The sequence below is a fragment of the Harpia harpyja genome, chromosome 7, assembly GCF_026419915.1.
Source record: "Harpia harpyja isolate bHarHar1 chromosome 7, bHarHar1 primary haplotype, whole genome shotgun sequence".
Taxonomy (NCBI): domain Eukaryota; kingdom Metazoa; phylum Chordata; class Aves; order Accipitriformes; family Accipitridae; genus Harpia; species Harpia harpyja.
In genome coordinates this window covers 4116464-4393872 of record NC_068946.1, presented here as the reverse complement: position 1 = coordinate 4393872, position 277409 = coordinate 4116464, and the positions used below count along the sequence as shown (strand labels likewise).

The 277409-nt window shown below is 53.7% G+C and overlaps 4 protein-coding genes and 1 long non-coding RNA gene across 11 annotated transcripts; 3 read left to right on the top strand and 2 right to left on the bottom strand.

Moving 5' to 3' along the window:
• Window positions 1-8294: 8294 nt before the first annotated feature.
• HES4 (hes family bHLH transcription factor 4) lies at window positions 8295-10057 on the bottom strand. 2 transcript variants are annotated; one of them, XM_052793426.1, is made up of 4 exons: window positions 9764-10057; window positions 9578-9673; window positions 9400-9487; window positions 8295-9292 (listed from the first exon to the last, which is right to left on the bottom strand). In XM_052793426.1, the coding sequence occupies exons 1-4, from the start codon at window positions 9959-9961 to the stop codon at window positions 8712-8714; spliced, it is 963 nt and encodes a 320-aa protein (XP_052649386.1). In that variant the 5' UTR covers window positions 9962-10057; the 3' UTR covers window positions 8295-8711. The 2 variants fall into 2 exon arrangements, with proteins under 2 accessions (XP_052649386.1, XP_052649387.1); XM_052793427.1 differs by having other exon boundaries at window positions 9851-10055.
• A 31451-nt stretch (window positions 10058-41508) lies between these two features.
• Window positions 41509-61145, top strand: LOC128144521 (uncharacterized). The gene is made up of 3 exons (XR_008236108.1): window positions 41509-42892; window positions 50345-50570; window positions 60961-61145. It is a non-coding gene; the product is annotated as an uncharacterized LOC128144521 (long non-coding RNA).
• Window positions 61146-67715: 6570 nt separating this feature from the next.
• AGRN (agrin) lies at window positions 67716-194877 on the top strand. 5 transcript variants are annotated; one of them, XM_052792629.1, is made up of 38 exons: window positions 67716-68154; window positions 76211-76472; window positions 115651-115671; window positions 128825-128872; window positions 148384-148599; window positions 149752-149976; window positions 152098-152322; window positions 152471-152677; window positions 158709-158930; window positions 161119-161313; window positions 162518-162718; window positions 164199-164344; window positions 164518-164623; window positions 164986-165099; window positions 166819-166983; window positions 168423-168566; window positions 168946-169070; window positions 169481-169586; window positions 169820-170203; window positions 170358-170492; window positions 171956-172083; window positions 174358-174472; window positions 174810-174929; window positions 175648-176004; window positions 177240-177432; window positions 178088-178303; window positions 178566-178795; window positions 179275-179409; window positions 179575-179671; window positions 180103-180267; window positions 180651-180762; window positions 181863-181874; window positions 183225-183341; window positions 183644-183833; window positions 184601-184688; window positions 189298-189522; window positions 190142-190245; window positions 191875-194877. In XM_052792629.1, exons 1-38 carry the CDS (start codon window positions 67927-67929, stop codon window positions 192030-192032), a joined length of 6237 nt encoding a protein of 2078 aa, XP_052648589.1. In that variant the 5' UTR covers window positions 67716-67926; the 3' UTR covers window positions 192033-194877. The 5 variants fall into 5 exon arrangements, with proteins under 5 accessions (XP_052648589.1, XP_052648591.1, XP_052648590.1 ...); XM_052792631.1 differs by lacking the exon at window positions 115651-115671 and having other exon boundaries at window positions 67717-68154; XM_052792630.1 differs by lacking the exon at window positions 181863-181874 and having other exon boundaries at window positions 67717-68154.
• Window positions 194878-233678: 38801 nt separating this feature from the next.
• Window positions 233679-257664, top strand: LOC128144141 (tyrosine-protein phosphatase non-receptor type 11-like). Its single transcript, XM_052792553.1, has 16 exons — window positions 233679-234517; window positions 234615-234737; window positions 244573-244767; window positions 247730-247922; window positions 248033-248152; window positions 248458-248571; window positions 249004-249100; window positions 249672-249751; window positions 250471-250626; window positions 251622-251753; window positions 251992-252146; window positions 252539-252606; window positions 253515-253666; window positions 253885-253985; window positions 255668-255787; window positions 256222-257664. The coding sequence occupies exons 1-15, from the start codon at window positions 234432-234434 to the stop codon at window positions 255750-255752; spliced, it is 1857 nt and encodes a 618-aa protein (XP_052648513.1). The 5' UTR covers window positions 233679-234431; the 3' UTR covers window positions 255753-255787; window positions 256222-257664.
• A 2057-nt stretch (window positions 257665-259721) lies between these two features.
• RNF223 (ring finger protein 223) lies at window positions 259722-263851 on the bottom strand. 2 transcript variants are annotated; one of them, XM_052792646.1, is made up of 3 exons: window positions 263634-263827; window positions 261033-261164; window positions 259722-260672 (listed from the first exon to the last, which is right to left on the bottom strand). In XM_052792646.1, the coding sequence occupies exons 2-3, from the start codon at window positions 261082-261084 to the stop codon at window positions 259825-259827; spliced, it is 900 nt and encodes a 299-aa protein (XP_052648606.1). In that variant the 5' UTR covers window positions 261085-261164; window positions 263634-263827; the 3' UTR covers window positions 259722-259824. The 2 variants fall into 2 exon arrangements, with proteins under 2 accessions (XP_052648606.1, XP_052648607.1); XM_052792647.1 differs by lacking the exon at window positions 261033-261164 and having other exon boundaries at window positions 263634-263851.
• Between the last annotated feature and the right edge of the window lie 13558 nt (window positions 263852-277409).

Here is a 277409-nt window from a genome sequence, read left to right as displayed (position 1 = left end):
TAGGAATACTGTAGACATTGGTGCCTTCTGCTACTGAGGAGGTAAAGTCATCGGCCAAGGGTTCAGGGAGCAAACAGAGACTAAGCAGCTTGAGCCCCGGTGCCTTCTGCAAAGAGGAAGTTTTGTGGAGAACTAACAGCAAGGGATACCTTTCCTGCGAAGCCCCGTGCTGCAGGGAAAGGTACCTCAAACCCTGGCCCAACCGACAGTCTGAACTCTTGCCTTGCTCTGCTTCCGTGCAGTAGGACTCTGCACTTGAGAGCTTTGCTCTTAATGACAAATCGGCCGATGTGGGAAATCAATTCTCCAACAGCAGGGCATAACGTCTCTCCAACTGGTCCTCTGAGATTTCACAGCAAAAGCTGCTGAAACCTTAGAGCTCAGAGAGAATCCCATAGTCTTGAGAGCATTTAGGGTAAAAGTTAAGGTACAAGAGCTCAATTTATCTTGAGCAGAATCTGCCTGCAAAGCCACAATCTGTAATTCAGTAAGACTAGGTCTTTTCTACCACGTAGTCTCCGCATGAACCATTAGACACCAAGAAGTGAGCTGCCAGTTTCACTGCTGAAAGCAGAGTTACCCATCCCAAGACAGACACTGATCTGTATCTTTTCATAAAACTTGCATCTCACCTGAGATGGGACTAATGTCGCTGATGCCTGACCTTAGACGAGACAAACTCCAAGCAGCAATTCACATCTAGAAAACTGGATTCATTCCCCCACTGCTGTTGGAGCGATCCAGCTTCCATTTAAGTACGTTTTCAGTGAAGTAGCCAGAAGGACCTCAGCAGTGTGTAGCACCCTGGGTTTTGGGGAACAAATCTGCAGGAATGCGTCTGTAATACATGAGCTACCTTTAGTCCGTTAGCTTGGATGTAAACAGCAAAGCCAAAGAGCCTGAGTTTCAACCACTGAACGTGCAGCCACGCTAGTCAGAGTAAAGCTAACCCATGGGCATTCAAGCAAGATGCACACCCACCTCCTGAGAGCAGCACAGATATTTCGGCCATGCCCCATTACCTACCTCTGGATAGGGATGCACGCACAAGTTACCAGCACGGACGTGAATTTACAGTGTACTGCTTCTCCGTACTAGGCAGTGGTCCGTGCTCTCTCACGCTGCAGAACGCACAGGGCAGGTTTCACTGATGGCACTGGTGCACTCAGAGCTCAAGAGCACACACAGGTAGCACGGACCCGGGGAGCAGCTGCGGAGCCACTGTTTGCTTGCAGGCGATAGCCCGTTTTGTGTCCATACCACAGCTGCGTGATGCATTAAGCAGCACTTTGTTTTCCCCTCCGGACTGAGCCACTTCAAGTCCTACGCCTCAAAGGCCCCGTATAGAGAAAGAAATTATGGAAACAAATCTTTCTACTTGTGTGTTTTCTGGGCTGCCTATTTTTAATTAAGTATCCTCCTTGCTTGCAGGATGCAAGCAAGATCCATGGCCGTGGGACTGAGTCACACTCTGAGAGCAGACCTCCATTTATCAGCAAAGCTACATTACCTTGCCTTACGGTAATACATGTTGTCAGCTATTTTAACAGTAGTAAGCGAATGGCAATGGGAAAGAAGAAAAAAGCCTCTAAAGGACGTCGCTGTGTCTCTTGTTAGTGGGCTGACCTTGTGCTTCCAGAATCACATGTGTGCAAGGGGCACGGTCAGCTTCAGTTCTCCTGTAGCCAGGGGCCAGGGCATTTCAAAGGCTTGTGAACACCCTGGTACTGAAGGATAGTCCACATTGGCAGGAGGGGGAAAGACAGTGAGGTCTGTAGCACAGGTCACATTGGTAGGTGAAACAATCACCAGCCAGGATCGTTTCTAACAGCTTGCTCTTCCCAATCAAGTTGAGTTGCTCCAAGGCAGTTGAATTTACCCTCCTCACAGCCAGGTCACTGCACTTTGGTCCCCACTAAAAATAACCAGGCAATAGATATGTCTCAGTCTATCTGAATCTTAAATAGCAGTGTGTGTCATCTCCTAGCTTTTGTGTACAGTTCTGCGCTGTTTCCTTTCCAAAGTTGTTACGCAAAGAAAGCAACGAAGATTTCGATGGTCAGCAGTGATGGAAAGATAATTCCCATTTGGGCTTGGAATGGGAAAAGCTGTTCACAAAGCAAAATATGCTAAAAAATTACTTGCTGGCTATGGCCATTCTTCACATTGTCTCTAATTTCTTTGGGTGTCAGTGTCTTGCAGAGCAGGGTCCCATTCCTTGACTGGAGGTTTAAGTTGATGCTAACAGACCACATGCAGATAACAGCGGCAATAACACATGTCACTGCTATTAGCGCCTGCATTTGTTCCACCTTCTCACTTCTTCATCTCTTGCCCCAGTACCTAGGATGCAGAGGGACTGGAAGGTACAAGAGGGGACCCTACAGAACCCAAGCAGCTCAGCCCTCAGCGCAGCCTTCCTCACATCATACATGGCATCAGCGCGGTACCAAATAATAGCACGCGGCATGCTAGGAGCAGCGAGGGAGGAAGGTTATAGGGGAAAAGGAAGGGGAATAGCAAGGATACAAAATGCCCGTGTTCTGACTAGATCTGGGGGGGGGTCACTCTGGCTTACTCTGTGGCTCTTGTGAAAAATGGTCTGATAGGTATGGTGCGTCACAGTGGGTCAGGACTTTATTTTATGATTCACAAAGAGAAGGTGGAACTTTGGTATGATTTTTGTCCTCCTCCTATACAAGGGGACAGGTTCTAAACTCAATTATATCAACCGCAAGATCAGAATCTGACCCACTCTCTCCAAACTGATGCTTCTTTGTCTTCCCGGAGAAAATCTGTGCTCTAGCAATTGCCCCTTTGTGAGCAGAGTACTTCATACTTGGTTTATTTTCTCCAGATTTGGGGGGGGAGAACAAAATCTCTAGACATGGAAACAGCCTTAATGAGAAAACTATAAACCCATATCTGCCTGCGTTCAGAAACAGAGTTAAATATGGCTTCTAAATGCTGCTAATTGATTTTAGATGTCTGGGGAAGGCTTTTGCCTTCACACCATCCCACCCACGCTGCTCAAAAGTTCCTCACCTGCCCCTGTCGCTCCATAAGGCATGGGGAATCGGTAGCAGAGCCTCTGCACTCAGTATTTGTCAGCTGTTTTAGCACCCAAACGCTGTCAAAAAAACACGGGCTGCTCAGAGACCCTGACTTAAGCCTTTGTTAAACCTACGTGGATTTTCATGCCTCCTTTCCATCTGCTGTGGTCTATTTTTATGTTTTGGCCTTGAAATCTTTCTCTTCTTTGAAAACAAGTCTGTTGTTTACAAATATTTGCCTCAGAAAAGTTCTGCTGTTCAAAGAGACCGAAAGAAAAACTGCTCATCTCTGCATGGACAGCACACACGTCAAGATGTGTATGATCTTGCAAGTAGCCAGAAAGGCCTAGTTTGTGAAAGAAAGGATGGCTCACCCCAGAGCTGTCTGCTAACAAATCAGAAAATAAAAAGAAGTGCAAAGACAGATGTGAATTGGTTTTGCTGTCTGATGCAGTAAGGAATAAACTGTGGATGCATGGTCGATTTTTTTACTATCCAAGAAGTACAGGCAACAGGGTAGTTACTGGTAGAAAATTACTGTAGAATATATTCCTACATACTCCGTAGACTTTTCTGCGCTATCTCCAAAGTGAGACGGCTTACTTAAAAGGCTGTAAAGTAACCTTCTCCAGTTGAAACACTTGTGGAGGAGCCAGGAGTTTTGCCATTTCCCGCCCAGTTTGTGGCCAGCCCCGTGGGGTAGTCCCACCTCACAAAGGGGTGTCTCCAACTGGTGGGGGAGCCCGGTGGGATTGCACTTGCTAAAAACTAAAGCTGCAAACAGACTATCAAGGCTTTAAAAACTTACGCTAAGGACCGGCACCTTATCGGGGACTGACATTTTTTATGTTGCTGTTCAGTTGAAGGTGCCTTAAAGAGGTTGATTTTTAAAGAGCAAAACTCAGCAGTTCTTGAAGATGGGACTTCCTTAGCTTTTGCAGAGCCTGGTTGTGACTGATAAAGATCCACATCCCATAAGTGTCTGTGATATAGACTACACTTTGTGGCTGTTGTCTCGATGTGTGTGTAGTGAATGGGAAAAGGTTGGGAGGTTTTGGGGGGAACCCCCCCCCCCCATACCGGCCAGCATGACCAAGATCTGGGGGGGTTCCTTAATTGCTTACACAGCTCTGCCTAAAGATGCGATGCACATATTGCACTTCTGATCCTGTCACTGAAATGGTAACTGTACAGTGAAATGGAGACACTGGCCCCACGTCATCTGATAGAATAAAGACAGAGGAAAAAATTACATTATTTTCAATCAATGCATTCAGATGTAAGAAATGTCCTGCTTGCAGGGACTGAAGTAGGAACGGAAGAGGTCCACAGAAGTGTACGTCCTAATTGGATATGCTAACTTCTGGCCGATCGGTTATACAATGGACAAGCTTTCAGGGCTTTTAATGTGTGTGGGATCTGGCTTGTCTGTTGCATAAGAGCTGTTCCATAGCCATACAGGAGTGATTTATCTCTGGGTAATATGATGGGCTCTTGAATTGCAATGAAAACCCCTTTCTTTAACAATAGTTCAGGGTAACCTTATAATAACCTCCTCCACCTTCCCCAGAGAAATGCTTCAGTCAGATAAAGGAATTTGTTATCCACACAGAAACATCTGCCCCCTTCCTCCGAAAGGACCGACTTAGAGTGACAGTTACCCTTTCCGTGCCATTCTGCATTGCTTTTTAAAACAACAGCAATATCAAGCTTGGACGGAGGTGTTTTTTTTTCCTACCGGCTTCGGTTGCGGAAAGATCACCTGAGCTGGATTTGTAGTGTTGGGTTTTATTTCATAATGATGGATGTGCTGGTTAAATGTAATGGAAGAGGCAAGATAGCAGAGCAGAAATTTGGCGCCAACCGCCTCGCTTTGAAAGAGCCTGCATTCCAGCCTGCCTAAGAGGGGCTAAATGGAAAGATCTGATTAAGCGTCTCAGTGTTGTGACCCTGACCTCAAAGAACACGCCGATTCTCTGGAGGAACTTCATTTCAATTAATCAGCTTAACAGCCTGAGTAAATCTGGCTGCATCCACTGAGCCAGAGGAACCGCTCCCTCTCCTCGGAGGGTCTCTGGGATGCACGGTCCCAAAGGACGAGGCGGTGTGCGCCGGGTCGAGGGGGGGTCAGGGACACCCTCATCTCCCTCTCCTTGACCGGCAGCAGGCCGGCTGTGGAATAACGGGGAGACGACCCCAGAGCCCCCCCCCCGACCCCTCAGGCAGCCGCCTTAAGCAGAAGAACACAAAGGCACCGGGGCAGGAGACGGGCAGGGAAAAAGTCTTCGGCCGAAGCCTGGGGTGCTTTTCCCAGGCGGTTCTTTGCCGCTTGGTGAACTGGGCCAGCCCAGGAGCTGAAAGGGGCTTGGCTTCTTGCCCGGGACCTTGCGGGAGACTCTCTTTCCTTGCACCCAACAGTACGTCTCAGGGGATGCCTGTTGGGGCCACAGGGCTGTGGAGACATAGCTGAACTACCGCGAAACATTTCACCGAGTTTTGCGGCTGGAACTAAATTCCCTGCTCTGGTTAGCCTTCTGCCGGCTCTGGAAATGACTAGTTAACAGCTATCCCTGTATCTTTTCCCTCGGAACAAGGTAGAGCTGTCGCAGTTAAGTTAAGACGAAGGAGGCATCACGGGCTAGCTGGATTTCACTGCTGTCTTCTTCCCACCTTGCCTTGCTCCACCACACCCAGCTCATGCTATTACACCCGTGGACTTCTGGCTGCCTGCACTCTGCCTAACCATTATCGCTTTGGTGCTGTGTCCATCCCTTTGGACTTTTACCTTTCAGCAGCGGCATACTTTGCTCTTTTACTGCACCTTTAAAGGGATAAGACCAAATTTAGCACCATCTGGAAAAGCAGCTCTATAGAAAGCCTCGAAGGAGCATGGCAGCCCCCCCCCGGTTGTAGAGGAATAGCCCGGCAGAGCCAGAAGAGCAGTTGCAGAAGTACAGGGCCTGGGTACAACCCAGGGGCGGACACGGTGATCGAAGCCGAGCTGTAGGTCTTCTGAAGTGGTCTGGCGTTAACGGCAACGACATCCCTTTGGAAGGCTTTTGAGCTTCTGGCACGCAAGTTTGTTGGTGCCGTGCACCTCACGTCCAGCTTCTGTACCCCCGGCCCTAGGCACCGAGAAGTAAGTCTACGACTTGCCCGAGGCTAAAAAGAGAGCAGGTGGCAGTGCTGGGCGTAAAAGTAGGGTGCTGACTACTGGGGGTCCGCAGCGTTTATACGGAGGCTGAAATGACAGTGGTCCCCTTACGTGCTTGCATTTCAGGGTCTCACTTAAGAGGCAGAGCGGTGAATGACTGCTTCTCTCGCGCCGGGAGATGAGCGTCCCAGAGGAACGCCACGGTGCGTGTCATGTTTGCACTGCTGCAATCATTCAAAACCCACTCAGAAAAGAGTTTTTTCTGTGCCCGAACTCAGCAGCGTAGCGCTTGGCAGTCTCGCTTTTGGCCCCGGGTACCTTGTCAATAAAAGAAATTTGCTGAATCTAGGGGCGATCTGGGGGGGGTACCGGGCAGCGACGGACAGGTCCGGAGACATGGTGCTGCCCCGGGGGGGGTGTACAGTTACGCGCAGGCGACAGGCAGGCTTTCATCTGCTTTTCCAAGCCTTCTTCAGACAGAGAAGGAGGGGTAGTAACCGGCTGTGGGGGATGGAAGAGAATCGCTGTAACATGATTTTATGTCTGTGATTGCATAACAAAACCTCCTGGGAACCTCCTGATTCAAACGGATACCTAGTTCTGGTTGCGCGATGAAGGACTTTCAGCACTGATCGATTGCCCACGCTTTGGTGCAGAGGAATTGCTGGACTGGATCGGTACCAGGCTCCAAGCAGCCTGCGCTCCTATATCTAACCGTGGCCGAAATATCACGAAGGTGTAAAAAGCCTTTGGAAGCGGATAATCTGCTTTATACGCCCCCCGACGCACACATACACAATGCTACGTTCTCACAGAAGCTGCAACCTGCTTGCTAATAGAACTAGACCTCGACAGATGAAATCGCGTTTCCATTCTAAAAAAATCCCTGGGCCTGTGGTGTTAATTGGATGTTCTGCAAACATCGGGTCGTTCTCTGAACCGTGAAACGCTGCCGGTCCCGCTGCGACCCAACCCACCTAGCCCAACCGCCAGGAAAAACCCCAGGTCTCGGGGAGGGGGTGGTGGGGAGAATCAGCTTTTCTTTAAGGGGATCCCACAGACTGGAGGAAGCCCCGCCACGATGGGTTATGCCTCTGGATGCAGCTTTGGCATGCACACATGTCATGTGTTGGCTTTTCTCTCAAAGATTACATGATAGCCCCACCTCATAAAATTGGAGCAAAGCACACAAAGCTTTCCCTTCTATACTGTGCATTCACTCTTAATGGTCTTTCTCCACACCACGGCCTTATTAATTGGTGACAATTGGAAGTGGTTAATTCTGTGTGTGTGAGGCTGCAATTGCTTCCACTTGGCCAGGATTCAAGTACTGGGGGTGAGTCAGAATGGGTGGCAAAACTGTCTTTTCCTCAGTTCCCTTGCTTACTGGAAAAAAAAAAAAAAGCCACAACCCCGAGTTATTCTCTTTTATGAGGTAGGCATTGTGAGGCCAGGCAATTGAATTTACAACAGCATTGAGTATCAGAGTCTATCTGGCCCTGTCAATGAGAGTGGCGAGAAAAAAAAAGACACACATTAACCCTCAGCTCCGAGTTCCCAGGCGTTTCAATAGGGTTCCCAACTTCCCAAAGAGCCCGCTGCATACTCGATGAGACCCTTTATACCTTCTAATTACCCTCCTCACAATAGGGACAGACTCTCTTGCCTCTTTTGTAGGCGAGATAGTAACTTTTGCGCACACCACCCCCACACACGCAATCCCTACAGCAAGGTGGTAAGGAGCCAAATCCGAAGAGCGGCGTTATTTCAGGAGCTCTCTGAGCAGGTAGCAAGCAGCACGCGTTTCCTCGGGTTCCAGGAGCAGATTTGGGGGAATCTGTTTCTTCTGAGTGGAAACACGACACTTGCAAAGCTCTCGGGAGACATTTAATGCTGCCAGACCCCCCCTCAACCCCATCACCTCCCCCCCCCCCCCAAAATTTTTCACAGGAATCCCTTCCACTGGCCTTATTTAAGGCCATAAAGTTCATTCCTACTTTTCCGAGGGGGCTGCACACGCAGGATGAGCTTGTCCCTGCCCACTCTCACCCAACAAAAACGAAAGGAAGGGGGGAAAAAAAAATAAATCTATTTCAACGAGTTTATTTATTTAAACACCTGCATTTTTTTTTTCCTTTTGTTTTTTTGGAAGTCTTCAACACAGGCACGCACACACACACAGACAAACGGGATACAAACAACTTTGGCATTATACTTTTGAATATTTGTTACAAAACTATTTCTCATTTATTTTTTTTTTAAAAAAGTATCTCAAATAAAGGCATTTTAAAGGAGTAAAAATACAAGTCGAGATCCCAACCTCTGAAAATAATAAATAGCACGTTCATAGCGAGGTCCTTTTTTCCTTTCTGTTTAAATCTGCTTAAAAAAACCCAAACGATAACAGGGCTCCATACAACGGAGCCAACAGAAGAGGTTTTTTTTGGGGGGGGTGGGGAGGAGGAGGAGGAGGAGGTGGGTGGGTGGTAATGGTTTTGGGCAAGTCACCAAGGCCTCCACACGGATTCACTTCGCTCTCCGATGGGACTTCCCGCCTGGGATGCTGGAACAATGCTGCCCCCAAATGATGTCAACCCCTGCACCGGGGATGCTGACGGGGTGGCGGCCGCGTTCCCCGAGCCGCTGCCTGCGGACACCGGGACGTTGGCGTTGGCATACAGGGGAATAACCGGTCCAGAATTGGGAGGAAAGGCCGGGTTCGGGATGAGAAAAGCAAACTGGCCGTCGGTAGCAGGGACGAGCTGGAAGCCCCCGTAGACCTTGGGGGACAGGGCTTCAGCGGGGTTCAGTTTGCAGGGCACGGGCACGGCTCCGGCCGCTGCGGGGGGCAGCTGGACGTGCAGAGGCTGCTGCGCCAGATGTGCGGGCTGACCGGCCGGCGGTGGCGGTGGGTAGTTCATGGCCACGATCTGGCCTAAACAAGCCGAGAGGTGACTGAGGAGGCGGGTACGCACGTCGGTGTTCACCCCTTCGCAGGTGGACAGGAATCGCGTCACCTCGTTCATGCACTCGTTGAATCCGGCCCGGTACTTGCCGAGGACGGTGGGGTCGGCGCTGAGAGCGGCTGGAGGGTAGAGGAGATGGGGGGGGGGGACACGACGGCAGGTGAGCGGCAGGTCAGCACCCCGGAGACCCCCACCCACCCACGGGGTCAAGGCAGGGTGCTCTTACCCGTCATCTGCGCCCGCTGCAGGTTCCGCAGGTGCTTGACGGTCATCTCCAGGATGTCCGCCTTCTCCAGCTTGGAGTGCCGGGAGCTCTGCGGGAGGAGAACGGGCTTCGTCAGGGGCTGCCCGCCCGCCGCCGGTCGGTGCCCGGTCCCCTCAGGCCCCCCCGTCGCCCCACTTACGTCCTTCTTCAGCGCATCCAGGATGAGCGTCTTCAGCTGCCCCAGGCTCTCATTGATCCGCGCCCGGCGCCGTTTCTCCATGATGGGCTTGGAGGACTGCGGGGAGAGCGGAGCCGGTCAGCCCCCCCCAGGCCGGTCCCTTCACCGCCCTCCCCCCGCTTCCCAACCCCAACCCCCGGCACCGACCTCAGCACGGCCGCGGGCTCGCCGCCATCCAGCGCCGCCGCCGCCACCACCGCCGCCGTTGCGACCCGACCGGCACCCGCCATTTACCTTCCGGTGTTCGCTGGCGCTCCGCGGTTTGTCCGGCGTGTGGCTGGCGCTGGCCGGCGCCCCCGCGATGGGTGAGGCGGTCGGTTTCTCCATGCCCGTGTCGGCGGGCATGGCGCGGCGGCGGCAACGGGCGGGCGCGTGCGGCGGGCGCGGGGCGCGTGCGGCGGCAGCGGCGCGGCGGGGCCGGCAGTACCGGCGGACGGCGCCCCCCCGCCCTTTTATACCCGGCGGCGGCTCCCCATTCGTGTGAAACCGCCGCCGCGGCCGTTCCCACACTCCCGCTAACCAATCAACGATCGTCCCGGTCCCTACAGTCGTACCGCCCGCTTTCCCATTGGACGGCGATCTTTTCGCCTGTCCGTCACGCGCGACGCGGACCGCCCCCTCTCCCCCCCCCCCCACCCCACATCGGCCACGTGGGGGCGGCGGGAGGGGGAACGGGACGCCCCGGGGCACCGCCGCTTTTCTCCCCACCCCGGTCCCGACCGAAGCCCCCCCCCCCCCCCCCCGGGGGCGGCCGCACTTCAGACCGAGCGCGACCCGGCGGTGCTCCCGGGCGTGCGGCGGCCGTTCCCTCCCCGTGCCGCTGCTTGTGACACCCGCGCCCCCTCGGCGCCGCGGGCGGGGGGAAAAGGCGGAGGCGGCGGCCCGGCCCGGCCCCGGCTGCTGCTCCCGCTGCCGGCGGCGGCGGCTGGCGCGGCACGCGAGGCCGCGGCCGGCGGGCGGCCAATGGGCGGGAGGGGTGTGGAGGGAGACGGGGCGGGGGGGGGCACCCGCCGCCGCCGCCGCCGCCGCCGCCGGCGTCGTTCTCCTCCCATTGGCTGGCGGCCGCCCCCGCTGTCAATCAAACGGCGGGCGGCTGGGCGGCGGGCGGCGGCGCTCGTGCCTCCGCCCCCGAGACGCGGCCCCGCCGCGCGCCCCCACTCCCCCCCCCCCCTCCTCCTCCTCCTCCTCCTCCTTTCTTCCCGCCGGAGCACGTGCCAGAGCGCTCCCGGCTTTCCCGCACCGGGCGCGCCCCGCTCGCGGCCGCCATGGGAAAACCCCGCCCCGCCGCACCGGGGAAAGGGGGGGGACACACACACACACACACACGGGACAGCGTGTGTCCCCCCCCCCCATTCGGACCCGAGCTCTTCGTCGTGACTGCGTGGGCCACGGTGCCCACGCAGCGGCTTTCCTCTCGTGGGGAACTGCGAGCGTTAAGCAGGCTTCGAGCTCCTGGCTGCTTTCAAAACCTGCCTCTTTAAAGAGGTTTTTAGAGAACGCGGCGCGGGTATTAAACCTCCGTGCTGCGGGCTGAAATCTTTTAATAATCATAAATTGGGTATTAGCTTTCCATAGACCAACGTCTGAAATTCGGAGGGATACCTTGACTTGAGGCGCGTGATGCCTTTCCCCCCTCTCTCACCAATTCCGAAGCGAGGATAAAAGAGCCGGTTGCAAAAATTTTGCAGATTCTCGTCGGGAAACGCCTTCGATTCTCCTTCTGAAAACCAAGCACGACATGGCTTAGTTTGGGGGAATTTTTCTGGAGGAGAACGTAACCACATACTACATTTAATCCCAATTGTTGGCCGGTCTCGTGCTTTGCTTTTAATTTGCTCCAATGAATCATTCCGTTTGCCTTAACCGTTTCTGCAGCCGGAGCTGTAATTTCTGCATTTCCTGGCGCTGCTGCTGCACCGGCCTGCGAGACCGTCCCACACCCGAGCGGGACCAGCGTTGGGGACAGCCTGGAAATGCCACCTTCCACCCGCTGCCACCCACCTGCCTTCACCCGAATTGGGGCTCTGGGGCACCCCGAGACCCTGCAGCCCAGTTTTGGGGGGGGGGGGATGCCCTTCTGTGCCACCCCAGGACGAGCGCCGGCTCTTCAAAAGATCCTTTTTACGGTCTGAAAGCACAAGTGCAGCGAGTTTGGCGGCCTCAGCCTGGCCCGGGGCGGCGGGCCAAGGGGTGTCCCACGTCGTGGCAGCGTGAAGGAGGAAAGCACCGGAGCGCTCGCCAGCCGGAGCCGAAGGTGCGAGGCAGCGGGAAAAAATCCCGTCCCGGGTGCCGTGCCGGCCTCGGCCGCCCCAGCCGACGCAGGGCTCGCCACCCGTGCCTCGCAAAGGGAGGCCAGAAGCGGGATGAGCGCCTGGAACGCGTCCCGGATTCTCGCCTCCCGGAGGCAAAAGGGAGCGGGAGGAGGCCGGTGGCTTCTTGGCCAGCCTCCTCCCTGGAGAGGCTAGTCCTGCGTGGGTCTCGCAGGCAGGCAGCGACGCGTCCGTTCGCCCGCGCCGGCTGCTCTGGCGTGGCTAAGAGGGGTGCTGGAGGGACCCAGAAGGGCAAACGGAAGGAAGGAAGGAAGAAAAAAAAGAAGGAAAAACTCTCTGAAATATTTCCATTCTCATTGCTGCGTCACATTCCGGGCCTTTCGCTTCAGGTGCAATCTTAGGTGGTTTGCCACATACAGGCTGCAAAAAGCACGCAAGCAAGACGTTCCGTACAAAACAGCATCATCTTCCTGCAGACATCAAAGGATCCGGGGGAATGCATTTATTTCAGGATCCTTTTCCTCTCTCACGCTAACACACACGTGACCGCAGAAACAGCAATTCTTGGCTGGATTGTGATTTTTGGTTTGTGGGATGTACGTTGTTTTTTCTGGGTGAGCGCTGCTTATCGAGATGCCCACAAAGTCTAGCCGATTCCTTTGCAAAAAGCGCACCGAGGTGCGTGTTGTCTTACTGAAGAATAATAAATGTTTGCTTTATAAGTCTCATTGGAAAGGTTCAGGGATCTGTTTCCTTACGAGACCAATAAAATGCAGAACAACAGCCCTTTGTGCAATCTCCCTTACTCATGTAAAAATACTGTGAGGAAATAACTAATAACAAAAATGGTGTCCCTCCTTTGACAGTTAATTCTGAATGCATTAATTACATAACTGCAGTGAAAAAAAAAAATATTAAATGAGCAAGGTTTTCAACAGAATCTACATGAAATGATGCAATTCCCAGGCTGGGAGCAGTGATTATTGACTGTGCTCCTCTCCGGAGAGAATTCTTCTCCATGTGACAAGTTGGGAGAATTTTTGTCGTTCTAAAACTCTGACATAAGGCGTAGTCTTTCTCCTCAAATTTCAACTGTGTTCAGGTTTCAAAGCTCAGTGAAATCCAGGGAAAGACTCTCATTTCCTCAAGTAACTTCAGATTAAGCCAGAATTCTGTCTCACCCCAGGACTGGTATTTGGGAGATAACTGTGTTGCTTTGCACCCACTCTCCTTCCTACCTAAGCCCGCATTTCGATAACGTTGCCGTTCCAAACCTAAGCCAGAGGTTGATCGCAAATCCCTCCCGGAAAACTCAGTTGCGGTTTGGGGCCGCGTTCTTGCAGCGACTCTTTGGGAGCACTGACGTGCCCGGTAATACCCGTGCGGGAAGATAGCCGTGCGCGTTGGCTGAATTGGTTCATTAAGGAGATTCTGCGGGTGAACCGTAAGCCCCTGCCGTGCCCCCCCTCGTGCTTTGTAATTCGGGGGGCTGTCCAGGCGGTGGTGTTAAAGGAGATGGGGATATTTTGCAGTAGGCCCCCTTCTGCAGTATTTTACATCCCTTTAGTGGCAATTTAGCCTGCACAACGGTGACGGGATGGGACACAAACAACGCGCCTTCCCCTCCGCTACCCCTCCGTGTCGGCTCCGGCCGTATTCTGCGCAGGCCAGAGAGATGGAGCTACCCAGCTGTGGCCAGCTGTTCCCGCTTCCCAGTTTCCCCTCCCTGGGGCAGGCTCCCCAGGCTGGCAGTGAGCAAGAAAGGACTGGAAAACTCCCCCCCCCCGGCTCCAGCCATGGTTTAAGGAGCGCAGAAACTGCCCAGAGGGCGAGGAGCGATTTGGATGTCTTGTTTGCAGCTGGCTCCGCTTTCGGTGTGGGTGCAGGAGGTGCGCAAGAGCCCATCAGGACTGGCCAGAGCATGCCAAGTCCTTGGGGATTTCGGCTGCCTGCGGGGTGTCAGAGAAACGCGGGGCTCTTGGGACATCAGGGTAGAGAGTGGTGCTGAGCAGAGGGTGGGCAGACTCTCTTCCTCACGAAGGTTTTTCTCCCCATGAGCAGCTTTTCTCCATCGCAGGTCACGCGCGCCTTGTTTGCGTCCCGTTTTATTGTGGCTGTAGTTCACTAGCAAGGTCCGTAGGAGATGCCAAAGAAACAAAAAGCATGCTTGGTGAATTCCAGTGCGACTGGAACCGCGTTTGTTCGCTTGCATCTAATCCTGCTCTCATGCAATTATTCCCTTGCAGTTAGTACTACTCTGGCTTGGTATAATTTGGGGTTTACAGTTTGTGTCACCGGCAACCTGTCCTGAATACGCGCTGGGAAAGTGAAAGCCTTTAAACTGTCTCTGGATGGAGACCTGGGATTTTCCTTCTTACGGCTTATGTGAAAAGTCCCTGTGATTCCTCTCTGGGCATGGCCTATATATTTAATCTTGATCCCTTAAAAAACCATCATGTTCATACATGTTGCGTTTTTAAAAAAACAGCTTAAAGGCTCTTTCCGCCTGAAGACTGGCAACGTGAGACAGGTTATTAATCCTAATATTGGTGTTTGATTAGACGAGAGAGAACAGAAGAGGACAAACCGCTCGTGGCGGTCTCCACTTGTCCTTGCCCAGCCCGGATACGCACTGGATCTCCAGCTCTCTTTGATCACTAAACCTAGTTTTATTACAGCCAGGCTTCTAAAATTTTGAAGCACAAGTCAAAAGCTTGCAGCTGGGGTGAAAAGGCTCATAAAAGGCCCAGGGTCCCAGGGGGCTGAATGCAGGTTTTGTCTCCTTCCCGCGTCCTGCCTGCTTGTGCCCCTGGCCGTGCCTTGTTCCCCAGGCACTGTTTGTTCTGGGTATTGTCGGGCAGACAGCTGTGGCTGTGTTCAGCCACTCCAGCGCCTGTTTGCCCAGGGATTGGGCTGTAATCCCTCCTGGATTTCCCTCGGCTTGATCCCATGCAATCAGCCCCCGCCATACATCACTTTGGATAGTGTGTCAAAGGGAATGCTGAAGGAGAAATTAAGACATTAAGGCCTGGCAGATTGTGAGGAAGTTCTTTAGCGGACTATAATGTGTAACAAATTACAGTACAGCCTTCTGCCCCGAGCATCCCTTTCAAACCTAGCACGGCCTTTTTTGTCCCTCTGGAGCTTACCGCTCTAATCAGCTAAAATTAATTATCAGGGTCGTCTGACTCGCAGAATCCCCCGAACAAGCCCAGGGCCAGAAAGGGGGGAAACGCGAAGCAGCTTTTTGTGTACGCCTGCCTCCCTCCAAACCCACGGCCCGTTTCTGCTGTGCTCCGCTCCTCCCCGTCTCCCCGGTGCCTGGTAGAGTCTCTTCTGAACGGCTTCAGATCGGGAAGAAACCGCAGGCTCGGACTTCAGCGCAGCCGTAACTCCCCCTTATCCACCGAGCCAGGCTGGGCTCAGGTGCCTTTGCAAAACTTCGGAGTCGAGGTCGGCTCTCGCGAGGCAAAGGCTCTTCCTTAGCTATGTCTCGAGGCGTGCAAAAGGTTTCCCCCGTTCCTCCGTTTGCTTGGTTTTTCACGCTCTCCGATTTCTGCGCGCTTCCAGCGCAGCGCACGGCACGTTCCTTGCGTCCGACACGTGCTGACCACTCGGGCTGCACCATCATGTTGTGCACGGGAATACAATTAGAATACGCCGAAGGCATTCTTTCGCTCCAAGGAAATGCCGGGGCTCTTTCAGCTAAACGCAAAGATATTTCTAAGAAAATTACTGTCTGCGCTAATAAACTATTATTCATTGTGCCTGCTGCTATTAAGGACATCCTCTTCAGGGCTGCGAAACTGGCTGTGGGAATGCAACGATGGTAACGCGGTAGGAATTTTGCAACATTAGAAATGGAGATTTTCTGGGGCTCTTTTACTATGAAGCAAATGGGGTTTAATTTCTTTTCTCACCTCCCTTCCTCCTTCCCCGCCCTTGGAAATTTTAGCAAAAGAAAATTGCAACTGCGTACACAAAAAACCTTTCTGAAGACTTTGCCCCGGTTTTGTCTTTCAGTGCTGAGAGCCTCCGTTGAGCTGCAGCGACAGAATAGACCAGCTGATTGAGACAGATGTTCTCTTCTTTAGCAAGTGCCAACACTTTGCCCAAACACATATTTGCTGACTTACCCTTAACTGGAAAACATCTTGAAAAGGCGGCGGAGATAAAAAGGAAGGGAACGAAGCCGCGTTGTGTCCAGATTTAACACAGCCCAGTGCTCCATTCTCTGAAACCAGTCCTGGTTGAAGAGGTCCCTTTCACTGGATCCTGTTCATTTGTTGACGGATAATAGGGGCTGAGTTGCGGCAATCCGTGTGCAGAAAGCAGAAAATAGAGTCAATTACATCTGTATTAGGTGGCCTTGGGGAGAAAATCTCTTTACATGCCTTCCACTGATACTGTTCTTAATTATACTGGCTAAGGAGCTGTCTATGCTAAATCCAAGCACAGCTCGAGCTGCTCTAAATATAGAGCCTAAAATATCTCCTGAGAAGGTAATGGCGGTGATGTAACTTTCCGGCCGGACTTTAAAATAGGCTTTTTAATTTGGCCGCAATAAACATCTCAAAACGAGACGGCGCGAGGATGCCATCACCCCCTTTCTGCGCCCAGGGCGCCTGACCCGGCACAGCCCCTTTCCTCCTAGGAGGGGATGAAGCTCGTGCCGCCCCGGCACTAAATTCGGGATGCGGCACCACGCCGGCACCGAGCCCCTGGTCCGCGGGGGCTTCGCTGCAGCTTGCCGGGTCCCGGGGCAGCAGCAGTTGCCGGCAGCGGAGGTGCGTGCTGTCGCAAGCCCTGCGTGGAGAGAAGCAGGAGCACCCTCATGGGTGAAGCACCCAGGCGGGAGGGTGCCCGGTGGGGAGCAGAAGTGGGTGACCCAGAGCAGCTCCGCCAGGAACGGCCTCGGGTTCAGAGCGGAGTCCAGAAAACCTGCCCTTTTGCTGGTTCTTTCCTTCCCCGGGGAGAAAGGAGCGGGTGAATGCCGGCAGGACGGGGTCTGCATTGCTTCCCTCCGCTCCGGCTGCCTGGCCAAAAGCAGCCCCCCCGCGCCCCCCCGGCCGGAGGAAGAGGAGGCCAGGGCAGGCTGGGCAGAGCGGGAGGTCGCAAGGTAGGAACCAGGGCTGGAAGGATGGCACAGTCTGCCAAAACCTTCAACCTCTCCTAAGGCAAGTCGGTTGTCCGGTTGGTCTGCTCCTCCACCCCTTGGTTGGGTGCTTTCGTCTCCGGGAGTTTGGAAGAGCACAGGCATTAACTGGGGGTGGGGGGAATGATGCACGTACACTTCCTAAGGGACCTAGGAGCATGAACGATAGACAGTAGGGCCGTTTTTTCTCAAGGTTTTATGTAGAGTAGGTAAACTCCGTAGGCCTATGCCACCCAAACAACCAGGACAAGTATCTGCGGTATTTCACAGCCCCTTTCACTTTGGTTTCCCTTAATCTTATTAAGTGTCTGTTCCCATACCTGGGGGAAAAAAAAAAAAAAAAAAGCCATCAATTATATTTGCTTTGCCTTTGAAAAGATTTGTCATTTTGCCATCTGTAGGCAAGCATGCTCTGCAACAATAGGTTTTGTTTGACTTCTCTAGTAAAAAGGTCCCTAGTTTTTTTCTTGGCCCCGTCCACAGCTTGCTTTCCCCCCGCCTCATTCTTTTCAGTGGGCCTGTTGATGAGCTTGGCCTAATCAGATTAACTCAACCCAGACACAGCAGTGGCAGTTTATTCTCTTTTAAAGGGACTCCACGGTTTCCTACAAACTTTTTGTAAACTCTTCATCTCCGGCTAAACTCTTTTGTAAGCTGTATCCAATGGACTCTTTGAGAGACGCACACTCCCCGTCAATGAAGACCTGTTAGAATGGGTCACTAATCCAAAAGAGTGGAGAAATGCCTTTAAAGCCGTGCACTGATGCATTGGGAGCCCTGACTAGCACCCGCAGAAAGAGAGAATTGAATTCCCAAATAGCTGGAACATTTAATTTGATTCCTAAAATAAATATTTTGAAAAAGTCCATCTTGTTTACAACGCTAATGAAATAAGCTGGTTTTCCTCTGAAGTTCTCTGGGTGCTAGGACACGCTTTGGTGTCTGTTCTTTACCCAGCCCACCCTTCCCCTCAAACAAACCCACGAGGATCTCAGAAGAAGACAGAAAACAAAGCAACAGCTTCTTGACCGGTTTTTACAGTTCGGGGTGCTCACGCTGCTTTTCTTCCGGCAGGTGCCACGAAAAGATCTGTTTGGGACCTTAACGCGCCGCTATTCCTGGTCCGGACGGGAGGCTCCTCGCTGCCTCCGAGAGGCGTTTTGTGATGCTGCTGCGTACCGGACTTCTCCCTTCGCTTCGGAATATCGATTCCATCCCACTGAAACCACGAGCAAAGGTTCCTCCATTGTCAGTGGGAGGACTGGGTGGCCTGGATGCGCGTGTAACGCCCAGCTACGCACGCGTGCAACCCAGAGCCCCCCGCACGGGGCGCGAGAGCTGCGGCTCCGTGCTCCCTCCAGCACTCCCGCTCCAGAGCTCGGGAGACAAGACCCATCTGGCGTACATTATTTAAAGGTTTCTGATGCACCGTGGCTGGCAAAAAGAATTTCGGCGATCGTTCCTTTACTTTTTAGCTGGAGATGACTGTGGCTACAAAGGCTAGGGTTCACACAGGTGGGAGAAAGCACCCTTTTCCCTCGGGAAAAGTGCCGCAGCCAGCCCCAGTGCAGCACTGTAGTCAGCCCTGGTGCAGCACTGCAACCAGCCTGGGTGCAGTGCCGCAGCCAGCCCCAGTGCAGCACCGTAGTCAGCCCTGGTACAGTGCCGCAGCCAGCCCTGGTGCAGCACTGCAGCCAGCCCCAGAGCAGCACCATAGCCAGCCCCAGTGCAGCACCGCAGCCAGCCCTGGCACAATGCCGCAGCCAGCCCCAGTGTAGCACCTTTGCCAGCCCCAGTGCAGCACCATAGTCAGCCCCGGTGCAATGCCACAGCCAGCCCCAGTGCAGCACCGCAGCCAGCCCCGGTGCAGTGCCGCAGCGCCGGCCAGGGCCACTCGCAGCAGCACGGTCCCTGCCGAGCCCTTCCTGCGCTGCCCAAGTCTCAGGTGTGGTGAGCCCCGAGCCACAAAGAGGAGGGAGCCCCAATTCTCATTCTCCCAGCCTCCCATTTCACTACAGGTAGGCGTTGGCACTTGTGCTTGTGAAAAACCCCATACAGGCACACGTTTCAACATCTAGAGATCCTCTTATTAGCATCACACCAGACCTTTTCCTTCCGAGAAGAGTTTCACTTCTGTAGTTGTTGTGAGCTTGTGATTGGCACGTCTGAACAACTTCATTGTGGAGAGGATTTCATGGCATTCAGTGGAAGTTTCCACTTCTTTAGAGTTGCACAGAGAAGATTAACGTTGTGACTTCATCCCCCTGCCATTGTCACTGTGACTTAGAGTCATTTCATTTCTTTGATAAAACTTGCCCCAGTTAAAAATAAGCAGAGAAGATCCCACAATGCACACAATGAGCAAAACAACTCCCTGAAAAATACCCTATTGTCTTCCAGGAAGAAGACCGTAATTTTTCATGGTATCAGGCTTATATTAAAAATTGCATTGAATGGCAAAAAGGGTTGTCTTAATTGGGCGGGAGAGACAGGACACCCAACCTGGCACACCTCCCACTCCCTGCAAAATAGTAACAGTCATAGTCCCTCACTAGCTCATGGTCTTAGGACACATTTACTCCCCTAAGCATCGCAGAGAGAATGTCCTATCGCCAGACGTTTCTCGTGTAGCTTTTTCTCTCCATACTTTGAACGTGAATGCTCCAAACTTCCTCTGAACAGACAAAATACTAACTTCTGTTCTAGTTTCCGCCTGTTATTCTTACTAAAGACGTTATGCCTGGATTAAAACCTGTTTGAAAATAAGATGAGAAGAATGAGTCTAGGATTCGTATTTTGAAGGAAGTAGAGCTCAAATGAATCATTCTTAAGCCTACACTTAACCTAACCGGTTGCTCTAAGGAACAGTGTGTGTGAGGCACGGGAGGAAGGAAAATGGACAAATCCAGAGACAAATAGCCAAGATCCTAGTACAAGTTAATCTGTGAGACCCTGAGAAACTGCCGACGGAGCGGTGACGTACTGTGCTCGGACCAGGGCTAACCCGCAGCACCCATCCCCGGTGCAGCGGTGCATTGCGTGGGACGGACACGTTTCGAGGCAGATTCCCTGAGGCAGCTGGGGAGGGCCACGGCTGTCTGCATGGAAACCGGCTCCAGAGCCCCCCGTCAGCAGATTACCGACCTCAGGTCATCTCACAGCAACCGCGGCACCCTTCCCATTTGGCTGCGTCAGCAAAGCATCGAGGTTGCCTTCGCACACCGACTTGTAGAAATTAGTAGAAACCCATTCTGTAGACCACTGTTTCCCAGGCGGTCCTCTCCGTCCATCCGGGACTGCCCACGCAGGTTTCTTTGCCCGTTCCTTACCGTGTCCCTGCTGACGTGCCCGGCCAAACAGTTTTGTCGCTGCTCCAGCTGGATCTTTGGGAAGGAGGGTCCTGAGTCTGCACCCTCGAGGTTACGCGTGGATGAAAGGACTGCGGCTGCTGTTTGGCCCATTTGCAGTACTCACCCTTTATCGCCCGACATTAATGGTTTATGGCAATTGGAAGCAAGCGATGAAAGGGAGACTGCTCTGGCTGTGGAGGGCCTTTGAATGACCCTCTTCATTTCCCAGGATGGATAACAAAACCAGCCCTTCCAGAGAATGCCAGGGCCATTCGGCTAGCTCAAAGGGATGCTGGGGGAGCTCCACTTGCCAGGCTCTCGCCAAGTGTCCCGGGGGCCACGGCAGGACCGGCCGGTCAGCCCGGAGGCTCCCTGGGCTCCCTACGGGGTGGGCTGTGGCCTCGGGCTCGGGGCACGCAGCGGGTCTCGCCCCAGCCAAAGTCCCCCCGCCACTAATCCAAAGCCTTATTCTTACCCCGGAGTTTTAACGACAGGAAACCTTTTGTTTAAAAAAGGGAAAGAAAGGGAAGTGGGGGCCGTCTGGGTCAGGAGAGTCAGGTTTTGTGCCTACCTTATTATGTGCTAATTGGGATTTTAACAGAGATTGTCCCTTCACGTGCAGGTGGCCGGTGACAACGTGCCTGTGACTGAAGAGCAAGTCTTGACATAAGGAGAGTCCGGGCGCTCGCTGGGAGCCAGCTCTTCCTGTCTGATCTTCTGCGTGCCCGTCTGGCGCTCCATGAATAATTAATAAATTAATGATACACCTCGCTGCTGTACGTTAAATACAATGGCAGGCTTGCAGCTGAAACCTGCTGCCGTGCAAAAACTTGGCGGAATGCTTTGGGTGCGGGCAGATCGGTTCGTTACTGCGGGGCGGCACGTGGAAAGCTGGCTGTGGGCAAGGCTGTTTCGTGTGGAAGGGTGTGGGGAGTTTTGCAGCACCCTTCGTCTGCAAGGGAGATTAAACCCTGTTAATGCAATCTGGCCTCGTAGGTGGGACCGGGCTATATTTAAACCACATTCCTCGGCCACGGAGACATTTGCAGGGCTGGGAAGCTGGACTGCATCGTGTGGAGGTGGGGTTTGATCCTATACGTGTGTGACTCTGCCAGTGGAGCGGTCCCCCTACGGTGGGCTTTCCTGGGTTTGTAATCGCTCTTCAGGGAAATGACCAATCTGACAGCAACCAAATTTGGGCCAGTGGACTTCTAACAGGGGGTTGGTCAGGCTTTTCCTTTTGGTTTGCTGAAACCGCTCAGTCAGGAGTTACCGCACTCCCTCGCAGCGTTTTTTCAGGTCGTATTCAGGAAAATATAAAGACCAGCCAATGATCTAAAAGAGCCGATACTAGAAAATTATTGCATGCCAAAAAGAGAGAACCTGGTTAAGCCTGCAAAGTCAGGCATGGCAGCCCCACCTCAGAACTTTTATGTGTGATGGTGTCTTTAACGCCGTGGTCATGAGCCATGTCTCTATAGGAGCCCCAGCTCATCTCCTGCACGGGCTCGGTCGATGTTTGCCAAGCCCCTGGCTCACATACAGCAGGAGCTGGACAGTAAATGCAATAGGGGCACATGGGGAGAAAAAGGAAGATCTCCTCCAGGCAGTTGCATCCCCTCTGAGTTTGCTGCAGGCATCTCCTTCCCGGCAAAAGCAGACACCTAGCATGGAAAATTTCAGCTTAGGCACCTGAGGTCTGGCAGAGTTACAAGCAATAAAACCCGAGGTCTTAGAACAGGATGCTTCAAGCAATCCCTACAGCCGGCAGCTCTCCAAGCCACCGCTCTGGCACCAGCTGCGAGCTTACAGCACCGTACCGTGGGCTCAGCACCCCGGTAGGCGAAAAACCAGTGCCTCCCGCACACAGCTCACCGGCTGGGTCACTGGAAATGAGCCGACCGAAAAGGGAACTGGCAGGGAGCGTTCCTGCAAGGTAGCCCTGCTGCGGCAAAGCGCGTTGAACCCTGCTGAAGCGGGTGGCATGTGAAATGCAAGCCAGGCTGGGGTGGTTTGCAGAGGCATCAGTGCCCTGCCGGGTCGGGGGCTGCAGCGCTCGGCTCTGAGCGGGTCTTGCTGTGGGGTCTGGTTAGCGGCGTGTGCTGCGCTGGGAAGCCTTTGCCCAGGGTGGTGTGAAATCCTCCGTCCTCTCCCGACGTGCCAGGCATATAAACACGATGTTCCCCTGGTCCCTGCAGAAGCCTGCTGCATCGCAGGGGGAAAAGGTTTAATGAAAAATTTAAAGGCCGGCGTCTTAAAATAAATTCCAATCCTGGCTGAAATTTCACAGCGGCTGCTAAATGTCTCTCGCTCTAGGACTTGTGTGCGGGAAGCAAAACAATTGCTCCCTTCCAAGAGAAAAAATGGGCCTTGTTCCCTCGCTGGGCTGGTGAGACGTGAAGCCAGCTCCACCAGAGGGGTGGGAGGTGATGGATGTAATTAAAAGCCCAGAGGGAGGGAGGGAGGAGGGAGAGAGGGAAGAACAATAAATGGACGCAGCTTATCTTGCAGCTGAAAGCTGATCTTCATGGACATGTAACATATGGTATTTTCAATAATGGATAAACAGTTTAAAGGGGACCTGCAAATGTTGTCTTTTAATGAGCTAGCAGCAGGGTTATGTGCTGAATACCCTCAACTCACCTTTTATCTTGCTCCCAGGTCCCCCCAGTTGTGGCCGGCCAGGCTCCCGCTGGGCTCTGAAGCCCCAGCACACACTATGTCATGTCACAGCTGCCACGGACCCAGCCCGATGGGGTCGAGGGGGTGAATATAATTACCCAAGCTGGACTTCGGCCAGGACAGCAGGGCTAGTTCCCTTACTCTTGCAAAAACTGCTGCGGGATCTTTAATTACCACCGCAGGTCAAGACCCTTGGTTTTACCAGCACATTTCATCTCTGAGACAGCATTGCTGGCAGCCCAGGGGCCCACTGCAGCAGCCGCAGCGTTCACTCCGGAGCACAGAATTGTGCCTATTTTACAGGTGCCACCTCTTGAAAATAGGTGGAAGCGGCAACCCAGCGTTATCTCACGAGCAGGTTTCAGGCTTGCCGCTTCAGGCATCTGTTTTGCAGATCCCCAGAGGAGACGGGCTGGAGGTAAATGTCCTGAAGCAGCCTCTGAAACAGCCACACAGCCCTTACTGCTGCGCCCGCTCCGTGGAGCTGCTCTCCGTGACTGGGACCAAAGATTTGTGGGCACAAAGGGAACTCTCATCCCGGAAAAAAAACTGCATGTGAAGATTGGTCTTCTGAACCTGGTGCCTGCCTTCACTGTGGGACCTGGGGAAATGCTGAGCAGCTGGAGCCTGAATTTCCCATATAAGCCATGCCCAGATAAAAACGGGAAGACTTGAAGAGGCAAGTTGAGGTCTTGGCTCCAGCTGCACCTTGTGGGCTTAAGTAGAACTCAGGGAACGGAGACTCTTGGGAGAGACACGTTCAGCCCTGCAAATACTTTTCCATTGATGGGATTTAATTTAAACTCCAAGTTCATTTATTTTGTCTCCCCTGGGAAATAGCAGAAGCCATGCCTGGTCCAGCGTACGCCTTGAAAGTGGTGGCAGTGGGGCACAACACCCGCAGTGGGTGCCGTACTGGCAGCGGTGGGTGAAATGGGGCAACCAAGGCGTGTGGGTTTTGGAACTCCTCCGTCCCCGCCACTGATAGGCCTTGCCTCTGTAAGACTATATATGTGTTTTAAATCACCGTTAGGCCTCAGCTGGGTTAGGGTCAGCAACCAGCTACAGCAAACTGGGAGGATGCAGTGCCTAGTTTATCTCCAGTGCCTCACAGTCTAATAGCATGCTTCCAGAGGGTTAAACTGAATCCACTTTTGAGGCTAAGCTTTCAGCTGGCATAAATCTGCGTGGATCCTTCAAAGCTCTGGTGCTTTACATCAGCTCAGGCTACGGGCAGCCACGCTCTTTTTTCATGCTGTAATCTCTGCACATGCTTATGCTTGGAATTATCTTCTTCATCCTTTGACATCCTCTGATGCCCACCAACAGCCCTCTCTCATCCGCATCAGCCTAAGTTTCATGTTTGTGGTAGTTTCTGCTGGACCACTGTGGAGCATGTCCTGTGTCTCACGCTCCTTGGGAAAGCTCAGCTGCCCTGGAGCTCATCGCACATTAACAGGACGGTGGAGATAAGGCTAGAGAGCTCTCTCTTGGTCACCTGAAAGGAACACAAGATTTGCTTTTAAGAGGCGTCCATCACGCAGGCAAGGTTCAGAGCTTTTGTGCAATACCCTTCTACGAGTCAGCTTTTCTTAGCCCCTGAGAGCAACTGCGGGAGAGAAACGGAGCTCGAGTAACCCTGGTGCTGAGCAGACCGCAGGGCAGGGACACGCTCCCGCGGTCCGGGCCCCTCTGAACCCAGAGCTGGGCTCCTCCTGCAGCGCCTGAAAACCCCCGTTTCCATCTGCTGGCACGTTTCCTTGCCGGGGTTCAGACCCTTCCCATCTTTCAGGCAAAGCCCTGGGAGTCTGGGGCATTTTTAGTTAACCGAAAATATACATGTGTTTTGGGAGCCATCTCCTTTTGTACCAGCTCATTAGGGGAAATAAATGGCCCCTGACCATCTGTCATCTTTGTGCAGGTACCTGGCAGAGAGGGGTGGGAAAAGGCGCGGAGGATCCTTAATCCGCTCAGGCTTCAGCAAAGTGAACGGTGCTTCCCACAATATAATTACAGCAGTCCTGCTGGAAAGTGACAGACCTAGTGAGTGGAAATAGATGAATGTAATTAAAATCCCAGGGAGAGAGCGATGGAGATGGAGACACACAGAAGAGCAGTGGAGGGAGAAAGAGCGGTGGAGGGTGAGGAACCAAATAACGGGAGGCAGCTAGTCTTCAGGATAGGGACCATATGCTGATTTCATTAATGAAGAAAAAGGGTAGAAGTTTATTACTGATAAATTCTCATCTTTCCCTCTCTTCTACTTGCTTTTTTCCAAAAATTTCATTAATTTAAAGCCCGAAGGACAAGTATAACCACCCAGTCTGATCTGATACATACACTCAGCCCCAGTGGGCTTTGCATCCAGATACGAGGTTTTGCCCTCCGAAGCTCTGTGACACTGCCTGTGGATTAAAGAAACTTTTTTTGTCTGAGCATCCCTGGTTTAAGAGGCTACTGGTATCAGTTGATGAGCTGCAAGAAGTCAGCAGGAGACGACTCCCAGGTTCTTCCAGTGGCACGTGTAGGAGGAGAGGCTGGGGTCAGGCATTGCTCCATAGGCATGAGAGAAAAGTGCCTGGGAACCTGGGGCAGGAATTTTTCAGCAGAAAGCAGCTTTGCCGGCATCGGCCCCACAGAAAGCAGAAACCCAGCCGCTTTCAGAAGGGCTCTGGCAGCAGCGACAGCTTTAGACCTTCTCTTCTCACTTTGTCCCACGTCTCTCCTCTCCCTTTGGCAACCACAGGAGGAGCAAGCCCAGCTCTCTATGGCTCTTCCCCTTGCTCTCGGGCCAACTGGTACCCCATGTCCCTACCGCTGCTCTCTTGTAGCAAGAGTTGGCCATCCTCTCATCCTTAGGGAGCCAGAAGTCACCTTTGCCTGCCTTGCAGCAGGCTGGCTCCAGCCCTTGCCACCGTAACTGTGCAGGGACGCTAAAGGTGGGGAGCTGGTGGTGACTGCTGGCTGCAAAATCCAAGCCAAGATTTAAAAAGCTGCCTCAGCTTGCCAAGTGACCGGCTGGAGACAGAAACCTCAGGGAACTCATTTACTGGGGTCCTTTTAAAGCTCCCAGGCCTGGCACACAAACCCCGCGGCCCCAGGATCCCGAGTGCTCCTGGAAAAGCTTGGTGTGACATTAGCGGAGACATGCAGTTGAGCTGCTTGGTGCTGGGCTCTCGCATGCTTGTGCTTTAAAGCAGCTCTCTAAAGCACTGTAATTGTATTGATCAGGAATAGGTTTTTTCCCTCTTCTTTCCTCTTTAAAATGCCTTTTTTCTTCCTGCCATCTCTTTGATGTCTTTTAATTACCTTTCCCCTCCTCCACATCCCCCTTTTAAAGAACTCTGAATAGGTGGGCGAGGTTTATTTATTGGCTTTGCTATGGATGAGGCTGGGTGTTGAACGGCCTCTTCCTTGAGTAAGTCGTCTTCAGGGGAACAATGCAATAACGGGGGGCCGGGGCTGCTTTCCTGGGTTAGAGGCTGAAAAGCCCCCTTACTGCTCTGCACAGCCCTTGCGTCAGCCCACGGCCCCCGTGGCAGCCCCCCGGCCTGGAGCTGGGATAGTTTCCCGGGATGCTCTGAGGAGGCTCTGGTGGATAAAGTGGCTGGCACGGAGCACCCTGGCTGTCTCCCAGTTTGGTTTCAATGGTGAGGGAAGACTGGATTCCGTGCAGGGAGGGAGGGAAAGGGGAGAGGGTTTGGGTCTCCATCTTGAGATCTTCACCTCCCCGTGGCGCAGACCAAGGCTGGCTTGGCGTGGGTCAGGCCTGGGATTAGCAGCTCCCCGTTCTCTGCACAAGCGTTTTGTCCCTCCGTTAGGATCAGCCCCTCTCCGGAGAGAGGCACTTTGTCCCCATCCCCCTCCTCCACCCTCCCCTCACTCGGGATGGATGGGAAATTTGAGGAATGTTCAGATTTTACTCATTAGCCCAACCTCCTGCTGGCCCTGGTTTAAAACAACCTGCAGGGGCTTCCCTTGATCGGTGATGTATGAGTGGCAGCGATGGGGCAAGCCAGACATTGAGCCTGGCTGGAGTCGGACTGCCTCACATTTCACTGCTAACTTGTCTTCTGCGACTGGACATAATTTAGTCTAATTGTCTTCATGTGGGTTTCTTTCATCATGGCCACAATCCGGTTTAGCCAGCGGCTAACAAGGACATTTCAATGGGTGTCGGTCTAGTCCATCTCTGCTGCTTCTTTCTCTTTCAGTTTCCCAGGGCAGGGCTGGTAGCAGCTCTCCGAAGGGGAAAAGAGATGCTTTTCAGAAGAGCCAGTCTGAGCACCTGAGAAATCAGGGAAGGGAGAGGGACCAGCTTTGTCTCTGTAATGAGCGCTGGTATAGATCCCACGACTGATCCTGCTTCATTGCTCACGTTCTGCTCTCAGGGAGCAGGGAGGGAAAACCAGCTCTACCTTTTGCCTAGCTGGGAGTCATTGCAAACACGCAAAGCCTAAGCCCTGGCTAGAAGGATGAGAAACTGCCGTTGGTGTCCTTCCTTGCTGCTGCCGGAGCCAGTGAGCCGCAGAAGTAGGTAAGCCACGATCAGAGGTCCTTCCTTGGAGCCCTCTGCTCCCAGCCAGCGAGGACTGGACTTGCCAAGGCCTCCCTTGGCTCTCCAGCAACGGCACGCATGGTAATTGCTGCTGCGGCTGTCCTGGGAACCTCGGGAAGCCAGGCTGAACCTTAAGCCCCAGCAATTATCAGACCTCTCAGAGTTTGGTTTTTTTGCAAAGACAGGGTTCCCCTGAAGCCGAGAGGCTGCCGGGTCCGTGCCCTGCAGACCTAAGGTTTAGCCATGGCACCAGGCGGGTCTGCACCCGTCGAGCACTGAGGTGTGCTGCACGCACGGGCTGCCTTCAGCCATCGGCTTTTCCAGCGAGGGCCTCCGCGGGAGCTGCCCTCACGGATGTTCCCGGAGCGTACCGGCAGCTCCGGGCATCCCGAGCCGCACACATCCTTCCGCCGCCTGGGAATTGCCCGGAGCAAGCAGAAGGTGCTTCCCCTCCATCCCAGGGACCGAAGCAGTCTGGGAACACGGGCCACGTGCTTGGGTCTCCGGGCTGCCCGCAAGCCCGCCATCCGCTCGGGAGCTGCTCCGCTGCGGAAGCGGAGGGCTCTGTGTTTTGGGAGGGACCGTGCAGCCACCCAGCCGGAATTATCCTGCCCTTTTGTGCGAGGAGATGTTTGGGTTTGGGGTTTTGTTATTGTTGTTGGGGGGGGTTGTCGCTTTGGTTTTCTTGGAAGCATGTCCCTAGATTTTGACGGGAAGAAGCTGGCGTTTCATGAAAGCCTCTCCCTCATTATTTAATGTTAAAGCACTTCAATTAGTTTCATTTGATTTACTTTGATGCTTTTGTTCCCCGAGGTTTCCAGCACACAGGGCTGCTCCACCTCTCGGTGGCTGCTCCACTTTGATCTCGGCAGCGCTGCTAAGGGCCTCCCGCCACTCCCCAGGCACTCGGGACAGAAGCATCCACGCACGGCAAAACCCGGTCCCCGGCGCTGGCACCGCCGGGGCTACGGCTCTGGCTGCTCCGCTTCCCCCCGGCCTGTCGTCACCCCCATCTGTTCCAAAACCAATATTGACTCGGGAATGGGGGAGCCCCCTGCCAGGCTGTTTTAATCAAAGCTTTCCCCAGCAAATGAAGTTTTTACAAGAAGGTCTCCAGGTGCTCCGGCTAGGGGAGGAGGACACAATGGCCGGCCCGGCAGGGGCTTGCTGCTATGGCAAAGAAGGGGAGCCGGAGGGGTCGGGAGCCCCGGGTGAACTCCTAGGGTTAGGCTGTATCTACAGGAGCCAGACAGCGGTTTGAACACAGAGCCAAAACATTTAACATTTGCAAACCAATTAAGAAGGGGAGAGAGGCAGGGAGGGGAGGTTGAGGCATTTCAGCACAGAAACTGGTTCTCGTGGGAATGCTACGGCAAAGCCCTCTCGGTGTGACAGATGCCCTCGACCAGAGTCCCCCAGCTTCACCACAAACCCTTGCCTTTCCCGTTCCCGCTCACCATCGCTTCCAAAAGCTGTTGTTTACCCAGTTTCTCCTTCTTGCGAGGGTGAGCAGCAAGGTTTGGGTCTCTGGAGACTTGCCCTAATGATTTGCAGAAGAAGCGTTAATACAACATGGGGAGTGACCACGAACTCAAAGCAGCTGGCTCCAAGGGCCAGAGCAGAGGAAAGCGTGGGCAAATATGAAAAGAGCTCTTCTGCCGCCTCTCGAGCACCGTGCCGGTGACTGCTCGCTTGTCCGAGGTCTCCGTAACAGTTGTACCTGCGTCCAGCCAGGGCTGCAATAGGAAGCAAATCGGGTAGGCAACGTGAATGCAAGTGAGGGACGTGTTGCCATCCTGACTCGGAAGCGGGAATGGTTAGGAAGACCACCTGGGTGATGTCCAGCCTGACCCCGCACGTGCCACGTACCACGTGCACGCGGCAGTGGCAAGTTTGGGACTTGCTCCCGACATTTGGCCTTCAGGTGCCACTTCCACTGCATGCCTTGGGAGGATACAGGGACGTCTGTCCTCCTCCCAGCAGCCAGCTGGCTTGCTTGGGGACGGCACATCCCAGCCCTACACCTATGGATGATACCACAGCATAACAAATCCATGGCCATCTACATCATCCCTTTGGATGCCCTGGAGCAAGCCAGAGTGCGGGACACAGAGGTGAACAGGTCAGATGAGACATACTCCAGAGCAGTAGAGAGATAGCTCGGTGCTTTTTGGGTGCTCCTATGTGAATGGGGAAAAACTACTAGCAATCAGTAAAAAATGCTTCTATTGAAACCAAATAACCAGCTCAGAACAATGGGCGAGGGTAAGGAGAGGCGCTGGCTCAGGGAGAGCAGACGGACCCACAGAATGAAAGATTACGCGCTGAAAACTAGCATTTAAAAATAAAGCGCAATCTTTACACCACTTTTCAACTGCTTGGAATATTTCCCCTGCCATGGAGGTCACTGCCTGAAGGCGATTTTAGGTAGGGGCAGCGTAAGTAGGGGTTTGCGGTTAAAAGCTCAGCGCTTTGGCGGCAATTGTAAAATGCTACCAGGCTTCCCAGTAAACGAAGCGCCTTTTATTTTCCTGCTTTAAAGGGAATGTAATTAGTTTAAAACCAGCAGCAGGGAAGCACTACGGCTCCTTTTCCAGGGACAATAGCAAAATAAGTGTATCAACGCCCTGGCCAGCATATTTTGCTTTCCTGATGAGACCAGCTATTGCCTGGAGCCTCTCTTTTCCCCTGAGAACCACCCCGGGCTGCTCTAAATTCTGCACTTTTATTACCGAGCTGGGGGTGGGAGGGGGCACGGCAGGCCACCCGGCTCCGGCTCCCCGGGATTCCTCCCACAACCACCCACGGGCGCCTGCCCCGCAGGTAACCGCAGCCCGAGGCACCGACTTCTCAGGACCCTGGCTCCATCTCCGGGCCTCCCCGTCTGCAGGAAGGCTGGAAAATTTTGGCCAAGCTTTCCAGCCGTCTTTCTGTTACCCGCCCCAGCGCGTGTCTGCTTGACCTGCGTGTGGGAATATCACAAATGGGTTTATTCTCCCAGCACCTCCATGAGGAAAGCAAACAGCTATTATTTCCTTCGGCTTCCACTTACCAATATTTGCCAGTTTCTGAAACAAATTCTCTGGAGAAACTAAACTGAACAATACCTCAGGACGAAGGAAAACCCAAAGCTTTCCAGCCACAACCTTTGTCCCCCAAATGAGACTGAGCCTTGCATCGGCTCCAGTGCCGCTGGGGGTGCAAAAGTCGCGCCGAGCTTTCTGCACTCGCCTCCGCATTTTGGGGGAGGCACATTACATCCCTCCCTCCTGTCGCTGGGCAGGGAACCGGAGCCTGCGCTGGAGATGCTGGCCGGGTCAGGCCATGGGTTCCTCCGGGATGGCTCTCCCGGCTCCCGTGTTTTCCCGGGGAGGGAGAAGCTCCCGGCTCTCCGGGCAGGCTGGAGGGGCCGCGGTTGCTCCCTCCTCCCTCGCTTGGAGCAGGAGGCAGCGGTCCCGGTCCCATCCCACCAGGGATGTGCCTCTATCCCAGCCAGCCTGGGGGACACGTTATTATTTCCTCGTTGATAGGGTTCAGTGGGACTGAAAGAGCTACACGCCCTCTGGTAATTTGTAGTTTGTCGATGCTGAGCTGACATTTAACTGAACCCAGGGCAGCAGCAGGCAGTGAGGAGCGAGGAATCGCTCCGCTATTGTAATACCCGAGACACTAGGAGCTTGGCTAATAGGGGACATTCTTTCCTCCCAGGACTTCCTCCACGACTTTAATGCATTCAGGATCAGCCTTGGTTATTTGGACTCGTTAATGACAGCATTTGGGTGACTGTCTTCCCCATTTCCCTAGCATGAATATTATCCCTATTTTGTTCTGCATTGTTCATAACCAGGGGGGACAATTAATCAGAGCAGAAAGGACTTTATTCAGCTGGAATTCCTTCCACGGCTGCACCACTGAGAACAAATTAGTTCACACGTTGCAATCGGCCTTTGCCGTGGACACGGAGTTTGGGCTACCGTCACCTCTGAGGGGTGCGAGGGAGCTCGCACCTTCCCCCTGCACGGGGGTATCACCAGGGGCTGACTGAGCTGTTGGAAGACGTTCCTGCCTTCCTGGAGAGCACTGCAGGAATGCCAGGGCTTCTGGGAGACTGGAGCTTATCCGGAGAAACCGCAAAGTGGCAACTAACCACCCATCTAAGTCCTTAAATTCACGTCTGCTCCTAATTTAGGATTACTGCCTTTGCCACCTTTTCCTAACTGGGGTTTGTTTGTGTGTCCAGGCAGCGAAGCGGTAAATGGAGAGGCTCCAACCCCGGTCCTGACATTCACTTGCTTATCATCTGCCACGCTGTTTGCTTCAGCAAAATGGCTAGAATAGCATGCCTTGGAGCAGGTCAGGGCGTGTGAGAGCAGTGGCCTTTCTGGGGTGAACACCTGGGAGCTCTGCAACCTGGCCTGGGCTCAGCTTTGACATACGTCTCTGCTGGAAACCCGGAGCTTCAAGGGCTGAGCAAAAGTGACTTGCTGATTTCTGTTGCTGCTGCATTCCTAGCTTTAACTGCTGCCATTAGCAGGGCTTGGGTGGCCGTAGCCCTGGCACGACGCTATCGACCAGGCGGCCAGGTGGAGGGAGACGTGGAGGCTCATGGAGTTCAGGGATTCTCTGACTCAGAGGCTAAACGCAGTTTCATTCATTGGCCAGTGAATGCGAATTGCTGCTTAAAAACTGGTACCTGAGGTTCACCTCTTCCCAGAGGAGACACCAGTAAAACTACAGCTATTGCGAATGTCATAAGCACACATTCCTCACCATGAAATACAGTGAACTAGAGCCATTATCTTCCATCAGCTCCATGTTGCAAACCCGTCTCCCAGACGAAGGACTAAACAGATCAACTTCCCTGTTCTCTGCAACGCACGGCTAATGATGTCATCTGCCTTGCGGGGGGGTTCAAGGCTTCTTTTGAGACGCTCAGTATTGATTAGGACGTGGAGCGCGATGGTTCTTATCTGCCTGGTTGCTGAGCTTTGGGAGCTTCCATAATGGTGAAGCAGACCCCAACCCTTGAAACTAACTCTTCATCCGAGAAATGTTAGGAAGGAAAGGGCAAAGAACTGCGAGATGCCTGGGGGTGCTGAGCCACACTGGGAAATGCTGGAGTTGTTTGAGGTGCAGGGACAGCCCTTGGACGGTGCCCAGAGGCACAGCTGGCTCTGTGCTCCTGGGGTTGCTGGTCCGGTGGCAGCTGCCTCATCCATGAAGTCTGATATCCTCTCACGGGGACGTGAGGTTGAAACATAGCTCCTTTCTGCTCGCTAACTGCAGGATTCAGGTGATGTGAGGGCATGGAGCCTTCCACGCTGCGGTAGCCAGATCAGCCAAGGTCACTAGAAGCCAGATGCTATTGCCATCTGATGTCTGTTTTAAGGGTGCTCGAAACCGAGTCACCTCGTTTTGCTCTGTTCAGGCAAAATAAATTCAACCAGGGGCCTGTTTTGCTCTCTCAGCAGTCACTGCAAAGTAGCCCAAGGACTGGACCTGTTGTAGACAGTGGGGTCTTGAGAGGTGTTTCTGCAGTGGAGCAGCAGCAGATTGACTGAGATTGAGCCTGTGGCAGTTCCCTTTCCTTTTCCCCTCTTCCTTTTCCTTTTCCATCCTTTTGTTCCTGATAAACACTCTGCAGACAGACAATCCCCAGCTGCTGGTCCCTGCTCTACGAACATCTGTGTTGCACTCTTTGCTAATGACGTCTGCCCTGGGATGCCGGATGCAAAAATAACCCCCCCAAATCTGGTTCGCATTTCCCAGATTTTATCAGGCATGGATTCTTTGAGGTTTTTAAAGACTCCTCTCTGAACGGCAGCCGTGGCCTTTGGGCTGCAATGTTCATTTACCAGAGCCTGGGCGCCCTGTGATGCTCAGTCCGTGCCGTTCAATCGATATGGTTTGCTGCTCCTTGTGCCTTTCCCAACTCGAAGGCATGGGAACAAGGAGCTCGCCCTCCCCAGCCCATGAGTTGCGTTGACCCAAGGCGCTGCTCAGCGGAGCCGCGAGGACCGCCATTACTTCTGCCCGCGACCCTCAGCCCAGCATCCTTTCTCTGACCGTGGCTGCTATCGATGAGGTCTCCGAGGTGTCTCAGCAGAGCAATAAATGACCTGCTTGTCAGGGCGTGGGTTAATGTGGGAGATGAGCTTGGTCCTTCAGGCTCTGTGGTTTCCAGGCCTGTGTTTGAACCCTGCAATCATGTCTTTGCAACACCCCACGCCCCTAGTCTCGGAGGCTACGACGCAGACGGCTGTTCACAAGGTCCCCCGGGACACCACGCGCCCAGTCAACGCTCCCTGCCCATTGCGATGACTGGGCTAATGGGCTGGAGGGGTGTGGCAGTCACAAAAAGGTTAATTTTCTCAGAGGACAATGAACGCAGGATGTTCAGACAAGCTGGGCCAGCTCTGTCCTTGTGCTACAGATTTGCTCCAGCAGGCATGAAACTAGAAAGAAGTGATTCAGCTGCTGACCTGCGAGGCAGCCCCGTGGGGCTTGACAGGTTTTGTTGGAGAGGAGGACGTGTTCCTGCCTGTGAGCTTCCAGCGCTGATCTCGCCAAGCTGCAGGTTAGCAGTGGCAAACCCTGGCTGACCCAGCTGGAAAGCGAATGGGCTCTGCAAAGAGCTCTCTCAGGAGCTGCGTCCTTTTTGGGGAGACCGAACAGATCCCCTGGCCGAGCCCAGGGGATCTTCAAGGGGTTTGGCTCGTGGCTTCCACAGCAGCAGTTCACAAAGATGCTGCTTTGGGAAGCAGAACGCGTTTGCCCAGATAGGGTTCAACGAAGGGCGAGAGCTGCCGACCGCCAGCGCTTTCACAAGCCCCCTTTAGCCGTCCTGTCGTGGCTCCTTGTAGCTGCAGCTCCACAACGCCTGCGCTCACCATCCCACACGGGGCTGGGCAGAAAAGACATGAGGGAGCACAATAATTGCATATCGATAAGGACTCTCTTCGGGATTGGCACTTCAAGGTAGCGCTGGCACACACGGCAAGGATGATGAAGATGTGCCAGCCACCCCATGTGGAGCAGGCAAGAGGTTGTGGGCACGCTGGCTGCATTGCTGGGAAGCGCGGAGCAGAGTCACGGGACTGGGGAGGTCCTGGCTGGACGCCTCCTGCTAGGACACTTCTCTCCTCCAGAAATGCATTAAGAAGAAATTGAGTTTGGCTAGCAGTCATTCCTCTGATCGATGAGATGAAATTTGATAAGGAAACAGCAGGAATGTGCTCAGCACATGCAAAAACCCATCTTCAGATCTTGCCCTGTGGGAGAAAGGGCAGGAGGGCTGGGGCTGCGAATACCAGCCTTCCTGGAAGGCTTTTCTTGCCGATGTCTGCCCAGGGCATCCCAGGGGAGTTTTCAAGCCGGTTGCATCTCAGGAGCCACGGGGCCGACGTGCAGGCAGGCCAACGGAAGGGCACCGGAGGCTGGCTGGCAGGGCAAGGTCCAGAGGGAGGTAATGCCCCCTGTAAGCAGGTGTGGAAGAACCAATTTCTCAGCAAACCTGCTCCTGGCTGTGAGTCAGCCAGCTGCTATGCAACACCGGAGTACTTTCAGACCACTTGGCTTACCCCGGAGCAGTGGCATTTTTCCGTGAGAGTACCTGAGAGGGGAATCCCACTGGAGAGGGTCTGTGCTTTCATCAGATCAAGGACTTCTGCGTGTCTCTCGCTACTGAACGTGCAAATCCTGCCTGGAGGCAGGCAAAGGGCAGCCAGCCACAGGACAAACGTCCAGCCCTTTCACCAGAGAGCAGCACCACGTGTAGAAAGGACATGCAGGAAGAGTCGAGACCCTCCGAGATGCTCCAGAGGGCTGAGAACGTGTTGTGGAGCTGCTCTGCCTTCACTCAGTGATAAATGTCACACAGGGACACGCGCAACATCCCTGCCTTCGCTGCACAAATGGAAACAGGGAGGTGGCTGTTTGATCCCCTGGCGCCTGCGCTGCGGCTTGAAATATGGGCTCGTGTCAGCATCAATTGCGAAATGTCTCTGTCAGGCAGGCACGCTCCCCTCGGCTGCGTGGTGGTGGCAGGCAGCACACCACGACTGCGATAAATAAAATTTACTCATTTACTGAAACGGGGGGCAATCTACACTGAAACACGCTGCAGGAAGCATGCCCTCCTCCCGACGCGCCCGGTGAGTCACTGCAGCTCCCTGAAGTATCAAGATCTGGAAAGCACCCAAGACAACAATCGACCAAATCGGGTCTCTCGGCGATAACGCTGCATTATCAGGCTCCATCCAGCTGCTGAGTCAGCCCCTACCCGCCTTCCCAGCCTGGCAGGCAACCAGCGACAGGGCTGCTGCCTGCGCGATAGGGGATCGGGGCCCCTTCCCACCCCATGCGGCTTCCCCAGCGGCCGATAATCCCCCCCCGACTGCCGTCGTCTGCTCTGCAAACCCACGCAGATGGGCGGCGAGTGCCAGCGCCGAGGGTGACGTCGAGGACCCGCGGGGCTAATTTGCTGGCAACCGTGCAGATGGGCCAAGCCAGAGCCCGGCCTCTCTCGTCCCCATGCGAGGCAGCACGTGCTCGGCTTTCCGCCGGCCGGCCGGGGCTTGCGGGTACGTCGATCGCTTCGGCCGTCAGCCGGCGGCTGCCTTCGGTGGCACTGCGCCCGCTTCCCTAGCTGGGCGTCCGGCCCTTCCATCCCGTCGGTCGCCGGGAGCCGGCGGGGCTGGGCGCAGCGGGCAGGACGCTCCGCCACGGCGCGGGCAACCCGGGCTCCAAGTTTCCCATGGCTCGCCCTTGCCTGTGGGCTTCAGGTTCAGAGCGGAGCGGGATGAGGCAGACGGGCAGAGCTGCCAGCGTGCACGGGTTGGGAGGAAGCGAAGCGGCAGGAGAGGGAGGCCCCGAGGAGAAAAGCCGTGTGACTGTCACCCTGCGGAGACGCACTCTTTGATGGGCACATCCATTAGCTCTGGCGGGGCAGCCGCAGCCTGCCCACGGCTGCTCTCCCAGCAGACCGGCTCCTCCGAGCGTGGCTGGCTTTTGCTGTTAATGCTGGAAATCTTGGCTCGGCCAGCTCCGTCACCAGTCATCCCAGGCACCGAGCTGCGTTTCGGCTGGCCCTTCAGCTAGCTAACCTCTACTAATAAAAGTCAGGGGAACGGTCTCCTCTCCCCGCTGCTCCCGTGGGTGCGCAGGCTGGGGGCGATACGGTCCCCACCGGCCTCGTGAAGACACCAGTGACGGCGTGGGCTGAGCACGCCTGAGCTGGGAGGCCAGTGCTTCGGCTGGGCTGGGGCAGGCAGGAGCCTTCCTCCCAGAGCCCCAGCAGGAGACGGGACCGAACGGGACCGCGGCCGCACGGCTAGCAGGGAGGACACCCTCCCTCCGCAGCGCTGGCCACGGGATGGCCAGCGCCAGCTCCTGGGTGCCCGCATCCCAGAGCCTCTGTTGCTGGGAGGAATCGGGCAGGGAATGTCTGGGGAAAGGGAAATGGGGGTGCTGGGGAGAGCTCAGCGTGATGATAATGCAGGTGGGAGTGCTCTGAAAAAGCTGCGGAGTGTCTCGTTTCTTTGCAATATTTAGTGTCTCCATCTGGCATTGCTGTATTGTTTGTATTACAGTATATTATCAGTGATGCTGCGTTCCCATGTCCTCGAGTTTCAAAATTTCTGTTTGACTATAATTTAGGGGCTGCGACCAACAGTGGTTTGGAACTAAAACAGGTCTGGAAAAGGCAGAGTTTTTTGTAGAGCACAAACTTAGCTTTGCAGCTCCATTTACTTCCTACTCAGCTTTCAAACCTCCACAGGTTCTTCCCCACCAAGCTTTGCTTTGAGTCTCACTTTTAGATCTGTCACATTTCACTCGGCTTAACAATGAAATGAGAGACAGACCCGAGCAAGCAAAACCTGGACCAGAACGTTCAGTATCTTTACAGCTGGATCCATTAACTTGGGACCAGAGGGTTGAAATTCCCAGCACGTTCAGTGCACGAGCCACACACTTCAAAAACAAAAAAAAAAAAAAAAAAGGTCCCTCCTAAAGAAGCAAGTGGGAAAAGCACACAGGATGGTGAGTGGAGCTGGGGACTTAGTGCAGCTCATTCCAGGGGATCCCAGCCAGCACCTGCACATCATTCATCTTCTTTTATTGCCCTTTCTCAGCTTCTTGCTGTATTTTAATGCAAAGCCTGATACCCCCTTTGGAAAGAGACATTCTCCAGGCCTTCCCACGTGCTTGGGAGCGCTGCTGGCCCTGCGTTCTGGCCGGATAAATAAGCAGAACAAGAATTTGGGGCCAGGCACGTGATGAAAGTATTTTCACCATCAGAAGCCTTGCTTCCCTCAGACTGGCCAGAGCAAAGCCTGGGCGACAAGGTTGTGATCTGGACCCAGCTTTTCTGGAAATGCAGGTTTGCATCTGGAGCAGCACTGGAGTCTAGGTCTAAAATTCAGTTTCCTCTCACTTCCAGGATGTTTTCATCCTTCCAGGCTTCACCCTCAGCTGGGAGGAGGCAGCACCTAGCGGTGCTTTGACAGCCTGCCCCAAATTCTCTTTTCCCATTGCCCAGCGCAGACGTGCTGGGATCCAGTGCCCGGCACCATAGGTAGGTAACGCTCCAAAAGCCCTGTGGCATCGCCCAGTGTCGTGCGCGACCGTGTGGCGCAAGACCCGCCGCTGCCGGGATGGAAGGACGGGGATCAGGGACTGGGGCAAGACAGCTGGGCAGCCGGTGCTAAGCTTGGGCCCCATCCCTTGCTCCGGCACTGCTCCCGGCTGGCTGTGCAGCAGCAGGTGTGGCGTGACATGTTCGCTCTGGGGCTAATCCCTTGTCCCTATTTTCCTCTCAGCATGGGAAAGCAAATCGCTACTTTTAATCTCATTTTCCAGCTCCCACTCCAGAGGGGGGCCCAGGCCCAGGTGAGAATGCCCTGGGTCCCCGGCTCTGTTTCGTTTATCCCCTGACCTGATGGAGGGGATTTTCCCACGGACAGGACAGTAAGAACTGTTGGGACCACAGAGAGCTGCCCGGTCCCTAGAAAGCCAGCGACATCGCAGGGCAGTGAGCGCGGGACCCACCAGAGAAGGGGGAAAGAGCAGCCCAGGGTTCTCTGGGCATGTCCCTCGCATCTGTGACTTGGACTTTCTCTCACTGGCACAGACCTCGGGGTGCTAAACCAGACCCTTTGCATCGACACGGGCTTCCCTGCATTACACACCCCTCCCTGGCCCCGATCCCCACCGGAGCAGGGAGCCCAAACCCACTGCCAGGACAGGGAGGAGGGAGAAGAATGGTTGGGGCTCAGGCAGCTGCCAGCTTTGCCCCAAATCTCCCCCTCCCAGTAGCGCTCTGGGCCCCTGTCCCACGACGACCCCAGAGCATCTCCCTCCCTTCTCTCGTCCCCGGGATGTCCCGGGTAGCCTGCCCTTCTGCTCCCAGTTCTGCCTGCAGCTCTGGGTTTGCAGCTACTTAGCAGGCAGCAGCTTCAGACACATTTTGTGGCCACACGCAGAGACAATAATCACTTGTAGTCTGGCCTCGGCATTGCCAGCGGCCTGGCTGGCTGTGCGGCGGAGGCAGCAAGGACGGCGTCTCGGTGTGGGGATGGCATTCCTCGCCACCCCGGCGTTGGGCCCTCTCCCACCCGTGGGACCCCCCAGGCAGCGGGGACTGGACGCCTGCCTCAGGGCGGCACGGGTTAAAGAGCGGCCGGGATTTTCCCACCGTGCACCGGCCCCGCAGAGCCCCACATGGTTTTGCTAGAGGCTGAAAACGTGACTCGAGCTGGGTTGTGGTAAGTGGGTGGGATGAGAGTTTCACGACCTGGTTCCAGCAGAGGCGTGGGCAGCATCGCTAGAATGATTAATGCTGGGGGGAGGCAGAGAGAGACCTAGCAATGTGCCGATAAGGGAGGGCTGACAGAGACGAACGACAATAACAGAAAGAACCCGCTTGTCAGTCACCACAAGAAATCCCCCCCCAGGAAATGATAAATTGTGCGTGCCACCTGCTTCCACCTCTGTTGACTCAAACCCTGGGATACCTGGGAGGCCAGCGCTCGCGCTATGTGAGATTTCCAGTGTTATTTATTGGAGCTCGTAATTCAGATGAGAAAATGGAAAATATCATGCGTCTCTCATCCCAGCTGCCTCCCAGGCTGCCCAGCCTGCTTGCTGCTTTCTGCTCCCTGCCTCCCAGCTCCTGGCAGCTGAGAGGTGAAGCGCGCAAGAATCCAGATGATCACTAAAGCCTTGCTTCCTGGGGCTCTGGAGAGCTGGGTCCTTGCAAATTCACTCTGCAGCTGCCGGCGAGAGGGTGGAGGGCAGGTGTGGGGAAGGGGAAGGGGAAGTGTGAGATGAGAAGAGGAACAGATGCGCTTCAGAGAGACCAGCTCTGAGATGCTCGGCACTCAGTACTGGCACTTGTCATTCTGCTGCCTGCGTTGGGACCCGTGCTGGTCCACCCTTACAGGATCTGGCAGCAGAATTAAGTGGCGTATTAGCAATAAGTAGTCCTGCCCTTCTTATTACTGTTTATGACTAGATAGCATCAGCTACCGCCAGCAATAAACTGCTCCTAGCCTAAACCGGCAGGGAACCTCAGTGCAACCGGAGGATCAGCAGAGGAGCTCGGGTTCCCTCTGGGGCTTTACTGGCAGTGAAGCATCGTGCAGCCTGTCAGCAACCCGGTTCCAGCCGGGCTCCGAGGTCACCTCCTTCCCGCTGCAGAACGTAACGCGAACAGAAGCGACTTCTGAAGATCACACACGTGAAAGAACCGCACCAGCTCAGGCAGACAGTTCGTGGTCCTGGGGCGCTGCCTCTTGCAGACGCCGGCAAAGGCAGGGCCCCCCCCTCCCCGGGCGGCAGCTCTCCCGGGGGCCGGGAGCGCGGAGCTCCCCTCGGTACCGACTCCGGTGTGCGCTGCCCTCTCGCGGCACCGCGCTGCTTCCCGGGAACCGGGGCCTGTCCCCCGGGGGCAGAGTACAGCACGATCCCGGCTTGCAGGGGGGCAAGGGGGGAGGGGGGTGCGGGTGGATTCAGCCCGGGGCCGCGGGCTTGCTGCTGGCTGCGGGCAAGCGCTGCCTCCCCTGCTGTTGGGGGCGGCTCCCGGGACCAGCCACCCGGGGCAGAAGGGCTGCTCCGGGGCCATCGCTCCGGCACGGGGCTAGCCATGGGGTCGTGCGTACCGGGCTGGGCTCTGCGGGGCTGCCCACCCACCCACCCGCGCTGCTCCCCCCGCTCCGGCGGCGCGGCCGGGCTGCGAGTGCCCCCGCGCGGCGTCGGGGACCGGGAGCGGGAGCGGGAGCGGAGGGAGTGCTAAAGTCGGGGGAACAAAACCTCTGAGGAGGGAAACCCTCTCGGAGGTGGAAGGGATCCTTCTGCTGGTCCCCAGCGCTGCTGGGCTCCGCAGCTCCCGGGTAAGGGGGGTGGACCCGCTGCTGCTGCCTGCGGGACCCAGGGCTGCTGGCATCAGTGTTATATACCCTGCTTGCGACTGTCTGATGAGTTTTTAATGTGTTGGGCTATGATTTTTCCTGCTTTGTTTTGCTGGGGTAGGAGGGCTGCTGGAAAAAAATGCCTGTCAAAATCGTTCAGCTGGCCCTTAAAAGGGGGGGGACGACCACGTTTTGCAAAAACTAAAAAAAAAGGAAAAAAAAAAAAAAAAAAGGATTGCTGGCTTTTCTCTTTTGTCCTGTTACAGCACTCTCCAACTTTACACCTAGACAAGAGAGAGGAAGGAGGAAGAACCCTGTACCAGAGATATGGCTTTTCCCACCCTTGTGAAAATCCAACCTAATTTGGACAATGCTAAAGCTTTATATGTATATATATATGTAATCTCATTCCACAGCTGTAGAGTTGAGATTTTGCAGGATTCTAGTAATTAAAAGCCTGCGAACTGAAGCAACGCTGTGCACATTCCACCCCGAGTTAAATAGGACTTTTCTGAAAATGCAGGTGTGGGTGATTGCAGGGTAGAGCTCACAACAAAGGGATTAGGTGTGCAGAGGGTGATGTGGGAGCGAAAGGCGGGAGGCTGGGACCAGCCGCTGTGATGGGGAGCCAGGGGAAGCCCTGACTCTCTACAGGCTCTGCTGTGAGAAAGCTGCAGGCGAGGGAGAGGCTGGATGAGGCTGAGCTTTGGGCTGGAGAAGCCCACCCTTCCTCAAGCCTGTTCCCAGACCCCGGAGCGGCAGCCAAGGCTTCCCAGTGAAGTTCAGTGGCGTGCCGCTTCTGCAGGGGCACCGCGCGTCCAGCGCTAGGATGGGTAAATTCGGGATGCTCACCTCCAAATAGCAAGGCAAGTGCAAATTCTGAAGGCCTGGGCTGCCGTCCCTGGGGCTGGTGGCTGGGGAAGGGGCTGCTCTCCTTCCCATCGCACCAGGCTGTTAGCATGCCCGGTCTGAAGACCTGTGCTGGTTAAAAGGCTGGTGCGGCATGGCCAGCGGCCTGGCGGTGGTACAGTCCAGGAGGGTAATGGGTATTGGATTGCTCCCTTAGGTCTGTTCTTGAACCTAATCCTCATTAGACTGAAACCCATTTCAATTAAGACAGGCTGGGCTCCTCCTTTGTCTTTCTTTTAATTGGACCGTTCCCGCTGCTAAATGGGCAGCTTAAGCATCCCAAAGACCCTGAGAAAAGCCCGGCATGTCCCCTAATGGGGTTTGAAAGTGGAGAAATAACAGCATAATCAGTCTCTTCCTCTTTGTGTCAGCCCTTGATTCACACCGCCTGCCCCCCTCCCCTTCACACCCTTTCACTGAGTGGCTGCTGACAGATGGGAACAGGACCGCCATGTCAATGGGGTTTGTCGGGGGCTTTCATGGGCCCTGTTGCCATTCTCTGTCCTTCTTCTTCGTCTACTCTTGGCCTTTGTGCCAAGACTGGGAACAAGCTGGGAAAGCTGAGCCGGTCCTGTAAATACCTGCCTCCGCTGGATCAGCTTAGGGCTTAAAGGACAAGACGGGGAATACTTGGCATAGCTCTTTATCCCTTCCTCTGCTTGCCTTACTTTCCCTCCTTCATCCTCTCTTGTTCCTTTTTTTTAGTATTTATATACCCTGTTTTTCTCTCCCGTGCTCTTTGTATCTATCTATTTTCCCTGCCCCTTTTTCCTCCAGCGGCCTTCCGTTGTCTCCCTCCGCTCTTATTCTCCTTCCAGTGACCTCTTTGGTGGCCGTCACCGGTCGGATTTTGCGTCACCCAGACCTCTCCTCCCAGGCTCCTGTGCATCACCGGGAGCTTGCAGAAGATGCGTGACCTGCTTCCAGGGGACCCGAAATTGAGGTAATTGCTGGGCAAGAAGCCCCTGCAGCTTCCTGCCCTGACACTCCTTGTGCTTTTCTGCCTCAGTGTCCATATGTTTGGAGCAAGCGACTGCAGAAGCGCACGCTTCTGTGCATACAGCTGATTTCTCACTGGGCAAACTGGTCCAAACCGAGGGCTGCCCTCTCACGGGGTCTGACAGGCTTGGCCAAGCTCAGACTCAGGGCTCCCCCCAGTTTAAAGTCCAGGAGCTCTGCTTAAGCACCTGGGCAGGACCGCTTAGGTTTGGGCAGGCTTGCCTACCTGCCCCGTTCCTGAGCAGGCACCAATTCACAGCGGCTGGAGTGTTATGGTCCCTCTCCCAGGCAGGCTAACCAGGAGGGGAATCCTTCATTTCCAGTAGCTGGGACAGCTGGGGGTTTTCCCTTGTGCTGGCAACAGAAAAGGAGCTCAACACTGGATTAATTTGATGAGTGACTTGCTCTATCCATCAGTGTTAACAGTCAAGAGTGTGTCCTAACCAGCCTCTGCCACTGGTGACTGCTGGGGAGGGCCCTGGACATGACCCAAGACCTTCTGGGACAAAAAGGGCTTTGATCCCATATGTCGATAAGTAAAAATGGCTGAAGACTCTCTTCTCTTGCCCCGGAGGCTCCTCTCATGGCTGGAGGACCAGCTTGGCGGTCGGTGCCGGGGACATCCTCGAGCACCTCTTGAGCTCCCTGCACGGGGAGGTTCGCTGGCCAAGGAAGCTCGTCACAGGTTTCTGGGCTGCACTTGGCGTTTGGCCGACTGACAGCTCCTGCCCTTACTCCTCTCTGCCGACCCCCAGGCCAGACTTCCCCTGGGGTTATGTGTGCTGAGCTATAAGACAAAAGCCGGTGGGAGGCACCGGGTGTATGTCAACCTGCTTAACGCAGACAGGTCACCTCCAGATTAACTTGCATAAATCCCGACTTCATTAAAGCTGCAATCCCCTCTTGAGCAGAGAGCTCTGGCGAGGGGAGACGGGGTGAATGTGCAACAGTCAGGCTGTCCGTCTGACCCCGGGGTAACTCTGCCTCATGTTGGTCCCGAGGCAGCGAGGACAAGATAAATCTTTCTCACTGGAGTGTCCCCAAAGAAAGAATGAAGTTAACGTCTGCCTGGGAGCTGTGGCGAAGGTGTTTGGAGGGAAAAGTAAGAAAGCAGAGCAATACAAAAGCTGGATAGAGCTGCTCAGTGGATGCCTGGGTTGCTAAATGACGGATCCGCTTTGCAATGTCACAGCTGGAAGCAAAGGGAGCTCTCCAGGTCTGCGTGTGAACTCTGCCTGTCTGTCAGAATACGTTCCTGCCATCCCGCCCACATAGGAGGAAGAAAAGTGAAATAAGCAGAAATCTGGTGTAGTTTTTAGCTTGTTTTGGGAAGACCTCTGCCCTCCTTAAACTTTCCCCAGGAGTTGGTTTTTTGAGTAGGTCTCCTCCGCCATCTCTCTCTCTGTGCATCTCCTCCAGCATCTCCCCGCACCTCCTCGCTTGTCTCCTCAAGAGTTTCCTCCCATCACGGCTGACTCCTCAATCAGGCTGTGCTCTGCGGGGCTGATGGTTCTGCGAGCGATGGGGCATTACATTTGTTTCAGAGCTGACCGGACGCAACTGCGATGGCAATGTGCATTTTGTGCCTTCCTCCCGCACGTCACCTCCCAGCTGCTGAAACCTGGCCTGTATGTCCAACGCGACGCTCATCCGCGAGCTAATCGCGTGCTCAGGTGTGCGCTAACGGAGCGCTCATGCGTCAGTAATTGGTCGGTCATGCAGGTAGCAATCAGGCGCTCATGCAAGAGCTGATTGGGCACTCATGCATGATGTAATTGGGTGCCCAGGCATGATGCTACTGGGCGCGCATGCATAAATTAATTGGGTGCTCAGGTGTGATGCAAATGAGCAGTCATACGTGTTCTAATTAGGAGCTCAGGCATGAGCTAACAGCTCATATGTGAACTTATTGGGTGCTCATGTGTGACGTAATTGAGCAATCAAACGTAAATTAATTGGGTGTTCTTGCATGAAACTAATCAGGTGCTGTGTGTGCACTAATTGGGCCCTCATGCATAAATTAGCTGGGTGGTCATGCATGAACATGTTGGGCTCTCATGCAGGTACAGGATAGGTGCTCATGCGTGAACTGATTGGGTGCTCATGTGTAAAGGAATTGGTCTGGGAGGCCAGCTGGGCATGCTGTGCTCCTGTTGGGCATGCTGGGAGTTGTGGTTTTTTTCCCATGGCAGCTGGAGCAGAGGTGCCCAGGGGTGGCTGGAGCGGGTGGGGGCTGCCTGGGATCCCCTATAGAGGCCCCCCCATGGGTTCCCCTCCGTGGGTGCCCACAAGCTCTCCAAGGCAGGGGAGGGTGCGTGGCATGCAAGAGATTTCAGCCCCCAGAGCAGCAACTGGTCAAGCTTCAAGCAACAATTTCCAAGTGGGGCTCGAGCCATGCTCCGGACTGCCCTGCTCCGTGGCACACTCCTGAGCCTGATGGAGAAGTCGGATCTCAGCTGTAAGTTTGGGTATCGCTTCTTCATTAATAGATACATAAACAAGCTCATGTGTATGCAAGATACATCGGTAACCACTGATGACTTTGCTGTATTCAGGCATCTGTTATTAAAAATGTTCTCTGCAGAAACACACAAGTATGGATGAGGGATAAATCAGGTATGTCTCTACTGCTCTGTTGTAATGTATATAATCTTACCTCTGTGCATGCACATACCAATAAATTTGAAACCACTGTGGCCACAGCCATACCAAGTTGTCCTGCTATTGTTCTACAAACATTATCTGCACTAAAGCTATGCCCGGCTCCCGGTGTGGGCTGCTGTATGGTGATACACCGCACAGGCAGCTCAAACCAAGACACTGGCACTTGGGGGGATGCAGACAAAAAAACGGTAAATTACATTTAATTAAGGTATAATTAATGCGCTTTCTGTGTTTCCGTGCAGGGCCCTGGATTTGCCTGCATGACCGGCACTTGGTTGCTGCTGTGGCTACTCAAGCTAGTTAATTCAGAACTCGGGTAGGGCCACACGGCAGCTCTGCAATCTCTGTCCATTTGTGAACCTTTCAATATTTTCCAGAGTAGAGGGATGCCCTTTTACATCTTTCACATATGATGTGACCTACTCCTAGTCCTTGGGCTCTGGAAGCCTGACCTGTCTTTTCCTGTACGTCCAGAGACACGGAGAGACACACTTTGCATAGGTGTAGTGAGGCCATGAAAAATAAGAGAGCTTGCAGGAGTCCCGACCCCTATTCCTGCTCTCGGGGCACTGACCCGCTCTCACGGTCAGGGTCCCTGAATCTTTCACTCCCGCCGCTGGCTGCGACACATTTGCAAGAGGAGCTCTGGCTCGTCGGCAGCGCCTGTATGCTTCCCCCTGGCTAGTCTTCCCAAAAGATCACAGATCATAGCTCATGGTCTGATCTACGGGCATTTGAATGACTTCCCATCACAGTCATATCGCCCAGCACCGGAAATATTATGGGGCTTCTCTGCACCGCTTCCAGAAAAAAGCAAGAGCCTAGTTTATCTGTACGTAACGCTGTCAGCGCGTGTCGGTCCCTCCTGGCTCCTTATAGGCGTGAACTCGACCTCCCTTTCCTTCCCCCTCCAAACAGGTCATATGTACCGGGGGGCTCTTTTCTCTTCCATATGGTGTCAAGCCCACCTTGGGCCAGAGACCCTGGGAGAGCGCCTGGCAGACAGCTGGGAACAGAGGGAAAACAGCAGCAGCCGCTACTGTAACTTGCAAAGGGCCGCAGCAGGATGGGAGAGGGATGCAGCACCAGGAGTTGTCTCCCTGGAAACCGCAGCGTAGGAGACATAATGAGGAGTGTCCCTCCCCTCCAACCACTCTTTAATTCCTTCTTCATCTTTCTTTACAGCTGGGGGAGTGAAGAGCAGAGCGGCGGGGCAGGGTGTCCGCCTCAGCCCAGGCTATTGTGAGTTTATGACACCTAGCCTTAGAAAAGCACATTTTTAACCCAGCTGCCGCTATAACTTATCGCAATGCCTTGTTATAGCTTGGGAGCAAAGGGGGAGGGACGAGAAAGGAGGTCATGCAAAGGGTGCTGCGTGTCCCAGGAGGGACCCTCAAAAAAAGTCAGAGGGGGAAAAGGACGCGGGCTCCCATCTCTTTCTCATTTGGCTCTTCCCACAAGCGTGGTATCTAAACGATGCATTCAAGACCGAGGTGTCCGAAGGCACGCCGGGGACAGAGCAACGAGACAGACGTAGTCCTTCTCGCTGCCTAAAAGCACGTACGTTCTTACACGCCAAAGGCAGATTCAAATGCAGGCGACTAATGAGGAGGAGGGCTAACAGCCCCACGGAGTCGAGGTCCCCATGTCATCACTGCTGCCATTGCCGGGGCACTAGGTGAGATCCTGGAGGGTGAGCTCGCTGCCCGGTGCGGTGCTGCAAAGGTGCTAACCCACACAGCCCACAGCTGCACCCTGGGGTGCCCACCGCCTCGTGCGCAGAAGCAGGTAGGCACCCTGCCCCAGTGCCAGAACAGCTGAGGAAAGCAAACTCCATCCCAGGCGGGAGGAGGGTCACTGGGTGCTTTTTTCCCAGGCTCTTGGTGCTCGTGTCTGGAGTGGATCCTTAGCGGCTGTGAAGTAAAGCACTGGTGGAGTGTGGGGCATCCCCCACGGACATCCTGATCCCAGGGCTGGGCAGCTGAAATCCCTCCTTGCCCCGACACGCCGTTCTGCACTGCACGTTCTTGCGGCAGGTAGGATGGAGGAAGCTGCCTCTTAAATCCTGCTCCAAAGCTCTCAAAAGTTGAAGCAAAGGCTCCTGCTACCTCCTCACGTGCCTCAAAACTTTAACCTCCTGCTCCTCAGAGGCAGCGTGCCCAGGCAGACAGATCGGCTGGCTGCACGGACAGGCTGATGGTGCCCTCGTGTCCCTTCGCTTGGGGGAGAGATGTCTGTCCTGCCCTTTGGCTGCTGCTTTGGTCGCTCCCAGATGCTGTACCGTACTGCAAAAAAGGGGAACAGGCAGCAATACCCCCACGCCTCCTGCAACATGTCTCCCACCCCCCAAAAATGGAGAGAAAAGACTGAAGGGAAGCAAAACATTCCTGCCAAATGAGCGTCCCTCTGCGGTCCTCCAGCCAGGGGCACCCACCTCCACTGGGGACGGGGCACAAAGGGAGAGCAACTGCATCGCTGTGGCCCCGGGCAGATGAAATTTGGAGATGCCCGGGCACTCGACCGGGTGGGTGCTGGCCGAAAGCGGCCAGCCCCTCTGAGCGGGGAGAGGGATTGCTCCCCAGGGAAGGGCATCCGGGGGTGTTCGGCCTTTTTCCCGGCAATGGAGCCACCCCTGCGGGGCAGTGCTCCCCTGCCCAGCCCCATCCCTTGCCACCTCCCTTTTTGTCCTTCCTCCCTTTTTGTTATTTGAGAAATGAATTTTAAAAAATGGAATCAGTTTTCCCTTTGGGGGGATTAGAGCCCTCAGCATTCAAGCTCCCAGTGCAGGAAACAGTGGCTTTTCTTCTGGTGCAACTTGGAAAGACATGGCTCTCTGTTCTCCCTGAAAGCCCCTCGCACTGAATGACCCACAGGCCCTGAATGAAGTGCCTCTCAATTAAAAGTTTCCCATTGATGCTGGTTGAATGAGACCTTGCTGCGGAATTCACCCTGGCTGAATGGCCCGGGCCTTCATCAAATATTAAGGGGCCAATAGATTTCCCACAATATTTGTACACCTTCCTTTGTGGGGATTTTTCCCTCCATTGAACCAGAAACCGTTAACACATCCGCTCCCGACGTGCCCCCTTCTGCTGCTCATTAGGGGCCGTGGCAGGGACGGCCGCTGCTGCGTGCCACCCCCAGGACGGGCCGGCCAGCGGGGCACAGGAGCAGCCACCTGCTTGTATTCATCCTCCGGCGAGGCCAAGCCGAGCTTGAAATCCCACGGAGAAACGCAGGATGGAGGGAGACGGGAGCGGGCAGCGCTCCTACCCAGCCCTCGCCTGCGCTTGGGGAAAATCCGTCCCCTCCCAAAAGCCGGGGGTCACCCGGCCGGAGAGGGGGCTTTGGTGGCATCACCCCTCGCTCTCTCCTGGTGGTCCCGGGGATAACGCAGGGAAAGGAGAGCCTCCCTTCCCGTTCCCCTTTCCCGGCACAAAGGGAAAGTGGTCTTAAGTCCGGGGCTCCCTTCTGCCCGGGGACAAAAGCTCTGGGACACTTTAACAGCACCGAGGGCCTCGCTGACAGCTCTGATTGTTAAGGCACTGGGGCAGCAAGGCAGCCCCCCCCCCCTTAATTATTCCAATTAGAAACCATGCAGGGCAGCCTTGTGGGGGTGGGGGTGAGGAGAGAGGGGTGGGCTCTGCATAATTTATTCTCACTTAATCTCATTAAGAGGAAAAAAGAGAGAGCGAGAAGTGAGTGTGGGAACGTAGTGCATGGGAAGAGAACTACTGCTCGGTCCTTTTCCAGCACCTCTTTCTGCCGCAGGATTCAATGGAGCTAAGTATCATCCCCCCTGCTTTCCAGGTGGGGAAAAGAGGCACGCAGGAGGGTAGCTGAGGTCGTGCAGCAGGTCAGCAAGAGCTAGGAACTGAACCCAGGTTGTCTACATCTCCTTACACCTTCTCCCCCTGCCATTTTCTCTTTCCACATTCCTCTGGAGAGTGGGATTGCCGAAGGGCTGGAGAGATAAAGGTGTCATAGCCCCGTTGAGCCAGGCATCAGGCAGGGCAGAGACGGGCCGTGACCTTCCATCAGCAGCAGCACTGTTTAAGCTCACTTGCTTCAGAAAGCGCTTGAGGAAACCACTGCTGTGCTGTTATCAGCAGGTTATATGAGACAGAAGCCGGGAAGCGTCTGTCCTTGGGGTCCCCCTGGGATCCTGCCCACGTGCGGGCAAGCCCTGCAGACAGGCTCCGAGCGCTTGTCCTGGTGCCAGGAAAAGGCTGTCCTCGCCCTGCCGTCGTGGCCTGCTGGCTTGCAGCCTCAGACCGATACGGATGGGAATAATCCCTTGATTTCACCACCCCCCCCCCCCCAGGCTAAGCGTTGTACGGCTACAGTCAGAGAGACCCCCTGCCCCACCGTGCCTGCAGGCTGAGCAAGGGATGGAAAGCATGCGGAGGTAGGTTATAGTTGAAGCAAATCTAGGGAAAGGACTTGTGGTGCCCGGGGTCACCTGTCAGCATGCTCAAACTGGACCAGCTCTCCTCTGAGCCTCACTGTTTTATTGCTGCTGCTGAGTAGTCTTATAAAACTATTTCACAGCCAGCAGGATAATAACATTCATGCGTGGCTGCTCAGAGGGACAGGACCCTCATGAATCCCAGCCAACGCGGACGTTCTGGCGTAAGTCAGGGTAAGAGTAAAGCAAAATGAGGAAACGGAGTAATGTTTATTTTTGTCTTTGTTTTTCGCCCTCTCTAAGAAACTTCCTTCTGCTCCTCAGCCCTGCCTGCCCAGAAGAGCTCCTTCCAAAGAAGAAACCAGAAGGAGGGAGACATAATGACCAGGCTCAGCACTGGCCTCGCTGCCGCTTGCCAGCTCAAGCGTGAAGGGCCTGTGGAAATGAAAGAGCTTTTTACAAGGGCTCCGTGGGAACGTGACCTGAAGAAATCTGTGACCGCTGGAAGCAGAGGGACAGGGGATGCAGGCTGCATCCCGGCAAGCTACAGGTATGTGCCAGAGCGGTGGCCGCAGCAGTGGCTCCACGGGAACGACGCTAACACCAGCCGGTGTCTGGATACCACGAAGGCGTCAGCCCCGTGAGGTCTCCGGGAGGAAGAGGCGACGGATCTTGGGCGGACGGGGTGTTCAGGAGCATCTCTTTGCGCTGCCCCTGCCTTTCATCTGCCCCGCTCCAGACAGCAGGGGCGGCTGGTGTGCGGGTAGCGTGGGACCTTTCCCACCCTGGGAGCAGCGTGCAGGGCTCGTGGTCACGCTCGGGGACGGGAAGGGGTCTGGCTCTCCTGAGGGTGAGGGTGAAGGAAGGCGAGGATAACATCACCGTTCCTTGAATCCGCCTTCTGGGCTGTGGCGGGGGCTGTGAAAACCATATCCTGTTATCCTCTGGAGCAGAAAAAATTGCCATTCCTTCCCTCCACTGACCTGGAAATTGTTAACATGTTCCTGTGGCCCGTGGGTCAGCAGCAGCATCGCCTGGGTCGCCACGCCGCATTGTGCGGGGGGGAATTAGCCACCTGCTCCCCAGCCCTAATCCTGCGTGCAGGGCGAGGGCGGCTCCGCTTCGCCGGCCCCTCGCACCGGCTGCTCCGCAGGCACAAAAAAGGCCAGTTAACCTGGGCACAGCCTTCCTCGAAGATCAAGGCGAAGGGAGCTCGTCTGGGCTGCGGGGAAGGGAACGGGAGACACCGCTCGGCACCCGGCAGCCTGTGTAAGAGGAGGAGGGCGAGATTTCTCAGCTCCATCAGCCCTGCGTTGCGGCATGGGAGCGCCTGTTCTCGAGTCCTGTCCTTCCAGGGCAAATGGCCGGAGGAAAGCGAGAAAGAGCAAAACGGTAACTTGGAGATGGAACCGGACTGCAAGCCCGGGCTACGTGTGTCCCTCACCATCAGCTTTCCAGCCCTGCGCTCGGGGAGACGGCCTTTCCGTAATGAACAAGCGGAGGGGTGGGCACCCTCGGGGCTGCTCTCAGGAGCCCTCAAAACTTTAGCAGGACTCTGGAGGCCCTTCTCCTGGGACACTCCCAACACGAGATACGGCCAAGGCACAACTTCTGGATGCAGGAGGACTGTCTCCTGAGTTCTGAGCTTTGGACCCAGCATTTCAATTTGGCTTTAGGCAGAAAGAAGGGACAACATTGACACGCGCAGATTTCTGCCTCGGTGATTTCAGCAGAGGTGGATGGTGAGATCCCTTCAGTGGGGCCAAATCCTTTGCCTGTAACAAAAGGAACACTTGCCAACTGGCTACAGGTTCCGGCAAGGACATCTCTTATTTATCTGAGCTGCCTGCCTCCAGCCTGCTGCACGCGTTTCCTTTTTCTGCAGGTCTCGGCAGCCAGCCTGCCCACGTGGCCATGGGGAAGGAGGCTTTAAGCGTCTTCTGAACGAGAGCCTTGGCAGCCCAAAGGACAAAGTGCAAAGGAAGGCAGATGGCTGAACGGAAAACGGGCAGTTCCTTCATGTGATAAAATGGGCTTTGAATTCCCCACAGCCTCTGACGCTGAGCACAAAGGCGTGGAGAGCGAGCGGCCGTAGCCCTGCTCAGTAAGTCAACAGTAGCACTGGCAGCACTCTCCGACTGTTTCTGGACTGCCCTCTGCTCCCTGGGGAGCTCTGGAGCCATCCATGTGGGGAGCATGTGCAATTTCCCATGCAATGTGCTCTGCATATGTCTCAAGCATATGGAGGGAATGGTTCCAAAGCCAAGGGGCCAAGAAAAAAAAAAAAAAAGAAAAAAAAACCATGAATGCCTGTGTTGAAAAAGCTTTAATCAAACCTCATACTTCCATACTTTGATGCGTTACTCAGCCTAACCTTGGGCTACTTGATGCAAATGGGCTGAAGCTTTGAGGGATCAGACTTAAGAGTTTCTCAGAAAGGCCCAAGGCTTTATAGAATGGATATCCAGACTCCCACTGCGGGTGGAAATTGTGAAGAAGGATGTCAGAGACATTTCGGTATCCCTATCCCGGTGCTCTGTGGCACCCTCAGCTGGAGATCTGCAGGCGGGACAGACACTGGCCACGAGCTGTCGTGAGAAGTCACTGCTTTTTGGAGGCTCTTAGAAGCACCTGCTCATTCCTCCTGTGCTACCGCGCAGGCCAGCAAGAACAGCCACAGGCCAGCGAGAACGGCCACCAGGATACAGGGACAGCCAAGATGAGAGAATACGAGACAACATCTGTGTGCGAGGGGCTGCCACAGCTGCCGCAGTGCCCATGAAAGCGCCCCGTGGCTCCATCTGGTTTGGGGACAATCCCAGTTCTTATGGAAACACATGGCTGACATCTGGGGAAACAGGAAACGGCGGCAAGGGTTGCCCCAGCAACGGCGTGTCCCTCCGTCTGGTCCCCCACTGGGAGAGCCATGGGATCGGCAGCTCGCCGCTCGGGGAATTCAAAGTACAAGACCAAGGCGACTGATTGATGGGTCGGGTTCAATGGGGAGGGATATGATTAATAAGTGTTATGGCCCCATTGTTCCCGCTGTGCGGCTGTCGGTGCCGGTTAGCGCTGATGGACGCTTTGATGACTCTATGCCCATGAGCGAGCCACTGACTTGATGAATCTCAGCCAGCAGAATATTTGCTACGAACCCCTTCTGCCTCCCTTGGACAATAGCGGGGCCAGCCTGCATTGTGCGGGGTGTGGGATCCGGGTTGGGTACTGAGGCCTGATTTTTCTCCAGCACGGCAGTTCGGCAGCGCCCACCTCCTTCCATCACATCGCCCCCCTTACGGGATCACAGTCCCTCATCCTAGTTGGCAGCTGGCTGTGCCAGGGAAGGAGAGAAGGATAAGAAATTGTGGCTTTTTCTTAGAAATGCAAACACAGGGCCTTTCAGGCTGGAATGTCACCATGGTCTGGAACCGACAGCAAAGTACTTCTTCGTGCCAAACATTTGTGTTTTGCAACCCAATGTGTTTTCTTTAGGCACTGTGCACCCCGGCAAGGGGCAGGCACATGTTATGACAATCTCTTGCGAGCTGTGCTTTAATGAGCTCTGCTGTTGGCTCCCTCTGGACGTGCAGGACAGTGATGCGCCTGCCCTGTGCCTTGATGACCCTTGGGCTGCTCGGAGGTACTGGGCGCTCTTTGGGACAGGAGAATGCCGGGGGCATATCCTGTCTCCCCACTGATGGCTACTGCAACCTGGATCATCCTTGCCAAAGATGCCCTGCGACAAGCGGTAACTGCACCAGCGGGAACCTTCTTCCCAGAGCACTGTCCTGCTGTTCAAGACAAACCGATTTCTGAATGCAGAGCTCAGCCGCATTCTCCTACTGCTCCGACCTGGCCAAAGCAAACTTCCTCCGTCCACAAAGCAGCAAGCAGGTCTGGGAGTGCAGCGGGAGGGGATGCTCAGCCAGAGCTGCCCCAACACACCCCGTTCCAGTATGGCTCGTCGACTCCACCAGTTTGGCTCCTGCTGGTTGTCCACCCTTTCCGATGTTTTCATAAGGTTGCTGCCGCTGAGGGTGAACTAACGCTGGAGCTTCGCGTACGCAAAAGGCGACAAAGTTTGTTTTGGAACTGCTGCCGTTCAGCTTGAGGGGGGGGAAAGAAAAACCAAGTACAAATCCCAGCTGTGCGCAGTGGGCATAGCCCTGAGATGTTCCCAGCGGTTTGGAACAAATCCAGCCAAGAGCAGTGCCAACCTGGGTTGCAGCCCACCTCAGGACGGGGTCCCGGGGGTCCCGTGTCCCCCCCTCCACGGGCGCTGCCGCCGGTACGGCGGGCCACTCGTGCCCCCTGCCGGTCCCTGCCCGGTGCTGGCAGCGAAGCTGTGGGCAGGCAGGGTGGTCCTCCGGAGGAAGGAGGGGGGCTACACCGGTGCTCCCCCCCCCCCCGGCTTGTACCGGCAACCCCCGGCCCGGTGGAGTGGGACCCGGGGCTGCGGAGCTCGGGGCGATCGCCCCGACTTTATCTGTAGCATCTTGGTTTATTAGAAATGGATGCTTGGCTTAGCGCTGGACGGTGCTTTGGTATTCGGGGTGCTCTGCAGGAGCCCGCAGAGAGAGAAGGCGAGCATGGAGGAGGCGATGGTAAAAATCAGGGTGTCTCTGCCGGGAAAACGGAGGGGGTTCAGACCCATGTCCCCCCCCCTCGACACGGGAAAGCTTTATCTGCCCCAGCACCGGCGAGTGCCCCGGTTCCCCTGCTCACCTCCCTCCTTGGGCCCCGAGGGCAGGACGTCTGTCCCATCCCTTGATGCCAGGGCAAGGTGCCAGCCCGGGGGTCTGCGGGCATTGCTACCCCAAGCCCGGCTCCTGCGGGATGCAAAGGTGTGGGCTGCGCTCTGTGTGCGGTGCATCACAGCTTTCATCCACGAGAGGCCACTTTCCTCTAGCGTTTGCTGCTGCAGCAGCAAAAAGCCTTCTCCAGCCGGGGAAACGCTGGGAAAAACATGCGCTCGCTTGGGCAAATGAGCAGAGGACAGCCAGGTCCAGGCTTGGGGTTGGATGTCTCTTCTAGTATGTGGCTGGCTGTGCTTTTCTGCCTAAGCTCAGCTCCTTCCCAGCTTTTCTCCGCCGCTTCGTGCAAGCAAGAGAGCACTTGGTAAGAAACTGCACTGGCGGTTTTTTTGGGACGGTACGTCCTGCCTGGCTTGCTTAGGTAGCACCTTAGGCCTGTCTTGCAGGGTGCCCAAGAGAGCCAGGTAGGACCAAAGAAGCGGTCTCGGGGTTGCATCCCACCTCCGATGCAGGCGATGCATCTACTCATCTCTGTACTGCCCAGGCAGCGGCAAGTCACGCTTCCCACCGTGCCCTGCAGCGATAAACCCACAGGAGGGCAACTCGGTCATCTCTCCACTTCAAGGCCATAAACGGTGTGGCTTTGTGCTTAGGGGGTGCCGAGGGGCAACGGAGGGCTTTCAGCAGAGGACCAAAAGTTTGAGTGGGAACATTTCAAAGGCTCGGGGCCACCCATGGCCATCGGCTGCCTGGCAGGCTGCAGGGTCAGCCCCTTGGCAAGCAGACAGGCTGGTTAATTGGAAAGGCAAATGGCCCAGGGCCCTGTGAGCCTTAGCTCACTCACAAAGGGATGCTCTGCCCTGTCTCTCTCTCTTTCTCTTCCAGCCATGCAGCTGGATGGCAGCCCAGAAAGGCTCACCCTAGCACAGGGCACTGGAGCTGGAAAAGCCACCTCCCGTCTGCGGGAAGGGAGCAGGGACTGGGTGCTACGTGAGGGGCCGTGCCCTTCTCTCCCAGCAGCCAGAGCCAGAGGAACAAGGCAGCGCAACGCCAGCGTTACTCTAATGTCTGGGTCTCGCCAGCCCAAAGCGAGACCAGGACAAGAATTGCTAAGCCACCTCCGTGCGCCCGGTCTCACCTGTCCCTGAGAACCCCTGCCTACGGTGCTGGAGAAAGATCTGAGCCACTCGTGCTTGCCGTGGGCTTTGCTCTCAGGGAAGAGGCTGAGACTCTCTTAAATGCCTTTTGCCATTGTGTGCTGCTCTGTGGTGACCCGTGGGGGGGTTGTCTATTTGGGAAATCCTGCTCGGGAGCAGAAGGAGGTCGGGCTGGTGTTCACGCTGTGGTAGAGAGCAAGACTCCTGTCCTCCTGGCTCCTCCCTTCTCCTCTCCTGAGTTTCCCCCTGTGCCGGCATGTTAATTACTTAGGACCTGATTTCCTTGTTTCTGTCACTGAGGCTGCATTGCAATAGCCAGTCAATAACTCAATCAGTGTGAGTAATATCTAAGTGCTGCATCTTGGCGCTATTATTGTTCTCCACTCGGTAAGGGTTTATGGCATTTCATTTCATAGAAGCTTTCCTGCTGCCAAAACCTCAAGCCAGCCTTTTACTTTAGCTGTATTAATTCTCCTGGGTCAGCCCTGCTTATATTGTGTTTTTAATTGAACATTCTTTTCCTGTCTCACTTTTGCAAATTCAGCCTTGATTTTTTTCCAGTTTTGCAAGGAAGGAAAAGAACGAATATGGCATTGGCTGACCCAGGGATAGCACTTGTGAGAGGGACCCACCTTTGGCAGAAGCAGCTGCCTGGCCGGGAGAGGGATGAAGGGGAAGGTCCTGATGAAAACGAGTGGGACAGAAGTGAGGGGGACTTCACTTGGAGAGAGCTTCGTCTCCTCTGGTCCAGAGGCAGACTCGTGCCGAGGCCTCTGCCCTCAGATCCTGGGATGCTGGAGTTACATCTGCTTTTTGTAACAGCAACCTGTCCTCCCCGGCCACAGCAGGCAACAACACGTGTTCCTTCTGATCCCCATTCCAGGACCCGCACCGGGATTGGTTTCATTTTGGAGCATCTCCCTGGGCTTTGGCAGCATTTGTCCTCACACTGGTGGGAGGCGAGGGGAGAGAGATGTTGCTTCCAGACCCCACGTCTCTTCTTGTTCTTTCCTGCCAGCGCGACTGGAGTGGCTGACATCGCCCAGGCCGCCCGAGCTGGGAGAGAACCACAGCTCGGGAGGAAAGATCAGCTTGGCTTCAAACTGGTTCTGACTGGAGTGGTGCTCTGGCTTGAGGTGAAGCAGGTCTTGTAATAGCAGGACATCAGAGTGATGTGAGAGGATTTCTAAGACCTGAGACTTGTGAGCCTGTTTCTGTACAGGGGCTAGCAGCAGCAAGCCTGATTTGGCCATGCTTGCTACAATAAGTGTAAGTACAATTAATAGTAGTGCCTTGCCAGGGAGAAGTGGATGGGTTATGCCAGCCTTCCTCAGACTGAGGTCAGCCCTGCTATTGCTTCTCTTGTAGCTATCAGCATCCATGAGGGAGACATCTCCTGCTTGCTGTAGAGATATCCAGGGCACTAATGGTTTCCAAAAGTGGATCTGACCGACTGAATTACAAAGCCAAAACAGAGTTGCTTGCAGCAAATCCTGCTTGACTAGACTATAAGCAAGCCCTGGGCAAATCTCTGGTCCCAGGCCTAAACTTTGATTTAAACTACTAAACCAAGAACGACAAGACTGATTAGCTTCCCTTACCTCCCCCCCCCCAAAGCTTCTGGACTTAAAACTTCTGTCTCTGGTCCGTTTCTGCGCTGTTTTGGCACATTTTACTTCAGTTTTACCTTATTGACCATCCAGTAAATAAGCCGGGGTCAACCCCAGTTCTGACAACTCTGCAACACAACATCTTATTCCGAATGCTCTTTACAGCTCTGGAAGGGGCCGAGCCGAGCCGGGAGCCCTCCTTTTACTGGGGGCAGAACTCCAGCAGCTGCAACCAGCTCATCCAGCCCCAGACCAGGTGATGCTTACCAGGGCTTCCTTCGTTCCTGCCCAAATCTCAACCCTTGCCATCTCCCAGCAGGGCCCAGCCGTCGTTGGCAGAGGGTCCCGGCTTCCCTGCCGTGCCGGTGCCGGGTCAGGAGTGCCCCTGGCACCCAGCTGCCTGCCGGGGACCTAACCGCTGCCCGGTCCCCCAGGGTGTGAATGCGCACACTGTCCGGACTGCCTCCAGTTTGGCAGCCGATAGCACGGACGCATTGATACAGCCAGGCCATGAGCTGCTGCTCAGTTTTAAGATCCTAGCGCAGAGCTCTTCACCCTTGTAAATGGCCTGGCTCCTAAGCAAGGATTATGTGTCTGAACAAGCCCTCAGCTCGGGAGCAGCTGTTTTCCAGCTATTGCCTAACAAAGAAAACTTTTATGACTACAGGAGAAGAACAGGACTTGGGTCTTCTGTACCAGCCATCTGATTTGAGAGCGGCGTGGCTTTGGAACAACACCGAGCGGCTGAGTCGCTCCTCATCCGTGTGGTCACTCGCACCCTGCCCAAAGCGTCGGCCAGGACCTGCCAGCTCTGCACCCCCCCACACGCTGCAGGAGCCCATAGTGCCCACGGAGGGGGATCCACACGCGTGAACGCGCAATGCCTTCTGCTTTGGCATCATGTGCGTTTGTCTCCCTGCCTGCCTTACCTGACTGAAGACATTGCCAGGTTTTCCCACTGACCCGAACGTTGCACCGGTCTGCCACGAGCTGCCCCTGATGTGAAAGAGCTAAAAGCCCAGCCTGTCTGGGGCTGCGAGATTTGGTTTGTCATGGTGGGGTCACTTCTTTCCCCTTGCACAGACTTCATCCTTTCCTCTTTCTTGCTGCTTTTTTTAAAGAAACCAATTTCCCAAATGAAGTGCAACGGGGAGCAGACAGTCTGCGAGCGCCTGAGTCAGATGAGCCTAATGGATGAGGCGGCATTTCACTGAAGCACTTTGTTTAATTGAAAGGCTCTGCCTGTTGCTGCCAAAGGGAGTCAGAATGTGGTTCCCCTGACAGGCCCTAAGTAGATGACACAATATATGGAGGCTCAGTCACCAACCCTGCTGCGTTGGGCTCCTTGGCTCGCCTCCTACTCCCTGCAGCAAGCTGAGTCGCCTTGGCAGGAACGCGGTACCTTGCCTGGAGTCTTTTACCGCAGTCGCCCACCCCATGGCCGGGCATCCACTAGACAGGCTCTTGCCCTGCCAGCTCCCCCCTGGGTGCAGCAGTTTATGCGGTGTGAAGAGGCTCTCCCCGCTGTGGGCTCTCCTCAACCTCAGACTGGATTAGCAAAGGAGGTTGGAGGGGAAAGCATCTTTCTGGCTGATGCTGTGCCTCGGACCTCCTTCATCATTTTGGGCAAGTCGCTTAGCGTCGCCAGTGCTTCCTAGGCCAATAAGAGCACATAGGACTGTGCAGAAGCTGCTTCGTGGAGCAGTTGTGAAGAGAAAGGTGTTAAAGGGAGTTCAGCGCTCAAATACTGCGGTACTGTGGGAGCAGCAATTGCCTCAGTCAGGCTGGAATGCAGGGGTCTGCCAAAGCCCAGCCAGCAAGATGTGCGGGACAGCCAGTCGCTACGGGTGCTGGGGAGAGGCAGGATCTCTGCTGGGAGTGCTGTGTCCATCCATCACTCCTGCTCCAACCCGGTACATTGCATGATGCTGACTCTCCCGTTCTGCTTGGGCGTGTGCGGCTCATTTTTCTCTCCCTCTCTTGTCACTTTTCGATGACACCAGGCCTTTTCTTTGGATTCAGCTCTTTGCAGTGCATCCAGCAGACAGATTCGGGGAAAGGAGAATTCTGTAGAGTCCACTAGGCGCCCAGCTGGGCAGGGGCACCCGGAGGGCAGGCTGCCTTCCTCCATCCTCTTTGACCACGTTGCTGGGTACGGCAGGACCTTTGGCTGGCAATCGCTTGGCAATGCACTCCCAGGTGCAGCTGGCCTTCGCCTGAGGACTCAAAGCCCGGGCTGCTGCTTTACTGGGGAGAGATTCCTACCAAAAGCCTGCTCATCCCCTGCCTCAGCTCCCAGGCCTCCTGCCCTCTCTCCCTGCATGCCCTGAATTAAGTCAGGAGGCATTAAGCTGGGCAGGGGTTCCCACAGCCCAGGGCCAGGCACAAATAAATACTGGATGGAGAAGGATGTCAAGTGGCGGTCCTGATCTTGCTCGATTTGAAAGTTTAGCGCAACAGGGACTGAAGCAGGACATCCCTGCTGCCCATTGCCTGCAGCCATGCGAGGGGCTGCTTGGCAGCTCTGCCTGCGGTACCCCCCCCGCCTGCCCTGCCCACACCAGCCTGATGATCAAGACTCAAAAAAAGCTGTGGCCTCTCCTTCCCCCTCGCTGGGACAGGGTCCCGGTTGTTATCTCTAATTTACACCCTGGGAAAGGTAAGACAAAGAAGGGCAGTGACTTGCCCACTGCCCAAAGGCTGGGAGCCCTGCTCTGTCTCAGCAGCATCCCCTTCTCTTTGCCCTGGAAGAGCAGGCAGCAAGAGGTTAACTCAGCCCGAGTCCCTGCTCCGTGTGTGTGCGCAGAATAATGAAAGCAGAGGAGAGAGCATTTGGGAGATTCAATGCGAGGCAGCATCGCCCCAGTGCTGGCTTCTCTCAGCTTGGCACTGAAAGGATGCAATATTTCCTGGTCATTCTATGTGTGTGCACTAAGAAATTGATTTTCAGATAGAAGAAGAAATTTTTTAATAGCTGATAGTTTCAATGTCTTTTTTTTTTCCTCCTTTTTTTTTTGCCCACACTAATGGCAACGGCAGCAGCTGCATTAACGTTTTTGGATAAAATTCAACACAAAAGCCTCTATCTCCCTGAGAGTCTGGTCCAATAAATCCTGCCTTTAACTATGAAACGGGTTTAGGGGAGTGTGAAACCACAAGCTGGGAGGGCTCGGTCCCTCCCTGCTGGCCTGTGGGCATTCCAGTCCAACAGCCTCACTGGGCACCACGCAGACCTTTTGTCAGAGGAGCCCAGCAGAGAGGACCCGGGCAGCAGCTCTGGTCCGCCAGCAGCTTTGCAGGGGTTGCCAAGGGCCCGCTAACCGAGTGCTAAAACCTTGGCTCCTCGCTCCTCGAAAAAGGGGAAGAAACCAAAAAGCCCGATCCCTGCATGCCCTGAATCTTAATCTCTTCTCTTTCAGCTCCGGTCCTGCCTCCCAGCATCCTCAACGTCTCCCATTAAAGGAGGGCTCCCGAGAGCTGCGTGTCTTTGTGGTGTCTGTCCACTTATCTGCGTGGGGATGCTGGCTCCAGCCTGCAGCAGGACGGCTGCTGCTGCCGTCCCAGCTCTCCCGCAGCCCTCGGCACCCAACGTTCTCAGCTGGGTCCCGCCAAGGACAGCTCGTTATCATGGCCGGGAGATGTGATCAGTAAGAACTGGGACTGCCCTTGCTGCGGGAACTCTTGGATTCTTGTTATTTTAAAGCTTGTTGCAGAAGGAAAATGGGATATTTCTCTCAGGCAAGAGGTTGTGAAAGAACGGGGTTGGGATATTAGCACCGTGCATCACGTGCGTTTCTTGCAATAAAGGTTGAGCCAAATTTGACAGGGAGAGAGCTCTGATCTCAAAGATAGTCACGTCCTTCAAGTTGCCTTGACATAGGGCGGCCATCTGGGGGAAAACAGGCCTTACCAGCTAGGAGATCTAAACCGAAATAGCTGCCCCGGCTCCTGAGGACACACTGGGGCAACCCAAGGAGCCCCGTGGTGGGAAGTGGGCAAGATGAGAGCCGCGACTGGGTACGTCCAAAAACCCCAGCATCCCTTACGTAAGAACGTGTGTCTCTGGTGTCGAAAATGACCCGGTCTTTAAACCGGGAAAGGCTCCTTGTGTTTCACTCGGAATATTCTTCAGCCCCCCCCCCCCATTGCTGTATCCGTGAGCCCCACGTCAAAGCTTGCCCCATAGCTCCTGCCAGCGCTGCCCCACGCACGGCGCTGGTGCTGCAGAGCAGCCAGCGTCCGTGAGCCTGGCACAGGGCCGGGTGCTGTCTCTGCATCACCACCTGAGCGTTGGAGAGCTGAAATTTTTGCTTTACGGTAATGAAAAAAATGCTTTGGTTGCACTTTCTCTCCGGCTAATCCAATTTGTCTCCTTACTGCTTTCAAATGCCTTTTAAAGATTCCTAGCAATGTATTATAGAAATCCATTTGCTGAAATGCAGCGAAGAGGGGCATTTTTATTTTACAGTTATTAGCGGGTGACAAGGTAAGTAACTCGGAGAAGATTGATCACCCAGCTAAGCATTTTTACTTTCTCAATTAATCCTGGCATGATTGTAATAAATCCAGGAGTGGGAGTAATTAGATGTGAACGGACCTCGCTTCCTTTTGCTGCTGCGTGTCAGGGGTAATGGATAGAGACATCTTTCTCTTGGAAGTGGCCTAGGGAGACGTCCAGTTAGATGGGATTTCTGGAAAGAAAGATAGATGTCAGGGGCCAGTGTTCACATTTTCCTCAATGGAGAACAGATTTATGCTATCAATCCACATTAAGAAGACTTCATGGCTACATAGAAATCCAGCAAGAGTATTTCAATTAGCCCTATGCACTTTTTAAGATGGGATTTGATAATGGAGGATCATTTGCCCTGAAGTTCACGCTGAATTTTCTTTCTGCTTCTTTCTTTTCTTTTTTCTTTTTTTTTCTTTTTTTTTTTTTGATTAAAAGAGTCATTGTGGTTCACCGGATGCTTTTGCCTCCAAGCTGAGAGGTTGCTAGGTTAAGTCCTAAACCATGCTGGAGGTTCACGGCCACTGAAAACACAGCGAGATGGCACCTGTATGCGTGTGCGTGCTCGGTGCTGATACCCGGTCCCTCTCGCAGCGCTAAACCGAGCCCATCTTTGCGAGCCTGAAGCCTGCCCCTTGTACCGAGCGAGGGCACGGGCTCGATGCTGGCTCTGAGGGAAAAATACGTGTCTGCTTGAGATCTCAGGACTGGTTCCAGCACGAGGGAAGAGCGCAGCCGGTGCCACGGCCAGCACACCTCCTCCCCAGTCCTGCGTGCCATCGCAGCCCGTGCCACCGAGTCCCGAGCCCCTGCTCTGCCTTGGCCAGAGTCCCTCGAGCCTGGGGGCCCTGGAGACCGATGGCTGCTCTGATCTACTGTACACGGGCACAAAACCACCACCTCCTCGTGCGACTGCAGCCCTTCACCTCGTTGCCATCGTGAACCAGGGTGTGAGCGTTGGATGCGTCCAGGCTGACTTCCTCGTAACCCGTTGTTATACCACAGTGCTTGTAATTCTCAGTGGTTTGGATTTTTATACGCTGTCTCCTGGAGCCGTGTGAATATGTGCAAATCTCAGCATACTTTCCCATTTTTAAAGCTGAAGGTTTAGGATCATGCTGTTGAGAAAAGCTTGGATGCCAGTAGCTCCTAAATCTTGGGGCAAAACTGACGAACCCCGAAGTCTAGCTCTGAATTTTTAATTCAATACTAAGGCTGCCATCCTGATTTGGGGAGAAAGAGACTGACTTCTTGAATTCATCTCTTGACTCTTATCTAGAGCATGCGACAAGTCACCATTTGTTCCTCGCTTTCACCCCATAACTAAGGGGAAAAGGCTGTGCAGGTCGCTGCCGCGCACCTATGCCGCAGCCAGTGCCGGCCGCTGATCCGAGTGGCTCGTGTCCCCCACGACGGCACAGGGACAGCAGCTCTCTGCGACTCCCCTCGCCATGCTGCAGTGCCCATCGCGGTCAAAGCGAAGCTGCCGGGGGCTGCTGCGGCACGAAACCCCTCTCGTGCGGGTCCTCTGACAGGGAGCTGCACCCCGGTCCTCAGCCCCGCTCCCACCGAGATCTCATTAATAGATTTACTTATTTGAAAATCATTATCCAGGCAGACAGCCTTGTAGATGTAGGATCCCAGGGGCAACTTGTTAGCAGCTGCTCTGTAGCTACATCAAGAGATTTTCTGACAGTACACAAAAGCCATTTGACAATGTCAGAAACCACCGAGAGGGATTAACTTAAAAGAGAAAAGGCGAAAAAAGCCACATTAAAACATGTCTTGGAGCTTATCAGAGATGGAGAGCCTCAGAGCAGAAAAACCAGCCAGTGGGGCGTAGAGGCAACCGGTGAAGAAATCAGGGGCCAGCCCAAGCAGGAATGGGGACAGTTTCTCACCCCTGGGGAAATACTTCCTATTAACGTTGGGGCTCTGTTTTGCTTTGCCAGGGTATCGCGCAGGTCTTTTGTATTTGCTTTGAAAGCTAGGCCTAAAATCTTGCGGGATTCTTGCTATGATGTGCGTGCCGTACCAGCGTGAATGAAGAAGAGCTCTGCTCTCGGCCCCTTGCTGTACTCAGAGGTGAGCAGATGGAGATATTTACCCTGTGGTTACCGACACCGTGGCTGCTGCGACTTTTGGATACCTAACCTGATACACCTTAAAGGCTCTGCTCTCAGCAAACACCGAGCGCCTGCCCACCGACACCAGGGCCCCACCAAGGGAAGCAGCTGGAGAACGACGGTATGACACTTGTGATAGCCTTGGCTGAGAGCTGTGATAACAAATATCTTGAAAGGGAAGTGCTTCGGGGTCAAACGGCAGAGAGATGCTGGCATGAAACTGCTGAGTGCAGCAGGAGTGTCTGTACAGTCATTCTGAGGAGGCAATAACTTGCAATAAATGAGAGACCTTTACTGAGTTACTCAGCCCAACCTAAAAGAAGCTCATTTGCCTGTGCCATGAGTTGTTAAAATTGGAAAAATCTTCAAAGGACGTGAAAAAAAATTACAGTCCTGTCGAAAATGTGACAGCTGCTACCGCTGGAGGGAAAAGCCCTGATCAGGCAAAGCCTTACCCAGGCAGTTAACTTCAGATGCGTAAGAAATGCCGTGGACATCGCTGAAGCTTGCTGAGGGCTGGGAGTTACACGGGTGCCTAAAGGTCAGCGCTGCCCAGCCGTCCAGTGCTAGCAATGGTCTCGCAACACCGGAGGGTTTTACCAAACCACTGGCTGCTGTGATTACCCGATTGGAAGTATCACAGCCCTATCCTCTCCTCCTCTCCTTCAACATTTTAGGCCCCTCCTGCAAGCGAATCTTGGAAATGCCATCCAAATGCGTGCAGAGGTGTCAGAAAGCAAACACTGCGTAGGTCCTTGCCAGTTTTCCAATATCTCTTGATTTTTCAGAGGCTAAGCGAGCTACTTCGTTTGCAAGCTTAGGGAAGTTTTTGCGAGCCCCGGGTTTACAATAGCTGTCTTTTAAAGAGCCTGGAGAAACCCCAGTGATTTACGTATTTTTGTCAGCTACGCAGTTTATTTATTTTGCACACTGATTTGCCAAATAGTTTGTTCCAGTTTTCCCACAATACCATCAGTTTCTTGGCCAGTTTCTCCTTCCGTCAGCGTGAGACTTCAGCACGGCGGTGGTAGAGCAGAGCGATACCGTGCGGGAACGTGCTGCTCGTGCCGCTTCCCAGCGCCCGTTGTCCCTAAAAGGGTGCTCGCAGGGACTGCGCTCCTTCGCTTGCCTTTTGGTGCTGTCCTTTGAAAAAGCCAACTGCCTTCTCCTTGTGAACTTTATTAAATCTGCACGTGGAAAGGAGAGCCGAGGTCCTGGGGGGGCTTGCGTGGCACCTCCACTCGAAAGCCTACAAGGCTGAGTAAATCCACTCAAAGAACTGACCGTATAGGGGTAAATACATCAGAAAAGCCTGTGAAATCCATTTTTCTCTTCGCAGCTTTGAAAGCAGATGGCGGGGTGGGGCTAGAAGGAGAGAACTAACAAACAGAAAATAGTACAAACACAGCGTAAATAATTCTTCCTCTCTCCTCTTTACAAAGTGTGGGAGCAGAATATTACAGCTGGTTTCTTCCACCTTGAACTGAGGTTGTTTCTGTGATTTACAGTTGAGCAGCGTTCGAGGAATACAATAAAAATTAATAATTAAAATAGCAAAAATAATCTGCCAGGCACTGAAATATTTTTAGCTGATTGCTTGAGTTTATAATAGCAGCAATGTAATAATGGAGTCCTTTGTGCTAAACCTCCACTGTGTAACAGTGATGACTGCGGACCCTGGGCTCCGTGTTGCTCTTGGCTTTTGATGGAGTCTCCCCACTGCAGCTGAAAGCTGCCCCTTATCCAGAAACCACACATTTCGGCGAAGTTTTTGGCCCAGGCAGAAAACCTGACATTGTGTATCTTGCTTTGGGTCCCTTTGCCCTGCGGCACCTTCTTCTCGGCAGGGGAGAGCGCAGGGACCCATCCCTCCCTGGGCTTTTTATACGAGTGGTACCGCAGACAGGCAGGTTTTGAAGAGTGAAGCCAGGTTTCCTGCAGACCTGAGCATGCTGTGGGCCACTTTCTTCTGGAAATCATCTCTCTGAAGTCCTCACTGAGGTGATTAAATACTGCATGCTTGTGAATAGGCAGCCTTCCTTCGGTGCTGAACTGGGAACTTAGTTTTACGGGACAGAAATTGAAGCTTTGAGCAGAAGCGGACCTGGGAGAAGGTGCGGGGTTTACCAGAACAGCCCCAGCGTTGAGACCAAAGTCCCTGTGGAAATGCCAAGTGCATGGTTAAGACAGAATATGTACAGCATGCCTTCCCTGTAAAACCCACAGCAGTCGTGATATCTCCAGACAGATTTATGCGATCTCTGGTATTTCGTCCTCTTCAGGGTAGAAAGTAGGCTTGGACAGCATTTTGAACACTCAGTAAGATTCATTTATTCCTATCTTGTAGTTTATTTCTGTTTATGTTCCAGGGGAGAGAAAAACGATGGGCACATCCACAATTGCAGGGGCAAACAGCGCAAAATAGCGCAAACAGCACTGCTCAAAACTTAGGAGGACGAACAGGATGGATGGTCATCTGCAGAGCCTTGCGCTGCAGGGTGCTGCTGTGTATTGAAATACGGTCATCGGAGAAGGATGCAGGGCACGCCATGGCCTCTACTGGCATCGTGGCATCGGCGTGATTAAACTTCACCTGGCGATCGGTAATTCACCCGCTCGGTCCTGGGTCACAAACATGACTTGTTTAGGGCCGTCAAGTAAAACAGCCTTGTAAAATGCCTCTGGGGGATGGCTAATTTATGGAGGGGAGAAACAATATCCCTCCCCTGGTGCCACTTAACTTTTCATTTTATATTTGCAGTAATTGCACATGACATCTGGAAAAATTACCGTCCGGTCCCTGGAGAAAGCCGGGGCAGCAGGTCACAGTGCTCCAGGGGCAGATCCAGGCCGTTCCACGGGAGGGTGGCTTGGCCGTGCGTGGGGCGAGGTGTGGGAGGTGGAAGCCCTTAGGGCCATCTCCCCCCCCCCCGTAAGTAAGCAGACGGTGATGGACCAGGCGTGGGTGACTCGGGACGGATTACTCGTGGGAGCCCTGCTGCCCGGGCCTCAGTTTCCCCATAGGTAAGACGGGAGCAGCCCTGGCAGCAGCCCCCCCCCCCCCCCGCTCGGCGATGCCACGAGTGAACTGCGGGCTGCAGCGAGGGAAACGGGGGGACCCCGACAGCCCTGAGCATCCCCGCGGGTGCGGGATCCAGGGTGGGGGACCCCGGGACAGGGCTGGGGGGGGGTGTGGAAGGAAGAAGCTGCCGGGGGGGGGGATGGCGGAGCCGGCTGCGGCTCGGCAGCGGTCCCTACACCTTTAAAAGTCTCCTCACGTTGGCGCGCTGATTATCCATTAACCTGATGCGAGCTCCCTTTCCTGGGGGTGGCGTCCGCGGCAGCTCTGCAATAAGAGCCGGCAGCAGGGCTGGCTGGCTGCCTTCCTCCCTCCCTCCTCCTCTTTCCCCTACACCCCCCCCCTTATCAGCAATTCAGATTGCATGCAAATCTGCGGGCTTTCTTACAGGGGCAAGGCAGAGGACCGAGCGCTTCTCGCCGGCCGCGGCTTCGGGGGAGAGCTATCTCCTCCTCCTCTTGGGATTTTCTTCCTTCTCCCCTCCCCTGCTCTCCCCTCCCCTTCCCTCCCTCCCTCTCTTTCTTTCCTCCTTTTCACCTCCTCGAACAAAAGTAGCCCTTCTCTCTCCGCCAGCCCTGCCTTACAGAGCGGAGCCGCTTTGTCTCCCCGCACCGTCGGGTTTAACCGGGGCTGAAAACGAACCGGACCGGGCCGCCGCGGCCGGCGGGCCATGGCGGGGGGAGCGGTGGGTGCCCGGGTGCTTTGGGCGCTGTTCCTGGGATTAGGATTGGGATTAGGTTTGGGAGGGGGTAGTACTACTGGTAATGGTGGGGGGGGGGGGGTGCCTTGCCCCGAACGGGAGCTGGAGCGGCGGGAGGAAGAAGCCAACGTGGTGCTCACGGGCACGGTGGAGGAGATCATGAATGTGGACCCCGTGCACCATACCTACTCCTGCAAGGTAATTTTTTGGGGGGGGCTAGGGGTGCCGGGGGGGGGTGTGGAGAAACTTTCGGCCCCGACCAGGCGCTTTTTCGGGCGGGCGCATGTGGTTTTTATTGTATGCGCTGGAGCTTTGGTGTGTAATTATGTATTTTTAGACTGCGGAGGCTCTCCCCGCTAGAGCTCCCACAGCTGTGTGGAGGGGAAATCTCTCAAGGTTGCTTTTTATGGGCATTTCTCTCCTTGCCGTGATGCGGAGCTGAGTCCCAACTTTCTCTCTGGCGGGGCTTAGGCTGCCGGGGAAGGTGTCCGGAGCCGCTTGCCGGCTCTACGCGTAGCTCCCCGTGTACTTCGGCAGCATCTCGAGTTGTTCTAGCTCAAGCTATTGTTTAACTACGAATCTGGCCTCTGGCTATGTTTTTTTTTTTTTTTTTTTCCGCCCCCCTAAGCTGAGAGACGGTAAAGTACCGAGCAACCTGAAATACCATCCGCCTGGTTGTCAGAAAACGTGCTGTACGGCTTAACCCTTCCCGGGGCAGGAATCTCACTTGCGAGGACATGCTGCTACATTGCCTTTTCCTCTTCTCCCCATCCCTTTTTCTGCCCATCCTTCAAAAGTACTGCGGTTCCTGCCTGTGGTTAGTGCTAAGCAGGGCCTGGGGTGATGCACAGCAGTGCGTTGGTGGGAGAGGTCTGTCGGTGCAGGGGAAGGTTAACTTCATACCGTGGCGTTGCCCTCTCTTCTGGAGCATCTCTCAACCCAGTAAACTAGTTGAACAGCTTCTGTCTGTCCAGCTGGTGCCCTCTGCTTCACGCTCGCTCCCGCTGCTCTGCCCCTTGCGATACTGCACGGTACAATCTGTACCCTGCTCTCGTAAATTAGATCACAGACCCTCCAGGCTAGTGCAGAGACCGTATGTTTGCAAAGTGTCTGGCACATCCTGGGTGCTACGTAGAAAACTAATAAGCTGCCGCCAGCAGCCGGTGTCCTGCGGCAGCTTGGGGCACATATGGCTGAATGGATGTGGGCCACCTGACGCTGGGGCAAGGGTTGCCACGCAAGTAGGCGGGAGGTGGTCCAGGGAGGCTAGCGATGAGGCAGAGATGCTCGTCTAAGAAACGGGTCTCTTTTCTCCCCCCGCAGACGTGCAGCAAGGTGTCTGGCTAGCGTAAAATCCAGGCTTCGTCTTGCTGCATCAGAGCAAGGCTCTGGGCCAGGAAAACCGTTTTGCCTGTGCTCCTGTGATGGTAAAACTGCTTGCTCAGCAGCTCTGCCTTTGAAAGGGTGCAATCAAGTCCAAGTAAGAGCAGCTAGGGAGCGATGTGTGGGGAGGAACCTGGTCTGCCAGCGGTGGCTTTATTTGAAACGCGGTTTGTATTGCCCAGCTTGGGAAGAGAGTCTCTCGCCCACCTTTCCCTGAGCCATCCCAAGCAATGCTGTGGAAAAGGCTTGTGCTACTTACTTACTCTGGAGTTAACGGTGGGATTTTGCTTCTGCCTATTACTAGTGTCATAACGGCTCCCGAAGGCCAGAACCAGTCCCCAAGATACCTTTCCAGTCCTGGAGTCCTGTAAAAGAAAGCGAAAGGAGGAAAACCTTCTCTCCTACCTTGGATGGAAGCGCCCATCTCATCTCATTGTGGCAGCGCTGCTGGCTATCCCAGTCATGCTGTGACTTATAGCAATTTTCTTGTAACAGTGGCTCTTCAGTCCCTTTACCTACATATCGGTCTTTTCTATGTAATTTTTAATGGTATGTTCATAGTGCGTTTGCAGGGAAAAAAGCTTTGAAATGGGGCTTGGGGTGTCTTAAGGACCTGAAAGCAGATAAATATCTCCTAACTGTGACTTAGCAGGGCGTAACTCTCATGACTTGTAAATGTGTAGCTTTGCAGCAGCTGTTGGCCTGTTTCACTCTTAAGATCTCTCAAAGTATTGAAACTGCTGTGGATTCTGCTGATGCTGGGTTGCAGGGTTAGATGTACTTGCATTTTGGTTTTTGGGGGGTTTTTTGGTTGGTTGGTTTTTTTGTTTGTTTGCTTTTTGTTGTGTTTTTTTTTTTTTACCAAGTACCTAGATTCCAAAAGGGCAGTTTGGGCATTAAACCTGACCGCTGGCTCCTAGTGCCCTGTGGAGCCGGAGCAAGCCAAGATGCAGAAGGGATCTTGCTGCTTAGCTGGTGAGAAAACACGTGTCCGCTTCCTCACTGTCATACTCTGGTAACTGTTCCTTAGGCCCTGCGGTTACCTCTAAATACCACAGTTATCTCTTGTCAGGTTCTTCTTTATCTGAAGAGGAAAGGCAAGGGCCAAGTGTGTGGTAGGAGTTCCCTAGAGCCCACACCCAAAATAGTGAGTGTTATTGGTGCTGGGTGGTCTGCGAGGGAGCAGGCATGTGAATATCTGTGAGTGCTGCATTAGTGTATTGTTCTTCCCAGTTAAACTCTAAACCCTCCCAGCTGAAGCCTTTGATGGATGAAGATAAGCACATTACAACTCAGAAGAAATGTGAAGTTAATGTTAGATAAACACCCTTAAATAGCTACCAGCCATTCATTTGCTACTAGAGGAGGTGAATAATAAGGAAGAACAGGCTGAGAGAGCTCCCAAAATTGACTCCGAAACTGGCTGTTGAGCCGCTTTACCGAGGGATTTGACACGGGAACCGGCGTGCTGTGCTTGCTGCTGACTGCAGCCCTGGGCTTGTCCCAAGCTTGCGGTGCTGCTGTTCGTCCTATTTACAGCCTGTGTGTTGGCATTGTCCCTTCCTGCTTTTGAGTCCGCTGATGTGCCTTATTCTCGGCTGACCTGATATTTATGATAGAGAGCTCCTATTTATAGGACAAATACAGGTCCTATATGCGCTATAGGAAGCATCGAAAAGGATGTGGATCCTGTTCCAAACAATAGAGCCCGTATTTTGGGGGGTAACGGCAGCGTGTTCTCCAGCCAGGGTTGGATGTGGAAGTTGCTGGGGGAGGTGGGTTCGGAGCTCTGCTAGCCCCTCGGGAAAGGGCAGCTGGCTTCTGCCAGGGAAGGGCAGAGAGAGTGACAAGCAAGAGGAGAGGGACGATGTGCAGTCAGGAGGGAAGGGGTTCGGCAGAGCTGATGCTAGCCCATACACTTCATCTTTAAGAACTGCCGTAATCTAGCGGTGACCCTTTTTACTTCTGTCCAGAGCGACAGCTCTCTTCCTGAGGAGACTGTGCTCTAACTTGTCATCTTTCCGTACAAGACCGAGGCTGGCGTTTCTCAAAGCATCTTCCTGGCGGGAATTCGCTAGCACCGCACTGTCTGTACGGGCGGTCCCATTCCCTACTGCGGGATGGACCCCCGTGGCGTATTGGAAAATCCTTTTACTTACTGGTTTTGTACTGCACTTAAAATACACCCTTGCAAGGATCTGCTTAAATAAAGTTTTCGCTGTTCTTACTCTGCCTCCCTGTAGCTGCCAGGAGTCTTGTAAAACAGCCTTAATCCAGTGTTTTATGTGCTCGCTGGCAAAAGAGTGAGTGAGTCTGCTATAGAGAAGGGACCTCTCGGAACTAGATTCCAGCCCAATTCTTCCTCTCTCTCCCCTTTTCTTCCCCGATCCTTGATGTAGCTGGTGAGTCACCAGTGACAAAGTGTAATTGTGTGTGATGATGAATGGGATGCCCTACAGGTAATTGCTTGGTCTTTGGTGCCTTCATGTCCATTCATTATAGAGGATAAGGGTGGGGAGAAAGCTGGTGGACTCTGATGTTGCTGGCTAATGCTGTGGCCTGGCTCTGAGGTGTATGACTAGAACAGCCATGCTAATTAACTCAAATTACCATCTGCTTCAGGAGAGGGGGTAGGCTTCAGCCTTTCTCCCCCCCTTAGACCTAGCTGTGAAAATGCCCTGACTGGCACCTTTCAGCAAAAGCCTCAGGCTGTGCTCTCTGCCTGCCTGGCGGTTTTTTTTTTTTTTTTTTTTTTCCCCTTTTGTCTCCTTTGTGTTCCTGGGTTTTTGCCCTGGTTGCTTGTGCACCTCACCTCCTCTCCTTGCAGTGAGCGCCTGCCCTGCGGGCTGCAGGCTGCTGCCGAAGGAAGAGGAGGTGGAGCTGGTGGGGCTGCAGGAAGGTGTCTTAACTTGACTGTGGGGAGAAAGAAGCACAACCACAGGGAGCTGGGCTGCTGCAAAGTGCTGGAGGAACAGCTGGTCCCGGGTGGGGAAGCAGGAGGTTTGCCTTAGCACAGGCTTGAGCTAAAGCTGTGCAAGCTGTGCTCCTTAGCACCCCGTCTCCTCGGCTCATCGGAGGTGCCACGTTCGCAGGTGGCCCCAAGACTGGCTCTTTGAAGGGGGCTGTCTCCTCTGGTACCACCTGCACATGGTGGAGCAGATGTCTGCCTCGGGACCGGGATTCCTGCGAGATCAGAGGGGAGGAAAGCTGCCTGTCACAGCTACCCTTCTTTGCCATCTGAAGCTCCCTCTGTTTGCTGGGTGACTGCCATCTCTCTCAAGAAAAAACAAAAAAAGCTCGGGCTGACGGGGCTGTGTACAACCGAGCAGTCAGCTTTTCGAGCAGGCCGCTTCGCGGGCTGAAACGGGCTGCGCGAATGGCTTCGAAGGCGTTTGCTTTCTCAGCCCCTCTTCTTGCCCCTGCCCAGCAGCTTGGACTTGGACTGTATGGAGAGGGATGGTAGCCTGCGTCTAAGTTATTGCTTGTCCTTTGGTTGCTGCGGCATTGCTTAGCGCTGGCCCAAGGGGAGCTGACTCCCTTCACGCTGGAAGACAAATGAGTGTGAGAGCACATGGGTACGATGGCTCTCGCTAACCTCTCCGTGTCCGGGAGCAGCTAAGGCATGTGCGGCTTCCAAAGAGGAGCTGTCGCAGCGGTGTTTGTACTTGGGATGGTTTTTGATCTCGGGTATGCAGGAGAACCGGGCTCACCTCGGTAATATACAGTGGCTGCTGTTTGGATTGCAGGACCTGCTGGGCTGGGTGGGAGCTGAGACCCATCAAGTCCAGAGTCCTCCTCTAAGGTGGGCAAATATTACACCTTAAGGAGAAGGTGCGACAAGTAGGAGGATCTGAGAATAAAAAGCACTCCTAAACTTTGTTCTTAACCTTCAGCTGCACCTGTAGAGTACATGTGACACTAAATTCATTCCCTTTTTCTGCTTGACAGGTGACTTTTGTGCTGAGCAGGAGGGTGTATCACCCCAGCCTGCTCGCTCCTGTGGCGGTGGGAATGGCCCTGTTCCCTTGCCCCAGCACCTGGAGCTGCCCACTCCTAGTTGTGGCAGGGACAGCGTGTGGGAGTTCAGCTCAAGATCGTTGTGGACCTTGAAGCCTCTTGATCAGGACTGAGACAGTGCTGAGCTCACACCCCTGAAATTCTGCAGTTAGGGCTTCAAAAAATCACAAGATTGATTAAAGGTCATGAGACTTGCATTCCCCCTAGCCCCCAACGTGTTTTTACCCTCTCGTTTGAGCTCGGCAGTGTCAGACCTTTGTGCGTGTCTTCTGTAGTCACTGAGTAATGGGATGGAGGTATTTGGCAAAGAGTAAGAGTCTCTCTGTCTGGATGGTCTCGAGGAAGCCCAGAGGGGAACACAACGCACTTGAAGCGCCGTGCATGGAAGAGGCCAGTGAGCTGCAGTTGCAGATAACTATAAAAATGGTTCGTTCTAGAGCGGGGTAATGTCTGCTCTGTGCTTTCCTCCTCAACCGTAACAAGTGCCCGCACCCCAACCCCTATGTCAAGCATAGAAGCTGTAGTGCAAACAACCGACTGCCTCGCTGCCGCCTCTGGCGTCCCCCAAGGGTGGGAGAGACCGGTCTGCCCACGTGCATGTGAGCATCCTTTCTCTGCCCCTTGCGTTCCCTTCGGAATTGCACTCTTAAAGTACGTGTGTGTGCGTGCCTGTTTTGGAGTGGGGATCGAGAGCCCCCTTATCTCCGAGCCACCACCTCCCTGGCTGCTTTGGTGCTTGGCACGGTGTGCTGAAGTGCTCTTTGGGCACTGAAGGTAGCTGGAGAAAGAATGCAGGTGACTGGGCACTCCGGCTGTGGTAGGAGGGGAGATGCTGGCAGAGACCATAATAAAGCATGCTCTGAGCATGCCAGCCCGGGGATGCCTGTGGTCACGGTAATATCCATGCACTACGGCAGCCACCCTTGCTCGAGAGCTGCCCTTGCTCCAAGCTGAAACCTCAGGCAGCTCTCTGATGAGCTGTTCCTATTACATGCAACTCGCCGACTCTGCTCTGTGTCATGTTTCCCCTGCAACAGAATCGCAGCAGCAGCAGGAGGATTGCTGACCCGTCACGGGTGGATGGGGACGTGTCTCTGGTGACCCGTGTGCACTAAAGATTCATTTTAGGGCCGCTTCCCTCCCGTGCGGGTGTTTCTTTTGAGCGGTTTGCCGCAGAGAGCGTGGCACTGGAGAGAGGCTGGCTTGCAGTTGTGTGCAGATCTTGCCATTTCTGGGCAGGGGGACGAGCCAGCAATGAGGTCCAGGGAGACTCTTCTAGAACCGCTGGCAGCGGGAGGGGGAGAGCGGGACAAACTCTTGTGGCCAGGACTTATTTTTCTTCCTGAAGTTTGGATGAGTAAAGGGAAATGGGCTCCTACTACCAAATCCTCCACGTATTTTAGCAAATCCAGTCTGCTAAGGCAAAGGTTTTCTTTAGTTGTTTGTAGGAACATAAGTTGCCTTTGGCATTTCTACGTGGAATGGTATCTGGTCTGCCTTTTGTCTTCCCAAGCTACCGGTGCCTTGTCAGAGCTGGAGGACTCTCTTCTTTCATTCACCCAACCCACCTGCCTCCTCCTGCCCCTGTTTTAAGGCTCCTGTGTCACTGTTCAGAGCCTCCCCCATGGATGGACGGTGCCTTCTTTAGCTGTGCAGCCTTCCCCGGTTGGGGGCTTCCAGCCATTTAATGTTCCCTTCAAAGCTTTTTTTTTCTTATTCAGAAGTGTTTTCTTCTCCCTCGATACATTTCACCACTGAGATTTTGCTGCGAGTCAGGATATCTCTGGGAGAACTGTACCAGCTGGAGTCTGTCACCTCGAATGATGCTGCCTGGGAGTAGAAGCGGGGTTCCTTTGGGAAACTCTTGAGCAGCCTTCCTGGTCTGAGTTGAGATGTGCCGCAGAGGCTGCCGGGGTCCACTCACCCCTTCTCCCACCCCATCTCTGCCCCTGCCTGACTGCTTGTGCTCCGCTGTCCCGTGGGAGCCCCCACCTTGCCGGACCTGGGCTCTCCCGCACCATGCGGGAGGCTGGTCTCTGGATGGCAGTGGTGCCTGCTGGTGGCCCTCAAGTGTTTGCTGAGAAGCTACAGCTTATCTGGAGCCATTATTCTTGCCTGAAGAAAGGAAAGGGGTATGGTTACCCTCCCCCAGCCCCGGGATCCTTTGTGCCGGGGGCTTGCTGGGTGTTTGCGCTTGAGATGGGGAAGGCGAGCCCTCCCCGGGGTTGGTGATGAGAGGAGAGGAAGAAGAGGGTGGTTTCAGTTCTTGTGTCCCTACAGGCAGAGTGGGCCTCCGGAGAGGTGAGTCAGGGTGGTTCGTGGTAGGGTTTGGTGCCGGGCAGCTGTTCCTCAGGCTTTTTTGGCAGCCCACTTGGCTTTGGCTGGGCTTGGAGTCTGCTACCAAGGGAGGAGAGCCGGGAAGGGAAGGCAAATCCTGGCTCTCGACACCAAGGGCGATGCGTCCCACGCAAAGAGAAGATGGGTGCAGGGGGACGAGGTATCTCCGTCCCTTGCTGGAGAGCCGGCATGGCTGAGGGGCCCCTCGCGACACAAGCCCTGTCCCCCTTTGCTCCCCACAGGCTGTGTGGGGAAGGGGCCAGGAATGCCGAGTACCTGGGCTAGAGAGTTGGCTGCAGCTTGGCAGAAAGAGTAGTATGTGCTTTAGTCTTTGTTGCCCACGTATTTTGTGCTTTTAGAAGGATGGCTAATGAAATTAGCTCTGCTGGAAAGCTTTGCCAGCCTGAACCGCTCCTGTGTGTCTTGTGACAACGTGATAAAAATTAACCGGGCCAGAAGGTGCCAGTTGTCTGCGGCCGTGAAACGTCTCACGCGCTCTTTCTCCCTCTTGTTCCAGGTGAGAGTCTGGCGTTACCTGAAAGGCAAAGACATCGTCACCCACGAGATCCTCTTGGATGGTGGGAACAAGGTGGTTATCGGTGGCTTCGGGGACCCGTTAATTTGCGACAACCAAGTCTCAACTGGGGACACACGGATTTTCTTCGTCAACCCTGCCCCGCAATACATGTGGCCGGCACACCGCAACGAGCTGATGCTGAACTCCAGCCTCATGCGGATAACGCTGCGTAACCTGGAGGAGGTGGAGCACTGCGTGGAAGGTGAGGCTGGAAGCGTGGGTGCCTGGCTTTCCCTGGGGTGCTCTGGGCGAGCAGATGCAGCAGCGGCCAAGTCCTGGCTCTGTTGGTCACCTTGTGCTCTTAGCTTGTAAATGATCGATTGGCAAATGATCTCGCTGGGGAGGAGGCGGATCAATCCTGCTGTTCTACATGTGTCTAGGGTAGAGTCATACCGCTCTGTGGACTCACTTGTCATGGGGACAGTGCCTGACGTTGACCTTGTTGTCAGAGGCAGTGGTTGCAACCAAGGTACAGCCAAGCAAAGTTATTTTATGTTATTTTTGCTCCAGATTTGATGCAGGTTCTCGGTCCTCTCTGCAATGAGTCTGATGTGGTTGGGAGCATCCCCAGTGCAAGTCCTGTCCTAACACGAGTGTGTGGCAGGCACTTACCAGGGAACTTCTACTCCTCACACCTGAGTTAGCTTCTCCTGTAGGTTTAGAACTAATAAGTTAATGGGTTAATCTTGCTGTGAAGGCCTGTCCTTTGTGGTAGTCACCCCTAGCTTCCTCTGTCTCAGAGCTTCCTCGCTTGCTAAGTCAGCCTTGTGGACTCCTTCAGGGATCTGAGAAGCCAGCCAAATTCTGCTTGGGGCTAAAGGTATAACTAAGTCAGAACCAAGCCGAGCAGCTAAGTGATTTTGGGGGGCATGAGGTGTGCTTCTGTATTGTTGTGGTGAAGCCCTGTATCCCTTGCATGTTAATCTCTCTGGAGCCTTTGTGTCTGCTCCCGAAAGAGCTGAGATGAGGTGGGTTGTAATGTTGTGCAGTGCTCATGGAGTACATGTGCACAGGGACCGTGGGCTGACTTGTAGCTTGGGAAAACGTGAGGAGTGCTGACGTGCCCGTGCCAAAGAGGGTGGCTGAGTTACTGGTGCTGCTGTGGGTGTAACAACAAAGCTGTTGGGAAGAGCTGGGGGGGGCAGACAGCCCATATGTGCTCTTTAATAGGGTGTTGGACCTCCAGGTGTGGAGATCTGCTCTCCATAGAGGCACATCTGGAGAGAATTGATCTTTCTTCTACTTGTTGCCCAACCACCTTGAAAACCTACCTCTGTAATAACCCATTTGCTGGCTTCTTTCTTCCCCCTTTATGCTTGTTCTCTATTCCAGCAAGAGTTCTGAGCTCATGGGGGAATGTGGTGCCCCAAAAGCCCTTTGCTGGGGTCTGAGTATGTCCTGAGAGCAGATGAGTAAACAAGGGAAGGAATGCAGGAATTCTGCACAGACAACAAATAAACATGCAGATTGGCTCCCTCCTCCCCTTGGATGTGCAGAGCAGAGGCCATAACCCCTTTTTCCAGCTGTGAATGCTGACAGAGGTAAATGACCGAACACAGGCTGGGAGAGAGCTAATTCAGCAAAGTGGCTCACAAGAGGCACCCGTCTCAAGTGGGTTTTGTAAGCGGGAGGGACACTGGATGTTTTCTACGTGTATATGTATTCCATATTGCACTTGAAAGGTATCAGTCCTGCTCCTTCTTTGCACCTAGTGGAGAGGGAGGCAGGACAAAGAAGTGTGTGTGTGTGGTTGTTTTTGTTAAACCCGCGCAAACATTTGGAAGAATTCTGTCTTCACTAGTTTGCTGTGTTCTTTGGCATGCTCATTTTGCACGTGCTGGATGTGAGCTGGGGTGGCTGAGCTAGGTGGTTCCCGTTCGTGGTGAAGGATGTTGTCCCTTAAGGCCCCTGGGAGCTGATGAGAAATCTAGTTTTCCTCCTAATAGTATAGATTCAGTGTAGAATTGTGACCCGTTCCTGCTTTTGCCGTTAGTGGGGGAAGATTCAAAATTGTGTTGCATTGGTGTAATGCTCGTTACAGCTCCTGGTGTGTTGGGGCTGGCTGTGTTTGAGCTTGGCTGGGACCTGCTGCAATTGGGGACACATCCTAGCCATGGAAAGCTTTTCTTGCAGAGGGCTGGGGTGGTGGTGGGACTGTTGCTCCCGGTGTGCTATACCCTGCAGCTGTATGGTGTCCTGGTCCCAGGAGGGGAGAGCTGTGGAGTGCCTGTGTGCACCAAGCTGTAGGTGGATGTCTCTGGAAGCACGTCCTCTGCTGCAGTACCATAGGAAGGATTCGCTTGGTGTTTCTCCCATGCTGTTGCGCAAGGGAGTTGAAGGTGCCAAAACTGGGCATGTCTAAACCCTCTCTCTCCCTCCCGTGTGATTAAATTGCAGGTCCATGCAGTTATAAGTAGGTTTATCTTTCCTCCCTGCTGCATTAACCTTTCCTGATGCCAGGTAGCAGATGATTTGTTTTGGGGCTCCCCTCTTCCCTGAAGATCATTTGCTGCATAGCTTTCTTCCTTTAACTCATTAGTCCCCTCTTCCCAAAGGCTCACCGGGATGCTGTTGGCGTGCAGAGATAGGGTCAGCCTGCACGGCTGGCGGCTCAGGGCCGGCAGGCTGGTGTGGGGAGAGTGGGGACTGGAGGGGGCTGGAAAACAGCCTGCAGACAACTTGCCGTGTGTGGTGGACCTGATTTCTCCAAACTGATGGACACCTGTCCAGACTGCGTTGCTGAGAAATGACAAAAACGAGCCAACCTGGAGTTACTAGCGTCTCGGGTAGGTCAAAAAGTGTTGCTCAGGGGAGATGCAGTGATTCTTATTTTGGTATCTGGCTGAAGTAGCAGCTGTTTCACTCGCCTTGATAAACCCACCTTTCTTGTCACATCCAGTGGACTTGCTTTTCTTCTTCCCACGTCTTGGAAGCCTGGTGGCTGTGCGAGTATCCTATATGCTGGGTGCTAGCAGGTTTGCTGTAGAGAGGATGGAACAAACTGACTCCCAAAACCTTGGTTTCCCTTGAGCCCTACCTAAAGCTCAGGCCCCTCCTGAGGTCTGTGGAAGTCCCTTTCAGCTCGCCCAGTGCAGCTGCCCTGCTGGCTTCTGGGAGGCCGTGCAAAACCAGCCATGAGAACCTGCTCTTGCCACCCTGGGAACCATTTCTGAGCTCTGAGTCTGAGAATTTAGCTCCAGGACTTGTTTCCCATCAGCTCCCCACAGGAGGGTTCAAAGCAAAGCCGCCCAGAACACTGCTCTTTGCTGCACTTTGAGTTTAAAAACAAACTTTTGAGTGCTTTTGCAGAAAGAATTGGAAGAATGGTGGCAGCTGAGTGGAAAAACACGAATGTTTTGAGTATCTTCATCTCCTGTCGCTCCAGCTTGGAAAATTCCTAGACATCAAAATCTTTCCTGTCTAAGAGGGGAGTTCAAACCAGGGCATCTCTGCGAAACAGCTCAGGTTAGAGTAAAACCACTGTGTTTTGATTACACTTAATTGTAATAAAAATGCTTTGACCAGCTGTAGTCAAAATGCAAGACTTCAGCTAAGCTCTGCGAACCGGCTCAGCGCTGAGGGTGCCCGGAGGGAAGTTTTTTGGTGCTAAACAGCAGAGGAGCAGCTCTGGGGCTTGCGCAGGAGACTGGGACGCAGGCTTGGACTGGGTCCCTGGGCAAAGGAGGATATTTGCTCTGGTGCCTCTGTGGGGGAACGCATGGAAAGGGAGCCGGCCCCAAGCAGCACGCAGCGCTGCGTAGCGCCGGGAGTGGCTTTCCTCTTGTTCTTCAAGACATCTGGATGAGGCTTCCCGGGGAAAGAGTTAGCCTGATAAGCCCCGGCCTCACTGTATTTGTGCCTTGAACGCTGGTACTGCAGGAAGAGGGCTGGAGTCAGGTGTCGGAGCTTCCCAAGGCACAGCACCAGCAGGCTCTGTGCTAGGTGCAGTGCTTTCCTCTCCTTGCTCTCCCCTGACCAACGCCATCAAGCATGGTCTTCTGGAGTTCAACAGCTGACTAATCCCCGAGAGATCTTTCCTCTGTGTGTGTCTCGTATTTCACTTTGATCGCAACTGCGCTTGAAGAAAATCAAGATTTTTTTGTGTATGGTGTGGGAGGGGCTGTGTGTTGACTGCATACTGAGCTGTCTGGGTGGAAGGAAGTTCAGACTAAACCTTTGTTAGGGCCTTGGTTAATGAGAGCCCAGAGCTCCTCTTAAATAGTGCCTTGCTTGTGGCATGATTTGCATTAACGCTGGTGCAATTGCCGCAGCCAAGATTGCTCTGCTAGCTTTGGAGATGTGCGTGGACTTTGAAGCTCCTGGGAAAAGCCATGTACGTTGGCTTTACGAGTACAGTGCATAGTGAAACTCGGAGGCGTTGGCTACAGTAAACACACGGCACTGTAACAGAAAGTCCTGCTGGTGGCTCGAGACCCTCGTCCCAGAGCAGTACGTCCAACACATGTTCAAGAAGCCCTTGCTCTGCGCTTTAACTAGTGCGGCGTCACTTCAGCTTCTCAGGTGAGGTGGAAAATAGGGCCCGTGAACCAAGCGGGGGGGGTTGTTAAGCCTTTTGGTAAGGATGGATCTGCCTGCCTTGGGGGGCAGTACATGGGCGATGCTCCCAACGGGAATTATTCCAGCAGGGAGAGCAAGGCTGAGGACTGACCCTCTATGTGCGCATACAGCAGCCGTCCCAAACCCTTTCTGGGCTACCCGCTAGCTTCCCAGGCTGCTGAGAGTGGCCGTGGTTAGTGCTGCGCTTGCGCTTCCATAGCACGAGGTAACTTCTCTGCTGCTTCTTCCAGCCCTGGTGCGGCTGTGGGCTTGGGGCTGCTCCCTCTGGGTAGGCAGGGACGGTCGGTCACCTTTGGGTGCTGTGTGTTACCCAGCCTAGGAACTGGAGGGGGCCAACGTGGTGTCTCAGGGTGCTGCTGTGAGGATAGCATGCTGGCCTTTGAAACTCTTTTCCGTATAGATGCCCATAATAAAGCTAGCTGCTTTGGCTGGTGTTCCACATGCAGTGTGCTGCAGATGCTCCATATGTTAAAAAATGGCACTTAGCTCCTATTGAAATTCTGATTCTAGCCAGTCCAGAACTCTCCTCTGACTTTTCATCTCTGTGACAACCCTCTTAATTACTCCCATGGAGGAATTGCATCCAGTCCTGAAGCTTCGGTTCTCCCATGTCTACTTGGGAGCGGGACTGCTTTGAAAGCATCTCCCTTTAAGTTACACTGTCCATTCTGTTTTGTCTTCTGCCTGTTCACTTTTATTCTGTCCTCTCTTTCTTTTTAGGTCTCTGCCTCCATAGAAATGAGACGTTTTGTTCTTGTAAACCAGCCCATGCAAAATTTTCTTTTCAGGCTCCTTACAGAGACTGTAAGGCATGCACAGTAGGCTCCTCGCAGCAAGGAAATTGCTGGCATGGGTCTGTGTAAGGTGATTTGGGCTGCAGTCACTTCCCATGCTCTGGTCTCTCTGCAGCCCTTCCCCACTCCTGCCACTATTTCTTTTTAATCCATCCCTGGCATTTCATTGTGCTTCAGAACAGGCGAGGGAGGGGGCTGTGAGCGGGTTAGTGTGTGGGTTTCTTCTTCAAGAAGGTTTTTCTTTCCTTCCCTCCTCTTCTTGGCTCTGCTTCGAATTGAAGATAATGAGAACAGCATCAACACCTCCGTCTCGGGAGGGTGAGCGAGTTAGCCAGCAGCTGTAAAATGTAGTAAACTGAGAGGAGAGAATCCACCACTGAACGCTCCTGGGGCCCCTTCCTGGCTCCCCATCCACGGGCTGGGGTAGCACGGGCACAGCAGGCAGCTCAGCTAGCTGCCGGGGCTGGAGGAGGTTTCTTCTCGGGGCTGCCGTGTCCGAGACTGGCACTGGGGAGAGCAGGGGCTTACTGGTGGGTGATGGTGCAGAAGCCAGCCCGCCCTGTCTGCAGCCCTGGCCCTGCCGCACCGGCTGGACCAGCGGTTGCGGGAGATGCTCTCGCCGCTATCGTGGGGGGCCCTGTGCGTGGGCCAAGCATGAAGGGTCTGTTTCCTCCCTCCCTTGCGTGGTAGTAATGCAAAACATCCCATGGGTTTATGGCAGTAGCTAAGAGAGTCGATTTGTTTAGCAAATTCCTATGGAATTTTAATCTGGTGTGGGAGGCTACTGGTCTGGGAAGGCTCCTTTGGCCCCGCTTCCCGCTCTGGCACATCCTGCTGCATTTCTCTGTGGGATCGGCTCTAGGGCTCGTTGGTCAGCAGCACAGACGCCGTATCTCTTGGCAGTGCCGGCTGTGCAGTTATGACAAGCGCTGGGCCCTGGCCATGTGCTCTTGAGTCTGCTTTTCCTTTGTTTGCTCCGCTAATAACTTGGAGGGGGACTGCGGCTTGCTGTCTGCTGCGCTACGGAGGGGAGCTGCTGCTGCGGGCTCTGGCAGGCTCCGTGTCTCCTTCTGCGGTGTGTTTTTCTGTCGAACGGCTGGGTACCGATGGGTCCTGATCCGGGGCTGGTACATCATCTCCTGGCTGGTGGGAATGCACAGGGAAGCAGCGTTCTCCCGATTTCATCCTTTTCGTACAGCCGCGGGGTAGAAGAGAAGGGCGGAGAAGGGATGCGGGAGTGGGAAAGGTATTCTGAGTTCCCATAGGGGACCAGTCTGAAAGGTTTCCGCGTCCCACTTCTCAGTCCCTGCAGGCTCCTTTTGGTGCTTCCCGCTGCAGGATGCTTGCGCAGCATCAGCCCTGCTCAGGGGACTTGACACGAGGTGTGTTGCAGTGCTCCCGGGCAGGGGATTGCTGCGGGGAGCTCCTCCGTGGGCATGTGTAAGCCTTCGGTGGCGGTGCTGGGGAGAAGAAATCCTGCTGCGGGGGCGGCCGCCGCTCCCTCGGGGCGGCAGGGAGTGGGTGCGAGTGGAGTGACGCTTCCTACGGGCAGGCATCACCGTTCCTGTTGACAAGGCTGGCTCTGAATTTCTCCCCTCTGAGTATCTCCTAAACTGAATGCCTGCAGATTTGGGGCTCTGGCATCTCCTTCGGCCTCTTTGCATCCCCTGGCGTTGCAGAACTGGTTTTTGGACTCCTTGATAACCTGTCGCAAGGCAGGACTCTGTCTCGTTGCCTTTCCCTGACACCCTCTGCCCCTATCCTGCAGCCACCCTGTAAAATGGGGACCTGCGTCCCTCCCTCCCTCCTCCAGCTTGGATGAGAGGTTGGGAGCCTGTACTACACCTGGGCACACGCTGCTTTAGCTGACGTGCTGGAGGTCAGCCCTGCTGATGCCGCAGGCTGCGGGGCCAGGCTTTGCAGACAGCCTGTGCTGTGTGAGCCTTTACACGCTGACCGTTTTTGGTCACGGTGTCACTTTAACAAAAGATGTTGCTGTGCTATGGCTGCTTCTGTCCAGACCTTCCCTGTCACTTGCTTCCCTGTCTGCTCCGTATCTCTTTGCACGGCACCAGACATGGGAAGGAGCAGCCAGCCCTGTCACACTGTATGTACTGGAAGTGTAAATTAAATATACAGGCGTGGCTGCTTGCAGAATGCAGCCAGACAGTCACATGTATGAATTTAGATTGTTTTAATGCTGTAACCAATTTACAGCCGCCTAAGACTGAGTGGCCCTGCCTTTCTGGCCGGGGCAGAACTCAACTCTCCGTTTCTCTCTGCTGCAAATTGCCGGCTCCTGCTGCTCCAGGTGGGCAAAGCTCCCCCTTCGGTACACCCAAACTTTGTGCTGCTCATCTCAGACTCTCTCTAGCTGAGAGCTGGGGCGCGTGGGTCAGCCTGGGTATCCACAGAAGCTGGCCCAGCAGAAAGGATGCGAGGGAAATGGCTCAGTACTCGTCTGGTTTCCAAACAAAGCCCGGGAGCTGGGTTCTGCTGGTGAGGAGGACAGAGCTGACCTGCCCAAGCCTTCAGGCCGTCCGGAGCTGTGGTGGGGTACTGGGCAGCACTGGGCAGGTCAGCCTTTGCCCGTGAGCATCTGCCTGTCAGAGCTGCCAGGCGCCTGCTGGAACTGCCGGCACCCGTCCGGGCTTGTTCGCTGCTAATCCTTACCGGGGAGCGGGACTTCAGTCTGTTTATCTTACTGAACGCTGCAAAGGTCCTGCATTCCTTCGGGATGACTTCCAGGAGCAGGAGAGCTCTTTGATGTGCTGCGTGGCCAGGCTGGGGATAGAGCGGCCAGTGCCCCAGGACTGGATGGGTAGCCTCCTCTCCCCGATGGGCTGTGGATTGGAAGAGGTAAACGGTGCTCTGCAAGCTGCTCCCTCCTTACAAAAGCCATTCTAGCAGTGTCTTTTTCTTTTTCCTGTGAAAAACTGCTGGTCTTCCCGCATTTTCGGCTCCCTGGAATCATTTTCTTTGATTAGCAAAGGAAATGGGACTCTAGCGCTTTCAATAATTCATACCCAATTTGGCTAATTTCAGTCTGGCTGCAGCACAGACTACTAAGTGAGTAAGAATGTGCAAAGTTTCAAACTATTCTTTCTTATTTGCTTCTAATTTTTACTCCCCTGGCTCCTCCTGTGTCCAGCGGCCACGTCGGTCTCCGTTAATCTTCCTACTAAACGATGGCAAGCTGAACAGCGCGGCCGGGTGTGCGCAGCGGTACAGCCTGGGCTCTGTCCCCAGTCCTGCCTCAAGCCCCCGTGAACTGCTCGTCTTCCGAAGCTTGTACTCTCCCACCCAGTGTCTCGCCCGCTTTCTCTTGTTGCTTTGCTGCTTTCTGAACGACCTCTATCACCTTTGCAGCCGAGGCCTCGAGCCGAGCAATACCACTGTGTGAGCTCTTGTGCCTTGGCCAGATCCCAGCCCTATTAATTCCCCTTGCCTCCTTAGGTCTGTATTGCAGCTTCACCTGAAAGCCACTTTCTCTGCTCGGTAAACGTGCTGCCTGTTTGTGTTGCCTTGCGCTGCCACGCAGCTGCTTTGTCCCATCCCAGAGGCAGTGCCAGGCAGCGGAGATCTTGCGGATCACGCAGAAGCCTGCTGGTAAAAGGTCTTTTGCAACGCAAACTGCTGTAAGGGTGTCTGTTACCTCTGTCTCTAAGCGGCTGGCAGAGTAGGAGCCGTGGCTGGTGTTTGCCTGGCGTGCCGCAGAAAGGAGCCTGCGTGTGTCATTCTTAGAGTAACTAGGATTTCTTGGATTTAGTGGATTTCTGCCCTGAAAGAGGACCGGCACTGCTACTCGCTGTTTATAGGCTAGAGATGCTCTTTCACAGCTGGGCTTTGCTTGTAGCCTCGCTCTGTAGCTCGCTTATTCCATTATCTCATCTTGAGCTGCCTTTTCGGGAGAAGTAAAGCAGGTTAAAATGGCTCTGCTGCCCCTCTCCAGATTCAGGAGCCAAACCTTAACATCTTCCGTGACTGACTGCCTCTTCCTATCCTATTTTTTTCCCCTGCACAGTAGTGAAGTTGGAAGAGAGCTGCACGCTCCCAGAGGATGTTGTGTCATCTTGATGGGCTGTAAGTGCATCTTCTGTCTAATATTAGACCACTGTGCTCTCTCAGTCTTGCAGGGATGCTAATTAGCTTAAGTGAACTGGAGGACTGGCTGTGCCTCAGCATCTTTGATTTGTGGGTGATACTCAATTAAAACAAGGGGAACAGAAAAAGGCTGAGGGAGCTTTTGCTGATCTCGGGACTTCTAAGTGCGTTGCCTCTCTCTGGGTATTTAGTCCTCAGCTCTGTGTTTCAGGTGAGCAGGGCCAGACCAGCGTGGAGACCAGCTCGCAACTCTCTTCAGACACGTAGGAGTGCTTTGGGTTGGAATCGGTCTCGTCCAAACCGCTGCTCCTGGGGAGAGAGGGAAGTGCGGAGGCTCAGAATTGGTTGGAGAACAGTGTGAAGCAGTTATCTTTCTTTTAAGGGCTTTAAAGCAATTTGCCCGTGTTAACAAGCTGTTTAACTCCCCTAGGTGCTGCCTGCCTTTCTGCAGACTGAGACAGGTATGGCAAGTAAGCAGCAATACGGTCCCAGTTCGCAGAGCAAGTCTGTGACCAAGCAGGGAATGGGACCCAGGAGTCCTTACTCGGTGGGCTGCTCACCGCTGCCAGCAGAAGGGGAAAGCTCAGGACAACTGTGATAACCCACCTGCATCTTCAATCTGAACGGCTGGGGCAGACACTTGACGCTGCAGCCAGAATACCAGAGCTTTACAGATAGATAGCCAGGCTGTTGGCACATAAAACGGGAGGAGAGCTGATGACAGGGGAGATCTCACTTGAGGGGCTGTTCAGGATCCTTGCCGCCGTAGCACTGAGTCGCTGTGGACTCTTTCCTGTTACTTGTGGATTCCCTGGGACTCTCCCCGCTATGGCACTCCCCTGGATGCACTGGCAATGGCGATGTACTTTGAGTTTCCTTCTGCCGGCTTTTCCTTCGGCCTTCCAGGCTGCTTATTAGCCTGTTCCTGACTCCATCTACAGCAACAGCGAGCACGGGGCTGCTGCGAGCACCGCACGCTGATCATACGTGCATGGTGCCGAGGTGGTCTGCCAAACGCGCTCTTGGACATTATACCTCGGCTTGTTCTTTTCTCTGCCTGGGTAAAATCCTAGCATCCCTGCTGGTCCGGAGGAGTAAGCAAATAGAAGAGGCATTGAAACTGGACTTCCTCAGCTCTTTAGCTAAGGAGAGCGTGGCTAGAGCTAGTTCCTGCCTTCCTTCTAGCATAAATGCCACCAATGCAATTTATCCATTCCTCGGAAATATGGCTGCAGACTGGAAGGACGGCTCATGCTGCAGAACCCAAAGGCCGGGAGGGATGCTCAGAGTTTATTTCTAACCGCTTGCCACTGTTGCGTGCGTGCCGTGTGGTGTTGAACTAAAGCCCCCATCCGAGGCTAAATTCACGTTCTGAAAACTAGTCTTTAAACGTCTTCCCAGCCCCTTGTGCTGCGGCAATGTTTGTTGCAGGTGGAGGATCGCAGCCAAAGCCTTTAACCTGGCCGGGTGCATGTTAACTCCTACCGGAACAGAAACTGCCAGGTGCTCAGCTTTGGTAACCGAAGGGTTGAGTAAGTTGTAGCCTTCCAGCACTTGCAGTAGTTCTGAACCCCTAAACTGCAGAAGAGAAGTTGCCGGAGGGCGGAGGGGGAGAAAAATCAACTAATACATCGCTTGCCAACTCTATTTCAGCTGCCAAATTGTGATTGTCTTGGCTCTGAAGCTGTTCTCCTTGGCCAAGAAGCACCGTATCTTGCTCTGTTTCTGGGAAAAAAAACAATGCTCTGGGGCCTTAGGTCGGTTCAGGCCTTCGAGTACTTCTGTAAAGTCAAGGAATAACTGTATTACAAAGGAAGCATCAGCCCCAAAGTGGTGGCGAGGGTGTAAAAGTGATCTGAATGAATCCTCTGACTGTATAAGACAAGCTAGATTCTGGTTTCCCACCCCGGACAGGACAGCCCCAAACAAACTTTCCTGATTTGCATGGCCCAGGAAGCAGCTGGCAGCGATGGGCACGGACACAGAAAATCAAATTGGCCGGTTGGAGCTGTAAGGTGTGTTTCCAGCTCTGTGCGTTCTCGGTGAACGTGGTGAGATTCCTTGTTCCTGCGGAAGGCAAAAATCATCTGAGCTTGGGAAGAAAGGAGAGGAGCGAAAAAGAGGTTAGAGCATGTTCTGAGGGCTGTGCCTCAGTACCTGGGGCTCCCTTCATCAGTACCGTGGGCTGGCTCCTCCGTTGCCTTTTTAGCAGTGCCCAGACCCCCGTTCCCAGTGCCTGCAGTGGTACCTGCAGGGCTCTGCCTGGGGGTCTGTAACCGCCCCCCCCCCCCCCCCCCCCGAGGGTCAGGGCAGGCTGGGGCTCACCCTGGTCTCATCCCTCGGGCAACGATTCCCATGGGTACCAGCGGAGAAACCTCCGGGGAGGGAGCGAAGTGCCTGTGTGCGGTGCGAGGTGTGCATCTCGTAACAGAGAGCAGAGGCAGATGGCGGTCAGGGATGGTTTTTGATTTCTTCCTAGGGTTTCTCTGTCCTGGAGGCCATTTATTTCCTTGTTCCTCCGTGCAGCCAGCCCGGGAGAGAGGTACTTCCCTGGGCTTGGTTGGGTGCTGCCTGCCAGCAGTACCAACCCTTTGCCTTGCACCTTTTTGCCGATAAACCTTAATCCGCTCTTGCGCTGACGGGCAGTGGCCAGGCGGGCAGCCAGGGACGGCATTCCAGTCATAGCTCAGCCAGGTAGGCTGGCAGGAGAAGTCTTGCTTGGCTGGATCTGCGGAGCGAGGTGTGGGAGGAGCAGCCTGCCCGCAGGAAAGGGGTGGCATGGCGAGCAGGGTGTTCCCAGTAGTGCTGGGGCGATGGCCCAGCAGCAGTGGGTGGCACTGGCCGCCCAGGGGTGCAAGAAAGGGGTGTCATCCTTCCTCGGCACGGCTGGGGTGGTCTCTTGTTGCTGACTGTCTCCTCTCTGGGTCACTGCTCCTGTGACGTTAAGCAGTGCAGCCGCCTTTCTCTTGGTGGCTGTCCTGGTAGAAGAGGACATGACCGATTATTATTATTTTTTTAGATGCTACTACGCCATCGCTGGGGAAAACCCAGCGCCTGGCATTATGCAGCAGACCAGAAAGGTCCTTGCTTTGAATTCGGGATGGATCCTGTAACGCCTGGATGGCTGCATTTGAAACGGACACCCAGCAGGAGAGGAGCTGGAGAGGGCTGGCTGTGTGCCGCTGCCCAGCTGTGCTGCGGGATGCTGCAGTCCCGTTACGGACCAGGGCAAGCTTCTGGGGAGTCCGCTCTTCCCTGTGTGCTTTCCCAGAGGGAATGGCCCCTTCGCTGTCATGTTTTATATAATTAGGATCCTCTTCAGTGATTCCAGTGGCATTTTTATCATGGTGGCCGAGGAGTATTTTTCCTCTACAGGAGGTGCAGGATTGTACTGTGGCAGTGATGTTTTGCCAGAGGATTTGTTTGGGCTGATCCTTTTTCTGCCACTTCTCATTCTGTTGGTACCTGAAACCTTTGCTAACGAAGAGATCTGTCAAGGCTATGCGGTCAGAACTGAGTTCTCTTCCTCAGTTATTACCCAAGCAAATCCTTTTGACTGGGCTGCGGGAGCCCTTCGTGTGGCTTGGGATTGGCAAGAGCTTGGCCTGAGATAGGCTGTAGCTTCATTGGGGACAGTTAGGCTCTTGGAGAATCAGCCTTAAATAAAACAAAGAATCTGTTTTCTCAGTCCCTCTCCTGCTTACAGCCAGCTTCCCTCTCAGCTTTCCTTGTTACACTGCGCTGTCTGTTTATGTAGTGGTAAAATCCCCGAGCAAATTGTTTTAACTGATGCTGTTTATCTAAGAGATAAACTAGGATCAGTGGAAGCTCCTGGCAGTTGCATGGGGAAACTCTGTCATGAGGAGCCATTTGAGCTCCGTCTAGGTGAGAGCTTCTGCTTCTTTCAGCCCAGTTGTCTTCTTAACAAACTTGTCCTGGACTAAGCAGAGGGGTGCAGAGACCAAAACTTGCAGAAATCCCCTATTTCTTGCTGCCTTTGTCTTGTGGTCGGAATACCGGTGCAGCAAGAGGCATGCTGATGGATGCAGGGCTTTGGGAGAGAGGTGTTTGCTGCCAGCCTGTGCTGGGGTGGACTCTGCCTGGGGGTGTAGTGACCGGGGGCCGTGTCTCTCAAGTGGTCTGCAGCCCCATACCCACCCCATAGCCTGCTGTTCCCTCTCCCTTACCCCAACCCTGCTTCTCCGCGGGGAACAACCTGTTCTTCAGTTTCAATGGGTCATGAAAGCCCAGGAGCTGCCTTCCTCAGTAGTGCCACATAAGCCATAAACCAAAGCTCAGCTATTTCTTACAGGGCATCTCTGCAGCAAGAAGAGCATCAGCTTAGTATTTGGAAGTCTTGGAGGATGTAGAGCTAAGTGGATTGGATCAAAGGTGGATTTAGATACGGGGAAACTTCAGCCCCGGGACATGTGCGGATGCGGCTCCTGCATCCGCGCACGCTTTGTGTGACCGGCTGCTCCGATCGCGGGGTCCTGGAGCTGGGCGATGGAGCCGCTCTCGCCTAGCAGCCCTCCGCTCCGGGGGCGGCTGGTGTTTCCTCAGATAAGTAGCCAGGTCACTCGTGGCTTTGTTTAATAGATGTGCTGAGGAGTGAGCTCTTCTGCGCAGGAAGCATTTCCCACCCTCGGCACGTCTCCCTGCCCCCACAAGCCGCTGCATTCCTGGGCAGTGAGGTTGCCTGCAAACAACGGCACCGAGATGCACGTCCCTGGACGGCGATGGGTGACGTAACCCTGGTGAGGGAGAGACCCCTTCTCCAGAGGTTGTCCTTTGTCTCTGGCAGCTCTCTGGGACCTGTTGCCCTCGCCTTTGGTTAAGTCTTCATCCCGGGTGCCGAATATCTGGGTTCCCACAAGCTTGGGAAGGAGGAGGGAAATCTCCGGTCACTCAATATGGCTTCTTGCCGCCGCGCCTGGGGACACCAAGTGCAGGGTGCCCTGTGCCTGCTGCTGCAAGCCAGGGCAGGAGGGAATCACGGGGCTGGAGTTGGGCTACCCGCTCTGCTGTGCCACTGGCAGGTCTCAGGTTTGGTGGCTCTGGGCACAAGGGTGCGTGGCAGGGAGAGGAAAGATCCTAACAGAGGTTGCCCACTGCAGGGGGCTTCCAGCCTTGCCTTTGAAGAGTAACGCCCGGGTCTCCTAAAAACTGAGCATCCCTCCGGCCTCTGTGCACGCCTGTCGGCACGTCTCAACGGGATCGGGCAGCCCACAGCCCTTCCCGTGTGGGTGCTGGGGCCTCTTGGCTTTCACTAGGAAAGAAAGGTCAGTGTAAAGGGGTGTGATGCAGAGCAGTGTATAGGAGGTGAATTTGCTCCTGTTAAAGACTGGAGGGGTAGAGGAGCTAGGCAGCGGGCTCAAAAGGGGGCCACTCTTCCATGGAGACAAGTTAAACTAAGGAATTTGTTGCCCATGGATGGTGGAAGAGCCAGAAATATTAAGGGGCTGAAAAAGGATTAGGCAAAATCATGATGGGTGGGTCAATCAGTTATTTGGCAATCGTGTAAGTTAAGCCAGTTCTGGCTGAGGAAGCTCTGAAGAGCTAATTTCCACATCATGGGATGGTATAGGCAAGCTTGCTCAGCCCTTGCATGGCTCTGGCACTCTTCCATTAAACATCTGCTATCAGCAGGATATGAACCAGAAGGATCATTGGTCCTGTCACAGTGGCCTCTCTCGTTCTGGTCTCTCCTCCAGCATCGTCACCGTAGGGTTTGGAAGAAGAAGGTGAGCTGCAGCGTGGGAGCAGCGGCTGTCGCACGCTGCCTGCTTGCCGTCCTCAGGCACGGTGGCGGGGGAATACAAAGCCAGGCTCTCATATGGGATCTGCCAAGACTTCAGTCCCCCCAGTGCTGCAACCCCAGTCCCCCCAGTGCTCCCTCCTGGGGTGGCCTGGTGTGCCCCAGCCTGCGAGGAGCGGGGAGGCTGCACACCTGCCTGCGTGTGCATGCTTGGGTGCTCTCTTGTTTGCAGGGCGGGCGCATGGCTTCCTCGGCGCAAGGCTGGGCAGGTCCTCGTGCTGCAAAAACTTGCCTAAGAAGCTGCCTCTCTCCTCAGTCCCCTCCTGGCCTGCTTTCCCTTCCGTTGTGCCCGTCCTCCCCTGTGTTGCTGGTCCAGGAGGCTGCAGGTTTTGGGGTGGGTGATCACTTGGCCATTTGGGCCATGGGTAGCGCTCCATCCTCGGCGTACCTCTCCCTGCTCCGCTCCACGCTGCAGGTCGGAAGGAAGGAAGAAAGGGGGATGCAGCAGCATCCCGGTGAGTCCTATTTGAGCCTGTGTCCCGGTTTGTGTTTGCAGCGCCCAGACGAGGGTGGCAATGCCGGCAGAACAGCTCCGCTCCGTTCCTGCCCCTGCGGGAACGGGGGCAAGACGAGGAGATGGGGTTGAATCTCTCTCTCCCTCTGCGGTGCACAGAAAGGACAAATCTCTGTCGTACTCGCTTGCCAGTGCCGAGCTGGAAGGGTCAGAGCTCTCTGCAACCCTGCCGGAAGGATTTGGCTCGAGGACCCTTAAATGCGTAGGGAGTATACGGCTCCTTCTCCAGCCTTTTTTTCCCCCCTTTCCCTGCCCGAGACCGTTCTCCCTCACGGCATGCGTGCGCTCTGTTTGCGTAACCTGTTCTGGCATGTGCCCTGGTCAGGTGGATTATGTGCGGCAGAGCTCTGCCAGTCTGGAATGCCAGCTATGCATCCCCTGAGCGCCCCTGGATGCAGAGGCAGACGCTCCTTTTAACGATGCCAGTAGCTTCCAGTAGCTTTCCTGCAGCACCGGTGCCTTTGGGAGAGAATTTGGGCAATGTCAGAGCTTGTCGAAGGATGTGAGAGGGGAATGCTAGGGAGGCAGCACCTCTGCCGAGGTGGGGAAGGTGCCCAGCTGAAGAGCAGCACTGGTGCAAAGCTAGGTCTGGTGGTTAGGGTGTGAGGCTGCTGGAAAGCAGTTGGCATCCCTGCCTTGCCAGGGCCTTCTTGTGTGAACTTGTTTGGGTGCTGCGAGGCTGGGAGCTATTTCTCTCCTTCCACGGGAGACGTGGGAGGCTGTGGGGTGGGGAGCTGCAGCAAAGCTGGAGTTGCGGAGTGCCTTTGGAGCACCGGCAAGGAAAAGCAGCGCTGCCCTGGAACGGCTGGGAAAACTCAGGGCACGGTCCCTGCTAGGGAAGAATCGGGCTCTGCCTTCCGAGGCGGCTGCCGCTGGCTTAGCAGTTCACGTCCGCAGAGTAGAAGCGTGATGTCCTGTGTGCACGTGCTTCCCGCAGAGTTCCCCTTCCCTCCCTCATCGGCTGTTGTTCATGTAAAAAGGTTTTTAATCTCTTTATGGAGAGAACTGCTGGTTATTTTCCACTGACACCAAGGCGGGACTGCGCCAGGCACAGCACTGCACTGTTCTCTGCAGGAAGCGGAGGGTGAAACTTCTAATCCTGTCGAAAAAGCAGTTTTCCATCTGAGGCAATGCTGAACTAGCCTGCAAATCCATGTTCTTTCAGTCCTGCCCCGGAGCAGCGGGTTCCTGGCTCCCGCGTGGTACCAGGGGTGTAGTGGGCAGGAGGGAGCTAATTCCTGTGATGTTCTCATAGGCGGTGCAGTTATTCTTAGAGGGCTGGGCAAATCCTACAATATTATCAGGGTTCCTGCAGTCCTGTTGCCAGGGTTTGTCAGTAACCCCTAGGGACTGAGGCATATATTTAGCTCTTGGAACAAGCCCTGTTTTGCTTGGTGGAATAGTATGGCTGGAGATAGTTTCCTTGGAGGATGCTGAAGGAGTACCCTGTGCCTGTAGAGATACTTCTCACGAAAAGCAGAATTCTGCTGTACTTGGTCGGGTCTCCTGCTCGCAGCTCTGGCTCATGGGCTGGGGCTGTGCTCCGCTGCTTGGACCAAATCTTTTGGGTTAGGTGGTTCAAGCTCACCTTCGCCTCTGGACTGTGCTGTCACTCAAGGCAGAAGAATTGCAAGGTCCATATCAGCTGGCTATCTGAAGCTGAACTCACGTGGTTGCTTGTTCCCAGACTTCTCTAGGGGCCCCTGTTGGTGCCCAAAAGCTGAATTTATGAGGTTATTCATAGGTGTTCACAGCGTGGCATGGGAGTGGAAAGCTGGGATGAGAGGGCTGCCAATGGTGGAGGTCCTGCTGTTTCTGGTAGCGGAGGCTTTTGTCCCTTCATAACACTTGTGAGAACCACTGCCTTATACTGAACAGGCGCTGCAAGGCTGAGCCCCCGGTACGTCTCGCGTGGCCAGACGCGATACCAGGGGTCTCGGTGCTCCTTGGAGCAGTACTGCATAACACTGGCGCGTAAGCTGTGTGCAGCCTTCTTTTGACAGGTGAACTAGAGCAGCGAATAGCAGACGTGTGGGGCAGAGGGATCTGCGTGCTTCCCGGGCAAGCCCTGATGTTCGCGGTGATGTGCTGCACCAGCTCGTCTCTCTCTCGTGTCTCAGATGAACAGAGCCCTGGGCTCACCACGGCAGGGCTGGCAGTGGTTTGCACAAAGCTCCTCCGTCGGGCCTTGCCACGTGACAGCCCTTCTTTCAGCTTTGTAAAAACTTCCTTTTCTGCCAGTTTTACGTGTTTAAATTATTGCATAGATGTGGCAGAGGGCTCCGGTCGCGGCTTAGATAGTAGAGGTGGCACTGCCAGACTGCAAATGAGGCTTGTCACTCATTATTCCTTTCTTCCCTCCCTGCTGCCTTAAGCTGGGCTTTGCAGCAGCACAGCCCCATGTGCTGGGCTCATCTGTGTCCCTATTGAGCTCTGGGGCTCTTTCCAGGGGGAAGAGGATGGTGAGAGGAAGCGGGGAGGGGGTGGCCACGGGCTTGCTGGAGCTGGGAAGAAAAGCAGCTTTGTGAGGCTGCCCTGCCCCGTCAACCCAGAAAATGCCTGGCTGGAGCGTGGCGTTGGTGCAAGCACCTTCCTCTCTTCGCTGTGCTGCCTGGGAGGGTGTCGTGGTCTGGGCTGCTGGGAGATGGAACCAAACTTGTTAAGCTTCTCAATGCTCTGGCTAGAAAGATCACTAAAGGTGGGGAAATGGCTAGAGAAATATGATGGAAACTCGCTTTCTGGGCTGGCCTGTCTGAATCAATGGTAGCAACTTGCACACAGCATCTTACCTGTCCACCCAGATATGGAGAACAGCCTGCTCCCTCTTCTGCTTAGAAGCTGCTTATCTACTTGAAAGCAGTTGATCGCCTCTCCCCTCCAGTGCCGTTCCTCTAGATTGAGCAGCCATGGCTCTTTTGGTCTGTGCTAGTCTGTCATCGATTCTGGTTTCCAGGACCAAAATCCATGTTAGCAATGGATTGCTGCTGCTTTTCAGATTGCACTTTTCAACCTGCTTACTTGTGTCTGTTGCCTGTTGTGCTGACCGTGTGAACGATGAGGTGGATAATCTCCAGCTTGCAGGTACCTGGGAAAGGCTTTTGCTCTCTGGGCAGGCTGAGGTAAGGGTTAGAACTGCTACCTGCTGAGCATGTGTGCAGGGAGCAGCTTTGTTGGGATGGCTCTTCTTGGAGCCCTAACACAGGTTTTGGGCAGTCTGTACCACCCAGTTTGCACTCTGCTGGTGTGATATCTGTAAAAGGCAGCGTGTGCTGGGAGTGGAAAACAGCTGCCATTTGGTTATTCCATGGACCGCATGCAGTCTGTCTTCCATGGAAATTAAATTCTTTCCCACTTTATCTACCGGATATATCCTGTTGTGAAGTTTGTTTGGTGTTTTTATCTCCTGTAGTCCATCTTTGTTTTGGAGCCACTCAGTGGAACATCAAAGGCTGGATTTTCCCACCCACTTACTCGGGGAAGTACACAGCTGGCTGAGCCTAGGGGCAGTGCTGCTTTATGGTAAAGCAAAAGTCTCCATTGGAGCAAGTGCCCGCTTCGCTTCTACATGCACTGAGGGATGTTGAGCAATAACCCAGGCCAACCTTAAAGGTACTGACAGAGTCTCCTGGGCAAGCCTTCAAACCTGGGAATGTGAGAGAGAAGCTTCTGCCTCCAGAAGCGGCTCTAGTAAATAGGAAAAAAAAAAAGGATGTCTGAGTTTAGACCCCATATCAAAGGGATGTGATCACTTTCTCAGGTCTTCCCTGAGAAATTCTCGGCCCCCAGATCAAATCGCATGTCCTGATGGCAGACTGCACGTGGACCCCAGTGGGGCAGAGGGGTGAGGGCTGCAGGTGCCTGGGCACCCCTCGGCATCTGAGGGCACTTTTTCCTGCCTGCCTGGGGAACGATCGGAGCAGGTTCCTCGGACCTGGGGCCGTGGGGGCTGGCACCGCCGAGCATGGCAAGGGCCACTCGCTGGAGAGCCCGCGCGTGGCGGGATCCTGCTGCTTATGGCTTCTGAGGTACCGCCTGGATTACGAGGGATGGATGGCAAGACCCGAGAGGGTCTTACAGAGCCAGGGTGGTCCGTCACCCCAGCTGTAGGCGGCAGCTTTCCCATTGCTGGCGAGAAGATGGGACTCTATTTGGACCGAGCTGCTTGGAGCCAGGAGGCTCTGGGGTGGTGAATGGTGGCTGGCAGATGGGCTGACGGGCTTGGATCCCTGCCTTGCCTCACCTCACCTGCGGGGAGACATTCTTCTTGCATCTGCTCATCAAGCCCTGTGCTGGCTAAGGTTCACCTGCCACCTCCTTGGTCTTTTTCCCGGGGAAAGAGATGAGATGTGCTCCCTATGGCAGCCCAGGCTCAAGCTATGCAGCTGCATTCGTGGTGTCTTCCCTCCGTTTGCTTCCCTGCTGCACGTTGGCTGCCCGTGCCAGGCTGTTGCTGCAGGCAGGGATCGGTGGGGCCGAGACCTGTTTCGAGGGGCTCTTAGCTGCAGTCCTCTGTCTGAGCTGGGGAACGAACCAAAAGCCTTTCCTAGCTAATGCTGATACTGCTATTGTTATAAGGCTGTGACTCTAGCTAAAAACCAAACACCCTGCTACTAATGGCTTCCTCACAGAAGCCTGGAAGGGTGCTCTGGAGGAGCTGGCTGTCTGATGTGGCGCAGGGTAAACACGTACTTCCCAATCTCACTCCATGTGGTTTTTCTTTTCAGATGAACTTGGTTTTTCTCTCCCCAAGCGTGCTGAATTCTCATCCCCTGGGAGAGGAGCTGTCTTGCTGCTTTATCCTTCCCTGCAGGGTCCTGCCACAAGTTCTGATCTTGCTGGGGCTTTGACAGCTCCCTGGTTTGCAGGGTGTTTCTCTCCCTGGCAGGGCAGTTCCCAGGCCAGCTCATGTTCCAGGCTTTATTTGCTAACAAACTGCAGGAGTTATTTCTGAGCTGCCTCGGTGGGATGAAGGGTATAGCCATACATCTTGAGCTAGCCTGTTATTTTAAAGCTGCCGTTCCTTTTGCTGCTGCCCTGGGCACCCTTGAAGAGGTGGTGTGCTGCAGACAAGCCCAGGTACCTGCTCTGCCTTCCCTGGGGTAACACCTTGTTTGCTCAGCAAAAGGGAGAGAAACGGCAGCTTTCTTGGTGCTTGGTTGTGCTGCAGCACTCGCTACTGTGCTTGCACATCCGTCGTTCCGACGTAGCCCTCTACAGCAAGCTCTCAAGTGCTCTTTGGGGCAAAGCACTAGGAGTCTGTCTGTTTTCAGCAGGGTTTCACAGCAGCATGGGCAAATTGAGTTGGACAGAACACGACCCTTCCATTTGTGGACGAAAGTGAAGCTGGTAGATAGAAATAGCTCAGAGATTTGTTAGTGGATGAAGCTTTGGTTGCCTGGGAGCATCTCTGCTTTGGATTCAGGCTGGGGGGGCATATCTGCCAAATTCCTCCTAAACTCTGCCTTCGTCCCAAGCTTCCTACCGACACCAGCTGATCTACTTCATGCTCTTCTGGCTCATGAGAACCCTTGCCTGCTGAGCTCAGAGCTGCTGGCTGGAACCCAGTTCCCAGGCACTGAAGCAGGAGGGAATCTGAAGAAACCCAGGCTGGAATTGTTTTTCTAGACTGATAATTTCTCCCAGGCAGCTCTCAGTTAGACTCCTAGCCAGCTGGACTTGCACTTTCTTTGCCCAAGGGAGTCTTTTCTAGATGTGGAAGTGCAGCCCGGCTCCCTTGAGGCTGCGAGTGATGCTTTCAGCAACGTCCCATCCTGCAGCTCTGCTTGTGGCATCTGGATTTAAATGCCACGGAGCCAGAAGGGAGCAGGGCAGGGCTGGTGGGAGAAGCTGGCTGTGACTTGAGGGTGCGTGGATGGTGATGTATAGCCTTACAAAAACTGGAAGCATCCTCTGCTCAGGGGTACAGTTCTGGGAACAGCCTTGCCAGTGGGAGTATAGGGTGTGCAGTGTTGCCTTCTGCATTAAGTGTAGCTGCTCTGAACTCATCTCAACTTGTCATCACGCCCACCCGTGTGCTACTGTCACGCGGAGTCCAGTGCAGGAACCGCAGGTCCGTCTGGATTTAGCCCTCCTTCCCCACATACTCGTTTTCCACGGAGCATTGCCTTTGTGCTTCAGGCTGGGCTTTTACAACTCTGCCTACAGGAGAGCAGCCAGAAGAGCGGAGGAAACAAAAGGAAAGAGATGCTTTAAGATGGCAGCCGGACCATTCCTGCTGGTGCAGGCCTGTGGGCAAGCTGCCTCTGAAGGCAGGAGGCTGCGTTCATGCCCCCAGCCTCCTGCCTTCCCACCCGCAGGGATGGTGGCCGTGCCAGCGTTGGCTTGTGTCACCTTGGCGAGCGTGCTGGCGTTCTCTCGCTCCCGCAGAGCCTGGCCCTGCTCTCTGGGAGCATCACGCTTGGCAGGGGCGGCTGGTGGTGGTGCTGGGAGCGCTGGGCTCTCGGGTGCCCAAAGGGAGCCGCCTGCTCCCGGCTGCGTGTGCTGTTATGCCGTCTTTGCAGAAAGAGGAGTGGGTGATTAAATGCTTTCTTCCTCCCCAAAGCGAGGATGTCGGACATCCCACCCCCCTCCGCCCAGCTGAAGCGTGGGAACCCTTTGGAGAAGTGCTGCCCCCGGAAATCGGTCCCCCCCGAGCGGGTCGGTGTCTTTCTGCCAGAGGATGAAGAAGGGAAACAGCAGTGTGGACCGGACCCCCTGCCCTGTGAACCGGGACAGTGAGCCTCCAGCCCCTAGGGACCCTCTGGCCATCGCATCTGTCGCAATAAGAGAAAATACTGCTCTGGGGCTTCTGTTTGCCTAGCAGAGGCCGGTGGCTGGCTGGCTGGCTCCTTCGCACATATTCCGTGCCTTTTGCTCTGCTTTCCAGCGGGGGCTTTTCCTCCCCCGCCGCAGAGGTCTGCACTCTGACCCTCTGCAGGCAGATTTGCAAGGACTGGGCTGCAGAGGACGGGTGCTTTCTGCGCTGCCCTGGGTTAGGCTGTCTATGCAGAGGGGTCCCGGGGGTGCGCATCCAGCCACTTCTGGGCTAGCGAGGCAGTGGTTCCTGTCCCAGGGAAGGAGAGGGAGGACCCCGAGGGGTTAGGCTACTGGGGCTTTTATGCAGGAGACCCCACTTGCCTCTCGGAGCTCCGGGTGCAGGAAGGGGAGGTTTGGGAGCTCCCCGCTGGGAGCATGCCCTGGGGGAGGAGGAGGGACGCTGCCGTGGCTGTGGAAGGGCACTGGGGATGCACACAGCATTAGTGGGACGCGCACTGTTTCTGCAGGAGGACACCTTGCAGAGGGACCTCGGACGGCCCGGCACGGTGGGAGCTTTGCGCAGGGAATGCCGGCTTTGTCAGAGGGAGTTTCTGTTCCTCCTCCTGGCCACCCTGCCCCGTGGCTTCTGTGCTGTATTAAGTGGGGCATAGTGGGACTTAAGCGAGGTGGGACTCCGGGGCTTTGCTCCCCGCTCTGCCAGACGGGCTGGCCTCTGTGCGGCACCTCGCTCCCAGGACGGTCGTGGTTTGCAAAAACGTACGGCCCAGAGTCCTTGGCAGAAGTGGCTTCGCCGCGCCTGGCCCGCGTGCAGCTCGTGACGGCACGCGCCCGTCTCTCCGCGCGTCACTGCCTATAGCACGGGACGTGAGATAGCGTTACATCTGAACGTATACGCATGTACCCTTCGTGTCTCCAGCCCGTACGATCAGCAGTTGGTGGGGCTGGGAATCTGCACTGCCATGTCTCGTAAGTACGACCCGCGCTGCCACGCTCCGCCTAAGCGACAGCCGGTCCTCTACCAGCGTGACGGCGCGTATATGAGGATAGAGTTGAAAGGAGCTGGCACTTGCTTGAAGCCTGCCTCAGATTAAAGGCTTTTCCTTCACAGTAAATCTTGCATGTCTTACATCTTAATGTGTTACATTCTTTGCCCCGGAGCGGGGCTGGAAACCGGCCACTGTAACGCTGACCTGTTACAGGAATCGCGCCTGCGTACGATGTGGGAGATCTGGGTGTCGTGCTGGATGCTGCTCCCAGCTGGGGTGGGAACCAGTTGGCCTCGCGATGTGGGAGCCTTGGTCAACGGGACGGGCAAAGTCGCAGCTCGGGCTGTGGAAGCTGCGTGGTGAGGCTGTGGGGTCTGCGTGGCACTTAATGCCCGTAGGGGACGGATAATTGGCTCTGCCGGTTCATTTCAACTGCGTCTTAACTTGTATGTGCGTTTCGGGCGTTCGGTGGTTGTTTCAAACTAATCCTAGCGCTAGCTCTGCATCTGTAGCTAATGGCAGTTTAACACCAGTTAACAGCCTTGCAGTTCAGACAGATGGTCTGACTACGCTACGGGGGTGTCAAAATACAGGAATAATTGTTTACAGGCAGAAAACCGCCTACGTGGGAATCAACACCCCAAATTTATCGGCATTTGTTCAGAAGGAGCCCGTGGCCTCAATCAATAAAGGATGCGTGCAGTGGGCTCCCTCTCCCAGAGAAGGGGCTGTCGGAACAGCTTAAAGCCAGGAGAATCGTGGGGCTGGAGAAGGGAGAGCTGTCACCTGGCGTCATGGGGCAAGCAGTGTGACCTGGCCAGGCTGGTGGGCACTGTCCTCCGGCTCCCAAGCGCCGTTCTCCTGGAGAGCAAGTGCTTAGAGGGCAAGATGCTTTACGGTGGCACGAGGGAGCGTGGCCCCCTGCTTCTGCGTATTGTGGGGATGGTCGCAGGCCAGGCAGCAGGTGAAGAGCAAGAGAGGTGGCTGCAGGAGCGTGGTCTCTCCTGCCCTGCCTTGGCGGAGAGTAGCAGGGCACATTCCTCTGCCCTGACTTCAAAGGTTGTTGCTGCATATACAGAGCCCAGCAGCCTTGGCAACCCTTGCTGGCTAGAGCGTTGGCAGCAGCTGTTTGCTGCTGTTCCCCAGCTCTGCTGGGCTCTCGCTGCCCTTTTGGCCTTACCGCTTTGGGAGAGATGCCCGCTCCCTCGCTACGGGAGCCAGGGTATGTGCTGTGGGTATGTGACTCTGCTTTCCCCAGCCTGCTGCTCCCAAACCCCTTCCAGGCGGTTTACGTTGGCGTCTTTTCTACCCGCTCTCTGAGTCCGTCCTGTCCACCGTGCTGACCTTAGGGGAATTTCGGAGTGCCTCTAACCCGCGTTTCAGTCTCGGCACCCTTTTGGAGGGGTATCTCCTCATTCACCGAGGAGGGAAGCTGCAAGACTGACACCCTCAGCTTAGGTCCTTATGTTAAAATGGGGCGAGATCGACCCGGTCCCAAGGGCATACCCACTGGTAGGATGGGACGTGGCCCCTGATCTAGAGCACCTTTACGCCACACCATAGTCCCATGGGGACACGCTGCATCTTTATGGGAGGAGCGGACAAATAGGTGGTCACCCGAAAGAGATAGCAAGGGGACTTATCAGGGTTCGTAACTACTTTATCAGGGCTGGGGCAGGATCAGCAAGCGCAAGCCTAAGTCCTCCTCCATTGTCACTTCTCTGTGCAGTTGACAGAACTGTGTTTGTTCCTGTTGCTTTATATGCCAGCACTGGGTGGGGAGGGGGTATTGCGTATGGACAGCAAGCTGCTCTCTTCAATCGGGAGCAAACCCTTCTCGTGCCTACCGTTTGCATCCTTAGGTCGCCTCAGGCGAGTCCCTGATGTCCCATGGTTTCTCCCCTGATTTAAGCAGAGCAATATGCCTGTGTCTCCAGGGGAGGGTGAGAGAGAGAGATGGGTTGTCCGGAATGCTGGTGGAGGTGTTGGGGCTTTTCCAGCCCTGGCTCCTTGCCCAGCATTTTCTGAGCCATCCAGGTGACTTCAGCTGCATAACCCTGTCCCTGTGCTGGGAGCATTGCTGCAGCCCAATTAGGAGATTAAAATCTGCTATTAGGAAATGAGGCTGATGCAGTGTGGGCCAGTGGTAGTTTCTTGCTTTCAGCTCCTCCAGCTGACTGTGGCTCACTGCCTCCCTCAGGTCTCCTGAGCTTTGTCCACCTGATCCCAGCCCTCAGAGGGGACTGCAGAATAAGACTCTTGTAATAGTTGTGCGTTCCCCCCCACGGAGTGTTTCAGGTATATCCATTGCAGCAGAGAGGAAAAGGGGTCTGACTGTGTTGTACGGAACAGACATTATGGGGAGGTTGTAGAGGAAGAGGTGATAATGGAATTGCCAGCAACAGCCTTTGGAGGTCCTGCTAGCCTTTGCCGTGTAAGCTAGGTGTCTGGTGCGCATGGTAAAGCAAGACAGATGGACCTGGGACCTCTAGGGCAAGAGAGTCTGCTTACTTGCTCGCCTCTGTCTCTTTTTCTCTCTGCCAAGATCCCATGTAATACCCTGGCTGCCGCACTGCAGAGCGCATGCCTTCGGCACAGAGAGGTCTGAGGCTTTGTGGAAATCTAGTGTGAGGGGTGTTGCCAGAAGAGAAATAAACTTGGTCGCTGCTTTCTTCCTCCCCATCCTCGCTGTGTGTGCATCCTTCAACTACTCTGTGTCCTGGGCTGTACCCTTGGCAGTACCCCTCCATCCTGGCAGGGCTCCTGGTAGATGCCACTTGGATGTTTCTTTGGCAGATGGATCCTTTTCCCTTGAGGTGTGTCACCCATTTCATACTGCGCTAACTGACGTTACCCAGCTGTGCTTCTCACCACCGTGCCTCTTCCCTGCCACCAAGTACATTCTTTGCGTGGGTTTTAGCGGGCGGCACCTTCCTTGTCTGGTTGGCTCAAGCACTGCTCGGGCATCTCCCCTTCCTGGGGAAAGGCAAGTGCTCTTTTGCCACTTATTCTGCCTGCTTTCCCCTTTATTGGGTTAACTTTTGTTGCAGCACACGGAAAAGGAGGTGCGGGGAGGACTCAGGGTGCTCCACAGCTTTGTTCTGTAGGGGCCAGGCTTGTCAGCAGCGTGGCAGGAACCGGGGACTCTGCTGTCCTCTGTGCCACTGATAAGGCTTATCTGCCTTCTGCTGTTGTCCCTGCAGATCTGCAGGGGTCAGGGTTTCTCCCTTGCTTTTATCCAGGCTGTTCTTCATGGGGCTTTGATCCGCACCGTTTCTCTGGCTTGGTGAGGGGTGATGCTTTGCAGGGCTGCTCTGGGGGGGGCTGCGGGCTTCTGGGGGTGAGCCAGAGTGGGGTGAGGAGTCGGACGCAGGGGCTGGCTGAGCACAGTGACTCCTTCCTCGCCCTGACTCCGGCAAGCTTTTCTCCACGGCCAGTGGAACCAGCTTGCGCTGCCCAGGGAGGAGCGGGGCAGAGCGGTTCTGCTTGGCAAGTCTGGGGGCAGAGTTTACTCTGGTCTGACCGACTGTTTTTGCTCTGTTTTTTTTTTTTTGCATGTGCTGTCCTCTCCCGCGTGGATTCTGGATTATTCATTACTAGGTAAGAACAGCATTTATCTCCTTTCTTGGCCTGAAAGTGGGGCAGGGAGGCTGGGACGCATTTGGTCTTGACACACAAGGACGCCTTGTGTGATGGGAACTTGCAGCTTCAAGGGAGCGGAGTATGTGTGCGTGGGAGGCTGATTACTTGGATCAGGCTGTTCCTGGGCAGTCGCTAGCCCAGCCAGCAGCGAGCACGTGTGGGTGCCTGGACGGCTTCTCAGCGTGGAGGGGGCTATCTTACACGGGTGGCAAGGGTGAGCAGAGCACACGGGGAGAGGGGGGCAGAAAGAGCACGTCCCATTTGCCCACTGCCACAAAAGAAACTGCCTCTGCCCCTTTCTCCTTGTTGTTAGAGGCGTGGGAATAAACCTTCCGTTTTGCAGAAGCGGGATGGGCTGTGCCTCAGTATCAACTGCTTGGTTAGGCATCAGTGGCTGGGGAGGGATCAGGAAGATGGAGATAAGGGTACCCGGAATGCTTTAAACTGGGGGCTGTCTTTCTCCTGCGTCTCTGCACCAGCAGCCACAGTCAGTAGCGATGCTTTCCATCCCAGGAAAGGTGACAGGTCTGGCTTCTCTTGATGCTCCCACGTTCCCACTGCATGACTGGGACCCACACCAGACACCCCTTGTAGATGGATTGAACCTTTCTTCTCTGTTCGGTTTTAAATCTTCTATTAAAAAATAAAAATAAATAAAAATCTTGGCCTTCTCGGCTTCCTGCTAGGACCATTAATGCTGTGCGATCACAGAAAAGAGCCCAGCTTGTCTTCCTGGCCCTCCTGCGGGCCGAAGTGATGCAGAGCCTTTTGAGTTCTGCAGAAGTTCTGCAGGAGAGCATGTTAGGGGCAGGCAAGAGGAAATGCTGAGAGTTGCAGGACTCCGAAGCAGAAGGGAGCTAGTGCTGTCGGATCCTGTCAGGCTTTTGCTTTGTACCACTGGCAGTACGTTGGCTTAGAGAAGTAGGGGGGAGGCAGTTTTTAATGAAGCTTATTTTGGTTTTTGCCTTGTTTTACCCCTAAGGCTCTGGAGTGGGCAGCTACAAGTCCTTCACTGAACCTCACTGCCAGCACTGCTGGCCTCTGTTGTTGGCCCAAAACCTGTTTGCTTGGAGTGACTGGCTGCTGCTTCTCTAATCCTGCTTTACCTGGCTGTGGGCTTTTGTGCCATGCTGTCTTCCGGCCTGTTTCCTTTTGGGCTAATGATCCTTTATAATAGCCCTGTTTGCTCACAGCATTTTGCAGCTAGAGACTGTTCTGCATCCTGGCATCTGTCTCTTGGATTTTGCTGTAGCCTTAAGAACACAGTGTACCTGGAAAGGACTATAAATCTCTCATGGTTTGCTACTCCTGGTCCAGAAAATCTCATGGTGGTGGGAGACGTCCTGTGGGTGCTCTCCTCCCAAATGCTTGTGTGCTAGATGTGGCCTGTCTTGGTGGATCACGGAGGAGATGCCCTGGGAACCGGAGCCCTCCATCCTTGCCTTGTGGTTCTGTCTTTTGCCTGGTCTCCTGAGCCTGGACTCATGCCATAGTCCTCAGCCTTGGCACTAATCGCTGGGCACAACAGCTGTAGTTTGGTCCTCGTTACATCCTCTTGGAAGAGGGAATGTGCTAGCCCTGCTGTGAGAAGAGAGCCCTGAGAGGGAAGGCAGCCTCTGCCCTGGCTCTCCTTGCAGCTGGAAGGGCAGTTGTTTTCCCTGTAAGGGTTACACGAGAATGAGCGTGCGGAGAAGTGAACGCTCAGTGCTAGTATTGCTGCTGGGAGCTTTTTGGAGCATCTGTCTGTTCTGAAGTGCCAGCTTGTTCCTTTACCAAGAGGAGAAAAGGGTCAGCTAATGCTTAAAAGGAAAGTGTGAGGTTAATGGTCAGTGCAAGTACAACATTCTCACTCCCTGATAGCTTCCCTTCTGGAAACAAAACCCACGCGGGTTTGACTTTGGTAAAGATCAATAGGCTTTATAGAGGCTGTTCAAAATCTTCGGGGTCAGTTGGTCAAGTGGGGTAAATTGGGAGAGCTTTGCCAAAGGTTATAACACTTAATTGGTAACAGTGCCCCCAGTCTGGTGCTGTGATTTAATAGGAAACCTGACCCTCTCCGTGCAGCCTCTGGAGCCCAGCTGTGCTGGGAGAGCAGTGGCCTGGGAACGGCTGGCAGCTGCCGAGGGTGCTGCTAAACAGCTCTTGCAGAAAAGCCCAATAGGGTTTGATAGCCTTGGCAGCATTTTAAGAGCACTAACGCCAGCTCTAGCCTGTAATTTTCTTCTGGTCTCTGCTGTTTTCCTCGTGTGTGTTAGGTTATCTGATGGCCCAACCAAGGGCCACCCCTCCTGCATCGCAGATGCTCTGGGGAAGCACGTTTTGGCCTTTTAAAGACAACGTGGAGTCTTGCAATTTGAAATACTGATTTCTAAAAAATATTGCCATTTGTCTTGGGTTTCCTGGGCTAGGGTCGCTCTCTTCAGGAGAAACTTAATTGGATGTGGCAGTTCGCTGTTAGGAAGGAGCCGGGCAGCTGTGGGCTGAGGCTAGGAGCGGGAGTGAGCCAAGCCCTTCGCTGTCGCTCCGGGAACGGGGTGCTTGCCGGCTGCAGGATCCCCGAATCCCCCTCTCCCCCACGGCCGTACCAAGCCGTGCTCCCCTGCCTGCTGCTCCGGGGGCCACCTTTTTGCTCGGGTGCTCCCGCAGTGCTGCGGTCACGTCTTCTTGCCAGAACCACGGCTTCCCGGAGCGCGGCACGTTGAGAAGGACCTTGGCCACCGGCATCGGGCACCCTGGAAGGGACTGTGGTAGTAGTGCTGTCCTTGAGGCGTATGCCTGCCTACTGCCCTCTGCTAGAGGCTGGCTTACGCTGGAGGGTTTATCTGGATCCCTCCTACCGGGAGACGCAAGGCTTTGTTCATCTATGAAGTGCCGTGCCCGTCGGTGAAGATGCGATGCGAAGCAGAAATAGCTGGGGAGGGAAGACACCGCTTAACTAGTGTGAGGAAGGGGTCAAGTGAGCTGCCTTGCTGGCTCGGTGCAGGAGCCCGTTATCGTGCTGTGCTCCTGCTGTGGGCTGCTGGGACGGGAGGAGTGGTGGGGAAATGGTGGAGCTTAAATGGGTTGAAGGAGGTAGGGTAAATGCAGGCTTTGTGCCGGAATCAGGTGGGAGTGGGATTAGTAGGCTGACGATGGGGAGTAGTGAAGGATGTTATTTCAGGGTCTGCATTAAACAATTAAAAGGGAATTTTCTTTAGCCAGAGAGAACGGAGTTAAATGCTGTGAACGGAGGCAGCTGCTTGTGCTGTCTGCCCTACATGGGACTCTGGCAGTGACAATTCTCCAAAGGGAAAGAGAATGAATTTTAATGAAACCTTGAAAGACTTTAAATTTTCATGTTAACGTCAATTATTCAGGACAGTCGAAAAGCAACCTTAAAGCTTCATAAAAAGAGAGGAAAAGAAGAGGCCAGTTTGATTTTTTTTTTCTTTTTTTTTTAGATTAATTGATTTGCATTTTGTTCCACTGCAGCGAAACATGGACGTTTTAAAGACACTGGTGTTGGTTATTGCTTCTGACAGCAGTGCTGAGGAGGAAGGATATTAGGAAATGAGTTATGTACTGCCTGGGGCATGGTAGAGGTACCAAAAGAGCCCAGTGGGGCAAAAGACTGTTGTCAAGGACACGGGGGCAGTATCCATACTGGGCAGCTAATGGGATTGCAGGCTGGCTGCTGCACTTGCTGCTCAGCCCAGAAAATTGCCTGCGTGGGAAGGACCCCGTGTGCTTTTAGCCTCACCAGTTCCCTGCGACGCTTCTGTTAGCGTGTGGACTGGATGTCCCTGGCTGGAGGCAGGGGATGCAGTGCTGGCCCGAGAAATGCGTTCCCACTTTCTGACCTAGGAAGGGACGGCATGAGCCAAGGCACGGCTTGTACCGAGCGTGATGCCTGCCCGTGGCTCTGTCCCGGTTGAGCCTGGGCCCTTCCACAAAGGGCGGCAGCCAAGCGGGGGTACCTCTGCTGTGGTGGGCTTTCCACCCCGCTGCAGCTGAGGCTGAGCATCCATCCCAGCAGCTGAGGCTGAGCATCCATGCCAGCAGCTGAGGCTGAGCCCGTGGAAGCAGCCGGGATGGCGAAGAGGACAAGTGTGTGGTTCCATCGCCTCCCGGCCAGCTGTGCAGAGGGTGCGAAAGCATCGGAGCTGTGTTCAGGCTCTCGGGTGGGTCTGGTCTGCTGCTGCCAGGGCTTAGGTCCCACTAAGACATCCGTGGGCCCTGCAGGATGGAACCTTCTGCCTCTCCAGGGACTTCTAGAGGGAGCAAAAAGCACCTCTCATTACCCAGCCCGCGGTACAGGCGTTCAGAGTGCCACGCTGCGGAGAAGGAGATTCCCCCGGGACCGCGCGCTCAGGCTTGGCAGCAGCGAGCACGAAGAAACGACCGGCAAAACGCAGGGCTGCCTGCCTGCCTCCTGAGCCTGCTCCCTGCTGCGGGGTGGAAGGAGCTGTCGGTCGTGCTCAGGCGGGTCCTGCTGACACGCAGCTTGCTTTTGGCGTGGGGTCTGCGCCCGTGCTCTGCCGTGACCCCGTCTCTCGCTTCGGATGGCCCCGGCGTTGAGAGCATCCTCAATTCCCACCGATTTCAGCAGCCTGACGCGCTGCAGCCTTGGCTCTGTCAGCTCTTGGAGGGGGGATGCTGTGCATCTGCCTCTGCCCGTGGGCCTCTCTTGCGCTGGTTGCACAGCTCGCTTCCTTGAACAAGGCGCTCGCTTCTCTCTTGGTCCTGTGGTCTTTCTCATTCCCCTCTCACTAAGCCCAGGGCATCTGTCTGCATTTCTTTTTCGGATCCCCAGCAGGCTGATGCCTTGCCTCCCTTTGAGGGTGCCCCACTGGTGCAGAGGGGCTCCGTAGCACAAACACATCTTTTATTCCCCGCTGCTGAGAGCTGCCAGGCCTGGCTCTCTTCCCAGAAAGCAGTGCTAGTTTAGAACATAAGCAGCTATTGTCTTAGCCCTGGAGACTGTGATCTGAGCTCTGCTCGCATTGCGGGGGGAGAGGGGATGCAGCGTGCTAAAGGGACTTGAGAAAGGAGCCCAAGGAATACGGGAGATTTGCAGGCTCTCAATTATGCTCTTCTCACCAAAAATAATGCGGGTGCCTACTCCTCTGACATTCGAATCGCTCTTCCACCCTGTCCCTGGGGGCAGCTGTTACAGTTAGTTTATGTCTAGCAAAGACTGGGTCCTTTGTCTTGCACGGGCTGGAGAAGGAAATGGGGGGGGCAGAGAGGTCCCTTCTCCTCCTGGGAGTGTACCCCAGCTGGGACTGGGGTCCCTCACGCTACCCCGGTTGTAGGGATTGGCACTTGGGACAGGGAAATCGCTTAAGGCACGGACTCACCCATCTCTAGCAAGGTGACAAAGCAGGCAGCAGGTAACACCCTCTCCCATTCAGCTTTGTACCCTCATAGCTTCTTCCCCTCACTGAGGGATGCATGGGGAGGTGATTCTACTGGGAGCTTAGAGCACGAGGTGCTGCTTCCCAAGGTTTTCTGCCTCGGGATAATAAACCACGGGTCCCCGAAGCAGGGGCTGTGGGTCTGTGTGCCAGCTCAGCCTCCCTGGGAGGGGATGAGACCGGCTGGGTGTGCTGGCTGCTTAACCGCTGTCTGCTTCCCTCTGTGTTTCTGAGGTATGATCAAAGCTAGTGCTGTGTGGGGTGCAGGAAGGTGGAATTATGAAGATGGTCGGCTATAAATCAGAGATTCTGCCTGCGCTTTTATTTGAAGAAGTCAAAATTCGGCACAAGAACAAAGGGATGATTTAGTCAAATGACTAGGTGGTAAATTGTCACCTGGTGTGGGAAACTTGTGCAGCACGGAGAAAATAATGGCTCTTGATGCCACAGGGACTCAGAGGGGCCGAGGGCTGAGCAGAGGGGGTCTCGGTCCCTGAGGCTGCTCATGGCTATCCTGCCTTGTTTTGGGTCTCCCTATTCTGGGGAACAGAAACAGCTCTGCGATTCTGCGCAAGGACCTGATTGACCTGTTCTTAATCGTGTCTCTGGCTTTGATTTGTTCTGGGTTCAGCCCTGTAATCCAAGGAAAATCACTCCACAGGTAAAATTACAAGCAGGGATGGTTGGGTAAGGGAAGCCTAGAGTCCCTGCCAGATCCTCTAATCAGCCTTGAGTTGCAGGGAAGGAGAAGAGTTCCTGGAGTGTCTTGTGCCTGTTTTGCCCCTTATGAAAGCAGGGAGGGTGCAAGGGAGCTAATCACGAGGCTATTTCACGAATCATTTGGCCGTGATGAGCCACGCTCCAGAAAGAGGGTTTGAGATGCTGAGTTTTTTCAGCTTAATCTGCTGGAGCGGTGATCCTCTGCCACTCAGCGGGCTGATGCCTGCAGCCAGCCCAGTCTGAGTAAACTTTCTCTGGCTTCAATAAAAATGTTAGTGTAGTAGAGACTCTGCCCTGTGGGTTTTTTCCTCCCCCCCCACCAGTGCATCCTGGTACCCAACCCACGGCAGCTTCTTAAAAGTGTGTTTGGTGGTGGCACAGAGGGGAAACCTCAAATCCTTGCAAAGCAATTACTGCTAATGAGACACTTCCTACACATCTGGTTTCAATTCTGGCTGTGTTTTGGGGACTGTTCCTCAGAGCTTGGGAATGGAGGAAGGTGGGAAAATCCCTGCCTCCTCTTCTCCCTTCAGCAGCACCCTTCTCCCAAGGTGGCAGCTGGGCTGCTCATTAGCTCCCATCTTGCTTGCCAAACCTAAACAATTAACACACAAAATTGCACCTCTCCAGGGAGGTTGAAATTCTTCGGCGGCAGCAATTATTGGATGCTGATCGCATGCCAATTGATTGATACGTTTTTGAGAGCAAGTGTAATGCGCTTAATTAGTGTGTAATTTACAAGAGCAGGGACGGCTGGATGCCCCGGACTTAAGAAAATTCCTGAATTAAGCACCAACTGCAAGGAAAATGGAGGCATTTTCTTTTTTTGGTGTGCGATCGCTTGGGTTTCATTTCTTTGCGCAGGGATTGAATGTCAAATTGATGGAAACTGTCTCTGGCTATTCTGGCTTGCTCCAGCTCCTCGTCTCCGTCACCGGCCGCGGAAGGTGCCGCAGAGCTTGCCCGTTCCTGCAGGGCTGAGCTGTCAGCCTGCCCAACTGCTGGCTCCCTCCCAGCACCGCTCTGCCCATTGCGGCTGGGAGGTGGGTGCCCGAGTACCCCCGGCTTTCGGTGGGACCTTGGCACCCAGGCCCCCAGCTCTTCCAGAGATCCCACGCTGGCCTTAGGTGGATTAGGTAAGCCCGAGCCACGGGGCTTCATCTTTAGTTTCTGACCGTTCAGATCAGGTCTTTGTTTGAATGCAGATTTGCGTGGATCCCGGGCCCCTCGGCTGCTGGTTTTGGCAGCAAGTGCCTTGTTATCTCAGTGCAGAATGTGGCCTTGGAGCAGGATGCAGAGAAACAGTAGGGAGGGTCACGGAGAGAGGGATTTCAGGAAGTCTGTGTTGCTTTTGTGCACCGAGCAGCAGGAAGGTGGCGTGGGAACCCTTGGCTTGTTTCCTTGGGAATGAGACAGTCCAACCTGGATCCGACTGGCAGGCTTATCGGCGACGTTAGTGTGAGGGCAAAGAAAACACTGTGCGGTTGGGGTTCTGGGATCCATCAGGGATCCCTCTTGGCCCCTCAGAGCCCATCTCTTCTGGCTCTGCAAGCGGTCCAGCTTTTTCCCATGGGCACGCTGCCATCTGACTGAGGGGGGGGGTGCAGGTGAACAATATTCACCCCCCCAGTGCTCTCCACTGGTTCCCGCTCCAAAGGAAGACTTGCGGAGGAAAGCCCCTGCCCTGCCTAGAGCCCTGGGGTTGAGCCCATGTTCAGTCAGCAGTTGTCTTTCTGCAAGACCATCTTACAGGACCTCTTCTTCAGGTTGGGATCTCCAGGCAGGGTTTTCCCACAGGATAGCTTGCCTCGGTGAGTTCTTCTGACCCGAGCAGCAGAGAAATGGTCGGGGATATGCGTTGGTCAAGCGTCTCGGGAACTGAGCTGTCAGGCAGGAGATAGTTCTGACCTCGCAACAGCTGTGTTGGGTGACTTGTCCAAGTCGCATGTGGTTTCTCAGAAGTACCACTTTTCATGACGCAACGGCTCAGCCCCTGGCAGGAGTAAGTCAAAAAGTATGTACTGGGTGCTCCAGAAGGGTAGGTCTGCTTTGTTCCAGCCATGGCTGCATGCCTGGCCTGGACTCCCCAGGCATGGCACGAGCACCAGCTTCCTCTTCTGCATTGCTTCTCTGCAAAGCTCGGGTGCATTCCCCTGCTCCGAGTGTGTTTCTGTCCAGGAAAACTTTCCGCAGTCAGGTGCCTGACCTTGGAACAGAGCCTCCCTCTCTCCTTTCTTTTTTGTTTTAATTTAATATATAGTAAAATAAACTTTTTTTCCCCTTCTTGATGTTAACAGCTGCTTCATTGAGCCATAGCACAACGAAGGGAAAAATCAAAGCCCAGTGAAATTTGCTGGAGTTGAAAGGCAGGTCAGGCTCTGGGGTTACTCATCTCAATTACGCTTTTGTTCTAAAAACGAGAGGGAGAACGTGCGTACCCTGCCGGAGTGGCGTGATCTCCGGAGCCTTAGGAAGAAGGAGCAGGAGCTGCAGGGTGGAAGCTCGGCAGGTCAGCGTGTGTGGGAAGGTGCCGGGGTGTCCGGGACACCATCCGGAGATGCTGGCGCTGGAGCAGCGCTGCGTGGGTGGGTGGCTGTTGTTGCTGAGCAGAAGAGCGGTCCGGGCCGCCTTTGGCTCCGAGACCTCCATGAGTCACAGGCGACTTCTGGCTCCACGGGGTCAAGCGGTCAGTCTTGCTGTGGCAACGCCAGCCTGAGTGGGTCTGTCTCAAGTCCCTTGACCCTTCTGGGATTCTGTTCCCCACCCCTAAACTAGAGCTAGCAGCACTCAAGGGGGACACCCACCCTTTTTTTCACCCAGCCCTCATCCCATGTGTTCTTCCCTGCTGTTCTGCAGCCCAAGCAGCCAGGTGGGATTTGGGCCTGGAGCAGCACTCTTGTCTCTCATCCTCGTGCTAAAAAGCTGCAATTCCCATTTCCTGAGGGCTGCAGCACTGAAGTTGGCAGCTCTGCGGGGGTCTTGGCCAGGCAACTTCATCTTCTCTTTGTCGCCATCTCGTTCCTTCTGGTTTTCCCCTGACTCTGAAAAGCAGCTGCTGTTCCAGTCCCAGTGAACATCAGGTTTTGGCATCTGCATATGAAAGCTTCAGTTGCTATCGAGCGGCAGGCAGGCAGTGACACTTCATTACCCAGCACAAAGCCCCAGCTGGACCCGAGGGTCTCCCCACCCCAGTTGGACCTACCTGCAGGGGTACCTTAAAGAAAAGGTGCTGCTTTGGGAATGCACGTGGGAAACGAGCTCTTGCTTGACCTCTGCCCTGCGTGTGCTATAGACCTCTGCCGCTGCCTTTCTCACGCAGCGGCCTCGGGCATGTCACTTGTCCTGCACGCGTTAAGCAACGCGGTCTGGGGTGCGGCGGAGGGATGCGGTGCCCTGTCGGGGAGCGGGGGGGGGATCCCTGGGGTGCCAGCGGCTGAGGGACCCCCCCTCCCCGCCTGCTGCGAGCCAGTTGGGTGAGAAGTGCTGTGTGCGCAGTAAACGATGCGTGACCCAGCGTTGTGCGGCGGCCGCTGCCAGGCAGCTGCTGGCTTTCTGCCACAGCGCCTGAGGTGACCAGGCTGAGCTGGGTGAGCTGCCTTACGCCCACACGGCAAAGGCAGGGGACCTGAGACTTCCCCTGCTCGATGGGAACGGCCCCCAAAATACGCAACACCTAATGACTGCCCGCGCTCTGTTCCCCGCAGTGACTGCCCGTCTCCCACGCTGGCATTCGCATCCTTTCCTTTGGCGTGGGACTGCGATCGAGTTGAATCCCCTGAAATCGAAGGACAAAAGGTTGTGACGGAGACAGCGCAATCCACATAATTTTAATTTAGAGGCATCGGAGCAAAGGAAGGGAGGGAGTGCTGTGGTCCTGCAGCCAGTCGCTAATATTTCATCTGCACCAGAGCTGGCCATGGGGTCTTGGCTTTCATTTCTGTTTTTCTTCCTCTTTTTATAAATTAAAATCCCAAAATAACTGCGCTGCTCTGGGATATTTTTAAGCTGTTTTTCCCCTCTCCCTTTCTTCCCTCCATCTCCCAACAGGTTATAGCTGAGAGGGCTCCCGGTTGCCAATGGAGAAGGCTGCACGTCACTTCCTTGGCATGGGGCCGTCTCCAGCCCTCAATGCTCACTTTGTTTTTCCCCTAATAGTCACAGTGAGCTGTCAGGACTCTTCACAGTGTCACATCACCCACGTCCCACAGCCCGTTGTGGGAGCTGCTGCTAACGTGGCATCCAAAGCATGGGGGAAGCCTCAGCACCCCTCAGCCCGGGTACCGGGGCAGTGGGTGAGGCTCTCTGTTCCAGCTGCATCCTTATCTTCCTCCTCTTCCATTTCCTCTGCTACGTGGCCCAGCACGCTCCCTTTCCCTGGGAAGTCACCCACCTCCGTCCCTTGCATCCCACCCGTCTGGCCGTGCTTCCCCTGGGGCTCCGTGTCTGTCCTTTTTCAGCAGCCCTTGAGAGTCCAGCCTGAGAAAAGCACACGAGAAGCACCGTGTACTCCAAGCTCCAACCTGCTCTTAACTATCTAGTAGCTATTGTGTGGTCCTGTGAGGAGGCAGAGTGGTCCGGGTGGAATAGAAAAGAGGGGTTGAGTTGCATTTCACACTAGGAGATGCCCATGTCCTGGTGGGACAAGGACCTGGCTGTGAGGACAGCTCTTATTTCCATAGGCATCTAGAATGAATACTATAACGGTTACAGGACTTCTATACTGCCATAGATTACTTGCAGATAAATAGGCTGTGCTCGATAACAACTGTTAAAATGCTCAGCTGTTTAACTGTTAACCTTCTCTTTCATCGTGCGGGTTGGGGACCTTGTTTCATCTTGTGCTCTGGTTTCCTAGACTTCAAAAGTAGTTCCGGCCCAGGTGATGCATTGGGATAGGAGGTATCAAGCTGCGATGGTAAAGGATGTGCCCCTTTTTGTTGAATGGGAAACATCTGATCCGTGGGAGCCTGTATTGGGAAGCTGGCATGGCTGCGGATAACTCCAGGCTTAGCTCCTGAACATTTCCAAATTGTGAGTTTGGTTTTGGAAAATCATCTGTTGACAAGGCAACCCACGAAGTTTCACAGTTAATGCATGTTGGCTTCTGAGTCTTGGCTGCACTTGTTACGTTCTCCAGGACGTCCCTTAGCTGTCCTTGTAAGGAAAGAGTGCAGGCTTCTCCGTGGATCAAATCAACTGTGGTATCTAACCCAGCATGCTTGTGTTGTCTGGCTGATAGTCAGCAGTGAGTGCTGAGATGTTCCCGATGGGGGTTTTTGTTGTTGTCATTTGCACCTATTTAGTGTTCTGGTTCTGGGGCTCTCTGTTTCTCCCTTGTTTTGCTGTGCATGATTTAGGCTGTTGCAGTGTGCAATATCATCGGTAACATCAGGATCCTGCTGTTTTCTGGCTACCTGCAGATTTGGGACCCCATCGTGCCATGAAAACACGTTTAAATCGATGGGCTTAGAAGGTGGGGATGGAAACAAACTTAGAGGGGACAAGCGATGTTCCTGAAAATGAGGGTTACTACTGGAAGAATTGGGGTTTTACTGGGGAAACCGCCAGCGTGTTCTTGTGTTGGAAGCGAAGGTGGCAGTGGCAGTCCTGGTCGTGCTGCCCTCTCCGCACCCGGTCCTTTGCAGCCACCAGCGTGGCCACCCGTGGGTCCCCAGAGGCACGGCTTGGTGGCCGGGCCATCTCTCGGTGCCAAAAACACCCACGTCTGCTACACGTGAGCTGTTGGTTTTCTCCTGCTTCCTCTGTGTGAGATGTAGGATTGCTGGGCCAGGGATAAGGAATTCCTCCCCAGGACGCAGGTGCCAGCAACCTGGCCACGATCTTCTGGGGTGGTTTGGGAGCTAGTGCCCGACGCTGCCTGGAAAGGGCTGGAAGAGGTGGATGGAAGCTGCCCCAGGTGGTGTCGATAGCGGAGCTTTGAAGGAGGGGGCTTGGGGGAGGGTAGGAAAACTTTGGGTGAGCTGTCTGTTTTCTTGTTTCTAACTGTTTTGTTCTCTCCTTTTTTTCCTTCCCCTCCCCTGCTTTCTAAAGAACATAGGAAGCTTCTTGCTGGTAAGTGGTGGTGCGTCATGCAAAAAAATACCATTTTTTCCATCCACCATCAGACTCGTTGGCTAGTCCTTGTCATTCTTCCATCCACCCGGGATGTGCTGGAGCAATAGAAACCTTCTGGAGGTGGGTACAGGCACACCCATCCCCACAGCCTCTTGGCTGCAGAGTGTGCGCTCACCTCAAAGGGAGCTATTGCTTTTAGATCACAGTTTGAAGAACTGCTTTCCCCTCTGCCTCCATGTCGCCCAGCCCGACACTGTTGCCTGGGCTCAATTGGATTCCTACCGTCCTCGCACGAAGCGAGCGAGAGCTGCCGCGGCACCAAGCCTCTGGAGCGCTGTGGGCGCGAAACTGTGATCTAAGGATATCTCTCACCTAGTGCTTGCCTCATATCCAACTCCATCCTCAGCCTCTCACCTTCACCAGCTTCCTGGGGAGGGTGGGGGAGAGCACTATCCCAGCTCATACTGGAGGTAAAACGGACGGGCTCGCCCGTTGACCTGGCCTCGGGGTTTTGTGGTGCGGGCTGCGCTTGATTTAATTAATGAAGGAGGGCAGAGCGTCGCTGCCAGCAGGTCGAGGGCAGAGGCTGTGCGTGCCCTCCGTCCTGACTGAGCTGTGAAGCTGCAGGTGTGGGCAAACAGGCCACAGACAATTCTTCTGGGCAGCTTTCTAGCGAAAGCAAGTGGAGGGTGGGCACGGGCCGAAGCCCCTGAAGTGTTCCCGTCCCTGCTCCTTTGGTCCCCTCGCCTCGGCTGCCCTGCCCCGTGTCAGCAGTGGCTCATCTCACCCCCAGCTGTCACCCGCATGGATGGGGTTTTTTTTTAAACGGTGAATCCCAGTCATTAAAACAAACCATGTGTGTGCCCTGGCTGATGAGAGCAGCCCTTAGCGGGCGAGGGAAGGGTATGCGGCGTACATGGCTGCAGGCTGGCTGGGTGCCCGCTTCCCTGTGATCCCCGGTGCTGGGAATCCTGGCATCCCGGGAGCCTCGTGGCCAGCTCCTTTGTTTGGTGGCTGTGGATACAGAGCGTATGTAAGGAAGGCGTTTGGCATGCGGTTGGGGCTGGCAGTTCATCTCACGCCCTCCCCCTGCGTGCACAAACCTTTGCACGCATCGGCTGGCTCGGGTTGGAGGACGGGGCAAGCGCGATGCCTCCCTGTGCTGCTGACCCTCTCCGGCATGCCCGGGCAGCCGCCCGGCCGTGGCAAAAAGTCCCAGGTCTGTGTTTGCCACGGACGGGCAGGGCTGCAGAGGTATCAAAACGCTTCTCTGCACCAGCTTTGACTTTGGAACTGCTCCTCTGCCCACGCTCTGCTCATCTTGAGACCTTTAGGTTCGCCGCTGACCCACATCCATAGCTGGATGAGCAGCTGGCTTTTTGGGGCGATGTGGGGTGGGACGGAGCTGTGGCAGCTCAGCTAGCCTTAGTCTGGGCGTTGCGGCTGGCTGTGTCAAACCCCACTGAACTGAGGAAAAGGGACTGGACCAGCTGTGGCTGGTGAGCTGTTTAAAGCTATTGCTGCTGTATTTCCTCCCTGTTTTGTGCCCCTCATTATGTATAATATATAGACTATACCGTGCAGCTCGGGAGGGCTAGGCTAAGGGTTTGCTTGGAAACGTGCCCTTGCTGCAAAGGCGCTGGAGAGGGACCAGAAGGACATAAAAGTTTTATTGAAAGCCGCCTACTCTTGGCCTGGACCGTGGTCCAGGAGCAAGGAGAGAAGCTATCCAAGCCGACAGCATCCCCTGCCGGCTCAAGCTTCCCTCATCTCTTGGCCTTGAGATGCGTAAACTGAGTCTTGCACGTTTCCTAGAAGGAGAGCGTTCTGCTCTCCTCCTGGGTGCTGCCAGCAGCCCCACCGACTGCATGCTGTTCACTGCTTGCAACACCGGCACAAACGTTTTACTTTCAGCTGTGGGTGGTTGACAGCGCGATAGCTGGATGCTGCCTGCTTTCGGCTCTCCCAGACTGGAGGTGGGCAGGAGAAAAAGGCTCTGGGTTCCCGGGGCTGCCCACTCCCCCCTTGCCGTGTCCCCATCCAACGTGCAAGCCTCTCCGCAGTGCCTGCGAGTGATCTCCGAGCAGGACCGTAGTTGGTCAGAGGAGAGGGCGTCCCTTCCATTCCTTCCCTTAGGCTCTTGCGGCTCTCCCTGCCTTCCTGATCCAACTGGAGCAGCTGCCCTCCTCCGCTGAGGGCATGCGCGAGCACGCATTTTTCCTTTCTCTTTTCTAGTGATGTGCTTGAGCTCTTTTCCTTCCACCTTACCGTGTAGCTTGGGGGGGCTTTGCTCTCCCCAAAGAAGCGGTCTGCACTGGGTTTGTCTGAGCACCACCGCTGTGGAGCTGGGCGACGGGCTGCGTGTCCTCTCCTGCCGCTGCGGGAGGGGACGATGCTGCCGGCTCTCGTCCTGCTGGTAAGTCTGGCTCTGCGTGTTCCCAGGAGGCCTGTTTTGCACCGCTCCGCGGCTCTTGTGGTTTGTCTGCTTTATGGGAAGTGGTTAACAAAGCTCTGCCGCACCAGACAGCTTGGACCGGGGCCCGGGGCTGATGCTTTTGTCTGCGGCGGGTGCCGGACACAGCCACGACCGAGCATCTGTCTCGGAGCCGCGCCGTGGGAGCCCCGCGCCCTGCCTTCGTGGCAGGCGCTGGTGCTTGACCGGCACAGAGCTGCATCGCTCGAGGGTGCAGATGTAATTTCTAGCCATTGCGAGCCGTCTTGCGGACGGACTGACTCGCGGGAGAGGTGCAGGGAGAGCACTTGGCTGCCGTTAAGTCAGCTCCTGGCCCAGGGTCAGGAGCAGGGTGAGGTGTCCAGCTGAACTGGGGGCAAACCCGCTGCTCCTCTGCGGAGCCCTGCCTGGGAGGAGGTGGCAGAGAGCTACTGGGTTGCCCGGTGGCATGGCGTTCAGCTTCTGCTCTCCAGAGCAGCTCTGGCTGAAGGCTGGCAGGCCCTCTCCTGAATATTGCTCCCAGCACTCCCTCTGCCTGCAGCACTTTGTACAGCTGGCATGGCAAACGTGCTCCTGCTGTCAGGATATCTCACATTTGCTCAGGGTATGGGCTGGCCATTCCCGCATCGCCCCACTGCCGCTACTCAACTCCTTGAGTGCTGGTCTGAGTGGGCAGAAATCGGGGTGTTCTAGTGAGGTACCTCTGCTTTCATGTTCTCTGCGTGCCTGGTTCTCACTGGCATGATGTGTTTTCTCACTGGTTGAGATTACTGGCAGTACCCTAACTCCAGCCAACGCTGCTCTTTCGGGCAGACGCAGCGTGAGGCGTACCCCCACCCCTGTTGCTGAAGGATGTCGTTCGTTGTCTGGAAGCACTCCGGTGACAGCTGCTTTCCTGGTGGGAAGGTATCCAGAGTGCCAGGGATACATGCTAATTTTAGTCTGGGTCTTTGCTCCAGAAATGTGCTGTAGGTTTGTTTCATCATTTGTTTTCTACTGTTTTTTCCTATTTGCACCCCCCCCCCGTGTTATCATATCCTTGAGGAGCTCTGCAACACCAGCTGATCCTCACGCCCCCTTGCAGATGAACAAGTTTACATCAGCTTGCAAAGCAACTGGTGTATGTTTGGAAGAGGGTTGGCAGAAGTGACGACTTACAGCTCAGCCAACTCAGTCAGCACATAGAGAGGCTGAAGGCTCGGACCGTTCACTCTCAGCCACTCCAGTAGCCAGGCAAGGCTCTTCCTCTGGCGGAGGGAGTTGATGCTGTCTCAGGAAAACAGTGGCCACAGGACAACGTAAGTTCAGAGCAGACCGTAGCCCCTGAAGCGTTTGAGAGGTCTGTTTGTCCCCCAGCAAGGGAGAAGCTTCCCTTCCCCATCACCGCTGCCACGCCATGTGGATGGAGATGCTGTGGGCAGCTCCGCTCGGCTCTTGGCCGGAGCATCTCTCGGCACGGACGGGTTGGCGAGAGCGGCAGGTGGCGATGTGAGCCTGCCGCAGGAGCCGAGGGCTGCCGGCCGGCTGCAGGGTTGGGGCTGTAGTGCTGCACGCACCCCACTCCAGACATCCTCGGAATATCGGGAGAATGCAGCCGGGACAGAGCGGAGGGGTCTTTGTCCCAGCGTCACCCTGGCTCATCTCTTTCCAAGCCGGGTGCTGTTGTCAGCATCGCTCCTGGATGCGAGTCCTGCAGCGGGCAGCTGTCCTGGCAGCGTAGCAAGGCAGCGGGGAACGTGCTTCTCCTGGGAACGATGGAGGAGGGAGGCAGTGGGTGCTGAGGGCGCAAAATCCCTAGCTGGGTGCCTTGGTCTGCAAAGTCCTCTTGGGCTCTGGGTTCAAGCCCGGCTGCCTCATTTGGAGCCTGCAAGCTGGGCTCGCAGGGGGCAAGGAGTCGGGGCCAGGAGCGTGGGTCCCAGCAGGAGCCCAGCAGTTCGTGCGAGCAGTCACCCGGGGCAGCAGTTTGCTTTTGCGAAGGCACGGGATGACGGGGCTGGGTAAAAAGTGCTTGGGCTCCTTGGCTGGAACAGCGGGGAGCTGCGTGGCTTAGCGCCGAGACGCATCGCCTCCCTCCCCTGGGTCGCTTTTGCTTTGCCAACGTGTCTGCTTTTGAGCAGCAGCCCTGTACTTTTAGATCTGGACACCAAGTTCTGTGTGCCAACCTTGTTTTATTTTTTTTCTTTTTTTAAGCGGGGAGGTAGAGACATCATAAAACCCATATGGGCAGCTAGGTGGAAGAGGTGTGGGCTTTGTGCAGTGCGTGTGGGGGAGCATCTCTTAACGGAGGGGCTGTCTTCCAGTTGCAATGCAGCGTGTCTGCAGGCTGTGGAGCGCAGACCTCCAGTTTGGAGAAAGGCCTGCGGTGCTGGGAGAGGGTGACCTGTATTCCCCGGGGTGCACGCATGTGGCCTGCTCCAATGCTCCATGCTCAGGCATCCCATAGCGCATCTGGAAGACAGCTGCGTGGTCCGGTGTCGCACGGTAGGAGGGCAAAGTCATTAAGTGGGGAAACCCCCCTCTTCAGCAGAGGCAGCCCAGCACCCCTTGTCCAGCACCACCTGGGACGGTTGTTTATTAGGAATGGTGTGAATTAACACCCCTTTCCACTCCCAGCACGCACGCCAATCTAGCCGTGAGGCTGGCCACCCCAGCCCCATCTCCCGCACCGCTCCCTCGTCTCCCATTGATAGGGTTTAAAAGCTCTTTATTTCCAAGCGCTGCTCAGCAGGAGTCAAGCTGGGTCCTGCCAAGTGTTAAATGAAATAATTAAAATCCCCACTTTCTCCCCCTCCTGCTCCTTTCTCTGTAATGCTGGTAATTAGCCTGTAAAACTGCAGGAGGGCATGGGGAAGGGAGAATGTGCAAATGCCTTCTGCAGGCTCCCTCCTCCTCCTCCTCTTCGCCCTCCCCGGAGGAAGCACAAAATGGCTCTCTAGGTATTGGGTGCTGTCAGATAAATCCCAATTAGCTCCCTGCCAAACAGGATTAGCGAGAAGGGAGCCAGGTGGGGAATCAGCCTGGCAACAGCAGGAGCTGGGGGCTTCTGCAAGGTCTCTAGCTCAGTGAGGAGGGAGAGATCGACAGCTGTCAGTCAGTTCACAAAATAACACTGATTTTTGGTGTTGCAGGCTGGTATCTGGCATCCGGCAGGCAGAAATGGGGAGGTGAAGGAAATGAAACTGGTGTCTCCTGCTGGTGTTACCTCTTACCAAGTAACTGGTGGCTTGAGGGTGCGGGGGTCCCATGAGATGCCTGTGAGCCCCCCCCGCATCTGAGGTCGGTGCAGAGATGGAGGGCAGCGTGCATGGGTCGTGCTGCTCCCAGTGCTGGTGTGCCAGGACCTGCCCCGGCCCCGAGACGGAGTTCGTGTCTCCTGCCAGCTCTTGCTTCAGAAGCAAGAGGATAAAACTACCGTCCTGCCACGCTGAACACTGCCGGCTGCACCCGGCCCAGCTCCTTCAGCCCGTCTGCTGCATTTTGGCAGCAGCTGTGACATCCTCTCTGTGAAAGCCCAGAAATAAACCCATTAATGGCATCAGGCTTTAAACTGGCTGGTGACCACACGGAGGCCTTAATGCATTGAACACTTTCATTTAGAAAACTGGGCAGGGGGGAATATGGATGAGCTTAAAGATAATGTTTTCTTGCCTGTAGTAGAGGAATAGCAGCTGTGTCTGAGGGTGTTAAATTGGCTGGCTGTCCCCCATCCCTCCCTCTTCTTCTCTGGCAGACGCGGTGACTTTCTGCCTCTTGCACCCTGCTGGGGCTGGCCCTCCTCCGAACACCTACAGCCTTAGCCAGGCTGCTTCCAGTCCCAAGGAGGAGGAAAGGGAGAAATGGCGTTGGCGCAGGCGTGCAGCGTTGCTTAGAGCAGGGATGAGCAGCTCTGGAACCTCGGCGTGGCTGAGGGATGAGTCCCCTCTGCCCGGGGCTGGCCAGGCTGGGCTGTCCCAGTGCTGACTGAGCCAGACATAATGGTACCGGGGGACCGAGCTGTCCCTATGTCTCAGGTGCCTTTGGCTCGTGCACAGCCACCTCTTTCCCACTTCAGAGCGGCCTGGAGCCGGTAGCGTGCGTTCAGTGCCGCGGGGCTCGCCGGCCAGCTCTTCCGAGCTGCTCGCTTCCGAGCCAAAGGCGGCTTTTATGCGCTCTTTCGCCTTGTCAGGTGTTGCTGTATTTTCCTGCCTGGTCCTTCGTGCGCTGGTGTCAGAAGTGTAAAGGGAAGGGCTGAGCATGCGTGGTGGGCCCAGCTGGCAGAGGGAGCGGGTGGGAGACCAGCTGTCCCTGCGTGCTGTAGCTGGCGCAAAAAAGATGCGGGCATTTGTGAAATGCCAGAGCTGTACAGGGGTGTCTATGTGCAGCCAGCTTTGGGGAGGGGGGGGGATATGACGGACAAAACCAGTGACCCACATGGATGAACCAGGCAAGTGTGATGTCTCCCCAGTGCAAATGGGTCTTCTGATGATAAAGTCTCATCCGAAAGACTCGCTGGTGAAGGCATGGGGCAGGAGTTTGGCACCTGCGTCCCTGGGCAGAAGGGTGCAGGACCGGGCCAAGCTGGCCACAGAGTGACCAAGCGGAGGAGAGGGCCAGGGCACGCTGCTCAGTTTTTGGGAAGGTCTTGGCTTCTTGAGTGATGCTCCAGCAGTTCCCAGGGGGCTGCGTTATCTGAGGAGGGCACTAGAAATGGGGCAGCAGTGGCAGGGAGTTGAGCTTACCCTTTGAGGGAAAAATACTGGGTTGGAGGGGTGGGGGGCTCCGTCCAGTTGCCAGGGCCCTCCGACTTGCTCAGCCAGTTCTCATCGCTGGTGAAGGGAGGGGTGTTGCGCCATGTCCCAGGAGGCAGCCCTGCGGCCTCGGGTGCTGGCTGAGGAGCCCTTTTCCAGCTGGCTCTTCAGCGCTCTCCCTGGCAGAGGGCTTTGCTTGTGAGGGGGCTCCTAAGATGGGTTCCTAGAAGGGGTCTGCTTGGGAGACACGTCTTGTCAGAGCGTTTGCCGCCGAGCCCTTGTAGCGCTTGGGATCTCGGGGGCTCTTCGCAGTCCCTGTGTGTGTCGGGAGGAGAACGGCTCCCGGGGTGCGTGCCGGTCTGCCTTACTGCTTGGACGTGAGGCCATCAGGCACCGCGCTCGTGTGGGCTCTCCTCCTGGCAGGGTGGTTAGGATGCAGCCCGTGACTCGCAGCAAGCTGGGATCATGTTCTGCGAGTCCCCGGGGAGGCGAAGGAGCGATGCAGGTTTAAAGAGGAGCAGTGTCTGGGACGTGACTTGGATTTCTTTCCTCCCTTCTCCTTTTTTGTTCTTCCCTGTACTGCTCTTGGCAAGTTGTACCTGCGGTGCTGGGACACCCAGGATGTTCCCGGCCCACGTCTCCAGCAGAAAGGAGCAGCGTGGCTTTGTGGTGTGGCTGTAGGGCAGCTCGTGCCAATCCCACAAGGAGACCCCACAACCTGCTGACTCGTGGTGCCTGAGATGCCCTGCTAAAGGACCACCCAGCCTCCTCTGCGTCTCCCCGCTGGAGGGGAGAGTGGGTGGATTCAGCTTTAGTGTTTGTGTCCCTCGGGCTCCAGGTGAATTGCCAAGGCGAGGGAGGGAGGGGCAGCGTGGCAGGAGCAGGCTGGGGGTACGTGCCGCCAGCGAGGTCGTTCTCCCATCTCGAGTTGTCGGTGCCTTTTGGAGGAGCGGGTGGTGGGAACGCTGCCGTCCAGCCACCTCCCCAGGGAAAAGAGGGCTGTGCAGCCCCCCGCAGCCGGAGTCGCTGGCAGGCCAGCCGTAGCTGCCATCCTGGTGGGAGAGGAGAAGAGAGAGCTGCTGAGCCGTGGGGCAGTGCCGCAGCCTGGACCTGCGTGGTGGCTGCCGGCAGCAGCCGGGAGGAAGCTGTGCTTCCCTTCCTGGCTGCCGCAGCTGCCCGGTTGGTGCTGAGCAGGGGGAGACGAGAGGAACTTAAAGCAGCTTCTCTGCGATGAGCTTCTCAGTTTGACCACAGCGGGGTTACCCGCTGCCACGTCTCCACAGTGCTCGTCTTGCCCTACGAGCCACGGGATGGGTGTTTGAGGACTCCTTCCTTGCCTTGGACATGACACAGCAGGGTACAGACAGCCCCTCTGCAGCACCTGGGGGACAGGGGAGGCTGCAAGAGTCTGGCTTAGACCATAAACCAGCCTCTGAAACGGCAGGGCTGTGTATAGTCAGCCCAGACTTGCGTTCGGGTGGCTCTGTCACTGGAGGGCCTTCCTCGTGCAGGGTTTTGTTCGTAGTCTCTAGAGCTGCTTTCGTCCTCCAGGCTGAGAGCTCAGCCTGTTTGCTGAGGACCACAGTGCCTTAGAAATGAGGCGGCAGGTCACGGCACTCTAGATGCGCGGTACCACGGGCGGGGAAGCAGCTTGCTGGGAGCTGTGTGTTTTGCCAGGGATGCCGTCTCACCAGAGACGGGGCTTCAGCCTGGAGAGGTGCCGTGGGGAGCAGGTATGGAGTGGACGCCCTGGGAGCTGGGGCTTGTCCTGTGGACACCGGGTATCGCTGCCTTTGGGAGTGCTCGGGTGTAGCAGGGCTGCCCTGCCCTGCTGTTTGCTCTTGCCCCGTTGCTGGACTTTCCCTCCAGAAATCTGGCTCTTGGCCCTGACCTCCCTCTGGCTTTCAGCCCAGCTCTCCTCTTGGCACCTTTGCTGGCAGCATCCTGCCCAAGGAAAGTGGTGACCAGAGGCTTCTGGCTTCCCGGGGGGGGCAGGAGCATCCAGGTAGGCAAGGCAGGGAGCAGCACAGCTTGACGGTGCATCTGTGTCCCAGCACCTCTTTTCTCCCCTCCGTGCTCTCCTCAGGCCTTTGTGGTGGGGCTGCCGGGCTGTGCAGGTGCGTCTCCCCCCCCTCCTTTAGAATAAATGTCCTGGAAAATAGTAACTAGGGGCTTGCTCCTGCTCTTTGTTTGGTGCTGCTGTCCCTGGGGGGTCTCACCCCCCTCCGGTACCCAACGCGGGGGCGACGCTGGGAAAAGCACGAAGAGTTTCTCCACCTTCCAGCATCTCGAGTGGGCAGGCCGAGGGGCTTCGGTGGGTCCCATCCCGGTTAGGGGAGGGGGGAGAAGAGAACCGGCTTCAACGCGACCCCCGCCGCCTCCCGCTCTTTGTCTGCGCCGCGCCCGTTCGCCCTCGCCTCCCCTTTGTTGGCCGCCGGAGCGCTCGGGAGGGGCTCGTCCCCCCCCCACCCCTCCTCTTCCTCCTCCTCCTCCTCCTCCTCCTCCTCCTCCTCCTCGCTTGCCGGGGCTCGACCCGCTGCCGGCAGAGGGGAGGGAGGGAGGGAGGGAAGGGAGGGGGGGGGACGGGGGACGGCGGCCCCCGCGGGGCAGAGGAGCGGGCGGGGAAACTTGCGGGGCGTGGGGCGGGGGCTCCCGCCGTTGCTCGGCTTGGGGCTGCTTTCCTCCTTGCTCTTTCGTCTTCTCTCCCTTTGGCCACGCGTGGGGTGAACCTCGGAGGTCGGCATTTAGGTCTGCGAGCTCCCGTCTTCACGCCCCACCCCAACCCACCCGGGGTCGCCCACCCGCCGCTTCCATCGCTATCACCAGCATCCGTGCCGCTTCTCCATGCCGGGCTCCGCGGGGAGCTGGAATCTCTCCGGGAAGGATTGGCATGTCACAGCGGTGTGAGGAGGGGAGCTGGCCTGCTCCGGCCGTCACCGTGGCGGTGACGGGCACCGTTGCTTTCCACCGGCGAGGTGGCAGCTCGCCGAAGGGGAGAAGCCGGGGCTGCGGTCCCTTCTTGCTCACCGGAGGGCTGGGAGGGTACCGGAGAGCTGGAGCCCGGCAGCGGGGGAGAGCTGTGCACCGGCTGCCCTGGAGAAAAGCGGAGCCGAGAGGGGATGGATGCGCGGCGGCTGTGAAAGGAGCCTTAGTGTGGAAGCGGGAGCGTCTGCCCTCACCCGGGGCGTGGGTCAACTGAGCGGCACCCTCGGGCTGCTCCCGGTGCTTGGCTGCGAGGATCTGTCCCGGAGGGTCGGAAGCCGGTGAGCCTTTGGGGAGTGCTTGCTCCGGAGGAGACGGCGTGGACGGCGGAGGAAGCTCAGCGTTCCTGGAGCAAGGCTGGTGCGGAGCCTGAGCGAGGAACCGAGAGGCAGCCAAGCGCCGCCGGGGCGGCGAGACCTCCCCTCCCGTCCCTGCCGAGAGGATACGGACGTTGCCGAGGCTGCGAGCCTGAGAGGGGTCCCATGCCGGCACCCCTCACGCCGTCTCCGTCCCAGCCCCGCTTTCGGATGCCGGCGCGCGTCGGTGCTGCGGCAGCCCCCACCGTTCCCACGCCGGTAGCAGCTTGTCCGTGTCCCGGTGGGCTTGGCCGCAGAACTTGAGCTCTCAGCACTTTTGCCTGGGGTTGTTTAGTTTGCTTTCTGCGGGCAGGTGTGGATTGACAACTCCCGGGCTGGAAGAGGGATTGCTGAGCACAGGACTGTGCGTGTTCCTCCGGAGCGGGCTCAGACCTGACCCTTCCTAGGCTGTGCCTCTGAGATGGCAGATGTGGGGACAAACTCTTGCTCCTGAAGGTGCCCCCGGCCTGCCCTGCCCTCCTGCGAGCGGAGGATGGGAATCTCTGGGAAAACTTAGGTCTCGCAGCTGCCAAAGACGACCGGGAAGGGAGGAAGAGGGATCCATGTGAGCCTTGCGGCTACTCTGCCTTGGATGGGTCGGCGGCGGGTTGAGCTTTGGCCCGCAGCGTGACGGCCAAAGCATGACGGCTTGCCAGTACCCCATGGCGCCGGGGGCCTTGGAGAGGGACCGAATGTACCAGCACAAGGTCTCCTTGGTGGTGCGGTATTTCATGATCCCGTGCAACATCTGCCTCATCCTCCTGGCCACCTCGACGCTGGGATTTGCTGTGCTGCTCTTCCTCAACAACTGTAGGTGTCCCCGGGCGCGTGGGAGGGAAAGGCAGGGGTTAGGTCAGCTGGCGTGCCGGGGTTTCGGCACGGGAGCAGCCCTCCCGACGCTGCCAGCCGCCGGCTGGGCTTTGCCCTGCACCCAGGTGCTTATCACTCGCCTGCTGCTGTCTGGGGAGAAGCTGGGGAGGTGACAGCCCGCTCCGCAGCTGTGCCCCACTTTTCCCCGAGATGATGTTGGCCCAGAACTGCGGAATGGAGCTGCGAAGGCGGGCGTGCGTGGGCCAGCCCCAGCTCCCCGCCGTGCGTGGTGTGCTTATGCTCTCAGCTGCGCCAGCACCCTCTGTGTCCTGGGTCCCCTTTCCCCTTGCCCCCCCCCCTCCCCCCCGAAATACTGTGTCTCCTGATCTGCTGCTTGAGGTCTGAGCGCGGGTGATGCTCCTGGGGGGCACGCAGTCGGTCCGTTTGTGAGGCGGGGATCTCGGCAGGGCTGTGTGGGAGGTGAGGAGCAGAAGATGGGCTCCTGTGAGTCCTGCTGAACGTTGGGGGCCCTGTCACTATGTGCGATGGGTAGAAGATGTGTCTCTTAGGCTGCTCCAGGATCCCTGCTCTCTATATGTTCCCTTGCTCCGAAGAATCAGCAGAGGGTTGGGGCAAGACGGAGCAGTTTTCCCTGAGGTTAGGCTGTTGATCTGATCCCTGGTATGGCTGAGCAGATTGCACTCTTGGGTGTTGGTACCTCCATGTATTGCCAGCTGCTCTAGGCACCGTGCTTTGTTGCTTCATCCTCGCACAGGTGCTCACCCTCCCAACGCCTGGCTTTCTCTAGGCGCAGCCTGTGGAGGAAGACTCCGTCGTGCAGCAGCGTCTTTGACCTCCTTGATGCTGGAAAGTGCCAAACACCTGCTGTGAGGAAAACCTTTAGAGGGCAGGCAAATCCTCCAGCCTAGCTTTGGGATGCACTGTTTCCTCTGGGGGAGGGTGTGGTTAGAAAAAAGCTGTCTAAAACTGTAAAACACACAAATGCATTTAAAAAGCACTGGCGGGAGCAGGGCCCAGGTGATGGCGGTAGGGAAAGAGCCTGGCCCATAAGGAGTGGAGTGCCCTCTGCCACAGCCTGGCTTTGCTGCCCTGGGCACATCACTTAATAGAGAGCAGAGCCCAGTTTGACACTGGCATTAGGGTGTTTCCCACTCAGGATGGCAGGGTCTGTGGAGCCAGCTGCCTGAGCGGAACTCTTCTTGCCCCCCTGCTTAATCAGGGGTTACCCAAATGTAGAGGGCTGGCTGGTGGCGAGGCTGTGTGCCACCTTGCTCTGGGACCTGCGGTCACGTCCGTGGGAGCTTTCGCCTTCTGCTGCCCCAGGCTACCCCTTTCTCCCACCTTTGCCTTCTTGCCTTGGAGGCCGCAGCGTTCCCCAGTGCGGTCCTGCTCAACCCAAATGACTTGGTGAGTCAGTGCCCAGGTGGGTGCGTGCGTGCGAGGTGATTACGATACGATTTGCATCGCCGCCCTGGTGAAATGGCACACAACAAGCCGAGGCAAGCCCCAGCCCTGCCAGGCAGAAGAGGGCTGCCGCCAGATCCCAAGCCAGAGGTGCTCCATCGATACTATTGGGAGAGCTGGGGCTCCCGGCTGCTGTTCCTGCTGCTCCCTTCTTGTTGCAGGACCTCCCGGGTGTTCCCTGGGTGTTGGTGCCTGCTTGCGCAGGCCATGCGTACTGAAGGGATGAAATGCTGGCCCAAACGCTGCTGGGGAGCTGCGGACAGAGGTCTGGGGGGAGGAGGAGGAGAGAGTGTGCCAAAGGGAACTGCTGATAGCTCCGTCTTTTTGTTTCTTTGCAGACAAGCCCAATAGCTATTTCACTCAGACGCCACCGACGCCGCGAGATGGTAAGTACGCCGTCGCTTGCCGGAGCTCGGTTCCCGCACTCAGGATGCGCTTGAGAGCAAATCGCTAGAGCCTCTCGTGCTTTCCCTGCAGCTGGTGGTGGAGCAGTGCCTCCTGACCCAGTGATCTATTTTGCAGCTGACTGGCTGTCTCTGTGCCCGGGGCAGTGCTGCAGCTCACTCGTGCTCGTGCCTTGCCCTCTCCCGTGCCCTGGGGATGCAGGAACATGGCTCTCTGGGACGAGGAGGGAAGGCAGAGCGACTGTCCCTCAGGGCTCCCTGGGAGGCACAGCAGCCCTTTCTCTGCAGAGGGTTTCTTTGGCGGCTGTGGTGGAAGTGGGGAAGGGCTGGAAAGGGAGATTGGGATCTTCCGTGTGCTCCAGCAGTTTGCAGAGCTTTGCTGGTTCATCTGCTGAGGCCGTGGAAGGGAGGCGACTGGAGAAGGGGACCTTATCCTTAAAAGCGGCAGTGTTGAATCCAATGGCTATTCTGTGTTTGTCCCCTAAGGGCCTTCCTGGATGTTGGCAAAGGGAGAAAGGGAGGGGGGAAGCAGAAGGAGGTGCAGAAAGGCTTGCTGCTCTGCAAGCACAGAAAGGAAAAAAAAAAAAAAAAAAGCAAATGCCATGTGCGGCCATGGTATGTGGCAGAGTTGTAGGTGGGGGAAAGACCATGAGAAGGTCATGGGGAAATAGCCAGAAACAAGTGCCTCCCTTGGTCCCTCTGTTTTTTTGGTGTAGCATCAGAGCAACTCAGGGGAGGACAGCGAGGGAGGTGACTGGTGGGACCTGGAGCTCGAGGCTGCAGCTCACCATGGCCGGGGCAGCCGATGTCCTCCCTGCCAAGCAGGGAGGGATGCCTCTTCAGGGGAATGATGTGGACACGGTGTCTCCCCGGGACTCTCTGCTGCCTTAGCAGGTCTTGGTTTTGCTGGGAAGGGACTGGAGTGGGTTGTGCTGGCTCACGGCACCAGGAGGTTAAATAGGCACTAAGCAGGTAGGAATCTCTTCAGCGCAAGTGTGTGGGACGTGGGCTGAGCAGCTCAGGGAGAGGTGATTTTTGAGGCTAGCAGAGGTTGCTGAGATGCTGTTGGCTGTTTATTAAATTACTGCTTCCGCTGTGCAGCCAAAGTTGAATCATCCCAGCCCATCCAGTCTTGGATCAGTCAGCTACTAACACTGTATAAATGCTACCAAAAAATCTGTTGGGCTCGTGCTCCAGCTGGCAAAAGGTTTCAGCTTTATGAGCATTAAGAGTAAAGTAGAAGCTGGTGTTCAGCTGGACATCAGGTATCTCCACTGCCCTGGCCAGAAAGGGTGTGGGCATGTAAATTCTGGGGGACTGTAATGCAGCCGTCCTTCCTTTCCCGTCCTTCCTTCCTTGCTTGGGTCCCACAGGTTTCTGCTTCTGCGCTCTCCTGACAATTCCCTCCCCACCTCCAAATTGTCACCTTGCCAGTCATCAGGCAGTATGGTGTTTTCCTCGTCCTCTTCCAGAGTTATTGGTCCTTCCCTGGCAGACCGGGTGGGCCAGCACCTGGGTTTCCTGTGGACTTGCCTTTTCCCTGGAGCTGTGGTACTCACCTATGGGTTGCCACTCACCTATGGATTCCCTGGTGTCTGATGAGCAGTATATTCACCAGGACCTCACACCTTTTCTCTGGGCTTACTAAAGCCTTCTGGTTTCACAGACCTGTAGGAACTTTGGCTTTTGAGGCCGTGCTGTTATCAGTCAATGGCTTTAAAAGCTGTTGGACGCAGGCAGGCGAGCACACGCTCAGATAGTGTCATCACAGGAGCTTTGTTTTCTCTGAAAATCAGGCTTAAAATGCCCTGCTTTCTGCTGGCAGGCTGTTCAGTCACCTTCCCCAGCCTCCCTAGTTTCACGTGCGCAGATAAGAACCCAGCAGAAAACAGCAGCCAATTAATAACACGTTTGTTTCTTTCTTTCTTTCCTTCTCTGATGGGGGTGGGGAAGGAGGCGGGGGAGAAACGGATGCTAGATAAAATGTGATTAATCTATAATTGGACCAGAGAAGACATCTAAAGCAAAAATAAAAACGAACGTAGGTGTAACTCCTAGCTTAGGGCTCCAAAATATTAGCAGCCCAACCCATCCAGATGACATACTCCAAAAGATCTCTGGTCCCCACAGGAGATGGAAAACTACCACCCTTGGTGGGTTGCCAAACGAAGCGCGCGTCCTTTTGCAAGTCTAATACGGTGCAAATGCCTCGCGTCGTCCTCGGGAAGCATTTCTGGGCAGAGGGGAGCAGGGGGACGTGGGGAAGAGGTCCCCCCTGGGGTGAAGGGACTGGTCCCTGCTGCTTCTGCTGTGCTGGAGGGACTGGCAGCGTTCATTGCCTGGGCTGGTTTGGAGACGTGGCTCTGGTCCTGCGTCTAGCCCACCGACTTCGATGGGGCTATGCTTGTACTTGTAAAGTGCTGGGCTTTGGCTGAGGTTTGCCGAGCGAGGGCCATGGCTCTCCCGTCCTAGGCTTGCTCTCAAGGTGACTTTGGTGGAACAAGGTGTTGTGCTAGTGAGAAGTGTGCCCGGCTGTCCGACCGACAGGTCTGTTTTGGGATGGCTGGTTGGGAAGCCGCCGAACCCTTCTCCCTTTCCCCTAACCAAGCGCATCTGAGAGGGACAGGCAGGGGAGGGTCTCTGCCTCGCCGCACCGTGTTCCTTTCCCCAGGTGATGCCTGGTGGCATGTCAAAAGCGGCGGGCGAGGATTCGGTGGGTCTCTGCAGGTGGTGGGGGCTGTGTCCCAGCACAGGGGGACAGTGCTAGCGTCGAGCACGGCACGGCCCCTCGATTGCTTCATCTCCAGCTGGGCTCCTTGAGGGTTGTCACCTCTTTATCTTCTGGGCCAGACCCTCATCTTCTACAAGTCTGCACAGCTCTGTGGTGAGCGGTGGGATGCCACCAGCTGGCAGCCTGTACCGTGAGCCAACAGATCTCTGCCCACCGGTACCAGCTGAGGATCTGCAGCTTGGTATTTCTATCTGGAAACCCTGCTATTGGAAGTTTTGCTGTGGCCCTTTCCCCTTCCAAACGGTGGTGCAAAGCCAGACAGAAATCATCATCTGCCCTGGCAATGTCAGACCTCAGTTTTCATGGGAACAAGTGGCTTTCCGCACCTCGGGCATCTCTTCTGCAAAGACCCTGTCCTGCATACACAAAAGGTGCTGCAGCCACGACTGCTCCCCCGGTGCTCCGGTGATGCTGGAGGTGAAAGACTTTGCCAGCCAGCAGGGAGGTGTCTCTAATTAGCACTCATGTGCTATTTATCTCTTCCTTTTCTTCCAATAACAATTTCTACCCTAGTAAACTCTTCAGCCACACATTGATTTATAGAGTGGTCTCTGCTTCATTTTGAAACAAGGCCATTAATGCTGTTAACTCACTGCTTTCTCCCAAATCTCCCACACCGCTGGCATTCCCGCAGCTGGGCAGGGGATTGTTAAGCTCTATAGGGTCTTAAGGCCTGGCTGACTTAAACGCAGTGCTCCGTGAAGGCTGTTGCCTTTTCCCCAGCTGAGGGACTGGCCGGTGGCATCCAAGGCGGCTCATTCTTCTCCTTTCTCATCAGTGGGAGGCAGGAGCTGGGGAGTGTCTGGGCAGGGAGCTGGAGAGGGGGTGGTTGTTGGCTCAGCTGTGGCCCCCCCCAGGGCAGGAGTGCTCTGGAGGGGGGGTTGGCAGGTGCGGTACGGGGGGCAGGCAGGGTGGGCTGCGTCTTCCCGCATCCCCTGGGGTGAAAAAAAACGGTGGGGGAGGATTTGGAGGGCACCTCCTCCCCTCTCCTTGTTCTTGCAGCGTCTGTGATGAGAGGTTTGATTTCTGTTTGTTTGCAGCATCCCTTGGTGGAGTTGTGTGCGGGAGGCAAGATTGCTTTTGTTGTTTGCTCTGCGGAGGGCAGGGAGAACAATAAGCCCTCTCGGAGCCGTGAAGCCAGGCTGGCAAGAGCTGGGCTGGCTGCTCGGGTGGCTCAATAGGATGAGGCACCGGGCTCTGGGGGTCAGCTCCCCAATATCCCTCTCTTCCTGCTATCCCTCCTCCCCTGGGTGCCCCGCAGGGATGCGGAAAGCCCTCCCGGCTGGGGAACTCGTTAGCGAGGTCTGCGTGGAGCGTGACGGTGCAGAGCCAAGAGCGGCGAGCGGGACACGAAGCTGCCCTGCTCATGTGGGAGCTGGCGGAGGAGAGCAGGGCTCTGCCTTGCCGGTGGCAGTTTTGGCTCTGACCGTGCCTTCGCACACTCTCTACTCCTGTCCCTGGTGCAGGCAAGCCTCCCCCCGGCGTTCCCTGGTGCGAGCAGAGGCGAGGGGCTGAGAGCAGAGCAATGCGGGGTAAGCTGCAGCTGGGGTCTCCCCGGCAGGGTCTGGTGTGGCCCCTTTTGCTCTTTGGTCTGGCAAGTTTGGGTTTCTTGCCGGCCCCAGCAGCTTTCTGGATCAAGCGCAGGAGTGCGTCCTTATCTCAGAGCTACACCTTGCTTCAGCCTCTCTCCAGCAAGCATCCCTCACGGACAGGGAGAGTCACGATAGGTCGCCAGGGTGGTGGGAACCGGCCCTGTTGCTGGCATTTGTGTACCTTTGTAGATGTGTTAATGGCACCAAGCAGCTGTGGGGCCTGTCTCTGCTGGGTTTGGAGACATCCGAGAAGGCTGAGAGGGCTGGACAGCCGTTTCCTTTTGGCGAGTGTGGACAGAGTGATGCCAGCCCAACCCGTTGCACCAGGCCGAGGGAGCAGTGCTAAGCACTTATTTACGGATGCATGAAAGCAGCAGTGATGCATGAGATGAGGACATCTGAGAAATTAAGTATTGGAAAAATGCTTTCTTGTGCCCGGTACCCCCATAAATACAGGGTTTGCAGAACTGGTCCAGGCATGGGGTTAGGCAGAGAAAATGCTGGTGCAGGTGGCTTTTCAAGTCTGCATAGGAAATCGGTTAGCGGATTAATCCTACAATACTCTGAGTCCTGGGCGTTGTTTTTCACCTGGCTGCTGGCTGCCCTCTCTTCAGCACCACGTTCTGGCTTTGCCTCGTCAGGTGAAGAGAGAGACAGCCACCTGCAGCGTTGCGAGGACTGGTTCCCCACGTCTCCGCTGGTGGCCGTCTCTGCCTTCGTGGGGTGTGAACGGTGCCGTGCGTTACGGAGCATCTGATCTGTGCCAGGAGGGTGTTAGGAAATACTCCCCAACTGTTGGTGATGAGTTTGGGCAGACTGAGCGGTACCTTGGCTGTGCTCAGGCAGCGAGAGAGCCTGGAGGGTGTGCGTGCCTTGCCTCCCTGCAAAGGGGACCATTCTGCTAGGGACAGCCAAGTGGTGTTGGGAAGTGGTGTTTCACGACCTCTCTGCTGTCTTCCAGCCCTGTGCCTGCGTGTGTTCGCAGCCGAGGAGGTGGATGCCCTCCAGATGAGGAGGAGGCGTGGGGAGAGCTTTTACCTGGCTGTGCAGGGCTGTGGTGCTCTTCAGCACAGAGCGCTGACTGTGCCTGAGCACCAGCCACGTATCGGAGGTCCTGGTCTTGCTCCTCCTGTTTGATACTTCATCGGGAAAAGACGCTCCTTCCTTTTATTTGATTGGTTTTAATTAACATCCCGTAATTCTGATGAACAGCTTCCTCTGGCCAGTAACCTATTGGCATGGATGTAATGAGGGGAAAAGAATTGCCTTGGGCTTAGAAGTCACCTAAGGTGCTTAACCTCCCCTTGCCTGCTCCGCCTAGTTATGCGTGCTGCCCACAGCCTACCTGCAGCCCTAAAGATCAACCTTGCAGTGTGTTGATGACAAGAAGGCTGGGGCTGGCCCGCACCTTGGGAGACGTGTGTGCTGTTCGTAACCTCCTCCCGCTGCCAAATTCACACTGAGCCCTTCCTTCTCCAGTCTCTGTCGGAGAGAATACCGGGAGGCGGCCTTGAGCTTTTAGTTTCTCAAAGGAGCCAGGTGGGTCTCTGGGCAGCTCTGTGCCTTCTCAGGGGGACAGTGGAGGGGACACTTGGCTGCCCTGGGAAGAGAGCCATGAAAATATAACTTAAAATAAAACACAAGCTCTTCAATTTTGTTCCTTTTGTGCGTGGCAGTACTGGGAACACCCTGCTGGCTTTGGCTGCTAATCCCAGCCTATTTCTCTTTTGACACAAGCCAATATAAGACTTGGATGCCGCAAAATGAATTAACAGTGCAGCCTTTGTGGCAGGGCTGATCTCAGTTAGTAGAACGGGAAGGTGCTGCAGACTCATCTTTTTTTGTGTGCCTACAGATGCATTTTAGTCTTTTCTGACCACCCCACACTCTCTACCCTTCGCACTCGTGCCTTTCCTGGCCCCAGCCCTCTCCCACATGTGTGGTTTGAAACGTCAGGAGCTGACTTGCAGCGGCAGGAGCGGGCAAAACGATCTGCTCCAGCAGTAATCCATCTCGCTACGGCCTTGGGCCATGGCGTCCACCCGTGTCCGCTCCCTACCTGACAAACGCTGTTGGACAGCAGGGCTGACGTTAAGCCTCGCCGGTGCTCCTCGCGGGCCCGCAGTGCCTGCTGGGCTGCTGTGACCTCTCCTTTCTGTGTTGAGAAGTGGAACAGGAGAGTGTGGGGAAGGGGTGCTCCGTGGAGGCACGCGTGTTTGGGGCACAAGCTGCCCCAGGGCCACGGCGGCTCAGTGGAGATGCTCTCCTGCTTGATTGTGCTCTCCCTATTCCCCTCACAAGCCCAGTTATGCCGAGGAACGATTCCTTTGCCGAGGCCACGCGGGGGGAAGCATGGTGGGGAGCAGGGAGAGGTTTGCACCCCCTGCCTGAGCTGCATGGCACTGGAGTAGCCTGTCCTGAGGCAGACGGGCTGCCCGGCCGCTGGCTCCAGCGGCATGAGCAGTGGCAATGTTTCTGCACCTCTGGCCGTGTCAGCCGGTGGGCGGCTGGGCTGAGGCTGGTGTTGCTGAGCGAGGAGGGACTCGGAGCATCGGAGCATGGCGGGAAGCCTTGTCACACATCACGGAATAGAAAAAAAAAAAAAATCACTCTCTCTGCGCAAGGTGAATTTTTTGTACCAGGCTTCTCAGCAGCTGCTCACTTTTAATTACGTAGTGCCTACTCCTTCTCTAAGACTTTGCTGCAGCACCGACTGAAACACTGATCTCCTGCACTGCCAGTATGGTGCTTGCACACACCACCTTGGGTGGAGGGGGGGTGACCCGGGGTGCTTTTTTGTTTGCCCCAGGATCCCGGGCAATTCATGCTGCCAGGGTGAAGCCATCTGTCCCTAGCTGGCCCAGGGGGTCCTGCAGTGAAGTCACCATGGTTACATCTTTGGCTTCCCCTTCCTTTTTTCTTGCTCATATTCGCACCCTACGGCAGTGAGGCAACAGCTTGGGGAGCCGGGACCGGGGTCTGCTTGTGGAGCTTCAGCCCCATGCGCTCGCCCCATGCCCCAGCCTGGCTTTCTTGCCTGCTGCCGCAGTGGGAGCGACCGTTTCCCTGCCTGGGTTTTGCACCCTGAGCACCACAGCAAAGTGTGCTTCAGCCAAAGCAGCTCACACTGCTTCAGGGTTGCTCTGGAGAGAGGAGAGATGCTAAACATAGCTCTTCAAAAGCTGAGCGGTAGATAAGGTAGCAGCAGTTATTAGACACCACTTTTGATCTCTTGAGAGTATTTTCTTCTCCATTTACAGTGAGGTTTGAGCTTCTCTTGGGGATCAATTTATGCACTTTCATGTTACGTGGCTTAAGTGTTAGAAGAGGAGTAGATGGGAGAACTGCTAAGGTGTTCCTGTTTTTCCCTGTATCAGGTCCTTGCTAAGGTTGCAGATCCCCGAGCTTGCCTCGCTCTCCCCACACCTCTGCCTCACGTCTCCCAGGACTATCCTTCTGGCATTTGGTTTCGGAGCATTGTGACAAAGAAACAGCATTTGTCTTGCTTTGTCTTCTCTTCCCCTTGGCTGTGTCATGCTGAAGTCAGTGCATGATACCTTTCAGAGAGAGCTAGTGCATCGCTACCAGTTCCCGAGTTAGCCCGCTGCAAACGCTACCCGGCGCTGTGCTGTAGCAGAGGATTTCTTGCCAAGCGAACTTTGTTTTTGTAGGGACGTGCCCTGAGGTCACAGCGACGCAAAGAAACTTGCCGTTTCGGCAGCAGGCAAGTGTTTGCTGACAACAGGAGCGGCCGTAGTTGTGCGGCCCCGTGCGCTCCAGGTGTGCCAGGCGATGCTCGGCCAAGGCAGGCGTCCCAAGCGCCTTCCGCCAGAAGCAGGGATCCAGGTCCTCCGCGGGCAGGTTGCGGGGCACCACGGGAGTCTGTCTGTCCTGCGTAGATGGGTGCTCTGCCTGCTGGGGTCACCAAGGCTGAATACCTCTTCTTCTGGACGAGGTACTTGGTGCGGAGCTGCTGCCAAAGCCGGCGGGGCGGGCAGCCCCGCAGCTAAGGGACAGCCCAGGGTGGGCTCCTGCGCGGTGGGAGACAGTGCAGCCGAGGGGAGGCCAGGCCTAGCGCAGACCCTGTGGCTTTGGGATGGAGTCGCTACGTTTAATACTTCATATGAAGTGCAGAGGGAGAGCAAAGGAGAACGGGAGGCGTGAAGGGTATGAGCGAGCTCCTTGCGAACGGCGTAAGTAGACCTTGCAGAGCGCCTGGCAGCTTGGGGCCTGGGAAAAGTTGGCAAAGGGCGATGCGCTGGCTTTGCCGACCGATGCGCTGGCTTTGCCGACCGTGCAGCTGAGTGCTGGCTTTGGACGTGTTGCGGCTGGGGAGGAGCCATCTTTCCCTCCCGGCGTCCAGAGGCTGCTGCAGCCCTTCTTCCCTGCTGAGCTCTCTAATCTCCCCGATTCGTAAACACTCTGTTTTGCAGAGCGTGGCCTCTGCAGGCAGGTGGGAGCAGGTTAAAACAATCCAAGTAGGTTTTTTTTTTCTTGCCCTTGCCTCCCTCCCTTGCGTGGGCTACGTACAGGCTGCCATCCCATCTGAGCGTGCCCTTTGTGCGCGCTGAGCTTTGGGGGTTTTGCGGCGACGTGGCTGCTCGGGGCAGATTCCTGCTCTTGGCCGCTTGCTCTGTGGCGAGGCTCGGGGGATCTGTGCCCGCCGGGGCGTGCAGGCCGGGCAGCGGGAGCCTGCTGCTGAGGCTGGCTTCTCGCTCGCATCCCTTGTGGAGCGCGTTTCCAAACTGCTCCCCTCTCTGATGGAGGCTGATGAATTCTTCCAGTGATTAGGAGCTGTGACAGTCTGCTCAGAGCTGCTCTCGCAGGGGGCTCATGACAGATTAATGAGAGAGTCTTTTAAGATGATGTTTGATTTGCAAGAGTGACTTGGATGTTTTAGACCCAAGAACATGATGCTTTCAACTCCTCCCTGCTCCACCCTGCCCTGCCCGCCCCCGGCACTGCCTTCGCCTTGCTCGCTACCATCTCCCTGCCTCCAGCACACGATTTTGCTTTTAGATCTTCCAACTGATCAACATTTTCCCTTGCTGCCCACCCCTCCTGACCCCCAATTATAGACCGTGTAGTCAGCTCTCCTCCTTTGTCTGCCTTGGCCCGTGCTGCCCGCGTCGCAGGTGTCAGCCCTGCGAGGTGCCGGGCTGCCCTTTCCCGGGCGATGACAGGCTGCAGTGCTGACTGCTCCGCTGCTGCTGCTGGCAGGTTAGATTTCAGTCGTAGTGGCTTTTAGAAGCGAAGAGGTTTTTTTCAGGCAGCTGGGCTGGAAAAGGTTGTGGCTGGCGACGACCACCTTTCCGGGCTTCCCCTCGCTGCCTCCCCGTGTGACGCAGGCGCGCAGAGTGTGTTTGGGGCTGCTGAACTGCCACGCTGTGGTCTCAGGAGGAGATACCTGATTTCTCAGAGACCTCTGTCGTATGTAGAGCTGTGCAAGCAAGATCCTTGGAGAGCTGAGAGCATCACAGAGGCTCCCAAACTGGATGGTGGATGCCTACCATTCTCCCAGCTTCTTAAGGACCTTCCATCCTTAGAACGTGTCCACTTGAAAACTTTTAAGTGGCTTGGGGACTTGTTCTGGAGAGGTTCTTGTGGCCTTGGGAGCCACGGATTTGCAGCTGCGGCGTAGCTCGGCTCCGTGGCTAAGCTGTGGGAATAAAGATGTGTGCGATCCCGCTGGGCGAGAGGAGGGGTGCTGCCGTCCCCATCCCCTTTGGTACCTGCGGGGCTGTATGCCGGGGTGCCGGCAGCGCCTTTAGCCAGCATTTGCCCCTGGCCCGCTGCTGCTCGGTGAGGCTAACTGCAGCTTTCCAGCTCCACGTCAGCGGCATCGCACGAAGTCACCGACCGTGTCGTAGGCAGGGACAAAGTGGGTGAAGATGGGGCAAAACCGGGGCTCGAGGACTTGGGGCTAGCGTGTCCCTAACGCTGCCCTGGCTGTGCCAGGGGTAGGGCCTCTGAGCCAAAGTGCCCGGTTAAGCAGCGTGGCGTTAACGACACACGATCTGACGGCTCTGCCTTTCTTTCCCGGGAGAGCCGGTGCCGATCTCGGCACGGCCCGGCCAGGGCTGTGGGGTGGACACCGCGGTTCTGCTGCCGGTGCCTGCGCGTGGCTCTCCCAGCCCCACGGCGAAGGCCTTTGAGCAGGGCAGGCGGCTCCTTCTCCCTCACCGAGCAAGCCCTGGCTGATGCAATTAATATTGATGGCAGCGAGGGTGGGCCCCGGGAAGAGAAGTAAATGTGCACAGGCGAGAGCCTGGGCTGGAGCGCCAGCCTCACCGATCTCCATGGCGACGGGCGCCTCGCGCTCATGCAGAATTAATGCCGGCCTTCGCCGTCCTGACACGCGCGCACGGCTCTGTCCCCCGGGGCCTCGCGTTTCCCCTCTGCCCCTTCGGCACAAGGAAGCCCCCAAAAGCAGCTCTGCCCTCCTCTTTGCTGGCTTCCCCTTGCCTTTTGCACCAGCGAAGGGCAAAATGGCCTCACGTATCGGGTGGCGGCAGGGCAGGCTCGCTTGGGCTGTCGTGGAGGGGCCTTGTCCCTTCTCCAGAAGGAAAGCTCAACCTCGGCCCCCGGGGTGGGTTTATTGTGCACAGGCCCCCGTCCTTTTGCTTTTACGCGTGCTCGCTTGCTGCTTCTTGTGCTTCTTGTCCTCTGGCTGAGGAACTGTCCGCGGCGGGCTCCTCAACAGGCCCGCAGCTCTGTCCAGCCATTTCAGTGGCTTCTTGTCTGCTCCGCGGTGGCGGCTTCTCCTCTCTAACATGGGTTTTTAACAGTGGTTGCTCTCAGGCAGGATTTGGGACGGGACTGGTGTGGCCCACTAGTGACGTCCCCGTCCTTGGGGACCGAGTGGGGAACGGTGGGACGCAGAGGTGCATGTCGGCTCACTGTCCGTCAGCGTAGATCAGGGATTGAAAAGATATATTTGAGCATCACGGCTTTTTCCCTCTGCTGCCCAGCCTAGCCAGTTGCTCGCCACTTTGTATTCCCCAGTCCAGCCTGCTTTAAGCGGCTCTAGCAGGAGAGCACCCACCGCTTTCCAGAGAGGGAGAGTTTTTAATCCAATAGCATTAGATTAAAAGGCAGGCACCTTGGCACAGACGTCGTCATTCTTCGATTTCAGGCTCTCCCTATGAACAAGAATACCCAGTGCCAGCGGTTCAGCTACCAGCGGGTCCCCGGAGGTGCAGGCTGCCCTAACCTTCCCGGGTGTGCTGCGGGGAAGCGTCTTTCTCTCTCCTGCCCGCGGCCCTTGCTGCAGGGATTTGTGGCTGTCCGAAGGGCGGCAGCGTGGCCGTCGCGCGTTGTTAGTCTTTCTTCTCTCCTACCCCTTCCCTGTCACTGGAGACGCTTTAAGCCATGAAAGCGGGTACATCCCACCCTCCCATCGCCCACCCGTGAGCTGTAATGAAGGTTCTGGCTGTGCTTTTCCGATTGTTTTTCTCGGCCCGTTCAGAGAAGGGATGGACTCCCCTGGGATCTGGAGCGGGTCCAGGCTGGCAAACACGCGTTCTGCCTTCAGCAGGCAGGGCTGGTCGGGGAGAGGGGAGCTGCCTGCGCGTTTTCCCCGCGTCTCCCTCCTCTGTGGGTGTTCAGGACCCTCCTCCTCCTCCTCCTTTGGCAAGATTCCTGCCAAGGAGAAGGTTTCGGTCTTGGCGGGGAGGAACCGTGTGCCCGCCGGAGCCCCTCTCAGGTGTTCCTCTCGGTGGCTCGGCTGCATGGCCGGGTCCTGCCGTGGAACGTGGGGTGGGCAGGCAGGCACGTGCTGTAGAGGGCCTGGCAGGGTGCAGTAAGCAATCAGCAAGCTGCTCCAGTAGCGTTTTTTTCTTTCCTATACAGTGGAAAAGAGCAATTTTGACTTTACATTTATGATTATTGTTATTAAGTTGGAGAAACATTTTAATGTGAATGCTTGGGGCTTATTAGGTAGAGCTCTTCACCTCAAGATCTCAAAGCACTTGACGAAGCCAGCCTGTTATTAATCCCTACTACTTATATTGAGCTACTTACCTACTGACATTGGGGGTTTGGTTATTATTATTATCTGCGTTTTTTGTAAATGGGAGAGCCAACGCGCAGATCTGGATGGTGAGTTGAAGCTGAAAGCTCTGAAGCTGAAGGCAGAAGCTACTCTCCACCCTCCCTGCCTGCAGCCAGCTGCTGTCTCCCTGCTGCTTGTCCTCACTGCTCTGATCCAGGAGGCTCGGAAGAAATGAGGGATGGACTCAGAAGCTGGCCCAAGAGCTCTACCTGGAGCACTTGGTACCAATGGTGGCGTGGCCAGAGCTGGCAGCTGAGAGAGAAGTGGAGGGTGCTGGCTCCGGGCTGGGGAGGGCAGCGTGCAACTTGAAGCCTTGGCTGCTGCGGTTTTTAGGATGCAGGAGACTGAAGGAGGGCACAGTGCAAACCTCTGTGGGTGGTGGGGAGAAGAGGGGGTTGCTGAGGCGCAGAGTGAGCCCTTTGCATACGTGTATTGTCACGGGCTCTCGCTTGGAAGAATAGTTTTGCCAGCTCTGGCCTGGGAGTGCTCCAGGAGGGGCCAGTATACGTCTGTGTGCTGTACAGCATCTTCGTTTTGCCCGGTCTCTTGGGCCCAGCTCAAGCAGAGCCTTTACTTCAACGTCAGCCTTCTCCCGAGCTGCCTGCAGCCTCACACCAACTCCTGCGTCTCTCTGCAGAGCAGAGACGTGCGCAGCTCGTAGCCGTTCTCGTGGTGGCTCTGGCCCTCCCTGTTGGCCACAGTGGAGCCATCCTATGCTCAGCTGTCCTTCCAGCCGTTTTGGGCATCTGCAAGCACTGTTGGATGCGAGGAGGTGGAGCTGGTGCCATCTGCCCTGGCAGCTACTCGTGGAGTACCAGCCACCTGTGCCCGCACAGCCTGCTTGGGGAAATGCTGAGCTGAACCTTGGCAGGGGCTTTCCTGGTAATGAAGCATCCCGCTCCCTCCCTGGTGCTAATTAGGGGCTGCCTGAGGAAGTGTCACGGATGGGGTGGGAGGCTTGGATCTGAACCGGTGCCGTTACACCTGGTGCAATGGGTAGTCGTTCCTTCTGCAGGAGCGGCTTGGTTCTGACGAATGCCAGCAGCTCTGGGCCCAGACTGAAGTAACCAGCGCTCTGCAACCCTGACTCTCGCTCTTCCCACCCCAGTTTCAGCTGCCAGCGTAGATGGGCTCCCAGAGGCTCCTCTCAGCTTGTCGTCTCTCTCCTTTCCCCTTTTCTTTGCTCGTGGTTTGTTGATGCGGGCATCCCACCCTGGCTTTCCGTACGTCGGTCCGGAGAAGCACTGGCAGGCTGGGGAAGGCGTTTCCATAGGCGGTTTCTGTCGCTTGGCTGCTGTGGCTGGCTGGTGCCCCTGCCCTGCTGCCTTTTGGGAGGAGCCATCCCTTCTTTCCCCAGCATCTTCTGTGACCACTCCATGCTGCAAGCCCCCCGGGCCAGGCAAGGTCTGCCCTTCAGGTGGCTGTGCGGTAAAGGGACACCATAGTGGCACCTAAGTTCACTGCGTGGCTTGTTCTCCAGGCTGCGGCAATGCCCTGGCCTTCCTCTGCTCTGGGCTGTTCGGAGGAGAGACCAGAGCGCTTCGGTGTGCGCCTCACCTTCCCCAATTAGCCAGAGGACAGGAAACCCTCGTTAGCATCCCTTTGTGCTCTTTACCCTAAACCAGGTGGTCACCGCAGGATGCAAGGTAGAGCCTCAGAGCATAGCATATCTGAGCCGGAGCCGAGGCTCTGAACCCAGTCAGGTCTTCCCCTAGCCTTGATCTCTTCTAAAAGCCTTTCTTGCTTTTGCAGGCTCAGCCTGGAGCTGTTGAGGGAGAGAAGGCTGCTCTGTCTGCCCATGGAGTCATGCTGACTCAGTTGTGGCAGGAAGCACAGTACCATGAATTATTTGTAGTAACACCTTTTGCTTTTCCCCTCCTCTCCAGGAGGTGCGCTTTTTTTATTATTGTTGTTGTTGTTATTTATTATTCTCTTTCTGCTCCAGTGCTGCTAAGAGACATGGAGAGGCTTGGCTGGTATTCAGCGTGGTTACAATAAGCCCAAGCCCTCCCTTTTGTTCTGTACGGCTTGCTCAAGTGTTGTATAGATACCTCGCTTTAGCTGTTTCTCTCCCTCATCTTCAGCGGCTCAGGAGGTTTGGGAAAGGTCAGCTCCTAGCTGTAGCTTTTTTCTGCTCCAGACAAGTGCTGCTCTCATTGTTTGCCAAATGCCTTGCTGCGCCTCATCTCTGCAGCACTAGAATGATTTAACCAGAGCTGTGCTTAGTTTTAGATCCAGTCTGCTCTCTGACCTTGCTGCACAGCCTCGCCGTGTGCTTTGTAGGCACTTTTGAAGCACAGTCTTGAACAAGCGCTGAGAGATCCCACCTCCCCTCTGTGACCGGGGAACGGGCAGAACAGGCTGCAACTTCCAACATCCCGAGCAGGGGCTCCATCTTTTGCAAGCTCACGGCGGCTCTGGTTCGCCACTGCCTTCCAGTGTCCGCCCTGCAGAGGCATCCATCAGAGCTGGCTCCAAAGCCTCCAGTTGCAGCGTTGCTGTGGACCAGGCAGGCTTCAGGCTTGGTCTCAACCAAGCCCTGCCCCGGCATGTCTCTTGGGTGATGTAGAAGGCACGCTGGTAGGAAAATGTACGGTCGCAAGCCTGGTGATGTTGTCCAGCTATCGCTAGAGGGGCAGCAGGCAGGCAGAACCCTGGTCCCGCTGCGTGCCCCTGGTCTCTGGTGCTTGTTCCAGTCGGGTGGGCAGGTAGATGATTTCCTTGCCATGCTGGCGAGCACCATCTCTGCGCTCCTGTCTGCCCCGACTCGTCTCAAGCTCGGGAGCGTGAAGGCAAGGCTGGTCCCTTTGCTGTATCGTGGCCCAGCCCCTGGGCACCTGAAATAGCAGCGGCACTGGGAACGGAGAGCGGTCTGCAGCCCCTCGCTTGTGGGGTGGTTTGGATAGCATGGTCTTCACCAGCGCTGTCGGGAATCAAATTTAAGAGGTCCTTGCACTTCTGTATGCTTTATCTGCTGCCTGGAGTTTATTCGGGCTGTCACATACAAGTGTTAGGACAAGAGCACTTTGTGCCTCACTTATTGCCGCCTTCTGCCTACACCCAGCAAAGCGCTTCTGTCCGTAGTGGCTCTGCACGGGGAATGGGATGTGAAGGCTTGGTCAGTGCTGAGTACCCTGGAATTGAGCTGATAGCCTCTTCTTTTTGCTTCTCATTTCCCAACTTTTATTCCTTCCGCATCAGTGATGGTTACACTTCTTGAGTCCTCCCAGGTAAAATGAGAGAGAGAGAGAGAGAGAGGTTGGGGAAGAACAAGCTCCCTTTGAATTTCATCTTTTACAGAGCTTGTTGGGTTGAATCATCTTAGCAGGCATAATAAACCTGTTTCATGTCTTGAGTCTGGCAGGGGAATTAAGGCATTTTGTTTTATTCTTGTTGGTGTTCTGAGCTTGCATCATCCAACTGCATCCCAGCATTGGATGGGTGAGTTTTCGAAATAATCTGCTGTGAACAAATAGGCTTCTTCACCAGTAACACCAGCGATGATTAGAAGTGAAAAAAACCTTAAACAACCAATTTGCTTGTCACAATTTGTTTCTGGTTTGAAGCGTTTTTCTTTCCGGCTTTGCCTGCTTCTCGGCCTGATCACTGAAACTCAAAGAAGCTGGGTCCTCGTCTTCAGGAAGGACTGAATCACGGTGTTTGGGGGTCGCACCCTACCATACCCCCACTCTCCATCCTGCCTGGGCATCCGCAGGGCAGCCGGGCCATCCCCTTGAGATGGGATGCGCTCCAATGCACCGCAGTGTTCAAGCTTCTCTCCCGGGGACCGAGCTTGTTGGCAGGGAGTAGGAAGGTGTCTGTCAAACGCCGGTGCTGTAAAAGCTCACTTTTACAACATTTGGTTGATGCGGAACAGGAGGTAAATAAATACCCTTCACGTCATCTCTTTTGCTCACATATGGGCCTATTATGTCCCTAATGTGTTTATGAAATACAATTCTGGGGGCAAGGATAGACTGAAACTTCAATTCTGGTAAAATATCAGTTTTCTTTATGTGGCTTGACCCCATTAACTTTGTAATACTTTGTGACCTTTTTGTCATTTACCATTGCTTTTATCGCTTCAAATTAAGAGATTCTTAAATATATGTGGGCAAAACAGTTACAGGGAGGATCACTTAAAAGGTGCCAAGACCCAGTTTTGCTCCAAATCTCAGTGAACGATTCAAAAAGTTTCTTGGAAGAAGAGTCAAAACCATGAGCAATGTTTTAATTTCTTCAGAAGTCCTGTCCAGTGCTGAAAAGCTTTTTCCGGCCACGTTCACAGGCTGGCTGCTGCGGAGCGCTGCGGGGTCTGGGAAGAGAAACGGACGGCAGGGGACCAAAGGCAAAAGAACTGTTGGTGCTTGAGCTGGGTGGGAAGGAAATACACCCGAAAATAGCAACAACTCTCTTAGGACAGGGTTTTTGAAGTGCTTGGTGGTGCCCTGAATTGGGTCCCACTGAAAACTTCCTCAGTTTGGGTGGGACCGGACCCGGGCTGGCCGTTCGCTTCGGAAGCCCTCGCCTCGGATGTGTGAGGCTCCATTCCCATACTCTGATGCAAAAGACAAGAACAGAAAGGAGAGAGCTGTCACCTACTTTGAAATCTAGGACACGCTTCCCACCTTGGTTTCCCTATTTGCAAGCATGCTGCTGAACCTGGGCTGGCGTGTCCTGAAGGCAAGTGCCTTCAGACAGGCACCTCTCTCCCCCTTGCCTTCAAGCAGGCACCTGATTAAACTCCGCTCCAAGCTGGCTCTGCATCCCACATCTGCTGCACGTACCAGCTCCCTTCCTTTCCCTTCCTTTCCCTTCCTTTCCCTTCCTTTCCCTTCCTTTCCCTTCCTTTCCCTTCCTTTCCCTTCCTTTCCCTTCCTTTCCCTTCCTTTCCCTTCCGTAGGTCTGATCTCAAAGACAGCTCCATCTGCCTCCCCTGCGACTGGCGGCTGATTATGCACTACACAGTTACACTTCTGTTCCACAGACCTGCGCCTCAGGGCGGGGGGACGGGATGAATCCCCGCTTGTCCTGCATTTTACATTCCTCACTTGCACACCTCCCCTGCACCCTCTAATCTCCGAGCTCAACAGGCTCATCTGCATTTAAAAAAAGAAGAGAGAGAGAAAGAGCAGCGATGGAAGGAGCAGGAGAGACTATCCAGAGCGCTTCATAAAAATGATGAATTGCTTTTAGATATTGGGCAGGAGAGAGACTTCTTTTTTATTTGATGATATTAGTCTCTTAGTGGTGCATTGTTGCTGTGCATATGAGCTTAAAATCTCAAGGCAGTCAAAGGCAAACACCCGGGAATTGAAGTGTAAATGAGCCACTGCCAAGCATTTTATTTTGCCTTTTATGATTTCTCTTCCTCTCATTATGTAGGTCAGTCTCCATTTCTAACGTATGCTGGGTGCGTAGGAGAGCGCGGGGCGGTCAGGTGTGCCGGGGGGTGGCAGGAGGTGCCTGCTGCGCGTGGGTGCAGCAGCGGTGCGGCGGGCGCCGGTGCAGGGACTGCGCTTGGCGCAGCAGCTGCGCGTGCAGGGTGGTGCGGCAGGTGTGCATATACGTGCGCGCCCGGTGGTGCATGTTGTGAGCGGAGGGCTGCGCCCGTGGCGGTAACCGCTGGGCGAAAAGCTCTGGCGTCTCTTGCTCTCGCCGTCTCACCTGCGGACCACCGAGTCTGGAGACTCCTGTCCTCTCCCTCCGACCGAAGAATTACATTTCCTACCACATTAGCAATTCAGATGCTGAACTGGTCTGTGCTGGCTGCTCTGATTAGTGGATGTGATAAAGAGATTCGTGCATCTCCTTTAGAAAGACACCAGCCACGTGATTCGGCTGCTTTGCATAAACGGCAATGAATAAAACAGCGTGTGCGTGCGGGACAATCTGTCCCGCACTGGGACAGGTGAGGATGTTTTCTCCATTCCTTGACTTTCCTTTCTCTTGCTGGTTAGCAGAAAACACCTTGTGTTCTGGAGGACTCACAAAGGCTTGACCAGAGGGGCCCTGGGCAGAGCAAGAGCTTTCTGGAGCCCTGGGGATGCTCCTCCGTGTCTGTACTGGGGTTGGAGGCACCTCCCTGCTCATGAGCTGGGCCCTGACCTCCCTGCTGTGGTGCAGAGCTGGTGACAGACCCCTCTTTCTTCAGTTCTTCAATAAGCAGAATGGGCAGCCTGGAGTGAGAAGGGGCACGGAGGAGGCAAGAGGGCTGACCGTGGGTTTGTTAGCTCCTTTTGGACCGCGCTGTACCCCAGCCTCTTCCCTCCCTGTCCTTGCGTGGGATGAAGGTGCCTAGCACATATCCTGCCTTACCCGGCCGCTCTCAAAGGGCAGCTGGGCTCAGTCACTCACGAGAGACTGCGGTAGAGCCAACGTGGACCGTAGCGCGGTGCCTGAGGGCAAAGGGGATGCTGCCTTCAGGACATCCTCCCTTCAGAGGAAGCTTTCTCTGGCTCACAGGCTTTATCGACCCCGCTGTCGGTGCTGCCCTTCCCCGCGGCCTCTGTGCTGTCTGCTCCGCACAGCACCGGCGCGATGGAGCGGGCGCTGAGGTTACCTGTGCCTTTGCTTAATGCCCGGGCACCGAGCGCAGCAGCAGCCCTGACCTCGCAACCTCACACCGTTCCCTGGCTGCGCTGGGCAGACCCTTCTTCTCAGGTGCTTGGCTTTGGGGTGGGTGGCTCTGGCAAGGTTGGCTTGGCCCCCGTACACCTCAAATGCACCCGAGGCGTCCCTGGAGAAGGATCCGACTTCACCGCCTGGTTCCTGGCAGGCAGCGAGAGGTGGCACGCTGAGACGATGACATCCTCGCCCTGAGCCAGGAAAGGGCTTTGCGGTACCTAGAGCATCCACCTCTTGCTGGCACTGCCCTTCCAGCCCTGGTCCCCCGGAGGGCTGCAGCCCCTCTTTGAGCCTGGATGGTGTGGGCAGCTCTGCTAGGGGAGAGAAGGGAGGCACGGGTGGGTGCCTGGACCCGGGCACCGGTCTGCATCCCTCCCGTTCGCAGAGGAGCAGCCGCGGCTCACCAGTCTCTCCGTGTCTGTGCCCGCAGCGTGTCGAGGGATGCTGTGCGGGTTCGGGGCGGTGTGCGAGAGGAGCTCCACCGACCCCTCTCAGGCTTCCTGCGTCTGCAAGAAGACAGCTTGCCCTGTCGTGGTGGCTCCTGTCTGCGGCTCTGATTATTCCACCTACAGCAACGAGTGTGAGCTGGAGAAGGCCCAGTGCAACCAACAGAGGCGGATCAAAGTGATCAGCAAGGGACCGTGTGGTGAGTGCAAGGGCAGGCTCCCCTGCTTTCAGGAGGCGACCGTGTGAGGCCAGGGAGACTCGTCCCGAGCTCGTGTCATCACTGCGGTGCTGGTGACGTCCTGGGAGATGGGGACAGGTCTGATGGGAGGGGACAGTGAGAGAATCACGAGCTCTGCCTTCGTGATCAGCAGAGTTTAACAAGCAGGCAAACCGATGGCCAAGGCCGTTCAAGAGGTGCGTGGCAGCGCAGTGGAGAACAGCCCTCTGCCTCGGGCAGCTCTGCCTGATGCACCACACTGCTTCCCCAGGGTGGATCGCATCTGCCACAGCTAGAAGTTGGAGTTGGAGGGACCAGGCATACGCACAGGCTGGTTGGGCTGATGAAAGCCCTTCCCCAGCCTGGCATTCACCAGCTGTGAGCAAGGAGCTGTGTAAATGAGACCCCAGTCTCCTCATCTCAGAGTAAATTAACTTGACCTTTCTCTCACGCGGCGCTCTGGCTTGCGATAGATCTGCACCCAGCACTCCTGCTGGGGCTCTTGTCAGAGGGGAGAGAGCGCCAAGTGATTTATTAAAATAATAATCATAAAAAGGTGACAAATAAAGGAAAAAAAAGGCCAAAAAAGCTGGCAAATAAATTTTGGCCCTTCCCTGCCAGTGAGGAAATTGCTCCTTGAGCTCTTCCTCTAATTACGGTTTGCAGGAGGTGCCTTAAGGACCCTTGTTTTGCTCTTTTGCTGAAGCAAGAGGCTCTCGGAGAGCATGTGCAGGGAAGGGAGCTTGCAGCAGTGAGGCTGAGAGGGTTAGAAAGGAGGGGCTCTGCCTGAAGTGCCAGGTGGGGAGCGAGCTCCCTTCCTCACGTACCGTGGGTTTGGAGCTGATCCTACAGCCCCACGATCCTGCCTGCCTCCACGGACATCGGGATCGATGAGCTCGCTGCTCAGGACCAGGTACGTAGCACCGGCTCCGGCATCCACCGAAGCCGATGGAAGGACATTTCATTGCCGTCGTGTACGTTTCTGGGCGCTTGGAGGGACTGGGGCTGTCTAGGTAGATATCGTGATGCGTCGGGCTTATTTGTCCCGCGAGAGAAGCAAGCGGGAGAGGGTGGCACGGGAGCACGGACCGCTGCGCTCACGCCTGTGCCGTGCCCCCCTCCTCTTTCCCGCAGGCTCCAAGGACCCCTGTGCAGAGGTGACCTGCAGCTTTGGCAGCACGTGTGTCCGCTCCACTGACGGCCAGTCGGCCAAGTGCGTCTGCCCGTCGTCCTGCAGCGGCGTGCCTGAGAGCGCGGTGTGCGGCAGCGACGGCAAAGACTACCGCAGCGAGTGCGACCTCAACAAGCACGCCTGCGACAAGCAGGAGAACGTTTTCAAGAAGTTCGATGGCGCCTGTGGTGAGTCCCCTGCTTCCCCCCCCACCTCGTGGGTATTGCTTTAAAAAACATTTCCCCCTGCGTCAGGAGTATCGAGGGCAGACCGGCGGGAAGTGGCAAGGGTTGGGGAGAAAAACTTGCCCACACACCTGCTGTCATCAGCTCAAAAATACGGGCTGGGCAGAAAAAGGTCAGTCTGTGGGTGACGGCTTCTGAAACTCAGAACAAGCCAGCGCTTTCCCCCGCAGCATTTGGCTGTGGGTGTTTCTGCTCGGGACCCACTGACCTAGAGAGCAGTTGCAACATCTGTGCCACCTCCTTTCCCTCCTGCTGTTTCCCCTGGCTGGAGTCCTCCGGCTGCTGCTTTTGGCAAGAAGCCTGCTGCTAGCCGGCATCCCAGGGCTCGCGGGCAGGCAGTTCCCTCTAATTAAAGGAGCCCGACAGGCACGGATCCCAGAGCGCAAACACAGTCCTGCCACTCCAAGGATGGCTTCCTCTTTGGCTCATGGTGGCTGTGGATACTGGTAATTAAAAGCAACTGTATTCATTAGGAAAACCATGAGATCAGCCAGGGCACGTGCCAGACCAGTGTTTGTCCCCGGGGGAAGGAGCGTGGGAGTGTGTTTGGGCAGGCTGCAAAACTGGAAGAGCTTTAATTGCGCTCTCACTGCTCAGTCTCAAGTAGGACAAGATGGGTGCAAGTGGGAGGCGTGAAAGAGGTGATGTTACGCTGGGTGCTGCAGGTTTCTACAGCAGAGAGTAGGCTTTGAGCCTCACTGCTCCTTTGAGGTTCTCCTGATTTTAGTTGGGCGTCAGCAGAAACTCAGGCAGTCTGGATTGAGCAGCCAGGCTATAGAACCTGAAAATGAAGTATTTGGACGCTATTGGGTGTGCTGTAAGGCATGAGGATGTACCGCAAGGTAGCGGAGAGAGTGCGGATGAGCAGTGCGGGCAGAGAACATCTCAAATATCTTCATCATGCAGTCCCTGAGATACGTCTGTGCGCCTGCATCATCCCCAACGCCTCTGATGCGGTCCCCATCTCAACTGTACCGCATCCCTCCCCCGCTACAGCAGCCTTATTTTCCCACAGCTCCTTGAGTCCACACAAGATGTTCTTGTGATTTTGTTGGGGTTTGTAGAAGCCTCCAAGGAGGTAACACGTCCCTGGCTGTCTGCTGGTGTGACTGCAGGGCAGCGGTGAGCACGGGCAGCTCTTGCCGAAGGGGCAATGGGAGATGGATTGGGTAGGTCCTGTGGGAGCTCCTTCGTCTGCTTCGTTTCCATGATTACTGCATGTGTGAAAATGGATAAAGCAAAAGACTTCAGCTGTGACCCTGTCCTAGGCCAGCCTTCTCCTTGCCTGCTTGCGAGAGGCTGGGGAGACGGGGTACTGTATTGTTTCCTCCTCTTGTCAGCCTGGGACTGTGGTCAATGTAGGGATTTCAGACTAGTAGGATTAAAGGGTGGAAACATTTGATGGTGTTTCTGCAATTGCAGACAGTGAATCAGCACTCTGCAGGTACCGTGCTTGGCAAGGAAGAGGAAAACCCAGGGCTAGAGTAGGGATTAGCGAGCAGTCGGCACCTGTTTTGCCCATGTCTTTGGTATGCTAATGTGAGCTCAGCTCATCAGAGGGTGATCCGGATAAGCCTAGATTAGAGCAGTGGGGCAAGGCAGCATGTGGCCCTGACTGCCTTCAGGGCTCTTCCAGCACTTTGGGAAGACAGGGAGCATAGAGAGGGAGGGTGGGAGGAGTGGGATGGGAGTATCGAGCATCTTGCAATGCCCAGCGAATGCCCCTTGGAGGTTCGCCTGGGTCAGGGGAGAGAGCCCTGTCCCCTAGACAAAGGGAAGTGAAGGCAGCTCAGGATGGGAAAAAAGGCAGAGCTCATCCCATCCAGCGGTCACTTTGGAAAGGGCACGCATCCTCCGTGTGCAGCTCAGTAAAAAATGAGTCCTTACGTGTGCAGAGCCCTACAGATGTCCAGTCCTGAAGGAAGAGATGAGCACACGCTGAGTGCCACTGGGGAAGGTACGGAGGGTCTTGGGGCCAGCCGGCGCGGAGGAGGGCAGGCCAAGAAGCAGCTCTCTGGGCAGGGCTTGAGTGTGCCTAACGATCTGCTCTGGCTCTGTGCGCAGACCCTTGTAAAGGCGTCCTCAATGACATGAACCGTGTTTGCCGGGTGAACCCCCGCACCCGAAGGGCGGACCTGCTCTCCCGCCCCGAGAACTGTCCCCCGAAGAAGGAGCTTGTGTGCGGTGACGACGGGGTGACTTATGACAACGAGTGCGTGATGGGGCGCTCGGGGGCCATCCGGGGACTGGAGATCCAGAAGGTGCGTTCAGGGCAGTGCCAGCATCAGGGTAAGTAGCTCTTTGCTTCCCGGGGAACAGGAGCGTTCAGGCTCCTGACCTTCCCCGCTGCTCCGTGCCGTGCTCTCGGCAAGGAGAGCGTACCCCCTTCCCCTGTCCCCACGGTGGGCGCGAGCGGTGCTATCCTCTCTCCTCCCAGACAAATGCAAGGATGAGTGCAAGTTCAACGCTGTGTGCCTGAACCGCCGTGGCACCGCTCGCTGCTCCTGTGACCGCATCACCTGCGATGGTGCCTACCGGCCCGTCTGTGCCCGGGACAGCCGGACCTACAGCAACGACTGCGAGCGCCAGAAGGCCGAGTGCCATCAGAAGGCTGCCATCCCAGTAAAGCACAGTGGACCCTGTGGTAAGCACTGGTGCCACCGGGCTGGTCGCCCGCAGGAACGCTGGTACCCCCACACCTCTCACTTCCCAGCCCCAGCAGCCACTTTAAGCCCAGCCTGCGTCAGTCCCTTCCGTGCAGGCAACGGTGCTCGCATTGATGCTGGAAAGCTGCAGGTAAGTTGTGAGTGGGTGCCCACCATCTGAGCAAGCCACAGGCTCTCTTCAGTCTTGCGACCGACAAGCCCTGAATATCCGTTCCTCCCTGTTCTTTTTCCTTCCAGCAGTCCTCATGTGTGTGTTACGTGTGTGCGCATGTGTTCCTCCTTGGTCTTGTCTCTGTCTGATGTGCTCAGTAACACAGGGAAGAATCATTTCTGTTTAAACGGTACCGAAGTGTCTGTGATGTCCAGCTGGTTTCTCTCATTCACCGCTACGGCCAAGCGCACATTCGCCGCCACTCAGTTCCCGTGCAGCCCACGCCATTCATTTCTCCTCCCAGGGTAGTGCCAGTCCCTAAGCTCCTTCCATGCTTCCCCCTCCATGCCTGCCTGCTTCTCTCAGCTCCAGGTACTCTCCGTAAGGAACTCTTCCCAGCGTGCCCGCTCTGTGGAGGTCCCGCCGTGTCTTTGTCTCGTCTCTGGGAGAAGCTTTTGACCTTTCCAGTGGACGCTTTTTCAGGCGTATGTGATAGGATGGGGCTTCGGGTCCCTAGGATGTTGGGAACACCCAATTTTAAAATTATTGCACAGAAAATGAAGGAGGTTGAACACGGTCACTGGATTGATTTGTATGAGTTGGAAGGACTGTTCATTTCAGCTCAAATTGGTTTTTACTAGATCTAGAACTGTGTCCTATTATTTTAAGTGGATGTTTTGTAAGGTATCAGCTGTATCAAACCTTCTGAAGTACTTGGAAATTAGGCCCCATGTTGTGGATCTGTTTTGTTGGCTTTGTGCTCCTGCAGTAGGTTTTTAATGCTGCCAGGCCCAGCTGCTTGAAAACTGTTTGTCAGGCTCCCAAAATCACACTCAATATAATCACAACTGTTATTTTTAATCGTCCATTTCACTGCGTTTCTGGTGGTTGAATGATGAGGAGTCGGTTCCCCAAGTTCTCCCTACAGGGAGGGCAACAGAAGCACCTTTCAGTCCTCTTGTCTCCCCGGGCCACGAGGGAGCGGGTGCTGGATGGCAACCAGAAACCTCGCCAGGAAGCCGTGCACGCCGGCAAGTCTGGCTCTCCTTTTCCTACCCTGTTGTGCCAATGTGGAGCTTTGCTGGAGGCGTGACCAGCTTCTGGGACCGGCACGGGAGCGCACAGGGATGCTCCTGGCGAGGCAGGTTGCCTCGGTGCAGGGGAGGGTGGGGGCAAAACGAAGTGCCTGTGGCTGGGCTTCTGGGGCAGCGGGGCCAGGAGGTGTTTTTTTGCAACTGGGTGGTCAGGCCTTGGTGCCCTGGGCTCTCTACAAACCCTTCCCTGTACCTGCTTTAGAGTCAGGCCCTTGCCAAGGCTTCCCAAATTTCTAGGGCGAGCAGAGAACTCGTGCTGCTAGTTACCCTGCTGTCAGACGCGCATCGTTTCCACCACGTTCGGTGGAGTGAGGCCAGTGGACAGTAGGATACGGTCCCCATGCAGCTGTTGTTCCTCTCTCCATCTTACTCTCTTTTATTTTAGCTTCTCCCCAGCTTCTCTTCCAGGCGAGGATGGCAGATGCGCACATCTGCTTTCAGGATCTACGTCGTTGTGGAGTAGGAGCAAACAAAGCTCGTAATCTGGGGGAAGTAAATCAAAGCTGGGGCTCTGTCTGCCAAAGCCTAGGATTTCAAAGTCCACGTGACGGCTCCAGGCAGCCCCGTAGCAAACCACCACGAGGTGTGGGCAAACCTTTGGCCTCCCCATCAGCTCCCCATCTTCTCTCTGAGCTCAGTGCTGCCCTTTGGCAAGAAAGCACGTCCTCCTGCGTGTCACCAGTTCAGGCTCGATGCGAGATGGGAAACAGATTTAGGAACGGGAATGGGGTGATGATGTTGCTTGCCAGCCTGTGTGTCAAGACAGGTCTTCTCAGCACGAGCACCGCTGGTGGTGCTCACTTCTCTCCTGGCTGGCTTCCTGGCCGAGGCTTCCTTGGGATGCAGGCTGCAGTCCACCAGCGCAGGCTGGGACAGGACTCGTGGGACACTCGGCACTGGGCGAGACCAGGGGCTGAGGGAGCTACAGGCTCCGTCTGCATCCAGCACCCAGGGCAGGGAGCGTGGTGAGTTCATCCGTGCCTCTGTGTGCTGTGAGGATGCCGGAGATGCACGGAGCTGGGGAAGGGAAGGGGAGGAAATGAAAGACGGGCCGTTAGTATGGTTGCAGTGTTTTAAGCTCTCGCATGTACCTGTCTAATGAACTCTAAGCTCTGCTGCTGTCTTTTCCAGCAGCAAGGCAAAGGAGGCAAAGCCAAACAAAACAGTCCAGGCCTTGTTTTTAATCCTTCTCTGCTTTGACACCGTGATGGTGCCGCTGAGAAAGAAGGGATGGGATGAGACCGATGCGGACAGGAGGTGGAGGGAAGGTGTCTGTAGTTGCTTCTGTCTTTTCCTCCTTGCCTCTCTCTGCTCTCTCCCCTGCCCCGCTCTCTCTCTCCCTCCGCTCTCTCTCTCTCTTTCCTTTTTCGTCTGTGTCTTGTGTTTTACAGTGTTGCCTGTTTGGAGGAAGGAATTGTGTCCTCGCAGCACCCTTCTGCTCCCTACCCGGACATCTCTGCTAGGAGGTCGGCTTTCTCCCCTTCTCCGTAGCCAGTGACAGTCCTGGCCTCTTCTCACTGCTCCCCACCTCTCTAGTTTTGCTTGAGAGCCCCTGGGATGGAGAGATTTCCCTGGTTTTGCTCCCATCCCTCACCCCAAACACTTCCTGCTGGAATGGAAATGCCTTGCAGTGCAGTGGGGTCTTGTCCGATGCTTGCTGTGGCTTGACCCTTCGAGGCAAATGAGAGTGGGAGCAGAGGTGGGTGCTGTGAGCCCCCCACTCCTTAGCAAGCCCCTCTTCGGCTGATACATCGGTCTGGACTGCTCCTGGTTGATCTTACCTCCCCTTTTGCCCCCAACTAACCCCCCTTTCTTCCCCACCTCCTCCTTCCCAGAGACTTCTGCCTGCCTGGGACTGTGATGCTCGTCCCTTTGCTCTCCGTAGCGTGTGTCATGCTTGTCTGTGCAAGTCCAGTGGCAGTGGCTCTGCAGGGACCGCAGGTCCCCTCCCCAGCTTCCAGCAAGGCAGCTCCTGCCTTTTGGAAGCACTGAGGAGCTGTCTGTGCTCGGATGTGGTTCTTCTCTAGGAATACTCCCCTATGTCCCTGTGGAGCTGGTGCCGGAGCCCGCGGGGTGTCATGGGCACAGATCAATGGGGTGCGATGAGTTACAAAGCGGCTTCAGAGACTCTTCTCCACAGCCATCCGCAGGCGGGGCTTGCAGAAGAGCTCAGTGTCCCCAGGTCCCAGGGCTTGGTTAGGTTTCTGCAAAGCTCGGCAGCAGGTGAGGGATCGTGTCCTTGAATCAGTCAGGGTGCAGAATGAGCACTTTGCTTGCTCTGTGCCTCAGTTTCCCTGCCTACAAGATGGAGAAGGGCCAGGAATCAAAGCAGGTCTTGATTATAGCACAGCCTAAGGTCCTTGCTCGGTAGGTCCTCGTTATATCCACCCACATCAAAATTGGTGCCAAAACCCCCATTGACGTCTGCCGGTGCCCAAGGCTGTGTGCGAAATTTCACAGGCTGAGATTCAGGCTGCGAAGGAACTTCATGTGCTGCATCTCTGCAGGTTTGCCTGCTTAAGAAGGGCAAGGAATGTCAGGACAGTGTTCTCCATCAGGCCTGGCACCTCCCTGCACTCTCACTCGCTTCTCCCTTGCTCCCCAAGACAAGAGTGTGAATTTGGATTTCAAATGAGCAAATGTATTTGCTTCATGCCTAGCTCGTTGCATCCTTACTGCCTAATTGTGTCCAGCAGAGGTGCTTTCTCCACGCAAGCGTGTGTCTGTGTGTTCGGGGGACATGATTATGGTACGGATGTTGTTTTAAAAAAGTGAAACACAAGCAGGAGATGTGAGCAGCATCACAGGGCTAAGCGCAGCAGGGATCAGCTCCTGGTCCTTGGGAACTGCTCACAAACTCTTCAGCCGCAGAGAAGTTGGGGACACAACTGAAAAGGCTGGGTTGAAGTAGTGGCCATGCGCCTGAACTGTCCCCCTCTTCCCTGTTCCTTTGCAGACCCTTGGCTCTAAGTTTTGACTTGGTAGGTGCTTCCCAAAGAGCCAAATCCAAAACGCAGGCTTGCCTGTGCCCGTGCTATGGGCTGTTTTCTTGCTGGTTGACAGCACGCAGCCAGACTCCTGAGGGTTCAAGCCTTGCCCTCGCTCTGCAGAGATGCCACCTCGGTCCTAGCAGGGGAGGAAAACGGACCTGTTGCCCCGTGCCCTGTGCCACGCCAGCAGGCTCTGGAGGGCTTTGCCTTTCCCACCGCGCTCCGGCTCTGTGCCTGCCTCGCTGTTTGGTGTTGGTGGGGCTGCGCTGTGTCTGCCCGTTGCATCCATCTAGTCTTGGCTGCATCGTCCGTTCCCCACATACGTTTTGTCACGTGTCCTTGTCAGTGTTCAGCATGGATTAAATCTGTGTCCTTTCCTTGCCCCAGGTCCTCAGGGCTTTTGTCTTGAGTCACAAGAAGGGGTCACTGGGCAGCGCTGGGTCTCTCCCCAGCAGCGCGGCCAGTCCTGCCTTTTAGCCGCCTGTCTTGGCTTCTGGATGGTGGAGGGCATTCCTGGAGGGGCGCACGCCTGCCTTCAGCAAGTGGGCTGGGAACCGGGTGGAACCACAGGGCTTTCCCTGCGAGCAGTTGCAGAGCTGTACCAGGGAGTCGGATGCAGCCTTTTCTTTTTGTCGTCACCATCAGGGTTGGCTGCTCACCTCATCACGGGCATCTTGCAGGGAAGGTGCCGCCTGCTCGGCTGACTTTGATTAAGCAGCTCCAGTTTGTGAGCAGAGGGGACTGCTGCCTCTCAGCCTGCAACCCACGCTGTGGGGCATTACCCATCCCCAGGGAGCCTCAGGGCTCTGCTTCTGGAGCCAGATGCCCGAGGACTGGGCTGAAGCAAGGACACCGGGTCTCTTCATCCTGCCGCACAGCAGCTCCCTGGCCTTTCCAACACCAGCTTGCAAGAGGAGGGGAAGGGAGCTGAGCTGCTGGGGAGAGGAGAGGGACAGGCTGTGTGGCGAAGTCGAATGCGGGTGTCTTCTTCAGCCAGGTCTTCCTGGGTATCGCCACAGGCAGTATTAGGATGAGCTGTTCAGGGGACAGTGCGATTCCGAGGATGTGGGCCTCAGTGAAGGCAACTATCCCTCTGTGAACTTTTTGGCTACTGAGGGTTTGGCAGCTGGTGCCAGGTACTGCGTGACGATGTAGCGAGTATCCTGGAGGCATCAAGACCCACGCTGAGGAGGGTTTTCTGCTGCCTCCTGCCCTGCCCCATTCACATCCAACTTTGCAGGCAGGCTCGTGGCACCACTGCTGCCCGGGAAAAGAAGTGCCGGCTCCCCTCCCGGCAACGAGCAGCCTCAGTCCGTGTTGCCCTCCCTCAGCACGTGAGGCTTGTTCTTGATGCTGGCCGTGAGCTGCTGGGGAGACCCAGACATCGGGGTTTGGTGCAGAAACCTGCGGGGCTGATCCCACTTCTGGCCACCCCCTCGGGGCAGAGCGTAGCTGGGATGGGGACGGGACAGAGGAGACGAGGCAGGAGTCCTGTTCATGGCGCGCAGGGAGAAGATCTTGTGCCTGCTTCCCATCCCTAACCTCTGCCGAGCATGGGGAAGACGCTGAGCCGGGCATGTCGGGGTGGCATGGAGGGTGCAGGGGCTGGGCTGGTGCCGAGGCCAGGAGCTCTGTGCGTTTGCCACGGCTTGGGGGAGGCAGGCGTGGGCCTGAGGCTGGGGATGCTGGCATGCATTGCTGTGCACAGTGCCCTGGGGGAGCTGGGGAAGCAGTGGACTGAGACCAGTGCCTTTCTCTCCTGTCCCCTCTGCAGACCTGGGTACACCCAGCCCCTGCCTGAGCGTGGAGTGCACCTTTGGGGCCACGTGCGTGGTGAAGAACCAGGAGGCCGTGTGCGAGTGCCAGCAAGTGTGCCAGGGCCGCTACGACCCCGTGTGCGGCACCGACAACCGCACCTATGGCAACCCCTGTGAGCTCGACTCCATGGCCTGTGTCCTCAAGAGAGAGATCAAAGTGAAACACAAGGGGCCCTGCGGTAAGAGCCGATCATCTGGCGGTTCCTCCTCCTCGTGCCGTTGGCCACAGCCCACGTTTGCTTGCTGGGAGCAGGCAGTGTCTTAAGCATGAATGTCGTCCTGGCTACGGGGAGGGAGGGCTTGGGGGTTGTATTTGGGCTTTGGTTGCTGCCACGTAGCCGGGAGGGCAGGAGAGACCCTGCTCAGCTCACACGCTGCCTGTTTGGTGTGTCGGGAAACCCGCTTTGTGCGGGGCGAGCGCGACACGGCGTGCAACGGCTGCTGCCTGCGGGGCTCCTTTTCCCACTGTCCGGTGGGTTAAAAATAAAGCAGGCTCAGCAGGAGAGGGATGTGGGGAGAGAATGCAATAACCAGCCTGAACGCTGCCCTCCTCGCCAAGGGATGCAAGGCAGTGGGGAAAGCCTTAGGGTAAGGGAGGTGTGAGTTGCCTCCCTGTGCAAGCCAGCCCTGGCACTGCTGCCAGCATTGTCCCCTTACCCAGCAGACCTTACCCCGTAAGCTGCCCTGGTGAGAAGGCAGCTGGGTTGGAGGCGCGGGATGAAGTAAGCTCGCCCACGGAGCAGGGTTCATCCTCATCCTCTTCCCTAGAGAGCCCGCCACGCATATGCAACTTAGACCCATACGCAGCAGTTCCATCTGCAAGCTCTCTTTGTGCCAGCGCAGCTTTGCCAGTCAGAAAGTGTTTGCACACAAGCACAGCCCAGGCTAGCTGGGTTCTCCCGGGACAAAATCTGCCAGGGTGTTTAGGCAGGGCAAAGCTCATTGCAGTTTTGTCCAAATACAGTCTTTCTGCCCCTAACCTTCAGGCCGGGTATCAGGAGCTGGTGCCTGTCTCTCCACCTAATGCTGGTGCGCGTGGTATAGCAGTGCCCCGTCAAAGCTGGGCTTGATCCCTTCCAGTCATTTCCTCACTGACCTGCGCTGTGTAGTCCTATTTGGGGAACATGCTCCTGAGCTGTAAGGGCTTTGAGGCAGCAGAGAAAAGAAAGACCCTTCCTTCAGAAAAGGAAGACCCCCGCCAACCCGTGGAGCTCCCTGCTGCAGCGTAGCAGAGCGCCCAGCGGGATTCAGGTCAGAAAATGCTGGTACCAGCTCCACGCTATTACAGGAGAAACAGTGAAGGATGTAAATACTTCAGCTGTTGGGCACCTGCACTTGAGTGCCCTGTAGGAAAGAGTTGCCCTTGGCTGCACACAGGCTGCCTTGAGCAGCCCCTCTCCTGACCTGCAGAGCCCAGGCATGGCTGCAAGCTTTGGGCTGGAGATGGAAACCTCCCGGCCAACAGTCTGCACGGACCAAGCAGGGGGTTGTTGCATCTTCCCTCCCCCATGCAAAGGCAGCAGCTGCTGTGTGAAAGAAAAAGAAGAAAAACCATCTTTGAGCCAAATTCCTCATGAACTGAATGGCAGGGAGGGAAGAGGGGTGTTTGTCTGAAGGAGAAAATGAAGCCGTGAATCACTAAATACCCAGGAGTCAGGAGATGCGCTGGCTGGAGTCCGCTCTCTCCTGCAACGAGTGATAGCTCCTTTGCGAGTGAGTTATTACAAAGATAAATGTCTTCTCTGACCCGAGCCTGCATGCGTGTGCTGTGCGTGGGTTTGCAGCGGGCAGGCTGAGGATCCCGCTGGGGCAGGTGGCGGGGCGCAGTGAATTGGTGCTATGTTATAGGTGCGTCCAGCGCCGCTGGCACCCCGATAAACGAGGGGAAGACAATATCCCCTTTCTCGGCTGACGACCTCCTCCCGCCCTGCTGACTTGCCACCTGTGAATCCTGCTGCCTCTCTCCCCTGGGAGACTGGCCGCTTGTTGCCTGGGCTGCCGCACTCCTCCTCCCAAGGCTGGGACTGATTTACCACTCCTCGGAATGGCACTCAGCCCCACGCTCTCTCCTGCCTCCTGTTTAGCTATAACGGCCTACAGCTCCGGTGACATTTCATCACGGTTGCTCCTGGCCCTGACGGCTTTTATGAGTAGTTATTGCCTTTCTGCCTCTGAGCCTGATTCTCCCTCGCCTCGGCTCCTTCCCTTGCACTGCGCCCTGGGGCTCCTGCTCCTGGCATCTGCAAGGGCTCGACGTGGGGGAGAAGGTCGCGGTGGGGTTTTATTTCTGCTCTGGCACTTCATTAGACAGCGATGCCTGCCCGCCCCGTTGTCTTAACCTACCGCTTTTGTTCTTCGTCCGTGCAGACCGTTGTGGCAAGTGCCAGTTTGGGGCCATCTGCGAGGCGGAGACGGGAAGGTGCGTGTGCCCCACGGAGTGCGTTCCCTCCTCTCAGCCCGTGTGCGGCACAGATGGCAACACGTACGGCAGCGAGTGCGAGCTCCACGTCCGGGCGTGCACGCAGCAGACGAACATTTTGGTGGCTGCCCAAGGAGACTGCAGTGAGTCTGGCAAGGTCCCCTTCTTCGCTCGTCTCACTCCTGCTGGTGGCATTTCGGAGAGCGGATGCTCGGCCCCACTGGCCACCAGGGCCCCGCGGAGCTGCCTGGCCATGGCCATCCAAGGCTCGCCAGTGATTTGTAGCACTCGTAGCCCATGGGTTTGCCAGCCCTGGGAGGCACCAGGGAAACTCCGGGGTCGGGATGTGTGGGGAGCATCCCTAGCGCTCCTCCTGGTGCCTTTATTGGTTGTTTTCAGGACTTCCCAGGAGGATATCGGCTTCAGAGTAACAGGGCTTGCCCAGGGACACCCAGCAGCCTGGCCCTGGGCTGCAGTTCCTGGCTGGTCACTTGGAGACCCTGCCTGAGGCTTTTTACCTTGGCTGGTGGGGTCTTCCCTTTCAGCTTCACAAGAGTTGGGCATTTTGACTCTCTCAAGCAACTTCTCCTTTTTAGCCCCAGTTATGTGTCATAGGTGGTACCTGCCCTCTTTGTTACTTGTCTGAGCCAAGCAAAGAAATTGGGCTAAAAAGCACGTTAATAGCTGCCACCAGAATGCAAGGCATTGAGGGTCTATTTGATCACACATTTCATCTCAGTAGCTTTCCCATCCCTCCATCCCCTGGGGTTAATCCATCTTTGCTCATGTGTTTCCTCTCCACTCCCCAGCCCAGGGAACTGTCTGTGCTAATTTCTTAATGAATTAAAAGCCCTGCCTGGGTTCTTCATTAGGACGATAACTACTTCAGTAAAAGCAATGCTCTGAGTCTCATAAAATCTGTCCAGCTGGGTCTGGTGTTCCAGGGCTGAACTGTGCATGGAGATCCTCTTTAAATTTGGGAGAGAAGAACGACCGAGTGTGACAGATCACTCTCAGTGCTCCGTGGGCACTGCGAGCAGGAGGCGGCTGAAGTCAGAATACACCATGAGAGTAAATGGGATTTCTTACTGGTGTCCTAGAAAAAGCTGTTGTACACAACCCCTGTGGGTGCTGACGGGAATCAGAAATGTTCAGGACTGGCACCCGTCCATTGCAGAGTCTTTGTACCGTTTAAATAAGCAATAAACAAACCACTCTGGGGAAGGAGGACTTCTCTCCTTGCCTTTGAGGGCATGGCGTTAGTGGTCCCCAGCTCTGGGACACTGGGCCGTTGGCTACAAAGCTCCCCACAACGTCTCACCGCGGTTCCTCCCTCTCGCCCCACAGAGTCCTGCGGCAGCACGGTGTGCTCCTTCGGCAGCAAGTGCGTGGGTGGGCAGTGCGTGTGCCCGCGCTGTGAGAGGCAGCCCTTGGCTCCGGTGTGCGGGAGCGATGGCCTCACCTACGACAACCAGTGTGAACTGCGGGTGGCCTCCTGCCAGCAGAAGAAAAGCATTGAGGTTGCCAGGATGGGGCCCTGTGAGGATGGTAGGTTGCCCCCATTCCTCCGGCCGTGCGGGTGCAAAAAGTGGGGGAAGGAGTGAGAAAGCTGCACACCGGGCTTTTCCCCTCGCTGCTCTGCTGTGCCCGACTGCTACGTGAGCCCCGCTGCGTGGAGCTCGGGCATAGTGCCCCGTGAGACCCCCAGCATCCCCAGCACAGCAGGTCCCGTACCAGTGATGCTCTCCTTCCCTGCCTGCCGCCTCCCTTTCCCCTTTGTCTTTCTTGTATCCAGCAGTAATGAGAGATGACGCCACCTAATTGGCTGGGCAAGGAGTTTATCACCGCTTTAATTTCACACTTCAGCGGGCCTCGGCTGGGGGAAACGGAGCCGTTCCTGGGGCAGGGAGCCTGGCTGCCGCTTTGCTTCCCTCTGCCCTGGGGGCTGCTCGAGGGGCCCGGCCCGTGGCCACTATTGGCTTGGTACTGAGCGTCAGGGAAGGTCGTGCGGTTGGCTGTTCTTGGGCAGGCTAAGAGCTAAGAACCCGCCGAGTTTCCCCACTGTAGGGGGAAAGCTGTGGGTTAACGCTGGCTGAATCCACGTACAGGAGGCCCGTAAAACCTCGCTGCTCTGATGCGCTGACCCGGTGAGCTGAGATTCTCTGGCTCGTTGCACATGTAGTCTAGCTGGAAAGGACTTCAGTGCTATGGCAGAGCTTAGGGAGAGGGGAAGACATAACATGGTGTTTGATCACAGCCCTCCTTGGGGAATTTCAGGTTGATGTCCCTCTGGGAAAAGATCTTAAATAATTCTCTGTGTAATGCCAAATCCCAGCCTTTGATCACTCAATAAAAAGGGCCAGGTTTTCCTTCCCCCGCTTCCCCTTTAAGAAGCCTTTGATATCAGCAACATCTCTCTCTTGCTGCTGGAGCTCCGAGCATCTTATGGAGAGGCAGCCAGGCTAGGGACAGAGTTTATATATTGTTAAGAATATCTGCCTAACTGAACTTCAAATTAAACCCAAACCCCATCCCTTCCTCTGCTCTGGTTTCCATGTTTATAGCCATGCCCTTCCTCCTGTGCATGGCTATTAGCTGCCTGATCACCAGGTAGCCTGCAGGGCACTGGTAGCCACATGATCCTTGCTTTTGCTCCTGCGGTGATGCTGTAGAGAGGAAGACCTCAGGCCACCTGCTAAAGCATCCCTTTGCAGTTTTCATTATGTAGGCTTAGCACAATCTCGTGACAGCGCTGGGAGAATCTGCTTTCTCCAAGGGAGAGGGATCTACTCCGTGGTCCAGGCGCAAGCATCCTAATATATGTGGGCCCAGGATTCTGGGGTTGCCTGTGCTGAAGAGGTTGAATCTGCTGTGATTTGGATGGGCCTCTGTAGCTTTGGGCTGCTTCCCCTGTCTGGGGCACAGCCTCGTGCCAGGGAGAGGGCTTTAGCCCCATCCCCTCTGCTTTTCCCTAACTCTGCCCTGCTGGACGTGAGCCCTTTCTCATCATGATCTTCCTTCGCTCCAGAGTGTGGCTCAGGGGGCTCGGGCTCCGGCGATGGTAGTGAGTGTGAACAGGACCGGTGCCGGCAGTACGGGGGCTGGTGGGACGAGGATACAGAGGATGACCGCTGTGTGTGCGACTTCACCTGCCTGGCAGTGCCACGCAATCCGGTAAGGACGCTGCGCGGTTCTGGGCTGCCCGCCGCAGTCCTCGCTCCCCTCCTCTCTTCTCCCTGGTGGCTTTCCCGCATGCTTCCTGGGCAGGAGAGGGCATCCCACGGATAGGGAACCTGCCTTCCTGTGCCAGGGACTGCCCTGAGCGGTTCCCCTCCCTGTCCTGGCAGGTGTGTGGCTCTGATGGTGTGACCTACACCAACGAGTGTGAGCTGAAGAAGACACGGTGTGAAAAACGCCAGGATCTCTATGTCACTAGCCAAGGAGCCTGCCGCGGTGAGTCCCCCGGAGGCAGCCAGCCCCCCAGGCTGACACAAGCTGTGTGCACTGGTCCCCAGCCTGGTGCCCTGCAGTACCATCTGCCCTTTCCCTCGGGCTAAGCAAGGAAGCGCTCACTAAGGACACAGCAGTGTCTTGGTGTTGGTTTGCTGATCCCTGCCGCATCATTCCTGTTTCATGCCCTGTGCTTTCCCTGGCCAAGGGTAGGACCTCACCTCATCACCTGTTTCCAGCATCTCTGCAAGTACCACGTGCTTTTGCAGGAATGCTGCAAGCTGCTCGATCCATACGCTGGCAATACTGTCCCGCGGCAGCCTGCGTGCCAAAGATAACCCGTACCTCTCTGCCTTCCTTTGCAGCCCTTGCCACGACCCCACCACCTCTCCTGGTTGTGCACTGCAGCCAGACCATCTATGGATGCTGCCCAGACAACATGACCTTGGCGCTCGGAGTGGGTGCAGCTGGATGCCCGAGTGAGTGAATATTGTGTTCCCACCTGGGGGAGCGTGAAGGACCCTCAAGGATGGCTGGAAGGCAGGAGAGAGCAGGTGGAGGGGGGACTTGGGGTCCCATGCCAGGAGAAACAAAGGAAGGTGGACCTTCCCCATTCCTTATCTAACTAGCGACCTCCCAGGCTCAAAACGCCTCCGTTTATCCCCAGCTCCAGGCTCACAGCATGCACACATGGGGATGTGCATGCAGGCTTCACCTTCTATACCTATTAGTGATGCTCTTGTCCTTTCAAAAGCCCTGAGTTGACTTCCAGGTCTAAGTGCCTCTGAAATGCAGGAAGACAGCATGGTGGCTCAGAACTCGTCTGGTGCTGAGTCCGTGCTGGACCCCCCAGAAGGTGCCCCTAGGGCTAGACCGTGCCCTCTATGCCTTCAACCCATTGGTACAGGCTTAGGGCTTTTCACCAGCCCGAGTGATAAAAATATTGCTTGTATCCTTGCACTGCAGGCTGAGGTGGAAGAGAGCTTTCGGGTTCACCTAGGGACCTTCTGCAGGCCACCCCAGGACCGGTGACTAGTGGGTGACTGCACTGTGCAGGAAGCTGAGCTGGCAAATGTTTCATCAATATTTATTAAATAATTATCGGAGTCAGCACTTTAGCAGAAGGTGCATTTTGAAAGGCATTAGCAAACTCTTAACAGCTGAGGCTGTGACCACCTGTTAGGGAAACACATTACCCTGCGGAGACATGATTCACGCCGTGCTTGGGCCTGGCTAATGCCTGCTTGATGAGGATGTAGTGCTGTTTAATGTGCCGTATAATTTAAAAAGCAGCAGCGTTCAGAGAATGTCCAGAGATCTCCTGGTAGGGGGTGCGCGGGGTGGGCTGCGGGCCGAGGTGGGCGCTGGACGAGTAGACGCGTGGTGGTGTGGTGTGTGCTGGCCAAGAGGGGCTAGCAGAGCAGAGAGGAGCTGGTCAGAGTGACGCTAGGGGAGGACAGAAGCCTTTGGCTTTCAGCATCGCCCTGCCAGTGGCGGTTGGTAGTCATGTTCCTCTGCGTCTCTGATGGAAGTCCTGTCCCTTGCCCTCCAATCCATGGACACAGCTTCCCAACTGACTGGGATTCAGTATCCCATCGGTTTCTATCCCACCTGTGTCCCTGTGTTGGCAGCAAGCAGACATCAGGAGGTAATCACCACTTAACCAGTAGCTTGAAGCCCCTAGGGCAGTTGTATCCATTGCTGCCTGTTCTGGACGTGCCATTTCTCTGGCAGTCTGGGGATGTGTGCGTGCACCCTACTTGCTGCTCCTGAGGTCTCCCTTTCTCTCCAGCTCTGCCCCACGTCCCCTTTCTGCTGCTCCCTGTGGATAAAGGGAGCGTCTCTCTGTCTATCTTTGGATCATTTCCCTCCATCAAGTTCCTAATTAATGAATTAATGATAAACTTCTAATAGCTTCCTCCCCGTTTGATGTTAATGAGAGAGGAGTTCTTGATGACAGCAAAGCAAGCGGCTTAATCCCTGAAGGTTTAGCTCCCCCTTGTAGCTGAGGCAGAGGAGAATTGTTGAGACCAGCTGGCGAAACCTCCTCCTGCCCAGCGTGAGACCACGTTCCTGCCCCGGCTGAGCAGCTCGCTGGCTCCGCCGTCGGTCCCTCCGCCCCGATGCAGCCCCCAGCGTCCCCCCTTCTCCTTGGCCGGGACTCAGCCTCACGCTCTCTTTTTCTCTCTGGCTCCCAGGCACCTGCCAGTGCAACCCCTATGGCTCCTACGGGGGAGCCTGCAACCCCGCAACGGGGCAGTGCTCCTGCAAGCCAGGCGTGGGGGGCCTGAAATGTGACCGCTGCGAGCCCGGCTTCTGGAACTTCCGCGGCATCGTCACCGACAGCAAGAGCGGCTGCACGCGTGAGTGTGGGCACGGCTGGGTCCTCACCCCTCGTCCCGTGCAACTCTCTGCTGGCACGGCTCCCTGGCCTGCTCGGGGGGGCTCAAGGCATGGCGGGGTGTCGTGCTATTTAAAACCATGAGCCCTAACGTTGGTCCTGTTGTAAGTCACCTCCAGCGGCTGTTTTTGCAGAGCTTGATGACTTGCTCCGTGCAAGAGAGACAGGGTGGCCTGAAGCGGGGTTGCGCAGGTGCTGTTGCTCCCCCGTGGTGCACCTCGGCTAGGAGACAGCATCTCCTTTCGTGGGCCTGCTCCCTGGCCAGATATTCTGCAGGGCTGCTAGAGCCCAGCAGGAATGAGCCCTGGTGTCCCTGCATGTGGTAGGGCAGGCAGGTGCAAAGGAATGGGTTTGAAGCTGAAGGAACGAGGCGGTATTTTTGCCCGTTGATGCTGACCCCAGCAGGAATAGCTATGCGAAAACAGCAGTAAACAAACAGAAAAAAAGCCCTCTTTATTTCAAGCTGCATTGGAGACCCACCCAAGAAATCCAGTAAGTGCCAACTAGGCAGAGGCCAGAACAGCCAGGGGGAAGAGGAATTATTGGGAGGGGATTGCAAAGAAGAGAGAATATGATTCTACCCATCTCTCACTGAAATCACAGATAGCTGTCCGCTGTGCGGTAGATACGTCTCAGGCTCCCACCTGGCGTAAGCCCCTGGCCGAGGGACTAAATCCAAGTGCCCTGCTCCGAGGTAGCAAGCTCCAGCTGGAGACGCCATTGTGCAGCTGAAGGGTAGGAAGGATGCTTTGTGCTTCGGAGAGACGAGGGGCAGGCAGACTCCTGGGTTCCTCTCACGGCTCCAGGAAGGAGTGCTTGTCTAAACGCTGGCGTGTCAGGATTCAGTAGGTGCGGGTCAGAGCAGAAAGCTTAAATTGGAAATAGGATGTCAGCTTTGTAACAGCAAAGGCATCACACTGCTGAAATGTCTTCCCAAGTCTGTACTTAATTCACTCTCACCTGTAGTCTTTAAATCAGAGTGGGGTCTCCCTCTAAAAGCAGAATCACAGATGTCAGTAGGTAAAATACTCTGACCTCAAGCTAGACAGACACCAACAGCCACTATCTCTTCTACCACCCCTCTCCTTTATCTTGCTTCAGAGAGAGGCAGAAGGTCTCCTGGGATGGGTGAACATTCCTACGGGAGCCATGTAAATCTGTAGTGCTGATAGGAATGTGGGTCTGTGGGGCAGATGGGGGATCACAAGCCATAAGACCGTGGTCAGAGGGTAGCGGTTCCCGCAGCTGGTGTGGGGTCAGTAAGTACTGAGTAGCAGTGAGCATTGGGGTCCTCCCCTGGCCCCTTCTCCGCACTCTTCTCTTGGATTGTTGGGGGACCTGAGTGAGTCTGGCTTCACAAATCCACCAGCAAAACAGTGTCTTTTCTCCCTTCTTGCCCAGCCTGTAACTGCGACCCGGTGGGTTCAGTGCGTGATGACTGTGAGCAGATGACTGGACTGTGCTCCTGCAAGACTGGTATCACTGGCATGAAATGCAACCAGTGCCCCAATGGCAGCAAGCTGGGCATGACTGGCTGTGAGAAAGGTGAGGGAGCCGCACGCCAGAGGGATTGCGTGGGGCACCGAGAAATGGGTGCTTGGGTACTGCTGAAGGGCAACACATAGGCCCATGAAAGAAATGCGTTCCTCCCACCCTGCGTGCTTGGTGCTTCAGAGGAAAGGGGCCCTGGCCTCCATTCCTGGCTGGATTCCTGTTATCTGTGCACTCATGCCACAGCACGAGGGACTGTTTCTTTGTTTGGTGAAAGTCTGTCTTGTCCGCTGGTCTGAACTGCTCTGGCGAGTCTGTGGGAGAGCTAAGACCCACTGGGAGGAGAGAGGGATTTTGATTCAGCATAGCCTGTTTCTGTGTGATCGGTATGTGCTCTGTTGGTCATCTCTTCCCCCTTCTCTCCCTACCCCAGACCCGTCAGCCCCAAAATCCTGCGAGGAAATGAGTTGCGAGTTTGGGGCCTCGTGCGTGGAAGTCAACGGCTTTGCCCACTGCGAGTGCCCATCCCCTCTCTGCTCAGAGGCCAACATGACCAAGGTTTGCGGGAGAGGCAGCCATGGGGGGCTGAGCAGCGTGGGGGGGACATGTGGCTAGCTCGGCTGCGTCGGGCCGGTGCAGGCAGCGCGGGAGTCTGATGTCTCTTCGCCCCCGCAAGAAGCAGGCGGGCAAGTTCAGTCACTGTCTTCGGTGCTTGGGGAAGGGTGACATGCGAGCCAGAGATGTCTCCCAGCAGAGCTGGGTGCTCCGTGCCCCATCTGGCACCTCTGAGCTGCTCAGCTCCCGGGCTTCCGCAGCCCGCCCTCCGGTCCCTCTGTACAGACCATTGCCTCTTTGCCTCAGAGGGACTCCTGCAAAGCCTCTGCTTCCAGCATTTAGAGACCGGTTTATTTTGCCCAGGGCTTGGAGGAGGACGGAGGTGCAGCTCACGTTTCCCCTCTGCCTCCCAGGTGTGTGGCTCCGATGGTGTCACTTACGGGGACCAGTGCCAGCTGAAGACCATCGCCTGCCGGCAGGGACAGCTCATCACAGTGAAGCATGTGGGGCAGTGCCACGGTGAGTGTCGGCTGCTCTCGGTGCTGGGGCAGTGCCAGCCCTCTGGCCTGACACTGGACCCGGGTCTGGCTGCCTCCCTCCGCGGTTCCTCGCTGTGCCGTGACTCTTCATGGCACAGCAGATGTGCTGCCCGGGGCAGGTGCCTGAGGGTTTGCAACATGCGTCCCAATGTCACAGGCAGCCTTTCCCAGACCTGCCCCTCCTCACCTACCCTGTCTCGCTGCTCCTTTCAGAGTCCATCACTCACACAAGCCACACCTCACCACCCACACCGCTGCCCACGCTGCCCTTGGACAAGTTAATTCTTCCTCCGCCACTGCGGCTCACCACCCGGGCTCCGGAACCCACCGAGCTGGCCACCAGCTCCCTGCTGCTGGAAGCCAGGCCTACTGAAAGAGGTCACCCTACAACGAGGCGCATCACGACTGCCAGACCAGCCACTACGCCGTGGATGACCCATGGGGTGTATAAGACCACCGTCCGCCCGCTCTCCACCGCACCGGTGGTCCTGGCCACCACCCAGCCTGCCTACGTTGAATCAGGGAGTGCAGAAGGCAGTGGAGACCAAGAGATGGGCATCAGTGGAGACCAGGAATCTAGTGGGGCAGGCTCTGCCGGTGAGTGTGCGCTTCTTAGGCTTGGCACGTTGGTTGCGAGCTAAACCGTACCCCGTCCCTCCCAACGAAACGAAGTTGTGTCTCGGCCTTATTCTCTGACACGGAGGTGAGGTCTTACCTTCTGCTGGTGAATGCTCCTCTTAATGCCCTGCAGGGGAAGAGGAGGTGGAGGAAAGCCAGGTAACTTCTACCCCAGCCATCGAGAGGGCGACGTGTTACAACACCCCGCTGGGATGCTGCTCTGATGGCAAGACTGCGGCTGCTGATGCAGAAGGCAGCAACTGTCCGGGTGAGTTTGTCCTCGGGGCTGGGCTCTGGGCTCCCTTGCCGTGGTCAGGAGTCAGCCTGAGCTCTTGCAGGGTGCAGGAGAGGGAGAGATGGCGGAGAGAGCAGCGTGGTGCTGTGCTTGCCCGGCTGGCAGTGAACGTGGTTCCTGCGTCCAGTCTTGGGGGCTGGGGTGTCCCTGAGGGGATGTTCATGGGGACGTGGTGAGCCACGGTAGCTGGCAGACGTTGTGCCCACCGGCCGCAGCCCCCAGCAGCCAGCCCTGGTGCTTGGGTGGGTGCTGCTGTTGACATGGGGAGCCGGGGCACTCTGCAGTTTTCTTCGCTTAGGTAACCACTTTCTTCCTTGACTGCTACAGCCTTAAAACTTTGACCAGTGTTTTGCCCAGGCTTCTGGACAGCTCATGGCTGGCACTAGAGGGAACGAGGGAATTTCTTGGATTCCCATTTTATCTGTGTCGATGGCTGTAAAGGGAGTTGGGCTGACCAGGACCAGTTTGGTGCCAGGGCAGGCGGGGAGAGCAGCTGTAGCCTCAGCATCCCTGCTGGGCTTCCTGGGGAGTCTGACTCACGCTGTGGTTCCCAGAGGTGCGCGCTGCTTTCATGACCTAGGCGGGATCCGTCTTGCCTAATTACTGTCCCTTTCACGCTGTCCATGTTGAAGAAACACAGAGCCACCTGCGCTCGGTCAGAGTATTGGTTGCCCTGTACATACATCCTCGTTACCCTAAAAATTGTTGCTCTGGGGCCGTCTCCCAGATGTTTCGTCACTGGTCACTGTGGTTGTTCTTAACTGTCCCTGTTCCTTGGGGTTTCCAGCAGGACATCCCCTTTTCCTCTGGACACCACATTCCCCTTTTAACCCACAAAAGGACAGCTGCTGGGAACCTCCCGTGTGGTTACGCGCAGCGGGGATCTTTCTATAGCTGCCTCTGCACTCCCACAGCTCCCCTGGAAGGGAACCACACCTTGGGTTCCTGTTGCACTTTTGGTCTGCTTTTGCAAGGCTGGCCACAGCCTGTTCGCTGGCAGGGTCTCTACTTCCCTCTCCCAGCACAGGTCTTCTCCTTGCCCAGAGTCCACATTTCACCCTCTTCTGCCCCTATTTGCATGCACGTGTCTGATCCTGCCGTATTGACTATGTGCTGCTCTGGCTAACGTCTTTCTCTTGTTACTCAGCCGGTGCAGGGGGGCTGCTATCCGGGCCGGAGCTCAGAGGAAACCGTATGGTAAAAGCTGCCATCTCCAGCCTGGTCTTTGCCATCTGCTCCAGCACCCTCTGATACTAATCCTCCATGGCGCTCTCCCAGACCCATCCAGACTAACCCCAACACTGGCACTACCCGCACACTGCCATCACCCTTTCCCCCCAGGGACTCGAACGCTCCTTGCGGCTGTCAGCCACATGCCTGTCCCCTGCCCGCAAGCTGACTAAAGGCATTTGTCTTGTTTACCCTCCCTCCCATAGCTACCAAAGTCTTCCAAGGAGTCCTCATCTTGGAGGAGGTGGAAGGCCAGGAGCTGTTCTACACACCTGAGATGGCTGACCCCAAGTCAGAGCTCTTTGGGGAGACGGCCAGGAGCATTGAGAGTGCGGTGAGTTCTTTGCACTTGATCTAGGGTCTGGCTAGGGCTTTTCTGGCCTCGGCAGAAGAAGACAGGACCCTGCCCACCTCTGTCTGCCCTGTGGTGGACAGACGACTAAACCCCAAATGTTCACTTCCAGAAACACAGTCGTCCCCTTCTCAAGCGAGCAGGCTCTCTCCGCGCCGCCGCTAATAAGCCGGCTGGTCTGTTCAAGCGGCTGGCTTCCCATGCGGAGCCAGCCTGCGGCATGCTTGCCTGCTCGCGTCCGCTTAGCCTCCGAGATGCCGGCGCTCTGCAGGAAGGCTGTCCCGCTGAAACAGGGACCGAGCGCTGTCTGCTTTCCGAGCACTGCTCCCCGGGTGCGTGTTACGGTACCCTGTGCCACCACCACCCTCTGTAGCTGCAGACGCTCTTGTTGTCCCGACCCTGGGAACCACTGTGGGTTACCTGCTTCGCCTTCTCGTTCGTGATGGTTTCTGGGGAGGCTGTGGCCTGTCATTGCTGTCTGTTAAATGGGAGCACAGAGACCTGTCTGCAAAATGTGTTGAGTGCCTTGGAGGAGCATTGCTCCATGTTATGGGGTTTTTTTTTTTTTGAGATGGGGTTAACCTCCTAAAGTTAGGAGTGAACGTGGCTTACCGCCAGGGCCAGCACTTTTATGGGGTGGGCACTTAAGATGTAAGGAGATGATGCACCGGTTCTAAGAGGTACGCTCTGTGAATTTGTCCAATCTCTCTTTAATCTATGAGTGTTATTAGCCTCTACCATATGCTGTGTCAGTGTGTTCCATGCTTTGTTATGTGCTGGGTCAAAAATTATCCTTTTTCAGCTTGATCTTGGTGGTAGGGCTGTTTAGACAAGAGGTTCTCCCTTAACGCCTGGATTTCCCAAAGTGTCCTTATCTCCATGAAAAGCCCTTAGACAAAAACGCGTCCCAAACCCCTTTGCCCCTCCAGTTCAGCTACAGAACTCGGGAAGCGGCTTGTGTAAATCCAGTCTCCCGCTTCCAAGGAGAACCCCCCTGCGTTGCCAGCTCTTGGAGTAGGCGGACTTTGCGTGGCAATGTGTACATATGGGTATGCCAAGGAAGCGCTGGGTGGGGTAGCAACTTTATACTGTAGCCTGCAGTGTGGCACAGCAAATACAAAGCATCTTTGCGAGGAGATTAACATATTTAGAGCTGGTTCCAAGCTGCATTTAGAAGTTGGCAAGCCCTCAGTACCGTCATATAAGCAGATGTGTGCCTGGCATATGGACCATATGGTTCATGCAGTTCTGAATCACAATAGCAATATTTCCCAATACAACAGTGGCTTCTATCTGAGGATGCAAACATGCGCAGAAAAGCTTCATTCACTGGTTCATCCATTCTCCCCCTCAAGAAGGCAAGAGACTTTGCTGGTTTCTGTTTTCCCAGGCTGGTTGAAACGAAGGCATGGCACTGGCCGTCTGTGGCTGGGCTGAGAGTTCCTGCCACGGCCCTGTGCTGCAGAGACCTGTTGTCCCTGTGGAACCTACCTGCGAATGCCCATGGATGTGATGTGCTCCTTTACCCCTCCGAGGTCACTATGCCCAAAATTAGAGGGGGAGGCTATGCCGTGGGACCATTAGTCAGTTAATTACTTTCTTCTCTCTTTGCCTTGAAGCTGAGGGAAGGAAGCGGTGGCCTCTAGCTGTGATGACTGCTGCCCAACGCAAGGCTGGACAGATAGCTAGCAGGGGTGTTAAAGCCCTGCCTTGCTGTAAGACTTGGACTGTCACTGTCTCCTTCATGTGATTTCAGACAAATCTTGCAATGTCTGAGAGCCAAATTTTAAAAGGCAGTCAGGTACTTAAAGATGCAGGATGGTGCCTTATGGGATTTTCCAAAGTGCCTAAGCGGGTTTACACAGCTTTAGAAGAGATCAGTAAGACTTAGATGCCACACAAAAGAAAATCCCTATATGAACTGCAAGGTGTCTCTGGTCTGGCTCTGTTCCACGTTTCTTCACGGGTACAATGGGGACAGCTTGCTTTCCCCACGCTGTTTCTGGATCCTGTTCTTACCTTTGACTGCAGGCCATAAGGAATAGGGACCATCTGAAACTATCACCCTACACAACAGAGCCCTGTTCTCTGCACGTCTCAGTGGCATGGCTTGCAAAGGTTTGGATGCAAACCCCTGTGGGCTGTAACCAAGGAGACTTGCTGAGAGTCAAGATCTTTTATTGAAAGGACCTATGTCCTAAGATCTCCCCATTAATCAGTTTGTTTATCTTTCCTCCTGCACCTCCGACCAACTAGCTGGATGAGCTTTTCCGCAATTCTGACGTTAAGAAGGATTTCAAGAGCATCCGTGTCCGAGACCTGGGGCAGAGCAGCGCTGTCCGTGTCATTGTGGAGTCCCACTTTGACCCAGGTAAGAACCCTCCCGGTGCTGATTCACGGTGGCATCACCATCTGCCTGAGGATGGAGCAGGCACTTCCAATGGGGCTGCCGGCCCGAGAAACACGCGTGCGGCGAGGAGCATGAAAGAACCTTATTAAAATTTGCCAGGGCTGTGTCTTCGGTCCAGCAAAATCAACAGATGCTGGGAGGAGGTGCACCCTAAGGTGGTGCCTGGAAGGCTGGAAGCATATTCCTAGGGAAAGGAATGATTCGGATGCATTGCGGGGAGGTCATGAGAGGGAAACTTCTAGGTGGGCCCTGCATCTTCACTCTTGCCTTTCTGCTTTCTCCTCCTGGCTACAATCAGCCACTTCCTACACGGCAGCTGATGTCCAAGGGGCCCTGCTGAAGCAGATCAAAGCTTCCAAGAAGAAAACCATCCTGGTGAAGAAGCCCCAGCAGGAGCATGTCAAATTCATGGACTTTGGTGAGCCCCCTCTGTCTGCAGGCATTCCCCTCTCTCGGTTTAGGCTTTCAAATGGGCAGGCTGGCTCTTCTGGTCTTGCCAGGACCTTTCATCTCTAGCAGTAACCCGTCAAATGCTTCCCCAGACAGTGCCCTCCAGAGCCAGGGCTCAGAGGTTAGTCCGTGTGGCCGGACTTGTTCTCAACTCAGGAGGGCCATAACGGGGGGTAAAATTGCTCCTCTCTTCCACAGCACATGGCACATGGTGATGTGACACTGCCCACGGACCTGGAAAGTGAGCTGTTACTGGTACTCGTGAAGGGGTGGCCAGGCTAGCCCGCACGATCTCATGCTGATAAACCTGAAACGCTGATTTTTCTAGGAAGGAAAGGCGTATGGCCGCACCGGGCACGCAGCTCTGCCTGGGAGCATGGCTGTCCCCGTGCCAGGGTGGGAGGACAGGCAGCACGGCGGTGCTGCAGAGGAGGGCTCCGTGCAGACACGCGCCCTGTGCAGGCAGCTGCCGGACTTGTAAGCCGGGCCATGCAGCGGGAGCCCTGGGACCCGGAAAGCGGAGGGGAGAGGGCTCTCGGGCTTTTTTTTGGGTGTGCGGTAGCCTGAGAGAGCCGTCCGTCTAAGCTTCTTTGCTGGCATCTCACCCCAAAAGTCCGAGCGGCTTTCCCTGCCCCTGGAGAGGGTTGCAAAGCACCAGCCTCCACCTGCATTTTGCTGTGTTCCAGACTGGATCCCCAGGCTCTTCACCACCACGGTGACCACAACCACGGCCACCACCGTGGCACCCGCCACCACCCGCAGGTACACGACGGCTGCCGCTGCCACCGCAGTCCACGTCTCGCGCCCAGACGCCGTGGGCCGACCCAGCGCCAAGACGGCAGGAGCCGTCGGCACCAAGAGACCCACCTCCACCCTCCCGGCCACCACCCGGCGGAAGCCCACCCGCCAGCCCCCCGCCACGAAGAAACCCTCGCGGCCCTGCGACTCTCACCCCTGCCTGCACGGTGGCACCTGCGAGGATGATGGCAAGGAGTTCACCTGCAGCTGCCCGGCAGGCAAAGGGGGAGCCGTCTGCGAGAAACGTACGTGCCTCTGACCCGAGTCTGTCCCTACGCCAGCAAACTGCATTGACTTGCGCGGGGATGGAGGTGCAAACCCAGCCCCGTAACTAGCGCTGGCACCGCACGTGCGCCAGGCAGGAGGCACCGCAGGGCTCAATTTAAGCGGCTTGCTTAACTCGGCCGAGAACAGGTTGTACGTGCGCTATGCGTTGTAAGAGGCAAGCACGACAAGGCTGCAGGGTAAGAAGGTGCCAGGAGCAATTTCTTCCTGGCTCCGCTTCTGATATACCAGCGCCCCGAACCATGGGGATTGTGAGCTGCTGCTTTTTTATCTCCGCTCGTGGCATTGTCACTCGCAGGTCCTGCAGCTAGTGACTGCTAGTTAGTGTAACAGAGAGACAGGTACTAACCGTTCTCTCGAACGCCAGGAGATGTGTGCTGATAATTCGGGCTGTATTGCCTGGTGCTCGTGGCTGCTTAGCGAACAGCTGCAGACTGGCAGCGTGCTTAACCAGAGCGGCTGTTATTTACCGTGAGTTCTCACTGGCAGTTTGGTGTCACGCCGGGGGCTCTGGGCGGTTGTGAGTGCTTATTCCTGAAAAGCTTTGTCCCTAAAGCTATAAGCTGGAGCACTCAAAGCTGCTACTGGATGTGGGTGTCCAGCCCCGTTAGTTTTAATAGGGCTTGGCCTTCCAGATCCCTTGGAAAATCTCAGCTGCAATAAATAAAAGCCTGGAGTGATGAATGTAAATCTGTCATGTGGGATTCTGGGAGGACAGATAAAAATTATCTAAGGAGCAGGGAAGTTGAGTTATGAGAAACTGTGTGTACAGCAGAGCTCAGCTGACAGCACAGGGGATGTGATAGCTGGGCATGGAAAGGACCTACAGCGCTGGTCCTTACCTGGGGGGAGCTGATTGGGACACCACTGAAGCTAAGTGCTGGGGGAGCAATACCACAGATCTCTAAAGCCTGGGAGAAGTCTTTGGAGGGCATGCCATCACGAGGGGAGTTGGTTGCTACCAGTACGAGAGTCTGGGAGGCAGTGATGGGATAATTGCAGAGGAGCATGGGCCCAGGGGAGAGAGCGAGCTTCTTTCTGCCATTTTGCAAGAGCTCTCTTTGTTTGTACAGGTAGGAAAATGTTCACAGGTTCATGTCAGGCCTTTATCTGCTCTCTATCCTTCTGTTCCCTCCTCTACTTCATCCCCTCTTCCTTTCTCTACCCCCCTGCCCTCCTCCCCCGGCTCTTGCAGCTATCAGGTACTTCATCCCCAGCTTTGGTGGCAAGTCCTACCTGGCCTTCAAGATGATGAAGGCGTACCACACCGTGCGCATCGCCATGGAGTTCAGGACCGTGGAGCTCAGCGGGCTGCTGCTCTACAACGGGCAGAACCATGGCAAAGACTTCATTTCCCTGGCACTGGTTGGTGGCTTCGTGGAGCTCAGGTGGGTGCCTTTCCCCTCAGCCCTGTGTGGTATGGGGAAAGCAGAGCAGCCGCTCTTGCCAGAATGGTCTTTGCACAACACTGTGAGGGTGCTGGGCTCGAACTCGCAGGCTAAGAAACTGTAGCATCAAATGGACAGCAAGAGGAGGAGCATTTTTTCCAATCTAATAGGAATACTAAGGGGACTCCTTCCCTGTGGCACTTTGTAATAAAGTTAATTCTCTTATTTCGGTTTGAATTTTGAGAAGCTAAAAGGTGTTGGTTTTTTGAGCAAGTGAGAGGTCTTGTTTTGGCGCTGTTTTTGTACTGGAGAAAGCAATGCAGGGGAAAAAAGAAAGGGAGAAAGGCCCCAGAAATCAGAGCTGAAATGATTTTTCCAGTTCCAAAAGCCAAAGGCACAGATTCGGAATGAGGTGAGGTGGAGGGCAGCTCTCTGGCGACTGCAAAGTCCAGACGAGTTCTCAGGCAGTCAGTCCCCATGCTCAGCGGGGGACGGCTGTGTGCTCCGAGTGCAGTCTGGTCCAGAGGTGGGGAGGGAGGTGGGCTCCCGAGTGCTCCCAGCTTCTCCCTGGGATGCGGCGGTCCCCGTGCCTTGGCACAGATGTCACCTTTCTGCAGGGTGACACGGACACAAGCCTCCCCCTCTTCTGCTCCAGGTTTAACACCGGCTCCGGCACGGGAATCATCACCAGCAAGGTCCGTGTTGAGCCTGGCAAGTGGCACCAGTTAGTGGTGAACCGCAACCGCCGCAGCGGCATGCTGTCTGTCGACGGGGAACCCCACGTCAGCGGGGAGAGCCCGACGGGCACCGACGGGCTCAACCTCGACACGGACCTCTTCATCGGGGGAGCGCCGGAGGACCAAATGGCTGCGTGAGTGCGGGCGCCGGACCGCCGTCCTGGGTGTCGCGGCATCTGCTGCGGGCAGAGCATCCGTGGTGGCTGCAGCCCTCTGCCTGCTAGCGGGCTCCAGGCGGTGGCTGGAGGGTCGTTGGGGATTGGGGCTTCTCTGGGCCTTGGGGGGGCCTCTTAACGCCTCGCTGGGGAGCACAGCCTGACCCAGATGCTTGGAGGTCCTCTGCGTTTTTGTCCTCGGGGACAAAACCCCCACCCACTTTGTCCTCTGTCCCCTCAGGGTGGCAGATCGTACCGCGGCTACAACGGGCCTGAAGGGCTGCATCCGCCTCCTGGACGTGAACAACCAGATGTACGACCTGCGGGAGAAAGGCAGCGATGTGCTGTATGGCAGCGGGGTGGGCGAGTGCGGCAACGACCCCTGTCATCCCAACCCCTGCCACCATGGTGGCATCTGCCACGTCAAGGAGGCAGAGATGTTCCACTGCGAGTGTCTCTACACCTACACCGGTACGGGGAGGGGGCTGCGGACAGAGCATTGCTGGGGTTTCTCGTCCCACTGGCTGGCCCTGAGGGATCCCAGAGCCTCTGGGGCTCGTGTTATGAGCTACAGTGGGAAGGGAGGCGGTGTGGAGCGTCAGCAGTGGGTTAGAGGGAGAAGCGTAGGACGAAGCCGCATGCAGTGAAGTCGGTAAATTTAAAATGTAGACCTGTTCGTATGCTCATAAGGCAAGGGCCAGGATCTGTTTGTTCTCATGCACAAAAAAATTTCCCCTTGCGTTTTAGGGGCGTAATCTGGCAAGGGTATCACCTGCCATTTGCGGGGTCCACTGTGGGGGGCTTCTCGGGTCATGGGAACCCAACCTGAGACGGGAGAAAAAGGCTGGCAGGGCATCAGGAGACATCAGAGACATTTGCGTCCGGCCAAATCGTGCCTGATGGCCGTCGGTTTGAGAGGCTGATGTGACAGGCTGCCTTTTCTGCCGCAGGCCCGACGTGTGCTGACGAGAGGAATCCCTGCGACCCTACGCCCTGCCACGTCTCTGCCACCTGCCTGGTGCTGCCAGAGGGAGGTGCCTTGTGCGCCTGTCCCATGGGTCGGGAAGGAGACTTCTGCGAGCTAGGTGGGACGGGAGCTGGCAGAGGAGCGGGTCTGGGGAAGGGGGTGGAACTGAAGGTGCTGATTTCCCCAGCCTGGGTGGCCAGGAGGCTTTGCCTGCTGTGGCTCTGGGGCACTGGCTGAAGCTGCTCTGCCTCCTCTTCCTCACCATTCCCTCGTTTGTGCCCAGTGACAGAGCAGGACCACACCATGCCCTTCCTCCCGGAGTTCAATGGCTTCTCCTACCTGGAGCTGAATGGGCTGCAGACCTTCGTTCCTGACCTGCAGTAAGTGCCAGGGAACGGGAGAGGGGCAGGTGAGCGCATCGCCTGCGTGGCTGACTTGGGGGAGAGAACTTGTGCTCTGAGCCTCGCCTGTCACATGCTGGCTCTCCCTGGAGGTCGTCCCTTTCGCCTGCTGGTGGTTTTGTCCACAGGGACTGGCATCGCCAGAATCCCTGCAGCCAGACTGAGCCGGCACCGTGCCCTGGGTGCTTGGTGTTGCAACAGGCTGGGTAAACAGGCACTGCGGAGCAGCACCCTGAACACGGCAGATGTATCTCTTACCCGGCAAGGGTGCCTTGCAGGGGTGGCTTCTCTCTGCCATACGTGTAGTCCCAGGCAGGCAGAGGTCTTCCAAGGGCTTGGCACACGGGGGCAGAGGAAGAGAGCGTGTGGGCAGGCGGACAGGAGGGTATCCGTAATCCTTCTCTCCTCAGGGACAAAATGTCCATGGAAGTTGTGTTCCTGGCCAAGAACCCCAGCGGCATGATCTTCTACAACGGCCAGAAGACAGACGGCAAAGGGGACTTTGTCTCTCTGGCCTTACACGATGGCTACCTGGAGTACAGATACGACCTGGGCAAAGGGGCAGCTGTGCTCAGGTAGGGTAGGCTGTGGGCTGGGAAACTGCTCGTCGGGGTGGTGGTGGCAACAGAAGCATGGAGGGTCAGCGGTGGCTTTCAGCGTCCAGCGCTGGCTTTGAGCTCCCCTCCCCAGAAAACCATAAAGGAAGCATGGGGGGAACAGGCTTCATAGCAGCCTCAGCTGTTTGCAGGAATGGCTCTTGGTCGGCTGTCCCTCTCCGCCTCTTTCCCAGGCTAATGCTGGGCTGTCTGTGCGGCTGCGAGCTGGGGCAGCCCGAGCCGGTCAAGCTGCGGTGGCCTGGGCAGCCCAGGCTGGTCACGGGAGGTTTAGAGCACTGTGTTTGCAGGTGGTGATGGCAGAGCTCTCACCCTTGTGTCTTCTCCTCCCTTCTCACCGCCAGGAGCAAAGAGCCAGTTCCCCTCAACACGTGGATAAGTGTCTTGTTGGAGAGGAATGGGCGCAAAGGGGTAATGAGGATCAATAACGGCGAGAGGGTGATGGGAGAGTCACCGGTAAGTTGATGGGCCGGGGAGAGGTCTCTGGGCTTTCAGCCCTGCTCCTCTCATGTGTGAAGTGAGCTGAGAAGTTCCCAGGCTCGTGGGCTTTTAATCCCTGTGGTGCGTGTCTTTAAGGCTGGAGGAGGAGTGGGCAAGACCAGGGGAGAAAAGGATGCTGCGGGGCAGAGCTTACCTGCCTCTCCTAGCTGCTCTGCAGCCTGGCCCTGGAGCTGTAGGACAGCAACTGCCCACCTCTTCCAGTTCTTCCTCCCTCCTTGTCCCACACCACACACAGAGCTGCACCGCCTTTGCCAGCGACACGCATGCCCCGATTCTTGGGACCTTGGTTTCGGGGGTGTGTTTGAGCCCTCCTCACACTCATGCACGCACACAGCCCATCCTTTTTTGCAGGTCCTCGACTGTCCCTGTATTGGGGAGGGTACGCGAGGCACCCTTGCAGCCCGTGCTGCCGCTGTGTTGGACCGTGAGGGTTTCAGCCTGTGCCCTTGGTGCTCAGGAGCCCTCCGCAGTGCTGGCTGCGCAGAGAGCTCGGCCGGGAAGAAGTCACGGAGTAGTAAAAGCCCCGTTGCACTGTTGCTGCTGAATCCGTCAGTGCCTCCTCTTCTCTGTTTCCAAGCCGGCAGCTTACCCCTGTGACTTCTCCCTGTCCCCTCTGCACACTTCTGTCTCCGCACAAACAACAGTTCCCTGGGGTTCCGTGGCAGGGCCACTGGCTTTCTTTTCATCTGCCTTTCCAGCGGGGAAGCTGATAATGCAGGAAAAGGCCCAATTGCTGCTGAACTCATCCTTAAGATCCACCTAGAAGTACAGCATCAAATTTATGCAAAAAAGGGATTTCTTCCTCCCCTCACTCTTGTCTTTTCAAGCTTCTCTCCCACCAAAGGTTTCCCCTGGCTGGCAGCGGGGCAGCGGCCCCTCCTGTTGCCTTCTGCGGCTCCCCTTCCCCTTCCCTGGCTACTCCAGGCACTGGTTGCAGCGGTGGTCTTGCAGCCCTGCATGTTATGATGTTACCCACTGATCTCCCTTTTCTCTCTCTCTCTCTCTCCCTTTGATTTTCATTTGTATTTTTCCCTCCCCTGCTGTCTGGATCCCAGAAATCCCGTAAGGTAAAGATAAGTATGACCCACTGCACTTCCATCTCATCTGCCATTGGCACGTTGTTCTTTTTTGTTTTCCATTCAGATCTCAGTGTTTCACCCGCTCCCCTTCCCATCTGACCAAGCAGCTTTAGGATCTCTGTAGATTAGAGACACCCGTTTCCTCTTCCGTCATTAATTTCCAGCCAGTTGCTACATTTTGTTTTGGAAGCATCTCAATTAATCCAGTCATGTTTCTTGTGTTAACTCCACAAAGCATTAGCTAGTGATTCATATAACTGCATCTTCGCCTCGCTGCTGTGCCTCTGGGTCCATCCCAGGTGCTCGGGAAGGGACATCGCTCCTGTTGTGTGCCCAGTGAACCATGTGGCTGAAGACTCACCCGGGACTTTCCGTGCTGTGCAGTTGGGGCTGCAGGGTGACAGCAAGGAGGGAGTCTTTCTCCTCCAAACACACAGCCACATGAGATGCAGGAGAACCTACTCTAGCCATTTGCTGTAGGGGACCTGTAGCAGCTGGATGAGCCCAAGCTGAATCCCTCTGGTATGCGTTTGGGTTTAAACGTTAGCCCTGGTGAGACTGAAGCAGTATTTGTTTACTCGGTTTTGGGGGCCACGCAAAACCAGAGGCCTCCACGCCCAAGAGCATTAGAACAGCATCTCCACAAAACTAAATTCACAGAAAACCTTTAACTTGTGTGCCTGCTGGCAGGCAAGACCTTGCAGCTTGGCATGAGGAGGTTCGCTGGAGGCTCCTTTCTCCCAAGCGCCCTTTACGCAGCCCGGTTTGGTGCCAGATCCATGGAGCTCATCCTCTCCCTGGGCTCGGCAGCGGCTCACCCCGGCAGTGCCGTGGCTGGTGGCCGGCTGCAGGTCCCGGTGGCCGGCCAGGAAGGCAGAGGGTTGCAGGGTGGCTGGCAAGGGCAGGAGCAGTACAGGGAACGGAGGAGAAGGTAGGAACCTGGTCCCAAGTGGGATGCTGAGACCAGCCTGCCCATCTCCTGCCTACCTGCCCGCCCTAGGGCAGGGCTGTCCTGCTTGCTGGACTCCGGCATGCTTTCCGAGGGGCTTTTCTGCTCCTGCCTCTGCAGAGATGGCCGGCGGTATCCCACGCCAGCCCTGCCCCAGGACACAGCCCATGACTTGAGGGAGGAAGGCAGGGAGTGGGGGGGGACAGGCTGGTGTTGCTTGCTTTCCCACCAGCCTGGTTTCTGGTTGTGCACGGGTGCCTGCTCTGCCTGCAGCGCTGCCCTGCTCCCAGCCTCCTCTAGTCCCCACGGAGCTGGGCCAAATGCCCAACTTGCAGCTTAGGGATAGCCTGACATCTTCTCCATCTCACCTTCTTCCCTCTCCTCCCCAGGTGCCTCACACCTTCCTGAACCTGAAGGAGCCATTTTACGTGGGGGGAGCCCCTGATTTCAGCAAGCTAGCTCGAGCAGCCGCCATCTCCACCAGTTTCGATGGAGCGGTGCAGAGGGTAAGGTCCTACCGGGCAGCCTGGGACAGGTATCTGGCTGGGAGATGTGCCATCCGCACTGGCGTCGCTGGAGGATAGGCAGCATGGGTCCATGTGTGCGGGGGGGGGCATACCCAGTTGAAAAGTGGCAGCGGTGGGTGGCAGAAGAGGAGGCGGGCGGGCGTCACAGGAACACATGGGGCTTGGGGCTGGATTTCCATCCATTTCCAGAGGATACTGGCCTCTGTCCCCCCCACCGGCCCCGCAGAGAAGTGGGGCAGTGAAGGCTGACTCTTGCGCTTCCCTTTGCTTGTATCTGCCAGATCTCCATCAAGGGGGTGCCCATGCTGAAGGAGCAGAACATCCGCAGCGCCATTGAGATCTCCCCCTTCCGAGGCCATCCCTGTACCCAGAAACCCAATCCTTGCCAGAACGGAGGCACTTGCAGCCCCCGGCTAGAGAGCTACGAGTGTGCCTGCCAGAGGGGCTTCTCCGGCGCTCACTGCGAGAAAGGTGAGACTGCCAGGGTAGGGCTGGACACGGACCCTCACCCGCTAGCCAGACATGGCAACGAAACTGCTTTGAGGATTAGCTGGTGGCAGCAGGACAGCGCATCACTTAGGCCAAGCCTGAGGTCTTGTCCTCGTGACTGCTGGGAGGGATCCAAGGGGAAACAAGCTGTGGCATTTGCAGGCTGGCACTGTTGTGCAGCTGTGAAGTTGGGGTTATGCCGTTTTGCAGAAATGCAGGCATTACACTGCATGCAGCAGGGCGAATGCTGCTGCCCACGGGTAGATCACCCAGCCCTGTCACCTCCTCCCATCTGATCCTGTTGTACGTTGCTGTGCTCACTTGAAGCAGCCTGGGGCAGGCAAACGTGGTTTAGTGCTGTAGCACATTCACCTGGAGGGCCTGAGCAATGCCTAGCTGCCTCCAGATCAGGGTTTTTTTCCTCCTACCTCCCTGAGTTTAGCGCTTGGGCCATCACCAAGCGCAGGTTTCTCCCCAGCTTCAGCCAGGCAACCAACAAGGCTGCAGATTTCGTAACAGTTGGCTGCAAAACAGGGAGATGGTCCAAACTCACGGGCTCTAAAGCCACAGCAAACCTTTCCAGGGGCTTGCTTAGAGTGCCACAGTGCTGCCATGCCCCAAGGGATGGCAGGTTTGTGCATGCCTTCGTCCTGTTACAAATGCTCAGTGTAAAGGGGGATTTTCCTAGCCTCCAAGGACAGACAGGCCATGCTACATTGCCTGACAGCTCTTCTTTTTCCCACCTCCAGTGATCATTGAGAAGGCTGCTGGAGATGCAGAGGCCATCGCTTTTGATGGTAGGACGTATATGGAGTACCACAATGCCGTGACAAAGAGGTAACTTGGCTGCGGAGCTGAACCAAGGTCAAAAGAAGGAGTTAGGGCTGTTAGGAGGAGGAAGAGCTAGGGTTGAAGAAATCCAAGTACAGCGCGCAAAGAGGGGCAAGCCAGACCGGGGCCGTGAGCAGTCACTTCCAGCCCTTACCTCTAAAGCTCCTTTGTTGGCAGAGGGCTTTCCCCATAACGGCAGCGCCTGGCCAGCTTCAGGTCTGGATGGTCTCGTTCTGCAGCGTTTGGGCCACCTTCTGGGTTAGCATAGTCTGGTTTGGGAGCGGGCTGAAGCTGGCTGAGTGCACCCCATGAAGATGGTTCACGTGGCCTGTGCCCTGCTCCTGGCTGGTGCCTTTCTTTGCCCACGTCCTCAGGAATGGGTTGTGGGCTGGGTGAGCTGTGCTGAGGGGAGAGGTAGCTCTGCCTGTGGTTTCATTTATGCCTGTCTGCCAGCTCCTTTGTCTGCCTGGCTGTTTGTGCAGCAAGGGTCGGTTCTGCCAGCAGGAACGGGCCGTCGCTGCTGTGGGATCTGGCTAACCTTCTCCGGCATCTGCTCGACCCTGACCCCATGGGCTAGGGGTACGTGTTTGGACCCTGTGGTCTCTGTGGCTGTACTTGTCCCTGGGGCTTCTCTCTCAAGATAAGCAGAGCCCGCTACGCAGCTGCTGACTGAGGTTTTCTTCAGCCTCTGGGCTGGATATTTCTCCTACAGGAGACTCTTGGTCCACTGCAGTCTGGCTCAGTACCCTTCCTCAGCACTGTGCTCCTACAGCCCCCGTGGTTAATTCCCAGCTCCGTGGCACTGGGACAGGGTATTGGATTACGCTCCGTCCATCTGCCTCTTACAACCTCAGGTTCCTTGCTGCCCTAACGCCCTGCCTGGGGAGGGCATCTGTGTCGAGCTGTTGTTTGTCAGTCTCTGTCTGTCCGTCTCTTCTCAATGTCCTTGTTTCTTTGTTTTCAAGCCACCTGACCAATGAGATCCCCGCGTAAGTACAGTCCTCCCTGCTGCCCAGCTCTTCCCTGCAGCCATCTGCCTTCCACCACGTCTCCCATTGCCACCCTGACCACCAGCCCAGCCGCAGGGGAGCGCAGGGCTGGTGTGGGAGGAGGAATACGGGCACTGCCCCAGGGGTCTGTCACGGGCAGGCGTTCCCATTTCGGGGTGAGCAGGACCCAGGTACTGACCGCAGCTCGTTGCGGCTGTACAGGGTCCCAAATCACAGCCAAGATGCAGCAGGAGCTACGCTGCCTGGCTCTGCTGCAGTCAGGCTTTATCCCAGCGGGATGCTACAACTTAGCCTTAGTTTAAGTGGGTGAGCGTAGAGGAGGAAAGTTACCTCGTCCATCAGCGGCAAAGGCACTGGCGATGGAAATAAGGGATGCTAATCCTGCCCTGGTTTTTCCAGTACTGCCGTAGCGAGGAGGCAAAGCTGGGCGCTAGGAGAATGTTCCCCAGTCAGGGGGAACCCCTCACAACGTGCAGTGCAGGCGGGGGGGGGCAGAAGAAGGGCCTGGGCAGGTGAATGGGGAGAAGGGCTTCTTCCCTAGAGCGGGCTTGACAGCTTTGATTTGCTGTCTGTCTTGCTGAGCAGCAGGAGTAGAAGAAAAGCAGTGGTTCATGCGGCCGTATTCCCCACTGTGTGGGGGAGAGTTGGAGAGATACCTGCCTGTCACATCCCCATTTCACCTCATTTTCTACAAGCTGGGGTCAGACAGAGGCTCGGGAGGCCGTTGCGTGCATGCATGCATGCCAACACCTGGAGAGCCACAGAGTCCATCACCTGCATGTTCACTAATAGTTTGGGAGGTGCTGCAGTGTTTTGGAAAGGGCTTTTTAGGAGCCAAGCATCCTCCTAAGCTAGACAGTGCCCTACAGCAACAAAAGGCATGTAGTGGCCTGCACGACAACTCTGCCATGTCCAGAGTGCCCAGCTGTCCCTCTGCACGGACTTGAGCCACATCCCTGCAGATGAGCAGAAAGCTGCTACGTTTGTGTCCTGCCTCTCCCAGTGCTCTGCAAAGGGAAGGTCACCGTTCTCAGCCTTCTCCCCGCCTGAACCAGCCTATTTTGGCTGTGTATGCTCCTTCCTGCAAGGGAGCTTAGCACTTCTCCGCAGATCCTTCTGCCAGGATTTGGCAGCGGCACTCACTAGCCCCGCCAAAGCTGAAGGACCCATTGGGCTGCCCATAAAAAGTAGTTTTTCTGCCTCCAGGCCGACACCGGGGTGTGCCTTGGGCAGGGCTAATGCTCCAATTGCTTCTCTGGGCTCTGCTGGCCATGACATGCCCGTACTTTTTTTTTTTTGAATGTACATTTTTATATATACATCTAGTTAGAGCTGATTGTAATGCCGGGCCTGTAGCCCCTACCGCTTGCAGGCGGTGCCAGCAGGACAGCTGTAATCCTGGGTTTCCCCTTCTCCACGCACACCCTGCTGCCCAAGTGCCCCAAGGCTGACTCAGAGCCCTTACGTGACAATTCCGCTATCTGCCTAGACGGGAGCCCATTCTGCAGCATCCCAAAAAACCAGCCTGAGACCTGCCTGCAGGTCTGCCCGGGAAAGGGTCCTCGTGCAGGGCCGTGGGACCAAAAGCTCCCTTCTCCCAGCAGTGCTGCCCTCTGTCCTGTCCTGGGATACACATCCCAGCAGGGCAGCGTGGGCGATTAGCAGGAACACTGATAGTCCTGGCCCAGGAGAGCATGGCAGAGTCCCCTCACCGCTGGGACAGGGCTGTATTCACTCGTTGGCATTCTTACGCTCACCCTGGCTAAGCGACAACTTGCAAACTTGCCTCGTTGGCTTGAGGAAACTCGGCTCCAAGTGGCTGAGGCTTTCTGCTCATGCTGGGCGGTTTTCTCAGCTTGGCCATTGTGTAGGGTGAAGAAACGTCGCCGTTGAGCAGGGCTGTGCCCTGTCTGTGAGCGGGGTGGGAGGGAAGGGTCTCCTCCGCTGTCCTGCGCTTATCGCATGCTCCCCTTTCTTACTGCATCTAAGTCCCGAAGCGCTGGACTATCCTGCGGAACCCAGGTGAGTCTGTGCCAGGCTTTCAGCTCTTGTATCTCGTGCTCTGCTGTTGCTGCCTCAGCATGTCTCTGTCTCTGTGTGTGTTCTGTGTGTCTATACCCTTGGCTTTTTATTTATAAGGGATGCAGCTCTGCAGATGATGAGAGTAAACATGAAGGAAGCCCTGTCCTTCCAGCATAGGAACAGCAGCTCCTATGCAGCTCCAGCTCTGGCTCTTGCTCCTGGGGGACCTAGACAGCAAATAGCCGTGGGTGAAGGGAGAGGCTGAGTTGCCTTGACAGTCCAGCCCTCGTCCAGCCCTTTGGACGCAGTGTCCCTTGGGAATAAAAAGCTCTCTGTGTTGCCCATGTTGTCTGGTCTATGTGTGCACATGTGTCAGCAGTATGTCTCGGAGCATCCCAGGAGAATGGATGGCGACTCCATATGCCGATGTCACCTGTTGCCAAGCCCCTTTTGCCTGTTCCAAAAGGGACTGAGCAAAGATGGGGATGCCAATGTGGGGTAAATGCTGTCCTTCCTTCGCTCCGCCCTTAGGAAAAGACACCGTATCTAGGAGAAAGAAGGCTTTGCTGCCTCTATGGACAGTCTCCATCCCCTTCGAACTGCAGGGTGCTCATCATCTCACAGTCCTCAGCCTTTGGGTTCCTGTAGGTCTTTGGTCAAGCAGAGGCAGCGGTAGAGCAAATGCCTCCGAGGCTGATGGCTGTGTCATGATGGTACGGGGAGCCGTGGTCCCCAGGCAGCCCAGCTCTGTACCTCGGATGCTTGCCAGCAGGATGGTCAAACGGTGTTGACCCCAGCTCAGCTGCTGCCCGCAGATCTCCTGATCTGGCCAATAGAGCCCTCTTTGTTCTGACCTCTCTCAAATCAAAGGCAGCTCTGTGGGGAAAACCCTTCTGCTGGCCAGATGGGGGCCAGCCCGGTGCTGTTCACCAGTCCACATAACAGACCTCTTCCTTCAGCGCCTGCATATAAGGAGGCAAAACCAAGACTTGCGTGTCACAGCTTGCAGGGCTTGATGTGTCTGAACTTTATGCTCCATGGAGGGCAAAAGCAAGGGGCTGTAGCCCCATGCTGTGTCTTTGGAGGTTCAAGCTGGATGTTGGGGAAAACACTTCATCCCCAGGAGAACTGTGAAGCCCCTGCTCAGGTCAGCGGGAAGATGGAGGAGCTCCAGTCTTGGTGTTCCCAAGCTCTGCTGGGCAGAGCCACAGCTGCCCTCATGTAGCGCTGGCAATGGTCCTGCTCTGAGCGGGCGCTGGGTTAGAGACCTCCAGAGGGCCATTTCTTTGATCCTGTGGCCTGGTTTAAAGCTTTCCATCTGCTCTCCCCGCCACGCACCAGGCTTTCCGAGCAGGCCTGGGATAATTGCAAAGGCTGCGACCCCTCAAGCGCAGCGGGTAGGGACTGAGACCCCATGCATAGCCTGATGCCAAAGGTCGGTTGAAGGTTGTCCTCGGTGGGTGAACTAGTCGGCTGGGAACAGAGAAGGCTGCTCTGAGGAGCTGACTGGCTGCCTGTTGCTTTTGTAGCCATGTTTCTAACTCTGCTCTTGTCTTCTCCCCTGCTCCCATCTCACCGTCCAGCGAGAAGGCCTTGCAGTCGAACCACTTTGAACTAAGCATCAAAACAGAAGCCACTCAGGGGCTGATCCTGTGGAGTGGGAAGGGGCTGGAGCGATCAGACTACATCGCCCTCGCCATAGTGGATGGCTTCGTACAAATGACCTACGACCTCGGCTCCAAGCCCGTCGTCCTACGATCCACGGTCCCAGTCAACACCAACCGGTGGATTCATATCAAAGCATACAGGTGCGAAGGCGAGCAGGAGGGGAGAGCAGGACCGTGGCAGATTGCTCTGGGCTGGGCAAGCTGTGAACTAGGGAGCCTGAGTCATGGCCGTGGCTCCGTGCCCTGTGATCCCCAAGGGTCACTCCTCTTCTTGGATAATAATAGAGGAGAGGCATGTGGGCAATGCCGCGTTGGAGGGGTGCATGTTGTAACACGCCTGGAAATGTCAAAGGGGCAGGCTCGAGGAGGTACGAAAGGTTCGTGCCTTTTATTTTAGCTGGCTGAGGGTTTGACATTCTGTTCGCGTCGAGCCCGAGCTGTCCCTTTTATTTTTATTGGTGGCAGGAGTGGTGAGCGGATCATGCGGCTGGCATGCCAGGGATTTCTGCTGATGGGTCTGGAGGGCGCGGGAGGAAGCTGTGGTTGACCGCTGGCAGGGGCTGCGGGATGCCCAGGAGATGCTGGAGGGGAGCGCTTGCCGCCGGCTGTGCTACCCGGCCTGACCCCGCTCCTCTCCAGGTGGAGAAGGGCTGACGGTGCCCAGCGTCTAGATTTGGCGTAAAGCAGAGGACAGCTCTGGGTTTTTTCCTCTGAGGTTGCTAATCATCTTGCGTTTCTTCTTCCTTCCCTCCGGGAGCAGGGTACAGAGAGAAGGTTCCCTTCAAGTCGGCAACGAAGCCCCCATTGCTGGCTCTTCTCCGCTTGGTGCGACACAGCTAGATACAGACGGGGCCCTGTGGCTGGGTAAGTCAGCGTGGAAAGGGTGAAGCTCCTCTGCGCCCTTTGCTGGGGGGCTCAGAGCTGGAGCTGGGACGTTGACGCTCCCTCACTTGTTTCAGTGGAACACCTTTGCCTCGCGGGTGACTTTTTGACAAGTTTGACCTAAAAAGTCCCCTGCTTGTTCTCTGCCTACTAGGGCAGGATGCTAGTGACAGCTGAGGGACGAAGGGTTGGCTTTACCAAATGCCAGTCCTTTCCATGTGGCCACGTCCCCTGAAGAGAGCCGTTAGCTGGCCTGCTGCTCTGGATCCCCTGCTGCCGATGGCATGGAGAACCCCCTCCCTCTCCAAACTGGGAGTGCTCCCACCTGCCGAATTCCCTCGCGTGTGGGAGCCTCTCTTAGTTCACGAGCCTCCCAAATGTTGCTTGCTTGGGTAACTCTGGTTCCTAAAAGTGAAATGGCTGAATTGAGAGAAGGGTACTTCTGCCTGAAAATACGTAAATACCCAAATTTTAAATGTTGCTTTATTTGCATAACAGAATAAGCAGATATGCCAGAAGGCGCCCTTGTGTGCAGCAGAGTCAGTTCCATTTGTGTTGACATAAGTATTTTGATCCTGCAGACAGAGTTTGGCCCATTGCATCTATCTCACGCTGCTTGGGGTAGATCTGTCAGCGCAGAGGCTAGATTTGTCCTGTAACAGCTCAAATAGGCGAGAAATCCACCCACCAGTGTAGGATGATTGTGCTTAACTACAACCAGTACTAATCTGAAGTAAGAGGATAGTGAAGTCCTTTTTGGAGCCCGAAGGGGTGACGGAAGGATGCCCAGCGACAGGGGATGCTGCAGGTCCTGGGCTTCGTTCGTCCCTTGAGGAACTTCCATGACTCGGCTCTCCATCTGTAAGTTCAGGAGTGGGCTCCTCCTCAGGCACAGTCCTAGGGTTCATGATTGCGAGGGGGCACAAGGACCACAGAAATCAATGGAGAGACATGTTCATCTGGGGATTTTGATCATCTGTAGTGAAGAAACAGTGAATTAGAATCTATTTACACTTTTTGGAAGCATCTGTTCTTATTTTCCCAGTCCAAGCCCATAGTTTCAGGTCTAACCTGACTTACAAGGAGTTCATATTCAGAAACGTAGCCTTACCTCTGAAAAGACAGTATCCCAGATGCCATTCCTCGTTCTGAAATCAACTTAGAAGTTATGTGGAAGAAGAAGTTTTTCCAGGAGAAATTTTTGCTTGGCTTCCTCACTGGCTCTTCCAAAGGTTTTGTTCGCAATCAGCCCCTCGTAATTTCAGGGCCTGGCGTGAGCCATAGTTGACATTTCAGTAACTGAAATAAAATTCAGTTTGAATTTGGGAGCAACCTCCAAGGAAATGAAGTATTTTAAGTTGAATTGGTATTTTAGAATGCAAGTTACTGTTGTAAGTGTCTTCAGGAAACCTTTATGTATAAGTTGGAACTGGTATTTCTCTGATTTAAGTGAAAATAAATACTGGCCAGGGAAGAGGTTCTCTCCCCATGTTGAGGAGGGCATTCCCAGCAGCACCTGTACTCTGTGTGTGTGCACGTGAGTGTGCTGCTGGCCCGTACAGCAACATGTCCTTTGTCCTCCCACCCGACCTTCTGTGCTTTCTCTTGCAGGGGGAATGGAGAAGCTGAGTGTGGCTCACAAGCTGCCCAAAGCCTACAGCACTGGCTTTATTGGCTGCATAAGGGACGTGATTGTCGACCGCCAAGAACTGCATCTGGTGGAGGACGCTTTAAACAACCCCACGATATTACACTGCTCAGCCAAATAGACCCCCAGGGACCCTTCCTTCTCCTTCCCTCCCTCCTGCCTATTGCTGTAATTATTTTCTATTTTTGTAAACTTATTGCTTTTTATATTTTGGGGGGAGGGGGGAAAGGGAGGGGAGGAAACACCTTTTCTTTTGGGTTATTTGTTCGGTTGCAGTCTATCCAGGTCAGTCAGACTCTAATCAAACAGCAGCAACAAAGAACAAACCTTGAACCAAGTCTCCAAGAAGTGACAGAAGAACTTCCCTATTGCACCTGCATTGTAAATCTTATTCATACTTGAAGCTTCTTTTTGGGTTATTGTTCCCCCTCCTTACTTCTGTTCTTGGGTCGTTGTTCACGCCCGCGGGGGAAAGGATGCTGGTGCTGGCGAGACGTGTGGCCTTCGTGGATTCCCTGCTTTCCCATCTCAGGCCTGGCCCCAAAGTCCTCTCTGCAGTGCTGGCTGAGCAGGGAAGTGGCCATCAGAGAAGTGGGAATTACCACCCTGCTTTGGGGTCTGGCTCTGCCAAGCCTTCTCCTGGCCCTGTGTTCACCCTATCTCCCTCCTCCCTCCCTGCCTCTCACTATAATTTATGTGTGTAAGAATCTCAAGTGCTTTTCTCCTTTATGCTCTGTTAAAATCAGGGATGCCATGCACTGGAAGAGAGACCAAGGTCTGCTCTGAGCAGGCAGAAAAGCATTGCTCTTTGGTTGTCTTATGACTGTTTGCTGGACTGAGAGGTGCTGTGGGGGAAATGTTGATTTCTCTGTCAGCTCTCCTCCTCCTCCTCTTGGACATGTGCAGAAGCAGCTGTGAAACCTCATTTCCACGCTTTGTGTTTATCCAGACGTGTCCTAACCACCTGCTTGCCCTGGCTGCTCTTCCCAAGAGCTTCTGTGTACCAAGCATTGCCCTCCCATGCACCGGTGAGAACTTGCAGCACGTCTTCAAGAGCTGGAAGTGCTCTCCCTCTTCCAGCGCTGTCAAGCGGGCTGTGAGGGCACGGGGACTGGGTCCCTTTTCACTAAAAAAAAATCTGTTGGATGTGTCCTTCCATGACCCATGTCTGTTTTCCAGCCTCCGGGCATGACTTGCCCTCTTTCTACCATGAGGATGCTTGCAGCTGGCCAGCACGTGAATCTCTGTAGAGCTGGTATTAGAGCCTCTCCCAGGAAGAGTAATTGGAGTTTTACCTTTGACTTCAAGTTTTTGCAATGCCCAGTGCAATGCAGGGTCTTCCACGCCACGATCAAAGCTCCTCTGGATACTGCTAGCCCAGCAGCAATAGCTTCAATGGGAATGGGGCGCGAGTCAGCTGTCGAGGCAGTAGTGTTTGGGAGGAGGTGTTTTAAGTATTTTCTTCCTCCGTGCAAATCTTGAAAGCAAATACTGTGGTACCAGTTACAAAGCCAGTATGTGTGTTTCTGAATGAATGTGTGTGTGTGTGTGTGCGCGAGTGTCTGTCAACCAGCACACATTTGCATGCAAACACTGAATCTCCTGTAAGCAGGAGAAGAACAAACGGATTGCAGCTATGAAAGAAATGACCCACTCCATTCAGGTTCCTTCTCCATGGGAAGAATTTACTGATGCTGTGTAGCATCTATGTCCCTTTCCACTACTGGAACACACCTGTGTCCCTTTCCCACCCTGAGATGGCAGCTGGCATTGCTCTGTGTAAAACCAGCTCTATGGAGTGTACAGAATTAATCTGAAGGATCCCGCAAGGTATCAAATATTAATTAATATCCAGGGTACCATCATTTTGCAGTTTTACCCTAACTTTCTAGCACACCTGGTAGTGTACCATTACAAAGTAGTGCACCTTTAAAAATGTTGTTTCTTGGCACTAAATTTGGAAAAGTCAAATTAGTTTTCTCAGGGTGAGCTCTGAACACAGATGTAACAAAGGGGAAGAATGTTGTGTAAAACCACTTGGGTTTCTTTTTTCTTTCTTCTTTTTTTTTTAATTAAAAGAAGTCTACCCCAATCTATGCCTAATCTATTGACATTCCTCTAAAAATCCAGTGGTTACATATTTCACGGGGGGCTGCGCCCGCTGTGGGATGGAGACTCCGCTCTCTGTGTGTGTGGCTCTGCGTGTGTGTGTGGCAATACCACATTTTAAGTGGCTACTGTTTATATAAATTGTGGTTCCTGGTGGGGAGTACTGTGACTGTGTTGTGAAAGGGATGGACTGCTGTATTTTGATCACGAGGTGGATGGAGATAGACAGGGGCTAACTGAGACTGCAGGATGGGGTGGGATGGGAGGGAAGTGTGAGACCTTCGATCTCTGTTTTGAGAACCTGAATTTTAGCTGGGCAATGCAACTGCGTTGGCTGAGACTGAGGGCTGGATGTGCCAACTCCAGAGGGAGAGGGGCATGCACAGAGGAAGCTGCTAATTTTCTAGAATGCCACTGAAATGAAGCCAGGGTCACTGCAAAAAGAACCAACTAAACAAAAACAAAAACTCTGTCTGCTTTTGCTGGGGCTTGGAAATGCCTTAAAACAGGACCTTGCGTCCTCGTTGTCAAGCATCTTGAACCAAGGTCAGATTCAGCAGTGCTCCCTAGGGGCTGTGCACTTAACTTCGGCTTTATTTTTAATAGCATTTATAACATGTATGTACAAAAAAAAAAAAAGACATTGAGGTTTGTTTTTTTTCTGGTTTTGTTTTTTTTTTTGCTTTTTTAAAAAAAAGATGTCCATGTGGCTTCATTTATAGGGTAAATTAATGACCATTGTGAACTGCTGTATGAATTCTGAAGGGCAATGCACAGTAGAGGAGCAGCATGATATAACCATTACTAACTTGTGTCTTTCGTCAATCACCATGAAATAAAGTTTGAAAACTATTAAATATGTTTTTAAGGGGCCTATTGCTTTTTTATTCTTTTTGTACTGTGTGCCTCACGCTTGCTCGCTGGTGTCCGTCTGTCTCCTGGGCAGATACTGTGTGAAGTCAAACCAGTATCTTGCTCTCCGTTTCCCTTAGAACCAGTGGCTCATGCAGGTACCTGCTGTATCTTCTAAATGCGGCCTCTTTATGAATGCCAACCTCGATCCTATCCACCCAGCATTTGCAGGAGGAAGACTCCTGTGTGTCTTTACTTCCCCTCCTCTGTGGCCATCCGAAATGGTTTCACCTATTCAAGTATCCACCAGCTTTTCCTTCTTTGCCATGCCTGCTTTTACCACCTCTTCTTAGGGAGCATTTTCAAAAGAGGCTTTGTATCCCGTTGACTTCGCATCGTGTGGACGAGACTGAAGTGATGCTTCTGTGGCCTGCTTCTCACTGATGGCAGCAGTTTCCCCTGGGGTTTACCCTCTGTAAACTGAGGAGCCATGGAAAATCAGTCGCGAGCATGCAAGCAGGATGTGGTTTGAGATGTACCAGCACCTAAGTTCCTGCTCTAAACGGGTCTTCCCAATGGGGCCTTTCCACCTGGCCAGAGCCCTAGCTCTCTGATCTCTGCAGCTTCATCTGTCTGCAAGAAAAGAAGGTGGGAGGTGGAGAATTTTGTTCAATCAAGAGCTCACGTTCATCCAAGTGGTGCAAAGTGAGAAAAGAACGTGGGTTTCCTGCCGTTCGGGAGGCAGCTAATTTAGCAAATGAAGTCATTCCGTTATCCAGCAATGATGCACATTTGATTGGTGTCTGCACCAGCTCGGTAGGAACTGGCTTTTCAGTGGACAATGAGACGCCGAAGACTCACAATGGCAAACAATGAGGCCAGTGTTAGAACAGCCGCAGGGGTTGCACAACTCACAACTGGGGCCACGTTTTGCTCAAGATCAGCCTCCTGGTGGAGCGTCTTCTTGACAATGACCTTATTATGCCACGACAGGCACGGACTTGCAAAGTCAGTACCTCTTTCGCAGGCGTTTTGCCAGCTTGCTGCAAAGCAGTAGGAGAAAAAGCTATCGTTGTCTTGGCCAGAAGGAAAAGCTGAGCTCGGGCAGCTGGATGGGGTTTGGCTTTTTTTTTACTACAGGCTAGAAAAACCCATTGTGAGGGGAAAGAGGAAGGAAAGAAGGACAGGAGCCACGCTGGGGGCATGCTTGGGCAGGCAGCAAGCATGACTCAGGGGAATGGCCTGGCCCTGCTTTCTGGCAGCCCTTGCCCTGAGAGCAGCCTGCTTAGTGCTCTCAGGAACACACCGAGAGGAAACACAGGAACAGGGAAAGTGATAAAAACAGTAGTAGTGAATATTTCATGTGAAATACTATCTTTTCAAAGCTTTGCACAAACCTTGCTTTGAAGGATAATGGCTAATATTTTACAAATTGAGAGGAATAGAGGGGATGCCACTTGTTCAGGGTCTTTGTTGAAATTAGAGGCAAAGCAGGAATAAAAGATTGAACATTTCAATGGCATCAAGCCAGGCTGCCCAGTCTGCGCTCGCTGGGAGCAAAGGCGAACAGGCGGTGTCTTCAAGAAGGAGAAGGCGGTTGGGGTTGGATGGTCTTACCCGTCCCCAGTTTGCTCTACCCCTAGTCACTGGGAACGGCTAACCCCGACAGCCGGTTGTGAGCCTCTCTCCGTGCCGAGGAGCTTCAGTCCGGGGCTAAAAGCAGCTTACTCCATTCTTAAACCACTGAGCTGGGGATGGTGGGGAAGCCGATGGGGGGGACCCAGGGGAAGTGAAGGGCAGCGGGTGTGTTGCTTTGGAGATGGTGTGAATGGTCTCACAGGGCTGTCCCATGGGATTTTGATCTAGTGTATCACCTTTTACAGTTGCTCGCTTCCTGAGCGCTTAGCTGGTTACTGGGAAGTGAGAGACCGATTAGCTTGCTCGTTCCCGAGGGTGCTGCTGCTAGCCAGGCTGGTGGGAGCTAGTCCTTCGGGAATGTGGCAGACCAGACCTAAATCTCTGCTGGGTGCTGTTTGTGGCCCACATCCCTTTCCCCTGTAGCCCAGGCAAGTGGCTGTTAATAAATCTGGACTCCTCGGCTCCGTGGCTGCTTGGCCCCATTTTGCAGCGTGTATGGTGGGGAGCAGGAACCGTGGATTTCTTTCCCTGCTCTGCTGCTGACGCAGCCTGTGCCTCGGGCTGGTTGCTTCCACTCCCCGCGCTCTCCTCAGCTGCCAGAGCAGCGTAATGATCCATTACCCTCCTCTGTAATGTACCTTTGTGTCTCTGGCTGGGAAAATGTGATTATTCAGAGAGAAAAGGGGCTGCGATATTTGGAAGTAGACAATTTGGCCCATGAACACCGTCTTTCTGGCTCTTCATCAAAGGAGCCTGTCACAGTGTCTACAGTTCGGGGCTATTTAGGTGCCCTGAATTTAGGGGTTGATGGAGCTTTTGCAGCTGTGGCTGGGAGTGCAAACATCTTCCCAAAGCTGAGCAAGCAGCAGTGGTGCTGGGCTGCCTGACCTGCCATCTCTCAGGTGGATGTAACGTGAGGGTCCTGGCTGTTTCTTAGCAAACACGTCCTGGCCCCGTGTGGACCCGAGGGAATGGGACTAGTTCACAGTGTCTGGCCAAAGCGCACCTGGGGGAATTCCCTTCCATCAGACTGGAATCCCAGTAGCTTCCCCTGCGTTCCCAGCACCAGCTGTTGGAGAGCTACGTGTTGTGGCTGTGTCCTGGCACCCAGCTATCCCTTTCCAGCCTGCAAATGAAAGAGCACGCGTGCGAGTCTGTGCTTATATCGATGAACAGTTCAGGAGGAAACGATAAGTGACTTTGAGTAGCACTGGGCTCCTCTGGATGACTGACGCAGCTGAAATGGGATCTTCATAGCTGTCCTCACCGCAGACACTAAAGGCACCTGCGAGCGTTGTTCCCGGAACTTAACATCTTCAGAGACATCTTTCCCCGCAGAAAGTCTGGTGTCTTAACCCAGAGATCAGCCTGGACACGAAGGCTCCTGATGAGCTTCTCCCGAGCCTCCTGTCCCCTGTGACTGCTTCCCCCCTCCAGCAGTGACCACATTTTAGTGGCACTTCAACCCTGTTCTCACCGCGGACCTTCCGTCCTGTCCCCTGGGAATTCTCCAGCCCAGGCACATGCTCTGTAATTGCAAGACAAACGTTACGCTTCCCCAGGAGTGTTGTCACTTTTCCTCTCTCCTAGCCATGCTGCCAGTATTGTCCTGGCTATTAGCACGTGGCATTTCAAGCCACTCTCCCACCCCTGTAGATATTCCCAGGAGAATATATAGGTTAGAGCTAAATATATGCTCTCCTCTGCCTGCAGCAGGAAATGCCTCAGGGCTGGGGCAGGAATATCAAACTCCAGAGCTCCTGAGCAGGGTGCCGAAACCCACTTTCTCCTGCTCTCTGGACCAGCTATGCTGGGCACACGGGGAGTCCCCCATTCCTGGGGCACACAGCAGAGGAGGTGCTTCCAGCAACCACCTGGCAGCCAGAAAAATCTGTTCTTGCTGGGGGAATTGTAGCAGGGGAGAGCCCAGCCACCGTTAAAGCCTCTCCCACCAGCTGAGACTGAGCAGGTTAGAGAGCAGATGGGGTCACGCAGACATCTAGCACCTCTGCTGTGGTGCATTTCTATTGCAGCACGTCACCTGAGGGACTGACGCCATCCCAACACCGACAAAATGGGGCGTTCTGGCTGCAGAGAGGTCCCAGGCCAGAGTCTGGATTTCTCTGCTGGATATTATTTCCATGGAATCAAAGCATGCCAATAGAGAGGAGACAGGAGGGCTAAGATCTCACAGGAGGGGACCATTTTCACCAGTTATCTGCATCCCAGTTGCATAGTCTAGAAACCAGTACCTTACACGAAGGGGGGAGATCTGTTCCAGGGGTTTTCTTTTGATCTGTTTTTAACCAAGAAGCTGAAGAGCAGTCGCTCCCTGACCACGCACATTGCCCTGAGAAAGGGTCTTGTTCCCCCCTGCCATATGAGACAGGCACACAGAGAAGTCACAGTTTGGTCTCTCACAATGAAGTCTCAGTGCTATGAAGAAGGTCCCAGTGACTAGGAGTCTCAATGGCAGGGGAAATGAGGAAGGAGAGGACAGGGGTCATTGTTATCAGAGTTGCTATTTGGCCTCTGTGGTCCTCGTTGCCCCGTGAGCAATGCAGTGGCACGCAGGAAAGCTATGCAACCCGCCAGTCCTCCTCGCTGAGAAATGAGCTGGCTCCTGCTGCCAGCTCTCTGGGTATTCCCCGAATAGACATGGAATTCGCTGAGTCTTATTATAGTTATAAAACTTCTATTTTTGCCACTACGGGTAGACCGGGGCCGGGGGGGGGGGGGCTCGCTGGCTGTATCCTGGCTTTTTCTCTCTCGTGGACAGCTGGCTTTGTTTTCTCACCCAGCATTCATGAAAGGTGCCAGATTCAGGGCATTTCTTTGGGTTAATTTCTGTCTTTTATGTGAAGCAACGTCTATTTGACATGAGTTTGTGAAAGGCCTCTGAATTTACACTTCAGGTGGCAAAACGTGCTCTATTTGTATAAAGCGTAGAGCGTGCCTATGGCACACCTAACCTCAGCTTACCCCGGTGGAAGATTTGGGTGTCACCATCCCTGTCTCACCATAGACGTTGGGATGAGAGTGGGGAACCCACTCTGGGGACATCGCGCCCTCTTGACTCCAAAGCCGGGGGCGTTTGGAGGTAACAGCAAACGTTGCTGAGCCTTGCCAGCCTCAGGTGCTCAGCGCGGGGTGGCTTGTTTCCTTCTCTTGGTAGCACGCCTCTCGAGCCTTTGTGAACTCGACCCCAAAATCTAGACCTTCGATAGCGTTTGGGTTACGGCGGTGCCGTCTCAAATTGCTGCCGGCGTGACATCTCACACCCCTGTCAACACCGGGGTACTGTGGACCTGCCCTGGCGAGGAGCAAGGGATGCCAAGCGCGGAAAACATCCTCGCCAGCCTGGAGGGCGAAGGAACTTTGGCACCAGAAGGGGAACGGCTCCAGGGAGGAGGCGAGAGGGGAAGCTGCGCCTTACTCGCCCGGGCGTCTGGTCCTTTGAACCGGCAGACCAGGGCTTTCTGCGAGGAAGAGGAGGAGGAGGAGGAGGCGGCGGCCAGCCTGCCGCTGCGGTGGGAAGGGAGCGGGTCGGTGCCGGTACCGACGGGCGCTGCCCGGGCGGACGGGAGCCGGGCCCCGAGCCCCGGGGAGCGGCGGGGCGCTGGCTCCCTCCCCGGCCCGGCGGTTCGGGCGGGGCGGAGGGCGGGGATTCCCCCGCGTCACAGGGAGGGGTTTCCCCACCGGCCCGGAGCCTTAGACGCCCCGCCGGGGCGGCGGCGGCGGCGCGGGCAGTCGGTGCGGGGCCGGGGCCGGGGTCGTTACGGTGGCGCGGAGCTCCGCGGAGTCATGACCTCCCGCAGGTAAGGGCCGAACGCCGACCACACCGGACCCCCAGGCTCCGGTAGCGCCCGCGGCTACCGGGACGCCACCGGTAGCGGTTCGGACCTGCCCCGTTCCTCCGGGAGAGGCTGCGGCCGCCCGGCTGTGCCCCCTCGCCGGGCTGGAGGGGTGGGTAGGTGTGCCGGCAGCGGGCTTCGCTGGGGATTATTGGGGATTCGGTGGCTGTGGTGAAGTGGCAGCCCGTAGCCCCGGCCGGAGACCGGCTGCCGGCTCTGCCCCTGCCTTTGGTCCCGGGCCCGAGGGGTCTTTCGGGTCGCCCCCTTGGGGGAGAGAGTGCTCCGTGCCTGCGGGAGAAGCCTGGTACCTGAAAGCATCTCGTCTTAGCAGGCTCTGTAACCGGTGCTAGAGGTACCGAAGAGGGGACGGCAAAACGGGACCCAGCTTTAAAACTGCCTTGAAATCATCTTTGCGGGCTGCGAGCTGGAAAAAGATACTTTGGTGCATCTGGTGTGTCGGCGGTGCCTCCCCCGGCTTCTCCCGAAGAAGCCGTTTCGGAGCTTCAGGCTCTTTTTCTCCGCAGCGGGGCAGGAGCTCGTGTGACTTGGGGGCATCGTCCCTTCTCCGTTCCTCCTTCTCTGCCATGGCTTCAGAAGGGGGAAATTGCCGTCCAGCGGACGGGCTCTTTCTGTGCCTGCTTGGCAGCCGGGTCACACGCAGAGCTTCCCCTCCGGTTTCTTAATAGCTGGTTCGGGGGCTCTTCGTTCTTGTCTGTCCTTTCACGGCCTTAAGGTGACCTGAAAAAGCGCTTGTTGCTATTAGAAGTCAAGCGTGTTTTGAAAAACCCTGAGGAGGGTGGTGGCTGGGGAGCAGCCGTACAGCTGACGGTCACTTCAAGCTGAGAAATGGGATCGGTTACAGGACAGGGAGTGCTTGTTTGGGGTTGGTACAGGACCCAACACGGGCAGGTCACGAGTGGGGTTACTGCAACCGTCTCTTGAACACGTAGTAATCCATCTTCTCCTCACGCGCTTTCCTGCAATGCCAGGATTCAGGGGCTTGGTTGGTTTACGGTTTTTAGGGTGTCTCTCTGCCATCCAGCACTGGCTGTCTTTCCTGTACAAGTGCTGAGCCGCGTTTTGTGAGTGTCTGGTTCAAAGCACGCAGAAGAAGTTTAGGAAGAGGCAGTGTTCATCTGGGCGGTGCCACATTAACTTATGAAACATGCTTGCTGATGGGTGATGGAGCAAAAAGCAGAGGGCTGGGACTCGGGGCCCCTGGATTTCATTCTCGGCACTGGTAGTGCTCTCTGTGCCCACAGGCAAGTCAATATTTGTCTACACCGCCTATACCTTGCTAGCCCCACCCTGTCAGGCAGTTACCTAGGGCAGCAGACTGCTAGAGACAGCAGAATGGTTGTAACGCTGCTGCCAGCTCAGCCCTTGCAGGAGTCCTGAGAAACCTGGCTAGCTAGTAGTACTGCTGCTGAGAAGGGGTCGGAGCCGTGTGGATCGGTCTTTGTGCTGGGGATTGATTGCTCCCAGAATCTGTTGCCCCCATCCTTTCCACCTGCGCACTGGGGTGCTGGATTTGCTGCTTCTGGTTCTGTAACACTGCTCAGGTCCTTTTTCCCCACGTTGTGGCGAGATGGCTTGGCCCCAGCCTTTCTTCTCTTGCCTAGCACCACATAGGGTGCCTACCAGATTTGTACGGCATCTTTTTCTTCTGCCTGAACCCTGGCTGATGCTGTTCTCCCTCTGGCCCAAACCGTGGCCTGGTTCTGCCCAGGTGAATCTACTGAGATCACGACCTGTGCTGGGGGAGTGTTGAGAGGCTCAAGTGGTCCCTCGTGAGGGATGGTCACTGCAAGGCCCGACCGAAGTACTAAACAGCGGATCCTTTGTGTACTGTCAGCATCGTACCTGCATCCTTTCTTGCAGGTCGTTCAGGCTTGCACGGGGACCCTTGGAATTAAGGGCACTTTGGCATTAATGGGCTTACGGACTGATTTAAAAGGCTGGCGGTGTGGAGCTGCTAAAAGCCAGCGTACAGTTGGCCTGTTGTGCTGAAAGAGGGTACTGCGAAGCAGGGGGATTGGTGAGGAAGTGATTTCTCAGTAGCTCCATCCCAACCAAGGTGCCGGTTCCTCTCTTCAAGGACCACCGCTGTGGCTGCACCTTCGCTTTGCATCAGTGGGCTGCTGCGAGGCTGTCACCAGCTGGAAATCCTGGGAGCTGGTGTGGATACAAGTGTGATCGTGGACTGTCACTCGGGTTTGGAGTGTGCACGACCTGCCACTTCTTTTCAAGGCAGGCACGTGGAAGGAGAAATAAACGTCTTTCTGGGTGTCTGACTTGCTCGGTAAGCTCTCCCAGTGGCCATACTCTGCTGTGGGGAGAGATATCGAGGGCTGGTGGTCCCATTGGTTATGGCCTTTGGAAAGGCCATGCTAGAGAGCTCAGGGGCCAGCTTGGAAAGCAGCGGCCATGTGTCAGTGTGTGTGTGTGTGACATAAGGAAGACTCGAGCTCTGGTGCAGAAATAAACCAAATTTGTTGCCGTCAGCCTAAACCATAAAGCTGTTGCAAATACTGAGCTCCAAGCTGCTGCCAGGACCTTATTGCGTTATTTCTCAAAACCAGCTTGTTGAAAGAATGACTATTTCTTTCTGTCTCCCAGCTTTACTAGCATGTGACCTCTCAACTGCAGGAAAGGTTTGGAGGTCAGGGACGTGCCACCCCCCAGAAAGGACAGGGAAATCATGGTTCTTCTGGAACTGCAAGAGCCTGGGAGTCTAAGAGTAACTGCTGCCCTTTCTCTGCTTTGGTGCTTACATCTGCTCAGGTGCGATTAGAAGCCTTTTGCTGTGACGTAGAGATCTTGGTGGATAAACCTCACATCCCCACTGCCGGCCTGTGGCTTGCAGATCCCAAATGCCCTGTTTCTTTTCCTAGAAAGGAGTTGCACGGTGTCTGGAGCACTTGGTAGGTGGCAGCCGGCTTGTGTATTGTCCCTGTCTGCAGGGCAGGCTTTTTCTTTACAGCCACATTTCCTGGGATGCTATGGCTGGGAGGAAGGGAAGGTCTGGAGGAAATGAGTAAATGCCAGCTTCTGGAGCTTGATTGTCTCTCCAAAAGTTGCCCCAGTTCTGCGGGATTGAGTGCTGAGCGGTACCGTCGCAGAATCGGTGCCTGTGTGTGGTAGGTTATGGAGGCCCTTTCCCTCATTGCTCTTTGCGCTGTGGTTCTGGTGCTTCGAGCGTTGCTACCGCTGGTGAAGCAGGTCCCGGTGCGGAGTAGTTACTCTTCTTTCCAGCTTGTGCGTATATGGGAGAAGCCTTCCTTCTCGGCTCCAAGGCCGTGGAAGCGGTGAAACAGTGCTGTCCGCTCCAGGGCTATAATGGGCCTGGGTGTGTTAGCCAGCAGCAGTGATTGTGCAAAACCCCCTTTGGCTACTGATCTCCCCCCCACACTCAAAGTGGGCTGGAGAGATGCTGCCTTGCAGGTTTGCACGCCTCCTGTCCCGGAGAGTTACATGTGGCATGGCAGGCAGCTTACAGCCCTGTAAAAGGGTGAAACTGCCCCGGGAAGGGAACGCTGAGACCGAAGGGCCCAAGTTTCCAGTTTTCGGGGCAATGAATGAGCAGGCTGATGGTATTGGGGGGATTGGTACTTTGGTGAAATTCTTCCATTTCTGTAGCAGACTCGACAGAGAGCTGCTGAGTGGCATCCCATACCCAGAGCTGAGTCCATTTGCTTGACAACTTTTTCCCTGCATTCAGATGAACCTTTTTAAAATCTAGTTTACTGCTTAGCTGAATTACTTTGTCCACACTGATTTTATGGCACATTGTGGGTGGTTCCCTTTGAAGTCTCGGATTGCTTGTAATTACGAACGAGCGTAAGCAGGGCTGCTGCAGCCACCGGGGTGGGAAGCAGTGGCTGTTCCAGCACGGCTGATAAATCAGGATTAGCCAAAAAGTCCTGCATGCGCTTTCTCCAAGCTGGTTTACCGTGCTTGTGCAGGCCACGTTGCTGTGCATCTGAGGCATCAAATGCATCCAGCTGTATCCCAAAACCTTGCTTGCTGTCCAGCCTTAAGCATCTGCTGCAGTGACAGGCAATATAATGCCGGTGCCCTGACCAGCTGAGCAGCCTGCGGTCCCAGCTTTCCCACCCCCTTTACCAGTGAGAAAACACACGGTTCCTGCGCTGAGTCCAAATGTAAATATTAACCTTGAGTATTTGCAATAGCTGCTTACTTTGGCAACTTGGGTGGTGGTGGGGAGGTGGTAATTTCTGGTCCAGGAAGCAAAACCAGGTCAGTGTTTTGGCGTCTTGGATATTCATCAGCAACACATCATGGGGCAGAGCTTAGGGGAACGGTGGCTGGAACCAGGGTGATTGTGGATCTCGCTGGCAGGAATGTGCTCAAGCCCGTGGCCGCTGTGTCTCTGAAGTGCAGGCCCCGAGTGGCAAGCTCAGAAATGTCCTCTGGCAATTTTTGGCGAGCTGTTCATTTCCATCTCTCGAGGCAGTACTTCAGCACTTGGCTCTGGAGCTGACTCGTGCTCAGCTCCAGCACGAAAAGGGACAGTCAGCCTGGGCAGCTGGAGACCGGTCATAGCAGCAGCTTGAATTTAGACCCTGGCTTTCTTCACGGTGGCTTGCTCACATAAGCAGGCTTCGCGAGACCTTCCCAGCAAGGCAGCTGGTGCCTTTTGCTTCCCTCCTTTGCCGTTGCTGCGCCTGAATCTCGGCTCAGATTTTCCCTGGTTTTCCCTCTCTGGCCAGGCTGTATGAAGACGTCTTTGGACACAGGCTGTTTGCAGGAGTACGGGAGAAACAAAGCCCAAAGGCTTTTGTGCAGGGACTTGCAAATGTGTGCTGAGACTGCCTATACACACTCTGCCTGGACAGGTGGGGAGGTGAGAGATGGGAAATGCAGTGAAAGGAGCAGACGTGCTTTTCCACCAGGCTTTACTCCGGTAAATGAGGATGAGAACATCGGCAGCAACTTAAATTACACTTCAATTCCAAGTCCCCAGCCTACTGTTTATTTCCAGATAGGGCGAGTTCCTTACTGCACATCATGAAACGCATAAAAACACTGTTCTCTCCCCTTTTCCAGTGAGGGAATAAGAATGGTTAATGCCCTAGCTCAAAGCGAGAAAACGAGCCTTGCCTCAGAGAGGTTTTTGGATCAGGCCCTCAGTGATTTTCCAGTATCCTATGGTTTCCCCCAAGGCAGAGTGAGCTGCTCTCGTTATGGTCCCAAGACAAATGCAGCGCTCTCGGCCCTGGAACACATTTCTCGGATGCAGCTGTATCTCTTTTGCGGGCTGCCAAGGAGAATTCCTCGCCGTCTGCAGCGGCAGGGTAAGGCAAAGCGCACCGAAGAGGAAGCCGGTCTTCCAGCTCATACTGCCAAAGCTATATTGAGGGCGATTTTCCTTTGTGGCTGGGTGGTACTGGAGCTGCTCGCTGCCGCTTCCAGCAGTCTTTAAATTCATCGGGTTTCTAGGAGATAATTCTTCTCCGGAGCCTCCGAGGCACCTGAATGGATGAATCGGAGCTTTGTGCTCCAGCGAAGCAGCGGAGCTCTGCCAGCGGAGCAGCGGTAGCCAGCTGGATTCTCCCAGGTGTCCGGGTGCGGGTCTCGCTCGGCACGGAGCTGCGTGACCGCTGCGAGCAAGCCAGCAGGCGTGGGGAAAGCTGTTCCCAGTGCCCCCAGCACCTGAGCTGCTCGCCTCCCCCCCCCAGCAAAAGCCTTCTCCCCCCAAGGAGGGCTGAGCTGGCCGAGGCGTGCGGTGGGGTCCCGGCAGAAGCGTGCCTGCGGCTCTGCGGCTGGGAGCCGCCGCTCCTCGGAAAGGGGAACAGGGCTCGGTGCCGCTGGCACCGTCGCAGAAAACCTGGCTCGTGCGTCAGCCCCAGAGCCCAGCTGGAGATGCTTCTTGGTGTGCAAAAAGGTGGGCATCGGTGTTTCCCTCTGCTCAGCAAGGCAAACCCTGCTTTCGCGGAGCTTTTACCGGGGGCCGGCTTTTCATGTTGACTGCTACATGCTGGATCTCTCACTGATGCCATTTCAGGTAGCTGGAGGGCAAGTTTGTATTCTGTAGTGGGGGCTTTGACTTATTTCTCAATTTGGAAAGGACTGGCCTAGCCAAAGGGCTCCTTTATCCCTGGTGCCAGTCACTCCGTGAGCAACCCAGCAGCCTGGTCCCTCTTAAGGAGGGCCCTATGAGTGGGGAACCCGGAGCTGAGAGCTCTTCTGTTCCCAGCTGGGTCACCGATGTAGTACCTATCATCTATTCATCACCTATCTCCATAGTGTCTTTGTGGTGTTCACCCTCCCACCCTTGCAGTGTAGATGCCCTTTGATTCCCAAATGGCTCACTGAAAACTTATTTCCCAAATGGTGACATTTGGGTTTCCATCCCTGCCCTGAGAGATGAACAAAGCCAATACCTATTTCTAAGCTAAAACCAGGCCCATGCCCTCTGGGGTGTGGGGGGGGAGAGGTACTCCTAAGGCTGCAGTTCTTTAAGCGTTGATTAATCCTTTTTCTGCCGTAGGAATGGGTTTATTCTGTTGCTTTTTCACTGCCTTGACCAAAAGCAGCGGCTTGGGCAGGGCTGCACTTGCTACCTTATGATGTGAGTGGTAGGGAGGGATGGAAAGTGGCTCCTGCAGTCCAATTGCATGTTCCAGGAAATGTGCGTAGGATGGGGCCTAATCACATTACGGGGTTGGTCTGTTTGCAGGCTTCCTGCGTGAGTCTGAAGGGAAGAAGGAAATTCTTCGCATTAAACCAAGCTGGAAATCAGGAACTGTGTGCTTCCTGTATATGCATTTTTTTCTGCAAATAGCTCACGCTGCTGCTTGTATCTATAGTGCTCTCCAAAGACCTCTGCCTGCTTGCAGTGGCTGAGGGTCGTACTTGGAAGAGATGTACGCTTCAGCATCTCCTCCTGGGCTTTCTGAGCTGCTGCTCTCCTGCAGCAGATGCTGTGGCTGTCACAGGTCTCCCAGGCAGGTCCCGCGTGGAAAGAATGTTGCTGTGATCCAGCTCCAGTAAAAGCATCCGTCAAGTGGTCCAGGGGTGCGTAACTGTGAGCATCAGGTTTTCGGGCCTCGGGAGGACCGGGGGGCTGTACCTTGGAGGAGGCTTTGTGCATCAAGTCCCAGACGTTTCCACCTGGAAACCTTCTGCTCTGCCTGTTCGGCCCCTCGATCTGCCCTGCAGAACGGGCTGCGGGGCTTCCATGGACCCCTACCTGGGAGACAGATGAGTTTTGGTTTGCCTCCATCACCAGGGGCAGTGAGCAGGCACCCGAACAAGTGGCAAATCACAGCAGCGTTCCCTGCAGCCCCCCTCACGAGGAGCTTAGGGCTGGGGACGCCTCTCGCGGCAAGGAGTGATTAAGCTTATCTTGCTTGTTGCAGCTTCTTGGTGTCAAAAGAAGGACTGGGGGCGGAGAGGGTGAGCTGAGTTTTCTAGCTGGGCTGGTGTTCGCTGCAACTGTCGTGATTAGGTTATCAGGTGAAGACCCTGTCTCTGAGCAAGTATCTACTCAAGGTTTCCTGTGGACAAAGCTGGTGGGGCTCGTTCCCAGCCTGTACTTGCTGTGCCCGGCATCTCTTGATCTTTCCAAGGAAAATGGGAGCACAGATGTGGGTCTGCTTGCTGACCTGGGAGAAAAAGCATCAACGGCAGGGAAAGGCACAGGCCAAATGCAGGCTCAAGGTCTCAATGTGCACCTCCACGTGGTCCCTCTCGTGCGCGGAGATGGGGTTGCTGTGCGGGTTTCCAGCATCTTTGGCGGTAGCCTCCGCTGCCGTGCTGAGGCAGGCCGAGTTCTCGGTTTCCTCCTACGGTCCGTGCATTCTTCGTGCCTTGGCATCGCCTTTTTTAGTATCTGGGGGAGAAGGTATCCATGCTGTTGATGCACAAGGGCCTTTCGTGCAACCCCATCCTTTCCTTTTTCTTACCCAGCTGGGCAAGGACCTGCCTGTGACCGTAGGATAATAAGGTCTGGAAATTCCTCCCATCCCAATGTACAGTCATTAACTTCATCTGGACGGTGCCGTGACTCTGTTTAGCTGTCTGCTAATCTCCTGTGGGGGCTACAAAAGAGATTTTTTTCACTTAAATAAATTTCAGGCTTGCAATAGCCCACACCAGAACAGCTCGATAGGAAGAAGCTTCTCGTGAGCAGCTGTGGCGAGCAGATGCTAAACAAGAAATCTGCCATTCTGTACTGGGCTGGAGGAGAGCTGTGTGAGAGCGGAGACCCAGCTGTCCGGAGTCGGCAGGAGGAGGGGGCTGTCCTCCATCTGTTGGGGGGGAGGCAGCTGGGCCAGAGAGCCCTTCTCCACACCTGGCCAAGCTCCCCCATCCCACTGGGCTCCAGCTTGCTTCTACACCGGGCTGCTTCCCAGTTCTGTCAAAACTGAGAATCAGGCTGCAAAACTGCAGCTCAGATCTGCGGTGCCGAAGTGAACGCAGCTTTCCCCTCCCGGCCCTGCCAAATGATATGTTTTGCAAGTTCCCTTTTTGGTCAGACTGAACGTATCCGTTAGCTTTCAAGGGAACTGTCTCTCCCCAGCCCCGGCTATTTTAATCCAGCCAAGGGAGAGAGGAGCTGATGGAGGACAGCCTTTGCAGCATCACCAAGCAGACAGCTAGCTCCCTTTCCCTCCCATCGCCCCGTGCTCCCTCCAGGGTGGCACAGCCGTGCCAACCAAGGGTCTTTGGTCCCTCTTCCCACCCTGCATCAAAAATACCATTTCTTTCTTCCTCGTCCTCTGGGCTGCAGCTCGCTTCTGTCAGAGCGTGAGCTGATAAGGAAGGGCAGCAGGGTTGAGCAGCTCGGGCTCTCTGGCTTGACACAGAGATGGGGTTGAGGAGATGGGCGCTGTGGGTGCCAAGAGGGTGTAAAAAGGCAGTGGTTGGGTTGATAAAACTATGGTAAAAGACCTGCCTTAAAAATACGGATAGGACACAGGCGGGAGATTGGAACATGCAACTTCCCCCCCTGTTCCAATGAGCTTTTGAAGGATTTTTAAAAATGGAGTGATTCTAGTCAGAGAAACCGAGGGAAGACCTGCTCGCAGTGACAGGAGAGCAAGCAATTAGCAATATCACCAGCCGTTGTGCTGGGGCTGTCTGCTAGATGCTACCTCCAGGGTAACCGCGAGGTTACTCACGGGCTAGGACTGTGGTAGTTCCTCCAGCCATGGTTTGCTGCAGCTTGCCATTCCCTTCTGCAGCTCGTCACGCTGGGCACATGTGACAAACGGACAGCTTGAACAGTCTCGGGAGCTGGGGTAACGATGAATACTTGACATAGGCAGAGGAGAGCCCAACCCTCGGGACATGTTGTTTGGCCTTGGGGATTTCAAGAGGGTGGGAAGGTGACAAAGCTGAAATTTCAAAACAACAAAAAAAATCCCCCTTCACACCCTTAGCAGCATCCCTACCATGTAAGGTAGTTGCTAGGGCTATATTTGTCCTGGGTTTGGTTTTTTGGGGGTAGTTTGTTTGTTTGTTTGTTTGTTCGCCCCCTTCTTCCCACCCTCCTGAAATATTTCCATCAGTCTCTTCTCTAAGAAGTGTAACGAGCCCTGCCACTGATTAAATTCTAAATATAGCTGTGGTATTTTTTTTCTCTCCAATTCTTCATGATGTATCTAGGTAAAAAATAGCCTTGGCGACTCTTCAAAGGGGACGTGGGCCTGCTATGGGCTATATTTTTGTCTTGTCACCCTGCCCGGGTCCAAAATAAACCCCCTCGTTTTTAATTAGCTCGTCGGGTTATATAATCCTGAAAGCTGAGGATTTCTGGACTCAGCAAGAACGCACGTGATGCTGTGGGCTCAGGCAGATTGCGGCAGGCAAAGGTGGCATGTCAGGGTAGGGGCGACACAGCAGGAATCTCCTCTCCTCCTGCTGGTCCCAGTGCCAAGTGGGAGGGAGCCTGGGGAAGCCAAGATGCTGTAGCATAAGGCTCTGCTCTTGCCTTGCTTCCTTACTGCCTTATTTATTTATTTATTTTGTTGCCGTACTTGGAGAGGAACCTGCTGGAGGAGGAAGGGCTTGGTTAATGGTGAAAGCTCCTGGGCTCCTCCGCTGTCTCCGTTGCCTTGGGGGCTGGTTTTGGTTTTCCTCTGCGCCTGGGAGGATGGATCAGGGCTTTTCTGCCCTTGGCATCATCCTAGCACTAAGTCGTTTTACTCCTGGCTGAGTGGAGCACGTTTGTTTTCCCATAGCCCAGGTCTGAATGCTTAAGCATTATCCTGCTCCCAGCACCCAACACGAAAGGTAGGAGCCAAATGATTCCCTCTCTCCGATGCCGTCAGGTGCTGGACTGTGCAGCACCTCTGGCCCTACTGCTGCTTCTTTACTTGCTCTCAGAACATTTCTCTGCCCGAGGACCGCTGTTGTAGAAAGTGGCCGCCCTTGCCGTTTGCGCGCGGGAGCCCGACTGAGTCTTCAGGTTCTCATACTCACAACGACCCTGCTCGGCCAACGTGGGGGTGATCCCCCCTCACACCAGCATTCAGCTGCCTTCTGCTCTTCCAAAGTGCTGCCCTGCACTTACCAAAGTGCCTCGTCCCAAGCTTCTCTTCAACCTCTCCAGCCAGATAGCCCAGAAGATGAGCGGGCCATGCGAGGGAGCAGGGCGTGTTTGCTCTACGCAGCTTTAAAAAATTTCTAACCACCAGATGGAGCAAAGGAACTTAAAACAACCATGGCTGACGCTTTGGCCAGGGGCTTCCATTGGGCACTGAGGTGTAACCACTGTCCTGTGGGCAGCTGCTGTACCTGTGCCTTGCCAGGCTTCGTGTTGCCTTCTTTCTCTCTAGCCTTTCCCTAGAAGACAGGGCTCAGGATTGTCCTGGGGGTTGTCTTGGCGAAGATGGCAGGTAGGGGCAGCTGCACGTGCGTTGCAAACCTCTTCCTTGCCCTTTGGTCGGAACCTGCCGTACAGGCTGCGGCTCCCGCTCCTTGGCACGTCTTTAGTCGGGGCTTATTCCGACCTGTGCAAGGGAAGGATGTGCTGCAGTAGCAATGCCCGTTTGCTCTCGGAGTTGAACCAACCCACCGCCCGCTGTCGTCTGTGTCTCAGATGAGAGTTTCAGTCCTGCTCCGGGGAGGGCTGGGGGAGTGGGGGTGTCAGTATTTGTTGCTGCTGTAGCTTTAAAGCAGTGGAAAATTTCGGTATTGTCATCTCGATGGTCAAAGCAAAGAGGAACTAGCGTACTTCAAGAAGTGCAATGTAGTGAGGAAGGCATGCTTTTGAAGTGTTTGACTAGGTTGAAACCGGCCGGTTTTGGTGTCCCTCCTGACCTCTGGAAGAAGAGGGATACAGTGCACCTCTGGGATTTGAACAGACTTCTCCAAACCTTAAACCTCCTGCAGCAGGCACTGTGGCATCAGCCAGGGCAGTCTTCCCACCTCTCGTCACTCGTACTTCTTGCATGGGTGTTTGGGCAGCAACTCCATCTAATGCAAAGGCAGACAGCCATTTCTCCTCTCCTCTTCGGCTCATACAAATATTTATCCCAGAAGAAGGCTCTCGCCTTAGTTGCTGCAGGTTTACTTGGCTCATGGCAGAGGGTTCTGGCAAGTGTGTTGGGGAGAAGGGAACACTGAACAGGTTTCTGCATGAAGGGATGGCTAAAAAGCAGTGGAAAGCACAAAGCTGTCAGGTACTGACTACATGAAAAAGCTGAGATGTAGTCTGAACTCTGTGAAGAATCCTTGCTGCAATAACGAAGCACGTTAACAAAGCATAGAGGAAAGAGCTTGAGGAAAACAGCGCGGGATCTCATGCAAACAGTTGGCCCTAGCCTTCAAACGATAAATGTCCTGGGGGTTATACTTAAGCACAGTGTCTTGAAGGCCCAATTAGAGATTTTTTTTTTCTCCAGTGCCGAGTAGACAGGAGACTTGAACTCAGCGAGTCTGGGTGCTGCTGAAGACAGCAGAGATGTCTCCTTGCTCAGCGTTCTCCCCCCAGCCCTGCAAGCCCTGCGATGGACATCTTGCGTGGTCACTTCCCCAGCGCTGCTGGCGGGTTGGCTCATTCAGCCCAGCAGCAATAGAGCACAACGTGACACGTAGGCTTTGCCATCGCGTACGCCGTTCACAAAAGAAGGGAATAAAAGTCCGGTCTCTGTGGTTTGGACATTGCTGAATTTCACGAGACAAAAGTTTTAGTCCCGTGTTAGTTTGCTTGTAGTGCTGAGCTTCAAGGCCATAATGACAGAAGAGCCCCGTGGGCGGTGTATCTAAACCCGTTAGGACGTACGTATTGTGGAAAGAGAAGACACAGTTCCACAGAGGGCCAGCACACTGTAACCTACTTTTTTTCCCCCTTTTTGCTGTATCATCGCAGCTGTTATCTCTGGCATCTCTGATGTCTGACCACTGGCGGGTAGTGCTGTCTGCCTGCATGAGCAGAGGAAAAGTGTATGAGTGTTAAATAGGAAACTGGTGTGTATTTTAAAGCACAGGTTCGCACGGAAGTGCTGGCAGTAAACAAAGGAAAGTCCTGTTCCAGTTGTGAAATCGCTGATGCCCTTGATTGTTAGATTCCAGTTCAGCTCTTCCTTGGCGCAACATGGCTTGTTTTTCAGTGTTGCTTTCAGCCTCAGAATGATGACAGAGGGATCGTTCCTTGGGTATTTTGTTGAGTGTCTTCGGAAGAGTTTGCCTGTTGGCTGTTAGGGTGACCTCAGTAGAAAATCCGTCTTCTGCTTGTATTCTAGGGATAAGAAGAGCGCTCAAGTGCCAGTTCCAAGCGATATGCTTCCCAAAGACAGAAGTTTTTCGAGGCTTCATTGCTGTGTAGACTCCTTCTTTTCCTGCTAGCGCAGCATTGGTTTCTATGAGAAGAGATGAAGAAATATCCCTGAAAAAGAGGCCACTGAGCCCTCCTTGGTCTAGAAGTACTGTGGAGGGTTGGCCATGAGCCATGGTTTAGGATTGATTTTCCAGGACTTTGTGTATTACTAAAAGCAACATTGCTGGGTTTAGGGAATGACCCGGAGAAATGGCGAAAGGATGAAAAAGCAAAGCCAGGAGCTCGGAGCCAGCACAGCCTTGTGCAGAATGGCCACTCTAAGCCCCTCTGATACTTTTAAGGCCATCTGGGGTCCGTGGGAGCTTAAAAGCCTTCACTAGCGTATAAACCAAGGGCAGGCAGTTTGCACGGGAGCATCTGTTCCCCCGTCTGAGCGCTCGCCGCCGGGAGCAGTGACGTGGGATGAGACGGAGCGTGGATTTGCAGAGCAGTCGGTACCACGCTCAGGGTGGAGGCTCTGGCTGCGCAGAGGTCCCTTGGGTGATTTAGCTGATCCTGCTTGGACTGAGCAGAACCACACATGCACATGCTCAGTGCAGATGGAGCGTCTGTCCGGGGAAAAGCAAGGAATTGCCCTTGTCCAAAATCAGCCCTGTGGGCTGTCCCTCATGTTGAAAACTGTTTAGGTTTGTGTGTAGGCAAGGGAGAAAGCTGGGAAGTTGTCAGCCTGGCTGTTGCAGGTAGTTCTGATGCATGTATGCCTCACAGCTGAGTGAGCATCTCCAGTGCTCTTCTGTAGCACCTTTTCTGTGTGTAGTAGCACTTTTTCTGTGTGTAGTAGCACTTCTGTGGCACTTTTCCTTCCAGGCTCCAGCTGTGTAAAGCTGGAATATCAGCGTACCTGCTGGAGATGGCTTTTGATATTTCTCTCTGACACCTCTGCAGTGTGCGCTGCCTGTCTTCGACTCCAAGATGGAGCAAAAGTTGGTTGTTTCTGAATGCTGGAATCTCACCAAATCCGCTGAAAACTACGGCAGGAACATTGCTTATTTGGGATGCCATTTGGTGGCTGCTGTAGAGGACGGCATATGTTCAGGACGGTGGCATTGTCACGGATGTTACAATGCTGGCATGAGAAAGTAAGGATGACAGGTTCTGGCTGAACAGATGTCTTACAGCGGTTAACCTAGAAAACATTGAAGCTCTGCCTCTAGCCTGGACACCTCAGCAGAGCGTGCAGAGGAGGTACTGATCGGAGCGAAGTGAAGGGAAGGTGGGAGTGCTACTGTTGCTCTGCCACTGACCCCTCGCATGTCCTGGGGCAAAACATTTCATCCTTAGCACCTCGCTGCCCCAGCTGCAGTGTTTTGAAGCCTCCATGGGATGCATTATTGAGGGCTCTTCCCACCAGCTGTATCGGGCACCCCGGGAGCAAATGGGGAAGCTTGACACTACTGGAGGGCTGCCTGGATCTTCTCCATTAGCAGGAATTAGGCCCCTGAGTTGCTCTGAGTCTCCCTCCGGGGTTGTCAGCTTTTCCTACTGACTTGGAAGTGAGCATCCTTCTTGAGCGTAAGAGCTACTCTTCCTCCTTTAGCAGGATGAGAAGCCCAGCTCTTGTTCCAGGAGCCGCTTGGGTAGGAGACAAACCCTCAAAGTGGACCAAACTCTGGACTCTTCACCTCCCACTCCCCCTCTTCAGGACCAGCTCGGCCCTGCGGGGGCTGTTCCCAGTCCTGCCCGGCATTTCTGAGCTCACTGCAGCGAGACGGGGCTTCCAGAGCGCTCGGCTTTGCTCTGCGGTTGAGACTGTTGCTGATCTCTAATCTCCTCTGTGCCTCAGCTGCTCTGTTGGCACATTAAAGGCTAGCCGCAAAGCAACCATAATTGTGCTAAGTGTCTGTGGGATAATGGACTAAATACTCAGGATTGCAGAGGCAGCCGCATTCCCAGCTATTTAATACCTTGACTGATGTATATTTAGTTGTTTGCCAGCCCATCGGAGGACAGCCTTCTGAGCTGTTGTTGCTCCTGCTCTAGGAAGCTGGTGACGCAAGGATGTTAAAGAACTAGGCAGGAGTGAGCTATTTGGCCAGTCGTGCGGTTGCAGGGCTGTAACGATCCCAAGTTTGCTAGGACTGGGTGTTGTGGTCTTCCTCCCTAGCTTGCTGAGCCAAGAGAGGGAGATCGGTGACGGTTTTAGGCTCTGTTTGGAAGAGCGGAGTTGTCCTCTGTCACCGCAGCCGTTGGCTTCTTGCAGGACTGAGAACGCAAGTTCTTTCTGCCCGGGGGTGGCCTGAGGAAAGGTCTGTGTGCCCGAAAGCTTGTCCGCACTTTCCAATTATGTCACCTGATCTCATAAAAGATGTTCTCTCTCCCTGTAAACCTTGCTCTCTCTCCACGTTAAACCCCAGACGTGGCCGTGTTGAGGTTGCTGGGCTGTCGAACTTTAGGCACCTCTGTTGAGTGGCTGAGATGAGTGTCCCTGCCTAGTCAGGGGAGAGAACTGGGTTCTGTTCTGCATCACCCTCAGGAAGTGACTCTTTCTCTCCGTGCCTGAATAAGGGGACTGGACTCTAACTTGGGTGCCTTACAGCTATGTGGTCTACGTGCTGCTGTCAACTGTCCGAAAAAAGTGAGCTCAGAAGGGCTGTGTAGAAACGCTTCTGCTTGAGGTACAGTCGTCTTTGGGGCCCAGCGGTAAGTGCTGCTTAACATGGAGAGCAGGGCAGTATGTTTCCCCAAAGAGCTCACAGAGCAGAGAGATAAGGTGCACAAGTGAAGGGTTACGAACCCTGCTTTGGAGGGCAAAGGAGCCGAGTCGGAGCCAAATGAAGGGACTGCTTTTTAAGCTGAAATTAGGAAACCCAGAAAGCAAGCAGGGATGCAAAGGTGTTTTGGGGCATCCGAGTATCTTGCAGGTTCCTCCCGAAGAAGCGTGGCAGTCCTCTCCACGACGGGAGCAGAGCCCGGGTCCGTGAGCTGGTGCTCTCCCCTCCCAGCCGCGTTGAAGGCGACGACGGCTGTTTCGGCAGAGTCGCTCAGCCCTGAAGGTCTGGAGCAGAAACCTCTCTTGCTGCTTTGCACGGAGGAGGAAGAGTTCATAGGAAGTGCTGCTCAGCTACAGGAGCTCCATGGACTATAACTTTGCCCATTAGCCATTCTTGTTTCTTTCTCTTTCTTTAGCTTTGGCTGCCCATAAACTGACAGACAGATGTCGTCACGTACCATGTGTGCGTGGTGGTTACCCTCCCCAGTCCCCTTCTCAACACTCAATTCACAGCTGCTGGCTTTGTACCGATAAGAGAACGAGATGACTTCCTTTTCTTCTCTCCACCCCTACTCCCTTCCAGAATAAGCTGGGCTGTTTTTTGGTAAATAACTAGCTGTCACTTCTTCGCTTGAAACTTTCCAGGCTCCACCACCTTGGCCAACCCTCCTGAAGGATGCTGGAGGCTGGAACGTTCCTATCGGGCAGCAAACTGCCTTCCACATCCTAGAGCAAGCTCTCCCCACCTCCCGTATCCTACGAATCTTACTGCGTTTTGAGCTGTCCTGTGGTTTCTGTGGACTAACGAATCTCTCTGCATACTCTGCCGGGTCGGGAGCTTTGACCAGTTATGGTGAGGTAGGATATCTGTTCTGTGTACGTCTAGCTTCTATTTTTAACAAAGCTGGTATTTCTGAGTGGGAACAGAGCAAAGGGGAGAAGGCAGAAAGATCATCTGTGTAGTTTAGATTGCACAGTAAGGTTCCACTTGTGTTACAGGAGGATGTGAGCTAATAGCAGTCAGAGAGCACGTACGAAGGTGTGGGTGCTATTAGGGTGGGAATAGTGATTAATAGTGCTTGTTAGCCACAGACTAGCAAATTCTCTGCAGAAGTGCAAAATTCTCTGGTGGAAACTACCCTTCAGATGCCTCTGCAGCACACGGGTGATGATAACTTTCTCCTTGTGCTGGCTTCAGCACTGGGAAACGGTGTGTTAGCAGTTTCGTTTATATGATTACTATGATTACTGTTAATATGATTACCGAAGAGGCTTTTGGTGCTGACTGCAGCCTGGGAGAGGTTATCCCTGCTGTGAGCAGTATGTTATTTTGTGATGTTATTAGATTTTTATCTTGTATTACCTTGTTAGCAATGCTATGTTAATAGTTACTCGCTTATTTCTTCATTTGTCTTGCCACGTCTCTAGCTGAGCACACTTTCACGTGCTGATAACTAGCTTGCCGGTATTGGAGCATGGTAATTTCAAGGTGCTGGACACCTCTGGTTGGATGTTGTAGCTACTTACAAACCGCGTGAAATGACAACATTTAGTCAGAAGGGCAGTTTGTAAAGTAGTGAAGGTTATATGGGGCACGAACTGCAAAAGCAGCTGTATGTGCAAAGGGTCTGCTGGAGCAGGGGAGGGAGTGTGAAACGATCCCTTTGCCAGGCTGGGAGGCACAGCAGGCAAGTGCATGTGTGAAGAAACCAATCCCGTCTGCTGGAATCGCAGGGAACGGATCCAGGGCAGGAACTGGGTTGTGTCTGAAGCCGTGTTTGAGGTTGTTAAATGCAATGGGATCGTTGTGCGAGTGGCTATGGCTCTTTGCCATAGAGTGTAATGTGGAGCATGCCTTGGGTTTTCCTTCCTTCCTTCCTTCCTTCCTCCCTCCCTTCCACAGGCGGACAGAGGGCGTGGGCTGGTCTGCGGCACTCTGCAGGGATTCAGATGATGGAAGTTGCTACGGCGTGTTGGTAGTTTACATTCCCTTGTATCTCAAGAGTATCCCGAGGCTTTTGCACTAACCTCATTTCAATGCTGTTCTCTCGCGTCTTGCAAAGTGACTGGTTTCTCCCTTTCTGGTCTCTTCTTCGGGTGTGTTCTGCTTCGCTGGATGATAGCAAAGCAGCTAAACAAATACTTTTCGGCTCCAGGAGGAAGCCTGTCAGTCAGACAACAGCTGGGCTAGTTTCGGTGCTGGCTGGTGATATGTATTTTTAATGCCCCAACTGTCTGGCAGGTGGGCCTGCAATTTAATTTTAACTTGCTTTATGAGAACAAAACCATCTGTAATATACAGGCCAGTAAACTTCCATGAATGGAGGGAGTTCAAAAGAGATTTCTCCTACTATTAGACCTTTTGAGACTAGTAGGCAAGGCCTTCTCTGGCCGAGGTTAAAGTGTAGCTTGGTGTTTATGGTGGTCCGAACAGTGGAATACCCTTTAAGTAGAAAAGGCTGATTCAAATATAAGTTTGATTCAGAGAATTAAGTTGGAAAATTTGAAAACCGCAGCTGAAAATAACAACCTCGCACGCCTTTGGGGCTGATGTGTTCAGAACAGCTTGAGGGACTTAGCTACACCTTTTTTTAATTAAGAGAACATGGGTGTAAATCCTCTGGGCAACTTGGAAGAGCCCCAGCTGCCAGTTTCCTGCTAGCGCAGGTGAGTATAACTGGGTGTTGAAATGCACACTGGCCTGATAAAACTAGGTCTGCCTCTCCCATTCTGTGGAAACTGAGAATTGTCAGGCAAAATTTGCCTCTTTTTTTTTTTTTTTTTTTTCCCCCCAGCAGTTTCGGTCTTGTGCTGTGCTTCCTGTCCTCTGCCTCAGTGTAGGATGTGCTAAAGCCATGTGCTAAACTAGCAGTTGCCTTCTTGCCCCCCCACACCGTGTTAGCTGAGGTTTGGCTATACCTGCTGGATCGGGGGGGTCCCAAAACCTGGGGCTGGCTTGGGTAAAGACCTTGGGACCACAGGCAGGGGCATGTCTGGAAGCGGAGCGCTTTATTGAGGAACCAGCATGCTGAATGTTAATGTTATTTCTGGAGTGAGCAAATATTTGGAATTTGAATGGGGAAATTAATACGGTGCATAGCCTGTAAGGGATTTTTTTACGCTTGTTTTGAAAACAAACTGTCTCAGCGAGAGCCTCTGCCCTTGGGGTATTAGGTCCTGAACTCACAGCAAGATCGGTGGGGATTGTACTTGTACCAGCTGGGTACTGGGCAAGAATAGATTTTGCTCCTGAAAGCGCTTGTTGGACAATGCGGTTGCTCCTAGATCTGCGTAGGCAGCGCGGAGGCTGGGATAGCTGTGGGTAAAAGTCACTCGGGTAGCATTACCAAGTTCCTCGCCTGCTGCAGCCTGGAGTAGCCTTCTGCTGAGCTACCAAGTGGCCTTAGTTCTTGGCTGGAGATGTCTGGAAAGGGACCTGGTGTCTGAAGTCCTCCGCTGCCTGTGGGAATACTCACCGTTTCCCAGGGCGGCAGCTGATGCCTCTTCCAGCCTCTTGTGGTCTTTTCTTCGTTGGTTCTTCTCTGTAGATGACAAAGAGAGGTGCCAATCTCTGCTCTTCCCTCCCCAGCTACTTCACACCTGGATTTTACCAGCTGTAAATTTTAGTGATAGGCTGAGAGCCAAATCCTTTGCTGGTATGAATGATTCAAAGGGAGAGGTGACAGGTTTAGGATTTGTCCTTTACCCAAGACCATCGTCTGAGGAAAGGTGGACAGATGGCTTACCCTGCAGTCTCTGCCCCAAGCCTTTACTACGCTAGTCATAGAATTCGACTTAAAGTTTACATAACACCCCTCTGCCCAAATCATGTGGGTATCCCATAACTGACACCCATTCTTGGCAGCAAAGAGGGGCTGTATTTGTGTGCATAGCTCATTTCCTGAGCAGCCAAACCCACTTTGGAGGTGGCCATGTGTTTAAATCAAATGTATGATGAGTGGAAATACTATGTCTAATTTCAGTGCTCAAGAATGGGAGACTTCACTGACAGATTTACACGTAGAAGTTAAGTGTTAACATGCCGGGCTTGCTGTATGCCAAGATGCTGAGATACTTCGCTGGGTTATGAATTTTGCATAGCCCTTTTGGGAGAGCACAGGGGATATGGTTTAATGCCATACTGTGATGTGGTGGTAGGGCAGTCCATTCTGACCTAGCACCACGAGGTAAAATAGGGGCTTGTTTTCTCCTACTCTCCCTTTGGAGTCAAACCTCCATGGGATGCTCCCCGTGCTGCTTTCTGATATCTGGCTTCAGGTGCAACTGAAGAGACCGCGCTACTCAGGCCAAGAGGAAAAGTTTACGAGATGCAACATCCTCCACCTCCGAACACAAACAGGGGAAACTATTGAGATGCAGAAGCGAGGGCTGAAAACCCACGTCTCGCAGAGCAAGTTCAGACTTCACTTTCTACAAAAAAAGCTACCTCGGAGTGTTGGTGGCCCATGTTAGGAGGGCTCTGCTATGCCCAGAGAAACTGAGCATAGGGGAAACCTTTTCACAAGGTGTGTTTTTCTCTTGGCTACTGCCTAGAACTAGCTGGGTCTACAGCAGTATCTTTAAGATTTGACAGGAGTTTGTCTGTAAATGGCCCATTTTCTTCATCTGTTACAGCTCATATGCCAATGTTTCTACAGTCGTCTTTCTGATGTGACTCCATCCTCGGAGTGCTCTGACATGGGTCTGTTGATAACGCATGTAAATTGGTGGGGATAGGCCCTTGTGGGATAGATAACTGTGCGATGCTCTAAAGAAGGAACTCTTGCATCCAAGCAAGAGTGTGTAATATCTTATTTTGGAAGTGAAAATGTAAGTAAGTTTGCACTTGTGATGGGAGGCCAAGCTCTCCAACAACTCCTCCTTCTTTCCTGCCTTCAGTTCTTAGCTTGAAGCATCTCATCCTGTGGCTAGAGAGGACCAGCTGGAGCCCCATGTTTGACAGTGTCCTTCCGTGGCTATAGTTAGCCGTGCTGCATATGGTAGCCACAAGGCACTGTGGGTGCAAGAATACCCAAGCACAGAGGCAAACAGGCACGCTCCGTTTTGCATTGATCCACAGCAGTGGTATGATCAGTTAGATTTTTCTCTGATGTATGGTAAACGTCCCCTGTACCACCGCTGTCTCCTAATGCTCACTCCACACCGTTTGGATAGACTCTGCTGGCTGCACAAGTTGGCCAAAGAGAAACCCAGAGCTGCCGCTTCTGCAGCTGCAGCCAGCCTGAAGGAAAGCGAGCACGCTGGGTGTTGGGATGTTGTTGCAGGAAGCCTTTTTAGCAAGGGGAAAGCTTGAGCAATATACGTGCTCGAGTTTTTACAAGCTGTTGCTCTAAGGACCGGAGCTGCTAGACCAAGTGCTTGCAAAACGATGGACCACGAGTGATGGCAGACCTTCAAAATGACACAGGCGTAATCCCTCTTATTTCTTGTACGCGTGCACGAGCCCCTCGTCTAGTGCAGCCTCCCGGAGGGCTGCAGGAGCCGGCCTCAGTGGGGGTGAAATGACAGGTCCTGCAGCAAGGGCAGCGGCTGCTCGCCGAGATGAGGTGAGGAGGAGACAGCAATACAGCAGGCAGGTGCCAGTCCCTTTCACATCCTTTACGCGCACCCATGCGAGCATGAAACACAACTCAGCTTCACGCTGCAGGTCGTACACTCGCGCTCCGGTGCCTTACTGTTTGCTCTAGCCCCGCGGAGCACGCTGTCCTTTTTGCCTGCAGATGATGTATTTTTGTGTCCTGGATCTTAATTTTGTCCGTGGCTTCCTTTTCCTTGTCACTGCAGAGCCTTTATCTGGGGAGTGCAAGACGTGATGGTGAAAGAGGTTTTCCATATCGGCAGCGTGGGATGGGCTGTGAGGAAATCCCTACGATAGGCAGAGCCTTCAAACACTCGGGCTTAACGTGAGCGCAGGCGGAGGGAGATCTGGCTCCCTGCAGCCTTTTCAGCTTGGATATGGCCTAGACTAACCTCGACGGCTGGACGGATCACCGAGACAAGTAGCTGTGAAATCAGCATCTCCCGTGAGCCGTCCACCCCTTTAGACCTTCCTCCATCTTTCCTGAAGCCAGGGTGAGCTGTGTCTCTAAAACTAGAGCTGAAAGATCCAGATAGAAATGCCATTGAAACAGGCGTGTGACTAAATGAGTGTCAGAAACGGGGCGGCTTGTGTGCCAAAGGCTCTTGCTGAAATCATCGTAGCTTTCCTGCGAGTAGCTGAGCGTGGCTGCAGAAGAGATGTGCTGACGAGCTGCCGGTGTCCCTGTCCACGGCTGGGACAAAGATCCTCCGTGGAGCCACGAGAGTCTGTAGGAGGGTACTCAGCGGAGCTGGTTTGTGTCACAGCCTCCCGCCTGGCAAGTGGTTGTTTGGGTCAAAAGGAAAAATATGAATGTGGCAGTCTTCTGTCTGTTTTCCCCTGTAGAGAGGCTGTCGTGCTGGGTACTAATGAGAAGGGTAAGAACATGACTTTTTGTCTGTAAAGTTCACCCAGGCTTCCTTAACACAGAGAGTGAAAATCATGTGTGGTGCGCTGTGAATAGAAGTATTTTCCACAAAGGGAACGTCTGCATTTGCAGTTTCTGGCTTTTCTTCTGGAAATTGCTATTTTTGAGCCGATGACCTGATTAATAGTCTTGGGTTTCCCCAGAGAGATAACAGGTGACTATGTGATTGCATTTTGACTCTTCACATCTTAGATCATAGCCTTTTTAGAGAAGTGAACCTGTACTCACAGACTTTTCTTTTCCCCCAGTGCTCGTGCTGTCTCCTGCGTAGAGCCACTTTCACAGACTGGGCAGTCAGCGATGGAGACAGGGCTGAGAGAGCCTGCAAGCTTTGAGTCCTTTCCAGGTTCTTTGAACCGTGTATTGTCCTTCCAGGCTGGTCAGCCTTAATGGAAATTAGGCCCAGCTTGGAAACTGCATTTAATAGGAGTGTGAAGTACCAGTCGTTGGTACTCACTGGGTAAACTTCAGCCAGCCACGCTACTGCTGGTCTCTCCCACACTGCTCTTCCCAGACTTCACCTTGTGAGATCCTGTTGCAGGGACCGCTTTTTGAGAGCTTTCTGCAGTATCTGTCACGGTGGGGCTTTGCTCCTGATCGTGGCTGTGCTATAAAGGGAGTTAAGATGTGGAAAAGGAGTACCTTAACACGCTTGAATTAAGGGCTTCCGTGCCTGTGCTCGTCACTACAGGCTTTGAACCTGACGGCAGCTCAGAGAAGGACCTGGCTATGCCTTGATCGGTCCAGACCGTGTCCTGGCTAGATGGTAGCCAAGTTAGCGAAGGGGACTGCACACAGCTGGAGCAATGCTGTCTTGCATAGTGTAGTTGCTACATCTCCGTGGTTAAGTGACCAGTCACTGGCTCGAGAGATGAAGGAGGGCATACTGTAGCTGTGCGCTTTGGTTTGTATTAGTAAGATATGAGAAAAGAGTGGGGTCTGTTTCTGAAGAGGAAAGAGCATCAGTCAAAATGCTAATTTTAACTGTTTCACATGAAAGCAGAGAAGTGGAGTGAACCCTTGCAGACTTTGCAAAGCAGACAATCTGGGACCACAGAGAGATGCCAGGTCCTCTGGATGATGTGTGCATCCATCCCAGGCAGAGGTACTGATGCGTAGCCTTAACTGGCTGCTATTTATGCGACAGGAGTTTTTCGCGGTGTTTGTCCTTGGAATGATTTCTCTCTGTTCTGATGTCAGCCAGATTTAACAAGCTATCTGGTTTCTTAGGCAAAATCATTGCTTTAGACACCTAACCAACTTGAAACCCTTCGCTAAGAGACTGTGACAGATCATGAACGTGTTGCTGCTTTTAGGAGGTGGGGGAGATGGGGTGGATGGCTCAGAAGGTGAATGAATGGGACAGCACGTGAAAAGAGGAAGATGTGCCAATGGCAAGCATGGACTAGAATAATTTAGATAAAGGGACTGAATCATAGGGAGTAGATGAGTGCAGAATCTTGCATGTGTCAGGGAGATAGGACAGATGTGAATTTATATTAATTAACAATTAATGCCAGCTGAGGCTCCAGAGCCAGTAAATGGAAACTGTCTGCACCAGCTCCCTGCCAGGAGGGTGTTGCCTGCTCCTATTTTTGTAAGGCCTGCAGGAAAGAGCTCCTGGAGTGCTTTTACTGGTGTCTCTGGGTTTTGTATGTGTGCTCTCCTCTTCGTGTTTCAGCCAAAGCCACCCCCTTCCCCAGGATGACAGCTGTGGGTCTGTCCAGCCACCTTCTTCCAGGTCTCCAGGGACAGGACTGAAAGTGGAATTAAATGACAAAGTCATAAAACTGATCTTACCCACGTAGTCGTCAGAGGCTGCTGCTAATCCCTCGCTAAACCCAGTTTCTTTGAAACCGCCCAGCCCAGTGCACTGACTTGCAAGTGACATTTATGGAAAAGCTCTTCCGAAGAGCTGCATATGAAACCGTTTCTGACTGTAGTATTTGAGTTTCAAACCAAAGCGTGGGTGGTGAATTAAAACCCCTCTTTGAATTTGACATAGAGGAGCATTAGGTACGCTGCTGCTCTGCAGTTCAAAGCAGCTCTGCTTTGCCTTTCGTGAAGGTCATCATCTAATGGGCAGAGACGTAGGCTGAAGTTTCCATCGCCGCAGCCAAGGCTGTTTCACACCCGCTCTGTGCAAGCATCAGTAGCATCTCCTGCAGAAGGGCGGTGGGCTGGGGACGGTCTCGGGAAGGACCGGCCCAGAGACTGCTGAATGAAATGGAAAAGTCGCCCTCGCCTTGGTAGCGAGCTCTGACGTGCTAGCTGGCTTGAAAAGCTGCCGAGAAGGCAGCGGGCGCTAGGAAGGGAATGTGGCTCTCCAGAGGCACGGAGGGAGGGCTTCTGCCGGGGGTTAGGACTTGATATCTAACCCACCGAGGGGGTGTGAGCCGTTCCTACAGCACGGTTTCAGCGGTGCAGCAAGGCAAGAAGACTGAGCAGCGCTGGTCATCCTTCACGGCAGTGTTGGTAGCTGTCGAAAACAGCACCGGGGGCTTCACTGGGGCTTGCCAGTGGGCTAGCAGCCTGGGCTCTGGTCTGCAGGACCAGGGCTCCCGGTTTTGTGTCTCTGGCTCTCCTGCTGCTTTGCTGGGCAGAAGTGAGACCCTCTCTGAGCTGAGCCTGGCAGAAGAGTTCCGCAGGACCCGGCCATGTGGAATGCGCACAGCTAGGCTAATTGGCACCCCAAAGCTGGCTGTGCCCACTCCTGTCAATGTCACTGAGCCTATGCTGGACTACTTTGCCTCGTCTCTTTGCTCCAATGTAGTGCTCTGCATTGTTCTGGTTGTGTTTTCTCTGGGGAAGTCCTTCTGCGCCCACGCGTTTGCTGACCATATGCCTTGAAATTGAAGAGGGGGAGAAAAAAAAACCCCACTGAGCAAAACCCCGTTTCTTTTCACAGGGTGTCAGTGTAAACCTGGCCTTTCTGAAGGAGGTGGGGCTGGTGGTTGGAAATGTGCATGCACCCTCAGCCTAGGCTGGCCGCTGCACGCAAAGGGGGTTGCTAGCACCTGCTCTTTTTTGTGGTATCTAAACCCAGTGGGGCACATCAGCTGGTTAAAAGAGAAGTCTACAAAACCCTGTGAATAGTTACAGTTTGCCTGCAAAAACTACCGATCTGCCCCCTCCTGAAAGGAGAGCTTGACTTTGCTTTGCAGCAAAGAAGGGTCTCTGGCCTCTTCCAACCCAGTACACCTTTTCATCCTTGATGTTTTAATATTGCTCTTTTCAGCAGTTCAGCCGTATGGGTGCGGGAAACTGGTTACTCCTGTCAAAAGCAGGGTTTTCTCCTGCTTACCTGCTCTTGTGTGGTTACTCTGAGAGCCTGTGTTACTTTTGTTGAAGGGTTTGTCGAGAACCAGGGGACAGCAACGATATCACGTGAAGTACGGGTTGTGCTGCATGAGCCAAGATTCTGCGCCTCTCTGTCCCAGATTTGTCACTGGAGTCTTTCTTCGGGTGTCAAAACCTGTTGGCAAAGGGGGATGGAGCAGCTAGAAATCGCTTTGCCCTGCCCGTGTGAGTGATCGGGGGGGGCTGCGGGAAGGCTGGAGGCACCATCCTCTCTCTGAGACAATTTGAGAAGTGGGTAAAAACTGTGAATCCGCTTGCTGGGAGCAATCCCACCAACCTCTGTTGGGGGTCAGGGCCTCAGCAACCAGTCCATCTGCTCTTCACTACTGCTTGTGCTGTTCCGTGTCTTGAAGTGTTGGAGCAAACAGGACTGCTAGTGGAACAGGACAGGCTTTCTGCATAAACACCTTGTTTGCTTTGAGTTGGCTGTTTGTGCTAGTGGCGAGAACTTGGGTTGTGCAAAAGTTGGGCTCTTTAAATGAGCCAAAGGATGTTAGACATCTAGATTCTACTGGAATTTGGTGAAAATAAGATGTGTACCTTCTCAGAGAAAGTAGTTAACCATTCTCACTGGAGTGTGAGATCCATTAGGAAAATGCTCTGTAAAATACATAGGGAAGGAAGCAAGCCGGTTTCTATGGAAGTGACTGTCGCACCCCAGAGAATGCAACGCAGACTTCTGTACCTGCTATGGAAATGGGTATGCTGATTTAGAAATGTAGTGAGGATTTCGTTTGTTTGTTTTAAAATTGTTCACAAAAGTCTTGGGGGATATTAGATGATGTGCACTGGCACGGTTAGCTGTCACGATGCTAATTGCTTTAGGAAAATGAAAATATTTACCTGTTATGTAGAATCGAATAGATTTGCAGGGTATATTTATTTAATACACTCCCTTGAGGCTATGCTTGGTATAATGAGTCTTCTGATGGGATTTGAATTGAACCAGACTAGAACCAACAAAGGAGGCTGTTGCAGCTCTGTCAGGTTTGAGAAATGCTTTATATGCAGCCATGCCTGTGTAGAACGGCTTTCAATGAAGATGTGAATGCTAATAATTCAGTATGGAAACATGCTGAAACGAACAGCAGCCTTGCTGTATAGTAAACGCACAGTTTGCTAAATTAAGCCTTAACATCACAGGACAAGTACGACCTCTCCTCAACTAACATGGAATTGCTTATTTCCATCTTTTTAGGAAAGTCTGTCCTCTTTTCTTTTTTTTTTTTTTTTTCTTTCCCCTCCTTCCCCTAGAAGGTCTGGGAAATGCCATGCTGTGCAAGCACCTTGCTGTGGATTTTTGCTGATGGCCGATGTTTTAGCATCTTGCTTAATGACATCCCGCAGGTGGGTCTGTGTCAGCATCACCATGTGGTGCACTGTTGCTGGACCTGCTGCAAAATGGAGCACCTTTCTGGGAGTCTCCACTCCTATCAAGCAAGTATCACAACATCTCTGTTTTGGGCAGAGGAAACTTTCAGCTCTGGCGGGTCCAGGGAAAAGCTTGGACGAGGTGACCCTGAGTGTCTTCTGAGGAGAATGCAGCTGTGCTTTTACTGTCTGTTTTGTATGTCAGAGCCCACACTCCAAATCTAACCGCTTTTTTCAATGCTTGACATTAGCAATACTGAAGCTCTGTATGCGTTCTGTTTTGCGTGGGGTCCTGAGTGGTTTCTAGAAGGTCTGCTCTTCCTTTTGCAGCCTGGGGGGTTTGTAAACCGAAGAGCTGCTGGCAGCGTGCGGTCCGCTGACGATTTCTCACAGTACAGTTCAGCTTAACTCTTCCTAGTTCAGCTTAACCTCAGGTGGTCTGTGAAGGAACACCCTGCTCACACAAGCAAGTTTCCACCACTCTTCAGAAAGCTGCAATGCTGTAGCTCTTCCTACCCTGAATCGTACCTGCAGAAAGCCCCAAACGTGCAAGTGAGGAATGCCTTTTTCATTCCTCTTGGAAACCAGTGAGTGTGACGGATGCTGGTCTCTTCAGCAGGTAGAATTCCTCTGACAAATGGGTCTAAATAATCCCTGTTAGCTCTGGGTCTCCTACAGTAACCTGGTTGGCCAAGTTGCCAGGCAGCTGAGGGGCCGAAGTGGCTTTGCCGAGTGTGTGGGCACGATATTCCTCAACCACAGGCAAGCTATAGAGAGCAAACCATGCCGTGCAGGGTCTGAGTCCCAGTCTAAGTAAATCTCCCTCAAAAAAAAAGAGCTGCTTCTCTGTTCTCTAAGCCAGGATCCTGATTCATGGGTGTTCCTCCTCCATACCAGAGGTCTCTTGCAGGAATAGGACAGCAGCATTCACTCGGCCCCAAAGTTTGCACCTACTAGTCCCATTCTAAGTATTAATAACCTTACAGAGAGTGAATTGCTTCTGTGACTGCCTCAGCCTCACTTCTGCCTCAACTACGTTGCGAGAGCTCGGTTGGTATGTATCCTTCGCAGTTCAGCACCGAAAGGAGTGTCTCTGTTGTGTGCAAACACAACAAACTGATGGATCTTTATATTCTCTTTAAATGGATAGTAAGTGTCTGGATCCTTTAAGTAGCTCTGAAGATTTCTTCCTATTTGCTGAATAGGAAACTTAAGCCTTGCAAAGTGCTGCGTTGCCCCAAGTTACGCCTGCTCTCACAAGACGGCCTCTTCTTTTTTTTTTTTTTTTTTTTTTTTTCTGCTGGAAGAAGCTTCAGCTGTTTATTTGCTTGGCTGCTTCCAAGGGCAGGGTCCGCATCCTGCCCTTCCTTCACTGCGGTGGGAGCGGGGGGACTCTGGCTGGGGAACCGGGGGTTCCGTCTGCCCCGGATCGACAGCATCTGCTGTGAACGCTGACCCTTGCTCCCGGCGAGCGTCAAGAGGCTACAGCATAGCAGAAGGGAAGCGTGGTGGCGGTTGGTCCCCTCCTCCCCATTTTCCAGTTTCTTGAACCACCTCAGCTTGCTGGGTTGGAGTTTGTGTTGAACCAAACGCTGCTAACCACACACGAAGCGCGGAGGCGTTGTCTCTTGAGCCACATTTGCTTTGATCCTCTCCAAGCCTAACAAAAAGAAGTTTTACCATTACAAATGCTCCAAATTCTCTTGCCGACGTTGGGCTAAATTTGCCTTCAAACCCAGGCGCTGGGGGGGCTGCAATAGATCTGCACCTGGGGCCGGCTTCTCTGGGGATGCCCCAAAATAAGTGCAGTGAAACCCCGGGCACATGCTGTTCCCAAGCCCTGTGGCAATTGCTTTCAAGTTTTCAGTGGCGACTCTGGCTTTCATGTGTGCAGTATTTTGGGGTAGACATCCTGTGTCTGCTGGTCTATGAGTCTCAGCAGCCAGCGTGTTCACTTGGCAGCTTTCTCTTCTGTGCAAGATGCACGTTGTACCTTCTTTGAGCTGTGTCAGAAAAGGGAAAAAGAAAAGGTGGTGATCTGGAATAACTTGCTTCTATCCCCTTTGGGACCTCAGGAACTTTGTTGTTTACTTATAGGTTAAAGGATCTCAGGCACCAGCACAGCTCCATAAGTATGTTAGCTGGGAGCCATATCCCTCTGTGATAATCTCAGACAGTCATTTTCAAGAGTGCATCTGCTGGTGGATCGGGGTGCTGGCACCCCGATTCCCCAATGCCACATCCACTGGCCTCTGAATCATTTCAGAAGTATCATTTCAGGTATGGTGCTTTTTATCCGTGGGATGTTTGCTGGAGCTGTTTAGAACACTGGGATTCCCAACTAGGCTTTTAAAAATGCCTTGTTTTAGAGATTTCTGAGGGTGTAACGGTGTTGCCCAACTACTTGTTCTATTTTGTCCCAAGACGGGCACAAGGATGCATTCCAGCAGAAGAAAGCATTCCTGCTCATGTTAGAGAGGAAATGAGTAATACTGTATGGAAACGACGACTCTTTAGTAATTAAAGAGACATTTTTTGATAATTTTTAACATGGAGAAAGGCCACAAACGAGGCCGTGCCTCGGCGTGCACAAGGCTTTCGTGGTGCTGGGAGCCGTTCAGCTGTAGGGGTGCGAGAGCTGGCGAAGAGCGGCTGTAGCGTGAGGAGTTGAGAGCCGGAGCTGGTGTTTTGAGGGGCTCCCCGCAAGGAAAGCGGTGTTGGGGACACGCCACGTCAGTGACTGCCACCCCCACGGCACCCTCGGTTGCGCCCGGTTTCTCACGACGGGTTTTCTGGTGGCTTTTCTCGTGGCTGCCGGACCTTTCTGCTTCTGAGCGCGCCACGCTCCGGTGTACTGGTCAGCCTGGCCTGAACCCTACACATGCTGGGGGTCCCTCCTTGGCAGCCCAAGCACCATCTTTCAGTTAGTCTGTGTCGGGGACTTAGTACTGCACACGAGTCTCTCCATTTTCTCTCTGTTTATTTTAATAAATTTCTTTGTGTAGCTTCAGTTCCTGAAAGGCACTTGCGGGTGCCTTTTTCATTTAGGTTTGATTTTGAGATGGATTGAACGATGGAAAGGAAATGCATTTCTTTGCAGGAAAGCAGTATTGCCTGAAGTAGACAGTGTATATTTACTTGTAGATGTAGAGATGAAAAGTTGTTAGATCCCCAGTCTTATTTAAAGCAATTCTTTAGGGGTGACTCAGTTCTGCAAAAAGCGCTAACAATTGAGTGGTTGTCTGAATGACCTACTGCACAATAATGTTTGTCATTTGCTGACATTGGCACAATGGCGTGATATTAATAATGAGCTTTTTTTTCCCCCCTATGCTGGGGATCCAGTTTGGATCCTCATTATTTGCTTGCTTTCTCAGAATATTGCAGATCTTCCTATAAACAATCCATGAGTCCAAAAGGTCTGATTCGAAGCCCAGGGTTCACCTGCGAGTGAGTGGTGCTTGCTCCTCCGACACCCAGCTAGAGCTTGCAGTCTGTGGGACTGTCAAACGCTGCTTGCAGGTTTTAGTATTGCCATTTAGTGAGAGATGTGTGGGTTGGCGCTTTCTTCTTGTCTGCTCTGTTGCGGGTTGGTTTTGCTTACCAACAAATGTACTCCAGCAAAAACCATAATGAAAAACAGCTCTAAAGTTGCTTTCTGCACGTACAGCTTACTCCAGGTCTAGGAGAAAAACAAGCTGTATTGGTAAAAGCACCTCTGGCGATGCAGTGGCCATGGCACCCACAGGATGAAGGAGCAGAGAGCTTTAGAGCAGACAGGCTTTTGGTGTACACTGAGTAGGATGGGACAAACTTCACAAACCAAAGAGCCTGAAGTTCAGTTTTGGCTGGTTTTGCTATTGTTTTTTTATTCCCCTGTTTACAGGAACGGGGCGTGAGCTGGGACCTGGAAATAGGTGTGCCAGAATACCCTGTGAGTGGGAGAGGTGGGGTTTGAGTCATTTGTAGTTCTCTGAGCTGCATGAGGGGTTGAGGATGTGTGCTGCAACAACCTCCTGGTTTTTGCAAATTCCTGCATAGTTCAGGCAGAAAAGCCTCTGGGGACCGAGTGCTCGATTTCAGGACTGGAATTCCCAAATGGAGATGACCTTGAATTTGAAAATACCTCTTTCAGGTCTGGAGTGTCCTCCCTGGCTCAAGAAGCCCTCCGAAGATGAGCTGTGCAAGGGGGTTTTCTTTGTTCTGGAAATCCATGGGAGACATGCCTATACTTGCAGAAGGATTTTTCCCTTTTTTATTTTCTTCTTTTTTTTTTTTGCTGCTGAATCTTGAAATTGCCTTTCCTCCCTCTTCTGTTTGTGAAGGCTGCGAAGGTTTTCTCCTCAGCTCATTGTTTGTGCTTCTTGCAAGCCAAATCACAAGCTGTCTGTGTATGCGTGTATGAATTGGTTCCTGTCCAAGCAGTGGGAGTCATTAAGGGAAAGGGCGTTCAGCATTTAGGTTTCTGTTTAGTGACACAAAGACAACATCAAAGTTGACAGAGCCCCAAATTTGCCCCCGATATACTCCTTCCCTGTCTCTGATGCAAATAGATTTTGTAGCTGTGGTCAACAGCTGCTGCGGTGGAAAAGGAAGAGGGTTATGATCCTCCCTTCCCAAGCGCTCATCCTTCCACTTGGAGGGAGGTTGGACATAAGGTCCTTTTGTTCATGTTGCCTTCTTCTTTGTGGGAGCCCAGTGCCTCGGATGCTGGAAGATTTACAGCCCCAGCACCTCTGCCTTCTTCCTGACACTGACAACCTACACAACGTGGTCCGTTCTCAGCGTCGCACAGGGCTGGCTCCAGCTGAGGCGCAGCATCCCGGGACAAGAAGTATTTAGATGGGAGCCTTGAGTGATAAGGGGACGAGGGGAGGTGTGTGGGGGGGTGTAGCTCTTGTTTTCAGGGCGGTTTTTGAGGGGTGTGCACCCCTGGGTGGACACTGCTGTCACACTGACCGGGATATTCGCAGAACCGGTGTGTGCTCGCGGCTATGGGTACGTGCCTACAAGAGCTCTCATCCCGCTCTTTTACCAGAGATATTTCCTTGGGTTTTTCCCACTATGTTCTGGCTAGTAATATTGTGCTGGTTTTATTGCCATTAGGCATTCAGTGGAAACATTATGTGTGGCCTTTGGCAGCTTTGCGTTTTCCCTGAGCTCCATTAAGCTCCATTAGGGGCATTCATTCCGATGCCAGTAGCGGTTTTGTGGCACAGTTAAGTGCTGGCCCTACAGACAGTGGATTTATGAAAGGGTGTCACTCCTGTGATGTCAGGAATATAAGGCTTGGAAACGCTGGGATTCCTGTTTACCATCTGTTTCCATGGCCCTTCCCTAATAGACCTCTCCTCCTCCAGAATTCAAGGATCTTTAATCAAAACTGTTTGGCTTGTGGTGGGAGGGAGGAAATCCCAAATTGTGGAGGAGATGGTGACATTTCTTGACCTTTTCTGTGTGTATCTCGGAGACAAACACACTCTAATGAGTGTGCGTGTGCTTATGTTTGTAGGTTTAGTCTTTGGGTGTATTTCCTAACACAGGCACTCAGCGAGATGCTAGGTTACGCATTTCTCTGCAGCAACCGAGATAAACTTGCAGACCCTTTGGGGGGACAGTGTGTTAGCTAATCTGATCCACAGACTGCTGTATACAAGAAACTAGCTTACTAAATGTTTCCAGATACGCTCCTCTTGAGAACCCACATTTCACTTTGCTTGGAAAACTTAAGTGTTGCGGTTTTGAGTCTTTTGGTTCAGAGCGGTGCCGCAGACCTGTCCGCCTATGCAGGAACTCTTACAACATCACCCTTTACTCCGAAGGGCGTTTTGAGTGTGCAGCCTATTTATTCTCTTGTAGTTGGTGCTGCCCAGACACACTCGATAAGCTAGCTTTGTTATCATACAGTGGTAGTTGTGGCTCATCTTCTCCTCTGCTCACGAAAAATATTACAGCAGTCCCATGCAGAAATATCTGCTGAAGCATGAGCTAAAACTGAGCAATACTTTCAGAATCGAGTGACTCTCAGTTTGGGGTGCTCTTTGGGTGACTTGTGAGATTACTCAAAAGAGCCTGGCATTTAGTGGATTTTCAGTGGCTTCTGAAAAATTGAGCGATAAAACTGGTGCCACATGGGAAATCATCGGTCTAGTATGCATATTTAGTACACATTAAAGCCTGGGGAAACACCAGTTCTTGCAAATCCATCAAGAAAAGTTGGTCAAGGCTGATAGCATCAGAAGTGAGGTCAGTAGGTGGTTTGGTGACACTTAAAATACAAAGATTACATTAAAGTAGCGCACAATATGATGAAACATTTTTCCCCTTAGGGTGAGCTGTCTCTCTTTCCCTTTTCCACTATGTCCTGTTACACATGTGCACCAACTGCACTGTTTGTTCCTTGCCAGCAGCGTGCAAAGCAGCCTTTTCCTTCGCTGCTGCTTCCCTGGCTATGCACTGGTCCCCATGCGGAGAATTTTGCTTTTGACACAGCAGTTGTGCGGTTGGGGACATTTGCTTTTGTGCTCTTGGGAAAGGTGGCTGTGGCACCACAGTTTGAGCTATGACTAATTAGAGTTAAAAAGCAGCTGCTTCGTGTTAAGTTGAAGAGTCCAAGCTGGCCTTAGCTGAGGCCGGAGCAGACTTGTTATGTTCCGTGGACTGGGCAAAGAGGGAGATCCTGGAACACGCACTTGCCGTTGTGTTTGCACCAGCGCTTAAGAAATCCTCTCACAGCGTAAGGGCTCATCGCTGCCGCAGTGTATTGCAGACCAGAGCGTGCCTTTCCTTCCCAGACAGAGTCTCAAAGGAAAGCTTTTCCTCTTTCCAGCTCTGAGCATCCCCTCTTCGTAACAAACTTGAAATGGGAGAGACCGACGGCCTGAGGCTTGTGTTCTTGCTGGGGAGAACAAGAGGTTTAGTGCCCTTGATATTGGAGGTTTTTCTGGGTTTTGTGTTGTGAGGCGTGCTGGGAAACCCTTAAAGAAATGCCTTAAGTGCCCTTAGGGATGCAGGTCTTTTCTTGGTCCCAGTTCATTTGCCAGCAACACGACAACTGGTAGGTGCTGGGTGGGAAGCAGCCGGCCAGGATCAGACCTGGAGCCAGAAAAGTCAAAACTATTTTCTCAGGCAGTGGTTTCCTCCAGAGAGGGAATCTCCTGTCTGTGCTGCAGAAAGCATGTAGGGCTCTTGCTTTTGCCTGATCCGAGGAAGAGGGGGACAAAGTCCTTTGGGAAAGAGACCTCTCTTGATGGATGTCCGAGAAGACTTTTTCCACGGTAACATCTGAATGGAAGGGGTTTCTGTTTCTGCGATGTGGTGGGGAGGAGGGCGGGTGAGCTGCTGCACAGGATCGGGGCTCTGCCTGCCTCGCAGGTAGGAAGATAGTGTCTGCCCCTTGGGCAGCAGGGAAGGCAGTCAGGGCAGGCTCAGGTTAATTATCGTTTCACGTGTCACATTTTGCACTTTGCAGGTGGTTTCATCCCAACATCAGCGGCATTGAGGCAGAGAAGCTGCTCCTGACCAGGGGTGTCCATGGCAGCTTTCTGGCTCGACCCAGTAAGAGCAACCCAGGAGATTTCACTCTCTCCGTCAGGTAAGCAGACGGCAGCAGAGGACGAGGAGACGAAGGGGCTGTCTTGAGCTCCTCCAGCACAGCCTGCTCCGATTAATGGATGTGCAAGGGGAGAGGTGCTCTGTGGTACCTCTCTGGGGTACCACTTGAAGCAAAAGGGTGGCTGAACTCTCCCCATGGCTGCAGAGGCTGTGCTAAAAGCCACACGCTACTTCGCCCTCGGTTTGTTCATGCCCGTGGGTTGCACGTGCCCCTGTCCTGCCAGGGTTGCCTCTGTGCTTGTGGCGTGTGCTTCCAGAGCCGTTGTTGCCAGAGGAGGGAAGATAACAAGCCCACTTATTTTCTGCAGAAAGTATGTTCGCTCCCCGCAGGAATGGATTATCTCACTCCAATTTCAAAGGAACTTAATGTAGCTGCCTTTGAGAGAGACTTGTTTTCTGTGTCTGTAAGGGATCCCAGGAGCACCTCCATAAGAGACTAAGCTTGCTGACCAGCCTCACAGTGGCTGTGTTCCCAGACAGTATCATGCGCATCACCTTTAAAGTCCTCTTGCGTTCTTCGGGACCAAGGCAATTGCAGAAAGGAAAGCTGCAGTTTTGCCGATGGTCTTTGTGAATGTAGCCCCTTACGATGCGGTGGAGCAGATGCACTGGGTAGAACTCTCTGAAGGTGAATTAAAGGGAAGAGGCAAAAAGTAACATTAACCCAACGAGTCCCTGAGATAAAAGGAGCGGGTTGTGGGTTCAAGGCATGAACCTTCCGTGAGCACTATCCAGCTGATGCCTCGCAGGGAAATAGCTCAGCAAAGGTTTCTCCAGGCACTTGCAACACAGACCTCTTTTTTGTGGCGGCTTCTGTTTAATTTAAAACCCCTCATTTTGTTTAGGAAACTCCAGAGAGTTTCTAAATCCTTTGACCAACGCCGTGTTTAGAGAAACTTTGTGCAAAGGACAGAATGGACAGAGCATTTCCACCTGGCAGGGCAATGATATCTAAGAGAATGTGAGCAACAGCAGCACAGTTTGAGCCTCGGTCCCTCTCCGTGCACCTCTCCCCCCACAGCCAGGGTCTGCGGGGGCTGCTGGCAGCTCAGAGCAGCATGGCAATGCCAAATCACTCTGGTGAGACTTCATCCTCTCCTTGTTGCCTTAACGGCTCAGATGAAACTTTTCTCAGCCTTATTTCTTCCCTCCTTGCAATTGTCACCAGACTCGAACCTGCACTCCTCTCTGCCAAGCGCAGTCGTTCCTCAGCTTGGCAAAAGGGAGAGTTTGCAGCTGCCTTATTTTTTTTGAATGCTTCCTTTTGTGCTGGGGAATACATCCCAGCGGTCCGACCCTTTGCCTCTCAGATGGCTCCGACCGACCGCAGCTTCTCACGCTATGGAGCAACACAGCGGAAGGGAAAAAGTCCGGCTTTTCCCATGCATTGGCTGGGTGGGGAGTGTTTGGATCTGACTTCACTAGCTCCCCAGTAATCTTGCAATCAGAAGTGGCTGTGAGTTAATGAGAGAGGCAGGAAGTGCTTCTAATTAGAATGGAAAATAAACTCAGTCACAGAGAGCTGCCTTGAGCAAGCTATGACGGCAAGGGAATACGTGTAAAACGGGGGGGGTTATCTTCATGTGAGCTTAGTGTCTCTTTTCATGTAATTTTGTGAGTCAGGGTGTTGTCTGATTGTAAAGTGAAGCACTGACAGCACCTGCTTAGCCAGGCAGCGTGCAAGCAGATGCAGGTTATGGCTGTGCAACAGAGTCCTGATGCGGAAAGATACCCAGCTAGCAGTATAATTACCCTGAAATACCAGGGTAAATTGCTTTGCCGGGAGAGCCAGTTCCCACACCTGCATTACTGCACTCATGCCTCGTGCTGTGGAGTCAGTCCACAAGTTTGCATGGTTTTCTTCCCTCAGCTCTGTCCCTGTGCCTCAGCCAAAGGCCACGTGTGTTTCTGCTGTTGTGGTTTGTTGCCTTCCACCTGTGCTGGTCCGCTGCCTCCCCTCTTCCAGCTGTGGCACGTGTTGAAAGCGAGTGGATAAAAACTTGGCCTCCCATGGAACAGCTACGGCTGCCTGTGGAGTCCCAGAGCAGTTTTATTGTTGCTGTTATTTCTTTACCCCTTTCTGCTTTCTCTGTGGCAGAAAGCAGAGAGGGGGGAGGATGGGAGTGTCGGATTATCCAAGGGGGTTTGGACTGCTTTCTACTGCAGGGAGACCTTTGTGTTGCAGTAAATGTTTAATAAGAGTATCGTTTTGGCCATAAGATCAAGCCAATTAATGCCCTTAATGCATGAACGGTGCCCTGCAGTAACAAGATGCAAGTTAAGAGCAGAGCAATACAGCGTGCCTTAATATCATAGTATTGAACAATACCACCACAACCCACTGACAGACTATAACTCAGTGGAAAGTCTGACCAACTCTCACAGTTCTGAGTAAACCAAAGCTGTGACACATACCATGTTTCCAGGAAAGCACATTAAACATGACACACAAGCTTAGAGGCAACGTGTTGAGCTCTGAGGCATCACGAACTGAAGACAAGGAAAGAATTCTTTTATTGACTACTTTTACCTGCAAGTCCTTGCTCCTTCCTGGCTCGTCCCATCTCTGTTCCATGACTTGAGGCAAGGGTTGTCGTGTAGTCTCAGATGTGGAAAATTTGCTTGGACACGGTCACTGGTTAGATAGACTAGATTTGCTTATACTTCATCTAAGTGATATGCTCTTTTCCCACTCATGATGGCCCCAAAACATGTGCATAAATGCTCTTGGGAATTAGAGCTGCAACACCTAATAGAGTACAGAATGAGTAGCTTTGTGTGCTGTGAAAGCTGAAAACTTGGGTGGCTGTCTTCCCCCTGTGTTCTTCCCCTTTCCCTGTTACATTACACACACACAGATGGAGCAATGTGTTATTATTCTCACCTAGAATTGTATCCTGACAGAGCTTTTTTCTTTTTCTTTTTTTTTTTAAATCTCTGAACTGGACAGGTCTTTATATTTTTTTTCCTTTCTGAGAAATAGAAGGTTTTCAAAGGAAACAATACAGATATCTTTGAAGGAGTACCTAGGATAGAGGTGTCAGTAGGAGAAAGTACCTTTAGGAAAACAATCAAAACCTCTTCCTCCTTCTTTCAACCCCCTTTCAGCTTCTTCAAGGGTTTTTGAAAGCCAGTGAGGGGAAATGCAGCTCCTTTTAATTCCAGAGAGGATGTGGGCTGAAAAGCAAGCAGGCAATGGAGTTTTGGCTGACCAGACCACACACCAAGTGACCGTGTGCTGGTGTGTATCCAGATATGTGTCCCTGAAGAGACGCTAGGAAATAATATTGCAGAAGTTATGAGAAGGTTTCCATGAAACTCTGTGGCTGCTTTCACTTTCTTTCTTTCTTTACCTTTGTGCACTCTTTCAGCCTTTACCATTACAGCAAGAAGTCTTTGCAGGGCTTTGTTTTTTCAGCTCTTAAGAGAAAAAGGCAAGCCACATGGAGAGGCCATGATACAGTTAACGAACAGATGATGTTTGTCCTGGTCTTAATAGAAAAATCTCTTCAAAAAATCCTCAGCTCTGAGTCCAAACTTCTGGCAGTTTGTAATCAGCCAAACCTGGCTCCTTTCATCAGCCCTTCTTTTTCTGAGACACGCTCCTTCTTGGGACATCTCTGCAGATAAGTTCAAGAGCTTGTTCCACGCAGAGGATCAGACACACCTGCTATAGTCCAGTGCCGAGAGGGCTGTGTTTCTGAGAAGTCTTTATTTGGTGTGCCGGTGGTACGTCAGTACTAGATACTGAATTTGGATTTATTGGCTTATCTTATTCTTTGGGCACTCCAGCAAATATGTGGAGCGCATCAACAGGGAGGGAGGTGGTCTGGCAACTTCAGCTGAAGTGTAATGGTGACAAAGATTCTGAATTCATTCTGAATAAGGCTGTAGTAATATCTGCTGCGTCTCTATGTGAGCTGTCTTGTTTTGCCCCATGCAGTTGCTGCAACGCTGCTCTCTGCAGGTGTTTCAGTGTTGCCTCAACCCAGGCAATCAGACAGCTCTGTATCGGTAGGTCACTTAACGTGGGCGATATTTCTCATTGCAGCGTTTGGCTCCTGCGGGTGTTTGCCAAAGGTAATGACAGCACTCCAACGCTTTATGCTTTCTTTAGAGTGGCTCACAAAACCTGCACTGAATGGGACTGGAATAGCTCAGCTTCTGAGCCTGGAAGGGGCTCTGAACTGGAGCTGGCCTTGCAGGAGAGCTGTGGAAGCTGCTCTGGATGGTGGGAGCAGAGCCTGCTAGTTAGGGGATTTTTGGAGGATGCAAGTAGAGTTCATTTGCATGTTGCAGTTCTGATGAGTGGCTCTTAAAAAAGATTCCTTGCCTTTCTTGTATGCTGTGTCACCTCTCATTTCCTAGAAGGACCTGGTACTGGGTTTGCTTTTGATATTGAGTCTTCCAACTTTTAATCGTGATTCTTAACAAAATAGACCTCCTTTTGAAAGTGAGGGCTCTTGGGGGAGAACTACGGGAGGCCACAGAGGAAATGCCCCATGTTTCCAGCCTTCAGTGCTTGCCTGGATCTGCCAGAGCGTGTTTTCAGAAGACCAAGTATTTAGAATCGCTTCTGAAGAAAGCGAACAGCTTCTTAAAGATTTGGCCGGGTCTGGGTAAATAGCTTGAACAAAAGGAAAATGCATGTTGAAAGTGCCTAAGTGGTGCTTGGCCTGTGGCCACAACAGTAATGGAAATGCCAAGACGGTTAAGAACCGTCCGTCAGAGACCTTGTTAGTTTGGTAACTGGGTCACGTTTTATGGGAATGGATCTTACCCTCGTTCATGGGATACAGTACAAAGTGCTTCTGGGTAACAAACTCTTGTTAGGGCTACGGTCTCCCATAGTGGTTTCCTGATTAACACTTACATTGAGCATTATTCCTGTATGTAACTGGACTTTTTTTTTTTGTACACAAAACATGTACAAATACAGTCTGGCTGTTTGACATGCAATCAAGAAGGATTTTATGTCCTATAGAATAGGTACTCTGCGAAAAGGAGTAAATCAATACTGCAGGTGTGTTAAATTGGTTGAGTTGCTGCCTGCAGACAATACAGTTGCAGCACAGGAAGAAAGTTGGATCTGGAGAAGAACGGAAAGAGGCTTGCAAGAGGTGCTTTTCTAAAACAGTTGTCCTTGTGTCTCATCTTAATAGCACCTACCAGCCCTATTAAGGCCCTGTAATCCAGGGCTACCTCTCACAAATATTCAGTGAGAGGTAGGCCTGATTCTGCTTCTTCCAATGTAGGGCAGCCAACTAAGGGAAGCACTGTCTTCATGTTACAGCTGGGAAACAAATGACGGGCCCAGAGTCACCTTGAGAGCCTCTGAGAAGGTCCTGAACATCAGATCATCAAATCTTGGCTAAGTGCTTTTATCACAAGACCCTTCTTCCCTTAAGAAAGTATGTTCTCCTCTGATGACAACGTCTTTCTTTTGTCCTGGAGTGGCTTGAATTCGTTTGGAAGCAGATCGTTCAGTTAGAGATGGAATATTAACGGATGGCTTATTTGTGCTCGTTTGCTGCTATTTACAAGTTTGGCAAGGCAGAGGAGTGTGTTGAAAGCCTCCTTTTGATGGCAGATGGTTGGCAAATGGTCTGTGCTTCGCATCTCTTCCCAGGGCAAAAGGCTGGATCTCTCTGGAGTGGGAAGCACCTTCAGGAATGCAAAAAACATAAATGTCCTATAGGTAAACGGTGCCGATGTGCAAGTTCGCTGAGTAGTTGTACGTCCTTGGTCCCTGTGCGCTTTCTGGAGCTCCTAACACCTTAAGTGAGCAGTAGGGCTCAGGCAGCAGCTGAATTGCTTCTTCCTAGGAATTGGGCATGAAGAATTTGAAACCCACACCTAATCTCTAGAATGCACTTGGCTGTGTCTCTGAAATGGCATGCAAATGTCAGTTGGTTCTGTTGTGCTGTATTGGTGGATAGTGAGTTTTCTCTGACAGCCCAAGCTCTCATTTAGTTGAAAGCAAACATTCAGTGAAGTTTCTAAACCCTGTGGGAGTATCTTCTTGTTGTTTTCCATAGAGAGTCTTTAGGGGGGGTTTGGATTGCTTTTTGCAGCTTGTCAGAGAGGTCATATAAGCATGCTGTGAAGTTCTAGGCTTTCTCTGTCTGACACAGGCAGGAAAACCACATGACCAAAAAAGACTTTTGGGGATGCAACACTCAAAGGTATTTCTGACATTTAAAGTGGTTCTTTTGCCTTCAGTGACAACAAAGGGTCTGTTTGGGTTTTTTGCGAGTCCTCTTCTTATTGACCGTGCTCTGTTGCGAAGAAGAGCAGACTGCATCTGCGCTGGTGGTCACTGCAGTATGGGCGCAGATTCACAAGCTGGAATATTTTGGCTCAAGAAACCCTGCTGGATATCTAGCTAAGGAGTTGTGCTGATGATAGTGTAAAGAAGCTTAGCTCGGAAAGGAGGCAACTCTCGCTTATCCGAGTGCTGGCTCTGAAGCTGCCAAAAAAGCTGGCATCTGCTATTAAACAGTGCTGCATCCCTGTATGAGAGTTGTGTGTCTGTTGGTCAGAAGTAGCCGTGCCCTCCAGCACAGGGCAGCTGAGTATTCTGGGCATCTCCTTTGTGCTTTATTTCACCAGCCAGCATGTCGAGGGCCCAGTCTAATGGATGCTGCTACTGTGCAGTCCGGTTCTGCTGCCCAGTTTGGAGCTGCAAGAGGTGACGCAAGCTTTAAGAGAAGAAAATGGGAAGGAAATGGGAATCGATCAATGCCCTTTGTGTTTAGCATGACCTTGAGGGCTCATGGGATAAATGACGTTGATTATCTCGCTGCTTTTCATCCCTGAAGTGCTCAAAGGCCTTGGGGGTGGGGAGTGGGTCTGTGAACTGAGCCTTTGTAGGTCACTGGGGTTGGGATGTGGGGACGGAGCTGTGGAAAGAAGGGAGCTTTTGAGCCTCAGGCCAAGTGGCAGAAACACAGTTTCGTCTGCTGCCTTCTGTGCTGCACAAAGGCTCTTCACGTCCAGCTGCTGGCATGAATGGCAGAAGCGTTTTATGTGCCAGCTCCTCTCGGAGAAGAGGCATTGTCATCGGAGCGCTGGCTGGGATCTGAATTTCACAGCCAGTTTTCATTTCCACCGAGCCAGTTCTGCTCATACCCTAGATGCAAATATTGCCAAACTTTGAAGTCTCTGCCCATAGGACAGCTGGAGTTGGTGTGGCAGGCCAGGTCAGAACTAGACTTCCCAGATGTACCAGGAAGAGTTAACTGGGTCTCTCTAAATACTCAGGACTGCCACTCACCACTTTCCTATATTACAGACAGTCGGGTTCTCTCTCCAAGACCTTGTTGTGAAGGTGTAGCGTGACTGTGCAGGATCCAGATGCAGATTTTTCTCACCTCAGGCCTGTTTGTCAGTCTTCTGCTGGTTTTGTTTTGCTGTTAATGTGGGATGATGGTAATACTGTGGATGCTGTCTCTGTCCACACTCAGTTGGTTGTTGCCACTGAATTGGCACTAACTGGAAATCACCTCAGTGCCAGACAAAGCATCCAAGAAGGGCTGTGTGAGCACAAACTGGAACTGCTGATTCTACATTGACAAAGTCCTCTTTAGCAACTGGGATGGAGTAAATGGCAATATGGCCATCTGTCGGGGCAGTGTTTTAAGGAGAACCACATGGCGTGGTGACTGTGGCTTGAATGTGGCTAAGAGTGTTGCCGTCTAATCATAAGTCATGCTTCTAATAAGGGCAGGTCTGGAGGAGGGGCACACAGTGGCTGTGCTAGCACACTGCTGTTAATGTTTCTGTGGGCTCTTCAAGGCTTAGCACACAGAGATCTCATTGCCAAGTGCCAGCTTGGCATCGTCTTGATGCCGAGCTGCTGCTGTGTACTCTAGCACAGCATATTGGACAGTCAGCATTTAATCTGCTTGTGCACATGACGAGCCCCTCGCATGCCAAAAGTCGTGGCTGTTAAAATCCCCAAGATATGTGGAAATTGGAAAATCCATGGCAGTAGTTACGTAAAGGCAGCCGTGCCCCTGGGCAACGTGAGTGCATCCCGGGGTGGTAGTGACCATCCCATCACTGGGAGAGGCCGCTGTACTTCTCACGGTGTTCCATATGCCCTTCACCAGTCATCCCACAGTCCTGCAGATACACAGCACCGCGCTCGTGGAATTCGATGTCCTCTGCTGTCAGGCCTTTGGGGAGAGTGAGTTATTGCAAAGTCAGCAGAGTCCTCCCCGGTGGACTTTCATTAGACCTTGCAGTGTATAGTTCAGTGTGGTATTCAAGAGGAGATACGAGGGAAGAGGTTGTTTCTTACCTTCCCTGAGAAGCCAGGCATCCGTCTTGCATGTGCAAAGCAGGATGGAAAAGCAGCTGGATCCCCTCTGCCGGAGGAGAACTCGGCCACCTTGGTGCTGCTCCAAGCGCTTGTCTAGACTAGAGGGATTTGCACAAAGGTATCCAAATAAAATGACACCACCGCAAGCCCCGTGCGGACTTAACGTGATACCGGGACCCTTAGCGAGTGACAAGCGCGGTGAAATGAGGCTAGCACACACCCTGGTGCGCACATCCAGCTGACACAGCCGGGCTGTGTTCTGCCCCCCTGCCAGAATCCCCTAAGGCAGACGGAGCCTTTTGCCACCGCTTGCATTCGAGGGCCAGATCTTAACCTCTCTCTGAAATAAAGAGTCCAGACTCTGAGGTAGACAGTACCTGCAGCCCAGGAAAACTAAACAGGAGATGATTTTGTGGAGCTGGGGCGAGATATCCGATACCATCCAGGTATCTGGTCTTTCACTGCATTGCTACGGGGGCTGTACCCTGCTGCAGAAAGATAGCAGAAAGGGGGGCAATACCACTACTGGGAGCCCCACAGCCCCTGCCGTGGTCCAGTTCTTCCTTCCATTTAACCTCGTGCACAGACCACTGTAGCTTTTCTAATTCCCCACTCCGGGAAGTGGCTTTTCTGTCTGACCTGGTATGCTGCTTATACCACCTTGAGTCTCCCGCATCTCACTGTCATGGTTGCTTTGGCAACAAATTGAGAGAGGCTGGGAGCAGCTCAGCACGGTAAAGAAGGAGAAATTTGCCAGATTTACGAATCTCTCTCTGACCCAGCTCGTCCATCAAGCAATGGGCTTCCAGCCATGTCTCCCCGGCTCAGGAGGGCTGCTGCTAAGTGCATTTAAAATGCAATTAACCTACCTCTCAGAGGTTAGTGTGGCCTTCTGAGGAAGGAGACTGGGCTTTGCTGGGTTAAGGGGGCTCTTAGAACAGGCTGATAAAGGCACCCAGCCATATTCCCTTGAGCCTGGAGGGCACCACTGGAGAGGGGAAAGCATTAACCCTTGCGCTACGGTTTATAGGGTTTGCAAATATTGAGCAATGTATTGGTTTGGGTGATATTTTTTTTCCCCTGTTTTTTTAAACGAATTAGATGATAGCGAATACCCCCGTGCATAGAAAACTGTTCGCTGTAAATCAGAGTGAGGTGAGAGTCTCATCCAGCCGAGAGGGCAAGTAGTGTAGGAAGTGGAAGCGATGGCAGAGGAGGAATTATTCACCTCCTCTGTGTGAGGTGGGTCTGGGAAGCAAAGCGGGCAGGGAGCGTGCGAGGTACAGTCGGTTCTTGGCCGGGTAACCTTGGCCAAGGAGCATCCATCCCTTCCCCTACTGTAGGAGCGTGGCCAGCGTGAGCGGCACCTGAGCGAACGGAGAGCGCATGGTGCAGCTTACAGGGGCGGGTGGTGGTCAGGAGGCATCTGGACTCTGAAAGCCGGTGCTGGGTTTCCATTCTCTCATGCTCGTTTGCCTTCCTTCCTCAGAAGAAACGATGAGGTGACGCACATTAAGATCCAGAACACGGGGGATTACTATGACCTGTACGGCGGCGAGAAGTTCGCCACGCTGGCAGAGCTGGTGCAGTACTACACCGAGCAGCAAGGGCTGCTGCGGGAGAAGAACAGCAATGTCATCGAGCTGAAGTACCCTCTCAACTGCCAGGACCCCACCTCGGAGAGGTAAGCCACGCTCTCTAAAAGCCTTTCCTGGTGATGGTGATGCTATCTTCCCAGATGGCTCAGGCCGGACTGTTGCACCCGGCCTGGGTTTGGAAAGGAGCCCAAAATAGAGTATGTTTGGGTGCGACTTAGCTTTCGTGACCCAAAAGCTGCACATCTCTGGGATATGGTTCCCTAGCTGCTCTGCGTGCCGACGTGACCAGAAGCTGGCTAGGTAACATTAGCAAGGCCCAGAAGCTGGTACTTGCTCAGTGTCAGTGTGTGCTAATAAGCTTTCTCCAGCTTTTAGGCAACTGGGAACATAGAATCGTAGAATCATAGAATAGTTTGGGTTGGAAGGGACCTTTAAAGGTCATCTAGTCCACCCCCCTCCTCCCCGTGCGATGAGCGGGGACATCTTCAGCTAGATCGGGTTGCTCAGAGCCCTGTCCAACATGAGCAGTATGAGTCCATCCGCAAGGGCTCCTGCAGGTGTATCCTAGGAGGCACTCAGCTTTGGTTTTAAAAGAAACCAAACACCTGCAAGTGACTTGCCTGCCTGCAGAACACTGGGTAGAAATGCCCAGTAAAAAGTCTTCCCCATCCCATCTCCGTCTGTAACCACTATTCATCCTAGTAGCAACCCACTGTTGCCTTTGCAGGGATGGGGATGGCTGACTTGCTGCGAGAAGTGGCTTGCCTCGGGCTACTTCAGGATGTTTCTGCCAGCCGATTAGTGACCTTCTTTCCTTCCCTTGGTCCGTGACGCTCCAGTGACCCCTTTTTTCCCTTTTCCTCCCCCTCAGTTTCCCCAGTGCCATATGCAGCAGCTGACACGGTGGGTTGGAAAGGGGAACACCTAGTCAGGCGGCTGGCGATGCCGAAGCAAGCCCCTAACTACTCTAACTTTAGCAGCCGGGGTAAGGCGAAGCTGTGACCAGTCTCAGTTCCTGAAATGGAGCAGAAGCACTCCCCTCCACGCCGTCATGTGAGCCGAATGGGCCCGGGCGCTGGGAAGTCCCTCCAGCTCATGTGCTCCCTTGTTGCCAGGGTGGTTTCTTTGCTCGTTCCAGATCGCAGTGTGAAAAGCAGCCGGGCAGCTGCTCGCATTAGCAGAAGCTCTGGAAAAGTGGAAACCCCCTTCAGCTGGGTTTCCCCCTCTTCTCCTGCCAAGGAAAGTCTGGCTTGGCAAGGAAGCTCCAGAAAGGTTTCTGCTCCAGACCACACATCTGGTGGCATCAGGGAGAAGGGAGGGAAAAGGGTCCCAGTCCTCTAAATATACGAAATGACGATGGTGTCAGAATATAGCGGGATGCGTCAGGGTAGCAGTGTTTCCAAGACCTGGGCTTGAATAGCAGCAGTGTTGTAAGCAGGCACCGAGGTACTTCACCAGAGGTTGGTCATTCTGCCCTCTGCAGCAGTACGACTCGTGCAGCCCTACGATCCTAATGCCTTCCCAAGCCTCTGGGAAGGACTTTTGCTCTTTAGAGGTCTTCCGAGTCAGGCTTGAAAAGGCTGCCTTTGCAGCGTGCTGAGTCGGGACTTGAAAGGCCCAGCATCACTGACTGCTCTTCTATAAACTTCGTCCTCCGGGACAAAGTTGCTGAGATGTGACGTGATGCCATTGCATCGCCCCTGGAAGGTTATTTTGAGCCTCTCTGAATTCCTGGCAGCTTGGCTGGCAGGCCAGGAGCCAGCGTCTTCAAAGTGGGACCTGTGGCATCTGCCCAGAGCCACTGCTGAGTATTGATGGAGTGTGGGGCTTGAAGGCTCCGAGGCAAAAAGAAACTCTGCTTCGCTCCAAGCTGTTATTTGTCTTTATGGAAGGCTGTGGCAGAGTGCTAACCCGTGAGGCGTGCCTGCCCTGAATAGCTGCTGTGTGGGTAGGTGAGACATGCTGCCTTGCTGAGCTGTTGTGCAGCAAAGACCAGGTGAGCTGCCTAGCCGGAGCACGGAGCTAGGGCAGGAGTGCTGCCGTTTTTGCTGCAGAGACCGTGCCCAGGAACGGGCAGATTATTTTGTTCTTAACCCCAAGGCCTTGTGGCAAGGCTGCTAACAGGCTTCTGACTGGGCCGGTTCAAAGACAGCCTGCGTTTCGCTGGGACTGCAAGTGTAAGTATGTCAGCAGACCAAGAGAAAGGCTTACGAGAGATTAGATGGAGAAACAGGGGCATGTGCGTGCAAGGTGTACACAGGCGGAGAGGTGGAGCAACTCATGCCCACGCAGCGAGGCTCGGGAAAGGCTGAGCACAAACCTTTGCACGTTGTAATCACCGCTGGTCAGAGACGCGGCCGCGGGCAGGGCTGGAGGGGGAGAAGCGTCCTGGGCACAGTGGGGAACCCGGTTTTGCCACTCCAGGCGAGCGTGTAGGGTGCTTCTGTTCTCCCTCGGCCAGACCTGAGCTGAGGTTAGTGACCTGGGAGGGGAGCAGCAGTAATTACAGCTAGGAGGACCCTTTTGAAAATCTTTCCCAAACTGTGTCAAAGCATCTTGTTCCTGGTCGGTGTTGTCCATGCTTGGGTCTGATACCGTCCGACTACAGCCTGCTGACTCCAAGCGTTCGTTTTCTTCCATATTAAAGGAAAACGTAGCCACCTTCAAGTAAGAACTGCCAGAATCGTGTTTCTTATAGCTTCGTCAGAGCCCTATCCCTAGATGACAGTGCTTGTCGTGCATCACGTGGCAGTTTAATACACTGATGCCATTTCACGTTTGGCGGGAGGATTGAGCAAAGTCCTGATGCTTCCAGCCTCAGGCTAAGGTATTGATGTGACATTGCAAAGCGTCGGAGGAAAGTCACTGGGGACTGTTTCTAAAAATAACTCAGGCCGGTGTCATGCCAGCAGGGAGAGCAGTCAGACTGGGAGCCTAGAAATGGGTTTCCCGTGAACACCATCCCCAGCAGTGAGCGTAGCTCTTGTCTAAAGGCAATGCTCTGTACGTTTCTGAGCTGACCTTGCTCTCTCCGTTCCCACTCCTTAGGTGGTACCATGGGCACCTCACCGGCAAGGAGGCAGAGAAGCTTCTGACAGAGAAAGGGAAACCAGGTAGCTTTCTGGTGCGAGAGAGCCAGAGCAAACCAGGAGACTTTGTATTGTCGGTGCTGACGAACGAGGATAAGATGGAGACCGGGGACAGAAAACCGCACGTGACCCACGTGATGATCCACTACCAGGTGGGAAACACGGAGAAACGTACCGTCCCCGCTCAACCCGCTGGGTGGGTGACCCAGCTGGGAGCTGCGCCTGCGAGTCTCACCGTGGTTTTGTCATTTTTCCCCTGCAGCCAGATGGGAAGTATGACGTGGGGGGAGGAGAGAGGTTCGACACGCTCACAGACCTGGTGGAGCACTATAAGAAGAACCCCATGGTGGAGAAATCCGGAGCTGTGGTTCATCTGAAGCAGGTAATAGCTGCTCTAGCACATACTTGTCGGTTCTGGGCTTGCCCAAACTCCCGGGGGAGTGCACGGATCTGCCCCTGCTCTTTGGGAACTCCCTGCCCCCAGAGCATCCCTGCTGGCTACTTGTCGTGCTTGTCCAGGCTCACACTTGCCAGAGAGGTCCCTGGCCCTGCGCTCAAGGCCTTGGGAATGGACCCAACTCCTGCCAATACTCCCAGGGATTCGGGAACTGGTTTTTTTCAAGGGGAAAGTTACCTGTCTTTCTGTTACTGAAAGTGATTTCTAGTCTGTCTTCATCTGTCTTTCAGCCATTCAACGCCACACGCATCAATGCAGCTAACATTGAAAACAGAGTGAAGGAGCTGAACAAAATGGCAGATCACAGCGAGAAGGCCAAGCAAGGGTTCTGGGAAGAGTTTGAGGTACAGGATGCTCCTGTCTGTGCTCGGTCCCATTTGTGCCTGTGGGTGAAGAATGTCATTCTTGCATGGGAGTGTCATGGTTTTCCAGCACTGAGGACCTCTTCTCCACACCATTTCTCCTTTTCCTGTTTTCCGTGTTCCATGAGTTACTTTCTGGTCCTTTCTTTCATTGCTTTTTCTCATGTCCGAGGCAGTTTCTCCTTCCTCATCCTAGAACTGCGTGCCTTTCGTTCCCTGCAGGGATTTGTGCCTTCTCCCCCCCATTAACTCTCTCATCAAACGGCTTCTTGGCTCCCTTTCCTTTCCTGCCAGCACTCCCTCTACTCTTCTCAGCATCAGGAAGCCAAGCAGCTAGTTGAAAGAGCCCTTCCTTTGCCTCTGCCTCCCCTTGTCTGCCCAGAACAGTTTGTTCTTTTGTACTCTGCTCCACAGATGCTGCAGCAGCAAGAGTGTAAGCTCCTCTACCCCAGGAAAGAGGGACAGCGACCAGAGAACAAGGCTAAGAATCGCTACAAGAACATCCTTCCCTGTAAGAAGACCCTGAATACTGGTTTGGGTTTTTTCACCACAATTGCTGCAGCCTTCTCTGGGGCTAGCTAACCCTGCAGAGCTTTTTTGATCATAGCTGGAAAGAGGCGTACACCGTCCTAGTGGAGTGGTCCAATTAGCTCGTGGTGTTCTCCATCCCCTTTCTAACCTGGTCCTTCCCTTGTGCATGGGAAGCTGGGAAATTGCTCTCCTCTGTGCTGGGAGCCCAAATACGCTTCAGAGCTCAATTGTAGTTCAGAAATCATATGGAGCCAGAGCTAGAGCCTCCAAAGGAAATACTGGAAAACCTGAGCTCAGGTTAGTCTGTAGCAACACTGTGTTTCGCTAATGTCCATCCAAGTTACTAGACTGGCAACACAACTGTGACCCGGGTACTGTGGAGTACTGCTAAGTGTCATTAGGAGAGCGTTTTACACCTTTTTTTGCAGTAGTTACCCATGTGACTTCATAGTAAGAGCCTTGTGGGAGCCCTTGCTGGGAGCCACTGTGACTGCCCTGCAGCAAAGCCTATCCGTGCTCCCGTGTTCATTCTGGACTCTCTTCTCCTTCAGTTGATACCACGCGGGTGGCACTCCGAGACGTCGATGAGAGCGTGCCCGGGTCGGACTACATCAATGCCAACTATATCAAGGTACTTGGGAAAGGGAAGACACCGTGTGGAGGCTGTCCTCAGCCCAGTGCTATGTTTCTGGTGGGTAAGGGCAGTAATGGTGTAAGTCTTGAGGGCATGGCCTGGCAGGACCAGTATCTTTCACTGGGTCCAGGCCAAACACTGGATTTTTCTACTGTATCCCAAGAGACCTCATCATTCCACCATGTCCTATTTTCCCCTACCTAACAGTTTATCTCGATCCCCTCCTTTCCTTACCTGTTCAGGAAGTCTAAGGGGACTGACCCAGACTCTCTGTCATTGAACATTATCTCTGAGGTCAAATTATAATTGTCATCTGTAAGCTAAGAGCTGCTCGAAGCTGTATTTCCAGCAATGCTGCTCTGGCACTTAAGCACCAGCCTTTGGGAAACCTTCAAGGTGGCTTCGTTCCAGCCACGTCCACCTGCAACTTCTGCAGCTGCCTGCTGGCAAGAGCCTGTTGCGCAGTAATGTGCGTTACAGCAGCATAAAGGTCCCTGGAGGCAGGCAGACCATTTTGCTGGCGACTGTTGAAGCTGGTGATGAGAGCGGTTCATGTCTGCAGGTCTGAAGAAGAGAGCAAAATCAGCTAGCTCAGAAATCCGGCATGGCAGGGTGTGCTGACTTTGCTGCTAAAGGTGCACTAAAGCAATTCTCAATTCCTCACTCCAGCATCGTTGGCTTTTTTTTTTTTTTCCCCCCTCTCCTTTGCTCCTCAGAGCATCCCTGAAGATGGAAGGAGCTCTGAGCACTGCAAGATCTACATAGCCACCCAGGGCTGCCTGCAGACAACAGTGAATGACTTCTGGGCCATGGTCTACCAAGAGAACAGTCACGTCATTGTCATGACCACCAAGGAGGTGGAGCGAGGCAGGGTGAGCACTAGTAGGGTGCTTTCCCCAAGCCTGAAAGTTACCGGCTGCTAGTACTAATAGTGTTTAGTTAAGTTGTCTCTGGCTAGCTTTCATTTCATTTCTCCTCCGTCTTGTAATGTTGCTTTAGCTCTTCTTCGTGACAGAAACATACCACTTTGCTCTGCACAGCCTGTCTCCCTAGCGCCATAAATATTAATGGGGTGTCCCTCATATGCTTCAAGGCTCTGGGGAGCTGCAGGTGGCAGAGAGAGAGAGAGGAGGCATCGTGCTTGTTACAGCAAGCTGGAAAGCTGGGGGGGGCAGCGCATTGCAAGCTGTGTGAGGGGCAAAAGTAATTGTACAACCTCTCTGCGTACCACCTGTACGCATTTCACTAAGAGTGGGTTGGTAAGGGCCAAGGAATACGGTGAAATTCCATGATTCCATGCAGAGCTATTTAGCAGAACACCCTTCCCTAGTAAAGAGAGGAGCTAATGATCATTGGCACTAGCAGTTTTGCTTGGGAATGAGAGGGAGGCTGTGCTTGCAGCAGCCTAGTGTGGAGATGAGATAAAAATAGCTCTACTCACAAGCCGCCTTTTGTGTTGGCAAAGTCGCTATAGCAAAGAGGGGATAGGCTGGAGGACAGAACAGGTACAGGTAGACCGTGTAGCCCCTTGGGATGGAGATTTGGCTCAGGAGTTAGGCAATGACGAGACCAAGGGGTCAGGTGCTGTGTGTCAGGACTATCCCTTTGGCAAAGCAATGCCTACCTGAGGCTGGGGCTAGCTGAGGAGGGAGATTCCCCTAGGGATCACGTCCTTTGTATGGGAATGGCCCTTCCCGGTACTTCCCCAGTTCAAAGGAAATTCTCTGTGTGTATGGCTCTCCTTTAAACCTCTACGCTGGGGCTACGCACCCTTTGAAGGCAGCAGCATCCCTGAGCGAGGTGTTCAGGGGTTCACCCTCCAGCTCCCCAGTCTCAACTAATGAGCAGCTATCTGCTGTCGCTGCAGAACAAATGCTTCCGTTACTGGCCAGACAAGAGTTGCACCAAGGAATATGGGTGCATCTGTGTGCGGAACGTGAGCGAGCGTGAGGCCCAGGGCTACTACCTTCGGGAGCTGGAGATCTTGCGGACTGACAGGGTGAGTCCTCTGCTGCTGTCTGCCCACTGTACTGGGAACAGGCTGGTGCTGGCACCACCAGGGAGGGAGATGTCACTTTTCTGTAATTTTTTTTTTATTATTTTTTTTTTTTACTTAACGGTCCCACTGCTTAAGTTCTGGGCCACTTTGCCCCAGGTTTGATAAAAAGAACGGAAGGATAGAAGCCTCCTACTAGGAAGAGTTTTCTGACTAGGTGGTGGGTCTCTGCTCCCTGCAGGACGAGCGCCCGCGACTGGTGAAGCACTATCAGTATTTTAGCTGGCCGGACCACGGGGTGCCCAATGAACCAGGAGGGGTTCTGAGCTTTCTGGACCAAGTGAATCGGGCACAGCGAAGCATTCCAGACACGGGGCCGATCATAGTGCACTGCAGGTACGAACCAGTGGGCCGTCAGCGGGGCACTGCAGCGGCGGTGGGTAATAAAAATGCGTCCCTTCTTTTTCGTTACGCCTGCAGCTGGGTCATCATGTGAGCTGATGGTGGGCAATTGGGATATAAGTATAGACATGGGAAAATAAAGCCCTCCTCCAGAGCCTCGCTGGTGATAGCGCAGGGAAGAGCAGACCTGATCTGGAGTTGGTAGCTCTGATGCAGCCTGCTAGACCCCGAGCTCCTAAGGGTCAGCATTTGGCTGAGCTTATCTTATAGCAGCCGTGCCAAATCTGCCCAGGATGGACCAGGCATGCAGATGAGTGTGGGAGCTGAGCTGACTTAACTCTGGGGAATGTTTCTTCCTGCAATCATTATTTCTTTTCTCTTTCCAGTGCTGGAATAGGACGTACAGGCACCATCATAGTGATAGATATTCTGGTGGATATTATTCATAGGCAAGGTATGTCTCCCTGTCTATCTCACGGTTTTCACCGTTTGCCTTGCTCTGACCAGTTATGGGATAACCCTGCTCTTGTGCAAGCAGTGGGTACGTGATCTCCAAGCAGTGGGTTTGACTCGTCCGGGAAACAGTGGGCATAGGCTTAGCCTGAATGCAGGGTGAGAAGGGCTTTTGTACTGTGCCCAGTTCCCCATTTCTCTGTGGGCCAAAAAGCGGAGCTCTAACGTAATGAAATGTGAACCTTCTCCGAATGGGTGTGCACATAGGCAGCCCTCTAGTAAGGGAGATGTTTTCAGCAGCACAGCACCTGACATTCTTCTCGCTGGCATCAGTGGGGCCAGGATTTCAAGGTCTCCTGGACAACCCTCTTTTATTGAGGCTGGGGTGAAACAGGTTCAGTAAGGGTATAACTCCAGTAGTCCTTTTAGAAATTAATCCCCCAGACTCTTCTGTGTAGAAGGACTGTCACCCTTACCTGAAATTCTAGAGCTGTTGTGGAATTCTCCGTGGTATCTCTGAGTCTGGTCCGGGAGCCTTGAGGCAGGTGGACCCTCTTCAGCAACGGTTGCATCTATTTCATAAACCATGCAAGGGTGGTAAGTCTGGATCTATAGGAAGTTGCCGCAGAGCAGACCTAATTCCCCTCCCGTCCCCTGGCTCCAGGCAAGTCAGCCCTGCCTCAGCCATTCTCAGTCCAAGGTGCTCTTGCAGGAATAAAAAAGAAAAAAGAAAAAAAAAAAAAAAAAGATCTCCTAGGCACAGAGATGCACCAAATCCTTTCACAATATTCTGGGGCTTTGCTGAGACTGTGCGCAGCGAGATACTGAAAGCTTTCAAAGCTGTCTTACGAAAATAATTTTTCAACCTAATTCCCGCTCCCTAAACCTCACCTTCTCGCTCTTGAGCAGGTTTGGACTGCGATATTGACATCCCCAAAACTATCCAGATGGTACGCAGGCAACGTTCAGGCATGGTGCAGACAGAGGCGCAGTACAAGTTTGTTTACATGGCTGTTCAGCAGTACATTGAGGCGGAGCAGAAGAGGTTGGAAGAAGAACAGGTGAGTCCCGTTCGGCTTGGTTGGAAAAGGAAGGGCAGAACTTGGCCCACACCAAACACCACTTCCACTCCTCCCTTCTCCCTGGAACTCAAATACTGCCCTGAACGCGTGGAAATAAACCCACGCCCAGTGCTCCCCTGCTGGCATACAGGATCTTGTAAGGCTTGCTTCTGTATCTGCATTGAGTGGGATTTTATTGCCTTTGCTTTCTCTTTCAGAGGAATAAAAGGAAAGAGCGAGACTACTTGAATATCGGCTACGCTCCTATGGAAAAAGGCAGAGCCAAAGGGCAGCCCCCTTCGCCACGGACCCAGTCTGCGTAAGCTGAACATCTCTCTGCCAGGGCTAAGAACTTCTGCAGCAGTAGAGGGAACAGCTTGAGCAAAGGCCCCAGTATTTATCCTTTGCCAGCCTGCCTCTCCCATACCTGAAACCTGACCGGTTGCTGGCTATCGTATGGGAATGGCTAAAAAGAAATAGGTGATGCCACCACACTGTCAGCAGTGGTGGTAGCAGCCCACTTTGCTTGTGTGCTACGCTTTTGGAAAGGAGAGGAAGAAATAAATCCTAGCCTTTAGCGAGTAGAGCCCCATATCCTTGGCTATGGAGAATGGCTCTGGAGAATCAGCTAGAGACTGGAACTGTGCCACTGCCACTGAGGGACTTTTACAGCAAAATCTGAAGGAAGACGGGAAGAGAGCAGAGGGAGGTGGATTCACACCCATGCGGAGAGGGAGCATGTGCTAAGTAGCATGAGTTCCTTACATAAGCAGAGAGAAAATACCCCCAAATTATGTTTTTCCCTCTCGGCCCAAGTAATGGGATACCAGCGAGTGATGGAAAGGGGGTTGTAAGCTGAAGGTGAGTGGGGTAGGGACACACGTCATTTATATAGTATCAGAGTTTTTGGGTACCTTGAATTGCAGGATCGGTTTTGAAAGAAGAGGTGACTAGGCAGGAGCAGAGGAGTGGATGTTAAAGCGAAGGCAGAAATGCTGTTGCTGGGCTCACGCAGAATGAAAAATCCAACTGAAGAGGGCAAAAAGAGATGTCACACATCCTTCTCTGGCCGTTTGGCCACTGCTGGAGTGCTGGTGGCTCCTGCCTGCTGTGCCTGGCAGCGTGCCGTGCCCGGAGCTGGCTCTGCGGGAAGAGCCAGAGCCGGGGTCGGCAGCTGGGGTGCTCCGGGATGGGGCTCGGGCAACTGCTGCCCTGGTAGCCAGGAAAGAGGAGCAGGAGGCAGGGAAAAGCCCTGCTTGGCTCCCATGGCACCCCACAGGCGGGTGCAGGCAGAGCTGCTCCGGTCCTGCAACGCATTAGTAACTGCAAAGACCTTGCTTTCAGGCAGTGCCAAAGGGAAATCTGGATCCTTCGCTGGCATTACGAACCTTCCAGCTCCTGCTGGATCTGGCCGGTTGGGATCTTCCCCACTGGACTCTAGAAACATTTGTGTCCTGTTTGAAATTGCAGCTCTGAATAAATGGGGGGGGGGAGGACCGTGTGGGACTGAGCCGAGCAAGGTGAGCTCTGCGTGGCTGGTAGAGAGACTACGTAGCTCCAGAGAGCTCCCATGAGTTCAGCTTTGGGTGTCAGACCTGCTTTAGAGGTACTTGGATCTGGTCTTTGGAGCAGCCCTCTCCTTCCATTAGATTTTGGAAAATCCAGAGACATTGGGTATGTAGAGAAAGTAAGAGTAGGAAATACCAGGAACTCTATCCACTGATCCTGCAGAAACTTTGCATCCATGAAAGGCTGACGTGTGGGGAAAGGTTCAAGGCTCCATCCCCAAACTGTATTTGACCGTAGGAAGGGTGGCCCAGCCAGAGGGAGAGAAAACAGGGAGAGAGAACAGGGGGTAACCCGATGTCATCCTACCTACAAGGCTGGGGAGGGAAAAAGGGAGCTCGGCTGGGCTATTACCCAGTTCCCACTGGCCACCTTCCTCTGGGAAAAGATCCAGAGCAGTGAGGCTGTTAATAACAAGGCTTTGTTTCTCGATAGGGTTGATGACGAGTCAGCTTCCGTCTACGAGAACCTTAACATCAAAAGCCCAAAGGTTTCAGGGATGAGTAATACAGGGCGATAAAAGAGCCGGAGGTGAGCTGTACGGAGGCTGCACAGGTAGGAATGCTTCCCTTGATTAACTGAGAGTGTCACCACAGGCTGTTGACATTGCATTTCACCCAGCTCCTCTTCAGCTCAGCTTATGCAGATCTCTGTGGCCCTGCCTGCATCAGGGAAGGCAGCTATGCTCTGACGAAATTGGACGGAGCCTAAAGATGTGGCTGTGGCCAGCTGCTGAGGGGGGAAACGGGGTAATGAGATCTCAAGAGGGAAACGTATTTACGACGCTACCAGTGAGGGGGGGAGATCTGCTTTTTGGCCCGTTAACGTCAGGAAGCTGTCAGACTCCGAGAACAAGACTGTGCTATGTATGCAAACAAGTAGGAGAGACTTCCCACGCTGGGAGTGTCTCAGCTCTGTAACCTTATCGATGCACTTTTCTCCCAGTTATAAACCAAGCCACCCTTCTTCCTTCTTGTTTTGGAATGCAGGATTTACAGTGTTTACGTCCATCCTTTCCAAGTTCTGCGATTGCGGACAACTTTTTTTGCCCACCTTGCCTTCCCTAAGCACCTTGGATTCAGCGAGGAAGTAAGAAGCTGACTGTAAGAAGCAAGCAGAGTCTGCGCCTAAGAACATGCCTTGACCTAACTTATTCACGAGAAGGATCTTCTTCCATTCTCCCTTGTTATCAGTAGGTTGATATTTATGTGGAAGTGCCTCTGGACATTCATTAGGGCATCAAGGCTCAGTTTTTGGTTTTGTTTTTGGTTTTTTTTTTAATTTAAGATTCTTATTTTTTACACACAAATTGTTAAAAGGAACAGAAATGACTGTTTGCTTAGGAGCTTTCCCAGGGTTGCCCACTTAGGGCGTTAGTAGAAAGTTAGTACAGTTTAATGTTTTCATTAGGTCAATCATTTCTAAGCTAGAAGCGTTTTTAGACTAAATCCTGGAGTAACTTTGCTGCCTGCGAGGGTGAGAAATAGAGCGCGCTGCCTGGACCCAGGTATTTGCAGCTCTGTTGATTCTTCTTCTCATGCTCCCTTTTGGCTGTACCGGTTCTAGATTTCTACGCAACCCTGCCAAAGCACACCGAGCAATCCCTGCTGCTGTAGTACAGCAGATGCGCGTGTGTGTGTGTGTCCGAGAGCCTGCTAGCTGCTCTGCACGTGGTTTCATAGCAGAATTGAGAGACAGAGGTGAGCATCTCCATCCTTGACTGTGTGGGTCTGAATGTTGAGCTAAGTGAAATCCTACGTAGCTGATGGGTGCTGAAGCCTAGGAAAGCGGCTTTCACTGTGCGCTGTGCTTTTAGCCACCCCTAGTGAGTAACAGCCTAGGATACTAATCTGAGCTGAACTTTTTGAGCTGGGCCCCTCCGAGCTTGATGCAGCTCTGCCATTACCTTGCAGCATGACCTCTTTATTTCCCCCCCCCCCCCGCAACTATATGACAAGGCAAGTGTTGTGTCTGCTGAGTTAGGGGTGTTGTAGGAGCGTTTGTGACTTGACCAGTGCCATGAAGATGAGCGTGTCACCGAGTGGAGTATTCCAGCTCTGTTGATTTAAGTCTCGACTTGTGACTGCCAGTGCTCCCTGCTCTTCCAGCCCTAAGGCCTGCCAAAGAACCCCTTCCTGCAGGATTCATCAGTGCCTGAAGGTGTGCTCTGTGCCAGTGCCTGAACCTCCAGAGCCCGCGTGGGGCTGGTCTTGAAGTCCTCCTAGGTCTCTGGAACTGGATGGACTTGCTGCGTGGTTGGGGTATTAGTGCCTGGAGTTGCCGGCTCCAAGCGTTGAGCAGAAGGGGTTGAACAAAAGCACAATGACATACCTTGGCTGTATTTCCTGGCTGGTCTTTCTGGTCCCTTGTCACAGGGACAGGAGAACTGTTTATTTTTATTGCACTTTTAATAAATGTTGAATATTCTCAAAGCTTTTTTTTTTTTTTTTTTTTTCCTTTCTTTCTAAGTAGTTTGCTTTTTGGGAAAGTGACTGACAGTTGGTGTGGACAACGGGGCATTCTGAATGTCTCCCATTGCCAAATGCTGCTGTTCGGGGCCCTGTTTTCACTTGCTTTGAATCTTCCTTTTGACTATGCATGAGTGAGAGGTTCAGCTGCGTGCTAGCTAAACCTTCAACCTTTGTTTCCAAGTGCATGGTGAGAAGGGGAAGTGCAAAGGGACAGCCCCCACAAGGATGCTGTGACAGACTACTAGGAACGGTTGCAACTGTGAGAACATCTCTGTGGCCCCTTTGCCACCGTAACAATAGATGTTATGAGGCTGAAGATGTTATTTCCCTCTCCCCTGCCCTTAGGTCTCATCAGTGGGAGTTGCATGGTAACAAAGATGTAACAACAAAGCACTTCATCTCTACTAGTGTCTATTTGCTGGGCTTAGTCCCAAATGCACCTTGGGTAAAATGGAAGTGCCTTCTCTGCCTTAAGTCTTGGTGAGTCACTTTTTCCAAGAACACACTTAAACTGGTGCTGTGAAGATACCCTCGCAGTGACAAGCACGGGGGAATGGACAGGATGATACGAGTGAGGATCCCTGTCAAGCCCAATGACTTTGCAGAAGTTGTTACAGTGCCTGGAGTAGTTTCTGGAGACATGTGGCTGGCACAGATAATACCAGCCTGCAGCCGAACAACAAAGGTGTTGCAGATACAGCACACACAGCAGCTTTCCACAGAAGTTTTGCATAGCAACAGACTTGAGTTACTTCTGCCGTTGCTTCAGTCTTTTTTTTATTTCAAATTAGATTTTCTGGAAAGGGAGACTGGAAGCATCCTTTGCAGCTTCTCATTTTTCAGGTCACATCAGGTAAACGCAGAGGGAAGTGGCACCTGGGACAACACTGCCTAGATGGTAGTAAGTATGAATTTACCAGATAAAGCTGTCCACATGTGCAGGATTGTACAACGCTGGGAGAGCTGGTGCACGGGCCAGAGTACAGACATGCCACCTGCTGTGTAGCTACTGTGATCCGGGAACGCAGCTGGACTCAGTCCTGCTGCAAGTAAGAAGGGAAATGCGGAGTAATTGCTACAGATTGACACCTTGCATTGTATAAAACATAATTTAATACATACACGTATGGTACTTGCATACAATACTGTCTTACATCCATGTGTTTGAATAGAAAACATTTAATCGTAAGCCGCCTTAATCACAAAGACTTTTGTTAATCACTGTCAGAAGATCACTGCATTAAATAAAAATACAGTGTAAGCAACTGGCCTGTGTCTTAATACTGACACATTTTAAGATTAGGAGGGTAAAGCTGTCAAAAGGTGGAACTTCTATTGTTTTGGCAACAGTTTGCCCGTGAGAAGCACGAATGAAGTTTGCTGATGGAGTCACTTGAGGGGCAGGGTTATACTGCTGTGTGGGTGTGCCTAACAGAATTTTCAAGCATCTTCTCAGAAAAAATGAGGAGAATGGCTACTCTGTTCTGTTCAAAAGCTCATCAGGATGGTAACACAACTCAGGGGGTGGGTAGCAGTGATAGATCCCTGTTTTGTCAGCAGGAGGCAGCATTCACACCTCCAACATTGAGTAACACCAAGGAAATGTTTCAAGCACGTGGAATAAGGACAATTTTCATCTGCTTACACCACTTTAACATATCTTTACCCTCCCAATCCCGGCTCCTCTTAGGAATAATCATGTAAATCCTTCAGATTGCAAAAACAGCCCTTTATTCCCTAAGGGAGTTAGAGGAACTGCACCCACAGCCGTCTGGTATCCAGCCAAGGCGGCACACAGCCGTGCGCCACTCAAGGCGAACAGTCCTGGAAACCTGTCTGTTGCTTTCAAAGCTCTGGTTTCCATGGAAAGGTTGGCAGCAGGATGCTGAGGCAGCTCCTTGGAGCATTCCTGGGCTGGAGGCAGCTTGGCAGGCAAGTATTTCAGCAGAGCTCCTGGAAGCGGACGCGTGCGTTCCACGGGCGGGCGCAGAAGGAGCGTGGGGAGTGGGGTCACGGGGGTCTGCCGGCAAACCAAGGAATGCCGTCAGGGCGGTAAGCCCTGTTCTGCCTCCGCGCCGTGCCGTGGGGAGGGATAGACGGGAGCGAGGGGCCGCCTCGCTGCTACGGGAAAGGGAGTCGTGTCACGGGTGTTGCCGCTGTGGTGTGTTTCGGGGGAAGATACTCCGGCCTGCTCATTGCAACAGTCCTCGTGAAGCAGCGGAGGTTCCCCGTCTTCAGGGCACACTGGACCGGCCACAGAATGATGCAGAACAGGATGATGATCAACGCGGAGAGGAGGACTATGCGTTTCCAGTCGTCGCACATGTCGCAGCGGGACAGCCTCCCAGCTATCCCCGCCGGGGGAGCCTCCGGAGTTTCCGGCTTGCTCATGGCGACATCGATGGAGATACACGAGTCTGGGTTCTCAGGGTCATCGGATGACTGACGGCAGCAGAGCTTGGTCCCTTCCATCCAGAGCACCTTCTCCTGCTGGAGTTCGGGAGGCAGCGTGGCGAGGAGCTCTTTGCTGGTCTCGAGCGCTGGGGCACCTTCCAGAGGGATGCTGGTCAGCTGCCTGCAGAAGGGACAGGGGAGCTGGTCCTCTGGTTGATTTGGGGGTAGCCCCGTGCTCAGGCGGGCCACACACTCCAGGCAGAAAACATGGGAGCACTGGAGCAGCTTGGGCGTCTTGAAGGTGTTGTCATAGGTGTTGAAGCAAATGGAACACTCGACGGGGGAGGCCGGCTTCGGAGACGTCGGGTTCGGAGAGCCCGGCTTGTCGGTTGGGGACCTCGCCTTCCTCTTGCCATCCCCTGGGGAGGTGACAACAATGGGGCTGATGGGGATGGGGATTTCACTTGGAGATGCAGGGACTGGGCTGGTGGGAGAGTCTGGCGTGTTGGAGTGCCACAGCTGCGTGAAGCACGACATGACGGAGGCCGGCGAAATAAATAGAGCCCTGGGAGACTCTAGAAGAGAAGAAAACCACAGCCTTCATTTTAAACAATGATGTGAGGACACCCGTCACCAGGCCTGTGTTTAACCCCTTAAAAGGAACAAAGAGCAGGTTCACGACTTCCACTGCATCCTGAGCCTGGAACAGATCCCTGCTAGAGGTGAGAATGACACAGGTAGCCTGTTCGAAGCTGCATACCGAAGGTGAAGTGAAACGTCCTGCAAAGAAGCAAGCAACCAGCAGAGATCCGCCAGCCAGCCAAAGCCTTTTCACCAGAACCACCGTGGCGTTAGAGATGGGAGCAGTCTTCCCCCGTACATGCCTCCCTCTGGGCAGAAAAAAAAAAAAACAAAAAACACAACAAAAAACCTACCCCAGCTGGTGCTCCCCGACACCTGAGCAGGGAGGAGAGCAGAAGACTCCATGAGGTCAAGTAGGGACCTCGCTATGGCAGTCTATTAGCCTGGGAGGCACTCAGATATTATGGTGGCAGCATGAACAAGGCCTAAGAGACAGATAACACTATTCAGTTGCGGAGGTAGCGGGGCGGGGGGGGTGAATCTCTTCTCTTTGGTGTGCTCAGACAGAGCTTTGTGCCTCGAATCGGGGTTCCGCGTGCTGTCTAGCAGGCAAGCGCGGCACCAGCCGACGATGCTGCCTGGTTTTGTCTATCCACAGCGGGATCTGAACCCCCTCACGTCACAGGAGAACCCAAGGAAGGTGAGGAAACACTGTTATCTCGTAAGGTTTGTTCTATCCCTGGCCCCAAGCAGCACAAGCAGCATCTCTGTCGTGTCACCGTGACACAGCGAGAAAGGCGACGTTGGAGGAAATGGCCTTGGTGCCAGAGCAAGGGGAATTCTCCACTGTTTCCTTGTTGCTCTGGTTTCCCTAGGGAAATACAGTTCTTCCCTGTCCTTGGCCCTGGAGGAGTGCCAGCTTGCTGTGTGCTGCCATGAGCTCTCTGCTTTCTTGTGGTGTGCAAGCAGGAGCCTTGAGTTGAATGGCTAATACGCCAGTTCTAGCCAATTAGTTTACAACTTTTACTCCAGCCTTTTCAGCAACCTGAATATTGCCTTGAATTCCTGTTTTCCTAGGCTAGGCATGCAGCTTCACATACATTCTGATATTCAGATATATGACTTTTCAGCTATTGAGCACTTTTACCTGAAAGCAAGTGTTTAGCTGGAGGAACTTCCCAGTGACAGCCCTGATGCCGTATGCCCGGGGAACATTTTTTTAGGATGTGTCACCGAACTAGCTAGGCTTGATTCTTTGTGTTGGGAGATTTACCGATGACAAGCCAGAAATGTTCAGATTGCTGCTGTAATTATAGGTCTGCAGTCAGTCCGGCAATGGCTCACCAGCATGGGCTAGAGACTCCACGTCTCAGCATAAAAGGCTAACTTAAGGTATCAGAGGGACCGTGTATTCCTCACATCGCACAAAAAAGTCTCTATTATTTAAGAATGAAGTATTCTCCCCTCTCCCATCACAGCTAGCATTGCCGGAGCTGAAACAAACTTTAAGAACCTTCTTTATTTTCTTCTCTTATTTTAAATGAAGAAATTTTTGTGGAGCCTCTCCTCAAGTTAAATTTTCAGTTACAGACTATCTGCACTTTTCAGCAAGTTGTAATTTATTTAAATGTATTTTTTTCTCTGGCTACAGATCACCATGCATGTTTTAGGACAATCTGGCAGATGCTGATGAATTACAAACCCAAGCCCAAGTTGGCACAGAGATGAGGGAAACCTCTGGGGTTTGGGTTGGGGTTTGGTTTTTGGGTTTTTTTTTGCTAAACCTTCTGTTTTGCAGAACTCCGTCCCCTACGCCCAGTTCTTTGCAGTCCCTCAGCTTGGTGTGTTTGTCAGAAAGTGAGCGGCAAAACCAGTGGCAGAAGGTAACCTCAGAAAGAGTGAGCCTTTTCTTAAGCAAACTGTAATTTCATAACCTATGTGAAAAAGCTGTTCTGCTGGGGTTTTTACTAGTTTGTAATATGACAGCCGTAGTAACAGCAGTATCTTGACAGTAAACTTGAGGAAGTTTACTCACAACAGTTGCTTTTAAATGAAGATAACAAGCTTTTGCCCACATTTCCCCTTTGCTAATGATTGTGACACTATAGATAATTAGAGTTTTAATAAATTTAGAGTCTACTTATCAACATTTTGGTCTTATGTGGCACCTTGATCACACACGATGCAGGTAGTTGACTTTTAAACAGGGAAGATATGAAGAGCAGGGCACAGAGCCGAGGCATGGGACAGACAGTTTTAATTCCTATTCTGCCACACTGGACAGGTCAGCCTCTGCCCGCTTCTTGAATCTTTTGCTGTGTTGCCATAGTGCTGATGCTCAGAAAGTTAAATCGGATTTGGGCAGCAGCTAATGCAGGGACCACGATTACTCCTGAGTGCGACTGCTGTACTACTAAATAAGAGCCAGTCACTAAAGCTGGAGAGTCCCAATGAAGACATGCAGCGTGGAATCGCAATAGAATTCGTTAGGGTTTGGGGGTTTCGTTTGTTTTTCTGTTGGGTTTTGTTTGGGGGTTTTTTGCACTACACAATCACGTGATTTTTTTTTTTTTTTCCTAATACAAGACAATATCTTCAATTGTTCAGAACTCCGTGGTCGCACTGCATTTCCTCAGACCCTGCAACTATTTGTCTCACTTTCCCAGCTATTTACCTGGGCTTTCCAGAAACTTTGGGAACATCACTAAATAACTAAACCATCCAGGAGAGACACATAAACTCAGATTTAAAGCTAAGTAGTTAAGTACTTTTTACTTCCCAACAAGCTCTAGAAAACTTCCTTCCACACCATAAAACCAGACAAAAGAGAACAGGCAGTTAAGATAGTGGCCAACGCTGTTCTGTAGTATGATTCCCTAATGGTATCTTTAACTCTGAGCAACTGAATACACAGCAAGTTGAGAGGTGTACGGCAGATTAAGGTCTATAAATACCTGTTCAGAGTGATGTTTAGAAGGAGAAAAGCATGTTCTGGGCTCTTGATTTCTACCCCTGAAGAGTCTTCTCTCCAGAGGATAGTCCTAGGCTCAGGGTCTTTCGTATTTATAAGCCGCCTTCTGGTATCCGAGCTCCCCGGTAGCTTCCCGAGTTGTTTCCAAGCACGGTAGGTCTGGCGAGACAAGTAACCTCTAACAGCTCCCAGTGTACAAGTGGCCCTGCCGCTGTAATTCAAGTATCTTTTATACCTTCCTGTCTAGAGGTGACTTACCTGCTCCACCTGCCTTTCCCCATCACCACTGAATCACTCCGTTGGCTGCAGGCGCGCTCCCGCTCCAGCCGGTTTCTATGACAAACAGGGCAGGCTGGAATTCTCCTGATAAGGGGCAGTGCTGCCGAGGACACCCGCCTGTGTCTGCCCTAGGGAAGCGATGTGGGAAATGGTTATTTCTTCATCTTCCCTGGACTGGGGAGGGCCGCCTGCTTTCCGGTGAATTCTCGCGGGTCTTCGACTAGCTTTGAGGTTTTTTTAATTGCTCGTCATAATCTGGTTCGGTTTGTGCAGGTGTACTGGCCACGTTTTCACAGGGCAGCAAATCTTCTGAAAGAAAATTTCAGGACACCTGAAAAAGGCAGTTATTGTTCTCTTGTTTCTTCGTGAAGGACAAGGAATTTGCAAGTGCCTTAGATTAGCAGCAGAAGCAAGATTCTGACAGTCAAATTTTTTGTGATTTGTTGAGAAAAAAATTGTTGCAATAGAAAAATCCAGTATAAGTTTGAAAGCCTGCAAGCTGTTTATAAATGAGTCGAACCACTCTATACAGTCATATGTCTGCCTCAAGCTCCTATACAATCGTTCAAAATAATACTGTATGGATTGTCACAGAGAAGGAATTTGCAGCTTTTGGTAGTAATTGACACAGAGAAATATTATTTGACCTGCAAACTTTTTGTGGTTCAAAGGACAGCAATCCATGACCCGGAAAAAAGATCCAACAAATTTACACTCGTGCAGATGAGGAAACAAGTGTGTGTTTGCGTGTGGTGGAAGTAACGGACAAACATTCAACATTTAGTCTAGTTCTTATTTGTTGCAAATACTACGTTTCTTTGTTCAATTTCTCAAAAAAAACCCCAACACAAGATGGTCTGTGGATTTTTTCAGGATGGTGTCAGGAAGTCTCTTCCTAAAAAATGGTTGAGAAATTTCACTCTCAAAATGTATGGAAGCGTATTCATCTCTTGGGACAGAGAAGTGTGTAAAGCCCACAGACTTTAGTGGCAGTCAGATACAACTCGCTTTGGCTTCCACATGCCTCTACTTCAGGTCACACTGTTCAGTTCTAGTGAGCTGAAATCCAAAAGGAGGCTTTTAAGAATAAAAGAGAAGCATGCTGAAAATACCAAAGTTTTAAATCAGTTTTAGGATTAAAACTAAGGTTACCTGATCCTTCCACAGCTAGAAGGATCTGGTCTAGAGCACAGTTCCTCCGGCGGATTTACGATGAGCTCCATGGGTGACTCTAGAAGACAAACACCTCAATGGAGAATGAAGGTTAAGACTAAACTGTCCCAGATCCGCATGTCAATGGTATAGCTCCCTCAGCGGAGTGCACGTGTGCCATAGGAATAACAGTGCCATAGGAATAACAATCCATATGCTAGACTGAGCACGCAATACGAGCGCAGAGTACTCCCCCATCTATTTATGTCGCTGTTCAGGGATGAGTGAGGCTGGAAGCAAACACTGTCTACAGCTGACAAAGCAGGATGTTTGATGAATGGATGTAAATCAGATTTTTAAAAGTCTTGCTCACTTAGTCACTTGCATAAGCACTTGGGTAAATTGGGCCCAAAATTAACGACGCTTCAATAACGTACCGGGGTACGTTACACTGGGTAACACACTGAGGTCTAGCTGAGACCCCCTCCCCTGGTAGTCAGTGGAGCAACACCGATTCACTTTTTGATCATGCTCCAAAGAAAGACACGGGCACATTTTAAGCCCTTCACCTACTGACGAGACCAGGATGGCTGAACTGCCGTGTGAGCGGACTACTGCCGTTTCCATGTTTCTGAGGCCGGTTTCCCATCAGCTGCAATGGGACTGCTGCGTGGAATGGGTCGAGTCCAGCCCAGCAGCTGAGAGCCTGGGGCAAACTGGGCCGCCCCGTGCATGCCCGCGCACTCCTCCTTCTGCAAGGATACACTGGGTATGCAAGGCACCGAGCCTGCCGAGACTTGGCACCGTACTGGGATGACGATCGGGGCTTGGCTTCCAAAAGTGAGTGGGAGGCTTGCTGTTATTTTTATCTTCTGCTCGGAGGAATAGACTGAGCATGTCAGGAGCTGCAGCTGGTCTTGGGTGGATCCCAGAGGGTTGGGAGCAATCAGTTGTGGGAGCACCTACTTTCATGTTTGCACTTAAAGGAACAGTGGTACTAAGTAGAAACAGTTACTTTGTTGATACTGTTATTTCCTTGAACTTGCATTACACACGCACACTTCAGATGCTTCTCAAAGGTATTCTCTGCGTACAGGTGTAGGGGTATGCAAACAGCAGCCTGAAAATACTTGTTCTAAATTGATTTCTGCTAAGCCACGCAGGAACGAAGATGATGTGACTGGAACGCTGGGATGAGATACATATCTCTGTGATATACAGTCACCTTGAGCAAAACACTTAATTTCCATGGACTTCTGTGGCTCATTTCCTAAATAAATAAATAAATAGATAGATAAATGAAATAAAATTAAGAAAAGGAATTATAAGCCTTCCTTTTTCTGGACTGTGTATTTAGTTGGGGAGCCTGGGAGGGATGCGTGTTGCCTACTACGTAGGGCTGATCACAGTGGCTCCAGCTGGAGACCTAACGTAGGATCCCACCTGCAGTGAATAACTGTGCTTGAAACATTGAAGCTTTCAATTGTCAGACCCTTCCCACCATTACCTCTCTTTATTTTAACCAGCATCAGTAAGCATTGCCATCTCATCTGGGACTGGGGGGTGAAGTGATGAGAACTTCTAAAGGGTATGTATTCTTTTCAGGGGGATTTAGGAAGGGTTGTAATGGAAAAGAGTATTTCTAACAGCAACTACCAACCGGTTGAGGAAATGACCAGTTAAAAACTTGCAAGCCAGGTTCCTTAGTGTGAAAAGCAGCAAAGTATACTGCAGAGTAATAAAAACAGACTGCTGATTACAGCTTTAGGCTGTTTCCTTGGCTTGTCTTTACCTCCACTACTGCCCAAGTATATAACTCTTTTCATTCTCTCTGTAGTTCATCTCAGTAGATAAACTAAAGCCACCAAATAAAGATGGCTGGGGAAAAAAAAAAAAACTAACAACACACCAAGCAATGAGCAACAAGCTTCCCCTGATCTCTTTCTCCCTTCATCCAAGCCTAACTACTTTCTCATTATTATGTACCCATTGGCACATCTGGGGGTGCTACCTTTTTGTTTGTGTTTTGGGTATTGTTTACAGCTCTGATTTGTTGGGCTGCATCCTAAGGTGATATATAAAGCCTGGTAGGGTTTTAGAAGGCCTTTCATGCTGGGAGAAACCCAAGCAAGCAGTTGCTGCAGAAGCACAAAAGCGTCAAGAGGCAAACTGCTTTGGACTCAGCCTTTGCAGGACAAAACTCCAATGTATGTGGTGTTATTCCTGCCTCCGAAAGACATGCCTGCTAGGTTCACGGAGCTGCACCTTGCTTTCAAGGGAAAAAATAAGGGTATGGCTTAGGACAGATGTGCTGGTTTTAACTGGGTAAAAACAAGCCTAAGTCAAACACTCTTGTGAAACATGGAATAGAAGTCTCTGCAGCATTAAGCGCTTACAGCAGGAGGATACTACTTAGACTATGTTTTCTATTAGCTTACACGCAGACACCCCCCCAGCTTCTGTGACTTTTGGCGCAGGTCCAGCTCAGCTCTCCACCTTATGCTGTTATCATCTGTTAATCCGATGCAGAAGCGGCGAGACTCAGTACTGCCAGAGTTTTCCTGGCAAACAATTCTTTGGCCTCAAGCTAGCATCACTTTTTGATCCTGCAGTGTTCCTCAGAGTCAGAGGGCCTGATGCTCTGTGCAATTAATGCTCCAAGGTGGTAAACAGCACCATTAAGTGATGTTTCCCACGGTAACTCACGGAGCTCTTTTATTTGTCTTCACGTGCAGCTAGCTGCCTGACCAGGTGTTCCCCATGAAGTCTTATCATTGTTGCAGTAGTTTGCACCTACGGCTAGACAGGGCTATTTAAATTCCAGAGTGTGTATTATGTACTGTCAGGAAAGAGCCTTGGTGAGTCATCAGGTAGACTAGACGGGGAGCTCACTGTGGGATACTTTTAATGTAATTATATTTTATCCTTCTCTAACTGTTTCTATCAGACAATCTCAAGACACTTCACAGACGTAGTGAACTGAGCCTTCATATGTTTATTGAGGATGTTATCTCATTTTACAGCTGGGGAAGTTTCCTGGCGCATGGGAAACCCAGACATTGTTGAGAAATGCTGCTGACCTCTGTGCAAGCAGCAATGCCTGGACAGGTTGTGCCCCTTAGCATGGCAGAGTGACTTGCCAGAGCAGGGGGCTAAAACGTTGAGCAGGTGGTGGAGTGGAAAACACCATCAGAGCTGTGCATTACCGATAAATGTCCGCTAAGGTAACTTGATACAGATTCAGAGAAAAACTGCTCCTGTCAGACAGAGCCACAGATTGTGCCCCTCAGGTGACTCCCGTCCTCTTAAGTGATGCCTGTCTTTACTGACTAGGCCAAGCCCAAGTCCTAGAACCATGCACCTCTGTAGTTTAATCTCATTCAAACGCTGGATCCATCTGCCACCTAACTTTGCACTGTTCTTCATTTCCTGTAGTCACCAGGAAAGCACCATGATTAGATAATCATTACAAGGTACAGATGCAACATAGCAATTTTCCTGATACTCTATAACACATGTGACTATTACTCTTCAGTGGCTGGAGGCTGTATGATTCAGCCGCTCGCGGCTAGATTTTCAAATAGCAAGAATAGCATCCATTCCCTGGACATAAGGTCAGGTCTTTTTTTCTAGCTCATTATTTCTGAAGGAGTAAGTGACTGGGACCGATGGCTAAACTGTGGTCTATAAATCATTGGTGATCCATGATACCATGCCTAGGAGACTGTTGGCTTTCCAAATGTCTATGCTGCTTCTATAGTGGCTTGCAAGGAAAGTTTGATACCAACAATCATAAACAGTGGCTTAAAGGAAGAGTAAGTCACACCAGAATTAAGGTCCTTGGAAGTATTCAGTGAGTGTGGCAGTTCCTTCACTTAAGCTGATACCCACAATGCGGCCAGTAAAAGCCGTGTGCCTAGTTGAAGGGTCGTTAGATATTCCCATGAACTGCAGCACCAGCTCCTTTTGAAGCTGCAAGTGACTCGCCTGCAGCTGGAGTTGAGACATGGTGCCTGTAAAGTGCACGGGAACCAAAGTAATTACTCTCCCGAAACACAAACGGGATGCTCTTCCCGTGGACCGGTAAGGTAGCTGTTGTTGTTTTTGCCAGCCCTAGAAGAAGTTATCCAGAGGCAGCTGCGTTCATAGCATGCTGCTGCTGAGGGAGACGATCAGCAGGACTTGAGGAGATGGCAATAGAAGCAAGGTGAAGGGCAATCTTAACAAGCTCTCACCAACACATTGTTAATTGCTCTCATGAGTGTCCCACAGAGGTCGTGTTCCGGCAGGGTTACTCACTTCCCATCCCGGTGTGGTGACATGATGAACTTGGGAAACGGCCTGTGATGTCAGAGCTGAGGAGGGGATGGCTGCGGGGACATCTTGCTTCTCCTCTCCAGTGACTTTTCCTTAGGCAACGAGCCACATGCCCTCTGCTGGCTAAATTCTCCTTTTCCACTCGTGAACTGTGCTCAGCTCGACTCGCATCTGTACAGCGTCTAGCCAGCAGAATAGATGCCTCACCCCACAGCGGGGGTTGTTTGCACTCATCAGAGCACATCCAGGCAGGAGGGGGTGTTGGGATGCTAATGCATCTGACCAGGGACGTTTTCTGGCGCACCAGACCTGAATCCCAGCGTGTGGCTCCCCATCAGATCACTACAAAAAGGATCTGATGTCGGTGGGGATGAGGGACAGGGTTCTCTGTGGCGTCTGCGCAAAGTGCTCACACCCCGAGGGCTCTCTGCCAACACTGATCTTTTCAGGTTACGGATAGTACATTCTGAGTCGGTGCCTTTTGCTTTCTTCACCCTGCAGGAGTCCACCAACTTGAGAAGGATCAGATGATTGACACACCTTCTCAGCAATTTCTAAGGACAAGCATGACCCTAAGCTCTCTATTTCTCTGCCGTGTTCTCCCCACCCCCGAGGATGAACCAGCAGTCCCCCAGTTCTCTTATCCCCACAGATGTAATCCCACAGTCCCTATGTATGACCTGAGAAATCGGTAAAGACACTTTTCCATAAAGCTCAGCAAAGCAAGCAGACTGGTGGACATGGTAACCTCTGTAACTTCCAGCTGCAGGAAGGACACCAGCACACCTCGGTGTCAGTGGCACTCTGTTTTCCTGCACTGAGCAAGCACAGGACTCCACCTACTGTCTCCTTCTCTTTCCCATCCCAGAAGCTTAATTATCCCTGAGCCATATCATAGTCCTAAAACTTTGTAGTGGGCAAAGGCTTCTTATCTTTTTCTTTTTTTTTTTTTTTTTCTTTTCTAAAGCCCCAAAGAGACATTGTTCCTTCTTTGCCCTCTACCTACCCGGCATAGAAACGATGGATGTGATGAATAGTCTTAGGACATGCCATTGTAGTTGTCCTTTTTAAACTCTGATCATTTTATATCCCTATTTTATATATGGTATCTATATTTGCTTTGCATTCCTTGAGTTTCTGAAGTATTGATAGAGTTGATCTTCTCCAGACAGTGACTGAATGCTTTTTCAAGTGTGACACTTCAGTTACGGCCGGTGCATAATAGGTTTAGTTCTTGGATATTCATTTGTGTTACTAACATACACAGTTAATCATTTAACTGCTTGAGGGAGTATAGGGTACTATCCCAGATGTGGGACTGGCTGGAAGTACAGTAAGAAAATATCTTAGTGAGTTGTCCATGCTGAAGAGAGCAATTTATACTTCCGTCCTAAAGAATGTGGTGGGACAAGAATGCAAAACATATCCTCATATGAATTTGTAAATAAATTAGTAGATGCAGAGCTGTAAACTGAGTTCCAGTAAGATACGGCAAAGTGAAAAGCAGTTAGTGTTGGCACGAAGGTAAAACGTCCTTCTAGTGCATCAGATAATTTATCACCATTACCCTTATATGGTGATACAAAAAGAGCATAAGGATGTTCTTTGTGCCTTCATAAAAGTTTAATCTCCAACTTCATCCCTGGGTCTAGTTCTGTCCCCAAACACTTTCTGACGTATGGATCTGAGCTGGAGAGACACTCTCATGTTCAGTGTTCCAGCAAGAGACATCATTTCAGTTAATGATTCAAAGGGAAAGAGCAATCACGAGTGATGTCCTTTTAATATATTTCTCCTGTTTTCCATATACATATTTATTATGCTATTTTAGCAAAGTAGGACACTAGAGCCCTTTGCAGCTCTCGCCGCAGGCTCCAAGTCACTTGGTGTTCACTCCAGGGACTGGTAGAGTCACAAAAGCTGGTGGTTTGTAAGCGTGTGACTAGAGAGAACAAAACTAGGGGATAACTCACCAGATTCTCAGCAGATATGAGTGGGTTTTACACTGGGCCGCTCTGGAGTTCCCCGGTTTGCTCATAATCGCTGAGGATCCAGGGTTCGGAGGAATAAGCAGACTGGCACTTGAGCAGCCTTGGTGTCTCCTGGGGCAGCTCTCTTGCCTTCAGTTGCACAGGTAAATGCTGCTCTTATTCTGGTTACATCATCCTGCCATGGTCTTTATACACCGCATGCTCTAAATTATATGCCCTGTATCCTTTGCTCAGCACTTTGCACGGCACGGAGCACTGGTGCCTTTCAGTTCTAGCAAAATAACAATATTGCAGTGTAATTACTGGACAGGAACTCTGTCCAGACACAGGCTGTCTGTCCCAGCATAGTGGAAGCAGGAACTTGGAAGAGGGTTGTGGGATTTGGCCCTCTGCAAATAATGGAAAGCCAGAACCCCTTACGCATGTGATAAAAAACAGAGGAACATTACAATATTTGTATTCACAGCGCAAACCATTTTCCATCTGTTAATACGACACTAACTCTAGTTTACATAGAAATGCAAATGTTTGTGGGGTTTTTTTTACACTCGCTTCCTTCAAGCCTAATCCTATGCTAAACAACGACTGCTTCCAGTGAGTTCAGTGGAAAATGAGGATGCTCAGCAGCTTCCGGGAACAGACCTTTGGCTCTCAAATTCAGCATCATGCCATGCCACTCATTCTGAGTAAAAAAACTACGCTCCAGCAGAAGAAGGAAATCTTTTAAAGTTGAAATGTAATTGCTGCATATTCTCCATAGTTAGCAGGATGAAAGATTAGGTTCTAGATCACGGATCTGAGGTAGCAAACCCCCAGAGACCTGATTCTGAATTCAGTTTTCAAGGATGTCATATGGATTTAAGATGCCTCAAGGTACTACATGAACCCGTGCCTTAGAGATGCCTCCTACCACTACTCCATCTCTGTGAAATGCATCGGTGAAGGTCATTCAGCTCTCTTGCTTAGCTGTGGACCTTTTGTGAAAGGGAAATATCAGAACAGATATGCTGATTGAACTTATGCCAGGGAAGGAGTGGCCTCCAGCCTTCCCACAATTAGTTTGTGTTGCATGCTTCCCATCCCTTTGTCTGGACCTTCTCCCAGGTATAGAATTATCCAGGCAACAGCTCCCTGGCAGGTCAACACCTGGATTTAGTTAGTCCTCAAGTAAACAGTTCTCGCTGATCAGAAAGTGACGTGAGAGAAGAGCTCCTCTGGAGGGACTTTGATGTATTTTTAATGTACCTAATGCAGACAGTGAGTGTTTTAGCAATGGATATGATATTAACAGCTAAACTAATTGTGTACCAATTTGCTTTTCCTAAGTGCAATCTTAAATGTTTGTACGATCAGCATGGAATAAATTATTAAGTTTCTCTAATCCTTCTTGCCATTCTTGCTAATGATCAATATTTATGATACAAAACGATTTTTTTTGAAGAGCATCAAGCTTCCCTGGGTCTCCTGAGTGCCTGCCTTTTCCACATCTTGTGCTTCCTGACCTGTGAACAGCCTAAGTTAGGCTTAACACAGCTTTCACTAGGGAAATAAATATTGGCTGTGATGCAGGTGTCAGGAGGGGACAGGTCTCTGTGTTATAAAAGGGCCTTTGATCAAAACTGACATCAGGGAGACAGAGATGAGGAAAAAACCTAGGAAGGTCTCAGTGAACTGTGACAATGGTGAGAAAAAACGGAGAAGAAAACAGATAAAGCATATGTCTTCTGCTTTGCACCTTTTCAGATGCGCTACAAATTCATAGGTTCTGTAATTCTTCAGATCTGTGGCATAATAAATGTGTCTCAGTCTTCCATGCCGTCTGTAAAACAGTTTTCAGAAGCGTGGCTCCAGTGCTAAAGGGGTTGGTTCATGGCTCCAGCACTGGCCCAGTAGTGGACATACTGGCCAGGCTAAATGATTGCTTTATTAGCACTGTTCAGTCTGTCATGTACCTCTTCACACAGCTAAGGACACGCAAAAAATTAAAAAGCTCTAGACCCAGTTGCTGTTCTTTTTCTTCCCTGACCTGGAAATGACTGGGATAATATTCAATGGCAACTGTTTGAGTTGCAATTTAGATTAAAGCTAATATTTCGAATTAATACCCAAATGCAAACCGGTCCATCAATGACTATTGCTATTAACTTCATTGCACTCTCTTTACAGAAGGAAAGTTAAATACTGACAGGTCTGGCATCTCAGAAGGGAAGTGAGAATCTTGGGGCTTCAGTTTTCAAATATAAGGAAGATTTGTCTTTCCCTTCCTTGCTTTTTTGCTGTTTCTCCATATAATTGAGAATTCTACACCAAAATATATTGTCACAATTTTTCGCTATATACTTTCTGTTTTGTGCATCATTCGTATTTATTTTAAATGTTCTTGAGATAGTTCAAATGACATACAGCTGCCTTCCTCACCCAACAATGCCTACTCCTTTCATGTTTCAAATGCAGTGCAACCACAATGCTGAGTTGATGGGAGAATTATAGTGCTGGAAACAGACTGCAATGTCATAAAAATAAGATCTTGTTGCCTGATCAGTGGGATAGATGGTGCTGCACCACTTACAAACTGAGTCACTTTAGAAAAGATAGATGAAGCATTTACAGAAGAGACAGGTCATCTCCATGGTTTTTCTTTACACTGTGGAACATCCTACTTAGTCTTATTATTAGCAACAAAGAGAGAATGCGGTAGTTTTTCTTTTTGTAACTGTGGTGCTCACAGGTGGTGAGCTGCAAGACCCACAGAAAGCCTTGGCTTGTCCCTGTGGTATTTACAGTGAAGGAGAAAGGAAAAGAAAAGCTGTTCCATGCATAAGCTGAGAGCTCAGACCCGACAGGCTCCAAGCATCTTTTGTTTAGGAAATTCCTTTTTGTATGAGGCACTTCGATTCAGAGATTTTGATCCCATGCTCACCTCCCCAAAGCACCTACTCCCAGGAAACAAAAACACAACTCGCTTCATTCTGCTTTTTTGCTTGTAACAAGATGTGGCCGGTTGTAAGAGAGCTCTCTAAACCTACACTGTGTGCTGAGGCAGTTCAAACCACTACTGCCCTAAAGATGTCATTCTGAGCGTGGTAGTCTCCAGCAAGTGGGAGATCGCAAGTGTCACATTCTAGTCTTGTACAGTACGGATTTTACAGCCATGAGTGGGCGTCTGGAAAATTGCTGGTTCCTCTGCTCATGTCCCGTGTCTGCGAGGATGCACATTACATGCTGGCTTTCCAACCCTGGATAAACACGCACTGCCTCATCTCTCCTGTGCCCCCAGGTGATGGGGAAGGAATACCACGGTGGGAAAGGAGGAGCAGACTGGTTTAGGGATCTGGGTTCTCATGTTTTAGTGAACCGTGTAGGATGGGAACAAGCAGCTGGCAAAAACTCCACAAGGTGCCAGTGCCTGCCAGCCCCCCGTGGAGCCGTGGCCTTGGGTGCAGAAGAGCTTGTCCGAGCCATGATTAGAACATACCTTCCCCATCACTCATCCCATCCTCAGCTCTCGAGACAAAATGCTAAAAATTACACTAGGGAGAGCATTCGGTTTCGTTCTCCGCAGGGTTAAACACACGTTTTCATAAACTGGCAGATGAATTCCTTCTTTCTTTTTTATTGCTTTACACTGATTTGCCATATTCTTATTTATGCTTTTTCCTGGGTCTAGTTATTTACTTTTCCTTGTAGAATTTTTATCAACATTCAGATACTCACAGAACATCTTTTTTTTGTTTATTTTACTTATTCATTTTTATTTACCGTGAACAAAGTAGTATTTAAATACTGCTGCATGTGGAGATGACATGTTGCTTCTGGGCTCAGAAAACTGGAGGTATGGAGTAAGAGATTTCATAGCTGTTAAATAAAAGAGAAGGGGGCAAAAAGAGAGAAATCATTGTTCTTCTGCTTAATATAAGGTAAGCATAGGGTTAAAAAAATTTCCTTCATGAACTGAAGACAGGACAGTGCTAATCAAGTGCTGGAAGATTAACTTGAAGGAAGTGACTTGTAATTGTAATTTTGCTGTCCATTAATGTCTTACCTGACAGGCTGTGAACGGCAGGATGGAAGCTGGTGGTGAATTCTGTTTTATGAAAGCTATGTCACTCAGCAAAGTCTTATGGAAGATAGCACAAGGTTGTCATGACTGACTCTTCAAAGAGAATTTCCTCTCTGGTATGTGTATTGGGTAGCTAAACCTAGTGAACAGGTTATTTCCTCTAAGCCTCTCTTGCCATAAGCTGAAGCAATTCAAATCAAAATATAAGTTTTAAAGCTAGCAATGGATTTCTCCTGTTATTCAAGACAACAGCTAAAAGCTGAATTTGTGGCAGGGTCTGGGAATGCAAAAGTGAGCTTTTGTAGGAACAGGTAATAGCTTTTTCTAGACAAATTCTGTTAAGCTTTCAGCTGTGAGAACAGCTGAAAGAAAATTGCCGTGAGCTTTAAAGGAGGGATCCAGAGATATGGACCTGAGGCTGGGTGTCATGTACTGCTGTTCTCAAAAACTATGGGAATTACTTACTTTCATAAAAGCAATAAAAAAAGATGCCAGACTCCTTCCTCCTTCTGCAGCTACATGCATGCCCTTTGAAGTATGTTGTGAATTTCCTGGATATGAGAAAGATATTTACAAAGCATCAACTGCTTGCTCAGGAGTGGAAAATGTAAGCCCCCAGGGACAGCTTAATAAATGGCAGAAACCTCATACTCCTTACTCCTGTGAGTGCGAGAGCCATCAAATTAACCAGCTCCAGTGGCTGCGACAGGAGCCTCCTGGCAGGAAATCCTGTTGCGCAAATCTGTTTCCTTGTTGCTTCCTGTGCTGTAATTTTTTTCAGAAACAATCCATCTTTTGAATGCTGTGAAGGACTGAGGGAACTGAGTTTTTGCTGTGTCTTGATTTATGCTTTGCTTGACTTTTCTCTCGGGTCCTTTTGAGAAATCCTAAAGCCAAGCTTGCTCTCTCCAAGATGCTCTAGTGCTCTTTCTGCTCACTCTGGAAAATTTGTAAGTATTGAGTTGGGAGCTGATTTTTCTGTGACTCAGCAATTGAGGCTTCTGTGAACAGAGCACAGATGTGAAAGAGGTGCTGATAAAGGAGGAATGCATTGAATTGTGACAATGCAAAAGGCAGTGAGAAAACGCAGGAGTTCCCATCGGTCCAGATAAAGAAGTTCTTCAGGGCAGTAGAGCAGATTTTCCTCACAGCTTTTGAAGTTGTGCCGCTTCAATAATTGCTCAGATGTGCCTGGGATGCCCGAGACTCCTTTCTTTGGCGCAAAAGGAAAGATGAGTTGCTTCTGTATATGCGACCGTATACCTCACATGTTGAAAGGACTGTAATCTTTTCTGTTTTTACATATACACGCACATACATACACACACATGTAAAGATATATATATAAAACAATATATATGTATACTTTATATATATATAAAAAAATAAGTTGCTATCTATCTACTGAATCACTGCTCTAAGTAACTGCTGGGGACATAAAAGTACGCATGTGACAGACGTATGTCCACCTTGTTCGATAGTTGTATTCTCCAGTAGCCCAAATAATAGCCTCATAGCCCAAACGGCCTCGTAGCCCAAGCTCCCTGAAGAGCAGTGATGTTGGTGGTACGCTGTGTGCCCTGGTCGTGTTAAATAGTACTTCTGGATGCTTTAGATTCAAATGCAAGTGTTGCCGTGTTGTGAATGCATTGTAGACTGCGACGGAGCTACAGAGTTTGTAAAATAAAAGCAGATGCCCAGTTTATCCTGTTACAAGGTGGCTGGACCACATAGAGAGAGAGAGAGATAAATGCAGCATTCCTCTAACAAACTCGATCTAGTAAAAAAGAGGCCCTTAGAGCTGCAGAGCTACTCTTCTTGTTGAAAATTTCTTGCATGTCTAGGCTTCTAAATCCAGTTAGGCCTTTAGGAACGGCCATGAAACAAGAGTAATTACCCTAGCTGTCTACAGCCTCTGCTCCAAAGGCTCATCTGTAATCTTGCATTGAAAATGGCTAGT

Bases quoted from the DNA above. Each gene is read 5' to 3' on its own strand.
- HES4 (XM_052793426.1), bottom strand. From the start codon at position 9,961: ATGCCCGCCGACACGGGCATGGAGAAACCGACCGCCTCACCCATCGCG. The intron at 9,488-9,577 runs GTAAGTGGGGCG...CTCCTCCCGCAG, and splicing joins TGGATGCGCTGAAGAAGGAC to AGCTCCCGGCACTCCAAGCT. The intron at 9,293-9,399 runs GTAAGAGCACCC...TCTACCCTCCAG, and splicing joins GCAGCGGGCGCAGATGACGG to CCGCTCTCAGCGCCGACCCC.
- AGRN (XM_052792629.1), top strand. From the start codon at position 67,927: ATGGCGGGGGGAGCGGTGGGTGCCCGGGTGCTTTGGGCGCTGTTCCTG. The intron at 161,314-162,517 runs GTGAGTCTGGCA...CTCGCCCCACAG, and splicing joins GGCTGCCCAAGGAGACTGCA to AGTCCTGCGGCAGCACGGTG. The intron at 174,473-174,809 runs GTAAGAACCCTC...GGCTACAATCAG, and splicing joins GGAGTCCCACTTTGACCCAG to CCACTTCCTACACGGCAGCT.
- RNF223 (XM_052792646.1), bottom strand. From the start codon at position 261,084: ATGGAGTCTTCTGCTCTCCTCCCTGCTCAGGTGTCGGGGAGCACCAGC. The intron at 260,673-261,032 runs GTAGGTTTTTTG...CTTCTCTTCTAG, and splicing joins GTCGGGGAGCACCAGCTGGG to AGTCTCCCAGGGCTCTATTT.
- LOC128144141 (XM_052792553.1), top strand. From the start codon at position 234,432: ATGGAAGGGGTTTCTGTTTCTGCGATGTGGTGGGGAGGAGGGCGGGTG. The intron at 248,153-248,457 runs GTAATAGCTGCT...TCTGTCTTTCAG, and splicing joins CTGTGGTTCATCTGAAGCAG to CCATTCAACGCCACACGCAT. The intron at 253,986-255,667 runs GTAAGCTGAACA...GTTTCTCGATAG, and splicing joins TCGCCACGGACCCAGTCTGC to GGTTGATGACGAGTCAGCTT.